This window comes from Mirounga leonina, unplaced genomic scaffold, assembly GCF_011800145.1.
Source record: "Mirounga leonina isolate KUSES-001 unplaced genomic scaffold, KU_Mleo_1.0 Mir_173, whole genome shotgun sequence".
NCBI classification, from domain to species: domain Eukaryota; kingdom Metazoa; phylum Chordata; class Mammalia; order Carnivora; family Phocidae; genus Mirounga; species Mirounga leonina.
The window spans coordinates 53,885,280-54,173,637 of record NW_023270447.1 but is presented as its reverse complement, the minus strand read 5'-3'; the positions used below and the strand labels follow the sequence as shown (position 1 = coordinate 54,173,637).

At 37.0% G+C, this 288,358-nt stretch overlaps 4 protein-coding genes and 2 pseudogenes across 4 annotated transcripts in view; 4 read left to right on the top strand and 2 right to left on the bottom strand.

The window, feature by feature from the left end:
• FAF1 (Fas associated factor 1) overlaps positions 1–47,984 on the bottom strand; it is a 500,737-nt gene extending 452,753 nt beyond the window's left edge. Inside the window, exon 1 of the mRNA XM_035018596.1 lies at positions 47,537–47,984. Within this exon, the coding sequence (XP_034874487.1) occupies positions 47,537–47,581 (45 nt within the window). The 5' untranslated portion in view covers positions 47,582–47,984. The remainder of the gene's footprint in view (positions 1–47,536) is intronic.
• LOC118019434 lies at positions 6,260–7,019 on the top strand (annotated as a pseudogene).
• A 6,776-nt stretch (positions 47,985–54,760) lies between the features above and the next one.
• Positions 54,761–60,683, top strand: CDKN2C (cyclin dependent kinase inhibitor 2C). The gene is made up of 3 exons (XM_035018594.1): positions 54,761–55,924; positions 56,383–56,522; positions 59,934–60,683. The coding sequence occupies exons 2-3, from the start codon at positions 56,394–56,396 to the stop codon at positions 60,309–60,311; spliced, it is 507 nt and encodes a 168-aa protein (XP_034874485.1). The 5' UTR covers positions 54,761–55,924; positions 56,383–56,393; the 3' UTR covers positions 60,312–60,683.
• Positions 60,684–96,387: 35,704 nt separating this feature from the next.
• On the top strand, positions 96,388–97,610 carry LOC118019427 (annotated as a pseudogene).
• Positions 97,611–124,434: 26,824 nt separating this feature from the next.
• On the top strand, positions 124,435–222,634 carry CUNH1orf185 (chromosome unknown C1orf185 homolog). Its single transcript, XM_035018593.1, has 6 exons — positions 124,435–124,567; positions 177,811–178,066; positions 199,588–199,693; positions 210,870–211,005; positions 219,099–219,135; positions 220,582–222,634. Exons 2-6 carry the CDS (start codon positions 177,901–177,903, stop codon positions 220,974–220,976), a joined length of 840 nt encoding a protein of 279 aa, XP_034874484.1. The 5' UTR covers positions 124,435–124,567; positions 177,811–177,900; the 3' UTR covers positions 220,977–222,634.
• LOC118018977 (zinc finger protein 558-like) lies at positions 172,967–175,024 on the bottom strand. The gene is made up of 2 exons (XM_035017731.1): positions 174,928–175,024; positions 172,967–173,877 (listed from the first exon to the last, which is right to left on the bottom strand). The coding sequence occupies exons 1-2, from the start codon at positions 175,022–175,024 to the stop codon at positions 172,967–172,969; spliced, it is 1,008 nt and encodes a 335-aa protein (XP_034873622.1).
• Positions 222,635–288,358: the final 65,724 nt, after the last annotated feature.

The window sequence follows — 288,358 nt, the reverse complement described above, 5'->3', positions numbered from 1 at the left end:
TTTGTTTGTTTTGTAGGTTTTTTTAAACGATGAGAATGACCCAACCACTGTCATGAAAAAGCTCACTGTCTAGCAGGGCAAATACATATGTAAACAAACAAAACTATAAGAGGATATCCAATCCAACAGTCACACTACTAGGTATTCACCCAAAGAATACAAAATTACTAATTCAAAGGGATACATACACACCAATGTTTATAGCAGCATTATCAACAATAGCTAAATTATGGAGGCACCTGGGTGGCTCAAATGGTTAAGCTCAGGTCATGATCCCAGGGTCCTGGGCTCGAGCCCCACAGCAGGGAGCCTGCTTCTCCCTCTCCCTCCGCCTGCCGCTCCCCCTGCTTGTACTCTCTCTCTGTCAAATACAAAATAAAAAATCTTTTAAAAAAAAATAGCTAAATTACGGAAACAGCCCAAGGGTCCACTGACTGATGAATGGATAAAGAAGATGTGGTATATATATACAATGGAACACTACTCTGCCATCAAAAAGAATGAAATCTTGCCATTTGCAAAGACATGGACAGAGCTAGAGAGTATTATGCTAAGCAAATAAATCAGAGATAGACAAATACCATATGATTTCACCCATGTGTGGAATTTAAGAAACAAATAAACAAAGGGGGAAAAAAGAAAGAGGCAAACCAAGAAACAAACTCTTAACTATAGAAAACTGATGGTTACCAGAAGGGAGTTGATTGGGGGAATGGGTTAAATAGGTGATGGGGATTAAGGAGTGCCCTTATTGTGATGGGCACCAGATGTATGGAAGGGTTGAATCACTGTATCATACACCTGAAATTAATATTACACATAAAAACTTCAAAACAACTTTAACAGTATGCAAAATGTGTAAAAGAATTTTTAAAAGAGAGTAAATGACTCAGAGAGAATCAAAGAACTACTTCCCAGAGAAAGTAGTCCTTGAATAGGCTTTTGAAAGATGAAATGGGAGTTTCCAGGCAGAAAAAAGGTAGAGAATACTCTGCACAGAGAAAGCATCATGGATGCATGAAATTATGGTATGTTTGGGGGGAAGTAGGTCAAAATCAAGAACAATGCACCTACATCTTAGTTTCTAATACTATTCTCCCATAAAACGAACCAGGGTTCCTTGGAGTAATGTCTGATTCTAGGATTGGGACAGGCTATATTGAAGATTAGCCTGGAACACCTTGCAGTGCCAGAGAACATGTAAGTGTTCAAATACAAAACACACACACAATGATAAGGATATGTAAGAAGAATGCAGTCGTTCACTGAAAGACCATAGTCAAAACTGGGACATTCAAGCAACAAAATAAATTATTACTGGATTATAACCCAAAGTATAAAATAAATATGCATGAGTTCTGACTGAAACACACACACGCGCACAAATAAATAAGAGGCAAACCCCCCATGTAGAATTCCAAATAATTTATGTAGATACTCAGCCTTCACAAAGATGGAGTGTTACTCCTTACTCCCTAAGTGTGAGATGCACATAACGACTTCCTTCCAAAGAGTACAGTATATAAATGGGAGGGAGGGAGTAACTTTACAGTGGAAAAACTTAAACTTTATCCCAGCCAGGTGGTCAAGGTCAGTATCAACAATGCTGTCATGTGAAGAAAATGGTAATCTATCTCTGTGGTTTTCCTCCCAAAAAAACATTATTCCAGGCTAATCATGAGAAAAACATCAGACAAATCCTAACTGAAGGACAACCTGACAAGGACTCTTGAAAATCATCAAAATCATCAAAAACAAGGAATGCTTGAGAAACTATCACAGCAAGAGGAACCTAAGCAGACAACAACTACATGTAATGCAGTATCCTTGATAAAATCCTGAACAGAAAAAAACATCAAGTAAAAATACTATATATTGCGTAATACCTAGGTTCTAAATGTTCTACTAGTTACATTTATATCGACTTTATATTGAATGTAACAGTTTGGTTTTGAAAGCACCTTCCAGGCCTGGAAGAAATGCTTCCTCATTCCAATTAGCTGTTTTCCCCCTTCAGTTTATTGATGACTAACAAAAATGGCTATGCTCTGTGAGACAAAATTAACTTAATAAATCAAGTATAAAAGTTGCTTTGGTGAATTATAAATGCTGTAAATTAATAATCAAAGTTATCTGCCTCCCTAAGTATTACACAAGGAACTAAATTATCATTCAAAAGCCCAAGAAACCCAATAAAAGGCTAGGATTCTAGTCAAATTATTCATAGCCTTTTGAGTCAGATATATAGGTGTCTGTTCCAGATGGTTTCTTCTCTTTCACCCTAAGACCTACAGATAAGATAAAAAAAGTTAACTATCAGCAAACTCAACTGACATAATTCTCAAACTAGGGAAATGAGGCCAATGGAGAACATTCAAAATCATTTGGAACACCCAGCATAACTCTTACCCATTCAGAGCAAACAAGTTATTTATTGTAAGCCAAGCAACTTACATTATCTCATTAAATCTTCTCAACAACCCTAAAAAGTGGATACCGTTATATCCATCTTAACAATGAGAAACAAGTTTCAAGGAGGTTAAGATTGTAAATGCTATGTTCTGTGTTCTTTACCTCAATTTCTTAAATTCTAGGGGGAATAGTGGCAATGGGACACATCAGATTTGAGAGACATTTCTATTCACAGTTTACACAAATTGAACCCAATACTTTTGAGGCAACTGTAAGATTTTCAGGATGTGCAGTCCATTGGTTAGAAACATGGGCCTAGAATTTTATTTTTGATAGCCATCATATGGGTCGTAAGGGAAGCCACTGGCATGGATGACATTACCCAAGAGGGAGGGCTGAGAGAATGGTATTAGTTTCCTATTATTCCCTTAACAAATTACCACAAAACTTAGTATCTTAAGGCAACACAAATTCATTACCTTACAATACTGGAGGTCAGATGTCCTAAAAAAGTTATCAACAGGGCTGCTTCACTTCTGGAGGCTTTGAGAAAAAATGTTTACTTGCTTCTGGAAGCTACAGGCTTCTGGAGGCTGTCCTCAATCTTCGGAGCCTGGTCTTGCATTACAAACCCTTTCATCTCTCTGCTTTTGTTGTCAAGTCACCTTCTCTCTAAATTTGACCCTCTTGCCAAACCCTTAGAAGGACCCTTGTGATTATATTGGGGCCATCTGGATAATGCAGCATAATTTCTCCATCTAAACATCCTTAACTTAATCATCTTCAAAGTAGCTTTTGTCATGTAAGGTAACACATTGATAAATTCTTGAGATTGGGATATGAACATCGTTAGGGAGCCATTATTCTTCCTATCACAAGAACCCTAAGGAAAATTTAAGATGAAAGACATTTTAAAGGCTTCCTTGTTTACTGTAACAGAACTACCATTCTCCCACTCATTCAGACATAAACTTTAATCATCTTTCAGTCACTTCTTCAAACTTCTAATCCCTTTCCTATTCAGTCACCTAATTTTGATCACTGTTTCTTAGGGATTTTTTTTTTTTAATTCACATCTATTCCACTCCATATCACTACACTCATTTAGATTCTCAGTACCAAATATCTGAAATATTATGATAGTGTTGTAGTACTCTTTGTGTTTTATATTTTCCTCTTTTGATCCATTCTACTCACCAATATCAGATTAATCTTCGTAAAATACTGTTTTAACCATTTCACTTCTTCTATTGAAAAATATTCCACAGGGGTGCCTGGGTGGCTCAGTTGGTTAAGCCTTCAGCTCAGGTCATAATCCCAAGGTCCTGGGATTGAGCACTGCATCGGGCTCCCTGCTCAGCAGGGAATCTGCTTCTTCCTCTGAGCCTCCCCTCTGATTATACTCCCTCTCTGGCTCTCTCTCTCTCAAATAAATAAAATCTTTTTTTAAAAAATCTTAAAAAAAAAAAAAAAAAGGAAGAAAAAAAGAAAAATCTTCCATAGTATTCAAAGCCTATCTATAGTCTGGCCTCTGCAAACCTATTCCACTTGACTACAGTTAATTTTGTCTCCCAACATATGACATACATATGAACCCTATGTTTCCCATTCTGATTTTCCTATCTGTATTGTCTATCCCTTCCTTCCTTAACCTTATCTTTAAGAATGAGCTATCATTTGTCCATCATTATGTAGCTCTCTTCCTAACTTCTACAGTATTTAGAATATACATGACACTGACAATTAGTATATGCAACATTATAAACTTTTTTCTATGTATACAGCATGGTGGTTTCAGATGCTGTTTTCTCAAATTAAATTTTCCCAACCAGTTCTCTTTCCCCTTTCAATTGCCAACTGAGATATCTTGTTTGACTGTTACTAAGCTACTCAACAGATAGAGATCTTGTTTTACCCCAGAGTGGTAATGCAGCTAAAAATGGAGAAAGAAGCAGAAAAAAGATGGCAAATCTCAAAAAGAGTATGAGGTAGTCTGAATCTACATTCTTTGACAGGCAAGGAAATGTGATTTTCATGTATGTTGCATGACCATCTCTGTGGATAGCTGGGGCTTCAGCCACCATACTGGAACCCCCTCCCTAGAGGACTCCCACTGAACAGGAGTACTCTAGCTTCAAGATGCTTCAGGATATAATGCTGGTTAATGGGACCTGGGCTATAAAAAGACCTGTATAATATATATAGTAACTGAGGACCTGTCCTATTTCTGAGAAAAATCTCAAGGGATGAGACTACAATCATAGCTATTACTCAAAGAAGAAAGTAGGGCATATCTTAGGGCCTATGACACCAAAGAGAGGGAGCACCTGGTGAGTTAATTTGATTTTGACATGATGATGGAAGGGCTTATACAAGTGTAATCATATTTTGGCTATTCTTTCTCTTTCATATATTGTTTTTTCTGTTACTGCTATTGTTGTTGGAGGTGCTAGTAATTACACTAAACCAATGATTATCAAAAGAAACTTAGTTTTTCTCAGTCATACAGAAATGAGGCTATCATATTTGCCACATGGTATGTTGTGGAAAGAATCTGACAAGGTGAGGAGCCTATACAGTTATTTTTTATTCACCTAGTGATTTAGAATTAGGAGATAATGGTGCCTGCCACTTGTGAAGGGAGCTCTTTCGGTTTTCCCCTACTCCTCTGATGAGTGTGTCAGAAGGCAAAAAAATTACTACACATTTGTAACCAAGTAATTTATCCTGGAAAATGCTCCATGTCCACTTGAGAAGAATATAAATTTTGTTGCTTTTTGGATGGAATGTTCTGTACTGTCTGTTAGGTCCATCTAGTCTAATATGTTAACCTTAAAGGCCAATATTTCTTTATTTTGTCTAAATAGTCTATCCATTGATGAAGCAGGGTATTAAAGTCCCCTACTATTATTGCACTGTTGTCTATTTCTCCCTTTAGGCCTGTTAATATTTGCATTATATATTTAGATGCCCCTATGTTAGGTGATAAGTATCTACAAATATTATATCCTCTTGTCAGATTCATGCTTTTATCATTATATAATGACCTTCTTTGTGTCTTCTTAAAGTCTTTGTCGTGGAGTCTATACCCCGGCTTTCTGTTTCCATTTGCATGGAATATCTTTTTCTATCCCTTCACTTTCAGTCTCTGTGTATCCCTAAAGCTGAAGTGAGTCTCTTGTAGACAGCATATAGTTGGGTCTTGTTTTTGTATCCACTCAGCAACTGTCTTTTGATTGGAGAATTTAGTCCATTTACATTTAAAGTAATTATTCAGGTACAGACTTACGGCCATTTTGTTAATTGTCTTCTGGCTATTTTGTAATCCTTTTGTTCCTTTCTTCTTCTCTCTTCCTTCTTGATTTGATGATCTTCTCTAGTGGTGTATTTAGATTCCTGTCTATTTTTCGTGTATCTACCATAAGTTTGTGCTTTATGGTTACCATGAGGCTTACATAAAACATATTTGTAACAGTCTACTTTAAGTTGATAACAACTTAAGTTTGAATGCATTCTAAAGTTCTACATTTTTACTCTTTCCCCTCCTACATTTTATGTTTTTAATGTCATAATTTATATCTTTTAATCTTGTGTTTCCATCAAAAAAACTACTGTTGCTAGTTGTTTTTACTATTTTTGTCTTTTTAATCTTCATACTAGATTTATAAATGATTAATCCACCACCATTACAACATTAGATTATCCTGAATTTAACCATATATTTACCTTTCCTGGTGAGATTTATGCTTTCATGTTTTCCTGTACTAATTAACTATCATTTCAGCTTTAAAAAGTTCCTTTAGGAGTGGAGCCTGAGGTTCCTGAGGCCTATGGGGCCTTGCTGGAGATGGACAGACAGATTCCTTATAATGACTACCCCTGGGTCTTCCTGCCTGCCTATGAGAATCCCCCAGCATAGATTCTGCCTCTTGAGAGGGTTTATCACCCAGACTACAACAATGAGTTGACCCAGTTTCTGCCCCAAATTCTCACACTGAAGAAGCCCCCTGGAACTCAGTTGGGATTTAATATCCGAGGAGGAAAGCCCTCCCAGCCAGGCATCTTTATCTCCAAGGTGATTCCTGACTCGGATGCACATTGGACATCAGGAAGGGGACAAAGTCCTAGCTGTGAAACATGGATTTCCAAGACACTGAGCACAGCAAGGCTGTTGAGACCCTGAAGACCGCCTGTGAAATCAGCATCTGTGTCCACTTCTTTCCCTACAATTATCATCGTCAAAAAGAGAGGACTGTACACTAAAGAGCTGCAGCCCATAGCCCTCCACATGGAGTCTTCTAAGACAAGCTGGTTAGGCCTCAGGGAAGCCTCTTGGGAACCTCTACTCTCAGCCCCATCCTGGCAGAGCTGCATGGGGAGGATGGGGACACAGTGAGGCCCTGCCACCAAGCCAGCTAGCCAACTGCATTACCCAAACTGTACTGCACTTCTTGTTCCCTCATTCTGTAGGTGAGCTTCATTCCCTGAAACTGGAAGGATGGAGATACCTAGGTATAGCCTGTGGAGAGCCTGACTAGAAAAGGCAACTGACGTTTACTGAATACCACATGGTAGCCAATTACACATGTGTCATATCATTTTCATCAAAGTCTAGAAACCAATAGCAAAAAGGATCCTGGGGGGGGGCGCCTGGGTGGCTCAGTTGGTTAAGCGACTGCCTTTGGCTCAGGTCATGATCCTGGAGTCCCGGGATCGAGTCCCGCATCAGGCTCCCTGCTCGGCAGGGAGTCTGCTTCTCCCTCTGACCCTCCCCCCTCTCATGTGCTCTCTCTCATTCTCTCTCTCTCAAATAAATAAATAAAATCTTAAAAAAAAAAAAAAAGGATCCTGGGGACCTTCCATCACATCCCATCATTGTATTACCAGTCTCATACACTCCGGAGACTCCCTGGGACTGTTTCTCTCCTCCCTCCTCCTATCCTCTCCCCCAAAAAGTAAACGGCAATGCTGGGGGGGGGGGGGGGGGAAGTTCCTTTAACATTTCTTGTAAGGCCAATCTATTGGTGATGAAATCCTTCAGCTTTTGTTGTCTGAGAAACTCTTTATCTCTTCTTCAATTCTGAAGTTATGCCAGGCAGAGTATTACTAGTTGGCAATTCTTCTTTCACCATCTGGAATATACCATGCCACTCCCTTCTGGCCTACAAAGTACCTGCTGAAAAATCTGCTTACAGTCCTATGGGGGAGGGGGGCTGTCTTTTGTATATAACAAGTTGTTTTTCCCTTTTCACTTTTAAGATTCTCTCCTTATCTTTAACTTTGGCAATCTGATTATTATGTATCTTGGTGTGGGTCTCTTTGGATTAACTTATTTAAAACTCTCTGGGTCTGGGGCGCCTGGGTGGCTCAGTTGGTTAAGCGACGGCCTTCGGCTCAGGTCATGATCCTGGAGTCCCGGGATTGAGTCCCACATCGGGCTCCCTGCTCAGTGGGGGGTCTGCTTCTCCCTCTGACCCTCTTCCCTCTCCTGCTCTCTGTCTCTCATTCTCTCTCTCTCAAATAAATAAATAAAAATCTTAAAAAAAAAAACTCTCTGGGTCTGGATGTCTGTTTCCCACCCCAAGTCTGGGAAGTTTATAGCCACTATGTATTTTTTCTTAATATTTTTTTATTTATTTATTTGGTGGGGAGAGAGAATAAGAGAGAGAGAGCACAAGCAGGGGAGAGGAACAGAGCGAGAGGGAGAAGCAGACTCCCCACTGAGCAGGGAGCCTGATGTGGGACTCGATCCCAGGACCTTGTGATCATGACCCGAGCTGAAGGCAGACGCCTAACCAACTGAGCTACCTAGGTGCCCCCTTTTTTTTTTTTTTTAAAGATTTTATTTATTTATTTGACAGAGAGAGACACAGCGAGAGAGGGAATACAAGCAGGGGGAATGGGAGAGGGAGAAGCAGGCTTCCCGCAGAGCAGGGAGCCCGATGCGGGGCTCGATCCCAGGACCCTGGGATCATGACCTGAGCCGAAGGCAGACGCTTAACGACTGAGCCACCCAGGCGCCCCCTAGGTGCCCCTTTTAGCCACTATTTCTTCAAATAAGTTTTCTGCCCCTTTCTCTCTCTTCTCTTTCTGAGAAGACTCATAATGTAAATACTGATTTGATGTTGTCCCATAAGTTCCTTATCTTCACTTTTTCATTCTTTGTCCTTTTTGACCCTCTCGATGAATCCACTGCCCTGTCTTCAAGTTTGCTGCTCGCTATCTTCTACTTCATCTAGTCCATTTCTGAATACCTCTATTGAATTTTTCAGTTCAATTGTTGTATTCTTTAGCTCTTTTGATATCTCTTTGGTACTTGATTGTATTTTCTATCTCTTTGTTGAAATCCTCACTTTGCCATGCATTGCTGTCCTGACCTCAGTGAGCATCTCTATGACCGTTATTTTGAACTTTTTAAAAAAAATTTTTTAAAGATTTTATTTATTTGAGAGATCGCATGCATGCGTGGGATGAGTTGGGGAGAGCGGCAAAGGGAGAGGGAGAAGCAGACTCCCCGCTGAGCAGGGAACCCAACAACACAGGGCTCAATCCCAAGACCCTGAGATCATGACCTGAGCTGAAGGCAGATGCTTAATCAACTGAGCCACCCACCCAGGCACCCCTATTTTGAACTCTTCAGGTAAATCACTTATCTCTGTTTCATTAAGATCTGTTCCTGGGGTTCTACCATTTTCTTTCACTTGGAATATACTCTGTTCATTTTCCTTGACTCTCTGGGCCGGTTGCTAAGCATTAGATGAAACAGCTACCCTTTCCAGTCTTGATGTAGTGGTCTTATGTAGGAGATGAACTTTATCTTTCAATCCTGCCATAGCTCTTGGTTGTCTCTCAAACTTTTATGATCATCCAAGCACACTTTTTTGTTCTTAATGGCTCCCAGTAGTTGAAGGTGTGCCAAAAACTGTCAGTATCCCAAAGGGGAGGATCTCAGCAGCTAGATGTAGGCTGATTAAGAGCTGGATCTTCAGGCAGCAGCTATTGAAGTGAGTAAATATATCTCTTTCACGAAAAGATTGCGGATGGGTATATCTGTCCGCACTGGGGTGACAGCCACTTAAGAACTGTTTCTTTGCTACCTTCCCAATGAACCCATGAACACAAGCCCTGCTGGCCACCAGAGCCAGGCTATCATCATATGTCTCCCTGGACAACAGCCACAAAAGCTGGGCTGCCAGATGTGTGCACAAGCTCCTTTCGTGGATCCACCAGTGATATGGCACAAGGCAGAGAGTAAGCGTGAAGATGGCACCCATCAGCCTCCCCATTCTCTGAAGAGTAATGCAGTTGGCTCCTTGATTTGTGTTAAAATAAAAGCCTCCCCCTCAGACTGCAGTACTATAATATGCAAATAGGCCTCTTTCACAAAAAGTCTAGGCATTTCTGCCTGCTGCCTCTGTACGTGCCCTGGAGGATTGCTGGTTAAAAACTGTTTCTGTTTGTTACAGTCCTGTGTACTCATGAATGTAAGCCATGCTGGCCACAAGAGTCAGACAATCAAGGGGCATCCCTGGTCAGTAGCTGCAAAAACCCTGGTGCCAGATGTGTGCGTGAGCTCCTTTCTGAGATAGTGAAGACCTGGTGCAAGGCAGAGGATGAGCAGGAAGATGGTGCCTGCTAGCCTCTGTGGTCTCTGGAGACTATTGCAGTTGGCCCCTAAATAGGTCTTAAATTAGAAGCCTGCCCCCCAGACTGAAGCTTTTAAGAGGGGCTCTTTCATGGAAAGACTGGGTACGTTTCAGTCTGCTACCTGTGTGCTTGGCCCTGGGGGGTTAGCTACAGTTAAGTCAACAAAAGCCCTTCAAGAGCTGCCTCTGAGTTCACTATAGCCTTATGGGTCTCATGAACACAAGCCCTATTTTCTTTCAAAGCAGGATGTTTTGGGGGCACATCCCTCAAATGGAAGTCTTAGGAGTCGGGGCACCAGATGTGGGATCCAAAACCTTTTCTTTTCAGGAAGAAGCTGGGAGTTGTTCCTTCCCTCCCAGGTATGTTGCTAACCAGGAGTTGGTTTTTATGGTAAGATTGTTTCTCAGCCTCTCCTCATCTTTTTTGATGAATTTTATCTCATTTACCCAATGAGTAGGAGTCACTCAGCTTGTTTCCGTACTTCTTTCAAAGGGAATGTTTCCATATGTGGCTGTAGACTTGGTGTGTCCATGAGAATAGCTGAGTTGAGCCTCTTATGTCACCATCTCAAACCGGTAAACTACATGCCAATTCTAATCCTCATAAATTAGGTAAATACTGCACAGAGGAAAAAACTGCATCTAGAGTTCTGTCTGAGATATTGAGGCATACACACATACACGCACGCACACGCACACATGCATATTTGTATATATATTCTCCACATACATATGTATATGGAGAATGGTTCTCAGACAGCAAGACTGCTTTAATACTTAAAACATTTTTCCACAGACTAATTCTAGAGTCTTTATTCTTTCTCCCTACCATACTGCCTCTTAGGAAGAATACTTATAAATCAACAAACTTTCAAAGTAAAATAAAACAAAAAACTTTAACTGGTATGTTTCATACATTGTTGGGAGAATTTTAAATGGTAAACCACTTTGAATAACCATTAGGCACTTTCTTAAACAGTTAATACATTACCTTATGACCCAGCAATTCCACTTCTAAGTATTTATTCAAGAGAAATAAAAACCTTCATAAAATGAATATCCACAAAAAGATTTATATAAGAATGTTAATATCAGCTTTATCCATAATAGTCAAAAAAGGAACCAACCCAAATATCCATCAACAAATGAATAAATTGTGATGTATTTGTACAATAGAATACTACTCAGTAGTAAAAAGGAATGCATTTCTGATTCATACATCAACATGGATAAATCTCAAAAACATTATGTTGAGTGAGAATAGGAAATAAGAAAAACATATATGCTATATGATTCCATATACATGATATTCTAAAGTACAAAAAACTTATCTATGGCAACAGAAATGAGAATAGCAATTGCCTCTAGAGGTTGGAGAAATGACAGGAAAGGACATGAGGAAGCCTTTTAAAGTGATAGGAATGTTCTACATCTTAACTGGAGTTATGATTTCATGAATATACTTTTATTGACATTTATAAAACTGTACTATTAAGATCTGTGCATTTTATCTTATAGAAGTATACCTCGACAACAAGAAAGGGTAGTATAAGAAAAAAAACTAATGAAGGACAGGTCTTATTTCACTTCATGCCTTCATTTATTCATTCAACAAATATTTATTGAGCATCAACTGTGTTCTAGGTTCAGGATATACAGTGAATAAAAATATAGAAAATGTTGCTCTCATTACACATGCATTGTAAAGGGGTGATACAGACAATAAACAAGATTTAAGTATTTTAAATACACACATATTTAAGATAATAATAAATTAAGGATTACAGCAGGGAAGGGGGATATGAAACACTGGGAAGGGATTGAAATTTCTGATAGAGTGGCCAAGTAAGACCAACATTAAGAAGATAACTTTGGGCGCCTGGGTGGCTCAGTTGGTTAGGCGACTGCCTTCGGCTCAGGTCATGATCCTGGAGTCCCTGGATCGAGTCCCGCATCGGGCTCCCTGCTCGGCAGGGAGTCTGCTTCTCCCTCTGACCCTCCCCCCTCTCATGTGCTCTCTCTCTCATTCTCTCTGTCTCAAATAAATAAATAAAATCTTTAAAAAAAAAAAAAAAAAGAAGATAACTTTGAGGGATGCCTGGGTGGCTCAGTCGGTTAAGCGTCTGCCTTCAGCTCAGGTCATGATCCCAGCATCCTGGATCGAGCACTATGTCGGGCCCTCTGAGTGGGGAGCCTGCTTGTCCCTCTCCCTCTGCCTCCCCTATGCTCTCTCTCTCTCAAATAAATAAATATAATCTTTTAAAAAAAAAAAAAAGGTAACTTTGGGGCTTGTATCTATGACTTGATTTTGAAATATGATTGAATGTGGCATTACGACAATTCTGAACTTAGGCCTTTAAGAGTTTCTGCTTGCCCTCCTATATCTGTATTCATCACAGATGTGAACCCAGATAATCACTGGGTTATCTGTAGTCCCTTAAGAGGATGACAGAATGAATATGCATGTAACATATCTGAGCTCCAACCTGCTCAGGAGATAGTCCAATAAGACCTCAAACATGAAGCAGAGCGACCCACACAAACAGCCTAGATCAGTCAACTCACAGCAAACGCCTGAATGAAAGTAAGTAACTGTTTTAAGCCACTGAATTTAGGGTGGTTTGCTGTTCAACAATAGCATCAGTTTGGAATGAAATACTATTTAGGATTTACATTTTAAAAAATACTCTAGCAGGCCACCTGGCTGGCTCAGTCGGAAGAGCTTACAACTTTTTTTTTTTAATGTTACGTTAATCACCATACATTACATCATTAGTTTTTGATGTAGTGTTCCATGATTCATTGTTTGCGTATAACACCCAGTGCTCCATTTAGTACGTCCCCTCCTTAATACAGCTCTTGATCTCAGGGTCATGAATTCAAGCCCCATGCTGAGGCTAGATATTACTTAAGTAAATAAACTTAAAAAAAATAAAAAAAATTAAATAATACTGTAGCAGTACTATACAATTATAAAAAGGAATGAGCAACTGTTCTATATATTACAATGAAGAGACTTCCAGAATATACCCTTAAGTGAAAAAAAAAAAAGCTGTAGAAAAGGTGGTGTACTGTACTATCATTTATTTAAGACTGATAAGAATATAAAAATATAAACATACTCACTTTTACTTTATTCAATGGGAAAATAAAGGACTTTTTAATGTTAAAAAAGGAGGAAAAGGCAAAAGGGAAAAGAAGTTAGACTTCTTTGACTATACTCTGATGCGCGTAGATTTCACTTTGTAACCATGTAAATACTTTATTTAACAACAAAAGATGTTTAAAGGATTCTCAAAGATAGAGTAACAGCGCCTAGTAACAGTGACTCTGGGTATGCAGTCTGCTTAAGAATTTTCCTTCTGCCTCTCCCTCTGCTCTTTCACCTGACAAAAAACAAAAACCAAAACCAAAACCAAAAAAAAAAAAAAAAAAGCCATTTATTTAAGCCTTTGGTATTGCTTAGTTGTGCTGAGAGTTTCCTACCAATCTCACTGAAGCCAACTTTTCAAATCTCCCAGTGGATTTCATTTTAGAGTCTACCATCCCAAATACACAGACGGTCCCACTTACATTACAAATGGTTCTAATAGTTTATATTTCACTCTTCCCTATTTGAGCAAAGATGAATAGCCAGTTTCCAAATACCTACTGATACTAATGCACCCACCAACCAACTAAAAAATTACATCATCATTAGTAGCCTCGAAGCCTTCAGAGTGCTACTTCCTAATCACTTTCCTTTTTCCACTAAGTTAACTATTACCCTGAATTTTACCTTTATTATTATCTTGCTTTTCTTAAGAAAAATCTATTCCCATGAATGGGTAAAACAACCATGAAACTCATATATGAACTAATATTTAGAAAATACAAGACTTATTATTCACTTATTCATTATATTTATTAAGCACCAATTCTATTCCAGGCTTAAGAAGCTCATAGCTTGGTCAGAGAAACATAACAGGAGTGATGGGAGGAAGGAAGAGGTAGAGAAGAAGAGAGGAAGTGGAAAGAAGAGATAAAACAGGGTAAGAGCAGTCATGCTAGGAAACTAAAATTAATTCATTTTTATTAAAACATAAATTTTTAATTAAGAATTGTGGAAAATGAAAAAAGAGTAATAGATGAGTTGTCTTCACATTATGAGAAAAATCAGATATATCCAAGGGATACTCAAAAGCAGAGCACTTAGAGGACTGGAGCACAACACAGAGCAGACTATTACTGTCAGTGCTACAATGGTAAGGACAATTTGATTTCAAGAAGGTCATCAACTTCAGAAAGAGGAGAGAGGCCTTGAGCAGCAACATGACAGGTCTCTATCACAGCACAGGGGGCAGCATAGTAAATAAAAGTGTTATCACTCCTCCATCAGGTTTACCTGGGATGGTTATTAAAAACACTGGTTTTTAGACTCTGCCTTGCACGACTGAATCAGACTTTCTGGAAGTAGGGCTCTAGTTTACTAACCACCTCAGGTGATTCTTATACTGCTTAAAGTTTGAGAACCACCAGCACAATGAAAACAGAGCATTGCCTACCTCCTAATCCCCAGCTGGATATTTTCAGGTAAGCCACTTCAACTCAGTGCAAAAGTTCCTGTTGTTAAAAAGGACTACTGGGGTACCTGGCTGGCTCAGTCATAAAGCATGCAACTCTTGATCTCAGGGTCATGAGTTCAAGCCCACGTTGGGCGTAGAGGCTTGCTTACTTACCTATATACATACGTACACACATACATACCTAAAAAAGTAAAAATGAAAATCAGGGCTACTAAATTATACTATTTTAAATTTTACCAAGCATTGCTTTTCTGTTATTGTTCTTTTTAACATCATTAGTCTGATTAGAACAACCTACACAGATGCTTTTATTGACAATGTATGTGTACTAAGAAAAATAAAGCACGTCTCTACTATTTCCCAAAATAAGCTGCCATATGATTCTGTACTAATGTAATCTACTCACAAATTGGTCAATGCAAATAAATGCCAAACAGTACCACAGTGCAGATGCACACACATTTTATCACAAAACAGTCTGATATTAGGAAATACTAACAATCATTGACCCAGTTTCAGTTTCTTAAATAACTTTTCTTTGAAAGTTTTTCTTTTTTTTTTTTTTTTAAAGATTTTATTTATTTATTTGACAGAGAGAGACACAGCGAGAGAGGGAACACAAGCAGGGGGAATGGGAGAGGGAGAAGCAGGCTTCCCGCAGAGCAGGGAGCCTGATGCAGGGCTCGATCCCAGGACCTTGGGATCATGACCTGAGCTGAAGGCAGTCGCTTAACCAACTGAGCCACCCAGGCGCCTGAAAGTTTTTCTTAAAACTTTAAATTTTTCTTTAAAAAATCTCAAAATGTAGAAGCTCCACCAAAATTGAATTGTATCAATTCAGTATCTATCTTTCATACAAACATCTCCTTCATATAAGTTGTACATGCATTCAATTCACAAAAATTAACCAGGCACTGCTAGTAAGTTGGGGAACTCAGGTCTTGAAAAGTCTTTATTATTATGACACTGCATTTTTTAAGGTATCTCTAAAAACACTTATAAATATGCTTCTACCACCTAGTATAGCACTTATCACATAGTATTACAATTGCTGGTTTATGTGCCTCTACTCCCCACTAGACTGTAAATGCCAAAAATGCACAGATCACTGACCATCATGGTCAGTGTTGTAACCCCTGTGCATAGCAAATTGCCTGGCACATAGTAAGTCAGTCAATTAATAGTTGTTGAAAGGATAAATGGATGGATGAATTTCATAGAAATACATTTCTTATGCACTCACTGTTCAAGTATTTTAGACACATTAATTCATAACCCTCTCAACATCCTCACAAAATTAAGTACTACTGAGGAAACAAGCTCAAAGAGATCAAACAGCATTACCAAGTTGCTCAGCTACTCAGTAGCAGAACCAGAATCTGAATCTAGAGCCAGAACATCAAAGTGATCAATCTTTCCACTACAACCCTGCAAATTTCGTCAAGATGTTAACATAAAAAAGGAAGAGTATTTGTACCAGTCTTAGGAAGGCTTGGGTTGTTCCCGAGTTTCATCAAGAAGAATAAACTGTCAGCAGCAAAAGTATCAATCAAACTAATCACAATATAACAAGTTTCTAACAAAAAGGTACACCAAGTATAAGGAAAGAAGAATCAGAAAGTAAGAATTTGTCCATTACTGACCAAAAAAGTTACTATAAAGATATCTTAAAGATACTAAAGATAGTATTCATGGAACTAATTGTATGAGTATCTCAACACTAGAAATAAAGCAAGAGTAATTCCCTAGACTTAGCATAGCCTGGGTAAGCCAACCTCCAAACAAATCGAGGTACTTTGTTCTGCTCTGCTTCCTTACTTACCAATCCATATTCTGATAACCAAACTGGTTTCTCAGGTATCCTAATACCAGGAAGAGGATGTCTGAATAATGATTACAAGTACTGTGGTCAATGTAAAAGTGTCTATCCTGTTGTAAATTAATATTCTAATTAACAAATCTGCCTCCTGTGAAGCTGTTATTCCGAACCAATTCCCCAGAACATTATCACTGATGGGTAACAGATAAAGAACAAATAACATGGGGCGCCTGGGTGGCTCAGTCATCGGGCGTCTGCCTTCAGCTGGGGTCATGATCCCGGGGTCCTCAGATCGAGCCCCGCATCGGACTCCCTGCTCGGCGGGAAGCCTGCTTCTCCCTCTCCCACGCCCCCTGCTTGTGTTCCTGCTCTTGCTATCTGTCAAATAAATAAATAAAATCTTAAAAAAAAAAAAGAACAAATAATATTTAAGTCTGCAGAGCAAAGAACCAAACCACAGAATTGGGATAAATTGGCCAATCTCTCTCATTATTTGAATCACATTTCATAAAAATATCCAAACCTTGCATTTACAACTATGATTCAATTTTAGCAGAATCTTAAAGTTAGATCTTTTTTTCTTCATTCACTTTCAAGTATACCAAACAGAATTTTGCTTATGATACCACAGGCATATAAATAAGTATACAAAATTATATAGGCCAATAAAAAGCACTTTTTGATATAAGCAAAATTTCCCCCTAAATAAGCAAATGATAATAAGCAGAGTGAATTACTGCTAGTCTCAAATTGTCCACTATCAATTTTTCACACTTAGCCCACAGGTAAACTGCTTTTCCAAAACTACTAAAATTAGGGCTTCAAAATAAAAAGCCTGAGAGATTGACTTAGGATTTAATCACATTCCATTTTGATATGTGAGAGAAAAAGCCAAAAGGTAACTTGGATTTTAAGCCTTTAAGGCTTAAAGTCCCTCATATATGAAGCCCTTTAAAAATTCAATTCTTCCTTTTCTGTTCTTTTATGATTCTGTCTATAACAATCATTTTGCATTTAATTCTACTCTACCTTATACTATTATGTGCCTCATTGTGCTATTTATGAAAATCTGGAGGGCCCTCAAACATAATGCCAGTTTTCTGTGAAATAACATTTAGTAAATTCTAGGCTTCTACAGGTTAGAAAGCTAAAAACATTAGTAAAAAATAAAAGAGCATAATTTTTGGCAGTCTTACAATATAAAAATTACGCTTCAGGATCAGCCAGAGCACAAGACCTCAGAAAACACAAGCTCTAAGATAAAATAAAATGGCAAGACACAGACTGAAAGAAAATATTCATAATACATATTATCAGATGACCTTCAAAAGCATTCATTTGAGTGAAAGAAGTCAGATTAAGACTTCATGCTATATGATCTCATTTATATGAGGTCCAATAACAAGCAAGCTAATCTATAGTGATAGAAATCAGACCTGTGATTTTCCAGGAAGCATGGGGATTGATTAGAAGACACCTTGATGGGGGGCACCGGGGTGGCTCAGTTAAGCATCCAACTCTTGATTTCAGCTCAAGTCATGATCTCAGGGTCCCCACATTAGGCTCCATGCTCAGTGGGAAGTCTGCTTAAGATTCTCTCTTTCCCTCTCCCTCTGCCACTCCCCCTGCTCATGTACCCACTCTCTCTCTCAAAATAAATAAATCTTAAAAAAAGAAAAAAAAAGATGACAACTTGAGGGAACCTTTCTGGAGCAATAAAAATGTACTCTATCTTTATTGGGGAAACGGAATACTACTCAGCAATTTTTTAAACTACATATCTATGAAAATATGGATGAAACACAAAAGAATTATGTTGAGGGAAAGAAATCCAATAAAAGGCAAAACTAATTTACAATGATAGAAATCAGAACAGTGATTCCCTATGAGGCATGGGGACTGACTGGAGTAAACATGAGGGAATCTTTCTGGAACAATCAGAATATTCTCTATCTTTGTTAGGGTGATGGTTAAAGGGGTATATACAGCTATAAAAATTGCTTAAGATAAGTGCATGCCACTGAATGTGAATTTCACATAAATTAACATTTTTAAGTTATAAACATCCAAAGAAATGGACTTTTACTTATTAAAAAAGCAGAGTAATAAAATTATGAGATAAGAGAAACTTGATTTCCCTAATGATTTTCATACTTTGCCAAAATGTATTTATATACCCAACATGGTTTACCACTACATCTAATTCCTCAATAAAAAATATACAGTGAAAAGGCAAAATAAAGAAATATTCAGATAAACAAAAGCTGAGGAAACTTCTCACCAATGGATCTTTCTTGCATACAAGAAAAAGTAAAAAGTTTTTCATGCTGAAGGGAAGTGATATCAGATGGAAACTTTAATGTACACAGATTGCCAAAAATGGTAAATATGTGGGTAAATACATGATAATTCTTGTTTCTTAGATTCTTTAAAAGACAATTAACTCTTTAAAGCAAAAATAACGGCAATAAATTATGAGGTTTATAACATGTAGAAGTAAAATACATGACAAGAATAAAACAAAGACTGGGACAGAAAAATAGAAGTACACCCTTATAAAGTTCTTACACTATTATACATGAAGTGGTATATAATTCAAGACACACTGGGGTAGAGTAAGCCATTTATATTTTAATCTCTAGAACAACAAGAAAAAAAACCAAAAAGGTATAGGAAGTATGGCCAAGATGATCTCAGATTTATCTAAGCTGAAACTACATTTCTAAAAATTTCTTCCCTGAGTAGTTTCAGGTCAGGAGTGGCCCTAATTTTTAAAAAATCTGTGCAAGATTTAGAAGGCAGATGAGAAGCAGCAGGCTTTACCACCTTCAAAAAGTCTAGATATGGCACACGGTGCTACTGTAGCTCATACAGACTATCACTGATCTACTGACTTACCTCACTGACATGGAGCAGGAGATAGGTCCATAATTTCTCCAGATCTGGACTAATTTTCCTCACAAATACAGATGCAAAAGTCCAAAAATATATGTATATATGTGTGTGTATATAATAATACATGTTTATAATATATATATATTATAAAAAGGATAACACATCATGACCAATGACCAAGTGGGGTTTCTTCCAGCAATGCAAATATGATTTAACATGAGGAAATCAGTGTAACTGACCATAATAACAAAATAATGGAAAGAATCTATACGGTTCAGTTGGAAAAGCATGTGACTCTTGATCTCAGGGTCATGAGTTCAAGCCCTACGTTGGTTGCAGAGATTACTAAAAATAAATAAATAAACTTAAAAAAAAATATCTGACAATATTTAACGCTCACTCGTAATAAAAAAAAAATTTTAGCAAACTAGGAACAAAAGAAAATTCCTCAACTTGATGAAAGAAATCTATAAAAAACCTACACTAACACTATACTTAATAGTGAAAGACCAAAACTTTCTTCCTAAGATTGGGAACAAGGTAAGGATGTTTGCTATCACTACTTCTATTCAACATATATGGGAGATCCTAACTAACCAATGTGATAAAGCAAGAAAAAGGCTGTAAGTGCTAAAGAAGTAAAGATATCTTTTATCACAGATAAATGACTGTATGTAGAATATCCTCTGCATTCTTTAAAAAGAAAAACCTCGGGGCGCCTGGGTGGCTCAGTCGGTTAAGCGGCTGCCTTTGGCTCGGGTCATGATCTCAGGGTCCTGGGATCAAGCCCCGCATCGGGCTCCCTGCTCAGCAGGGAGCCTGCTTCTCCCTCTCCCTCTGCCTGCCTCCTGCCTACTTGTTCTCTCTCTCTATCTCTCTGTCAAATAAATAAATAAAATCTTTAAAAAAAAAAAAAAGAAAAAGAAAAACCTCTTACATTGATAAATTAATAAGGTCACAAAATAAAAAATAAGCACATGAAAAAGTCTACCACATCCTCAAAAAATTAAACATAAAACTGCCATTTGATCCAGCAATTCCACTTTTGGGTATACCCAAAAGAACTGAAAGCAGAACTTGAATAGTTATTTGTACATTCATGTTCACAGATGCACTGTTCACAATAGCCAAAAGGTGGAAATCACCCAAATGTCCACTGACAGATGAATGGATAAACAAAATGTGGCATATGCAAACAACAGATTATTCAGTCTTAAGAAGGCAGGAAATTCTGACATATGCTTACAACATGGATAAACCTTGAGGTCATTATACTAAGTAATATAAGCCAGACACAAAAGGACAAATATTACGATTCCACTTATATGAGGTACCTAGAAGAGTCAGATCCATTAGAGACAAAAAGTAGAATGGTGGTTGCCAGGAACTAGAAGAAGAGGGGTATGAAGAGTTAATGTTTAATTGTTATAGAATTTTAATTCAAGAAAATGGAAAAACTTGGGGCATGTGGGTAGCTCAGCCGGTTGAGCATCTGCCTTCAGCTCAGAGTCCTGGGATCGAGCCCCATGTCAGGCTCCCTGCTCAGCAGGGAGTCTGATTCTCTCTCTCTCTCCTTCTGCACCCCCACACCCCCCCACTTGTGCTCGCTCTCTCTCTAATAAATAAAATATTTTTAAAAATGTAAAAATTCTAGATAGATGGTGGTGATGGTGCACAATGTGAATGTACTTAATGCCACTGAATTCTACACTTACAAATGGTTTAAAAAAATTCCTGCATGTAATGTTTAAAAACATGCAAAACTAATATATATGTTAGATTCAAAGTACTGGGGTTATCCTAGAGCATGAGGGGATAATGACTAGAAGAAGGCTTCTGAAGTTGTACTTTATATTGTTTTCTTAACCTGAGCGTTGGTTTCATGGATGTATTCATTTTGTGCAAGTTCATGAATCTTTTATGATTTGTATTCTTTGCTATGTGAGTATATACCACAACATTTTGTTTGTTTTTTGTTTGCTTCAATTAATGACAGATAGTTGTGATTTTGCTGAGGTGAGGATCTAGATCATGATCACAGCTAGACTGGTTTCAGGAGCAAGTCACCTGTCTAGTAAGTGAGCCCTGCTGAGAGTACAACATCACTTTACAGTGCACATTTATTGCATGCTATTTGTCTTTGGCACATACCGTACAATTCTTCTGAAATGGTAAAAATATTGTTTCTATTCCAAAAATAGTCTCAAAAGGAAAGTCAACTTCTATTAATGACAAAAGTAAACAAAATGAAGAGGTCTAACAAAGTAATCTGGAAGTCTGTTAAGTATATAAAGAAAAGAATGTCAAGGATATATATAGACATGTGTTAAAAAGATTTTTCTACGTGTCAAAGCATTCCCAAGGCCCAGCTGCTTATAGTCTTAGTTGCATTAATTATTTAGAATAAAAATATTATGCATTTAAAAAAAACTGGTCAGGTGTTCTGAATTTAAAAGCTGTGAAGGCAAAAAAAAATAGGCTTTGTTTTTACTTTGATCAAAACAAGGAACGTTTAACACCATTAGGAAACAATACTCTCAATACTATTCTCATATATATCTAAAACTAATATAGTTCTCAAAACACAAAAAAGTTATTTCACTGTTCATATAATTTATATGCAGGAAAGCAGAAAATGTGTGCCCAAAAGTGCTAGTAAGTTCTGACTTGAATTAACAGTATATAAACTATCCTGGACATTAAAAAATTATACTTGAGCATGAATTCTGCATGTCTTATGAGTGTGAAATAAAAAAATTTATTGAGTTGATAAAGGTATATGGATTAATATCCCTCCAAAAAGAGAAAAATTCTGGTAAATTTTACACACTATTTGGTAATTTTTACACACATCTTTTAACAACAAAAACTAGAGAACAGATTTCATTGTAAGAACTTACGTTCTCCTTTATAACCACAAGAGGGAGCAAACATTTAACACATCTTCATGGGAATTTCATTACATACTAATTTTTACACAAGACTTTTAGGGGACAATAAACAGGAAAAAAAAAAAAACGCTACCAAAAGTATTTGAGTATTTACCATGTGCTAAGCAGTGTCTGGAAATACTATGGGTAAAATATATAGCTCCTCCTCCCGGGCATCATAGTACTTCACACAACAAAGTACGTCTACAGTTTTGTAAAATTCTTTAAAAACATGAACAAATCATACTTGGCTTTTTTATAGCATTACTGTAAATTGTAAAGTGTAAGTCTGACCAGAAACCACAAATATGATGGAAAAGACTAAACAAGTATCAGTTAATTTATAGTCTACAACTCTAAGGCAAATAACATGCATTATGCTGTTTATTATATAAAGAATTCACAGTAGGCTCTACAATGCCAATATCTTTTTCTGAATGGACTCAAATAATCTAAGTTATTTTGCCTTTTTTCATTTACCTTAATCAAAATTTAAGTAAATTAACACTGACTTAGGGAATTTGGGGCTGTAGTTTACGAAGTATTTCAGGAGAGGGGCATCTTTAAAATGTATTGATGGGGCGCCTGGCTGGATCAGTGGGCAACTCTTGATCTTGGGGTTGTAGGCTCAAGCTCCGTGTTGGGTGTAGAGATTACTTAAAAATAAAATATTTTAAAAAATAAAATATAGTGATGAACAATAATATCTTAATGCCAACACTGAAAATTTTCAATCACAGCTTATTAATAACCCTGTGACTTTAGGAAAAATAATAATCATCTTGCAAGGTTATTACAAGGATTGATAATAATGCAGGTAAATGCCTAACATAAGAGCTCATATGTTAATTGCAATTTATAGATGAGAAAATAAAAGAAGGCCACATGTTTTGCCCAGGATTAGAAAGTGGAAAAGTAGCAAGCCAGAACTTCTTTATTTCTACTTAGTACTCCTTATCTTTTTTTTTTATTATGTTATGTTAGTCACCATACATCATTAGTTTTTGATGTGGTGATCCATGATCCATTGTTTTCGTATAACACCCAGTGCTCCATGCAGTACGTGCCCTCCTTAATACCCATTCCCCCACCCCCCTCCCCATCCCCCCACCCCCCTCCCCTCTAAAACCCTGTTTGTTTCTCAGAGTCCATCGTCTTTCATGGTTCATCTCTCCCTCCGATTCCCCCCCTTCATTTTTCCCTTCCTTCTCCTAATGTCCTCCATGCTATTCCTTATGTTCCACAAATAAGTGAAACCATATGATAATTGACTTTCTCTGCTTGACTTATTTCACTTAGCATAATCTCCTCCAGTCCCATCCATGTTGATGTGAAAGTTGGGTATTCATCCTTTCTGTTGGCTGAGTAATATTCCATTGTATATATGGACCACATCTTCTTTATCCATTCATCTGTTGAAGGGCATCTTGGCTCTTTCCACAGTTTGGCTATTGCGGACACTGCTGCTATGAACATTGGGGTGCACATGGCCCTTCTTTTCACTACATCTGTGTCTTTGGGGTAAATACCCAGTAGTGCAATTGCTGGGTCATAGGGTAGCTCTATTTTTAATTTTTTGAGGCACCTCCACACTTTTCCAAAGTGCACAGAAATCAGTTGCTTTCTTATACACTAACAATGCAACTGTAGAAAGAGAAATGAGAGAAACAATTCCATGTACAATAGCACCAAAAACCATAAAATACTCCTTATCTTAAGGTCTACTTGGTCTGATATTAATCACACCAGCTTTGTTATGATCAATGTCTACATGGTATAGTTTTTCTCATCCTTACATTTCCAACCTAACTGGGTCTTTATATTTCAAATGTCCCTCTTGTAAACAACAGATCAGTTTTTATTTTTATCCAATCTGACAGTCTCTATTTTTTTCCTTTTGCCTTTCCTTAAACAATTTTAATTACAATGGGGGGTGGGAGGGGTGAGGGAAGCAGGTAAAAAGAGTACAGGCTGGCTCCTAGAAAGTGGTGGCTGAGTCCAAGTCACACTCTTGGAAATATCAGTGGGTGAGGTGGGGGTGAGTTCAGGGACCTTTGCTGATGGCAGTCTCTACCTTTTGATTACTGTTTAGTCTATTTACATTTAATGTAATTACTAATATGACTGAGTTTGTCTATCATTTGTTTATAATCTGTCCCAATTGTTTTTGTTCCATTATTCTTCCTTATCTACATTCTTTAAGGTTGAGCCTATTTTTTAGTATTCTATTTTTATCTCCTCTATTGGCTTTTTCACCACAGTTTTTCTATTTATTAGTGGTTGTTCTACAAATTATAATATGTATCCATAATTTATCAGTGTACCTTGAGTTAATATTATTACTACATCCCATATAATGTAAGAACCTTATAAGAAAGTCTAATTATGTATTTTCTTTCAGCTACTGTTGTCATGTAGTTTACTTCTACATAAAATATAAAACTCCACAGTGTATTGTTATTTTTGTGCTAGTCAACTGTTCTTTAAGAAATTATGAAAAGAGGGGCACCTCGGTGGTGCAGTCAGTTGAGTATCCAACTCTTGATTTTGGCTCTGGTCATAATCTCGGGGTCGTGAGATCAAGCCCCAAGTTGGGCTCTGCGCTCAGCACAGAGTCTGCTTGAGATTTTCTCTCCCCCTCCCTTTGCCCCTCCCCCTATGCACGTGCACGCTCTCTCTCTCTCCCTCCCAGGTTAAATAAATAAATCTTAAAAAAAAAAAAAAACTATGAAAAGAGAAGTATAATTGTTTATATTTGCCCACATATATATTATTTTCAGTGATCTTCACTTCTTCCATAGATCCGCATTTCCACCTGGTATCACCTCTCTTCAGCCTCAAGAACTTCCATTAGCATTTCTGATAATGTACAGCTCTGTTGGCAACAAACCCTCTCGTTTTATTTTTTGAGAATGTCTTCACTTTCACTTTTGAAAGATAATTTTGCTACATTTAAAATTCCAGTTTGATAATTTTTTTTCTTTTAGCACTTAAGGATATCATTCCATTGTCCCCTGTATTTATCACATTGTTTCTGATGAGAAGTTAATTACCATTCTTGTCATTGTTCTCTTCATAGAATGTGTTTAAAACTTTTCTTTTTATGTCTGTTTTTCAGCAATGTGACTACCATGTGCCTATGTATGACTTTCTTAGTATTAATCCTACTTGCTGTCCACAGAGCTTCTTGAATCTGTAAAGTTATGTCTCGTAACAACTACATGCAAAGGTACTGAAAAATCTTGCCAATAATATCCACACAACCAAGAGGACATCTTTGGGGACATTTTTTTCTTAACAGAAGGAATGCTAGGAGCACTTTAAAAGAGGAAAAAAAGAGAAAAATTAAAACAATTACCACTATTACTTTGTCATCAATTCATGCCACATTTTAAAACAAATCTTAAAGAAATGTTGCCCTATAAATGCTTAGAAGGGAAAGTGTGATCATCATAATAAATAATGCCAAGATTTTTTTTAATAATTTGACTTACAGATCAGGAATATAACATATATCCCCTAAATCTGGATTTCAATAAGGCAACTGAAAAATTTTTTCTCATTTATTCTTAAAGATAACATACAGAAATAAAGATGAATGCCACTAGTCATATACTATCTTTGTAGCATGAATGCTTTCATCAATTTTAATTTAATTTGCTTCAGTTCAATAAACACTAGAAACCTGATATTTGGCAGGCATGCATTAGATACTAACAATACAGAGATGAACTGACACAATTCTAAATCTCAGGATACTCATTTACATATGCAAATGACACAAAGCTAAATGGCTAGTATTCTGATGACAAAATGAGAATCCAAAAACTCAATCATATCCTTTTCATCTTCGTCTTATTTAAACAGGCTCAAAACTAACTACTTCAGTTCAATTTACTATTCAGTGAGAACACAGTAGGTGCCAGAAAGTGTACTAGGCATTAGGAATACTAAAATGAGTAAGATCTAATTCCTAGCTGTAAGGAACTCACAAATTAGTAAGAAAGACAAGTAAACAAGTATTTACAAAGTAATGTGATAGCTGCAACAACAGATGCATGTCTAAGAATGAGAAATATAGAGGGAGTAAGTAACTGTCAGAAAAGCCTTCACAGGAAATAATGCCTATGCAGAACTCTAAGGGATAAATAGAAGACTGGAAGGTAGGCAACGGGAGAACTGGCAAAAGCAAAGAGACAGAAATAAGTTCAAGAAAATTACAAGCATACTGCAGAACAAAGTAATGGGAAAAGTATATCCTACAAAAGGCCAAATCACAAAGAGCTTTGTTAGCACACCAATGAACCTGACCTTTATATCTTATAGAAGCAAATGAAAATAGAGTTCAAGAGAAATTAGGAGTGAGGCTGCTGGGTTAGGAGTCAATAGCATATATATAATGAAAAAAAAGCATATATATATATATATTGGATAGTTAAAACTAAAGAAAGGACGATTATGCAAAGAAACCATATGTGACAGAATAGGGTAGAAAGGAAAAGAGAACAGGGAAAGACCCTTAAGGTACATTAACTCTTAAGAGAAATACAGGGGGGGAAGGAGAGAGAAATATGAAAACATTCAGAATAGGACGTAAAATCGATGAGGAATATTTTTAAACTGATTGAAGCTTGGCAAGTTTTTTAAACTGGAAATTGGTTGAAAAGAGGGAGCCAGTAGGAAGGAAGGAAGATGCAGAAGCCAAAGGAAATGTACAAAAAAAAGTGATGTGGAACAAATTTCTAGACAGATGATTAAGAGCAGGTAGAGGGATAGAAGTTAAGAAAGATAAATATAAAGTTCTCCACTTAGCTTGAGAAATGCAAATGACTGAATTTAGGATGAGGGAGATATGCCTTACCTATTCATGTAGAGTTTTAAGTTACTACCCATTAAAAATGTGTCAAAACCGTAATGACTGCATTAATAGTAATATAATGTACAAAATTAGGGGAGAGGCCATTCTGCTCTACTCCAAGCCTCTTTTTGAATATTGTGTTCACTCCCAAGCTTCTCCTTTGAAGTGTGCCATTAATAAGTAAAAGCATCCAGAGGAAAGCAAACAAGTGATAAGGAGTAGTGGAAAGCACTGGAAAATTAGGGCTCAGATAGTTAAGAGTTAATGGTAACATAGTTGCCTTCATGTGACAGGAAAAGAACTTCTCTACAGGTCTACAGTAAATAAATAAGCTATACAGAGGTAAACTTTTATTAGCTTTTTTAACTGCCTTATGAAGTAGCGATCTCCCAATTACCTAGTATAATGTCTGGCACAAAGCAGGTATTCAATAAATTTTCATCAAGAGAAAATACGAATCAAGACAGTGTCAGGCAATTCATATTTCTCTGTATTCCTAACATCCTCACATCACAACACATGTGAAGTCATTCAAGTATCTGTTGAACAAATGAATGTCTGGTATACCCTCAGTAACATACTTACAGATTTAAAGCACTAAGAATTAAAGATGCTGTTCATTTATCAAAAACTATCACTAACACCACCAAAACTCATGCTATTCCCATCTCTTTTATTTTACTTAATCTGACTGTAACAGCAACCAGAACAGAGGTATTTCTGAGTAAATACCTTGTTGGGAAAGCCCAGAGCATCCTATCTGGGATTACTAAAACAACAGTAGAAAACCAACCAAGATCCCTGACTCCACAATTTCATACTTGCCCCATGGGTAAAATACAGCAGCTGCAACTGTGAGATATGTCATGGCCAGCAGGAAATTCCTTGCAGCTATCTTCATTAAGGTGTTGTTTTTTTTTTTAAGATTTTATTTATTTATTTGACAGAGAGAGACACAGTGAGAGAGGGAACACAAGCAGGGGGAGAGGGAGAGGGAGAGGGAGAGGGAGAGGGAGAGGGAGAGGGAGAAGCAGGCTTCCCGCTGAGCAGGGAGCCCAATGCAGGGCCCATCCCAGGACTCTGGGATCATGACCTCAGCCTAAGGCAGATGCTTAACGACTGAGCCACACAGGTGCCCCCTTCATTAAGGTTTCCTAAAAACTCAGGAGAAATGCATGTGGAACTGAATCCCCAAGGCCAACTATGCATGTCACTATTGCCCTTTCATCAAAGAATGACTCTGTATCCATGTTAAGTCAACATACCTTCAGAATCCATCCTCTGGAAATGCCAAGGCTCTGCTACAATCACACTCTCACACACACACACTGCACAGATTAAAAAAAAAAGAAAAAGAGGGCGCCTGGGTGGCTCAGTTGGTTAAGCGACTGCCTTCGGCTCAGGTCATGATCCTGGAGTCCCGGGATCGAGTCCTGCATCGGGCTCCCTGCTCGGCGGGGAGTCTGCTTCTCCCTCTGACCCTCCTCCCTCTCATGCTTTCTGTATCTCATTCTCTCTGTCTCAAATAAATAAATAAAAATCTTTAAAAAAAAAAAGGAAAGAAATAGAAATCCTCTAGTAGAAACCATGTGATTATTTCCTGGCATATCAATGTTTTTATCTTAGCAAATTAAATTAATCCTGGATTATAGGTAGGATTTATGATCTAATAAAATCTTTAATCTAAACAATAAAAACATACTTTATTTTGGCATAATCCATGATGTAATTTTACATATTCTCCATGCATGTGTTATAACATGAAGTATTTCTCTGTGCTTTTTTTTTTTTAAGTAGGCTCCACACCCAGCGTGGAGCCCAACGAGGGGCTTGAACTCACCATCCTGAGAAGACCTGAGCTGAGACCAAGAGTCAGACAAGCTGACTACCCAAGCACCCCAAGTATTTCTCAGTTCTTAAAACAAAGCCATATTTAGGGGCGACTGGGTAGCTCAGTCAGTTAAGCATCTGACTTTGGCTCAGGTCATAATCTCAGGGTCCTGGGACCAAGCCCCACCATCAGGCTCCCTGCTCAGTAGGGAGTCTGCTTGTCCCTCTCCCTCTCCCTTTGCCCCTCCCCCGGCTCGCATTCACATACTCACTCTCTCTTCCCCATTTGCGCTCACGTACTCTCTCTCAAATAAATAATAAAATAATAATAAAAATAAATAAAATCTAAACATACACACAGAAAATGACACATCATCTAATTTGGCCTTTTCTTTCTGCTTAACGGGATCTTTTGTACCTTTTTAGGTTTCTTATTTTGTCAAAATATTGGTTAAAAAAAGAAAAAAGTTCCTAGCACCTCTTTGCCAAAGTAACACTTGCCTTCAGTTAATCAAATTTACAACAGAAAGTTAATTTCTTGTAAGTTTATACCTTTCATCTTGGTTAGAAAATTGATTAGTTTTAGGAAACCTTTATGCCAAGACAACAGCCAAGACTTTTTACAAATAAAATTTAACTACTTTAAATTTTCCAGTGACAACAAATATAGACAAATATTTACCAACCATTTTGGCAAGATATTATGATTATATAACATTACTATGATTGCTATGTTATTACTTCCTTGTAATAATCTCATAGCCACTCCTCTAATCCTGTAGCCCATTAGAACATGAAAGTATTATACTAAAGCTTACAGTTCCCTCAAAGTAATTTTTATTTTGACAGAACATCTTTTTTACTTATTATGGAAAATTTTAAGCATATAAAAGAATAGAGATAATAGTAAAATGAACAGCCATGAACACAATATCCTCTTCAACAACTACCAAGTCACAGCCAGTATTTCACTCCCCATCAACTCTACCCCCAAAACCCCTCCCAGACTGTTCCATAGTAAATTCAGATATCATATCACTTCACCCACTATATTTCAGTATATATCTCTAAAGGCTAAGGACTCCTTTTTTTAAAACATAACCCAATACATTATCACACTTAATAAATGCAATTATTTAATTCCATCAAATAGCCACTCAGTTTTGGCAAAATATTTACTAAATTATTCCAAAGTAATCACTAAATAATGCTTTCCTTTTCTAAAATACAATGTAGTTTAAAACAAAGTTCTTGATTACGTATACTGGAATTTAAAATAAAATAAGGGGTGCCTGGGTGGCTGAGTCGGTTAAGCATCCAACTCTTGATTTCGGCTCAGATCATGACGTCAGTGCTGTACGCAATTGAGCCCCATGTCAGGCTCTGTGATGGGCACGGAACATGCTTAAGATTCCTCTCCCTCTGCCTCTGCCCCCCCCCAAAAAAAATAAATAAAATAAAAAAATAAAATGGGGGCGCCTGAGTGGCTCCATTGGTTGCCTGCCTTCAGCTCAGGTCATGATCCTGGAGTCCTAGGATCAAGCCCCGCTTCAGACTCCTTGCTCAGTGGGGAGTCTGCTTCTCCCTCTCCCTCTGCCTCTCCTCCTTGCTCTTGCTCTATCTCTCTCAAATAAATAAAATTTTTTTAAAAATCTTTAAAAAAAATTTTTTTAAATAATAAAATAAAATGATAAATAAAACAAAGTTCTTGTGTTTCAACTGGGAGCCAGCTTGCCTTAGCTGGAATCAATCCTATTTTTTTTTAAGATTTTATTTATTTATATTTATTTATTCACTTATTCATTTATTTATTTATTTATGAGCATGTACGAGCAGAGGTAGGGGCAGAGGAGAGGGAGAATTCCAAGCAGACTCCCCACCAAGCAAGGAGCCCAACAGGGGGCTCAGTCTCAGAACCCTGAGATCATGACCTGAGCCAAAGTCAGATGCTTAACTGACTGAGCCACCCAGGCACCACAATCCTACTATTTTTGTCACAACATCATTACTTTTGTTTCAAGACTCAGTACTAGACCTTAGGAATATACCCTAAACTGACAGTACTCCCAGAAAAATGAGACAAAAATACTTAACATAAATATATACTTATACCAACACAATACAAATACTGGTAAATGTAAAAGTGAAGTTTAAAAAAAAAAAACGACAGGATAATCTCTTACTAAAGTAATCCTAATAGCAACCTAATGGTGATCGTAATAGTACCTAAATAATCCTAATAGCAATCACTGCCACATGAAACTTCAAAACAGAAGCCAAGGGCGCCTGGGTGGCTCAGTCGGTTAAGCATGTGCTTTCGGCTCAGGTCATGATCAGGTCCTGGGATCAAGCCCCACATCAGGCTCTCTGCTCAGCGGGAAGTCTGCTTCTCCCCCTCCCTCTGCCTCTGCCCCCCCACCTGTGCTTACATGCAGCACACACACTCTCTCTCTCAAATAAATAAATAAAATCTTAAAAAAATAGAGGTCAATTAATCCCAGTTTTTCATCTTTTGATCCCTCTATTAGCCTCAATAAATCCAGGGACACCAGAAAAACTTTATTTTCTTTCTTTTTGTATTTCACAAAGCTACAATAGGATGAAGGAATCAAAAAATAACTGGATGCAGCTTTGATTTTTTTAAAGGTAACCTTATAAAGTGTAGTACTTACTAATTTTTTCCACTATTGTAGTCATAATGATAGAGGAAAGGAAACATGTCCCCCAATGGGAAGAGGGGAGGAAATGACCCAAAGAAAAAAAGCCACATCCTTACAATTTCTCTGAAATTTCATTTACTCTTTAAAATTCATGCAATTTTTATATTTACTTCATAATTATTTTTAATTTTAAAAAACCACATATTTCTTTTTAAGTTATTCTAGTAAACTGGTGCTACAAGACATTGATATTTATTCTGTAACTTCGAGTACTCCCTAGCATACCCATTTGAGAAATGTACATATATAAGATCACAGATTTGACTTTGGAGTAGAGCAGACCTGAGTTCTAAACCCAGCCTTGTTATGACTACCTGTCATTAGATAATTACTTAACCTCCCGAGAGGCCTCCACTTATTCATCTTTAAAATGGGAATAGTAATAATGGCTATCATAAATTAAATGGTATATACCAATTAGATTGGACAAGGCAGATAAGACATTTATCATATAGGCCAAAGTAATGCTGAGTAAATGTTAGTAGTAATTATAATTGCCATCTCCAAAATCAATCTGTATAATAAAGGACTGCTTAGTTTACAGGGTGTTAAGAACTATGAAGGATCTAATATATTACTCACTTGCAAGTTAACAATTTAACATGTTACAATTTCATGGATGCTAGAGGAAGACACAAGACTCCTAGGTCAAGAATAAAGTACTTTATTACTCACAACAATAGCAGTAGCCAGAGTATCAGCATTTTCTTGCATGGGTTCCCAACTCCCATTAGCCCACAGGGTCATACAGAGTGGGCCAGGTGACACCTGCACATGCACTACAGGAGAGGAACCCTGATTCTCTTTTAATGGACAGTAAGCATGCCCACCTTTTGCTTTAGGGAGAAAGTATCCTTATCTCCCAGAATGCAAGCAAACTTGTCCTTTGGTCTGGAAGGAGACATTATCTAGGCTGGTCACAATAAAACACCCTTGAAAAGACAGGCTGGAACAGTCACTGTCTCTATTCAAAAGATGTGCTGAAATATGAGACAAAGAGAATTGTCTCTCTCACTTCTAAACCATCTTGGCTGCTGACAAAGTTTCTCATGAGTATACGATTCCAATGACCACTCTGATTAATCTGACTGACAAGGGACTGGGACTAAATCCATTCAATTTGTTTCATATAGCATTTAATTAAATCAGCTATCAACAGGCAGTAGGATAAGGCCAACCTTCAGAATTGATTTCAACCATGTTCCTCAGAGTCCCACCCCCAAATAAGTTGAAGAAATCCCGTAAGACATCAGGATCTACCTCAGAAAGTCTGGTGGCTTTATCCCTGAGGTTCTGTATTAACCTTTCCACTTGGCCCAAGGCATTAATCCAGGAACAACAAGATGTATTAACAATTATACAGCCTCTGCTTCGGCCTACAAGGGCAATTTTATCATCCATAACAATGCTGGTCAGTGAGTTGAGGCTAATAAGAATGCTTTCCAGGGCCAATGTGTGTCACTGATCATGTCAGCTAAAGGTCAGGAACAAATTCTGAACCACCTATTCTAATTCAGTAACTTCCCTCATGGAGGTAACTGTCTACGGATGCACATAAATAACAAATCAGTTACGACTCTGGGAAGCTTCCCCCAAAAAATCAAGGATAGTCTCATTTTGGAGAGATCTCCACAGTCCACCAAAGGCTCTAAGATCTACTAGTGGTGTTCTGTTAAACACTCAAAGGTGCAAGAGTCCATATTTTTTAGGAGGACCTACCTCAGCCTGGGAGACATAGTCAACCTGTGTCCCAACATGGCCTCCCAGCCAGATGGCAGCCCTAGAGTTCCCAAATTCAGTTTGAATAATTGAGTCTAGTTCTTGTTTTTCAAAGGACTGAATGAAGGCAGTCAGTCCAAACTGTCCCAACTGTCCAGGCCACTAGTAATCTGCCCCACAGAATATCTGAGTGAAGGCTACGGAAGACATGTGAGTAGACATGAGGATATAATGACAGGTGTTTTGCATGGAAGGTATAGGAGCTGGGGCAACCCTTGCTGTTTCCAATAGATTTCCCAGTAAAATTAAAGGGAATGACAATCAAATGGTGATCAGAGCTGAGCAATCTAATGGGAGGATGGCAGACCCGGCAGTCAATTAAATTTAATGTGCCTGTAACAGTTTGGAGAAAAGCACCAGGACATTTTCCTTCATAAGGAAAGCTTAAAGTGTGGTTCTGAAGGTCTCTCCCCTCCCCAAAGCTTCTTCTGGGGTCTAAGGTGTTCCTTCCTAGATGTCAAGATTGTTGGCTTTCCCCCCACTGCCACAAAATCAGTATGTTCCATTCAAGTAGCTATAATTTCATCTTTTTTACAATCTTCTCCTACTCATACTTAGGTCTTTCCCCTAGAAATGTCAGGTGTGAGACAAGCAAGATAAGCAAGAATTTTTATTAAACCTACAGAAACCCATTTATGGTCCCCACTGACCCACATGGGCCACTGTAGGGGAACTCAGCAAGCAGTGTACTCAACCAGTGGTCATTATCCTTAAGGTCTAGACCATGTCAAACCAATGTGAGAATCCAGGTGGCTGAACGAGAATTAAGTTTGAATCCCTACGCCACCTTTTGTCAAACTGCCACATAAAAGGTGTACCAACAGGGGCACCTGGGTGGCTCAGGAGGTTAGGCATCTGCCTTCAGCTCAGGTCATGATCCTAGGGTCCTGGGATCGTGTCCCACATGGGGCTCCCTACTCATCGGGGGTTCTGCTCCTCCCTCTCTCTCTGCCCCTCACCCAGCTTGTGCACTCTCTTCTCTCTCTCTCTCTCTCACTCTCTCTCTCTCACTCTCTCTCAAATAAAATCTTTTTTAAAAAGGTGTACCAACAGGCTGGCCATGTGCTGCAGCTAGGAGAAAAAAAGAAGCTTCATGCCCAGAAATAGGATAGAATCTGAATTTTCAAGGGATGCCTGGGGTGGCACAATTAAGCATCCAGCTCTTGGTTTCGGCTCAGGGTGTGATCTCAGGGTCCTGAGACTGAGCCCCGCGTTGGGCTCTGCGCTCCACACGGAGTCTGCTTAGGGTTTTCTCTCCTTCTGCCCCTCCGCCCTCTCTCTCTCTCTCCTTCAAATAAATAAATAAATCTTTAAAAATAATAATAATAACCTGAATTTTCAAAACAGGACTATATAACCTCCCACCCCTTCCATCCCTACCACTGGGTCATGAAGTGACCAAGATGAGATGATCTCTTTCTGGCATAGCTGCATTCAGTGGCCTGACTTACTAAGGAAAAAGATGTTTCAACGTTCAACATTTATCCACATACCAGATGCCTGTGGATGGTAGGGAGCATGAAAGGTCCTTCAAGTATCTTGATTATCAAGCTCACTGTTGAGTGTCTTTTGAGACAAAAAGTGCACCACTGTCAGACTGCAAATGGTCCAGAAAGCCCAAAAGCATAACACAGATTAGTTTCACAGGCCAAAATGGTGTGGTCAGTCAGCTAACTGGACTAGAACAGCAATTCCATAACCAGAAAAAGTATCAACAGCAGTGAGGCAGCACTGATACTTATGAATGGGAGGTCAAAGATCCAATGTATTAAATTTGCTAAAAGCAAGCAGGGGCCACATCCCATTAAATGTGGCTTCTCTCATTATGTGACAAGCAGGTCAATTTTTGGCAGAAATCACAAGTATAGCAATGCTACCCTCTGCATCAGAAATACAGTCCTTAAGTCTACACCCAGTTTATGATAGCTGATGTGTTATCACATCTGATATGATGGATGGACCCAGACAACAATGATAGCTCTGGGCAGTGCAGACTCAATCAGAAGCTTGATTCCAGTGGGCTTCATTAGAGAACAGGCCCTTATTGTGGGCATCTACATGAGTGATCCAGACAGTTTGATCAGCAGCTGTAATTTGTTTCCATAGTTCACAGCTTCAAAGAGAGCTGTCTTTAATCTGCCAGTCTATACTTTCCAAGTGGCAGACCAAATAGCTAGGCCACTGGCAACAGGCCAAAGGGCGGTAGAAATACAAGTTTCGGGCACCTGGGTGGCTCAGTCGTTAAGCGTCTGCCTTTGGCTCAAGTCATGATCCCAGGGTCCTAGGATCAAGCCCCACATGTGTTCCCTCTCTCGCTGTGTCTCTCTCTGTCAAATAAATAAATAAAATCTTTAAAAAAAAAAAAAAAAGAAATACAAGTTTCATGAAGGACAGTACTGGCCAGAGCTATAAGAACAGCCTTGAGTTCTATCCACTGAACAAAGCAATCACAACCACTATCAGTCTGCATAGCTGGCGCAGAGGCTGAACAGCCCCAGAAGACAAGCAGACACAATCAGTTTTGGCTTGGCTGAACCACTGGTGAACCAGGCCCAGGTTTATGGAAACCTCTATGAATTGAGGACCCCACTGAGTCAGTGGCTTTGAAGTAGGGAATAAAGATTCCTCCACAGGAAGGACTGAGCCATAAGATATTATGAACCCCCATCCTCTCATCTCTCAGACAAACCAGTGAAAGTTCTAACAACTTTGCTTTGTGCCCAAGGAGGTTGCAAATTTGCCTCCTTTCACACTCAAGTGTAGATATACACAGGTCTGTAAATGTTGTCTAAAAGAGGCAGAACCTTCTGCCCAGCCAGGACAAATCTTAGTACTAGTTTTACACTGGGCGGGGGGAGGGTAGTCTGACTCTGAATCTGACTGACAGATTGGTGAAAAAAATTCCATCTACCAGAGACGGTATTTGAGGGTTGTTAAGAGTTAGCAACAACTAGAGGAATGTCCAGGCTGTCTCTGAACCCACTTCCTGGTATTCAGTCTGCAACCACCTTCCTAATTCTTCCTCATTAACAGGCAATAAAGTAGAGAACCACTTGACAATTTGGTCAGCATGTTCAGAATCAATTCCCATGGCCTTCCCCCAAATTCTGTTAACCAGCCCATGCCCTCACCCTTCCTCTTCCAAGAAACCATGTGTCTATCAACATAATATCCTTGTTGCCAAAACTGTTAAAGCAGTGAAAGAGCTGATCTTTTTTATCCTACTTGTAAACTAACAAGTTAGCCTGCCAGCTTCATGGAGGAAGACATAGAATTCTGGGTTAGAGACAATGAACTTTATGACTCATGACAATATTCATAGTCAGAATATCAGCATTTTCTTATGTAGTTCCCCAGTCCCACTGCCCACAGTGCAACATGTAGTAGGCCAAGTGATAACTACACATGCAATGGACTGCATTAGAAGAGGAACCCAGAGCCTACAGAACCAAATCTCTCAAAATTCAAAGGATACGCATGCATACCCTTTGCTCCAAAGGGAGACACTACCTCTATCTTCCAAGGCAGCTCACTATACAAATATCCTTGAAAAGAGCAGAAAACAAAAGCAGTGTCTCTGATCACAAGACATACAGAAACCATGGAGAACTGTATCAATGGATCCCAACAGGGTCACTGTAGAATTTAGCTGTTAAGAGACTAGCACAGTACCTGACACATACAAAGCAATCAAAAGCTAGATGCTAATTTTATTATTCCTCCCCCATTAAACCTAAAATAAGAATGCTCAATTGTGTATCCACCTAATAAAATTATATTTTAAAAAACAAGTTCAAGCACTACTTTTCCCTTGTGAGAAAGAAGGTGGGTAGCCAAGAGGGCACAAGAGACAAAGCTTTCCTCTCACTAACATTATACTATTACAGCTCAATCATTAGAGTCCAGGGAACCAAGGTAAAATGGAGAAGGAAAAAAAAAAAACAGGTGCCTGGAACCTAACTCTAAAGCCATTAAGATGCACAAAACCTGCAAACATTTCTGCTTTTCTTACCACAACTTGACATCTCATCCTTTCTACCTCAATTATTCCTCTATAACCACAATAAGTATAAAGACAGGTACAATTATTCTGTTAATGTTGCCAAACTGCTTTTTTTTTTTTAAGATTTTATTTATTCATTTGAGAAAGAGAAAGAGAGAGTGGGGGAAGGGGACCCTGGGATCATGACCTGAGCCAAAGGCAGACACTTAACTGACCCACCCAGGCACCCTGCCAAACACTTCTTAAAATATCTCAAACTCACCTTAAAGCCGATGACTAATGATTTAACATGGTAAACAATTTTGATTTGAAATTTAAATTTCTGCCTTAAAAAAGTTGAAAGTGAAGAGTGACTGACAGAGCAAATTTCCCGAAGTTATTGACCTCGAGCCCTATATTTTGCCACATTACCTTATTGAGCCCTCTATAAAAGCTAAACAAGAAGGGAGGTGTTTTGTACTTCTCTATAAATCGGTCACTTTAAAGTTATAATCCTCAGTTCAATAAAACAGCCCAATTTTTATTCTCTCAATGGCAGATTTTATTATTCAAAATCATATGTCAACAAATGGTAGATGCTTAAAAATACAGCTGACCCTTGAAAACTACACATTTTTATTTGCGTGGGTCCACTTATACCTGGATTTTTTTTTTTTCAGTACAGTACTGTCCCTGTATTTTCTCTTCTTTATGATTTTATTAATAACATTTTCTCTAGCTTGCTTTATTGTAAAAATACGATATATAAAACATACAACATATAAAATATGTGTTAATTGATTGTTTATATTATTAGTAAGGCTTCCAGTCAACAATAAGCCATTACTGGTTAAATTTGGGGGCAGTCAAAATTATGTGTGGATTTTCAAATGTGCGGCCCAGATTGGTGCCCCTAACCCCTGCATTGTTCAAGGGTCAACTATACATGCAAACTTACAATTCTACTCTATTTGTACCATAAGAGCTAATATTCATAATATTCCTTCAAAAAATATTCATGAGAACCTCTTATAGATATTGTAGGAAAAGATGGTTAAGACCCAGGCAGTTGTTCACTCAAAGAGCTGACATTAGGGAAAAGAAATATGTAAAGTGATTACTGACAATCTGGCATATGACTCAAAAGAAGAGGGGCACCTGGGTGGTATAGTTGGGTTAAGTGTCTGACTCTAGGTTTTGGCTCAGGTCATTATCTCAGGGTCCTGGGATCAAGCCCTGCATCAGGCTCTGTCCTTAGCCCAGAGTCTGCTTGAGAGTCTCTCTCCCTCTCCCTCTGCCCCTCAGGCTCATGTGCTCTCTCGCTCTAAAAATAAATAAATAAACAAATATTTTTTAAAAATTTTTAAAAAGACTCAAGAGAAACATACCAAAGATACATAAGACAAAATTATTAACCCTAAAACTGGGCACATGATACTGATGTTATCAGCAAAAGGCAGCTGATAGGTTTTGAAAGGTAAATAGTTTTTCTAAAGGGCCACAAAAAATAAGGGTATAAAGGCACAGAGCCTGGGGGCCTGGCTGGCTCAGATGGTGGAGCATGTGACTCTTGATCTCGGGGTCATGAGTTCAAGCCCCACACTTGGCACAGGGCATATAATAAAATACTCAATTTTCTTAAGTCATAAAAATGAAACAGTACTTAAGACAACAAAATCAAAAAAATCACAGGAATGGATATAACTTCTAAAGTCATCTAGATCAGTTGTTCCCAAGTGTAGATCTTGGATCAGCAGCAGCATAACCTAGGAATCTGATAGAAATGCAAATTTTCAGGCCCCACCTAGAATCTACTCATTCAGAAACCTGGGGTGGGGCCCAGCAACCTATAGTTTAGCAAAGCTTTCAGGTTATTCTTATACAAATTTAAGTTTGAGAACTAGTAATTTAGATCAGGGTTTTTCAGCACTCTGGACATTTTAGAGTGGATAATTCTTCATTGTGAAGGGATGTCTTGTGCAGAATGTTTAGCAACATTCCTGGCATCTTCCCACTAAATACCAGCAGCACCCCCCAGTTATAACAGCCAAAAATCTCTCTAGACATTGCCTTATGTCCCCTGGGGAACAGAAATCACCCACAGTTGAATACCATTAATATAGATCAAGGATCAGCAAGCTATCCTGTAAAGGGCAGAGTAAATATTTTAGGCTTTGCAATATGTAAACAAATATGCATGACTGTCTTCTAATAAGACTTTACTGACGAAAACAGGTGGTAGGTTAGCCCTCAGGATGTAGTTTGCTGATCCCTAATCCAGATGAATTACCTAAATTATAACTGAATGTCCTCAAACACCCCTGCTGCCAAGTGACTGTCCAAGCTCTATATGAATACCTGATTTAGTCCACTCCTGTTTTCAGGTACATATAACTCTACACAAATCTCCATTTCATAGACTGAATAACTCAAAGCCAGAAAGGATAAAGGACTAGCTCAGAGAACCAGAACCAAAACAAAACAAAGCAAAAAACTAGAGCTCTAGTCTGCCTAAGTGCAATGTTTTAACAACTGCCTCCTATAGTGGTGTATAACCATATAATATTACTCGTGAAGCATTCAAACATTCTAGCACTTTGCAGTTACTAAAACTTTGAAAGAGAAGTATTTGTTGTGGGGGGAGGGGGGTTGAAATAACTTTATCTTAAGGCCCAGACAGTACTTTAAGCCTGTGCACTATGAAGTCTCTGTCTCAACTACTCACTTCTGTCACTGCAGCAAGAAAGCAGTCACAAACAATAGGTAAAAGAATAGCTATCACTGTATTCCAATAAATCTTTATGTATAAAAACAGGAAGCCAGCTTATAGGCTATAGTTTCCTGACCCCCCATCTACAGAGTCCATAAACGCAGTCTGGCAAACACAGGCATCAACCCAACTATGCTCAACAAATCTAAAGACTCTGCATTCCATGGCTTCTGACCACCTGTAAACTTAGAAGCATGGCACTAGACTGGAATGAATGCTAGTCTAGGAACAATCAAAGTGCCAGGCCCTCCCTCCCTCCCTTCTGGCATGTCTGCTATATGCCAGGTATTGTTAATTCATTTTATACGTAAATTTTATCATTTGGAAAATTTTCTGAAAGGTGGGTCTTGTTTTCCTCTAGAAATCGAAGCCATCTGACACATTAAGCTAGAAAATAAACACTCTTCCATGTACCTGGATAAAATCTTTGTTTCAAATCAACCCATGAACTTGGACAAGTCACTTCCTTCTTCTGGCCTCAATTTCCACAAAAGGAAAAATGAGAAACTGGAAATAGATGTCTCTTGCAGAGAACAAGTATATACCTTAAAATTATCAAAAATGAAAATAACTAAAACTTATCTAACTCTTTCTATGCCAGACACCTGTTCTAATCACTTTACATGCATTAAGTCATTTTTCATATGAGGAAACTGAGGCAGAGTTGTGAAATGAGTAGTCAAAGATCACAAGATGTCCAAGTGGCAGTACTTGATTTAAATCCAAGCAATCTGACCTCAGAGTCCATGCTCTTAACCACTAACTACTAAACTTTATTCTACATGCCAAACCTATTATCCCAATGACCAACAATCCAAACACAAACACAAAATGCCTGTCCCTCTAATGAATAAAGAGGATAGTGGAAAAAGGAAAGAAAGGACAGTAACAAGACTATTTTCAGCCATAGTACTCAATCTCTTGCCTAAGGTAACGTTCCAGGAAATAAATATGATGTTCCATGGATACTTAGTTTGGTCCCTAAACCACAACATCACAAAGAATACCTATCCATGCGGATCAATACCATTTCTACTTGCACAGTCTGTCAAACCAAAAAAAGAAAGAAGATTCACAGCTTCATTTAGAAGGCAGAAATGTTATGAAGGGGCAGAAATGAATTTCAAGTGACTTACTGGTAGTCTCATGGAAGAGTCCATGCTTCCAAGAGAAGCTGATAGGCAAGAGAAAACTTAAAAGTCCCATAATGATAGTCCAATATATGAAAATGCATACAGCAATTTAGGCAGCAAAGGTATTACTAGCTTGAAAGACCAGGAGAGGAAAACAAAGGCACAACTGTGTCATCCAGGAAACATAACTGAAAGTAACATCAAAATCAAAGCCAAATTAGAGAAGAAATAGACTCACTCTGTGACCACTAGAACTAGGTTCGGAAAAAATATTTTTTTAGCAAGGCAGATAAGGTTTTGTTGCTTAAAAAAAAAATATTACTACTAGTAAAAGTTGTTCCTTTTTTTTCCTTGACTTGAGTAAAGCTATGATCTATATCTCTGTATTATACAATAACAGAAATATAAATAGAAAAATATGTGAGACTAACCTAAATAGCTTTAGCACCATTTTTGTTTTCAAAAAAATTATATTATAAAAATGTATCTTAGAGGAAAAAGAAATTAGCACTACAGTAATTAAAAGGTTAAGGGGGAAATGGGAATACTCATTTTTGGTTCATATGGGTCCAAAATAATTAATATTACTGAAATTATTTGATAGCAACTGCAATTCCATTTGGATAGCTATTTTCACATCTGTAAGCAAACCAAATATATCTCAAAAGTTTGTGTGATCAAATGATTTTTGCTCTACACCTCAACCTTTAAAAAAAAAAAAAAGGCAAAGAATTCTACAATTACAAAAAGAACAAGATTGGAACTGTCACCTGAATGCATCTCTGTTATAAAAAGACATTAAGAAAAAAAAAAAAAGGTCCTGATTCATCAATGCCTGCCTGTTTTTTAAACCCAGGAAATTCCTTTACACCCCCTCCTGGCTCTGGCCAGCCAGAACTCTAGGTGTACTACTCTATTCATTCCTTTACCAGTAGCATACTATGCTAACACTATTTACATTTAAAACTGATTTTTGGGACACCTGGGTGGCTCAGTCGGTTAAGCATCTGCCTTCAGCTCAGGTCATGATCCCAGGGTCCTGGGAAATCCTTGCTCAACAGGGAGCCTGCTTCTCCCTCTGCCTGCCACTCCTGCTCCCCTTGCTTGTGCTCTTTCTGACAAATAAATAAAATATAAAAAAAAAGAAATGATTTTTGTTAGATTATTCCAAATTATAAACTCATTGCCCAGAGTTGAATTTACAAATAATTCATTAAACATGATGCTGTCATTGTCTCCATTCAAACTTTTGGTGGTGAGCCACTATGGATAACAGTATGGACGGCAGTTCCTCAAAAAAATTAAAAACAGAAATACCATATGATCCAATAATTCAACTTCTGGATATATACCTAAAAGAATTAAAAGCAGGGATTCAAACAAATAATTGTACACCCATGTTCATAACAGCATTAATGATTCACAATATTCAAAACATGGAAGAAAATGTCCACTGACAGATGAATGGGTAAACAAAATGTGGTTCAGCAGTGACCCATTATCTGCAAGTTATGTCCCAAGGCCCCGAACAGATGCATGAAACCAAGGATAATACTGAGCCCTATGTATGTTGTTTTTTCCTATATACCTATGATAAAATTTAATTTATAAACCCATCACAGTAAGAGATTAACTATAACTATAATAAAACAGAATAATTTTAACAATACTGTATATTGCAATAAAAGTTACATGAATGTGGTCTCTCAAAATCTCTTATTGTACTGTACTCACCCTTCTTTGGTGATGTGAGACAATAAAATGCCTACATGTTGAGATAAAGTGAGGTGAATGACCTAGGCATTGTGACGTAGCACTAGGCTACTACTGACCTTCTTATTATACATCAGGAAGCTCATCTACCTTTGGACCACAGCTGACCAAGGGTAACTGAAACCATGGAAAGCAAAACCAGAGATAATGGGGGATTACTATATACACATACTGACCACAGTTGACCAAGGGTACCTGAAACCACAGAAAGCAAAACCAAAGATAATGGGGGATTACTGTATACACATACTGTTTAATAGTGTAATAGTATTCAGGCTTTTAGGCGAGATCAGGCGCGTTCAGGGTGGTACGGCCATAGACAGTATTTAGCCTTTTAAAAAGGAAGGGAATTCTGACACATACTACAACACAGATGAACGTTGGAGACATCATGTTAAATAAAATAGGAGAGTCGCAAAAGGATAAATACTGCATGATTACCCTTATATAAGGTACCTAGAATATTCACATTCATAGACAGAAAATAGAATGGTGGTTGCCAGCGACTGGAGACCAGGGGAAAATGGGAAGTTACTGTTTAATGGTTAAAGTTACAGTTTTGCGGGCGCCTGGGTGGCTCAGTTGGTTAAGCGACTGCCTTCGGCTCAGGTCATGATCCTGGAGTCCCGGGATCGAGTCCCACATCAGGCTCCCTACTCGGCAGGGAGTCTGCTTCTCCCTCTGACCCTCCTCCCTCTCATGTGCTCTCTCTCTCAAATAAATAAATAAAATCTTTAAAAAAAAAAAAAGTTACAGTTTTGCAAGATAAAAAGAGTTCTGGAGATAGACGGTGGGTGGTGATGGTTTCACAATGTAAATGTACTTGATGTCACTGAACTGGACACTTAAAAATGGCACATAAAGTTAAGATGGCAAATTTTATGTTATATATATTCACCACAATTTTTTAAAAATTTTAATTGAGGGGTGCCTGGGTGGCTCAGTCAGTTTAAGTGTCTGCCTTCGGCTCAGTCATGATCCTGGGGTCCTGGGATCCAGCCCCACCTCAGAATCTCTGCTCAGCAGGAGAGTCTGCTTCTCCCTGTCCCTCTGCCCCTCCCGCCCCCCGCCCCCCAGCTCGTGCGTGCTCACTCTCTCTCTCACTCACTCCCTTAATAAAATCTTTAAAAAAAATTTTTTAATTGAAAGCTGTTCTTATTTCAGGGGGAGGAATCTTTTAGAGGACAATTTGTAATACATTTCCTTTGTAATGAGTTCACTGATCTACAAAATTCCAAACCTGTCTCATTAAGTCTGAGGTGCAATCTTCCATCCACTACTTACCAGTTATAAGAAACCAGGTAATTTATTTTTAAAATTACGATTGTTAACTACTCCTTCACTGATCAGTTTCAACAGAAGTCCTTTCTCCATTGAGTTGAAATAGTTAATATACAAAAATCTTTCCCAAAAGTTTTTCCGGGGCTCCTGGGTGGCTCAGTGAGTTGAGCATGGAACTGTATTTCAGCTCAGGTCATGATATCAGGGTGGTCAGATCAAGCCCCAGCTCCAGTCCACTCTGTGCTCCTCCCCTCCCCTCTCCCCACCTGAGCACACAAGAGCACTCCCCCAGGCTCTCTCTCAAATAAATAAATGTATCTTAAAAAAAAAAAGTTTTTTCATATTTAGGCACTGTCTTTAGAAGAACCTATTACCTAACAATAATCAAAATCTGAAACTTATTTTTTAAAATCTGATCATATTTAAAAATCATGTCCCTTTCTCAAAAAAGGAGCGAGAGGAGGGCAAACCATGAAGTGAACACTGAACTATAGAGAACCGGACTGATGACTGCCAGGGGGGAGGTAGGTGGGGGGAATGGGTTAAATGGGTAATGGGGATTAAGGAGTGCACTTGTGATGAGTACTGGGCATTGCACGGAAGTGCTGAATCACTATATTGTACACCTGAAACTAATATGACACTGTATGTTAACTAACTAGAATTTTTTATAAAAACTTTAAAAAAAATCATGTGCCTTTCTACAAAGGCAGCACTGAACTCTCAAAATTATTAATTTCACAGTCATGTGTTCACTTTTGGGGAGAAACTGATTTACAGTTACAGGCGAAACCAGCATCATCCAAGTATCTACAAGACTTGAACTTCAATGTTTAAAATTACCTAGTTTCTGATAACTGGATAAATGCTAATTTTTAGAAGTTAATCCTATAAAAAAGTTTACATAATATTAAAAAATAGGAAGAATAATTGATTTTAAAAAGTAAGTCCACAAGAGCAAACTGATCTGGAATCATTTGTGAGAGGAATACAAGGTTCCTAAAAACACAAAAGGCTAATGTACTTAATATGTGTATACTTTCTATTCTGTATGTGTATTATTCTGTATGTGTATTCTTTTTATTCATATTTTATTTATGTGTACTTTTTATTCTACCAATAACGTTCTTACCTACTTGACAATATGAAATAAACTTTCACCATCTGGCAAACATTGAGAATGCCATAGCTTTTTCCCATTCTGTAAAGAACTGTTCACATCATGCCACTGGTTCGAAGAGAAAAACAGAATGTATTAATGTGATCAAAATAAAATCCCAAATGCTTGTCAGAAAATCTTACTTTGTCTCTGAGTACAAGAATCCTAAATTTCCTGTCCTTGGCCAATATAAAGTTCACAGTAAACATAATAACTATCACAAATAAGAAAACAAGCAGCTACAAGTTGTTAGAGTAAGTAAAAAAATTTGGTGAAATCAAAACAAAGTTATAATTACCTTAAAGCTTTTAGTGAGGTAAACTATGACCATTGTTGTCTAAAGACATTTCTATAAAGCAGTTTTATAACAGGATAAAATACTCCTAGAAATAGAGTCCTTTTTCATATGACCATATCCCACATTAGATAAAAGATTGGAGAATGAAAAAAAAGAAAGAGAATAAAAGACTTAGGCAAAAAAAAAAATCTCAGGCAAATTCTAATCCTACAAAACACCAAAATCTTGCGATCAACTTTTATTTTCAGAACACTTCTTTCTGAGTTTGGAAGTTACAGTATAATCAAATGCAGATATATCCACATTCCCAATAAATCAGATACCCTTACTGGGTAAGATAAAGAGCAAACTCTGGAAATGACCATCACAATATTAAGTTATGAAATAAGGAAAATCAGAGAAAGAGGGAGAAGAGAAGCCAAACAAAATCTCAGTAAGAAAAACTATCACCTCTATGCTAGTGTTAGACCATGTGCAATGATGACTGTTACAGAGAGAAAAGTCTGCCTATACGTAACAGTAGCTTCTAAGTTAATGCCAAAATGAATGGGGCGCGGAGTGGCTCAGTCGGTTAAGCGTCTGCCTTCGGCTCAGGTCATGATCCTAGAGTCCTGGGATCGAGCCCCGCATCGGGCTCCCTGCTCAGCGGGGAAGCCTGCTTCTCCCTCTCCACTCCCCCTGCTTGTGTTCCCTCTCTCGCTGTGTCTCTCTCTGTCAAACAAATAAATAATATCTTTAAAAAAAAAAATCTCACTACAATATCTTCATCAAACATAAAAAGGCAAAGGTGGTGTGCACAGGGTATTAGTTCTAACTACAAGTCTTTCATGAATGGTGTACAACTCTACTTTCAAAGGGCCTCCTTAAGATACTCATATATTAGTGTGACTACAGTTGGGATAAGTAAAGGAATAACCTTTGCTTATTCTTTAAATTATTCCTGGAGTTAGGACACACACCAAGCAATTCAAATCTGTAGGGGAAGGGAATCCGCAAATATGTAATTTTTAATTTTCACCGAGGATACTTTGATATATACAGTCTATTTGCCTCCTCCTTACCTTCTATACACTCCAAAGATTCCAATAAGGCAAAGTCTCGAATGTTTATTTCTCCTTGAAAAAGACCATACCCTCACCACTACCTTCACCACCTCCTCCTCCTCCTTTCTTTTTTACTCACCCCTTAATACACCACACCCACAACACCACACTCTCCACACCCACACTCCATACAGCACTCTCCCACGTACATAACCCAAAACTCCCAAAAAGCCCATACTTAAAAGCCCCGCTTAATACCCCCAAATTCTACCCATTCTCCACATAATACAGGAAACACTACACAGTCCACACACATAACCAAGTATCATAACATCCCTTCACCCTGCAAATCCGTACATACAAATTCTATACACACCCAACCCAGCATAAGAATTGCACGTTCCCGGATGGCCCACAACACACACACACACACACACACACACACAGAGGCACGCCACGTACCGTATAAAAGCCCAAACACACACACACGCGCGCGCGCGCGTACCCGCGCGCCACGTACCGTATAAAAGCCCAAACCACACACCACCGCAATGCTCTAACAAACCCTGAGGAAAGGCAACCCTTCTGGCACCGGGAACCCACGAGGTTGGAGGTGGAAGAGGTACAAGGCCATATACTTCACCTGAAAATCCGCCAGGATCATCTCCCGGTCCATGTTGGACGCCATGGCGGCCGCCGAGTTCCGCGGCTCCGGGAGCGAAGCGCGCACCTGGGAGGGAAACGGCGCCTCCTGCGGCCGTCGCCGCCGCCGCCGCCGCCGCCGGGCGCCGAGGGGCTGGCGGGCGAGCCGGCGGGCGGACCGGCGGGCCGGCGGGCGGGGCAGCGCGGGAAGCTAGGCGCTCATGCACTCAGTAACCTTCAGGCGCCCGGGCCGCCCGCCTGCGCCCCGCGGAGCCCGCGCCGCAGCCGCCCTGACAGGGAGGTTGGTCTGGATGAGGGTCCGGTCTTGCTGCTGCTGGCCAGGATGAGGGCAGGTTACGACAGCGCGCAACCGGCTCCCTTCAGCAGCGGCGAGCCCGGCGGGGGCGGGGAAACCAGGCGAACGAGCAGGCGGGCGAACCCCACGGCCGCCTCCGCCTCCTCCGCTTCCTCCCTGGCCACCGCCTCCGCCCCTGGTTGGCCGGCGCCAAGGCTGTCGCACATTTTGCCTGTCATCGAGGTCGCAAAGCGCCGCTTTGCGGCTGCCACGTGACTGCCTTCCTGTCAAGCGCTGGGCGCGCGACTACCGGGCGGGGATCCGCGCGCCGCTGGCGGGGACCCCCAACTAGCAACTGCGGGAGCTAGTAGTCCCGCAACAGGTTATTCCGGTTTGGAATTAAGCAAAGGCTTCAGGGTACAGCCTCCTCCTGGCTGAGGCGGGGATCAGCTTCTAAGCCTTACGAAGTTACATAGTCACATAAGTAACGCATCAAGCCCCACAAACCAATTCAACACTCTCACAACCCGTTTTACAAACAGCATTTCATAAATGTACATTTCCTCTAACAAAGGTTCACCAAAATACAACTTCATTTACAGTCTTTTAGGTTCAACCTCGCTACCAAACCTGCTTACACACTGTCACCCTCAATCCCAAGCCCCCTGTCTCATGCATCCTTAAACTCTCGATAACACAGAGATAACCAGGCTCCCAAGATCGACGTGGGGGAACATGGAAGCTGAGAAAAGTGAGACTATCGATCCCGAGAAAAGTGAGACTATCGATCCCAAGAAAAAGATGAGCATTTTTTGTTAGTTATGACAAAAACTTTTCTATTCCTGCAGCATAGCATTTATTTTTTAGACCTAAGGCAACATCTTACAAATGGGGAAAACTTGAGTCCAGCTTTGTATATAATCCATTTAAAATACTTCCATAAATGAAGAAATTATATTAAAATACCAATTACCAAAAGTTTCAATTTATGGTCAGAAGTTGAACGGCTTTGAGACAAGAATAGTCAAAGACTATGTAATGAAGTGTGGCAATTTGTAATTGTCATCCTCACTGGAGGAAAAGTGATGGTGGGATATGTTTAACTTTGACTTGGGAAAATATCATTGTCTGGACTGTAATAGAGCATTGACTTGCCTTGGAAAGTACATTAAACCCTGAAAGTGTGGAGTAAGATTGCTGATTTTGTGCTGTAAAGTAGGTGCTAGTGAAATCATCATATAGACCAAGGCCTAGATCTTTGTATTCCCTGAAGACAAAGAAGAGCACTCTGGTAGCACTCTGGTGCTGTAAAGATCTAGGTTCATCCTGTGTTTTCTTAAATGAAAATAGTCTGACCTACAACTCTCATGCAATAATCTGTATTTAAACCAGAATTAGGTAGATCAGGAATAGAACTCTCCGTAGTCACATGAATTGAATGTCTTTTTAAATTGCCATCCCATAGGAAGTAATTCCAAAATATAGCACAAATGTGAATCATGAGGTGAAACACAGTACCAGCAATTTAAGTGTGGTAATTCAGTTGGCCCATTCATACATGTCATTCTCAGAACAAGGCGGGTGAATAATTGTCTCTAGTTATATGGCCAGGATTAATGCAGCCCTGAAAAGTTGAGGGTTTTCTCTGTGATGATGTGTGTATACTGCAGAACCCATTCAAATCCAATGCTGGTCCCTTTCCCCCTCCATTCTCTCCATCTGGAAATTAAAATAATGTGGTAATGTGCAAAGATGGGAAGCATACCCTACACATTCAGGTATATAAGTTCCAGTACTGCTTTTCCAACTAATTAGCTGGGGGAACTTGGATGGGTCACTTAGTATCTCTGACTTCATCTTCTGATATGACTGTTTCAGGTGATAAAAAACAAATATGAAAATGCATGGAAAATAAAATATTTTTACAAAACAAGCATAGAAATTTCATGGTCAGCATTACTAGGTTTCAGTTCTAATTCTGCCCCTTGACAAAAAAAATTCTGAGTCTCAATTTCTTTATCTCTAAAATGGGGCTTATAAAACTTATAGAGTAATTGTGAACATTGATACAATGCTTGTGAAAACTCTTCAGAAACCTTAAAGCTCTCCAAACATATTAGTTACTACTACTCTGTATACCAACTCCTAAATGCTTTTCTCAAGGCTACTGCTTTCATAAAACAAACAAACAAGGATTGTTCTCCTTTCTAATCACTGCTTTTACTGTCTTTACAACACAATTTAATGCTGTGGGGAATTCTGTAATTTTTTTTTCTCTAACAGTTTCATCTATTCATGTTTTATTCTCTCCCCAAAGGTTGAAAGTTCCTTGAGATTATAAGCCATTTCATTCAGTATGTTTTTATATTCACCATAGTTCACATATAGCAAAGTATTGGGTATATAATAATAACCAATATTTTTGAATTTATTAACTTTTATTGGATGTCTAGTGTGTACAGGTATTTTACACACCTTATCTTATTCTGACGATGATTTTACAGAATAAAAAAACTGCTCTGAGAGGTTAAGTATGTGTCCAAAGTCATGTTACAAAGTGACAGACGTAGTATTCAAGGCTAGGTCAAAACCAGTGCTCTTTCCACTGAACCTGTTGCATCCTTGCAATTCACCCTCCATGTTGCAAAGTTTGTACATTTCCTGAAGAGACTGATTCTTCCCTATGACCTAGCTATTCATGGTTGGGTACCCAGCATCCAAAATGATTGTCCACTGCAGAGAATGAAATGAAAGAAAAATAAATATTGAATTAAAAAATAGTTCATTTTTCATTTCCCCAAAATTTTCTTAGAAACAATTTCATTTCACTGTCACAAATTGAGAATAAAAATGTATAGAGATTCTCTGTACATAAGCATGAGCAAAGGAAAATAATTTTAATTCATTCTCATAGTTAATTTACTATATTATGGAGCAGCCTAATTCAAATATAGATCTTTCTCTAGAATCTCCATGTTCTTTGATCTTACCATTACTGTTTGAAAAAGAACTTCTATTTCATCTCTCTTTCAAATATATGTGATAAAGTTATTTTGCTGAATTTTCATTTGACATGATTTTATTTTTTTTAAAGATTTTATTTACTTATTTGACACAGAGAGACACAGCAAGAGAGGGAACACAAGCAGGGGGAGCGGGAGAGGGAGAAGCAGGCTTCCCGCGGAGCAGGGAGCCCGATGCGGGGCTCGATCCCAGGACCCCAGGACCACGATCCGAGCCGAAGGCAGTCGCTTAACGACTGAGCCACCCAGGTGCCCCTCATTTGACATGATTTTAGATTTATATTTATTTGCTTTTTATCTAGCTTCTTCTAATGTTACCATCTTACATAACCATGGTACAGCTATCAAACCTAAGACATTAACATTGGCATAATACCCTTAATCAATTTCTAGAGACTCTATTTGCATTTTTAAAATTTGAGACGGGGTGGGGGGTGGCAGGGGGAGAAGAGAATCTCAAGCAGACTCCATGCTGAGCATGGAGCCTGATGCGGGGCACGATTCCAGGACCCTGAGATCATGACCTGAGCCAAAACCAAGAGTCAGATGCTTAATGGACTACACCACCCAGGTGCCCTGACTCTATTTGCATTTTTACATCAATGTCTTTTTTCTGTTTCAGGGTCCAATCCAGAATACCACAGTATATATAGTTGTCATGTTTCCTTAGCCTCTTCCAATCTGTGATAGTTTTTTGATCTTGACTTTTGAAGAGTAGTGGTCAGGAACTTTATAGACCATCCCTCAATTTGGGTTTGTCTAAGTTTTGTCAGAATTATACTGTTTATGGATTTGGGAGGAAGAATACCACAGAAGTGACGTGCCATCATCACATATTACCAGGGCACATGATATCAACATAACTTATGGTGGTGTTAACCTTAATCCTTTGGTTAAGTTAATTAAGCTTTTTAACACTACTCACTTCTAATATAATTCATGAGAAGATTAATGCTACTACAGAATTAGATCCACACTTGAGTAATCAAAAATATATTTCATCTAATGATTTAATTTCTTTAGGAGTCTAGTGTCTGATCCTGGACTCTTAACTAATGGGAAAAGCATAAGATTTGGGGCCCCAAGATCTGAGTCCAAATCCTATATCCACTACTTACTGGCTTTAAGTCATAATCTCTGCAAGCCTCAATTCCTTCAGCTAAAAAGTGGAGATAATTACCATATTTAACTTGGAGTTGTGAAGATTAAATAATGTGTGCATATCATCAGATGTTATAATTATGAAACAATATACAAATGTTAATTGTTGCTATTATATTTAAGCTTTTGAGTTGCTTACTGGGCACTTATTTACTTACTATACAAAATGACTTTCATAAGTGGTGGGAGTACCCATATAAAAAACCTACTGAAATTCAGAAATAAAATGTCTAAGTCACAATTATGAAATGGTAAAAAGGTCCCTGAGGTCTGTTTTCCACCTCTGTTGGATCTATAAATACAACAAAAAGGAAGACTTTGATACTCAGTAAAGAAATTATAGATACCACATACACATTTCCATAAGTTAATCACTGAGAAACTGCATAATTGAGTCAATGAGGAAAAGCACAAAATAATCTGATAAATTATATTTCTATAAGCACTTAAAAATGAGTATGAACTGCTGGGGGAAAAAAGATTTCTATAACTTAGTATTTAATATAAAGCCTCTTTTTTGGTGTTTGAAAGACATGTCATTATTATGCTAAAAGAGAAACCACTACTTTCAATATAATAGATGCCTAACTGTGGATCTTTCTCATATATCATATTAGAATGTAAACTTATTAAAGGCAGAGATACTCACCTTTGAATATTAGAATGTAAACTTATTAAAGGCAGAGATACTCACCTTTGAATATACTTCAGTGAACTAATACTTAATAAATATTAGATTTTCATTGGAGGTACTTTAGAGTGGTTACTTATGCTCTCTGAACTAAGACTGGAATCTCTATGCTGCCAGTTGTGGTTTATACAGTAAGCAGATTAAGCACATGCTTTAGAGCACCAGCAAAGCCAGAATAAAAAACCAAAAAGCCTTCCTTAAAGAATTTAAATTTAGTATTTCAGCAAAAGCACTGAAGTAGTCATCATGGGGAAAATCACAATTTTTTTGGACTTCTTTACTCTTATTTTTTGGCTTTGTTTTTATTTACATATGAGGTGGGGTGATGGGCCATCAAAATCTTTTCAGTTAGTTTAGGACCTCCAAAAATCCTTAATCTAGCTCTGCATGCAACCTAAATTACCATAATTTTATTTACTCAGTTATTCAGCCAAAATATTTCACGAAAATTATAACACATATGTATTTATACATAATGAGCATAATTTAAGATTCTTCCTAATTACAATACCTTCTCTTAGCAAGAAATCATAATATATGCCAGAAAGCAACTCTTCATAAATTTGAAATGTCTAAATACATGTAAGAAATGAGAGGAGTTAATCTCTGGTGTTGTAGTTAATACTTGATGCACAATTCAAGTTTAGTTACCTAAGGAAAGAACTCTAGTTATTTTTTTCCTCAGCGCTTCTGTTAAAGAAAATACTGCCAGATTCTTCCCAGTTTCAACTCTCCCTCTACCTACTAGCCAATCTGTTGCTAGATGATTATCGATGTTTCTGGTGTGTTTTGTTGCTAATACTCCCATTATACTTCAAGGGGCTGGGTACAGATGTTACTGGGGGAATATGTTTAGTAGAGGCCGGCTCTATAGACCACTTGTCATTTTTTGCTTGGTTTCATTTTGACCACTGGGTGCATCATGTAACCGTGCTGGCTATTTTTAAGAGCAAAAAATATATAAGCCAGTAGTTAATTATCTTACGTAGCTAAAAGAGGAGGTTAGAAGTACAGACACCTGGTGTCTCGGATGACTGAAATAAATGACTGGGGAACAGACTATTTGCTCCTTTACAGTTGGACACCCTTCCCTCCCCCCCAAAAACAAGCCCCCATATAAGTAGAAAAAGAGAGAACTTTGGCAATAAAGAAATGGCCTTGTTAGAAAAGCTTCCCAAGACTTATTGTAAATTTAGCCTTCAAGTTGATTGCTTTTCTCCCTTTTCCCGAAGAAATGGAATATTTGTTTCTCGTCCCTGAAACATTAAGAGTTCAGAGTTCGTCATGATTTCTTCCCTATACTGTCTTTGGTTTTCGTAAAAATCAGTCTATTAAAGACGTTTGCTTTTTCTAAGCACTGTTCTCGCTGTCAGTCCGGGTCTCTTCCTCCAGCCCCACGGCCACCTCTGCCCACCACGACCCGGTCGCTGATCTGGCAGGTGCGAGGCCGAGGCCCGGGAGTGAGAAAAGGCTGTGGAGTTTACACGGTGCGCGCCCCAGAAGAGGCGGCGGCAGCGGTAGGCCTGGCCGCCCGAACTTCGAGAGCCTAGTGGGGGAGCGCGGAGGCGAGCCGGCCTGCCCCGCCAGGGCCGGGGAAAACTTGGTTCGCGCCAGCTCGCTCTCCGCCTTCCAGCAGCCACCGCCGCCGAGCCTCTAAGGCCCTGCGGCTCTCCGCAGCCGTCTTAATTAACAAGCCTCTTCCCCCTCACCCGCCCCCGCCGGGCTCCAAGAGTCCGAGGTTTCGTGTCGCAGACTCCATCCCGCCAGCCGGCCTGAGAAGGCCATACCCGGCTTCGCGGGGCAGAACGCCGATTCAGCTGGGGACTGGCCGCGGGGCGGGAGGGTGGGAACCAGCGCCTGAGACTCAGGGAGGGCTGTGGGGAGTGAGGAGGCGGGAGAAAGGGCGCGGGCGGGGGGCGGAGCGAGCGAGCCTGCGAGCGCGAGCGCCTCCTGGGCAGTGGGCGGGGCGTGGGCGGTGCCCGGCCTTCCCGCTCCTGCGGCGCTGCAACTCAGCCGAGCCTCCTTAAAACTCTGCCGTTAAAATGGGGGCGGGTTTTTCAACTCAAAAAGCGCTCAATTTTTTTCTTTTCAAAAAAAGCTGATGAGGTCGGAAAAAAGAGAGAAGAAACCGGCACCGTCTCTGCAGCGGCAACAGAAGCAGCAATTGTTTGAGCGAAAAAAGAAGCCAGGGAGGGAGGGAAGGAAAAGAGCTCAAAGGAGGACAACGCGCAAGTGTCTGTAGGGGTGAAGAGAGCAGGGACCGGCGATTTGGGGGAACCAGCTACAAAAGAAACTGTCACTGGGAGCGCTGCGGCTCTGGAGGAAGCAGTGCTGCCCGGCTCGGCTCCGGGGCACAGTTAGCTGGCGGCCGCTGCCCTGTCGGCGGCACAGGCTGGGGGCACAGGCCGGGGGACGGCGAGAGGTTGGCGAAGTGGCACCGGGTGTCGGAGTCGCTGGGCTCTCGTCGAGAGGGCGGTGGGACTGGCTGCGCTCTGGCATTGTGGCGACTCCCCATACTCAGACCTTGGCCTGCGCTTCTCTGGTCGCTCTCGATCTCCGGAGGCCCCCAGAAAACTGGGAAAGGAAGGAAAAGACGGCGGCTGCAGCTCAATGAGCGTCTACAGTGGGAAGTCTGAACTGGCTCGGTCGTAGGCGGGAAGTTACGGGTGGGTTGCCCTGTGCATCCGCGATGCTGCCGCGCGCTGCCCCAGCAGCCCGGGCCCCATAGACGCTTCCCGCATCACTCGCTCCCTTCCTCACGCTGCTGGGAGTCCCGGGACCTGGTGGGGCCGGCATGACCGACTTGCCCGGAGCCCGCCGCGCGCCGGGCAGTCTCCGGAGACGCGCTCCGAGCCTGGCTCCCACGGCCTCTGAGACTCCGCAGGGCTGCGGCAGCCCAGCGGGCGGGCTACGCAGCCTGCCCATGCGGCGTTAGCCAGCAGTTCGGCCGGAACGCGAATAAAGGCTCCTCCTGAGAAGCGGAGGCGACTGAAGAGTCGTGAAGACCTGTAACTTGAGGGCCACGGAACTGCTACTCCCGTTTGCCTTTGGCGATCATCTTTAACCCTCCCGAGCACGTCAGCATCCAGCCACCGCGGCGCTCTCCCTGCGGAGGACTCAGCACTACCCCTTCGGTGAGACGGATGGAGACCGAGCCCCTCCGAGGACCTGCCCCAGCGGTTCTGGCTCGCGCGGCTCAAGTCACCACCGTGAACAAGGGTGGGTTAATGCCTTTTCTTTCCCCCCCGAAATGTCTTTTCTTCCGCGGTATTTTGTGCCCTGATCTAGTCCCTTAAGTCTCCGCACACATTCCTCACAGAGATCTGTAGTGTAGATACGTGACATCTCTGTCTACATTTTACGTCCAGAGTAATTTGCCAGGAATATATATATGTCTGTGTGTCTTTCTGTTGAGTCACCAGAATTCTTCACAGGGGTTAAGCTAAAAAGCGAGGAGCGGAGCCCCTCTCCAATGGCTCAGTTTTGCTGAATAATCACGTGTGAATCGAGGGGCGGGCTTTTGGCAGGCAGATCTTACTAGTATTTACTACCAAGCTCTACTCCAGATTAACCATCCCAGTCCTTCTGTCAGTCTCCGATGCCATCATGCAGCCTGGTTAGGAGCAAAGGAAAGGGGAAAAAGAAAAACAACTAATTCATCTTTTCCCGATCGTCAGGACCCTAAAGAATGGCCGAGCCTTGGGGGAACGAGTTGGCGTCTGCAGCTGCCAGGGGGGACCTAGAGCAACTTACTAGTTTGTTGCAAAATAATGTAAACGTCAATGCACAAAATGGATTTGGAAGGACTGCGCTGCAGGTTGGTATCCAGAGAGGTGGGGAAAACAGGTCAACAATGTTGCCTACGTGACCGGGTTTCTGGAATAACGGCTTTTAAGCTTTCAGGGGTACAAAATTTCACTTTTTAAAGCCTAGTTGGTTGCCATATTTTATATCTTTAAGTGGATCCAACTCCCCAAAATGACGTACTTTGAACAAACTCGTCAAATTCAATAACCTCCTCGATATCAAATGGGTTCCAGGTTTGGTCTTAATTTTTGGAATGTTTTTGTGACGGTTGGGATTTAAAAGTAGTCGTAGCAGCGCCGAGGTGTGTGTGTTTTTTTTTTAAGACAGCTCTGTAAACACATTATTATGATTATTATTTGAAGTAAATACACTGCTATTAGTGGTTTCCGTGCTTTGCTCCAATAATTGACTTTAACGTTAATTTTCCTGACTACTGGCGAGGGTGTTTTTCCTTCAAATGCTTCAAGTTTTGACAAACGACCTTTCCTCGTTTGGAATGGGTGGCCTGGGCACGGGGACAGGATGTACATTTCACAGTTAATGTAATACCATCCACCCATTCAGGATTGAGGAGGAATAAAAAGTTGAATTTTCTAATCAGAGCTCAGTTTGTAGTATTTTTGTCTCTGCGGTCATGTGGTGGTATGTTCTAATTTTCAGTAATTAGATTTACAAGCAAGAAATGAAACATGTTCAGCTGCCAAGTATTGTACCTGATATTTTTTTTCCTCCTCTGAATGTTAGTTATCAAGTAACTTAGTTGAAAGGCTTAGAAATAGAAAAATGGCAAAGTAGTCTCAAATAGTTGCTTTATCAGAGTTCTGATGGTATTCTTATGAACTATTCTTATTCGGAAATGCAACACTTGAAGCTGTTTTTGAAAATCCTTTGGGGAGAAGGTTTTAGAATGCTTTGTTTTACAAGAATTAGAAATTTAAGTGGCAGGAGATACACTATTAACAGACGAAGTTCAGTCTGTGCATTTTTAAAACAATATACTGACCTTGCAAAAATTTCAGTATTAAGGAAGCTTATGCATAGATACCAAATTATTTAATCTTGTTATTTCGGGTAGGTTCTGTGGAATAAGGAATTTTTTTCTTTGTCCACCTAGTAGTTTTTAATAGGTTTGGTGGTGATAACAATGCTACAAATTTAACACATTGAAGAGTTTCCTATTGAAAACCCAAAAGGTTATATAAATCTCACAAAGAATGAGCAACTTAACCCATGTTCAGAATAAGATCTTACAGGACTTTTGACGAACAGGAAGACTGGGAGATTAATACTGACAAAAAAAGTTTTGGCATTTTTAATACAACTTTGCAATCTTGTTTATATTAACCACACTTATCAATATACTAACACCCACTTATTGTGGCTTAACCCTAGTACATATAATGAAACATACACAAACAGAAGTCTCAAGGCTTATTTTCATATGTATAATCCTGACTCTGAAGTTGTGTCATAATTCAAGAAAGAACTTTCTTCAAAACCATTTCCAAAATTACTATTATTTCTGTGGAAGATGGCAAATTTTCTTCTGTAATTATGTTCATTTAACTCTGTTGCAAAAGCTTTCCCCCCCTTCCTAGTATAAGCTTTTCAATCAGGATAATATCAAAGGCCTTAATCGCACATTTGCTTTACAAAGATCCAAGGTGTCTGTCCCTTATTTTTCCCAGTCCAGGTCCTTAAATGTGACTAAATCTCTAGAGGTAGATGTGGCAAAAATTAGAATGTGTTCATTTTTAACCAAAAAGTATATTTTATTGAAATTCTCAAAAAATAAATTATGTATCATTTTTACCACTGCTCCAAAGGAAGGGCTAAGTCCCCAGGGTTTTATCAACCGGGAAGCGTGATATCTTGGCCATCTGTATAGTTTGCATTTATAAAATATTATTTATTCTAAACATATTTTATTACTTAATTTGTGATTGTTTTATAAATAAACAGTTTAAGTGATAGATCAACTTTGTATGGATTTTTCAATGGATATTTAATTTCACAAACATTTGAGTATCTACTATGTAATCTATTTATTATAAATTTAAGTTGTTATGAATATACCTAAATATAAATGAAACCAGTTAAAATGCTGAACTATTTTCTGGCATGTTAATGAGACTACATTTTTTTCACAACTAAATTTTATGTATTATATAATTGCATGCTGCTCTACAAGACATTTTATAATTAGGAGAGCCTAACAGAGGCCCCTATTAAAGTGAAATGTATTCAGACAACAGTAGGTTAAGTCTTTGTCATGTGAATTATTTGTATGTTGATAGCAAATTTTAATACCACATTCTGACTTTTAAAATGGTGGCAGTTTACAAATAGCTATTCCTAAATGCCTGATAATAACTGCAAAAGGAAATAAGATGGCATCACCAGTTGATTATTAAATGCACTCAAACCACAAGACAAAGTTGTCTGTCTCAAAATACACATTAAATATCTTATTTTCTCTTCGTTTGCTCACTTAAAAATCAGGAAGCTAGTTAGAACTTTAAGAAACAGTAAGTGATATAGTAGGATCACTGTTTCATTCTTTTCAAGAACGGTTGCCATGCAATCATCTCCTGTCTAATACATAGCATATCATGAACTCAGCTTTAGACAAATCAGTATCATAAGCAGTGTAGAATACCATTGACTATTTAACACTTGAACAATCAGTAACATTTTAAAATTTCAGGTGAAGGATTCTAAGCACCAAACACACCCGGTAGCCAATATGAAGTAACTTGCAAAGAAAAAATATTTTTAAAAAACACTTGGAAATTTGAGCTATATCTTTTTGGAGAGAACTTGTGAAAATTAATAATTTAAGAAAATATCAGGTCCGGTGTTTTAATAGATCATTTTTATACTAGGTGATGGTGTCTGAGGTGTGGAAACACTTCTTGGGGGGTTTAAAGAAACTCACTCTCCTTATTTCTTTTCAGTAGCTATTTAGAAAATAAATTTTATCTACATTTGATATTTCAGAATTAATAACCCAGGTTTTATGTTTTATGAGCATAAGCAAGCAAACAAGAGATTCTCAAACTCCATTTCTTTTATTTTAATAAATTCATGAAATTACACAACTCTTCATGGGAGATAGGAAACTGAGTTGTGGGGTGAATTTTCTACAAGTTTTACTGGTTATATTTTATTGATCAATTTATCCTACTTTTGGGCCCGTTTAAGATATTCCATCATAGAAGCTCAATTTTTAGAGGTCTTCTTCTACTTTTACCTACTAGGACTTTCTTTCCTGCAATTGAGCCTTTCAGACCCCACCAGGTGGGTCTTCCCCAAGCACTCTTTCACCAAAAATAAAGTTATATAAAGAGGAGACATGGATATTTTAAAATATTCTTGTAAGAGCACTTGAAGAATTCTCCCGTTTTCTCTTCTTTCCTAGGTTATGAAACTTGGAAATCCCGAGATTGCCAGGAGACTACTACTTAGAGGTGCTAATCCCGATTTGAAAGACCGAACTGGTTTCGCTGTCATTCACGATGCAGCCAGAGCAGGTTTCCTGGACACTTTACAGACTTTGCTGGAGTTCCAAGCTGATGTTAACATCGAGGATAATGAAGGGAACCTGCCCTTGCACTTGGCTGCCAAAGAAGGCCACCTCCCTGTGGTGGAGTTCCTCATGAAGCACACGGCCAGCAAAGTGGGGCATCGGAACCATAAGGGGGACACCGCCTGCGACTTGGCCAGGCTCTACCGGAGGAACGAGATCGTTAGCCTGATGGAGGGAAACCAGGCTGAGGGAGCTTCAAATTTGCAATGAATGTGGGGAGGGCTCTCCCACACCGCCTTCTGTTTTGTCAGTTAATTGGTTGGCTGTCCTATTTTACTATCACTTGTTAAAATTCAGTTTTGTCATATTTTAAGCAGCTAGTTAAATCTTCTCAGACTGCAAAGTGGAAATCTTATTACAGGTTTATGAATATATTTAAGCAACATCCTTTTCACCTGCAAAATCCTGAGTTCTAACATGTAATTGCAAATAGCTTTGGCTTTCTCCTGAATATGTTATCTTGCCTTGACTTTTTCCTTGCTTCTCCCTTTGCCAGTCTCAAAACCCAGCTTAAGAGATTTTATTTTAAAAATGGTTTGTCCTGATGCTTCTTTTGCCTAATTAAAACACTTTTTCAAAACAGGACAATGTTTTTCTGTGATTTCCACTCTATTACCCCCACATAGTTTGCCACTTGCTAAGAAGTGTACTAAAAGATCACAATGTTGTAAGTCTCAACATTAGAAAAGTAGACCAAGTAAAAAGCTAGACATATTCTACTGATGATTGAGTTATTCTTTCTTTCCTCATGCCTCCCTCCAAAGATTTTACTTGGCGCCTCGTATTTCTCTTTACAACAAAATAAGGACAACATTTTTTGAAGAGCTGAAATTATTGCAATGTGAATTTTTCCTAATGTTCAATCTTCCCCTTTTCTCAAAGTTAAGATAATAGTTGAAAAACGGGTTTCAGAGGTAGCGATCTGAAAACAAATATATATTAGCTCTAAAAGTCACTTTTAAAGTACCACCGTAAAAGTGCTTCCCACTAGTTGTTTTTTTTAGATCACAAAGTGAAACAATTGGTTAAATAATACATTTCCCAAAATTATACCATAAGTATACTATCACATTTTTTCTCCCTGCATGTCAGAAATGTAACATTACAAAATGTTAAGTCTTAAAACATAACGCAAATACAAATTTTTAGGGGATAAAAAGTGCAGCAAGAAAAAAATATATAAATTACATGTAAGGGTCTTAACTAATTAATTATATATACATGTAAGTGTCTTAACTGCAGTATAATAAATATAGAAACTTTTACAATCAGTAAATAGGCCACTCTTACATATGGTACTTGATTTCCACAAAACTTTTTAGTAAAGGCTTATAAAATCTTAAGACTACACTTAGCTAAAAACAAAAAAAAATTGAAATAGAAATATCAAATTTCCAAGAGAATTGTCCAGCATCTACTACTTACTTTAATTTTAATTAAAGATTTTCACCAAAGGATTTCAATGCCGTTACCATTTATAAATTTATAAATACTTTATTCATCATCTCTGACATGAACAAAGATGTTTTATGTGAAAGCTCTCTCCTTCTGCTGTATAAGCTCCCTGCCTGCCTCCAAAAAGAAGAAAATACTTTAAGGTTTATTGAAGGACATGGTTCTGATGCCTGCCCTAACAAGGATTGGAATGGTCGCAGGCAAGTGGTTTTCAATAATTTATTTTCCGTGATAGTATAAAAGAATATAGGAGAAAAAGTTTTATCCTTTTCACTTATCACTAAAGTTCACCTTCCTTAAGTTCAGTAAGACTTCGACTTCTGCCACCCCTAACCACAAATTACTGATTAATTAATTTTTGACAGCAACATGAAATTAAATTAAAAATATTAAATTTTAAAGTTTAGAAAAAAGTAGAAATTGGGATGTTTTGAAGGAAAAAGTGTTGTGTTTTGAATTTTAAAACCAGAATCAGTATACAAAATACACTGCTTGGGAAAACAATACTTTCTAAACACAAGCTTATTACTAAAAAATAAAAACAACCCTTTTTACAAGTTGCAACTGTAAAGATGGACATTTCCGAATTTAAAGTGAAGTTTAATTAACTTTTCAGTATCCAAGTTTTAGCATTAAAATTACTCTTTAGAGATTTCAAATCTAGAGGCATAGGGTGTCTATAAAGCTGAGAAGTACTTCTACAGTTGCTTTGTTCTTAAGTGGTTGGAGCACATAAGGGGAGTGGGAGCTCTCTCGTGCTCTCTTCATTAGCCTAAAATTTGCTAAGCATTAAAACATCGGCACATTTCTTTGGCTCTTTGCAGGAAATAGCTTTACTAATCTAAGTATTTTAGAAATGAGTTATGTGGTCCCCCTCTAGGAAATATGAAAAGCCATTATTCAATCTCTCAAAAACCTCGACAATATTCAGCAAGGCTTTGAATGTATACGATGTATACGATGGAAGAGAAGGTGCTGTTGAGTTTAATGGGATCTAATCTGTAACGAGCTGAGGTAGAGAAGGGTCTGAACTTAATTCAGATACCGAGAGGAGCGGCAAGCGCGAATGGACAGAATGATCAGAATCCCAGGAGACAACGCTATGTAAAGGATGGAGGATACTTAAGCAGGGATGCGCTGTCAAATTCAGTTCTTCACTGCATCCGCATCCACTTCTGGAAACTCGGGCTCAGCCTTTGCCCGGTAAATTGAATTCAAGCTTATACGTGGGGGACACTAATCGCACCTCAGGCCACATTCTGGTCCTTGAGCCACTGAGCAAACCTCATTTTGCCATCTTTCGGTAGTGAATCAATAGTTTTCTGATAAACATTACGCATCTCACAATGGGGTGATGAGCTCCTACACACACACCACCCTGGGTGAGTAATAAATAAATAAAATCTAAAAGCAATTCAATTGGTAATATTATAAATTTTCCTGATCATGAAACGAACGTTGTGGAATCCGTAGCCCGGGACTGGTTTCGAAATCTCAGTTCCCAAAAAGGTGCTTTCGGCTTTTGCCGGGGGGTAAAAGTAATAGTCCAGAAGCGCTGGAAGATCACAGTGCTGGAGCGAGAAAGGGTCGTACCGTCAGCTTTCCTGACTGCCCTAAGCTACCTTCATCGAAAGACTCCGGCGGGGGGGAGGGGAGGAGGGGAGTCCCGGTCTTGCTATCTCGAGACTGTTTTGATTTTACACGGCAGTTCCAAAAAAAAAAAAAAAAGCAGATCCACGGAGGGACCTACTCAGAGAGGCAGGAGACAATCTTCAAGCCTGAGACCCGGAATAAAGCTCTGCCCATTGCCAACCTAAGCCAAGCCGTCTATGCAGGGGCTGCGAAGACATCCTTTCTGTCCCTTCGAAACTCTCCAGACGCCAAAGGCAGCTCCGGCTCCCCAGTGAGGAAGCTGAGCCCAGAGCTCCCTCAGGGCGCGCAGAAAAGCCCGGCGTGGGGGTGGGGGAGTTTCAAAACCGTTAGCTCGCGTTTTTTTTTTTTTTCTTTTCCCTCCCTCGCTAAGGTTTCTTTTCTTTTCTCTTCCTGTCCAAATATTTCAAATTTCCGCGCCTTAAATAACAGTCTCCTTTTATTTAGTTAGTTTCCTCGGCAGGTTTGGCCGCCCGCTTGTCTCTGCCCCCCATCGGGCCCGGGGCGTCTCGGGCGCCTCGGTGCTGCCTGCAGCCCCTGCGCGCTGCCCCAGGCCCAGGCTGCGTGGCTCAGAGCGCGCCAGCCGGAGCCACAGCCCCCTCTTGCCGCGACCTCGCCTGACCCGGCTCTCCGGGCGCCCAGAGCCAGCTAAGGCCGCCCCCCGCCCGGACGCCTGTCTGCCTCCCAGCTCGACTTCCCTCCCCGGACTTTGGAGCCTTTTCTGCTTCGGGGTTTGGATCCCGGTCGCCCGGGAGCGGCGAAAGGGCCGCGGCAATAGGAAAGCAGCGGAGAAAGCCAGTGGCCGGAGCCTGCCCCAGCCCCCACCCCGCGGGTAACCTTGGAGGCGCCCTCGGAGTGAGTGTGTGCGTTGCTGCGCCAGCCGGCTGGGGCGAGCGGGTGCACCGCTCAGCGGGCAGGAGGCGGGAGCTGGGGGCGGGGAGGGGGAGCGGGCCCCGGCGCCTGCCGACCGCTGCCACAACGCCCCGGAGCTGCGGGCTACCGGGGCGGCCGGGGTCCCTCGGCCCTGGCCTTCAGGCAGCGGTCCCTGAGGAGGCGGCGGCCATCCCACTGGATGGTCCCGGCGACCTGTGCCTGAGGACTGGGGCGGGAGGGCGACGTGGGAGCAGGGGCAAGCGGGCCGGTGAGTGCCTAGCTTTCCGTGGAGGTGAGCTGGCGGCGGGACGCGGCGCGGCGGCTGGAGCAACTCCACGCCCAATGCCAATGCCAGCACTCCCTCCTCCTCCCCCCGTGACAGCTGAGGACAGCCGGGCTCCGAGCCTTGCGTCCAACTGCGAGGAGGCAAATGTACCTCAGGCTTCTCAGCCCCTTAGACTATTCGGGAATTTGCCCTGTGGTGTTGCCTTCTCCCCCCCGCACCTCCCCCATAAACTAGTAGTCGTCCAGGACTGAAAATGCACGTTCTTTCGGAAAGACCCTCGGCGCGAAATACAGAGATTGCAGGCCCGCCGGCACTTTGGGTGGGGCCCGGGCGTGCAGAACACCTAGAAGGGGTCTTCTTGTTCTGTTTTTACCCGGAATAGATCCGAATATCGAGTATGGATCTTCAAGCGGTGTCTCAAAGAATAAAAACTCTCCAGATCTGGATATTGACTTGGTAAATTAAGGTTCCAGTGAAATGTTTTGCCATCTGTTACAGAAACATTGTGCAAGCTTCAGGTGTTAGGATGTGGGTTTGGAATTTTCTGTAGTGTCTTTAATTCCCAAAGACATGAAATAACAGCATGGTAACACACCCGGCCAGTGAGCAAAGGTTATCCTTGCCACCACAGCACCTGCAAAAGCACAAGTGGAACTCACATATTTTGCTTCCTGAGTTCTAAAATGGCTTCTGAACGGTCCAGAGGTACCAGCACAGACAAGGAGGGGGACAGGAGACGGGAAAAGTGTTTGTACATTAAAACAACAACAACAAACTACACTGCCATTATTACACTTCAGTTAATCCACCTCACCTCTCTTTCTCCCAGCCCTCATCCTCATTGGTCAAGGAACAATTTTAGTGTAGGCCTATTCTATAATTCTGTGTACAGCCTTTATCTCTTTCTCACCCCCTCCTCCCCCCAAAAAACCAGTCGGCCAAAAATATCAGCTCTTTTGCGGAGGAAGTAAAAAAACCACCAATCCTTATCCAAACTACCCGTCATTTCTTTTGTGTACTAAGAAGGAATCCTACATATAACCAATACTATGAAAGAAGAAATGATTTACCTGGACCTCAAACACATTTAATTGGTATAATTAAAGTGATATTAATTATCTTTTAACATGAAAATAATGGGACAGTTTCTGGAATTGATAGGTGAAAAGCTAAAAAAATCACCGACATGTTTGGAGACGCAGCTTCTGTTCTCCTTTATATTTAATCAGTACAGTAGTTACTTAGGGAAAAAATAGGTCCTTTATCTTGACCATATAAAGCAATATCATGCTAATTTTATTTTAGTTATATGCCTTAGTTTTTCAGATTAGTTATATATAGTGATAGTTCACTATAAAGCAAAACTGACAACTTCTTATAATGTTAAAATTTTAATTTGGAAATGCAACCAAATTATCACAACTGTATTAAAATACAGTCTACTCCCCTGTTTCTTCTAAATGTACAATGTGCACAACTCACTGATAAAGAAGTCTGCCCTGAGTTTAAAATTTATGCTTTGGAAACATAATTTCCTAAATTAAAAAATAACTCACTGATCTTTAAGAATAATTATTCTATAATTTGGCTATTCTGTGTATAGCTAATACAACAGTATCTCCCTGTCTTACATTTTGGAACTATTGTAAAAGCCATTTGGGCCCAAATAGTTCTTGTTCCATAGTTTTCTCCTTCAGATTTTTTACTAAAAAGTGACTGTCAATGATGCAACTGATGTCCGTTCTGATGTCCATTCTGCTAATCCAGAAACTTCAGACCAAACCTATACAGGCCATTTTAAAAGGAACATGCATTTCTTCTATGTCAAAACTTAGGAAAGATATGATTGAATGTTAACATTTGAAAGTCCTAGAATAACTAATTTGCAAATCAGTTATTATAGTGTAGTGATGATTCAAGATGAAATTTTTAAAACTTCATATTTTAGGAGAATAAGTGAGTTCAAATTATTAAAGTAAGCAACATTTGATGATGATTAATAGTATAGTATTTCCTATCTCAATACTCAAATAAGCAACAGTGTGTATTCTGGTATGATTTTTAACTGTCAAGATAATAATATATAATAATCATCATTAGATATAGGAGTAATGGTTCCAGAGTCTCTTTTCCACTGCTAAGTAAAATGTAATTAAAACATAGTGCTCTTTTTAAAAAACACTTCACTACATAATCACCTATATTTTTGGCTGGCCCTTTTTTTTTTTTTTTTTTTTACTTTTTGTATTTTTTTGCCTCCACATTTTAGGTGATGGACAAAAATAGCATGTAGAAAGAGGTTTCCAATTCTCTTTTATTCCTGTTTCCTCAGCCATCTATTTCTCTATTCACAAACATTACTTCAACTTTAAAAATCATATATTGTGACGTTAAAAAGTAATTGTTATTCCCATTAATTTAAATTTATCATAGGCCTATAAGTGAAAAAGCACTCAATCTGTATTTTATTTAAAATAAAGTGAAAAAAGTGTGGATATTACGTTGTAGCAAGTGTGTATTTATGTTTTGAATATAAATTTCCTGGAATCTTAAAACCTATTTAATATTTTGACATATGCTAAGACTTTTAGTGCAGGATCAAGATCTAGAAAATCTTAAATTTCTGGTCTTCAGAAAATAATATATTTTAATTTGCCATATTAAGATAAGACCAGTTGTTTTAACAATAAAAAGTTAAAATGTTGATAGAGAAAAATATGAAGGTACAAAATATCATTGTACCACCATGATATCAAATCTAATGCAATGGCTTTTTTAAATAAATTATTCTCTACTGGTAAATTGTATATTTTAATTATAGTGGTCACTACTTTACAGTTAAATTTTGCACTTGGCACACGGACCAGAGTTTTCTATGTTCATCTAAAAGCATATGGTTGTTATCATGCAGGTATTCAAAGTAATACTTTGTAGTCTTGTCCTATATGGGTATTTTTATGTACATGTGTGCATGTTTAGATATTTCTTACTAAAGTTCACTACTGAGCAAATAGATATTTTGAACAAATACTATCAATTCACTTTATATTATAATTTTAAGATGTAAAATCATGATCTGCTATAGAAATGTTAGCTGATAATTTTTTAGATATAGGTGAAATCATTTTCATTAATGATCCAGGGAAGGATATAAATTAAAATCTGAGAACTTAAAATACTGATGCAGGTCCTAGTTCTTCCTAGGTTATTGTTTCAAATTCCTGTCATGAGGCAAATGTATATGAAAGCAACTTAACATCCACAATTAATATAATCAAATTTGAAATAATAGAAATAGAATTGTGATAGTGACAAGAGGAAGAATGGATACTTAAAATGTGGGTAGCCATGACTGTAGGTTAATTTAATTTCAATTACATGATAGGCAATTTGCTAACTAATCCAAAAGCAAGGACAAAACAAGACTAGTAAAAAGACATCTGCCCAAGAATTCAAAAGCAGGGCAAACAAGATCAAAATTTTCTTTTCATTGTACCACCATAGGAAATATAAACAAGTTAATTTTCTTGGTATGGATAAGTTTCCAGTTTCCAGTGAAGTTTTCTACTCTTTCACTTGCTTAATGCTCTTAAAACATATAGCTAGAAAATAACCACTTACTATTTACAGTCATATTTTAAAATTACGTATATATTATGTTTTACTTAAATACAACAGACACATATTCTGTCCCAAAAGAGCAAGTTCAGCACGATTCTGAAAGGGAGAGTGACACAGTTGGACATCTGGACTAAACTGAGGGGCTGTTTAATGTGAAACCCAAGTAGGGCCACATGGGAGAGAGCACTGAATTGACTGAATGCTGGCTAATTTGCTTAAGAGTAATCAAAAGGGCTCTGAGCCTAGTATACATTGTCTATAGTTGTTTAAATACACAATGTACCTACTAGAAAAGCAAATAACTTTATTCAAAGACACTTCAAGGAAGAGGTATATATTTTTTTGCATCCAGAAGGACATCACAGATGTCACAGGGAAAATATTAATGTAGCAACATAAAAGAGAACTGCACATAATAACATCAGCTGAAGATCAATGATTGGTTTCAATTTCTTAAGAAAGTCTTATGTTTTAAAGATTTAAAATGCACAGTTCTTCAGACATATGACTTGCATCTATAAAATACACAACACAAACTTAATATTCTAATTTTTAAAATTTCCACAAAAAAGTACTCCAAGATGCCTTTTAGTTCATCAGATCCTATTGAAATATCATGCACCATATCCTAAGATCAGCAAGTAAATGCTGTGGCTTATCAACGTAAAAGAATTTTAAAGATCAGTACTTTCTAAGGAAAATGTCCTTCTTGAATTATTAGGATGAAGATATGGAAATTTTTAGTAGCACATTTTGTCTTCTACAAAAAAAACCCCAGATTATATTTAGGATCAATGTAAAGTTAATTTGACATTTCTAAAGTAAAATAATATTTTATATCATTGTTTTAAGTTTAAATATATAGAATTTAAACAAAAGAACTCTGTATGGCCGTTGCGAGGTTTCTCTTTATTCAGCAACAGAATAGACAGAAGAGAAATTAAATCAAAACATAAAATTCAGACATAGAATTCAAATTATAGAATAACAGTCAAATTAAATCAACCAAGAAAAATTTTCTCACATCATAATCTTGTTTATTTGAGGAAAAGAACGTAAGAAAAAATATTTAAATCTCTTTTCATTAGATTAAAAGATTGCTGCCTTCTTATCCAATATTGTAGGGAATAAAATCCTAAATATTTATAAAAGAGATATGAACATCCTAAAAAACAAGTGGCTCCCTGCTTAGGATGTGCGATAATAATTGATCTGAGATGGTTCTCTGAAGACATTTTATGTAGTTATGAATATGTTGGCATATAAAAAGTGCTGAATTGAATTTTGTCATCATTTAGTAGGCTATTAAACTGTATATATATAAAGAAAATAGGGGACACTTTAATAAGTGTCTTTTCTTTTTGGAACTTCTTAATTTATACATGTACTAATTCAGTTTACAATTCAGTAAAAGGAGAGAGAAAAGGAACAAAATCAAGCATGTTAATAAATCAATATTATTTTGTATCTGTATTACCTAATTTAATATTCATAACCCCTCTCATGTAAGTGGCAATTATCATTATGAGGAATACAAAATAACAGAAAATCCATTCTTGACCTTAAGGAACTTAAAAACTATTTGGGTAAATAAAGTTTACATATGGCATACACATAACAACTGGAAAGCAAGGTCTGAGTGCATGGTAATTTGTGGTGCAGATTGCACACACAAAAAAGCAGTTTTATTAGGGAAAATCTTATTAGAAGACTTAAGATATGGATTTAAATATCCTATAGTGGAAAACTTCCCTTATTGAGAAGAAAAAGGAAAAGCCACCTCAAAATAATTGACTGTTTTTCCAGCATGTACTCTGAAGGTGTCTATATCTAGCAAATACATCAGGTGAACAATAGAAAGTAACTGCAAGGACATGAAATATATTATTAAAAGCATAAATAAGTAGGTGTTTTGAAAGGTATCTTTCATTATTTTGGAATAAGTGACTATGATACTCTGATTCAAATGGGAATAGAAAAATACTTAGGAGTTTCATAATCATAACATAATGGGATCCATAATAAGTAGTCAGTGTAGGCTAGTGAGTGAATGGTTTTAGAGCCAAATAAACTTTATTTCCAACTCTGGTACATTATATGTATCTCACCTTGCAATGGGTACTTAACCTTTCTGATCTTCATTTCTACGTTTGTAAAATGGGTATAATTACATTTACATTACAGCATTATAACAATTAGGAATATTTATTAATAAGTCATTTTATGGTCTAATATAGGAAACTTGTTTTGACATAAACCAAGAGGTTTCCTGAGACTTATATTTAGTTATATTAACCAGAAAGAAAAGAAAATTCCTCTTAGGTAAACATAACCTTGACTAACACAGATATTTGTGGATTAAGAATAAAAATTTTGAGCTAAGACTTAAAGTCATTGCTCCTAGCAGCTATATACACATATGTACATGTGACCAATATACAAGTACATTCCATTTAATAACCACTTATTAATTACCTATTATATGTGAGGTATTTTTCTATATGCTAGTATACAAAGGTGAGTAACTGGCAATTTAGTAAGGGAAACAAAATACCATATACAGAATATAATAGGATGTTAGGTATAATGAAAGCACAAAAGAAATAATAAATTGGACTTGGAAAGTAATAAGTGCCTGAGAGAAACCAAACTCCATTTTCAAAAAGTTACTCTAGAAGAGTCAGGTAGACTTTCATTTCCGACAAAATGAAGATTAGATTTTCTAAAAAAAAAAAGAAAGAAAGAAAAGAAAAGAAAAAAAAAGTCCCCAAATTAGCAAATAACTTGTTGGATAAAATACTTTTTAAAACATGTTTTGGCATGCAAAGTGAGCTGGTAAGAAAGTAAGAGAAATCTACAGAGACAAAAAATGAGGGAAAGTGAGTCCTGATGCCAGGTGCTCTAGGGGCATCTACTGATCTCTAATGTGTTAGTTTCCTGGGCTGCCATAACAAGTACCACAAACTGGGTGGCTAAAACAACAGAAATGTATCTTCTCACATTTCTAAGGGGTAGAAGTCTGAAATCACGTTGGTTCCTTCTGAGGGCTGAGGAAGAATCTATTCCATTCCTTTCTCCTAGCTTCTGGTAGCCTCAGACATTTCTTGGCTTGTAAATGGTATTCTTCCTAGGTCTTGGCATTGTCTTTCCTCTATGTGTGTCCAGTTTACCCCTATTTATAAGAACACCAGTCATAATGAATTAGGGCCCACCCTAAAAACCTCATCTTATATTAATTATCTGCTAAGTCTATTTCCAAATAAGATAATACTCACAAGTACTGGAGGTTAGGACTTCAGGGTCTTTTGCGGGGAGACACAATTCAGCCCATAACACCTGGTAACCTAAAGTTTTGGTTTTAAAGAAAGGCTAAAAGACAATGGTTAGGGGAATCATGAAGTAGGAAGACTGACCAAAAGCCCCTTTATAAAGCTAGAACCATCCCCCCCCCCAAATAGTAGTATGCTCAAGGAAAAGTTAAACTAAGTGTCTGTACAAATATTTGGACCATTTTTATTGTTTTTCATTTGTTTATTTTCTTACTGAGTTTTGAAAGTCCTTTGTATATTCTGGATACAAGACCTTTATCAGTATGTGTTTGTAAATATTGTCTCTCAGTCTGTGGGTTGTCTTTTCATTTAATCTTGCCTTTTGAAGAGAAGTTTTTAATTTAATGAAATGCAATTTATCAATTTTTAAATTTTCCTGTTCACGCTTTGTGTGTTCCAAGAAATCTTTGCCTAAACCAGGGGAAAAAAGTTTTTCTCCTGGAAGCTTCAAAGCTTTATAATTTACATTTAGGTATGTGATCCATTTCAAATAAATTTTTATATATGGTTTGAGGTAAGGGTTGAAGGCTTTTTTTCCTTGTATATCCAGTTATTCTAGGATCATTTATTGAAAACACGATCCTTAACCATTGAATTATCTTGACATTTTTTTTGGAAAAATCAATTGACCATATATATGTAGGCCTAATTATGGCTTTCTATTCTGTACCATCGAACTATATGTCTATCATTATGCAAATGTAACACTGTCTTGATTATCATAGCTTTATAATAAGTCTTGAAATCAAGTAGCCTTGAAACCAATCCAACTGTATTTGTTCAAATCTAATTTTGATATTCCAGATCCTTTGATTTCCATATACATTTTCAAATTTTAGAATTAGTATGTCAAATTCTCAAAAAATGATTGGAATTATGTCGAATCTATAAATCAATCTGGGGAGAAATGACATGTCAATAATTTTGAGTCTTCTAACCATGAATATCTCTCTACTTATTCAGGTTTAAAATTTTTTTCATTAATATTTTGCCACTTTCTATATAGATATTGCATAAAATTTGTCAAACTTGATCCTAAACATTTCACATTTTTAAGTTGTTTTCATTTCAATTTGCAATTGTTTATTGCTAGCATACAGAAATATAGTGACTTTTTAAATTTCAGTATAAACATACAGTGTTATTATTAGTTTCAGGTGTATAATATAGTGATTCAACAATTCCATACATCACTCAGTGCTCATGATGACAAGTACACTCCTTTATCCACATCACCTATTTCACCCATACCCCACCTCCCTCCTCCGTGGTAACCATGAGTTTCTTCTCTATAGTTAGGTCTGTTTCTTGGTTTGTCTCTCTCCCTTCTTTTTTCCTTTGCTCATTTGTTTTGTTTCTTAAATTCCACATATGAGTGAAATCTTACGGTATTTGTCCTTCTCTGACTGACTTATTTCACTTAGCATTATACTCTCTAGCTCCGTTCATGTTGTTGCAAATGGCAAGATTTCATTCTTTTTCATGACTGAATAATATTCCATTGTCTATTATACTACATCTTCTTTATCCACTCATCTATTGATGGATACTTGGGCTGCTTCTATAATTTGGCTATTGTAAATAAAGCTGCTCTAAACATAGGGATGCGTGTAACCCTTTTAACTAGTGCTTTTGTATTCTTTGGCTAAATACCCAGTGGTGTAATTACTGGGTCATAGGGAGAAATACAGTGACTTTTTTATACTGACCTTATATCCTCCAACCTTGCTAAACTTACTAATCATTCTAGGTTTTTGGGTTTTGTTTTGTTTTGTTTTGTTTTTGGTAGGTTTTCATGGATAGCCATATTGTCTATAAGTAAAGAGTTTTATTTTTTTCCTTTCCAATTTGTATGCCTTTTATTTCTTTTTCTTGCCTTTCTGCACTGGCTATCACCTCCAATACAATGTTTAATGGAAGTGATGAGAGTAGACATCTTTGCCTTAGTTCTGATTTTAGGAAGAAAGCACTTAATCTATCACCATGATATTAGCTCTAGATTTTTCATAGATGCCCTTTATTAGGTTAGGGAAGTTTCCTTCTCTTCCTAGTATGCTTACACTTTTTATTTTAAAATCATAAATGGATGTGGACTTTGATAACTTTTTTCTGCTTTTATTGAGGTGATTATTTGTTGCTGTTGTTGTTTAACCTGTTAAGAAGGTGAGTTATATTGATTTTCAAATACTGAATTATCCTTGCATTTCTAGGAGAAACCCCACAAACCCCACTTGGTTTTGATCATACTTCCTATATATTACTGGATTTGATATGCTAATATTTTGTTAAAGATTTTTATGAGTATGTTCATTAGGGGTATTGATTTATAGCTTTCTTTACTATTAACATCTTGCTATAGATGGATGTGTGTCCCCTCAAAATCATATGTTGAGACATAATGCTCAATGTGATGCTATCAGGAGATTGTGGGAACTACTTAGGTCATGAGGGTGGAAACTTCATGAACGGGATTAGTGCTCTTATAAAAGAGACCCCACAGAGCTCCCTAGTCTCTTCCACCTATGAATCAGAAAGCAGGCCTCCATCAAACACTGATTCTGCCAGAGCCTTGATCTTGGACTTCTCAGCCTCTGGAACTATGAGAAATAAATTTCTGTTGTTTATAAGTCACCCAGTCTATGGTATTTTGTTATAGCAGCTCAAATGGACTAAGACACATCTTTTTCTGGCTTTGATACTAGAGTAATGTTAACCTCATGAGTTGGGAAGTGCTCTCTCTTCTTCTATTTTCAGAAAGAGTTTAAATAGAATGGTATTATAACTTCCTTAAATGTTTGGTGGAATTAATCATTGAAGCCCTCTGGAACTTCTTCATGGCAAAGTTTTTATGTATAAATTCAAATTTTAAAATAGATATAGGGCTATTCAGGCAATCTATTTCATTTAGTAAACTTTGGTAGTTTGTGACTTTCAGGGAATTTGTCCATCTTATTTTTGTTGTCAAACTTTTGAAAATAAGTTTGTCATAATATGCCTTATTTTTAAAATATATGTAGTATATGAAGTTATGTCCCCTCTTACATTCTTAATATTGGCAATTAATATCTTCTCTCTCTTTTATTTATTTATTTTGATCAATTGAATATATCAATTGTATTGAACTTTTCAAAGAACCATCTTTTGGCTTCACTGATTTTCTTTATTGTTTCTCTGTTCTCAATTTCACCGGTATCTGTTCTTACCTTTATTATTTCCTTCTGGCGCCTTGCTTTCAGTTTAACTTGCTCTTTTCTTCTTAAAGTGAAAGCTTAGAGCTTAATGATTCAGGACACTTCTTGTTTTCTAAAAGAAACAGTTTCTGGGGTGCCTGGGTGGCTCAGTTGGTTAAGCGACTGCCTTTGGCTCAGGTCATGATCCCGGAGTCGTGGGATCGAGTCCCACATCAGGCTCCCGGCTCAGCAGGGAGCCTGCTTCTCCCTCTGACCCTCTCCCCTCTCATGCTGTTTCTCTCTCTCTCTCTCTTTCATAAATAAATAAATAAAATCTTTAAAAAAAATAAAAGAAACAGTTTCTCAAATGTCCGTGCATCCCACAAATTCTGATAAGTTACATTTTCATTTTCAGTCAATTAAAAATATTTCTAACTTTCCTTATGACTTCCTTTTTGATCCATGGGCTATTTCCACTATCTGTGATTACAAAATATACTTTGTATTATTTCAGTTGAGATCAAATACATAGATCATATCAACAAATGTAAATAAATAGGCTTGTTCTGGGGTACCTGGCTGGCTTAGTTGGTAGAGCATGTGACTCAATCTCAGTGTTGTGAATTTGAGCCTCATGTTGAGTATAGAGATTACTTAAGAAAAATAAAATATTTATAAATAAAGAAATAAAGTGGACTTGTTTCACCTATTAAAAGAAAAAGATATAAAAAAAAGAAAAAGATATTCATATTTCAGGACAAAACAAAAGTCAACCTATGCTTTACTTAAGAGACATACCTCAAATTAAGTGAACCATAAAGTCTAAAAAAAAAGGATAGTCAAAGATATACCAGGTAAATACAAACAAGCTTAATTAAAAAAAAAAAAGAGGTATAGGAGAAATAGAAACACACTAATTGTATGAATCTATAATACGTGATTCTAAATCTATCATGTCAATTTTAACAGAAGATGTAAAAATAAAAAAGTTCTAAACAATGTAACAGCTATGGTTATGGTAGCTTTAATGTATATATCAAACTTTACACCCTGGTAATAGGAAATATACCTACTTCTCTAGTGCACATGAAGCATTTATGAAATAAGTCACATAGTGAGTCAAAAAAAAATCTCAACAAATACCATGAAGTAGATATATTACAAACAACATTCTCTTATTACAATCTAAGAAAACTAGAAATCAAGAGTAAAAATATTTATTTATTTATTTTTAAGTAATCTCCATGTCCAACATGGGGCTCAAACTCACAACCCTGAGATCAAGAGTTGCAAGAGTCACATGCTCTACCAACTGAACCAGCCAGGTGCCCCCTTTACTTTTTATTTTATTTTATGAGTAAAAATATTTATTTATTTATTTGTTTGTTTATATATTTATATATTTATTTATTTATTTATGTAGGCTCCACACTCAGTGTTCAAGCTTCACATGGGACTTGAACTCATGACCCTGAGATCAAGACCTGAGCTGAAATCAGGAGTTGGACACTTAACTGACTGAGCCACCCAGGTGCTCCCAAGAGTGAAAAAATTTGTTTTTTAAAGATTTTTTATTTATTTTCTGACAGAGAGAGAGAGACAGCAAGAGAGGGAACACAAGCAGGAGGAGTGGGAGAGGGAGAAGCAGGCTTCCCTGCTGAGCAAGGAGCCCGATGTGGGGCTCAATCCCAGGACCCTGGGATCATGACCTGAGCCAAAGAAAGATGCTAAATGGCTGAGCCACCCAGGCGCCCAAGAGTGAAAAATTTTTAAAAAGTTTCTTCCAACTACAACTTTAAAAACTCTCTAGCAAATGACTCTTGGTTAAAAGGGGAAAACAAATGAAAATTCCAGAATTTCTAAAAAAAAAAAATAATGTCTAGATATCAGAATCTAAGTGACACAACTAAAGTAGTGATCAGAGGAAAGCCTATAGCCTTAAATACTTTTATCAATAAAAATATGAATTAATTTTCAACTCAAGTAGCTAGAAAAGGAAAATAAATCAAATAAAAGCAGAGGAAAGGCATAATAAATATAAAAGCAGTTGCTATTGAGGTAGAACACATAGAGACACATAGAGAAATTACATAACTAATAATAAGAAATAAAAATTTCTGTTTTTTTGGAAAAAAGTCAATAAAATAGAAAACCACTAGCTTACCTGATAAAGTGGGAGAAAGCACACATACACAAAATAAGAAATGACAAATGGGAAATAAACACTGATATAGAGAATAGCAAAACAAATTATGAGAGACTACTTTGCACAACTCTATGCAAACACATTTAAATATAATTTAAAATGCAGAGTTTCTACTAAAATAAAATTTACTCACATTAACTCCAATGTAGATAGAAAGCTTAAATAGACCAATTTGCATAGAAGAAACAGAAAATCATTGAAGAGATATCTCTCAAAAAAGCATCAGGTCAGATGTTTTGACAAGGGAATTATACAACCTCTCACATGCGAATGATTCCAGTGCTACCTAAATTATTGCAGAGCATCATAAAAGAAGGAAAACTGTCAAATGCTAAATTTGATAAAGATAGGGAAAAAAGAACAACACTGTGCTAGATTGAACTATAGGACCAATTACTCACTGTTCTGTTTATCTATATTCTTTGCCAGGTTAACTAGCGATTCTTCCCATAGGAGGCACACTGTACTTCCCAGCCCCTTGTAGTTATGCTCAGTCATATGATTTGTGTTGGCCAATGGGACTATTTGAGTTAGCTGTGTAACCAACCACCTCAAAACTTAATGGCTTAAAACAAGATTTATTGTTTAATAGGTTCTGTGGATTAGCTAGATGGTTCTCATCTGGGGCAGGTCAGATGATGTTGGATACTCTAGGATGATCTTTAAACATTTCAAAAAATATTCAGCTTCATTCAAAATTAGATAAATGCAAAGTAAAAATATAATTCTCACTGAAAAGTTGGGTAAAAAAATAAAATTTGGTAAAAAATGTACTGTGTACTCGGTTAGGCTATGGGGAAACAAGCACTCTATTCATTAATGACAGGAATAAAATAATGGTACAACCTCTATGAAGTGAATTTGGCAACACATAACAAAACTACATATGCTTTCATGTTTTAACCCTATAATTTTAATTCTATGAATTTAACCTGGAAATACACTTTCAAGATAGGCTCAGTCGGTTAAGCGTCTGCCTTCAGCTCAGGTCATGATCCCAGGGTCCTGGGATTGAGTCCCGCGTTGGGTTCTCTGCTCGGCCGGGAGACTGCTTCTCCCTCTCCCTCTGCTGCTCCCTCTGCTTGTGTTCTCTTCTGTCAAATAAATAAATAAAATTTTTAAAAAAGGATAGGAAAAACACATGCACAAATATTTTATTATGTGTATTTGTAATAGCATTACAAATAAACATTATTTGTAGTAGCAAAATATTGTAAATATCCTAAATATCCAGCCACAGGGACTGATTAGAATAAACTGTGACACATTTACACAATGGAAAACTATGCAGCCATTTAAAAACTTAGGAAAAGCTGTGTAATCTGAGATAAAGTGAGGAATGTATAAACAAAATATGATAAATCCATACAATGGAATATTTTTAGTCATAAAAAGGAATGAAGTACTAATAAATGGTACAGCGTGGATGAAAATTATGCTAAGTAAAAGAAGACTGACACAAAAGACTTCCTACTGTATGATTCCACTTATTTTTTTTATTTTTTAAATTTTTAAAAGATTTTTATTTATTTGACAGAGAGAGAGACAGCGAGAGAGGGAACACAACAAGCAGGGGGAGTGGCAGAGGGAGAAGCAGGCTTCCCACGGAACAGGGAGCCCGACGAGGGGCCTGATCTCAGGACCCTGGGATCATGACCTGAGTCAAAGGCAGACACTTAACGACTGAGCCACCCAGGTGCCCCCATATGATTCCATTTAAATAAAATGTCCAGAATAAGCTGCAGAGACAGAAAGTAGATTAAGTGTTGTAAGGGGCTACTGGAGGAAAAAATAGGGAATGACGCTAATGGGTACAAAATTCCTTTTAGGGGTGATAAAAATTCTTGAACTAGAAAGTGGCGATCACTGCACAATTTTGTAAAGATACTAAAAAATCACTGAAGTGTATACTTTATTGAAAAAGTAAATTCTATGGTGTATGAACTGCCAGTTTTTTAAAGAGGAAGAGAGAGGCAAAAACAACAAAAGAACCCAGGCATGTGTCTATTGCCCTTTACTCAGAACAAAGATGATGATCTATAAAAGTAGGACTTATTCTTTAGATATTTTATGTAACTCTTTCCTGGAGTGCTGAGAAGAGATTATTTCCTTATTTATTTTCCTCCATGAGAATGAGGAAATGTGTTTATTTTGGTCACTTAACTATCTTTGATTCTTAGGATGGTGCCTAGCACATGGTAGACACCCAGGAAGTAAGTGTTGAATGAAAAAGAAAAATAGAATGAATGATGATGGGAATTAAAGAGGGCACATGATATGATTCAACTAATGAATCATTGAACATTATGTCAAAAACTAATGATGTACTATACCTTGGCTAATTGAATTAAAAAAAAAAGGAAGAAGAATGAACGACAGAGTTAAGAAATCCTATCTTGTAATTACTCATGCAATACTTAGAATTATTGTATGAAAGTTTGATGGGTTACAGAATATTTACATGATCCCAAAAGATCACCCCGAAGATTACTTAATCATGAAGGAGAAAGTTATTATTACAATGGAGAGATCTTTTGGACACCACTTTAATCATGTGATCAAACTTAGCATGACCATGAGGGAATTAATTGACATTAGGTACTTCCTGATGTGATACAAAGAGAGCACACAATACTACATAGGAAATTTCTTGCCAAGAATGTTTAACCTGAATCTAATTTTGAAGAGGCAATCAGATAAAGATTTTGAGTTCTTTATGAGACAATTGGCTCGACTGTTCAAAAATATCAATATTATCAAAGGAAAAAAAGCAAAGTGATATCTCATTGCAGTTTTAATTTTCATTTCCCTGATGATTAGTGATGTTGAGCATCTATTCATGTGTTTTTTGGCCATCTGGATGTCTTCTTTGGAAAATTATCTATTCAGGTTGTCTGCCCATTTTTAATCAGATTATTTGTTTTTTAGTGTTGCACTGTATAAGTTCTTTATATATTTTGGATATTAACTCCTTATCAGATATATCATTTGTAAATATCTCCTCCCATTCAGTAGGTTGCCTTTTTGTTTTGTTGGTAGTTTCCTTCACTGTGCAGAAGCCTTTTATTTTGGTGTAGTCCCAATAGTTTTATTTTAGTAAATACAATAGCTTTATTTTGTTTTTGTTTCCCTTGCCAGAGGAGACATATCTAGAAAAATGCTTCTATAGTTGACATCAAAGAAATTATTGCTTGTGTTTTCTTCTAGGAATTTTATTGTTTCAGGTTTCACATTTAGGTCTTTAATTAATTTTGAGTTTATTTTTGTGAATGGTGTAAGAAAGTGGTCCAGTTTCATTCTTTTGTATGTAGCTGTCCTGTTTTCCCAATACCATTTACTGAAGAGATGATCTTTTTCCCATTGTATATCCTTGCTTCCTTTGTCATAGATTAAATGACCATAAAAGCATGAGTTTATTTCTGGACTCTATTCTGTTCCATTAATCTATGTGTATGTTTTTGTTCCAGTACCATGCTGTTTTGATTACTACAGCTTTTGGAACCCTCATGTACTGTGGGTGGGAATACAAATTGACACGGCCACCGAAGAAAATAGTACAAAGGTCCTCAAAAAATTAAAAATTGAATTGCCATATGATCTGGTAATTCCAGTACTGGGTATTTACCCCCCAAAACACAAAACACTAATTTTAAAAGATATATGTACCCCTATGTTTATTGCAGCATTATTTACAATAGCCAAGATATGGAAGCAGCCCAAGTGTCTATTGATAGATGAATGGATAAAGAAGATGTGGCATATATATACAATGGAATTTTACTCAGCCATAAAAGAGAATGAAATCTTGCAATTACAACAACATGGATGGAACTAGAGGGCATGCTAAGTGAAATAAGTCAGACAGAGAAAAACAAAACCATATGATTTCACTCCTATGTGGAAATTAAGAAACACAATAAATGAACAAAGGAAAAAAGAGAGAAACTAAAAAACAGACTCAAATATAGGGAACAAACAGTTCTTTGCCGGGGGGGAAGTGGGTGCAAGGATGGGTGAAATAGGTGAAGTGGATTAAGAGTACACTTATCATGATGAACAATGAGTAATTTATAGAATTGTTGAATCACTATATTGTACACCTGAAATGAATATAACACTGTATGTCAATTATACTGGAATTAAAAAAAATCATCACTAAAAATTTTTAAAAGACAAATGATCCAATTTAAAAATGGACACAACAATTTGGATACTTCTCTAAAGGAGATATACTAGTGGTTAATAAGCATATAAAAGGTGATCAATATCATTCACAGATCAAGCCCAAAGGAGATACCACTTCACATCCAGTAGGATGGCTGTAATCTAAAAGACTATCATAGAGGCACCTGGATAGCTCATTTGGTTAAGCATCTGACTCTTGATTTGGGCTCAGGTCATGATTTCAGGGTCATGAGATTGAGCCCCACATAGAGCTCTGCACTCAGTAGAGTCTGCTTGAGATTCTCTCTCCCTCTTCCTCTGCCCCCCCACTCTCTCTTTCCCTCCCTCTCTCAAATAAAGTCTTACAAAAAAATTAAAAAGTTAAAAGACTATAATAAGTGTTGACAAGGATGTGGAGAAATTGAAATCCTCATTCACTGCCAGTAAGAATGTTAAATAGAGCCACTTCAGAAAACAATGTGACAATTCCTCAAATTGTTAAAGAATTACCATTCTACTCAGTGTGTATATCAAAGAAAAATAAAAACATACTCCATAAAACTTGCACACAAATGTTCATAGCAGCATTATTCATCATAGCCAACAAAGTGGATACAACTCAAGTGTCCATTAACTGATAAATGGATAAATAAAATGTGCATATCCTTACAATAAACAGATGTTTTAATTTTTGTTAATTGATTAATGTAAATTTTGATGAAGCCCATTTTTATCAATCTTTTCTGTTATGGTTTTCTGGGTCCTGTCTGCATTAACTTTGCCTAATTCAAGACCATGAAGATATTCTCTTATTTTTTCTTCTTCTAATAGCTTTAGCTTTTATATTTAGATCTGTTATCCAACGTAACAGTTGTTGACAGATGAGTGTTTAAGTCTCCAACTATAGTTGTGGATTTGTTGATTTATCCTTTCAGTTCTACCAGTTTTTACTTTACATGTTTTGCAGACCTGTTGTTTGGTGCATATATATTTAGGATTGCTATGTCTTCTTGGTGGGTTAATCATTACATAATGTATTTCTCTGTTCCTGGTTATTTTCTTTGCTCTGAAGTGTACCTTATCTGATATTAATATAGTCATGACTACTTATTTATTTATTTTTTACTACTTTTTAAAAATTTAACAGGTTTATTTATAATTGTTATAAAGTTGAACTACTGAAATTTGTTCACTGAAACATTGACTTGCATTAAGGCTTTATGTTCCCACATTTATATTAAAAATTCACACACAAATGAAAATGGAAAAACTGCCACTACCTGATTTCTGTCTTCTATTTTTCCACTTGCAACCATATACTTTAGGTACCTTTTGACCCTATGGAAAAAAAATATCTAACATTCAGAACTACCAAGAAGAGATTTTTTTTTTTTAAAGACTGAAATGTTTTCCATCATAGTGGATTCTTAAGCATGTTCTCCACCTACGTGGCATGCTAGCTGGATGTCTTTTGGTATAATTGTTATATGTTTGGCATGGATACCATACATATTGGTGTCTTCAAAAAGGCACACCAGATAGGCCTCACTTGCCTCCTACAAAGCACCAAAAGCTGCAACCTTGCAGTCCACTTTGTAGGAGCCATGGTATAGAGACCTCCTTACTTTCCGCTCTTTTCCTTCAGCTGGAGCTCAGGGAGCTACAGGTGGCCCTGGTGTGAGCAAGCGACCATGGCATGGCAGTGGCTAGGAACACTACCACTTACTTTTTTTTTTTTTCTTTTTTTTTTTAAAGATTTTATTTATTTATTTGAGAGAGAGAATGAGAGACAGAGAGCATGAGAGGGAGGAGGGTTAGAGGGAGAAGCAGACTCCCCGCTGAGCAAGGAGCCCGATGCGGGACTCAATCCCGGGACTCCAGGATCATGACCTGGGCCGAAGGCAGTCGCTTAACCAACTGAGCCACCCAGGCGCCCACCACTTACTTTTAATTAATGTTTGTATGATGTTACTTTCTCCATTCTTTTACTATCAAACTGACTGTTTCATTATATTTGAAGTGAGTTTCTTATAAACGTAATATAGTTGGATTGTGTTTTTTAATTCACTTTGACCACCTCTATTAATTTGTATTTAGATCATTTACATTTAAGGAAATTATTGACATTTTAGAGCTTAAGTTGTCATTTTATTTTTAACTTTCTGTTTGTCCTGTTTTTCATTTTTCTGTTTTCCTTTCCTGCCTTCCTGTGGGTTGCTTGAATATTTTTAGAATTCCATTTTTATTTTTTATAGTGTTTTTGGGTGGATCTCTTTGTGTAGCCTTTTTAGGGATTGCTTTAAGTATTATATCATACATACATAACCTTTCAGTCTAGTGATGTCATTTTATTAGTTTGAGGGGAGTATAGAAACCATACTCTCCTTCATTTTCCTTTATACTTCCCCCCTTTATAATAAAATTGTCTTTTTTTAAAAAAGATTTATTTATTTATTTGAGAGAGCGAGAATGAGAGAGAGAGAGTACATGAGTGGGGGGAGGGTCAGAGGGAGAAGCAGACCCCCACTGAGCAGGGAGCCGGATTTGGGACTCGATCCCTGGACTCCAGGATCATGACCCGAGCTGAAGGCAGTCGCTCAACCAACTGAGCCACCCAGGCGCCCCTATAATAAAATAGTCTTAAATATTTCCTCTACACACACGTACAACCACATCAGTATCAAAATTTTTGCTTCAGTTGTCAAACATATTTTAGAAACCTCAAAAAAAAGAAGGAAAATCTAATATATTTAATTATGTTTTTTCTCACTGTATTATTTCATCCTTTCTGATACTCCAAGTCAGCTTTTCTTGTCCCTTTTTTCTTTCTTTCTTTCTTTTTTTAATAAAAATTTTATTTATTTGAGAGAGAGCAAGCAAGAGCAAGAACGAGAGAAAGCACGAGTGGGGGGGAGGGGCAGAGGGAGAGGGAGAAGCAAACTACCCGCTGAGCAGGGAGCCCGACGCCACCTGGGGGCTCCATCCCAGGACCCTGGGATCATGACCTGAGCCTAAAGCAGATGCTTAACTGACGGAGCCACCCAGGAGCCCCTAGTCCCTTCCTTCCTGTTTAGAGAACTTCTTTTAACCATTCTTTCTGTGTGTGTTTGTTGATGATAACTTCTTAGTTTTCCTTTATCTGAGAATGTCTTGGTTTTCCCTTCATTCCTAAAGGATAATTTTGCTGGATATAGAATTCTGGGTTCAGAGTTCTTTTCTTTTAGTATTTTAAAAGTCTTGTGTCACTTCTTTCTGACTTCTGTGGCTTAAAAAAAAAAAAGATTTATTTAGTTATTTATTTTAGAGAGGGAGGGAGAGAGAGAGCAGGAGGAGGGGAAGAAGGAGAGGAGCAGACTCCCCACTGAGCACAGAGCCTGATGCAGGGCTCAATCCCATGACCCTGAGATCATGACCTGAGTCAAAATCAAGAGTCAGACACTTAACTCCCTGAGCCACCCAGGCGTCCCTGACTTCCATGGTTTTTTATGAGAAATCTATTGTCATTTGAACTGCTTTTTTCTCTGATATGTAAGGTGTTGTTTCTCTCTCTCTGCTTGCAAGATTTTTAATGTCTTTAGTTTTCAAAAGTTTAACTATGATGGGTTTTGTTTAGATTTCTTGGGTTTAGCCTTTCTGGGATTTAGTCAGATTATTGAATATGTAGGTGTGTGTCTTTTCCTATATTTGGGAAGTTTTCAGCCATTATTTCCTCAAGTACTTTTTTAACCATGCCCCCTTTCTCTTCTCCTTCTGGGACTCTGATGGCATAAACATTAGATCTTTTGTTATGGTCCCACAGGTTCCTGAGGCTCTGTTCTTTTGTTGTTGTTTTTGTTGGTTTTGGTCTATTTTCTCTTTGTTGTTCAGATAGAGGAATTTCTATTTTTATATCTTGTAGTTCATTAGTTCTTCTGTCTGATCCCTCTATTCTGCTGTTGAGTCCATCCACTGAGTTTTTATTTTGGTTATTATATTTTTCAATTCTAAAATTTCCATTTGGTCCATCCTTATATTTCCTATTTCTTTTTTTTTTCTTTGACTTTTTTTTATTTTATTTTTTTATGTTATGTTAGTCAGCATACAATACATCATTAGTTTTTGATGTAGTGATCCACGATTCATTGTTTTTGTATAACACCCAGTGCTCCATGCAGTACCTGCCCTCCTTAATACCCATTACTGAGCTAACCCATCCCTCCCAATCCCTTCCCCTCTAAAACCCTCAGTTTGTTTCTCAGAGTCCATAGTCTCTCATGGTTGATCTCTCCCTCCAATACCCCCCCCTTCATTTTTCCCTTCCTTCTCCTAATGTCCTCCATACTATTCCTTATGTTCCACAAATAAGTGAAACCATATGATAATTGACTTTCTCTGCTTGACTTATTTCACTTAGCATAATCTCCTCCAGTTGCATCCATGTTGATGTAAAAGTTGGGTATTCATCCTTTCTGATGGCTGAATAATATTCCACTGTATATGTGGACACAGCAAAGGAAACAGTCAACAAAACAAAAAGGCAAACCACAGAATGGGAGAAGTATTTGCGAATGCCACTACAGATAAAGGGTTGATATCCAAGATCTATAAAGAACTTCTCAAACTCAACATCCAAAAAACAATCAAGTCAAAAAATGGGCAGAAGACGTGAACAGACACTTCTCCAAAGAAGACATACAAATGGCTAACAGATACATGAAAAAGTGTTCATCATCATTAGTCATCAGGGAAATTCAAATCAAAACCACACTGAGATACCACCTTACACCAGTTAAAATGGCAAAAATTGACAAGGCAAGAAACAACAAATGTTGGAGAGGTTGTGGAGAAAGGGGAACCCTCTTACACTGTTGGTGGGAAAGCAAGTTGGTACAGCCACTTTGGAAAACATGTGGAGGTGCCTCAAAAAATTAAAAATAGAGCTACCCTATGACCCAGCAATTGCACTCCTGGGTATTTACCCCAAAGACACAGATGTAGTGAAAAGAAAGGCTCTGTGCACCCCAATGTTCATAGCAGCAATGTCCACAATAGCCAAACTGTGGAAAGAGCCAAGATGCCCTTCAACAGATGAATGGATAAAGAAGATGTGGTACATTTCCTATTTCTTTACCAAGAATTTTTGTTTTTCCATGTTTCAAGCATGTTTTTACATTTGTTTCTTGAAGTATTTTTATGATGGCTACTTTAATCTTTGTCATATAGACCTAAAATCTCTGTCATCTCAGAATGGTAGCTATTGATTATCTTTTTTGTTTGTTTATTTGTAATTTAGCTTGAGGTTTTCCTAGTTCCAGGTGTGATGTGTGGTTTTTGATTGAAACTTTGACATCTTGGGGTTTTGAAACTCTGGCTGTTATTTATTTATTTATTTAATAAAGATTTTTATTTATTTATTATTTGACAGAATGAGAGAGACAGTGAGGGAAGGAACACAAGCAGGGGGAGTGGGAGAGGGAGAAGCAGGCTTCCTGCTGAGCAGGGAGCCCAATGCGGGGCTCGATCCCATGACCCTGGGATCATGACCTGAGCCAAAAGCAGACGCTTAATGATTGAGCCACCCTAAATATTAGGTGCCCCTAAATATTTATTTTTTAAGTATGAAAAAACTAGCAGTAATTTTTTAGCTGTAATTCTTTATTACCATTAAACATTGTTTTAAAATTTTTCTTGTCTTATTTCTCTTGACAGACTATTTCAATCAGAATCCTAATAATGTCCACACTGTGTTTCACCAATAAATCTCAAGTCTTTTTTAGTCTGTAAGGACTCTCTCCCCTCCTTTGAAAATTTTCTTACAAAATTTTTGTTGTTGTTTTATTGTTATTGCAGAAACTGGGTATTTATACTGTCTGGATTTTGCCAGTTGCTTCACTGTTGAATTTAACTTACCATGCTTCTCTGTCCCTTTATTTAGGTGTTGGATTGAGCCATGAATATTATTTAAATATCCTGTTTTAGCCAGCTTTCTCTGACATTTCTATGGCTAGGGGAAGGGATGTGCCCACCACCTCATTACTGCAAGGTGGGGTAGAAGTCAGGGCACAAGTCCAGGTTTCCAATTTGGACTCTGTTTACATGCAGGATGGGGGCTATTCATTACTGCTGGGCAAGGAGAGAAGTTCTGGTTCCCCACTAGTGCTCCAACCAATACCAATCTGCCTAGGAAAGATAGGTGTGCTTCATTTGTGCTCCCAATAGGACCTCCCATGGACACTATGGGGGAGAACAAAGTAACTTCATTATTGTTTGGCAGTGGTGAACATCCTGGCTCTCTACTAGACCTCCTCTGACACCACCCCCTATTGTCCTTTTTAAAAAAGTAATGTATTTAATTGTAAGCTTATGTAATTTAATTTTTTAAAATGACTATTTCAAATAATTGGCTCATAAAATTCTTGAAAATTTAACAATCAACTCTTATGAGCCAGTAGAAGCTGGCTCTGGCACAACTCAGTAAAAATGCACATAACCTTTGATCCAGCAACTCTACTGCTAGGAATCTACACTAAGGAATTCTAAATTTATCTTAAATTCATCTGTGCAACTGTTAACTGGACATGTCTTATACCCATGTGTGTCTAATAGGCATCTCAAATTTATAATGTCCAGAACTAAATCCTTAATTTTTATTCCATAAAACCTGTTTCTTCTGTGTTTCCCATCTCAGTACATGGCTACCATCACCCAAATGCTCAGGTTCATTAGTCTTGACTCTTCTCTTTCTCTTAACCATCTTAACTATTAGCAAATCCTGCCCACTACATCATCAAAATATATTATGAATCCTATGACTTCCTTCCTTCTTCGTCATTGAGCCTCCTTGATTTTAAGTAACCAATCTCTGAAGTAATCACTGTGGCTTTGTCTGGCCAAACCTGAGTTTACCCATCTCAGGGAGTATTGAGTCAATCCCACCTAAGCACTTGCATAAGTGGATTCTGGCAAAAAGACAATTTTGGCTCTAATGTTGCAGCGTGGTCATTTAATTGCTCATGATCTCTGTTACAAACATCACATAATTCTATACATATATAGTAGATTAAGTAGGAAAAAAGAAAAGAAAAATAAACCTAGAATTTAGTGCTTATAATGCTCTACATTTTCTTTTTCTTTTTTTATTTATTTATTTGAGACAGAGAGAACGAGAGAGAGAGAGCACATGAGAGGGGGGAGGGTCAGCGGGAGAAGCAGGTTCCTTGTTGAGCAGGGAGCCCGATGCGGGACTCGATCCAGGGACTCCAGGATCATGACCTGAGCCGAAGGCAGTCGCTTAACCAACTGAGCCACCCAGGTGCCCATAATGCTCTACATTTTCATGTGTAGCATGTTTTAAAATGTAAATTACTTCACATGACCTAAACAAATCCTTTTTTTAAATAGATATTTTAAGTTATCTAGAGCCAGTTTGTTCTTTTAAAAAGGTCACTAATGCTTAATCTATCTTTTTTTCGCATGGAATGGAACAAAGTGATTATATGTGAAAATTCATGGCAAATTCCTCTTTATGGCAAACATACTTTTTTCTAAGGTGCTTTTTGTTTCACTGTTCACACACTTAAAAGTAAACATGAAAGAAGACCTGTTTTACACCTTTGTGCCAGTAGTTTTTTAAACCTCTGTTCTGTTTATTGCTGATTTCTCTGGTTTCTTCACTAGACCCACAAGAGAATAGTTTTCTTAATTTGAAATATATAATTGCCAAATAGAACATAGTTCTAAATTTGAAATGTTCTGACTCTTATAAAAGTTATCCTGACTTTTTAACTCCAAAATTTCAGAAAAATTATAACTCATGTAATTACTGCTGTTCAAGAAAGTTACATCTGTTAGATGTAATTTTTTTGTTTGTTTGTTTGGGACAAATTTAATAAAGGGATTATATTTACAAAGGCATGAGCAGAGTTTAAGGAAACCAACAAGGGATGATGCAGTATCCCAGGGCTAATAACAGTAAGAGAGCTAGTAAAAGTGGACATTTCTTTGGTTTTTTTTAAGATTTTATTTATTTGAGAGGGAGAAAGCAAGGGAGAGAGAGAGCACGAGTGGGAGGAGGGGCAGAGAAAAAGGCAGAAGCAGACTCCTTGCTGAGCAGGGAGCCTGACACGGGGCTCAATCCCAGGACCCTAGGATCATGACATGGGCTGAAGGCAGACACTTAGCCGACTGAGCAACCTAGATACCCCAAAAGTGGACATTTCTTACCAGTATTCTCAACTGTTGGCTTTGCCTTCCCCAGCCCACTCTTTCTTGGTACCTTAAGTATTTGGGCAGATGGTAAGTACTTTTTTCAGTGCATCCCTGTTGCTGATAGCTACTAGTCTGTATGATTATTTGATAGTTTATAGGAAACCATGTGTGAAAGACTGAGCTAGATGCAATTTATATATTCAATACACATTTGAGTGCCACTATATGTGAGGATTGTGATAAGTGCTGAGACAGTCAAGAAGACAAATCTGCTTTTTGTCTAAATGGAATCACAGTTTTTGTCTATTTATATAGATGGTGTTTGTACTGCCTGCATATTACCTAATGCTTAATATAATTTTTTTTTCAGTCAACCCCCAATGCTTTGCTCCCACTGACTTCCTTGTTTTTCAGGTCTAAGAGTGCTAATGACTCCTGGCTGTCTTTTGGTTCTTGAGATCCTCTTCTTCCCTTGTTTCTTCCTTTAAACTTGTCCACATCTCTGTAAATAGTCTTTAATCTAAGTTCTTTTGAGCATGCCATCCACTTAATGCAAGAACTTAATTAACATAACCTATTTCAACATGCATTCTGAATGAAAGTTGATGTTAGAAATATTCAAATTCTGGTTAACTACTGACTTGTTTGTGTAAATGCTTTAAAGATCTACCATCCCCATCACCTCCTTTATGCTGCATCTCAACATTATCTGTGTTTCCACAGCTCTTACTTAACATTTAATTTTTTATTTACTTATTTATAATCTTCTCCATTAGGCTGTAAGTTGCATAGGGCTGAGACCATGTTTATATTTTCAGCATTGTATTCCTTGTGACTGGTATATAGTAGAGGCTCAATAAATATTTGTTCATTCATTTATTTGACAAATATTAAGGACCTACTATATGCCAGGCCCCGTTTCAGATTCTGAAAATAGAAAAAATAAACCATGTTCCTTCTCTTGTAAAATGAAGAACTAATTGTGTTCCAAGTATAGATGTATGAGATGTTAATAGCCTTTATATGAAAACAGCATTCTATGGACAAATAAATCTGGAAGCAGTTATTCAAAAGTTGAACTGATTTTTTGTTGCAGGTTTTCTCAACTACCTTACTAAGCAAATGTGAATTTACAAGAGGGGATTGATAGATATGCAATGTTTCCCAAGCTCTTTGTTCACAGAGCCCCATTTTCAGTGACCAGTCAAAATTAATATTTCAAAATAAACCATAATTGGGGGACATGGTTGTTGTTTTGGATTATTTAAGTGGGTCAGGAAAAATATGACTATGCAATTTCCCTGGCTAATCCATTTCCTATTTATTATTCTTTAGTCGATTGACTTAAAGTATACAACACAAAATGATCTTTATGATTTAAGAGCAAGTCATGCTTTTTTTTAGAAGATATAAAACAAATTTAAACAGTTTTACAGTTGACTCATGAGGTGATGTACAATTAAGAACAGATCTTCAATATAATAGTTTGGTCCTCAAAGATGTGCACACAACATTGAAAGAACTGACATAATTTCAAATTTATCTGTGTTTAATTCTGGGTCATACCAACATAGATTTAATGCATTTTGCCAATTCACCAAGATGGCCTACTGCACAAACCAATGTTTTAATTTTGTGTCTTAAGTGTTCTTTTTCTCACAGAAGGAATTTTACTTCCACCTCTTAATTGCTATGTCTTAGAAAAAATGTATCATCTCTGAGCCTCAGTTTCCTCAACTATAAAATGACATACTAACACCTATCTCACACGATTAAATAATCTCATATATATATATATAATTCCTTTCATGAATGGGAAGTTACAGACAAGCCAGGGGAACAGGATACATAGAATCATGAATGTGGTAATGTATTAAAGTTGGAGACATCAGTAAGAATGAATGTTTAATTGCTATAGGTACAGATGGTTAAATATAGAAATATTTGTAGATATGTGTACACACATGGGTTAGTACATGCACACATACTTCTTTGTTCTGTCCACTGAGAGAGCTTAGAAGAAATGACACCCCAAATACAATAAACACACTTAGGGCCTAGATCTTGGCATCTAGTACCATTTTCATGAAAAGGAACCAGGGTTCCTTGGAAAATGGCTTATTCTATGACTGAGGAAGACAATATACAAGATGAACCTGGATCAGCTTGTGGTGTCAGAAAGTAAGGGATTGTTTAATACACATACAAACACACTCATATACACACTAGTGGGATATGTCAAAGGGACATAGGAGCCTACTGAAAGAACTCTTAAATGGCCAAAAATGGAATAATTTGAGCAACAAAATAAAAGTAGCATCAAATTATAACCCAAAGTATAAAATAAATATCCATGAGTCCATAATGATATAAATACATGACTAAAATAATTAATTAATGGGGAAGAATAGGCAAATTTCCCATGCAGAAGAATTCCAAATATATAGATACTCAAACCTAAAAGAAGGGAAGCTTAAGTTCCTACTCCTTAAATGTAGGTTGCACATAGTGACTTTCTTCCTAAAAGTACAATATGGAAAGTTGGGGAGTAGGAATATCTTTATAGTAAGAAAGCCTAACAAACACAATGGTCTGCAGATCAAGGTCAACATCAGCAGTCCTATGTCATGTTGGTGGTATGTAACCTTGATATCCTATGATGAAAATGGTACTTTACATTTATAATCTTCCTCCAAAAAACCAATAAGTCATACCATTACACACCTATTAGAATGGCTAAACTCCAGGTCACTGACAACACCAAATTTGGGCAAGAATGTAGATCAACTGGGACTCTCATTCATTGCTGGTGTAAATGCAAAATGGTACATCCACCTTGGAAATTTGGTAGTTTCTTACAAAACTAAACATGCTCTTCTCATTTGATCCAGTAATTGCATCCCTTGGTATTTACCCAAAGGAGTTGAGAAGTAATATTCACAGAAACCTGCACCTGGATATTTATAGCACATTTATTCATAACTGTTGAAACTTGGAAGCAACCAAGATAGCCATCAGTAGGTGAATGGATAAACTGTGGTACAACCAGACAAGGGAATATTAGTCAGTGTTAAAACAAATTGAGCTATCAAGTCATGAAAGGACATGGAGGAACCTTAAATGTATGTAACTAAGTGAAAGAAGCCAATCTGAAAAGGCTATATATTGTATGATTCCAACTATATGACATTATGGAAAAGGCAAAACTATGTAAAGAGTAAAACAGTCAGTGGTTGCCAGAGGTAAAGTGTTTGGAGGGATGAATAGGAAGAGCACAGAAAATTTTTAGGGAGGTGAAAATACTCTGTATGACACTATAATGATGGATACATATCATTATATATTTACCCAAATCTATAGAAAGTACAACACCAAGAGTTAATCCTAAAGCAAACTATGGATTTGGGAGTGATTATGATGTGTCAGTTTAGGTTCATCAATTGTAACAAATGTACCACTCTGATGAGAGATGTTGATAATGGGATAATGAAACAATACATGTGGGGGGCAAGGTGTATATGGGAAATCTCTGTACTTTCCTCTCAATTTTGCCATGAAACTAAAAATAACATAATAAACAATAACAAATAAACATTAATATGTACATAAACTTCCAATTAGCACATTTTTAATCATCTTAAAAATAATTTATCATTAATTTTTGTCATTGAAACTTCATATGCTATATGGAAGTCAATTTGGAATCAGCATCCAACACCCTCAAACACAGCTACACATTTGTTTTAGAGTAAATTCATAATGGTTCAGAATTGCTTGAGTTCCCTACAGATGCTGTTCTTGTCTTCAACCCCTATTTCTGCATTTAAACAGTGAATTTGATACAAAAATGATAACACAAAGATTGTAAAGGTAAAGAACAAACTTCAGTTCCCTGAATTCTTTCATTTTACATAACAATATGGAGTTCTTATTTGTGTTTAAAATTTAAAATTTAAAATACAGAGCAGGGGCGCCTGGGTTGCTCAGCTGTTAAGTGTCTGCCTTCGGCTCAGGTCATGATCCCAGGGATCGAGCCCCACATCGGGCTCCCTGCTCAGTGGGAAGCCTGCTTCTCCCTCTCCCACTCCCCCTGCTTGTGTTCCCTCTTTTGCTGTCTCTCTCTCTGTCAAATAAATAAAATCTTTAAAAATAAAATAAAATAAAAAGCAGAGACATTTGAAAACTGCTAAAATCAATACTGAAGAAACAAAGACATGTAATTTCTAGAGTTTATTGTGAAATAGGATTTTTGTGAATCTCTGCCAAGCCTATCCTTTCTACTTAAGACTTTTACTATTTGTAGATATGTTGCTTCATTTGAAAGAAACTTTTCAAAATTAAAGTCAATAAAAAGAGCTTTTCAATCAACAGTGAGTAAAGATATGGGGTGCCTGGGTGGCTCAGTCAGTTAAGCAGCTACCTTCGGCTCAGGTCATGATCCCAGGGTCCTGGGATCGAGTCCTGCATTGGGCTCCTTGCTCAGCAGGGAGCCTGCTTCTCCCTCTCCCTCTGCCTGCTGCTCTGCCTACTTGTGCTCTCTCTCTATCTCTCTGTCAAATAAATAAAATAAAATCTTAAAAAAAAACAGTGAATAAAGATTGATAAATCTGACTGTATTCTCTATTGAATATGAATATACAAAGAAGGCCAATTTTGATGAAGTCGTTGACAAAACAGCAGAAGGTATAGCTCAAAAACAAAATGGTATTGATTACTACAACAGACAACTTGTAAGTATAAGTTTCTTTCCCCTTTAAAAATAATTTAAAAGTTTCAGGGCACCTGGGTGGCTCAGTTGGTTAAGCGTCCAACTCTTGATTTTGGCTCAGGTCATGATCTCAGGGTCATGAGATGGAGCCCCACGTTGGTCTCCATGTTGGGTGTGGAGCCTGCTTGAGATTTTCTCTCACGCTCTCCCTCTGCCCCTCCTCCCCAAGCTCATGCTCTCTCTCTTTAAAATAAATAAATAAAATTAAAAATTATTAATCCTTTATTTTTTATTTTTCTGTACTGTAATTTTTAATTATTTTTGCTATTTTTAATATTTATTGAGGTATAACTGACATAACATTTAGTAAGCTTTAGGTATACAACACATTGGTTTAATTTTTTTATTATTTTTTTATAAAGTTTTAATTTAAATTCTAATTAGTTAACATATAGTGTAATATTAATTTCAGGTGAACAATATAGCAATTCAACACTTCCATACAATACCTGATGCTCATCACAAGTGCACTCGTTAATCCCCATCACCTATTTGACCTACCCCTTCACCCCCTGCCCTCTGGTAACCATCAGTTTGTTCTCTATAGTTAAGAGTCTGTTTCTTTGTATGTCTCTCTCTTTTTTGCCTATGTTCATGTGTTCTGTTTCTTAAATTCCACATATAAGTGAAATCATATAGCATTTGTCTTTCTCTGACTGACTTAATTTTGCTTAGCATAATACTCTCCAGCTCCATCTATATTGTTGCAAATGGCAAGATTTCATTCTTTTTATGGTTGAGTAATATTCTATTATATATGTATACCACATCTTCTTTATCCATTCATCTATTGATGGACACTTGGGCTGTTTCCATAAATTGGCTATTGTAAATAATGCTGCTATAAACATTGGGGTGTGTGTATCCTTTTGAAGTAGTATTTTTGTATTCTTTGGGTAAATACCTCATAGTGCAATTGCTGGACTGTAGGGTAGTTCTATTTTTTAACTTTTTGAGAAACCTCCATACTGTTTCCAGAGTGGCTACACCAGTTTGCATTCCCACCAACAGTGCAAAAGGGTTCCCCTTTTTCCTCATCCTTGCCAACACCTGTAGTTTCTTGTGTTGTTCATTTTAGCCATTCTGACAGGTATGAGGTGATATCTCATTGTGGTTTTGGTTTGTATTTTTCTGATGTAGAATGTTCCCCCTGCTTGTGCTCTCTCTTTCTGAAACATAAATAAATAAAATCTTTAAAAAATTTTTGTTGCTGTTGTTATCAACAAAAGATTTTCAACCCATGCATATATGGTCAATTAATTTATGACAAAGGAGCCAAGAATACACAATGGGGAAAGGAGAACCTCTTCAATAAATGATGTTGAGAAAACTGGATAGCCATATGCAAAATAATGAAACTGGACCACTACACTGTGCAAAAAATCAACTCAAAATGGATTAAAGATTTGAACATAAGAGCTGAAACCATAAAACTCCTGGAAGATGGGGCACGTGGGTGGCTCAGTCGTTGAGTGTCTGCCTTCGGCTCAGGTCATGATCCCAGAGTCCTGGGATCGAGCCCTGCATCGGGCTCCCTGCTCCGCGGGAAGCCTGCTCTTCCTCTCCCACTCCCCCTGCTTGTGTTCCCTCTCTCACTGTGTCTCTCTGTCAAATAAATAAATAAAATCTTTAAAAAAAAAAGAACCTCCTGGAAGAAAACATAGGTAGTAAATTCCATGACATTGGTCTTGGCAATGCTTTCTTGGATCTGGCACCAAAAACAAAGACAGGGGCACCTGGATGACTCAGTTGGTTAAGTGTCTGACTCTTGATTTCAGTTCAAGTCATGCTACCAGGGTCATGAGATCAAGCCCCATATTGGGCTCCACACTCAGCTCAGTGTCTGCTTGAGATTTTCCCTCTTCCTCTACCTTTGCCCCTCCCCTGGCTCATGCTTTCTAAATCAATCAATCAATCAATCAATCAATCTTTTTAAAAAGGCAAAGGCAACAACAACAACAAAAAAAAGTGGGATGACATCAAACTAAAAAGCTTCCGCACAGTGAAGGAAATCATCAACAAAATTAAAAGGCAACCTACCAAAGGTGAGAAAATATTTGCTATTAATTAATTTTAGCCTTTCTGACTGGTGTGAGGTGGTATCTCATTGTGGTTTTGATTTGTATTTCCCTGATGCCAATTGATGTTGAGCATTTTTTCATGTGTCTGTTGGCCATTTATATGTCTTCTTTGGAGAAATGTCTGTTCATATCTTCTGCCCATTTCATGACTGGATTATTTGTTTTTTGGGTGTTGAGTTTAATAAACAGTATGGAGGTTCCTCAAGAAGTTGAAAATAGAGCTACCCTATGACCCAGCAATTGCACTACTAGGTATTTACCCCAAAGATACAAATGTAGTGATCAAAGGGGCACCTGCACCCCAATGTTCATAACAGCAATGTCAACAATAGCCATACTGTGGAAAGAGCCCAGATGTCCATCAACAGATGAATGGATAAAGATGTGTTTTATATATATATTAGAATACTATTCAGCCATCAAAAAGGATGAAATCTTACCATTTACATCAACGTGAATGGAACTGGAGGGTATTGAGCAAAATAAGTCAGAGAAAGTCAATTATATGGTTTTACTCGTATCTGGACTTTAAGAAACAGTGCAGAGGGGGCGCACGCTCGGGCGCCTCTGAGCCCAAGTCTTTGGGCCGGGATCAGGGTCCCCGGGCCGAGTGCAAGGCAAGATGCTGAGGCGCAGCATGGAAAACCGGGACGTTCAAACCAGACAACTGCAAGATGCTGTCACAAATGTGGAGAAGCATTTCGGAGAGCTGTGCCAAATCTTTGCTGCTTATGTGCAGAAAACTGCCAGACCGCGAGACAAAGCAGACCTACTGGTGAATGAAATCAACGTGTATGCCTCTACAGAAACCCCAAATTTAAAGCAGGGCCTGAAAAACTTTGCTGATGAGTTTGCCAAGCTTCAGGATTATCGACAAGCAGAGGTTGAAAGACTTGAAGCCAAAGTAGTTGAACCTTTGAAAGCTTATGGAACCATTGTAAAAATGAAATGAGATGACCTCAAAGCAACATTAACAGCAAGGAATCGAGAAGCTAAACAGTTAACTCAGAAAGAACACATCAGCGAAACCCATGGGAGCCACATGTTATTTCACAGGCAAAAACTGAATTGCAGAGAGCTACAATGGATGCTACCCAAACAACTCGTCATCTGTAGGAAACTATTGACAATTTTGAAAAGCAGAAAATAAAGGATATAAAGACTATATTTTCAGAATTTATCACAATTGAAATGTTATTTCATGGCAAAGCTTTAGAGGTCTACACTGCTGCCTACCAAAACATACAAAAGATTGATGGAGAAGATTTGGAGGTTTTCCGAAATTCTCTGTATCCACCAGATTATGCATCTCTTTTAGATATCGTAAGAGCAAATTCAAAGTCATCTCTTCAAAGATCACTCTCAGCTAAGTGTATATCTGGAAGAGGACAGGTATCTACCTGTCGACTAAGAAAGGATCAACAGGCAGAAGATGATGATGAAGAGGATGAAGACTTAGATGTTACAGAAGAAGAAAATTAATTTTCTTAAGTAAACTTCACCTTTCAGTTTTCATCTTAAATGACCTGGAATCCAGAATTACTACACTGTAAAACTTTATACTGGCTTCATACATGTTAAACCTCAAAATGAAATCCTACTGGAAATGAAAATTAAAGGAAATTTGTGCTGACCAAAAATGAAGGTTTTAAAAAATATTACACACCAGTCATTTCAACATCCTATCCAACAGTATGTGATTTTTGTATAGGTTCCATTTTTTAAAAATTATGTATTTCAAAAGTATTTCATACTAATGTACTATACATAGTTATGGTTGCAGTATAAGTAGATGACAAAAAAACAAGAGATCTAACAATTTGACTTGCTTCTTTTGCTTTCATTGCCAAAAAAGGGTCTTTAGTCATTCTGATTAAATACAAATTCTATTCCATAAAGCCTTAACAAAAAAGACAAGGGTTTTTTTTCCTTTCCTTTTTTTCACTTTTACTACAACCTTAAGTTTCATTGTTTGATAATTTACTTTTCAACAAGAGTGTTATTACTTCTGATTAAAGGTAATGGGACACTAGAGTATCAGTGTCTTAAATTTTAGATTAAAATTTAGCATAAATTTTAGATTCAAAAAGAAAGCTACATTCAGCCTGATTCTGGTTTTAAAATGAAAATGATTATCATACTAAGGAATTATACATGAAACTACAACTTTTGGAAAGCTGTAATTTGGTGGAATGTTGCCTAAGAAAACATCATGGAAAACCAAAAACCATTAAAAGTATAAAAATTTTACCAAACCACCATCTAATTAATGAAAGAGGATATAGTTACTTTTATTCCTGAAAATAATCAATTTAATCAGAGCCTTTCAGTACGTCCATTTGTTTCTTTGGATGGGGATTGTACTTTTGATATTTCATGGATACCAGTCAGGCATATAAAAATTACGAAATTTATAAAATCATTTGGGATAACCATAAAAAACAATTATTCATAACAGACAAATAAAGACTTTCTAGAAAGCAAAAAAGAAAAAAAGAAAGAAAGAAAGAAAAGAAAAGAAACAGTGCAGAGGGTCATAAGGGAAGGGAGGGAAATCTGAATGGGAAAAAATCAGAGAGGGAGACAAACCATGAGAGACTCTTAACTGTAGGAAACAAACTGAGGGTTGCTGGAGGGGAGTTGGGTGGGGGGATGGGATAACTGGGTGATGGGCATTAAGGAGGGCATATGATGTGATGAACACTGGGTGTTACATGCAACTGATGAATAACTGAACACTACATCTGAACTAATGATGTGCTATATGTTGGCTATTTGAATTTAAATAAAAAAAATAAATGTGTGCTGGCTAGGCAAAGTATTAAAAAAATGGGCAGAGGATCTGAATAGACATTTTTACAAAGAAGACATGGATGGCCAACAGATACATGAAAATGTGCTCAACATCACTAATCTTCAAGGAAATGCAAATCAAAACCACAATGAGATATCACTTCACAGCTGTTAGAATGACTATTATCAAAAAGACAAAAACAGGGCGCCTGGGTGGCTCAGTTGGTTAAGCGACTGCCTTCGGCTCAGGTCATGATCCTGGAGTCCCAGGATCGAGTCCCACATCGGGCTCCTTGCTCAGCAGGGAGTCTGCTTCTCCCTCTGACCCTCCCCCCTCTCATGCTCTCTCTATCTCATTCTCTCTCAAATAAATAAATAAATAATAAATAAAAGAAAAAAGACAAAAATAACAAGTGCTGGTGAGGATGTAGAGAAAAGGGAACCCTTGTGTACTGTTGGTGGGAATGCAAAATTGGAGCAGCCACTGTGTAAAACAATATAGAGGCTCTTCAAAAAAATTAAAAATAGAATTACCATATGATCCAGCAATTCCACTTCTGGGTATTTATCCAAAGGAAATGAAAACACTAACTTGAAAAGACATATGCACCCCCATGTTCACTGCAGCATTATTTAAAATAGCCAAGATATGGAAATAAATCTAGTGTCCATTGATGGATGAATGGATATATACATATATATAGCCAATGGATACATATGTATATATACACACACACACAATGGAATGTTATTCAGCCATAAAAAGGAAATTTTCCCATTCACAATGATATGCATGGACCTTGAGTACATTATGGTAACTGAGATAAGTCAGACAGACAGAGAAAGACAAAACCATAAATCTCACTTACATGTGGAATCTAAATGAACAAATAAATAAACAAAAACTAAGCTCATAGTATTAAGAAGGGCATGTGTGGTGTTGAGCACTGAGTGTTACACACAACTAATGAATCGTTGAATACTACTTCAAAAACTAATGATGTACTATATGTCAGCTAATTGAACATAATAATTTTTTTTAAAAAAAGGCAATGCTTTTTGATTTATAAGAGCCAAGTATGATTAATAAATAAAAATAACATGTTCCTGGAAAAACAAACAAACAAACAAACAAACAAAAAAACAAGCTCATAGATTGTTCATGTGACCTCCTTAATGCCCATCACTCAGTTATCCCATCCCCCCAGAGAACAGATTGGTAGTTACTAGAGGTGGGGGTGGGTGAAATGTGTGTAAGTGGTCAAAGGGTACAAACTTTTCAGTTATAAAATAAATAAGTCCTGGAGATGTGATGTACAGCATGGTGACTATAGTTAACAATACTGTATTGTATATTTAAAAGTTGCTAAGAGTAGATCTTAAAAGTTCTTACCACAAGAAAAAAATTGTAACTATGTGGTGATGGATGCTAATTATATTTATTGTGGTAATCATTTCACAATATAGACAAATGTCAAATCGTTATGTTGTATACATGAAACTAATATAATGCTATATATGTATTATATTTCAATAATAAAAGATTTTCACTATCCAGGGGTGCCTGTGTGGCTCAGTTGTTAGGCGGCTGCCTTCGGCTCAGGTCATGATCCCAGGGTCCTGGTTTTGAGCCCAATATTGGGCTTCCTGCTCAGCGAAGAGCCTCCTTCTCCCTCTCCTCCCCACTCGTGCTCTCTCACTATCTCTGTCGCTATCTCTCTCAAATAAATAAATAAATAAAATCTTTAAAAAAAAAAAAAGAATGAGGTTGAGAATGTTCTCCTTCCTGAACACTCCATATCTCTATATATAGCACTTTAGTTTTTATATTTTACTGAATCATTCACCAATTTGTATATCTTACAAAATTACAAATTGTCTTCTCTCTCCAAATAGACTAAATTCCATGAGGGCATTTCATGTAATAGGAAATCAATCAATAAATATAAGTGTAAAAAATATTCTCACTGCATCCTAACTAGACTAAAAACTGAATTTGATTTTGAAATGGAAAAAGGTTAGGCACTGAAATGTAATTATTCCAAATTTAGATGTTCATGTTCTGAGGTAACACCATTCTTAATTAGAAAAAATATATAATAATGGCATTCTCCTCCTCTGTAGCAGATGTCTTTGGTACTACCCATATCACATACCCACAGCCCATCTCTGACATTAGCCATATCTACAAGGTCATCCCAAATCACTTCACATTTCCCTTGTCCTATTCAAATATTTTCCTATATTCTTCCCTAGGGCCCTCTCCAGACATCATGAGAGTTTGCTTAGCCCATTTGGCAAGCACAACCCAGATGAGTGGGGGGATTTAACCTCTTCTGGGGTAACTTGTAATTGATAGGATGTGGGGTTCATGGATAAATGCTCCAGCTTCTTTAAAGTGGATTACAAAAAACTCAACATGCCCTTATATTTCCTCCTTCCCTATTTCACTTTATTTATTCCCTCCCTGCTGGTTCCTGGGATGACCTCCTAAATAAACTACCTGCCTCCTAAATAAACTGCCTGCATCCAAGACCATGTCTATGACTCTGCTTTCAGAGAAACACAAATTGAAAATATATTCAACCACTATATTCCAATAACCTTACAGATTTTGTAGTTCTTTGAAAAGGACAAGCTCTTTCTTGCCTCAGGGTTTTTGTACATGCTATTCCTTCTACTTTTTGTGCATTTCCCCACCTCATCAGTCAGGTATCAACTTAAATATCACTTCATGAGGAGACCTTTCCTGACTCCGTAAAGCAGCTTAGATGGCCCCTTGTTTAATGCTTTTATCAACCAGTACTTTTCTTCAGTGAGTCTTATTATAACTGTACTTGAATATTTATTTGGATAATTTTATGTTTAAAGTTGGTTTTCTGAGTCAGGCTGTAAGCTCCATGAGATCAGGGATGATGTCTGCTGATAGTAGTAGGCTCAGCATCTAGTAAAAAGTCTGGAATCCTGTGAGTAGTCAACAAATATGTACTTAGTGCCTATCATTGGTTGAGCACTTTTCCAGACTCTAGGGATAAAGAACAAACCAGACAAAAATTCTACCCTTGTTCTATGAGAGAGAACCAAGACGAAAACCAAGATATACAAATAAAATCTGTGGTATGCTAGAAGATGGTAAGTGCTATGAGGAAAACAGCAAAAGAAAAGGAAAGTATTGAGGGAGTTGCAATTTTAAATAGGGTGATCATAGAGGGAATTGATAGGTAAAATTTGAGAAAACATCTAAAAGGTATAAGCCATATTGCTATCTGGGTTAAGAGTGTTCTTAAGCTTTCCCAGGCAGAGGGAAAAATAAGTGAAAAGGACCTCAGGCAAGAGTATGTCTGTCATGGGCATATTCAGAGAACAGTAATGAAGCAAATATTGTAGAATTAGTAGAGTGAGTGAGGGGAAAATAGAAAGATGACATCAGAGGTACTGGGGTATAGTGAGGCAGATAATGTATGATCTTGGAGACTACTGTCAGGACCCTTACTTTTACCCTGAGTGAGATGAGAAGAAGCCATTAAAGCTTTGAGCAGGGAAATAAAATGATCTGACTTCTATTTTAAAACTATGACTGTGGCTGCTATGTTGAGAAGTAGGACAAAGACAAGGATAGAAACAGAGAGACCAGTTAGGATGCTGTTGCAATAATCTAGGCAGGAGAGATAACTTGAACCAGAATGGTAGCAGTGGAGATAGTGGTAAATAGCAAAATTTTGAATATGTTTTAAAGAAAGGGACAGTACAATTTGCCTCAAAGTTTTTAAGTTTAAACAAATAGAATGGAGATTGGGAAAACTGTAGGAAAAATAAGTTTGGGAGTGAGATGTAAAATATGAGACTCCTATTATATATCCAAATAGATATGATGAGTAGGCAGTTGAATATACAAAAGTTTGGAGTTCAGAGAAGAAGACTTGGTTGGAGCTATAAATTTGGAAATTGTCCACACATTGATGATATTTAAAGCCATTAGGCTGGATGAAATACCTGAAAGTGTAAGGTTAGATGGAATAAAGAGGAAGTAAAATGTTTGAGCCCTGGGACTTCCAAATATTTAGAGGTCAGAGAGATTAAGAGAAACCAGCAATGGGAACTGAAAAGATGTTGTCACACAGAAACCAGGAGAGTGTGGAGGGAGCTATGGAGGTTCTCTTATGATTGCTTCAATTTTTATTTTTAAAAATTTTTTAAGAGATCAAAGCTGAGTAAGATCTCTTTCTTTTTTTTTTTAAGATTTTATTTATTAATTTGTCAGAGAGAAAGAGAGAACAAGCAGAGGGAGAAGCAGGCTCCCCGCTGAGCAGGGAGCCCGAAGTGGGACTCGATCCCAGGACGCTGGGATCATGACCTGAGCCAAAGGCAGACACTTAACCGACTGAGCCACCCAGGTGTCCCTGATTGCTTCAAATTTTAAAGTAAAATAGGAAGTAAAGTTATTAGAAGGAAGTGTTAAAGAGGCGGGAGGAGTAGAAGATCTGAGGAAACAGGTAGAAATAGTTTTCTAGGAGAATGGAAGGGTAAAAACTGCAGGTAATATGATTTCTGAGCACCTTCAAGGTTATTGATTCCTGATTATGAATTTAAAATAAGAATAGTCAGTATAGTTGTGTGTTTTTCTCCAGTCACATTTAGCATGGTGAGTGTAATAAAAAGGTATAAAGAGAGTTGAATTTAACAAGTTTTGTCACAGGAATATGACAAAATGAGAGAGAAGCAAGTGGGTTGAAGATGTGTGGAAGGGAAGAATTGTAATCACTGGCCATGGAATTTAAATTAGGTAAGAAAAGTGTGAGGTCATAAGTGGATGAAGGATAATTAAAAGGTCACAGAAACAATAAATTATAAGTCTCAGGCGGCTTTAAGACTTATTAGAGTTACTACCCTAGAGGGAGTGAGTGGAAAGACAAATGATGGTTGGAGAGTAGGATGCTTGGAATTGAGATTATAGGAAGATTATAGTTACAGGTAAGACAAGGTCTAGAGTGCTATTATGGTAGTGAGTGGCAGAGGTAGGCTGGAAAAGGAGTCAGGTAATGAAATATACATAGTCTAATGGAAATACACTCTCAGGTAAGAAGGATGACCTATGTGATCTGGGCTTGTTATAACAATTAATACAAACAGGGACAAATGGCATCACAAGATTGTTTCTCATTGTCCCGAGGAAGAAGTTTGTGGTAAAGTAGTGAATATTGCAAGAGGGAAGAAATCTTGCCAAAGGCTGAGAGTTTTGTGCCACACCTCAAATTCTGGCAGAGGTATTAAAATATCCAGAGGGTCCCTGAATAACAAAATTTAACAGTTATTGAATGTCAAGACACTGAACTCAGAATAAATGTAAGAAAATTTTGTGCCAACTTATTGAAGTTTGACTTAAATTCTTACCACTGTTCTGAAGAAAGCCAGTGAACCTGCTTGGGTTTTCTTGAGAGAGACTCCATACAGGACTGATTGGAGGGTGAGGTGAATTCAATAGATAGGTGAACTGTTAGAAACTAAGGTTGAGGGCACCTGGGTGGCTCAGTCATTAAGCATCTGCCTTTGGCTCAGGTCATGATCCCAGGGTTCTGGGATGGAGTCCCACATCGGGCTCCCTGCTCGGCAGGAAACCTACTTCTCCTTCTCCCACTCCCCCTGCTTGTGTTCCTGCTCTCGCTATCTCTCTCTCTCTCTGTCAAATGAATAAATAAAATCTTAAAAAAAAAAAAAAGAAACTAAGGTTGAGGGGAGTTGTAACTAATAAGCTGGGAGAGTAATTGGCTGTTGCTGAGAGAATCCCTAGGAATTGAAAGAAGGGTCTTTGAAAAAGCCCACAAATGTACTTTATGAAAGAGAGAGCCACTAATTATGCCACTGCCATAAAGAAGACCCTGAAGGCAGATTATAACTTCAGTTAAGTGAGATTTTTCTGCCTCTTACCTCTCCTCCCTCTCCCTTGTTCCAATCCAGATATACCCTAGTGAATAGGAAAGGAGTGAAAGAGCAAGGTGGTAAAGTAGAACAGAAGTCAATTACATTACTCTCCCCAACACAGGGTTTTACATGTCACAGATCAAGTTGGATAAAGGAGAAGTTTAAGCTGTATGCAAGTTTGAAGTAGGAGAGTTTGGACTGGACATTTTTAGTTTCAAACAAAAGACTTTATTTATTGGACCAGGAGGACTTTTTTTTTAATTACTGAAAGTAACCCGAAAAGCTATGGAAATTCCTGAGATATCATCCAAGGATGGAAAAGAAAAAGCTGAGAGTAGTCTTGAAGGAATCAGGGGGAAATAATAAAATGACTTTCTGGTAGCACTATACCAGGTCCAGGTTGTTAGTAAAGAGCCTACAATTATAAGGTAGAATATGGTAAGTGACACAGGAAAAGAAGAAAAGTTATTTGAGAGTTGAGTGAAAAAAAGAACCCAGGAAGTAAAATGGAGGGGCAGCATTTAAGCAGGACTTGAAAATAACATTGGATACTTCAGGGTGGATAGAATTTAAAGGTTTTATTTATTTGTCAGAGAGAGAAAGAGAGCACGCACAAGCTGAGGGAGTGGCAGGCAGAGGGAGAAGCAGGCTCCCTGCTGAGCAGGGAGTCCGATGCAGGACTTGATCCCAGGATCCTGGGATCATGACCTGAGCTGAAGGCAGACGCTTAACCAGGTGTCCCAAGTGGATAGAATTTAAAGCTGAGAAGGAAAGACTACTAACTTACAAGTTATATTCACCTGTGTTCCCTAGAAAACAAATCCTGAGGCAAAGCTGAATTATTAATTTAAGACTGAGGAAAAAGAGGGGCACCTGTGTGGCTCAGTCAGGAAAGCATCTGATTCTTGATTTCAGCTCTGTGCTCAGTGGGGAGTCTGCTTGGGATTCTCTCTTCCTCTGCCCTTCCCCTGCTCATGCATGCTCACTCTCTCATTCTCTAAAATAAATAAGTAAATCTTAAAAAAAAAAAAAAAAAAGAAAGAAAGAAAGAAAAAGACTGAGGAAAAAGGGCAGTGAGGTAGGGAAAAGTTGGTAGCAAAAACAATGTATTACATTGCTAAGCTGGCCATTACTTCTCAAAGTTAGACAGCCAGAAATTTATCCAAACGGTATCTCCAGACAGGTTATACAGAAACACCAGACCCAGTGAAGTCTTTTGGAGCAGAATGAAAGGAGAATCTACTGGCTGGACACTCCTTTGTCCTGTCCCCATTGTCAAAGTTTTCCCCTGACAGAGTTAACTACCCTATACTTTCCAGTCATTTGGCCTCTCCTATACTTTCTAGGTAAGCAAGATCTCATACTCTATGGCATGATCTTTCACTTGAGTCTGGAATTTGTGGGTGGAGAAGGAGACTTCAAGATTCAGTTGTGAAACAACTTGGATATTGCAGTCTGTATAATTGACCAAACAGGCAGTAGCAAGGGCTGACCAAGCAGCCGAGGGCCAGGAAGACTAGTGGAAAAACTGAGGCAATGCATAGAAAGTGCCAAATATACTCCCAAATCTGTAACTGTGGCCTACATATTCCCACTTGGATTGTCTACAGGCATTTTAATCTCAACATGTCTAAAATAGGTTCAAAACTTTTTTATTATGATATATTACATATCCAGAGAAAATTGGGGGAAAAAAAGCCACAGAGGGAGAGAATATATTTGCAATACATAAAACTTACAGAGGACCCATTCTAGAAGAATATATAAAAACTCCTTTAAATCATTAAAAAGTAGGAGTACCTGGGTAGCTCAGTTGGTTAAGCGACTGACTCTTGGTTTCAGCTCAGGTCGTTATCTCAGGGTCATGAGATCTAGTCCCATGTTGTTCTGTGCACTTAGCGCAGAGTCTGCTTGGGACTCTCTCTCCCTCTCCCTCTGCCCCATCTCCCTGCTCTCTCTCTCTCAATCTCTGTCTAAAATAAATAAATAAATCTTTTTAAAAAAGTAGATAACTCAGTAGAAAAAAGGGGCAAAAGATGTAACTTATATTTCACAAAAAGGAAAATCCAATGTCCATAAATACATGAAAACAGTTCAACTTAATTCATAACCTGTAAAATTCTCTTTAAATCATGATAATTCCACTTGTGGGTAGGATACAGTGGGAAGGATAAACCAATGTTCTGCTGTAACAAATAGATAAATTCCAAAAATATTTTTAAATACATCAGTTTTCACTTAGATGAATTAAACTTTTAATGTGAAGAGTCCTCTCCAGATAAGTTGATAATAGCCAACATTTTTCATTTCCTTATTATATTTGCTAATTCTAGACACTGAGAAATTGGGCTTGGCCTAGTTTAGAGGGACTCCCCTGGAAGAAAAAAGAAGCAGAAAAGCATTAGACAACCACATTGGCTAGCATGATGGATTGGAATTTAGAGATACACCAAATAGAAAAAAAAAGAGAGAGGGAAATAAACCATAAGAGAACTTTTTTTTTAAAAGATTTTGTTTATTTGTCAGAGAGAGAGAGAGCAAGCACAAGCAGGGGGAGCGGCAGGCAGAGGGAGAAGCAGGCTCCCCTCTGAGCAAGGAGCTGGATATGGGACTTGATCCCAGGGCCTTGGGATCATGACCTGAGCCAAAGGCAGATGCTTAACCAACTGAGCCACCCAGGTGTCCCACCATGAGACTCTTAATGAAAGAGAACAAACTGAGGGTTGATGGGGGGGATGGGCTAAATGGATGATGAGTATTAAGGAGGGCACTTGTTATGGTGAGCACTGGATGTTATATGTAAGTGATGAATCACTAAATTCTACTCCTGAAACCAGTATTACACTATATGTTAATGCTTAGAATTTAAATAAAAATTTGGAAAAAAAAAAAAGAGATACCCCAAATATGGAGCCAGTTTATCATATGGGACATTTTCTAACTGAGTGGAGCAGGAAGCTGGAGGGCCTGGGCCAGGGAGCAAAAGTGAAATTGCATGGGGCAGGAAGACAAAGAGTCTTGCTAAAGTAAATAGGCCTGCAACAAACACACAGCAGTTCTCCCTCCCAATAAATTTGCCAGATTTCATAACTGTATGAGAAGAGAAGCAAAAGATTAAGTTTAAAACGTAAAACTTTCCAAAGAAATTTTGAGAGCTGAGAAGACAGAGACTCACCAGTCTTTCAGTCAAAAGCCTGGAATGGTCACACTAAAGGATGGGGCTGGGCTGAAAAGGTAGAGTGAAATCTCTTGTGGTTTCATGTTGTTCAAACCTCTGAATGAATGTCCAGTAGGGTGTTAGGCTTCTCCCACAGTAGGTCAGTCTGCAGACTTACTAAAATTCCAATTAAAAGCTTAGAGGCCCCTTCTAAGGATCAGGGATAAGTCAGAGATGGACTGAGTTTCACTAGAAGTATAATTCAGCTTTCACCTAGTTCATTTCCAGATTGTACTGAAGTGATCTTTACCTTAATTCATTTAGTTAGCAGAGAAAAGAGTGGACTATCCCTGGGAGAAAATAACATCACCAGTACTCTCTATGGTCACATTATACAAAATGTCTGCATATAATTAAAAATTACAATACACATAAAGAGAAAAAATGATACCAACAATCAAGATAAAAAACAAACAGAGCCAGAACCACAGATGATACATATGTTGGAAATAGTAGATAAGGACTTTAAAATCACTATTAACAAATATGGTTTTAAAACTTGAAGAGATTTTTATTTTATTTTATTTTAGAAGATTTTATTTTTAGGTAATCTCTACATCCAATGCGGGGTTCAAACTTAAAACCTCAAGATCAAGAGTCACACACTCTTAGATCAATGGAACACAGTAGAAAACCCAGAAATGAACCCATGACACTATGGTCAAATAATCTTCAACAAAGCAAGAAAAAATATCCAATGGAAAAGAGACAGTCTCTTCAACAAATGGTATGAGGAAAACTGAACAGCCACAAGCAAAACAATGAAACTGGGTCACTTTCTTACACCATACACAAAAATAAATTCAAAGTGGATGAAAGACCTAAATGTGAGACAGGAAACCACCAAAATACTAGAGGAGAACACAGGCTGTACCCTCTTTGACATTGGCCATAGCAACTTCTTTCTCCTGATGCAAGGGAAACAAAAGCAAAAATAAATTATTGGGACTTCATAAAAATAAAAAGCTTCTGCCCACTGAAGGAAACAATCAACAAAACTAAAAGGCAACCTATGGAATGAGAGAAGATATTTGCAAACGACATATCTGATAAAGGGTTAGTATCCAAAATCTATAAAGACTTTATCAAACTCAACACCCAAAAAATGAATAATCCAATTTAAAAATGGGCAGAAGACATGAATAGACATTTTTCCAAAGAAAACATACAGATGGTTAACAGACACATGAGCATCATTGATCATCATCGATCATCAGGGAAATACAAATCAAACCTACAATGAAATATCACCTCACACCAGTCAGAATGGCTAAAATTAACAACACAGGAAACAACAGGTGTTGGTGAAGATGCTGAGAAAGGGAATCCTCTTACACTGTTGGTGGGAAAGCAACTGGTGCAGCCACTCTGTAAAACAGTATGGAGGTTCCTCAAAAAGTTGAAAACAGAACAACCCTACAATCCAGCAATTGCACTACTAGGTATTTACCCAAAAAGTACTGCTACAAAGGGATACATGCACCCTGATGTTTATAGCAACATTATCAACAACAGCCAAATTATAGAAAGAGCCCAAATGTCCTTTGACAAATGAATGGATAAAGAAGATGTGCTGCTGAAAAAAAGAACTAATATCTTTATTAGATATTAGAAAGAATTCAGAGAAAAAGAAAGAATTCTCTTTAAAAGAGCAACAATAAGATTTCAAACTGACTTTCAGCTGAAACCAAAAAGACCATGTAATGGCATCATTAAATTGCTAAACAAACAAACACCCTCCCAAACTAGAGTTCTGTACCCAGAAAAAATATTCTTTAAAATGTAACAGAAAGACAGAAGGAAAGCTAAATGACTTTGTTGCCAATAGCCTCACACAATAATAAATTCTAAAAGATTTTCAAGTTAAAGGAAATGATCCCAGAAGTACAGAACTACAGAAAGGAATAAATAATACCATAAGGGTAAATATGTGGGTTAGTACAAAAGAATACAGATTTTTAAAAAGAAACAATGATGTCTTGCAGGGTTTATTACATATGTAGAAATAAAACATGTGACAACAATGTCACAAAGGGAGGACAGGAAAAAATGGAGCTAAACTATTGTAAGATTCTTCTATTGTGATAGAAGTACTGATTTACTTCGACTGAATTTCCTGACTTATGTGCTAACAATTATAATAAGTCAAGAATAAATATCAACATCTCTAAGGTTTTGTCCAATTTGGTAGCTACTAGGCTGCATGTGGCTATTAAGTACTTGATATAGCTAGTTGTTGTTGTTGTTGTTCTTCTCCTCCTTCTTTTTTTTAAGTAGGCTTGTGCTCAATGTGGGGCTTGAACTTAGGACCCCGAGATTAAAAGTTGCATGCTCCACTGACTGAGCCAGCCAGGTGCCCCTATGGTAGCTAGTTCAAATTAAGATGCACTGCAAAAGTAAAACTCACCAGATTTAGAAGACATAGTATGAAAAAAAGAATGTAAAATATCTCATTAACATTTTTTAATATTGATTACATGTTGAAATGCTAATATCTTAAATATATTTGGTTAGATAAAAACATTGTTTAAATTAAATTCACCTCTTTCTTTTTGCTTTATTAATGTGGGCACCAGAAATTTTAAAATTACATATATAACTTGTGTTATATTTCTGTTAGCACTAATTTAGAGCAGTGGTTCTCAAACAGGATTAATTTGGCCATCCCAGGGAACATTTAGAAATGTCTTGGAAATTTGGGGATGTTACAACCTTGGATGGAAAGATGCTGCTACTGGGTACAGGTCTTGGATGCTGGTAAACACCCTGTAATGCACAGGACAGTCTCCTGTGCACAGACAGACAAAGAATTATCTGTTCCAAAATGTCAATAGTGCTGAGGCTGAGGAAACCCTGCTTTAAAGTGATCCTTAACGTAATAATATCAAGTGTATAACTAAAAATTCACTAGCCTAAAAGAAGAAGATGAGGACTATGGGAAAGGAGAAATAAGGAAACATAGATGAAACAAATAGGAAACATAGCAAGATGATAGATTTAAATCTAAATATATCAGTACTTAAATGTACATTGACACTGATTAAAAGAAAAGTATTGTAGGAATGACTAAAAAACAAGACCTGATAATACATTGTTTACAGGAGACATGCTATAAAGATGAGAACAGGTAAAGGTTGAAAATAAACCCTAATCAAAGAAAATTTACAGCTATGTTAACATGGGAAAAAGTGAACCTAAGACAAAAAGTATTGTTAGATATAAAAGGGGACATTTGATAATGATTAAAAGTATTGATTCAAAAGCAATACACAACAAGCCTAAGTTTATATACACCTAATAACGTAGCTTCAAAATATATAAAGCAAAAAAAAAAAAAAAAAAAGAGAGAGAAAGCAAAAGGAAAAACAAGGAAGAAAGAAAAAGAAAAAAATCTGAATGGTCTTATACCTGTTAAAGAAATTATATTCAAAACTGAAACCCTTTCCCCACAAAAAAACCCCAATCACATATGGCTTCACTGGTAAATTATTGCTAACATTTAAGGAAGGAAATAATAACAATATTAACAATCTCCTTCAGACGATAGTGAAAGAGTGAACACTTTACAACTTGTTTTATGTAGCCAGCATAACCCTAATTATAAAATCTGATAAAAACATTGTAAAAAAGTAAAATTATTGGCCAATATCTCCCATGAAACTAGATACCAAAATTCTAAAAAAAAAAAGTATTAACAAATCAAACCCTGTGATATGTAAAAAGGATAACATATCATGACCAAGTTAGATTTATTCCAGGAAGCAAGCATAGTTTAACATTTGAAAAATCAATTAATTTAATTTACCACATAACAGAATAAAAAGGAAAACAATACAATCATCCCATTAGCAGCAGCAGCAGCAGCAGCAAAAGCATTTTATAAAGTCCAACATGAATTCATGATAAAAACTAAGAAAAAAAGGGAACTTTAAAATCTGATAAAAGTTATCTACACAAAACCTACACTTAGGTTATGTCTCTTCTAAATTTGAGAAGGTGACATCAATGTTCACTATAAGCTATTATTATACTAGAGGTCTTAGGCAGTGCAATAAGAAAAATTTTGCAATGTATGAAGATTGGATAGAAAATAAAAGTTGTATTTAAAGATAATATGATTATATATTGCAAACCCAAGAAAATATACAAAATATAACTGATTTTGGCAGGGTATCTAGATGCAAGGTTATTATGTAACAATTAATTGTATTTCTATATATTAGGTATAAATAATGGAAAATAAAATTTATAAAGCTACACCATTGACAATAACATGAGCAAAGTAAATACCTAGGAATAAATCTAACAAAGATGTGAAAGGCTGCTATACTGAAAACTATAAAACATTTCTTAGAGAAATTAAAGACCTTCATAAAGACAGATAATTCGTGTTCACAGAGAAAAAAACCTTCAATATCATTAAGATGTCAATTCCTCCCAATTTTATCTACGTGTCACAGTCCTAATCAAAATCCCAAAAGGTTTGAGTTTTGTGAAGATTTAACAAACTGATTCTAAAATTTATATGGAAATGCAAAGGACTTACAATAGCCAACATAATCCTGAATAACAAGATTTGAAGATTTACTTTAAAGGTACATTAGTTAATACACTGTGGTAGTGGCAAAAGAATAGACATTTGTGTCCCTCCCCCATTCATATGTTAAAATTCTAACCTCCAGTATGTTAATATTAGGAGGTAGGGCCTTTGGAATATAATTAGGTCTTGAATGGAGCCATCATAACTGGGATTAGTGCCCCTAGAAGAAGAGACAGGAGAGTTTGCTCCTTATTTCTTTGCTCTCCACTATGTAAGGATACTAAAAGAGTGCTATTTGCAGACTAGGAAGCAGGCTCTCACCAGACACTGGCTCTGTGGGCATCTTGATCTTGGACCTTCCAGCCTCCAGAACTGTGGGAAACAAATGTTTGTTGTTCACACCAGCCAGTCTATGGTAATTTGTTATAGCAGTCTGAACTAAGACAATAGACATATAGACCAATACTGTTACAGAATAGAGTTCAGAAATAGACTCACAAATATATAGTCATTTGATTTACAATGAAGCTGTAACTGCAATTAAGTGGCAGAAGGATTTTTAAAAAAATAGTGCTAGGTAAAGTGGACACCTGTTTGAGAAACAATGAACCTTAACCCCTATTCATACCATCTATAAGAATTAGTTGAGATGAATCATGATTCTAAATGTGAAGGCTAAAACAATTAAGTTTAGAGAGGAAAACATAGGAGACTATCTTTATGATCTTATGGTAGGCAAGGATTTAAACAGGCCACAAACACTAACTCTAAAATAAAAACTAATAAATTAAACTTAATTAAGAAATTTAGTTCATCAAAAACACTAGTAAGACAGTACAAAGGAAGGCTATAGTCCAGAAAAGATATTCACAGTACATACATCTAACAAAGGAGTTTATCCTGAGTTTACAAAGAACTCCTACAAATAAGATGAAAGGAAAAAAATTAATTAAAAAATAACAAAAGAATTGAACAAGTTCTTCTGAAAGAAGATATCCAAATGACCAAAAAAATTAAAATCATTATTACCGGGGAAATGCACTTTAAAACTACAGTGAGGGGAACCTGGCTGGCTCAGTCAGTAGAGCATGCAATTCTTGATCTCAGGGTTGTGACTTTGAGCCCCATGTTGGGTGTAGAGATTACTTAAAAATAAAATCTAAAAAAAAAACCAAAAAACAAAACTACAATGAAATACCAGTTTGCATCCACCAGAATAGCTAATAATGTAAAAGACTTTCAAGTATTGATGAAGATATGAATCAAATAGAAATCTTTTCCCCCCTCCCACATGTTCATCTGTATTGTTTCTTAAATTCCACACAAGTGAAAGCATATGGTATTTGTCTTTCTCTGACTGACTTATTTCACTTAGCATAATACACTCTAGCTCCATCCATGTCATTGTGAATGGCAAGATTTCATCCTTTTTCCCATGGCTGAGTAATATTCCATTGTGTATATATACCACATCTTCTTTATCTATTCATCAGTCAGTGGACATTTGGGCTCAAAAAGAAAGAGAGAGACAGAAAGAGAGAGAGACCATAAAAGACTCTTAAAGATAGAGAACAAACTGATGGAGATTGATGGAGGGAGGTGGGTGGGTGTTGGGCTAGATGGGTGATGGGTATTAAGGAGGGCATTTGTCATGTTGAGCCCTGGGTGTTGTATATAAGTGATGAATCACTGAATTCTATTCCTGAAACTAATATTGTGCTGTGTGTTAACTAACTAGACTTTAAATAAAAAATTGAAGGAAAAAAAAAAAAGAAATCTTATACATTGCTGGTTAGTGTGTAAATTGGCATAACCACTTCAGAAAACTTTTTGGCAGTAACTATTAAACCTAAACATCCAATTTCACTCCAGGAGAATCCACCCAACAGATCTAATGAAGAATGCAAACAATATATCAACACATCCAAAAAAAATCTTTATAGTAGTTTTATTGTAACAAAAAACTAGAAAACAATGTAAATGTTAGTGAACAGTAGAATGGATACACAACTGTGATAAAATCATAAAAGAGACTACACAGCAATAAGAAAAAACACTAGTATTACATGCATTAACCTGGGTGCATCTCACAGATTTTGTGTTGAGTGAAAGAAGAGAGTCTTAAAAAAAAAGCACAAGAACAGGCAAAACTAATCCATGATAATATGTTAGAATAGTGGTTACCTGGGTAAGGGGTGGTTATAGATAGGGAAGGGGTATGAGAAAACCTAGAGTGTGGGAAATATTGCACATCTTAATATGGGTAATAGTTAAAAAGGTGTTTATTTTTAAAACTCTAAGGACTCCACTAAAAAACTACTAGAACTGATAAATGAACTCAGTAAAGTCACAGCATATAAAATTAATATACAGAAACCCATTTCACTTCTATACACTAATAATGAAGTAGGAGAAAAATTAAGAAAATAATCCCGTTTACAATTGCACCAAAAGAATATAATACCTAGGAATAAAGTTAAATGAGGAGGTGAAAGATCTGTACTCTGAAAACTATAAATCACTGAATGAAATAAATTGGGTGGGGGGATAGGGTAATTAGATGATGGGCATTAAGGAGGACACTTGATGTAATGAGCACTGGGTGTTATAGGCAACTGACAAATCACTAAATTCTACCCCTGAAACTAATAATATACTATATATATATGTTAACTAAATTGAATTTAAATAAAAAATTAATAGAAAGAAAGAAAGAAAGAAAAAGAAAGAAAGAAAGAAAGAAAGAAAGGAAGGAAGGAAGGAAGAAAGAAAAAGAAAGAAAGAGTTCAGGGGGAAAATGCACACTGAAAAAAAAAAGAAATAAAGAAATAAATTGTAGATGACACAAATAGAAAAATATTCCATGCTCATGGATTGGAAGAACCAGTATTGTTAAAATGTCCATATTACCCAAAGCAACCTACAGATTTGATGCAATTCCTGTTAGAATACCAAGAACATTTGCAACCAAATGAGAACAAATAATACTAAAATTTGTATGGAACCACAGAAGACTGAATAGCCAAAGCAATCTTGGAAAAGAACAAAACTGGAGATATCACAATCCCAGATTTCAAGATTTACCACAAAACTGTAGTAATCAAAACAGTATGGTAATGGCAAAAAAATAGACACAAAGATCAATAGAACAGAATAGAGAGCCCAGAAGTAAACTCACACTTACATGGTCAATTGATCTATGACAAAGGAGTCAAGAATACACAATGAGGAAAAGACAGTCTCTTCAACAAATGATGCTGGGAAAACTGGACAGCTACATGCAAAAGAATGAAACTGGATGACTTTCTTACACTATACACAAAAATAAATTAAAAATGGAATAAAGATGGTAAACGTGAGACCTGAAACCATTAAACTCCTAGAAGAAAACATAAGCAGTAATTTCTTTGACATCAGCCATAGGAACGTTTTTCTAGATATATCTCCTCAGGCAAGGGAAACAAAAACAAAAATAAACTATTGGGACTATATCAAAACAAAAAACTTTTTGCACAGTGAAGGAAATCATCAACAAAATGACAAAGCAATCTTCCAAATGGGAGAAGATATTTGCAAATGATATATCTGATAAGGGGTTAATATCCAAAATATATAAAGAACTTGCACAACTCAACACCAAAAAAATAAATAATCCTATTAAAATGGGCAAAGGACCTGAATAGGCATTTTTCCAAAGAAGACATACAAATGGTCAACAGACACATGAAAAGATTCTCAACATCACTAATCATTAGGGAAGTGCAAATCAAAACAACAAGATATCACCTCACACCTGTTAGAATGGCTAGAATCAAAAAGACAGAAATAACAAGTGTTGGTGAGGATGTGGAGAAAAAAGAACCCTCGTTCACTATTTGTGGGAATGCAAATTGATGCAGACACTGTGAAAAACAGTAAGGAGATTCTTTTAAAAATATAAAATAGAACTTCCATATGGTCCAGTAATTTCACTACTAGGTATTTACCCAAAGAAAACAAAAACACTAATTCAAAAGAATATGAACCCCTATGTTTATTGCAGCATTATTTACAATAGCCAAGATATGGAAGCAACCCAAGTGTCCATTGGTAGATGAGTAGATAAAGATGTGGCACACATATATAATGGAATATTATTCAACCATAAAAACGATGGAGATCTTGCCATTTGCAACAACATGGATGGATCTAGAAGGTACAATGTTTAGTGAAATAAGTCAGACAGAGATAAATACCATATGATTTCCCTTACATGTGGAAATTAAAAAATAAAACAAATGAACAAAGAAAAAAGAGACAAATAAACAAACAGACTCAAATATAGGAAATCAACTGGTGGTTGGCAGAGGGGAGGTGGAGGGGGGGATATGTGAAATAGATAACAGATACAAGGGATTTAGAGTACACTAATCATGATGAGCACTGAGTAATGTATAGAAATTTTGAATCGTTATATTATATACCTGAAACTAATATAACACTGTTAATTATATTGAATAAAAAATAACAAAACAGGAAGAAAAAATTCATAGTTATACACTTAATATATTTTGCTACATGCATGTTATAGCTAAGGAAAAATGGTAGGATGGCTATCATTAAACATCTGACAATGTGTCATATTCAGAATAAATACTTAATTTATAGGATTTCATTGAAGATACTTTTTTTTTAAAGATTTTATTTATTTATTTGAGAGAGAGAGAATGAGAGACAGAGAGCATGAGAGGGAGGAGGGTCAGAGGGAGAAGCAGACTCCCTGCCGAGCAGGGAGCCCGATGTGGGACTTGATCCTGGGACTCCAGGATCATGACCTGAGCCAAAGGCAGTTGCTTAACCAACTGAGCCACCCAGGCGCCATCACTGAAGATACTTCTTGACTTGGACTTTGTCTTTCCAGAAATATTTATTAATTCTACCAACAGGCTTCTGTTTACTTGTTATACCTAAGTATTTAGTGTTTTTAATAATATGCCACACACTCTTGAAACTTTGCCTTTGCAAATGCTGTTCTCTGCCTAGAATATTCTTTTCACCCTATCCTACACCAAATTTTCCTGAATACTTTACATACAATTTAAGTCTTGATTCAATTAGTATCTCATTCAAAAAACCTTCCCAAGCCATCGGAGATACAGTTAGGATACCTCTTTGCTATGTTTTTGCATACCTTATCATAGCATTTTCAAACTATATTTTAAGTTTTTGTTACTTGTATGACTCACTAAATTGTAAAGTCCTTGAGAACAACCATGTTATGTTTTTTAAAAAATATTATTAATACATAGCATAGTCTGACATAAATTAGGCACAGTAAAAGTTTTTTTAAGTGACTGAACAAGAAAACAATTAGGGAAAATCCTGGTAGGCTACTGTATTGAGTTTCTTCTATATGTTTAAGGTAGAGTCTGTAGCTTTTCTATTACCCAGAAGCTCAAAAAACACAACTCCATAATTCCTGACTTGAATACTACAAGGATGGCATTAAATTTACTTCCTTCAGGGAGATATTTAAATATAGAAAGTTGTTTGTATTCCCAAAAACAATTTTAGCTGTCAAGTGATTTAAATAGAGGATAGATGATTTTGCCCAAGGAAGGCTCAATAATCAGTAGATACACAATCTTTCCTTAAGAGTAATCAGGAGAGGGCGCCTGGGTGGCTCAGTCGTTAAGCGTCTGCCTTCAGCTCAGGTCATGATCCCAGGGTCCTGGGATCGAGTCCCACATCGGGCTCCCTGCTCGGTGGGAAGCCTGCTTCTCCCTCTCCCACTCCCCCTGCTTGTGTTCCTGCTCTATCTCTCTCTCTGTCAAATAAATAAAATCTTTTTTAAAAAAAGTAATCAGGAGAGATAAAAATGGGCAAATAAGGGGGTGCCTGGGTGCCTCAGTCATTAAGCATCTGCCTTCAGCTCAGGTCATGATCCCAGGGTCCTCGGATCGAGCCCCGCATCAGGCTCCCTGCTCCGCAGGAGGCCTGCTTCTTCTCCCACTCCCCCTGCTTGTGTTCCTGCTCTCACTGTCTCTCTCTCTGTCAAATAAATAAAAAACCTTAAAAACAAATGGGCAAATAAGGCTAATATAGCTTGTTCATATGATCATTCATCATGAATAGAATGTCATTAAACATTAGAAGATACAGAAATTATTGCCTTCATACATCTTTAAAGTTCATTTATCATATTAAAAAATTTTTAAATAACCATCTTCATTTCATTATTAAAACAGTACTTTCCTAAAATATTACATACAGAGTATATAGGATTAATTATCTTGTACCAAAATGATGGGCATTTGATTGACAATTTGTGCATAATACAGCCTAGCTGTATTACTGTAGTATAATATACTCTTTATCTTTAAATCAGCAAAAGATGTTGCTGTATCACACCAAAGCTTATTGAAACCATGTGTTTGGTCTCTATATTCATTTTTAAAGTAGCTTTTAAATTGTAAAACATTAACTTAGCAAAGGTATAGTCAAATGTGTTTTCAAGACATGATTATTGCCCTTATTTCATTATAAATCTTTTTTATTAAAATTGGAATTTGAAGCTAAAACCTCGCAAAAATCAATGTAACAGATCACATGTTAAAATCTATAGCAGCTGCTTTCTTTGGTGTAACTTATATTTGAGATTGCCTCATCCGTTACATTCTTACTGTTTTTTTTTTTTAAGTTTTTATTTTAATTCCAGTTAGTTAACATACAATGTTATATTAGTTTCAGGTGTACAATATAGTGATTCAGCATTCCATACGTCACTCTGTGCTAATCACAAGTAGACCCCTTAATCCCCATCACCTGTTTAACCCATCCTCTCACCATCCTATTGGTTTTTTTTATTATGTTATGTTAATCACCATACATTACATCATTAGTTTTTGATGTACTGTTCCATGAGTCATTATTTGCATATAACACCCAGTGCTCCATGCAGAACGTGCCCTCTTTAATACCCATCACCAGGCTAACCCATCCTCCCACCACCCTCCCCCTAGAACCCTCAGTTTGTTTTTCAGAGTCCATCGTCTCTCATGGTTCATCTCCCCCTCTGATTTCCCCCCCTTCATTCTTCCCCTCCTGCTATCTTCTTCTTCTTCTTCTTTTTTTTAACATATAATGTATTATTTGTTTCAGAGGTACAGATCTGTGATTCAACAGTCTTGCACAATTCACAGCGCTCACCACAGCACATACTCTCCCCAGTGTCTATCACCCAGCTGCCCCATCCCTCCCACCCCCCACCACTCCAGCAACCCTCAGTTTGTTTCCTGAGATTGAGAATTCCTAATAACAGTGAGGTCATCTTATTGGTTTTGATAGTGATCTGATGTGTTTTTTTGTTTTGCTTTGTTTTTTGTTTTTTACCAATCCTGAGAACAAAATCTGGTACAGTTTAGTCTAAATAACTTATGATGTTTTAATAGCAGGAAATCCTGTTGCTGAATTTGTTAATATCATCTACTTCTACTAGGATTTTAATAGTAATTTTGCTCTTGTAAACTTAAGGTCAAGAGTATTATTTGGGAATGTGTATGCAAAACCAAATTTGGAAGTAAATGAACTACAGCAAACTTTTAACAGAAATGCAACTTGAGAATTTAGAAATTTATCATTTTAATGATGCAAGAAATAAGCATTTCTCCTAAGAAGCCACCTGTAACACATTAAGTATAAATCATAGTTTCTCAAGTGCTGTTTTGGGACTTTTATGTTGCAATTCCAGATACATAAGTTAAGTTGATTAAGCAAGGGTATTGTTGCATTTGGGGTGAGCAAAAAAAAATGATGAAAGACAGGGCTTAAAATAATTTGGGGGAGAAACACTTTGGAATTTACACTTGATGTAGAGCAAATGTAGGGGGAAATAATAAAGTAATTAAGAATTTAATGTATAAATATCTACATAGCAGGGGATCATTAATTTACTGATCTTACTAGATTATTTTACAATTGTGGCATGAACAGATTCCCTTTTATTTAAAAATATAACAAAACAGCACCAAAAGTTGTAAATTAGAAGAAAAATTATATTTTTTAACATTAATTGCACCATATGAAATAAAGATTGCAACTTTCATCCTAGGGCCTCTTAAAACTTACTAAAAATCCTCATTATTTTTCAACATTTATAATGCTTACAAAGTATCAGTTACTACTCTAAGCATTTTATAAATATGATGTCATTAAATCCTTATAATAAAGACATGAAGTAGGTACTATTATTCTCATTTTACAAATAAGGAAACAAATTGCTTTTGCCTGGGTAAAGCCTACAACGTATTAAAGTTAAGTAACTTGCCCCAGCTCACCAACATAGTAAATGGCAGAACCAGACTTGAACCCAGACAATTGCTCCAAAGACTATCATTTTATTCACTATATGCTATGCTGCTTCCCCAATGCCTAATATTTAATATTCAGAAGATTAACTAGTATCAAGTGTAGAACTAAACTAAAATGGAGTCACTTATGTCAAGGACAAAATGGGAAGGGTCAATGCAGGTGCATAAAACAAACAACCTAACCTTATAGGAATTTACAGCTCTTCTTGGAAATCAGCAGAGGACAACAGCCAATCTCCAAACTCCAAGTCTGTTTATACCATCTCTGGACTTCCTTGTTCCCCTGACTCAACTAACCTGATCCAAATAAGAAAGCCACTAGCTAATGAATCGTTGAACACTACATCAAAAACTAATGATATACTATATGTTGGCTAATTGAACATAATAAATAAATTTTAAAAAGAAAAAAAAGAAAAATACTAGCCAACCAATCGGCTGAAAAAGCCAAATAATTTCTGCATTTATCTCATAAAAATCTCTTAGTCTGTGAGCAACTTTGAATTCATTGCTTCTGTATCCTTGAGTTCCTGGCTTGCAGGTCAAAAGCCTTGAAATGAACTTATCTTTATGCTTTGTTTTATTCAGTAGGCAGAGTTTGGCTTTTGACACAGGAAATAATAATGTATTTTGAAATTTTTTAATTGAATGAAATATTGAAGAATATAAAAGCTAAGGGCATTTCATTCTACTAAAACTCCCCATAAATATTTGAATTCCTCAAGATCTTCAACAAATTAAAATAGAGATTTTATGTGAACACCTTCAGTGAGAGAGAACTCATATTGAGTTAGACAATTTTATTTTCAGAAATCAATTTTTTCCTGAAATCTACCTCCTTAGAACTTTTATCCTATTTCTATCCTATTTTCTAAAGCCACATGAAATTAACCTCAGTTTTTTCACAGTGTTACTTTTCAAATAGGTGAAGAAACTGTGTTCTAAAATGTGTTCCTCATTTGTACTTTTTCTCCTCTGGATCTGCTCCAATCTGCCTTGTATCTTTTAAAGTATACCATTCCTAAACTGATTTCATAGTCAAGGAGTTTTTTGACTGTAAGAGAATAGCAACATTACCATTCATTCTAAATCCTGTTGCTATAGATGAATACTTATTATTTATTTATTTATTTATTTATTTATTTTAATTTTATTTATTTTATTAGTATGCTCCATGCCCAGCATGGAGCTCAATGCAGGCTTGAAGTCACAACCCTGAGATCAATACCTCAGCTGAGATTAAGAACCAGCTGCTTAACTGAGTCACCCAGGTGCCCCATATTTTTATTTATTTACATAATCTCTATGCCCAATGTGGGGCTCAAACTCATGACCCTGAGAACAAGAGTCACATGATCTAATGACTGAGCCAGCCAGGAGCCCTGACTTTTTTTGACAGCAAAAATTTACAGACTTGCATCAAGTTTATCATAAAATAAAGCCTATAGGATTTTTTCACATATATGGTACATCTAGCAAACATAATTTACTTGTGCAATTCATTTTTGAGCATAAATTTAAATTTAGCCTTATGAAATGGAATCTTACTGAAGATCAGTCTATCATTCCAATCCATTGAGATCTTTTAAAATCCCAATCGTCTTATTTAACAAATTAGCTATCACTTCTCATTTTTCTCCATCGATCTTCATTGGGATGCTATCAATATTTATCCAAGATAGTCATTTAAATACCAAACATGAAAGAAACAAAGCCCTACTACTGACTTTTAAAAAAATTATTTACTGGGCGCCTGGGTGGCTCAGTTGGTTAAGCGACTGCCTTCGGCTCAGGTCATGATCCTGGAGTCCCGGGATCAAGTCCCACATCGGGCTCCCTGCTCAGCAGGGAGTCTGCTTCTCCCTCTGACCTTCCTCCTTCTCATGCTCTCTGTCTCTCATTCTCTCTCTCTCTCAAATAAATAAATAAAATCTTTAAAAAAAAATAAATAAAAAAAATTATTTACTGGGGTGCCTGGGTGGCTCAGTCATTAAGCACCTGCCTTCGTCCTGGGATTGGGCCCCGTGTTGGACTCCCTGCTCTGCGGGAGGCCTGCTTCTCCATCTCCCACTCCCTCTGCTTGTGTTCCCTCTCTTGCTGTGTCTCTCTCTGTCAAATAAATAAATAAAATATTTAAAAAATAAATAAAATTATTTATTAAATGAACTGTTTACTTTGTAACAGTTTAAGATGTATGAAATTATTACAAAGATAGTACAGAGACATATATCCCATATCCAGTTTTCCTATTATTAACATCTTACATTGTTAGTATGATATATTGTCAAAATTAATGAAACAATATTGATACATTACTATTAAGTAAAATCCATAGTTTATTCAGATTTCCCCCATTTTCCCCTAATGTCCTTTTCTGTTCCAGGATCTCATCCAGGACATCACATTATATTTAGTACTCATGTATCTTTAGGCTATCCTCAGCTGTGACAATTTCTCAGACTTTGTTTGTTTGGTTTTTGTTAATATAATTTCTTTTTTTTAATTATGTTCAATTAGCCAACATATAATACATCATTAGTTTTTGATGTAGTGTTTAACGAGACTTTGTTTTTAATGACCTTGACAGTTCTGAGGAATACTGGCCAGGTATTTCTGTGAAATTTACCTGATGTTTTTGGCATGAATAGACTGAAGTTATGGGTTTTGGGGAGGAAGATCACAGAGGTAAAATACCATCTCATCAAACCTTATCATTATGACTACTATCAATACTATCAGTATGACTTATCATTGTTGATGTTAGCTTTAGTCACTTGGCTTGAGCTAGTGTTTGCCAGGATTCTCCACTATAAAATCACACATTCTCTATTTCTCTCTCTTTTAAAGATTTTATTTATTTATTTGTCAGAGAGAGAGAGTGCACAAGCAGGAAGAGCGGCAGGCAGAGGGAGAAGCTGGCTCCCTGAGAACAAGGAGCCCAATGCGGGACTTGATCCCCAGGACCCTGGGATCATGACTGGAGCCGAAGGCAGACGCTCAACCAACTGAGTCACCCAGGCGTCCCTCACCTTCCCTCTTTAAAAAAAAAAAAGTCTAGGGGCATCTGCCCCTAGATACCCTCCCCAATGTCCATCTCCCCTCCAGCAGCCTTCAGTTTGTTTCCTAAGATTAAGAGTCTCTTATGGTTTGTCTCCCTCTCTGATGTCATCTTGTTTCATTTTTTCCTCTCTTCCCCTATGATCTTCTGCCTTGTTTCTTAAATTGCACATATGAGTGAGATGATATGATAATTGTCTTTCTCTGATTGACTTATTTTGCTTAGGATTACCCTCTAGGTCCATCCACATCGTTGCAAATGGCAAGATTTCATTTTTTAATGGCTGCGTAATATTCCATTGTATATATACACCACATCTTTATCCATTCATCTGTTGATCTGGGCTCTTTCCAGCTTCATCCCTTTAAAAGTAGATCATCTATGTAAGTTATTTGGAATCGTGCATGCAATACTTGTCTATTCTCTCTCATGTATTCATTTATTTATACCAGTATGGGCTTAAGGATGTTTATTTTAGACTTTGAGTTATAATCCAATGCTAATTCATTTATTTTGTTGTTCAACTTTTTCCAGCTTTGGCTTTTTTTAAAAGATTTTATTTATTTACTTGACAGAGAGAGAGAGAGCACAGCAAGGGGATCAGCAGAGGGAGAACGAGAAGCAGGCTCTCCGCTGAGCAGGAAACCCAATGCGAGGCTGATCCCAGAGCCCTGAGATCATGACCTGAGCCAAAGGCAGACCCTTAACTGACTGAGCCACCCAGGCGCCCCTCCAGCTTTGGCTTTTGTGAGCTCTTTCAGAGGACTACGTAAGCCCTTCAACATATCCCCCTCATTATGGGTGAGTGTTTGAGCACTTTCTTATTTTCTGGCACTACTCTTTTTTTTTTTTTTTTTTAAGTAGGCTCTATACCCAACATGGAGCTCAAACTCCCGACTCTGAGATCAAGAGTTGCACAATCCACTGACTGAGCCAGCCAGGTGCCCCTCTGGCACTACTTTCTCTGGCTCAGACCGTGTACCTCTCACCCCAGTTATAGAATTAGCCATCTCTCTAGGGCTTATCATTAGTTTTTTAATGACCGAAAGACTTCCTCAAGTTTAAAACACACCTATAACTCTTACTTCCTGAGTATTGTTTTTAATATAGTTAAGTACTCATTTTACTGCTTAATTATCAAGTCAACATGGCTATGTTGTCCACTAAATGTTGCCAAAAGCGATTGGGTCCAGAGAGTGTGTGAGCTGAAATCTAGACACAAAATATAATGGTTTCCTTATTCTAATAAAGATCTATTAACACTTTCTAATGACATTGTCCAAAGAAGAGAAGAGGTTTAGTTGATATGACTTCTTATTGAACACAGACTATATGCAAGTATGACTGAAAAGGATTTTTTTTTTTAAGATTTTATTTATTTGAGAGAGAAAGAGAGAGCACAAACTCGGGAGGGGGCAAAGGGAGAGGGACAAACAGACTCCCCACTGAGCAGAGAGCCTGATGTGGGGCTTAATCCCAGAACTCTGGGATCATGACCTGAGCTGAAGGCAGATGGTTAACCAACTGAGCCACCCAGGCTGAAAAGGATTTAAAGAATGAAGCATCACAACCTGAAAATAAGTCTAATTAAGTAAAGCTATTAAAGATGCAAATAAAATCCTAGCATCCAGAAAGGAAGGGCAATATGTAGCAAACTATTCATAATTATCCCTCTTTATCCTGGGTGGATACTTATTAGACTGATTGTGAGCCAACAATAAGTTGTATAACCTCAGAAAGACAGAGCTTTTAGAGAAGACTTACAGAATACTCATGAAAATGATGAAAGTGTTGGAAAATAGGAATTAATAGTAAAGGTTAAGGAAAACTATATTACTTTAGAGAAAAGACATATACAGGATTATTTAACAGTGCTCCTAAAGATTAAGGCACCTCTTTCAGTGCCTAAAAGAGATTTAGATATTACTGAAATAATTAAAAATAATCTGATACTGTGCATTTTTGTGGAGAGCTGAGGATCCCCTTTTGAGACTCCAACCCATGAATCTCTCTAGAGATCAAATTCAGGATGCAATTAATTTAATCACTTGGAAGCCGAGTCCAAAAATAAAACAAATCTAAAACCAACTTGTTGTTGGCATAATATGCCTTTCTAATAATAGCTAAAGGACTAAAACACCTGCACATAGATAGTTTTATGGTCAATTGTTTAATTTCCAGTTTCAGTGTATGCTACATAGGTATCTTGTATTTTGGAAAGTTTTAATGCAAGAACATGTAGGTTTGTGATAGTCATAGCCAATGCAAAAGACAAAATTACAAAATCAAAAATACTAACTTCGAAAGAGGCAAAAATATTATTATTCACAGATAAAATGATTGAATATGTAGATAATCTAAGAGAATCAATTGAAGACTTTTAGAAATGTGAGAATCTTTACTAAGTAGTTGGTTACATAATATGCAAAAATTGAAAGTTTTACTATATATGATAAAAACATTACATTGACAACTATCACCAAAAAAAACAATCTGAAGGATGTCTAGTTATGAACTTGCTAAGAAACATGCAAGACTTATACTGAAAAGCATAAACATGATGGACATAAAGGAAACAAATTAAATAGAAAAAATATATATGTATAGAAAATGCTATCTCTCCCCTTATCAATTTGTATACTTAATACATTAACAATCAAAATAAACATTTTTTGGAACATAATACCTTCAGAAATTCTTCTGAAAAAATTAATATTGAAAGGTCTGCTTCCAGCAAAATGTTGGACTACATACTCTGAAGGGCTTTCCTACTACTGTGTAATGATATCCTGGATAAAATACAACAAGCATATTTTTTTAAAGCTTTGCTGGACATTCAATAAAGTGAAGGAAATTTCCAAGAGCCAAAATAAAGACACAGTGATGTGAAACCTGAATTGTGAGGGGTTAGTAAATTCTGAAGTGGAGGTTCCATTGGAGTTAGATGCCAATACCAACACTAATATTGGGAGGCAGAATGTAGGTCTTGCCTCGAAGAAAAAGAGCTGAATTTGAGACTCAAATAATTAACTGGAGTTCATGAGCAGAGCTAAAATAGTTCCATATTTATACCACCCTTGCTTCTAATAATTTAGAAGCAAGCATAAATCCTCTTTGAAGGAAAGCAATCACATTTAGACCTTCATGATTCTATATATTGAATTTAATAAATTGTGTGAACTCACAATACCAAACACATAAGGAAACAAGTTACCATGAGTAAGAGTCAGCAAAATGATAACAAATTTAGACCTCCAAAAACTTCATAAATTAGAGGATCAGATAAAGAATACAAAAATTAAATTATTAGCATGATATTTTAAAATTATCAATAAATAAGAAACTATCAAAATGATCAGGCAAATTTGAAAGTAAATAAAGCTTCTAGAAATGAAAAGTAAAATAAAAGAAGTTTTAAAAAATCAGTTTATGAGTTAACAGATTAGCTACAGAAAACTGGATAAGAGATATAAAATAGAAAGTAGATGACTATAAGGCAATTTCCAATAATAAGGCACAAAAAGATTAAAAAAGAAAACAGGAAAAAGAATTTAAGAGCTAACATATGTCTAAGACAATTTCAAGAAAGAATACAGGAGATGTAGTATTCCAAGAGATTATAGCTTGGAGTTTTCCAGAATTGAAAATAATACACGAATATACAGATCTAACAACCATAGCATGTACCATGCAGGATAATAAACAACCAACAACAAAAAAACCCCAAAACCAAAAAAATCCACTCCTAGATATACTGCTGACAAATTTAAAAAGCAACATAGAGGAGGAAGATATACCTTAACAGTAGCCAAAAAAAGGACAGGTCACTTATAAAGGAATAATACATGGAGAAGAGAAGCCTCTTAGAAGCAATCAAGGAAGCAGAAAAAATGGAGTATCTTCAAAGTGCTTAGGAAAAAACCCACCTAAAATTGTACAGCAAAATTATATTTCAATAATGATTTTTTTTAAAAAATGCTTTTAGAGTAAAAAAATATATGAGAGATTACTACCAAGAAACCTAAACTAAAAATCTTCTAAAGGATTAATTTTAGGAATAAACAAAATGAGCCTGGCAGAGTAGTCTACAATACATAAAGAAATAGTGAATATATATAAACAAGTAGAGAAATCTAAACAAAAATTGCCTATTAGCCACAATAACAACAAAAATAATACTTTGTGTTGTTAAAAATACAGAATTAAGAGGAAAGGACTTCTAGCTGAGGCAGAATGAAAACTTTGACAAGTCCTTTCACCTCAAAACAACTATAAAAATGGACAAAATTGCTAAAAAAACAATTTTCACAGTTCTGGAAATAGGCCAGAGGGAAGCAACAAATTGAAAAGTGTTTGTGAAGAACCACTGAGTAGTTGCAGTATGTGGAGTTCTTGCTTGGGGCTGCTTGCATCCACACACAAATAGGAAAATATGATCCATACTCAGGAAAAGTGCAATCAATGGAAACTGAATCTAGGTGGGCCATGATGTTGGGTTTAGCATAAAATGACCTCAAAGCAGTTATTATAAATAAGTTCAAAGAATTAAAGGAAACCATGTTTAAAGGTTAAAGAAAAATATGATAATAATGAAGGAACAAATATAGAACATCAATATAAATAGAAATGATTAAAAAGATGCAAATTTTAGAGTTTGTAGATTTTATTTTAGAAATGTAAAATAATTAGAACGAAAAATTCACCCTAACCCTAACCCTTCAACTGCAATTTCAGTGCCAAAAAATTAAAAAAAAAAAAAAAAGAATCAGTGAACTTGAAGCTAGATCAATAGCAATAATCCAAATTTAAAAGCACAGAGTAAAATTACTAAATAAAGATTAACAGAGCCTCGGAAACCTGTGGAACAAAATTAAGTGTACCAACATACATGTAGTGAAAGTCTTGGAAGAAGAGAAGAGGGAAGAGGGGGCAGAAAAGTTATTTGAAGAATAATGGCTGAAACCTTTGTAAATATGATTAAACAAAGAAAACATTAATTTAGATATTCAAGGAGGTCAAAAAACTACAGGGACTAAGAGAAATCTTGAAAGTAGCAAGAGGAAAAAGATTCATCGAGTATAGAGAAACAACAATATGACTAACAGCTGACTTCTCATCAACAATGATGGAGGACAATAGGCAGTGGAATGACATATTCAAAGTGCTGGGAGAAAAAAAATGTTATCACCAAATAATTATATAATAAAAATTCAGGAAAAGTAAAGGTATTCCCATATTAAACAAGACTGAAAGAATTTACTCCTAGTAGACATTCCCTATAACAGATACTAAGGAAGTCCTTCAGGCTGGAAGGAAATGATACGGGACATTAACTTAAATCCACAGGAAGAAATGAAGGATGCTAGAACTGGTAAATATATGGGTAAATATAAAAACCTGTATAAATATCTATAGTTCTCTTTTCATTTCTTAATTTCTTTAAGAGACAAGATTGTATGAAGCAACAATCATAACATTATATTGTTGAATTTATAACATATATAGATACGTATGACAGTAGTAGCACCAAAGATGTAGCTATAATAGTTTACTGGAATCGAGTCAGTATTAACCTTAAGCAGATAGTCATGAATTAAGATGCATATTGTAATCCCTAGAACAAATATTATGAAAATAAGCACAAAATATTCAGTTAAAAAGATAATCAGAGGAATTGCAATGGTACACTAAAATGTATTTGTTGGAAACAAGAATGCAATAAAGAAAAAATATACATTAGACATTTGGAAAACACATAGCAAAATAGTGGATGTAAATCTAACCATATCATAATTAATTAAATGTGAATGGGCTAAACACCAGAGTTAAAAGACAGATAATTTAAGGCAGTATAAAAGGCAAGATTTAACTATATGCCATATACAAGAGACACACTTTAAATTTAAAGACACAAATAAATTTAAAGTAAAATGATGGGAAAAGATGTATCATTCAAAGAGTAACCATAAGAGAATCAGAATGACTATGTTAGTATCAGATAAAATATATACATATATATTTTAAAGATTTTATTTATTTATTTGACAGAGAGAGCACAAGCAGGGGGAACAGCAGGCTGGGGGAGAGGGAGAAGGAGCCCCCCCACAGAACAGGGAGCCCTATGTGAGGCTCAATCCCTGGACCCAGGTATCATGACCTGAGCCAAACGCAGATACTTAACTGACTGAGCCACCCAGGTGCCCCACAGATAAAATATATTTTAAAACAAACAGGCACATTTGATAATGTTAACAAGCTCAGTACATCAGGAATAGAAAACAAGTAAAAATTTACACACATTTAACAACAGAGGCACAAAAATACATGAAGTAAAAACTGACAGAGAAATTGACAATTCCACAGTTTGGGGTAGAGATGTCAATACATTATTCTCAATAACTGACATAATAACCAGACAAAAATTCAACAAGGAAAGAGAAAACTTGACCATTAACCAACTGTCTTAAGGCATTTTTTAGAATAGTCCATGAAACAACAGCAGAATACACCTTATTTTCAAGAATATATAGAGGGGCACCTGGGTGGCTCAGTCATTAGGCGTCTGCCTTTGGCTCAGGTCATGATCCCAGTGTCCTGGGATTGAGCCCTGCATCGGGCTCCCTACTCAGTGGGAAGCCTGCTTCTTCCTCTCCCACTCCCCCTGCTTGTGTTCCCTCTCTCGCTGTGTCTCTCTGTCAAATAAATAAATAAAATCTTAAAAAAAAGAAAAGAAAACAACCTGGACTGTGATTAATAACACCTATAACTCTCTGTAAGTATATCAGAAACCTACTAAATATTTTAGGAAAATGTGTTGCCAAAGAAACTGTAAACCTGGCTTGAAGAAGCCTTTGGTTGTGTCTAGGTATAAATATCTTTGAGTTTATCATACTTAGAGTGTGTTGAGCTTTTCTGATGTATAGATTAATGTTTTTCATCAAATGCAGGAAGTCTTCGACCATAATTTCTTCAAGCATTTTTTCTGCTCCTTTTTCTTTCTCCTCTCTTTCTTGTACTATCATTATGCATTATATATACATACCATTATGCATATGAGAATGCATATTTGAGATGATTCTGAGAACAGGAAGAAAAAAGAATGAAGAAAAATAAACAGGGTCTCAGAAGCCTGCGAAACACCATCAAACATATTGACATATGTATAATGGGAGTCCCAGAAGAAAAGGAGAGAGAAAGGTCAGAAAGACTATTTGAAGAAATAGTAGCCAAAATCTTCCCAAATTTTATTAAAAAAAAAAAATCTATACATGCAAGTAGCATAATAGACTACAAATCAAATAAACTCAAAGAGATCTGCACCTAGACACTCTATAATGAAACTGTTGAAAGCCAAAGAGAGAATCTTGAAAGCAGCAAGGGAGATGCAACTCATCAGGCAAAAGATCTTAAATAAGATTAACAGCTGATTTCCAGTCAGAAATCTGGGAGACAAGGAGTTGTGGGGTGACATCCTCAGAGTGCTGAGAAAAAAAAAAAGACTGTCAAACAAGTATTCTATATCAGCAAAACCACCCTTCAAAATTGAAGGAGAACATAAGACTTTTTCAGATAAACAAAACCTAAGAGAATTCTTCACTAGCAGACCTGCACTACAAGAAATAAAATACTAAAGGGAGCTTTTCAGGCTAAAAACTACACTGCAATATCATTTCTCACCTGTCAGATTTGCCAAACTTCACAAGCTTTTCAACACACTATTTTGGTGAGAGTTTCAGGAAATAAGCACTCTCATACATTTGCTGATGGGAATGAAAAATAGTGCTTTCCCTGTTGAGGTGAATGTGGCATTATCTAACAAATTATGTATATACATATATGTTTATTATTTATTTTATGTTTTTATATATATTTATTTATTTATTTATCCTTTGACCAGCAATCTCATGTCTAGAAATTTACCCTCAAGACACATCTACAACAATATGAAAATACATATGCACAAGGTTACTCATTTTCCCATTATTTGTAATAACAATACTGAAAAAAAGCCAGAAATGCTCATACATAGGAAATTGGATGAATAAATTATAGCACATCCACCCAATAGAGCATGCAGTTGTAAAAAACAATGAGGAAGATCTGTATAAACTGAAATGAAGGGATTTCTAGAATATAATGTAAAGTGAATAAAGCAAACTGTAAAAATAAATGTAATATGCTATCTTTTATATAAGAAATAAAGGGAAATAAGAGAATATACGTATATCTGCTGATTTTTTAAAAAAGTAGAATAAGAAAAACAAACCAATAACTAATGGAATTTATAATGTAGCAGATGTAATGAGACAAATTGACATTATCATTATGATTCAGCCAAAATACATAACCTGAATTTAACCCTGAGGAAACTTCAGACAAACAAAAATCAGAGGCTATTCTGCAAAACAACTATCCTATACTCTTCAAAAGCATCAGTATCATAAAAGACAAAAAAAATTGTTAAAATCCATCCCAGGGGCACGTGGGTGGCTCAGTCGGTTAAGCATCTGACTCTTGATGACAGCTCAGGTCTCAGTCTCAGGGTTATGAGTTCAAGCCCCATGTTGGGCTCCATGCTGGGCGAGGAGCCTCCTTAAAAGGAAAAAAAAAGTGCATTCCAGAATAAAGGAGACTAAAGAGACATGGCAACAAAGTGCAATGTAAACCTGGATTAGATCTTGGATCCAGGGGAAAATGCCATAAGGACACTACTGAGACAACTGCCAAAAATTGAATATGGACTGTACCTTAGATAATACTAATGTAAAATTTCTTAAATTAGGTAATGATTCAGGAAACTATATATATATTACATATATTATACTATATAATATATTACATATTAAATTACATGTATATCTTAAGCATATATAAACATATAAAAATATAAATTTTATATATGTATATATAATTTAGCAATTCCACAATTCCATTTTGGGTATATACCCAAAAGAATTGAAAGCAGAGCCTCAAAGAGATATTTGTACACCCATGCTCATAGCAGCATTATTCACAATAGTTAAAATGTGGAAGCAACCCCAGTGTCCATGACAGATAAATAGATAGACAAAATGTGGTACATACATACAATGGAGTATTATTCAGCATTATAAAGGGAAAAAATCCAAAATATGCTACGACATAGATGAACCTTGAGAACATCATGCTAAGTAAAACGTCAGTCACAAAAAGCCAAACACAGTATGATTATATTTATATGAGATATAGTAGTCAAAATTATAGAGACAGAAAGTAGAATGGTAGTTTCCAGGTGCTGGGAGGAAGGGAGAATGGGGAGTTGGGTTTTTTGTTTGTTTGTTTCATTTCATTTTATTTTTTTATTAAGTAATCTCTATATCCAACGTTGAGCTCACACTCACAACTCCAAGATCAAGAGTTGTATGCTCTACCAGCTGAGCCAGTCAGGTACCCTGGGAGTTATTTTTTTTTTTTTAAGATTTTATTTATTATTTATTTGAGACAGAGAGAATGAGAGACAGAGTGCATGAGAGGGAGGAGGGTCAGAGGGAGAAGCAGACTCCCTGCCGAGCAGGGAGCCCAATGCGGGACTCGATCCCGGGACTCCAGGATCATGACCTGAGCCGAAGGCAGTCGCTTAACCAACTGAGCCACCCAGGCGCCCGGGAGTTATTGTTTAATAGGAATAGAGTTTCTGTCTTACAAGATGAAAACAAGATTGAGAGCTATCCATCTCCACAGCTCCATCTCCATATCATGTGATGGTTACACAATATTATAACTGTATTTAATACCACTGAATTGTACACTTAAAAATGGTTAATATGGGCAAATTTTATGTTAAGTGTATTTTACCACAATACAAAATTGAAAAAATATATGTGTGTGCTTGTGTGTGTAGAAAGAAAGGAAAGAGTGATAATGAAAAACTAGCAAAACATTAAAAATTAGTGAGTTTGAGTGAATGGTATACAAAATGTACTATTTTTAATTTTTCTTTCTTTTTTTTTAAAGATTTGTTTATTTATTTGGGGGAGATGGGTAGAGGGAGAGGGAGAGAGAATCCCAAGCAGACTCCTGGCTGAGCACGGAGCCCCACATGGGGTTCGATCTCAGGACCCCAAGATCATGACCTGAGCCAAAATCAATCAGATGTTCAACTCACTGAGCCACCCAAGCACCCTGCAAAATGTTGTACTATTTTTACTATGTTTTTTAGGTTTGAAATTATTTCAAAATAAATTTTTTAAAAGATACCAATTACCCATACCATCAACTGGTTTTTATTTTAAGTGTTATGATGTGATGATGAGTAATGAGAAATCACTATTGAAAGATAAAAGAGACAGTAATTTTGAAGGGTTGTAAAGCTCAGAATAAGTCCAAAAGAAAACAATTTCTGAACAATAACAACACCAGAACAGAATTTATGAAAGGTAGTTCTTAATCAATAGATTATGTTGGAAATAGGCTACTAAATTAAAATCTGGGAGAATATATAAGTTTAAATAAGTAACACAGGTTTTTTAAATAAGTAATTTTAAAATGAGGTAAAAATATATATTAGACCTATTGCACAGAGGAAGAATTGGGAAAATCTTGTGAAGGGTAAGTTATGTCAAATAAAGAACTGAGGAATCAAAGACTTCAAGTTTTCCAGTATAGCTAACAATAATAGTTACACAGCATAATAGAAAAATGCAAAGAGATAAGAGTTTAGTGATAAATTTTTAAAATAATGTGTTTAAGGTGTTTTTAGGAAAACCAATTAGAGATAGCTTCACACTTCCTCTTTTCTGCAGTAAGTTTTTCACTTCACTTTTACCCATTTCTGGCTTCCTTCTTTAGCATTCTTGCTGTACACCTTTGGTTATTTTTGGAAATCCTCCCCACCCACTAATCAAATTTTCCTCTAAATTTTTCCTTCAGAACACTCCTTTAAGATGATTATATTAGATATTTCATCAGTGTAACCATTATTACTACAGCTACGGTGAACTCAAATTGTAACAGCCTTAAATATTAACAATTATATATAGTTAACTACAAATAATAGTTAATTATTATTAACTACACCAATTTCCATCTACTGTGCAAACAGGCCTTATTTTTTAATAACTGCTTTCCAGCAAATTTTTGTTGTTGTCGTTAAAGACTGTCATAGCTTGCTCAGGCTGCTTTAACAAAGTACCATAGACTGAGTGGGTTAAACAACAGACATTTATTTTCTCACAATTCCAAAGGCTGGAAGTCCAAAATCAGGGTATTAGTATAACCAGTTTCTGGCGAGAACTCTTCCTGGAGTGCAGACAACCACTTTCTGGCTGCGTCCTCATATGGTGGAGAGAGAAAGAGCAAGCTCTCTGATGTCTTTTCTTTCTTTCTTTCTTTCTTTTTTTTTTTTAAAGATTTTTATTTATTTATTCATGAGAGACAGAGAGAGAGGCAGAGGGAGAAGCAGGCTCCCAAGGAGCAGAGAGCCCGATGCGGGACTCGATCCCAGGACCCTGGGATCATGACCTGAGCCGAAGGCAGACGCTTAATCATCTGAGCCACCCAGGCGCCCTGATGTCTTTTCTTAAAAGGGCACTATTCCCATCATGAGGGCCCCATCTCATGATCTCATCTAAACTTAATTACCCTCCAAAGGCCCCATCTCCAAATACCTTCACACTGGGGATTAATCCTTTAACATATGAACTGGAGGGGGGCATAAAACATTCCATAGCAAAAACCTGGCCTTTATATAAGTTTAACTTACAGTAGTTTATGCCATTTGAATGTTACTCTAATCCTGGCAGTAAAGATGGAGCAAGAGATCATTAAAAACATATCCATTAATTTGTAAAGTATAAAAGATCCAATTTATGTCCCTATTATCATTTTGATATCATTTCATTATTTAACATTCTCTGAAAATTATGTTTACAAACAATAAGAAAACTTGATACTAAAATGTAATACTTTGAACATTTGAAATGCAAAATTAGTATTATTATAACGAATGAAAATTTGGTGGTGATTTTGTCATATACAATGGTATGTCAAACACTTTTCTCCCTTCTAGTTCTCAGATTCCCACGTTAACATGTTAACCATGGCACCATCTTGTGGATATTTTATCAAATAGCTGAGCTGTGCAAACATTTATATGGGAACAATGAAAGTGAATCTATCTAAAAAAAAAAAAAGTTTTAAAACAAAGTTTAAGTTCTTAAAATGTTGGCAAGTAATTTTCTTTAATCTCTTTCAAAGGGCTTTAACTATATAAGTGAACTCTTGAACCAGCTCCAGCATCATTATTTTTTCTTTTTAAGGCATTTTCTGTACTAACTGCTTATATTGTTTCAAACTGGCCAATTGGTTCTGAATACACTAAATAGATTGTATTTAGTGTGTATAGTGTACACATATGTTTGTTTATATATGTAAATATAGGGGTGCCTGGCTGGCTCAGTCAGAGGAGCATGCAACTCTTGATCTCAGGGTTGTGAATTCAAGCCCCATGTTGGATGTAGAGATTACTTAAATAAACCTTAAAGAAATACATATAAATGTGTGTGTATGCCACTGTAATTTTTTATTGATCTAACTTCAGGCTCTGTTAAAAGGTAGGAATTGATAGAATAGGTTAAAAAGGGATAATGTTTAAGAAATTAAAGTTTAATCACTTACTGTCTATGAACAACCTATTTTGAATCTAATTTTTCTGAGGTAGAATGAAACATACTGGCAATTGTCAAATATTAAAGGAGATATACCAAAGCACACCAAGTTCTGACAACATCAAAACTATATATTATTTTAATATGAAGGATTTAAATATTTATTGACTGTGATAGGAAAATATACTAAATATATTTTAATTAGAAAAATATTGGGCACCTGGGTGGCTCAGATGGTTAAGCGTCTGCCTTCGGCTCAGGTCATGATCCCAGGGTCCTGGGATCGAGTCCCGTATCGGGCTCTCTGCTCCTTGGGAGCCTGCTTCTCCCTCTGCCTCTCTCTCTCTCTGTCTCTCATGAATAAATAAATAAAAATCTTTAAAAAAAAAAAAAGAAAAAGAAAAATATTAATCACAATGTTTTGATGACTTCTTCAGAGAGTATGAGGAAAAAGAACTGGTGTAATTGATGTGATTTTTCAAAAAAATTACTGAAAGTGATTTCTGTAACACTTTAAGTTTCAGAATTGTAAAGTTTCAGAATTTAGAGTTTACAATCACATTTAAAACCTTTCAATGGGGCGCCTGGGTGGCTCAGTCATTAAGCGTTTGCCTTTGGCTCAGGTCATGATCCCAGGGTCCTGGGATCGAGCCCCGCATCAGGCTCCCTGCTCAGCCGGAGCCCTGCTTCTCCTTCTCCCACTCCCCCTGCTTGTGTTCCCTCTCTCTCTCTGTCTCTCTCTCTGTCAAATGAATAAATAAAATCTTTAAAAAAAATAAAATAAAATAAAACCTTTCATAATCTGGGTGCATGTGTGGCTCAGTTGGTCAAGCATCTGACTCTTGATTTTGGCTCAGGTCAGGATCTCAGGGTTGTGAGATTGAGCCCCAAATGGGGCTTCACACTGGGCATGAAGCCTGCTTAAGACTCTCTTTCTCTCCCTCTCCCTCTCTAACCCCCAACCTCACATGCATGCTCTCTCTCTAAAAAAAGCAAACAAAACTTTTCATTACTGTATTTACACAAAAGAGAAAGGAAAGGGGAATAGCATCTCTTGTAAACCCTACTATATGCCAAGCATTTAGATACATTACCTAATACAATCCTCCCAACAATCTTTTGAGTGGGTATAATTATTTCTACTTTTCAGTTGAGGAAAATTGAGACTCTGGGTAGTTATATAACTCACCAAGATCACACAGCTAGTAAGAGGTCATAATTTTAACTTAAGTCTTCAAAATCCAAATTCTTGTCACAACGTAATCCTGCTTCCAAGAAATTCAGACAGATATCAGAGATTTTAGTCCAGAAATTAAAATAGAATTTAAAAATATATTTACTCAAAGTCCTATATGTATGCCAAATTAAAATTGTTTAATTTTTCACATGCAAAATATAAAATGTACTCAACTTAATATTATTGCATTTTGAGACAAAACTCTTCCAGTAATACCATACTTTGAAAGTACAGAAATGCTAGGTATATTATTGTAACATTCCAGGTAGCTATAAATAAGAATAAAACATAAATAGATGGCAAATTTTCTTTTTTTTTAGAGAGAGAAGGAGGGGCAGAGGGAGAGAGAGAATCTTAAGCAGACTCCATACCTAGCGTGAAGCCCCACATGGGTCTCGATCTCACGACGCGGAAATCATGACCTGAGCAGAAATCAAGAGTTGGACACTCAACCGACTGAGTCACCCAGGTGCCCCAAGACCAAATTTTCTTAACAGTAACTTTCAAGCATCAATATCCTGTTAATACTTTTATTAAGTACTATAGCTTAAAATTCTTTGTCTTTTAAAAATTAAAAAAATATTATGCTAAGAACACTTAACATAAGATCTACTTGCTTAATAAAATTTTAAGTGTATAATACAGTATTATTAACAATAGTCACAATGTTGTTCAATAGATTTCTAGAATGTATTCATGAGGGAGTAACTGAAACTTGATATCCATTAAACAGCAACTCCCCCTTTCCCCCTCCCCTCAGTCCCTAGAAACTACTATTGTACTCTGTTTCTGTGAGTTTGACTATTTTAGATACCTCATGTAAATGGAATCATGTAGTATTGTTTTTTTTAAAAAGATTTAAAAATTTATTTTAGAGAGAGATAGAGCACGGGGGGAGGGACAGAAGGAGAGGGAAAGAGAATCTTAAGCTAACAGTGCGATGAGCATGTAGGTGGATGCAGGACTCCATCTCATGTTCTGGAGATCATTACTTGAGCCAAAATCAATGGTTTTGCCTCTCTCTCTCTCTTTTTTGCCTGTGTTCACCTGTTCTGTTTCTTAAATTCCACATATTAGTGAAATCATATGGTATTTGTCTTTCTCTGACTAACTTAATTTTGCTTAGTATAATACACTCTAGCTCCACCCAAGTCATTGCAAATGGCAAGATTTCATTCTTTTTGATGGCTGAGTAATATTCTATTGTATATAAATACCACGACTTCTTTATCCATTCATCAGTCGATGGATATTTGGGCTCTTTCCATATTTTGGTTATTGTTGATGATGATTCTATAAACACTGGGGTTCATGTGCCCCTTTGTATCACTATTTTTTAATCCTTTGGGTAAATACCTAATAGTGCAATTGCTGGATCATAGGGTAGTTCTAGTTTTAACTTTTTGAGGAACCTCCATTCTGTTTTCCAGAGTGGCTGTACCAGCTTACACACCCACCAGCAGTGCAAGAGGGTTCCCCTTTCTCAGCATCCTCGCCAACATCTGTTGTTTCCTGTGTTGTTAATTTTAGCCATTCTGACTGGTGTGAGGTGATATCTCATTGTAGTTTTGATTTGTATTCCCCTGATGATCAATGATGTTGAGCATCTTTCCATGTGTCTGTTAACCATCTGGATGTTTTCTTTGAAAAAATGTCTGTTCATGTCTTCTGCCCATTTCTTTACTAGATTTTTTGTTTTCTTGGGATGTTAAGTTTGGTAAGTTCTTTACAGATTTTAGATACTAGCTCTTTATCTGATAGGACATTTGCAAATATCTTCTCCCATTCTGTAGGTTGCCTTGTAGTTTTGTAGACTGTTTCCTTTGCTGTGCAAAAGCTTTTTATCTTGATGAAGTCCCAATAGTTCATTTTTGCTTTTGTTTCCCTTGCCTTTGAAGATGTGTCTAGCAAGAAGTTGCTATGGCTGAGGTCAAAGAGGTTGCTGCCTGTGTTCTCCTCTAGGATTTTGATGGATTCCTGTCTCACATTTAGGCCTTTCATCCATTTTGGGTTTATTTTAGTGTATAGTGTTAGAAAGTGGTCCAGTTTCATTCTTCTGCATGTGGTTGTCCAGTTTTCCCAACACCATTTGTTGAAGAGACTGTCTTTTTCCATTAGATATTCTTTCCTGCTTTGTTGAAGATTAGTAGGCTGTTAATCTTATAGGATATCTCACATATAATGAGCTGCTTCTCTCTTGCTCCTTACAAGATTCTGTGCTTTTGGCTTTCTACAGCTGGCTGTGTTGTGTCTAGGTGTGAATCTTTTTTAGTTTATCCTCTTTGGAATCTCAAGCTTCTCTGATACACAGATAAATGTTTTTCATCAAATTTGGGAAGTTTTCAGCCATTGTTTCTTCCAGTATATTTCCTCTTTCCCTCCCTTCCTCTCCCATCTTCTCTCCTTCCCTTTCCTCTCCTTCTACAAATACCATTATGTATATACTGGTATACTTGATGGTGTCCCACAAATCTCAGGACATATTTTTTTTTCAAGGATTTTATTTATTTATTTGACAGAGACAGAGATAGAGGGAACACAAGCAGGGGGAGTGGGAGAGGGAGAAGCAGCCTTCCTGCCAAGCAGGGAGCCCAATGCAGGGCTCGATCCCAGCACCCTGGAATCATGACTTGAGCCGAAGGCAGACACTTAACAACTGAGCCACCCAGGCACCCAGATCTATTTATTTTTATTCATACTTGTTTTCTTTCTGTTCCTCTGTCTAGATAATTTCAATTGACCTATCTTCAACTTCACTAATTCTTTCTTCTGCCATCTCAAATCTGCTTTTGAACTCCTCTAGTAAATTTTTCATTTCAGTCATTTTCAACTCTAGAATTTCTATTAGGTTCTTTTAAATAATTTATATCTCTTTATTAATAGTCTTTATTTAGTGGGGCATCATTCTCATACCTTCCTTTAGGTCTTAAGAAATAGTTTCCTTTAGTTCTTTAAACATTAAAAATAAGTAATTTTTTTTTTTAGGTAAGTCTAGTGTCTGATCTTTCTCAGGGGCAGTTTTTATTGGCTCCTTTCTTCCAGTATATGATTCATACTTTGTTTCTTTGAATCTAAAAATTTCTGTCAAAAACAGATATTTTAGGGGCACCTGGGTGGCTCAGTCATTAAGCGTCTGCCTTCGGCTCAGGTCATGATCCCAGGGTCCTGGGATCGAGCCCCAAATCAGGCTCCCTGCTAGGCGGGAAGCCTGCTTCTCCCTCTCCCACTCCCCCTGCTTGTACTCCCTCTCTCACTGTGTCTCTCTCTGTCAAATAAATAAATAAAATCTTAAAAAAAAAAACTCCAGATATTTTAAATAATATAATGTGACAGCTATGGAAATCAGATTCTCCCCCACCCCCCAGGGTTTATTGTTATTGATGGTTGTTTATTTATTGTTGTTGTTTATTGTTGCTATTTACTTGCTTAATGACTTTCCTTAACACATTCTGTAAAGTATGTATTCTTTTTCTTTTTTTTTAAAGATTTTATTTATTTATTTGACAGAGAGATACACAGCGAGAGAGGGAACACAAGCAGGGGGAGTGGGAGAGGGAAAAGCAGGCTTCCCGCTGAGCAGGGAGCCCAATGCGGGGCTCAATCCCAGGACCCTGAGACCATGACCTGAGCCGAAGGCAGATGCTTAATGACTGAGCCACCCAGGTGCCCCTGTAAAGTATGTATTCTTTTTCATGTGTGGTCTCTGAAGGCTCTGCTCAGTTACCTTAGTGGTCAGCTAACAGTTACAGAGACTTTCTTAAATGCTTGGAATCAGCAAGTCTCCTAGTCTTTGCCAAGGAGCCCTGTGTATGCACTGGGGCACACTTTCAACACTCAGGCAGGTGGTTTACAACTCTACTTTAGCTGTCAGTTCCTCCTTATTTAGACTCAGGGTCAGTCAAAAGTGAGAGCTTAAAGCTTTTTCAGGTCTTTTCTGCACATACACACAGCTCTGTTGTGCTCACAGCCTTATGCATGTGCATGGCCTTATAAATTTCTAGGTCTATGTCAGAGTTTTTTAAGACCCTGTATGGGCATCTCATTCCTCAAATTTTCCTTGAAGGTTTTTGGTCAGCTTCTTGTTTGCCCTGTTACTACCACCCTAGGCAGCCTTGATGTTCAACAGTTGCCTGTGACTGTTTATGACAAATACTTCAAGGCATAGGCTATTCAAACTGGGTGAGCTCTGAATCAGATGAAATAAAGCAAATCCCCTGAATGAGATTTCCCAGAGAATTGTCAGGCCAATAATGACAATTCTCTGACAATAGAGATTTGTGGGAGCTCCTTCTCATGATGGAAGGCTTCTGATTTTCACCATGACTGTGAATCTGTTGGTTTCCAAGCGTATCACCGAGCTGGAGAGAGGAAGATGGAAATAAGGCAAATTGGGATGAATGGGTGGCTCAGTCAGTTAAGTGTCTGCCTTCAGCTTAGGTCATGATCCCAGGGTCCTGGGATTGAGTCCCACATTGGGCTTCTTGCCCCGTGGGGAGCCTGCTGCTCCCTTTGCCTGATGTTCCTCCTGTTCTCTCTGACAAATAAATAAATAAAATCTTAAAAAAAAAAAAAGGAAATAAGGCAAATTAACATACTTCAAGGCTTGCTGTGCTTACAAAGTTAACCATTTTTCTTATTTTTTATTTATTTATTTATTTATTTATTTTTAACCACTTTTCTTAAACAAATGGTCCCTGGATTGTTGCAAACATTAGGTTAATTTCCAGAGTTCTAGAAAAAGTTGATTTTGACAATTTTGGCCATTTGTTTTCTTTGCTTTTAAAGAGGGGAGGATTTTTGGAGTTCTTACTTCATTGTTTCCACTAATGTTACCCATGTTTTCATTTTTAGTCAATTTAGAATATTTCTAATCTCCCTTGAGACATTCTGCTTGACCATGGGTTATTTAGTAGTGTTTTCCAGATATCTTTCTGTTACTTATTCCTAGTTTAATTCTATTGTGTTCAGAAATATCCTTTGTATTATTGCAATTATTTTGTATCTCTTGAGTTTGTTTTATGACCCAGAATGTTGTCTGTCTTGGCAAATGTTCCATCTTCAAGTTCTTTAAAGTCTTTGATGGTGGCACTTACGCATATCATGCCAGGGAAGCTCTGGTATCTCAACTTTATTAAACATAAGCCACTGTTGAGTCCAAGTTCCATCAACATATCAAGTAAGCTGTTAAGCTCTCACTAGTTAATGCATTTAATCCAGTGTAATATTCCACTTACCTTGGTCCAATTCCTTCAGAATTACTCCCATGTTTCCCAGATCTCTGCTGATATATATTAGTAAAGCCTTTCAATCCTTTTAGTAGTGTGTAAGCTATTTCTTCCTGGGTAATAGTGTGTACTTTGTCCTATGGAGCATGGTGAAAATTGAACCTTAATTAGGGTCTAATGATAACAGGGAGGGGCTATGGTGGGTCTTGAAGAGAATGAGCATCCCCTTTCAAGGCATCTGTGCCATATGAGGGGGTTATCACAAGGTTTTCTAGAAAAGAAAGGCTAGTCTGCTCAGAAACAAAAGGGCAACTACTTTCCTATCAAGTGAGGTCCAGAGTGACTTGAGAGTTCAACTGTCAGTTACATCTGGGTTCAACCAAATGTCCCCATTCCAAGTTTTAAGATCCTATTCTTTCCAATTGCTGTGGTCTAAATGTTTGTGTCCCCCAGTCCCCGAATCCATATATTGGAATCCTAACACCCAATGTGATGGTGTCAAGAGGTGAGGCCTCCAAAAGTGATTAGGTCCTGAGTATGGAGGCCTCATGAATTGGATTAGTGCTTTTATGAAACAAATCATGAAGAATGTCTTAGCCCCTCTCACCACGTGAAGATATGAGAAGGCTGCAATGCATTAAATGGCCCTTACTCAACCTTGCTAGCACCCTGACCTCAGACTTTCAGCCTCCAGAACTGTGAGGAATAAATTTCTGTTGTTTACAAGCTATCCAGTCTGTAATACTTTGTTATAGCAGTGTGAACAGACTAAGACACCAATTAATTTTCTAAGTTTTCCTCAGAAACTTGGTGGAACTATGAATTCTACTGACACTGTAATTCAGCAATATATGTGATTAAATTTTACATTTTCTTTCTAGGAATATCAGCCCTGTGGCTATTGGACATAAGAGATTATTTTATGACTATCAAGGCAGCTCTCTAGTTCTTAGATCACAACTTCAGCTGAGAGATAAAAGATTTGAACTTGTCATTTTCTTTCTGTAAACATTCAATACAGTCCATAGGATATATTCCATACTAGTTCTTTTAGTCATCATTATCATAATGTTCAAATGCAGCAGTCACTTGGCCTAATAGGTGAGTTGTTTCAGTTGTTATTTGTTGACAATCATCTGTAGGTAATAGCATGTTTATTTGTGGTGATAATTGCATAACATGAACTACTAGCATCCCACTTCCTATTGGCAAGGATCTCAGCACTACGTTTAAGCCCAAGGGCATGACTAAACAAATCCCCAAATTCAATTTTTTCTGGTCTGTCTCTTGGGACCATTCCCAGTACCAAATCTGGACTAGTTAGGGTCACTTAGCAGAAAGAAACTACACAGTAATTTAAACAGGGAAAGTTTAGTGTAAAGGATTATGAATTGTAACAAGGAATTATTTAACAAGAAGAAAAGAGAACTCTAAAGAATAGTAGAATAGGAGATATAGGAGTAGCACTACCTCCAGGACTGAGCAGAACATTCAAGGAAGTAATAAATCTGAAAAAGCGCTCCACCCAGACTGTGATCTAGCCCTAATTGGATATGGTGTAGCTCTGGCACACTGAGGTACCAGGGGAAGTCATCTAGGAAGGTGCCCCACTGGTAGAACTCACGGGGGCTGCTGCACAGTGTGCAGAAAGTTGCCTTCTAGGGAACAAAAGGAAGCCATTAATGGTAAGATACCACATGCTGATGGTCACTAAATGCTGTTGGCTGCCACACATTGCAGAAGCCACTTACTACAGAAGCCCACTGAGGAAAGCATACTCAAACCAGGAAGAGAAACCAGTTTTTTTCTTTAGTGTCTCTCCAGCACCCTGTCCTGACAAAGATTAACATTGTATCATCAGGCAAAAGAAAAATGTTTACAGGCTCAAGTTCCATTTTACAGAGCAGAAAATGAAATATGGACCTGGAGCTGAAAGGTACTCAAAATATCTCTGAACAAGTACTTATTAATCATAATGGTGAGAAACCTGATCCCTTACTCAAAACAGAGGTTAACCTCACCAATGATGGAAGAAACCACCATGCGTGCTACCTAATGGGATGTAATTTAAAAATCCAAGAATTTTTTTTATGTTCCTGCAAAGATGCATAACCTGAATCTAATTATGAAGAAACATCAGAAAAAAACAAATAGACATTCTACAAAATAACTCTCCTGCAATGTTCAAAACTGTTGAGATCCTGAAAGTCAAGAAGGACTAAGGAACTCTTCTATATTAAAGGAGAATAAAAGAAATCTGACCACAAGAATCCTTTTGCTATAAAATACATTACTGGGACAATTAGTGAAGCTTTAGTGGGATTTCTAGTTCTTTGTACTGTGCTTGCAGTCTATCTGTATGTTAATATTATTTCAAAGCAAAATAAAAGAGTAAGTTAGATAAATAAGACAGTACTATCTGTTAATATGGCTGCATGTCTCACCAAAGCAAATACAAATTCCTTAGAATGCCTTCAAAGAATTCCCACAGATAAAGTTCAAAAATACATAAGCTCATAGTAAAAAAAAAAAATCATAAAACACCCAAGGAAACAAAATATCATATATGAAAGCCAGCACAAAATTAGGTAGCAGAATCAGATCCACAGACTTCAGAATCATTACAAACATAACATAAAATATTCAGGTTTATTATATTTTTTAAAAAGAAAGAATTGAGAATATGGATAAAGGACAAGAGATTATTTTTTTAAAAAAATAAACATAATATGGAAAACAATTGAATTTCTAGAAATGGAAATGTTATACTCAAAATGAAGATCAGGAAGATGAATTTGAAGGAATTATTTTACACTTAGCACAGGAAAAAATGAAAGTGATTAAGACACATGGAGGATTGAGGGGCGGAGCAAGATGGCAGAGGAGTAGGAGACCTGGATTTTGTCTGGTCCCAGGAATTCAGCTAGATAGGGATCAACCATTCTTAACACCTATGAACTCAACAGGAGATCAAAGGAAAGGATAGCAACAACTCTCTGAAGAGAAAAGTGACCACTTTCTGGAAGCAGGGACCCAACAAGTGGCAGATCCGGGGAGACTCCCCTTCCTCCCCTGGGAGGAGTGGTGCAGGAGTGCACCACAGGGATCTGCTGGGTTTGGAGACTCCAGACAGGGTCGTGTGCCAGAGATAGAAACGCTTGGTCACATGCCGGGGGAGCACAGAGTGCGGCTGGAGACCGTGGAGATGGGAGTGATTGCTTTTCTCTGGGGGCTCACTGAGGAGTGGGGCCCCGAGTTCTCGGCTCCTCTGGGGTGGAGTTTGGGAGGCCACCATTTTCACTCTCATCCTCCAAAGCTGTACGGAAAGCTTGCAGGGAATAAAAGCTCCTGAGAGCAAACCCGAGCAGATTACTTAGCCCGGACCCCTGGCAAGGGAGGGGCAATTCCGCCTCCGGCAAAGACGCTTGAGAACCATGGCAACAGGCCCCTCCCCCAGAAGATCAGCAAGAATAGCCAGCCAAGACCAAGTTTACCGATCAATGAGAACAGCAGAACTCCAGCACTAGGAGAATACTGCACATAGAATTCATGGCTTTTTTACCATGATTCTTTAGTCTTTCAAAGTTAAATTTTTTTTAACTGTCTTTTTTTGATTTTGAATTTTTCTTTTTCCCTTTTTCAACCAACATTTTATCAATCCCTTTTTTAAAAAATATTTTTTATTTTTCATTTTTAGAGTCATATTCTATCCCTTCATAGTAGTTACCCTTATTTTTGGTATATATATATAAGTTGTATTCTCTTTAAAATTTTGAGATACAGTTTCTTCTAACAGATCAAAATATACCCTAAATCTCTAGCGTATGGCTTTGTTCGAGTCTCCTGCCTGATCACATTCTCTCCTTTTTTTTTTTAAATCCTCTTCTTTCTTTTTTCAACCAACTTCTTATCTTACCAATTCCTTTTATAAAATCTTTTATAATTTTCATCTTTACGGTCATATTCCATCCCTTCATTGTATTAACCCTTATTTTTGTACATATATGTTTTCCTTTTTTTTAAATTTGGGAGGCACTTTCTTCTAACAGACCAAAATACGCCCAAAATCTAGTGTGTGGCACTGATCTATGCACCAGCCTGATCATATTTGATCATATTCTGTTTTGTTTTGTTTTTGTTTGTTTTTATCTTTTTCTTTTTCTTTTTTCTTTCTTTCCCTTTCTTTTCCCCCTGTTTTAGGTCTCTTCTGATTTGTTTAGTGTATATTTTATGGGGGTGTTGTTACCCTGTTAGCATTTTGTTCTCTCATTCATCTATTCTCCTCTGGATAAAATGACAAGACGGAAAAAATCACCTCAACAAAAAGAACAAGAGGCAGTACCAATTGCCAGGGACCTAATCAATACAGACATTAGTAAGATGTCAGAACTAGAGTTCAGAATGATGATTTTAAAGATACTAGCTGGACTTGAAAAAAGCATGGAAGATATTAGAGAAACCCCTTCTGGAGAAATAAAAGAACTAAAATCTAACCAAGTCGAAATCAAAAAGGCTATTAATGAAGTGCAATAAAAAATGAGGCAGAAGCGAGAATTAGTGATATAGAAGACCAAATGATGGAAAATAATGAAGCTGAAAAAAAGAGAGATAAACAACTACTGGGTCACAAGGGCAGAATTCGAGAGAAAAGCAATACCATAAGACAAAACAACATTAGAATAATTGGGATCCCAGAAGAAGAAGAAAGAGAGAGAGGGGCAGAAGGTATATTGGAGCAAATTATAGCAGAGAAATTCCCTAATTTGGGGAAGGAAACAGGCATCAAAACCCACGAGGGACAGAGAACCCCCCTCAAAATCAATAAAAATAGGTCAACACCCCAACATCTAATAGCAAAACTTACGAGTCTCAGAGACAAAGAGAAAATCCTGAAAGCAGCTCGGGAGAAGAGATCTGTAACCTACAATGGTAGAAACATTAGATTGGCAACAGACCTATCCACAGAGACCTGGCAAGCCAGAAAGGACGGGCATGTATATTCAGAGCACTAAATGAAAAAATACGCAGCCAAGAATACTATATCCAGCTAAGCTGTCACTGAAAATAGAAGGAGAGATAAAAAGCTTCCAGGACAAACAAAAACTAAAGGAATTTGCAAACACGAAACCAGCCCTACAAGAAATATTGAAAGGGGTCCTCTAAGCAAATAGAGAGCCTAAAAGCAACATAGATCAGAAAGGAACACAGACAATATACAGTAACAGTCACCTTACAGGCAATACAATGGCACTAAATTCATATCTTTCAATAGTTACCCTGAATGTAAATGGGCTAAATGCCCCAATCAAAAGACAAAGGCTATCAGATTGGATAAAAAAAACAAGACCCATTGATATGCTGTCTGCAAGAGACTCATTTTAGATGCAAAGACACCCCAGATTGAAAGTGAGGGGGTGGAAAACCATTTACCATGCTAATGGACACCAAAAGAAAGCTGGGGTGGCAATCCTTATATCAGACAAATTAGATTTTAAACCAAAGACTGTAATAAGAGATGAAGAAGGACACTATATCCTACTTAAAGGGTCTATCCAACAAGAAGATCTAACAATTGTAAATATCTATGCCCCTAACATGGGAGCAGCCAATTACATAAGGCAATTATTAACAAAAGCAAAGAAACACATCGACAACAATACAATAATAGTGGGGGACTTTAACACCCCCCTCACTGAAATGGACAGATCATCTAAGCAAAAGATCAACAAAGAAATAAAGACTTTAAATGACACACTGGACCAAATGGACTTCACAGATATATTCAGAACATTCCATCCCAAAGCAACAGAATACACATTCTTCTCTACTGCCCATGGAACATTCTCCAGAATAGATCACATCCTAGGTCACAAATCAGGTCTCAAACAGTACCAAATGATTGGGATCATTCCCTGCCTATTTTCAGACCACAATGCTTTGAAACTAGAACTCAATCACAAGAGGAAAGTCAGAAAGAACTGAAATACATGGAGGTTAAAGAGTGTCCTCCTAAAGAATGAATGGGTCAACCAGGAAATTAAAGAAGAATTAAAAAAACTCATGGAAACCAATGAAAATGAAAACACAACTGTTCAAAATCTTTGGGATACAGCAAAGGCAGTCTTAAGAGGAAAGTATACAGCAATACAAGCCTTTCTCAAGAAACAAGAAAGTCTCAAATACACAACCTAACCCTACACCTAAAGGAGCTGGAGAAAGAACAGCAAATAAAGCCTAAACCCAGCAGGAGAAGAGAAATAATAAAGATCAGAGCAGAAATCAATGAAATAGAAACCAAAAGAACAGTAGAACAGATCAACGAAACTAGGAGCTGGTTCTTTGAAAGAATTAACAAGACTGATAAACCCCTGGCCAGACTTATCAAAAAGAAAAGAGAAATGACCCAAATCAACAAAATCATGAATGAAAGAGGAGAGATCACAACCAACACCACAGAAATACAAACAATTATAAGAACGTATTAGGAGCAACTCTATGCCAGCAAATTAGATAACCTGGAAGAAATGGATGCATTCCTAGAGATGTATCAACTACAAAAACTGAGCCAGGAAGAAATAGAAAACCTGAACAGACCTATAACCACTAAGGAAATTGAAACAGTCATCAAAAATCTCCCAACAAACAAAAGCCCAGGGCCACATGGCTTCCCAGGGGAATTCTACCAAACATTTAAAGAAGAATTAATACCTATTCTTCTGAAACTGCTCCAAAAAATAGAAATGGAAGGAAAACTTCCAAACTCGTTTTATGAGGCCAGCATTACCTTGATCCCAAAACCAGACAAAGACCCCAGCAAAAAGGAGAATTACAGACCAATATCCTTGATGAATATGTGCAAAAATTCTCACCAAAATACTAGCCAATAGGATCCAACAGTACATTAAAAGGATTATTCACCACGAACAAGTGAGATTTATCCCTGGGCTGCAAAGTTGGTTCAACATCCGCAAATCAATCAATGTCATATAATACATTAATAAAAGAAAGAACAAGAGCCACATGATCCTCTCAATAGATGCAGAAAAAGCATTTCACAAAGTACAGCATTCTTTCTTGATCAAAACTCTTCAGAGTATAGGGATAGAGGGTACATACCTCAATATCACAAAAGCCATCTATGAAAAACCCACAGTGAATATCATTCTCAGTGGGGAAAAACTGACAGCTTTCCCCCTAAGGTCAGGAACACAGCAGGGATGTCCACTATCACCACTGCTATTCAACATAATATTAGAAGTCCTAGCCACAGCAATCAGACAACAAAAAGAAATAAAAGGCATCCAAATCGGCAAAGAAGAAGTCAAACTCTCACTCTTTGAAGATGACATGATACTTTATGTGGAAAACCCCAAAGACTCCACCCCAAAACTGCTAGAACTCATACAGGAATTCAGTAAAGTGGCAGGATATAAAATCAATGCACAGAAATCAGTGGCATTCCTATACACCAACAACAAGACAGATGAAAGAGAAATTAAGGAGTCGATCTCATTTACAAGTGCACCCAAAACCATAAGATACCTAGGAATAAATCTAACCAAAGAGGCAAAGGATCTGTACTCAGAAAACTATAAAATACTCATGAAAGAAATTGAGGAAGACACAAAGAAATGGAAAAATGTTCCATGCTCATGGATTGGAAGAACAAATATTGTGAAGATGTCAATGAGACCTAGAGCAATCTACACATTTAATGCAAGCCCTATCAAAATACCATCCACTTTTTTCAAAGAAATGGAACAAATAATCCTAAAATTTGTATGGAACCAGAAAGGACCTCAAATAGCCAGAGGAATGTTGAAAAAGAAAAGCAAAGCTGGCGGCATAAACAATTCCGGACTTGAAGCTCTATTACAAAGATGTAATCATCAAGACAGTATGGTACTGGCACAAAAACAGACATATAGATCAGTGGAACTGAATAGAGGGCCCAGAAATGGACCCTCAACTCTATGGTCAACTAATCTTGGACAAAACAGGAAAGAATGTCCAATGGAAAAGACAGTCTCTTCAACAAATAGTGTTGGGAAAATTGGACAGCCACATGCAGAAGAATGAAACTGGACCATTTCCTTACACCACACACAAAAATAGACTCCAAATGGTTGAAAGTCCTAAATGTGAGACAGGAATCCATCAAAATCCTAAAAGAGAACACAGGCAGCAACTGCTTTGACCTCAGCCGCAGCAACTTCTTCCTAGAAACATCGCCAAAGGCAAGGGAAGCAAGGGCAAAAATGAACTATTGGGACTTCATCAAGATAAAAAGCTTTTGCACAGCAAAAGAAACAGTCAACAAAACCAAAAGACAACTGACAGAATGGGAGAAGATATTTGCAAATGACATATCAGATAAAGGGCTATTATCCAAAATCTATAAAGAACTTATCAAACTCAACACCCAAAGAACAAATGATCCAATCAAGAAGTGGGCAGAAGACATGAACAGACATTTTTCCAAAGAACACATCCAAAAGACACATGAAAAAGTGTTCAACATCGCTTGGCATCAGGGAAATCCAAATCAAAACCTCAATGAGATATCACCTCACACCAGTCAGAATGGCTAAAATTAACAAGTCAGGAAATGACAGATGTTGGCGGGGATGCGGAGAAAGGGAAACCCTCCCACACTGTTGGTGGGAATGCAAGCTGGTGCAGCCACTCTGGAAAACAGTATGGAGGCTCTTCAAAAAGTTGAAAATAGAGCTACCATACGATCCAGCAATTGCACTACTGGGTATTTACCCCAAAGATACAAATGTAGGGATCCGAAGGGGTACGTGCACCCCGATGTTTATAGCAGCAATGTCCACAATAGCCAAACTGTGGAAAGAGCCAAGATGTCCATCGGCAGATGAATGGATAAAGAAGATGTGGTATATTGGGCGCCTGGGTGGCTCAGTTGGTTAAGCGACTGCCTTCAGCTCAGGTCATGATCCTGGAGTCCTGGGATCGAGTCCCATATCGTGCTCCTGGCTCAGCAGGGAGCCTGCTTCTCCCTCTGACCCTATCCCCTCTCATGCTGTTTCTCTCTCTCTCTCTAATAAATAAAATCTTAAAAAAAAAAAAAAAAGAAGAAGATGTGGTATATATATACAATGGAATATTATGCAGCCATCAAAAAGAATGAAATTTGTCATTTGCAACAACGTTGATGGGACTGGATGGTATTATGCTGAGTGAAATAAGTCAATCAGAGAAAGACATGTATCATATGACCTCACTGATATGAGGAATTCTTAATCTCAGGAAGCAAACTGAGCATTGCTGGAGTGGTGGGGGTGGGAGGGATGGGGTGGCTGGGTGATAGACACTGGGGAGTGTATGTGCTATGGTGAGTGCTGTGAATTGTGCAAGACTGTTGAATCACAGATCTGTACCTCTGAAACAAATAATACATTATATGTTAAAAGAAAAAAAAAAGAAGAAGACAGCAGGAGGGGAAAAATGAAGGGGGGGAAATTGGAGGAGGATACGAACCATGAGAGACTATGGACTGAGAAACAAACTGAGGGTTCTAGAGGGGAGGGGGGGTGGGAGGATGGGTTAGACTGGTGATGGGTATTAAAGAGGGCACATTCTGCTTGGAGCACTTTGTGTTATACGCAACAATGAATCATGGAACACTACAGCAAAAACTAATGATGTAAAGTATGGTGATTAACATATCATAATAAAAAAAAAGACACATGGAGGATAGATTAAGAAGGTCTAATTAGTTTTCAGAAGGAGAGGATAGAGTGAATGGAGAAGCAGCAATATTTTAAAAGATAATGCCTTAGAATTATTCAGAATTTAGAAAAGACACCAATCTATAAGTTCAGGAATCCCAACAAATACCAAGTGTGATAAACAGAAAATCTCTACTTAAATACTTTATAGTGAAACTAGAATATAAGACCAAGAAAATCCTAAAAACTAGCCAGAGAGAAAAAACATGCCCATGAAAAGAATGCTATTAGACCTATAGCTGACTTGTCAATACTAGCAACAGAAACTGAATGAGAATAGAGAAATTACGTTTCAACCTAAAATTCCCATTGTTGAAAATATCACTTAAGAACAAATTCAAACTAAAAATAATTTTAAACATAAAAGAATTGAGAGAATTTGTTACAAACAGATCCTCAGTAAAAAATATTTTAAAAGAGAAACTTCAAGTAGAAAGAAAGTAAACACAGATAGAAGGTCTGTGAGATGTGGGATGAATATGCAAGATGGGATGAATAATTCTAAACCTAAAAAGAATAATAAATAATTCTTATCCAAAAAGGTAAGGAGATTTTTTTCTTTCCCAGTTTTTATTTAAATTCCAGTTAATTAACACACAGTGTAATATTAGCTTTAGGTGTAGAATTTAGTGATTCATCACTTATATATGACACCCTGTGCTCATCACAAGTGCCCTCCTTAATCCACAACACCTATTTAACCCATCCCCCTGCCCACCTCCCCTCCAGTAACCCTCAGCTTATTCTCTATGGTTAAGGGTCTGTTTCTTGGTTTTGCTCTCTTTTCCCCCCCATGTTCATTTGGTTTTTTCCCCTTAAACTCCACATCTGAGTGAAATCATATGGTATTTGGCTTTCTCTGGCTTACTTTGCTTAGCACAATACTCTCTAGCTCCATCCATGTTGTATTGAAAATGGCAAGATTTCATTCTTTTTTTATGACTGAGTAACATTCTACTGTATTATATTCTTTACCCATTCAACAACTGATGGATATTTGGGCTGTTTCCATAACTTAGCTATTGTTGATAATGCTGCTATAAACATTGGGGTGCATGTATCCCTTTGAATCAGTATTTTTGTATGCTTTGGGTAAATGCCTAGTAGTGCAATTGCTGGATCATAGGGTAGTTCTATTTTTAACTCTTTGAGGAAACTCCATACTGTTTTCCAGAGTAGCTGCACCAGTTTGCATTCCCACCAACAGTGTAAGAGGGTTCCCCTTCTCAGCATCCTTGCCAACACTTGTTGTTTCCTGTGTTGTTAATTTTAGCCATTTTGACTAGTGTGAGGTGATATCTCATTGAGGTTTTGATTTCATTTTCCTGATGGTGAGTAATGTTGAGCATCTTTTCATGTGTCTATTGGCCATCTATATGTCTTCTTTAGAGAAATGTTTATTCATGTCTTCTGTTCATTTTTTAACCGAATTATTTGTTTTTTGGGTGTTGAGTTTGATATGTTCTTTATAGATTTTGTATACTAATCCTTAACCAGATATGTCATTTGCAAATATCTTCTCCCATTCTGTGGGTTACCTTTTAGTTTTATTGATGGTTTCCTTTGCTGAGCAGAAGCTTTTTATCTTTTTTTTTTTGGAAGTTTTATTTATTTATTTATTTATTTATTTATTTATTTATTTATTTATTATTTATTTATTTAAAATATAACATGGGGTGCATGTGCCCTTTTGGATTTGTTTCAGAGGTACAGGTCCGTGATTCATCAGTCTTACACAATTCACAGTGCTCACCATAGCACATACCCTCCCCAATGTTCATCACCCAGCCACACCATCCCTCCACCCACCCCTCCACTCCAGCAACCCTCAGTTTGTTTCCTGAGACCAAGAGTCTCTTATGGTTTGTCTCCCTCTCTGGTTTCGTTTCGTTTCATTTTTCCCTCCCTTCCCCTATGATCCTCTGTCTTGTTTCTCAAATTCCTCATATCAATCAGATCATATGATACTTGTCTTTCTCTGATTTACTTATTTGGCTTAGCATAATACCCTCTAGTTCCATCCACGTAATTGCAAATGACAAGATTTCATTTTTTTGATGGCTGAGTAGTATTCCATTGTACATATATACCACATCTTCTTTATCCATTCATCTATTGATGGACATGTAGGCTCTTTACATAGTTTGGCTATTGTGGACTTTGCTGTTATAAATATTGGGGTGCATGTGCCCCTTCAGATCACTACGTTTGTATCTTTGAGGTAAATACCCAGTAGTGCAATTGCTGGGTCATAAGGTAGTTCTATTTTCAACTTTTTGAGGAACCTCCATACTGTTTTTCAGAGTGGCTGCACCAGCTTGCATTCCCACCAACAGCGTAGGAGGGTTCCCCTTTCTATGCATCCTCGCCAAATCTGTCATTTCCTGACTTCTCAATTTTAGCCATTCTGACTGGTGTGAGGTGGCATCTCATTGAGGTTTGGATTTGGATTTCCCGGATGCCGAGTGATGTTGAACACTTTTTCATGTGTCTGTTGGCCATTTGGATGTTCTTCTTTGCAGAAATGTCTGTTCATGTCTTCTCTGTCTGGATTGGATTATTTGTTCTTTGGGTGTTGAGTTTAAGAAGTTCTTTATAGATTTTGGATACTAGCCCTTTATCTGATATGTCATTTGCAAATATCCAGAAGCTTTTTATCTTGATTAAGTCCCAACAGTTTCTTTTTGCTTTTGTTTCCCTTGCCCTGGAAACATGTCTAGTAAGAAGTTGCTATGGCCAAAGCCAAAGAGGTTACTGCCTACGTTCCCCTCTAGGATATTGATGGTTTCCTGTCTCACATTTAGGTCTTTCATCCATTTTGAATTTATTTTTGTATGGTGTAAGAAAGTGGTCAAGTTTCTTTTTTTTTTTTTTGCATATTGCTTTCCAGTTATATTACAGGCTGTAGTGATCAAGACAGTATGATACCAGCATAAAAACAGACACATAGATCAATGAAACAGAATAGAAAACCCAGAAAGGAACTTTTAAATATTTGGGCAATTAATCTTTGACAAAGCAGGAATGAATATCCAATAGAAAAAAAGACAACTTCTTCAAGAGATGGTGTTGGCAAACACTGATTTTTAAAAATAATAACAACATCATCAGGGTTAAAAAAAAGCAGAAGTCAAGTACATGAAAAAATAACATGTAAGTCAGGAAAGTTTGATATAAATTATTCTACTGGGGGCGCCTGGGTGGCTCAGTTGTTAAGTGTCTGACTTTGGCTCAGGTCATGATCCCAGGGTCCTGGGATTGAGCCCCGCATCGGGCGTCCTACTCCACGGGAAGCCTGCTTCTCCCTCTTCCACTCCCCCGCTTGTGTTCCCTCTCTCACTATATCTCTCTGTGTCAAATAAATAAATCTTTTTAAAAAAATTATTCTACTGACTCATTTATTCCAAGAATGCTTGTTTTTAATTTGTCCTTATGCTTATATTTCAGGACTTATGCAATAAAATCTAATGTCTGCCACTCAAATATTTAGATTAAGTAATGTGAACAGAAAAATTAATTAATTAATTAAAGTATTCTAGAATCTCTGTGTTGTTTGGGAAAAGGATAAACATATTAAATAATTTTCGTCTTTGATATGTTAAGTATAAAATAAAAATATAAAAAGTAAGCACTGGGCGCCTGGGTGGCTCAGTTGGTTAAGCAACTGCCTTTGGCTCAGGTCATGATCCTGGAGTCCCGGGATCGAGTCCCGCATCAGGCTCCTTGCTCAGCGAGGAGTCTGCTTCTCCCTCTGACCCTCCCCCACTCATGCTCTCTCTTTCTCTCTCATTCTCTCTCTCTCAAATAAATAAATAAATAAATAATCTTAAAAAATAAGCACTAATACATTAGAGCTAGAGTAGATACTTTCTGAAATAGTAGTGGGTAGAATATAAAATGACCAAAATTCACAAGTTGCAAAGAAAACAGAAAAAATAAACAAAAAACAAGATAAGAGAGAACACAAAATAAGATAAGACGAATCCAAGTATATCAATAATTGCCATACATAAAGGTGTATAAAACCTCAGTTAAAAAACAAAGACTGAGGGCGCCTGGGTGGCTCAGTTGGTTGAGCGACTGCCTTCGGCTCAGGTCATGATCCCGGAGTCCTGGGATCGAGTCCCACATCAGGCTCCCGGCTCAGCGGGGAGCCTGCTTCTCCCTCTGACCCTATCCCCTCTCATGCTGTTTCTCTCTCTCTGTCAAATAAATAAATAAAATCTTTAAAAAAAAAAAAAACAAAGACTGATACAGTGTATGAAAAAAGAAAATCTAGCAATATCTGGTTTACTAGAGAAATATCTAAAACCAAAGAATACAGTAAAGTTAAAAACTAAATAGATGGACAAAGATATACCAGGAAAATATTAACCACAAGAAAATTAGTATCATTGTATTAATACAAAAATAGGCTTCAATGGAAAAAATATTAACAAAAGAGAATAACAACATAATTTACCAAAAGTTTAATAATTCTAAATAATTCCCATATGTACCTAAAAATCTGTCATACATATATATAAATTCTCACCATTACCATATACATATATATGTACATATATATGACATACCTATACACATGACAACAATTGACAGAACTACAAGGAAAAATAAGCAATTCTACCAACATAGTGCAAGATTTTTATTCTTTTTTATTGTAAAATGAAACACAAAGAGTAATACATGAATGTATAGTCTATGAATTATTATAAGGTGAATACCCTTGAAACTAAGTGAGAAGAACACACAATTCAGTGTGTTCCTCTGACTCCTATTATTTCCTGCAAGTTGATAGCTAGATCCACTGGCTTCAATAGACTCAGGTTCATTCACATTCAAGATCATGGGAAATGCTGTGGTCATTCATTAAGAGGCACACCATATCTAGTTGTGATATAACAATCATTGCTGCCAAATGTATAACCATTAATTCACTGAGACTTCCAAAATGCTGATATTCTAATGCTAATATTTCTTTTTTTTTATTAGGTGAAATACTTCATTAAAGTGATGCTACTCTTTGTCTATTATTTGGGTACCAAATGATATAGTTCATGTAGAAAAGACAGGATAAATTCTTGATCTTTCCCTTTGTCAAGTTTGAAGTATCAAATTTGTTTCCTATCATTTTCTGAATGTGATCAATTTTTTTTATCACTATGAACTCATGGGTTCTATGAGTTTCAATCTATTGTATTTTTGATCTTCATTAAAGCTCAATTGGTCCAATATCTGGCCAGTGGGAACCTCTTCAAGTTCAGTCATGTGTCCTTTAGATTTGATACTAGTAGTCTTTGATAGCTTCCTTGCTATGTAGTATGACAAGATGTTGTAGGCTCATCTTGCACATTTCCTGAACTAAACCTCTTTTCTAAGAAGCTCTAGTTTCTTTAAGTGGCAAATATTAATTCTAGACTACAATCTGGGAATGTGGGTGCTAGGGTTGCTCATTATTACTGGGTTGTTCATTTTTCTATTCCTTTTTAGTGGACAAAACTAATACATATATATATGTATATGTACATATACATACACACATCTCTATGACACCTCACATGTTCATACTAACACTCCCAATTCAAATTTAATACTACAGTGTTTTTATATGACCTCTTCAATCTTCTGGATTACTTCTCTATTTTCCCTCTTCCATACTGAGAATCTTGGTTCTCAAAGACATAGGGTATGGTGGTAATGAGAGATTTTAACATACTTCTGTCAATAACTGATACATCATATAGATTTTTAAGTGCAGTTATATAGATTATGTGTACATAATTCACAAGCTTAATTTACTGAGAATACTTAAGACATTGCATCTTGAACTGAAGAATTCATGTATCAGTTAGGGTTTCAACAGTAAACACATGCAACACTTGAAAAAGGATAATTCAATGAGGGTTTATTTATAAAGGAATATTTGTAAGATGAAGGTACAGGGAAACCACAAGAGATAGTTCATTAACCCCGAGTTTAATAGTAGCCAAGCTGTCACTACCCCAAAGAGAAAAGGGAAGTTATCATAATTTGGAAGGAAAGAATTAATTAGGTATCTTGAAAAGAACAATAGTTGTTAGGCAAGAGACACGGCCATGTGACTTTGCAGGAAGTAATCTCCTTGCAGGGGAATAATTACCCTGACCTTAGTCTTTTTTTTTTTTTTTTTTAAGATTTTATTTATTTGAGAGAGAGAGAATGAGAGACAGAGAACATGAGAGAGGAGGGTCAGAGGGAGAAGCAAACTCCCTGCTAAGCAGGGAGCCCGATGTGGGACTCGATCCCGGGACTCCGGGATCATGACCTGAGCCGAAGGCAGTCGCTTAACCAACTGAGCCACCCAGGCGCCCAACCCTGACCTTAGTCTTATCCCTCCCTCCAATCTCCTGTTGAGGCTCTTTCATCTAGATTACTTACTGCAATGACTTCATAATTTGTTCATGCTTCCTCCCTTGTTTTCCCTCAGTACATTCTCAGCACAGTAGCCAAAATGATCCTGTTAAAACATAATAGAAGATTTGGGGAAGATGGCAGAATAGGATGCACCATGAATCTGTCTCCCCACCTAGACAACAATTGCACTGTCAGAATCTGTCTGATGTAACTAATTTTGAAACTCTGGAGTCTGTTGAAGGCTTGCAACTTCCAGGATAAGGCCTGGACAGTTAAATTTTGGTTAATTTTAGTCAATTTCAGTTCTTAGCACAGTAGCAGCTACCTTCCCCCAAACCCCAGACACATGGCAGGCAGCTGCACATGTGTTCTTAAAGCATCTTGCACACAGCTTGTAGGAGCTAGGATAGGTACCTGTCCTCTGAATATTGGTGATTTGTGCTCTGATGACTGACTGCTGCACCTGATCACAAAGGTACAGACAAAGAGTCTGGCAGTCATTGTTGTTACACCTCCTCCAAGAGTTGCAAGCCCCTCCCCCTCTAGCTGAAGTGACTTCCAGGACATTTAGAGGGCTGGTCCCTTTTTTTTTAATACCCTTCATTTTTTTGCTTTTCTCCTTTCAGTAGCCAGACTTTAAAGACTAGTACATTCAAAAACAACTGAATATATGGAGAAAATCACAAAGTGACTGTGCATGCCCAGAAAAGACTTTAGAAGGCATTAAGTTTACTTATTAGGCTGATCCTTGGCATGGAAACAGCACAGAAAAAAACAATCAAAAAAGTAGAAAAAAAAATTTTAAAGTAACAAAAAAACAGCAAACCCTGGGGAAGGGAGAGAATCTGATTGCCAGAGTTATCACATTATTAGATTCAATGACCAATGTTCAATAACAATAACAAAAAAAAATATCACAAGGTATATGTAGAAATAGGAAATTGTGGCCCATTAAAAGAAAAAAGGTAAATCAACAGAATTTGTCCCTGAAAAAGACTTAATAGGAAATATATTAGACAAAGATTTGAAAACTCTTATATTAAAGATGGTGAAAGAACTAAAGAAAGATGTAGAAAGTCAAGAAAGTGATATATGAACAAAATGGAAATATCAATGGATTAAAAAACTAAAAAGAAACTAAAAAGAAATTACAAAGCTGAAAGGACAGTAATTGAAATGAAAAATTCACTAGAGGGATTCAAAGGCAGATTTGATTGAGCAGGCAGAAGAAAGAATTGGTGAACTTGAAGATAGAATGATAGAAATTGTCAAGACCGAGGAACAGAAAGAAAAAAAGATTGAAGATAAGTGAACAGAGCCTAAGGGACCTGTGGGACACTAATACTTACTGTGGAAGTCCCAGAAGGATAAGAGAAAGAGAAAGGGGCAGAGAGAATATTTGAATAAATAATGGCTGAAAACTTCCCAAATTTGAGGAAAGACATGAATATATTCAAGAAGCTCAACAAACTCCAAGTATGATAAACTCAAAGAAACCCATAATACATTATAATCAAACTTGCAAAAGCCAAAGGGTGAACCTTGAAAGCAGCCAGAGATAAGCAAATTATCACACACAAGGGATCGCTAATAAGATTATCAACAAATTTCTCATCAGAAACTTTGGAGACCAGAAAGCAGTGGGCTAATATATTCAAAGTGCTAAAAGAAAAAAGTGTCAGGGGTGCCTGGGTGGCTCAGTTGGTTCAACATCTGCCTTCGGCTCAGGTCATGATCCCAAGGTCCTGGGATCGAGCCCTGCATTGGGCTCCTTGCTCAGCGGGGACCCTGCTTCTCCCTCTCCCTCTGCTGCTCCCCTGCTTGTACTCTAGCTCTCTCTCTGTCAAATAAACAAATAAAATCTTAAAAAAAAAAAGAAAAAGAAAAAAGTGTCAACAAATAATCCTATATCTGACAAAACTGTCCTTCAAAAGTGAGGGAGAAATCAAGACATTCTCAGATAAACAAAAGCTGAGAGAGTTCATAACCACTACACCTGCCTTGCAAAAAATGCTCAAGGAAATCCTACAAAGTAAAATGAAAGGACACTAGATAGTAACTTGAAGCTATAAGGAGAAATAAAGATCTCAATAAAGGTAAACACATGGGTAATTATAAAATCTAATATTACTGTAACAGTGGTATATAACTTTTTGTTTTCTACATAATTTAATAGACTAATACATTTAAAGATAAAATATATTCATGTAAAAGCTAATATTACTGTAACTTTGATTTATATCTCTAATCTTGTTTTCTATATAATTCAGAAGACCAATGCATTTAAAAAGTTATTAGTTTATGTTTTGGAGCACACGATGTATAAAGATGAAATTTTATGACACAAAAACCAGAAGGAGTGGAGATGGAAATGTAAGGGAGCAGGGTTTTTGTATGTTATTAAGTTAAGCTGCTATAAATTCATCTAGAATGTTATAACTTTAGAATGTTAAATGTAATCCCCATGGTAACCAAAAATAGCTATAGACTATATACAAAAAGAAATTAAGAGTTTTAATACTTCATTACAAAAAATCAACTACACACTAAAGAAGACAGGAATGCAGGAAATGAGGGACAAAAAAGCTGGCATGTAGGAAACAAAGAACACAATGACAAAAGCAAATCCCTCCTTATCAGTAATTACTTTAAGTATAAATGGATTCAACTCCCAATCAAAAGACAGAGATTAGAAGAATAGATTAAAAACACATGACCTAACTATATGTTGTTTACAAGAGATTCACCCACTTAAGATCCAAAGACACAAACAGGTTGAAAGTGGAAGTATGGAAAAAGATATTCCATGAAAATACTAGCCAAAAGAGCAGAAGTGGCTATATTAATATCAGACTAAAGAGATTTTAAATAAAAAACATTTATAAGAGACAAAGAACATTATGTATTAACAAAAGTTTCAATACAGAAAAAAAATAACAATTTTAAACATTTATGCACCTAATGACAGACCAGATATGAAGCAAAAACTGACAATTGAAGGGAGAAATATACATGTGTACCATAATAGCTGGAGACTTCAATACCTCTCTCACAATAATCTGGTTGATAGAGCAACCAGACACAAGATAGTAAGGAAATAGAAGACATAACCAATGCAATAAACCAACTAGATCTAACAGACATATACAGAGCACTCCATACGCCAATAACAGCATACCCATTCTTCTTCCGTGCACATGGAACATTTTCCAGCATAGACCATATGTTAGGCCACAGATTAAGTTTCAGTAGATTTTAAAAGATAGGTATCATACAAAACATCTTCTCTGACCAATACCATAAAAAAGCCAATAACATAAAGCCAACTAAAAATGCACAAAATCATGGAAATTAAACAACACACTTTTAAACAACTAATGGATCAAAGAGAAATCACAAGGGAAATTAGAAAATACTTAGAAATGAATGAATATGAAAACACAATACACCGAAATTTATGGGCCCCAGAAAAAGCAGTGCTAAGCAGGAATTTTATAGTTGTGAATGCTTACATTAAAAAACAAGAAAGAGCTGAAATCAACAACCTAATTTTAAAACGTAAGAAACTTGAATAAGAACAAGCTAAACCCAAAGCTAGCAGAAGGAAGGAAATAATAAAGATGAGAGCAGAGATAAACAAAATAGAGGATAGAAAAACCATAGAGAAATCAATGAAACCAAAAGTTGGTTCTTCAAAAAGATCAACGAAATTGACAAACCTCTAGGTAAATAGACTAAGAAAAAAAAGGAGAAGACCCAAATTACTAAACTCTGAAGTGAGTGTGAGGGCATTAAAGCTGATTCTACAGAAATGAAAAGGACTGTAAAAGAGTACTATGTATAATTGCCAAAAATTTGGATAACCTAGATGAAATGAAATCAGGGTCTCAGAGAGATAACTGTACACCCTTGTTCATGGCAGCATTTTTCACAATAATCAAGATATAGAAACAACCTAAATGCCTATCAATAGATGAATAAAGAAAATGTGGCATATACATAAAATGGACTATTATTCAGCCTTAAAAAGGAAGGAAATTCTCCAATATGTTGCAACATGGATGAACCTTGGAGACATTACGCTAAGTAAATTAGCCAGTCACAAAAAGAAAAATATTGTATGATTCCACTTATATGAGGTACTTAATCAAGATCCTAATGATAGAAAGTATAATGGTGGTTGCCAGGGGCTAGGGGGATGGGAGAAGGACAAATCAGTGTTTAATAGTCTTAAAGTTTCAGTTTTAAAAAGAGTTATGGAGATGGATGGTGGTGATAGCTGCACAACAATGTAAGTATATTTAACACTACTGAACTGTACCTTTAAAATGGTTAAGATGATACATTTAATATCATGTATGTTTTACCACAATTAAAAAAAAGCAGATCAGGTTATTCATCAGTTCATTATCCTTCAACAATTTCTATCTCATTCAGAGTAAAAGTCAAAGTCTATTATTACCCACAAGGCCTTCATGATCTGAACCCCCTCTCTTTATCATTCCAACTTCATCTTACTAGCTACCTCCCCCATATTCTGTTCCTACCACACTGGCCTCAGTGCCTCTGCAATTAATCTCCATCTATTGGAATGCAAGCTCCACAGATACCAAGTTGGCTCTTTTTTCCTATTTCCTTCAGGTAAAGTCCTCCTTGGCTATCCTACCTAAAACTGGAACAATCACTACCACACACTTCCTTTCCTTTCCACACTTAAACTTTGATGTTTAACATTTATCATCTAAATGTGCAACATATTTTGTTGATATTTATTTATCTTGCTTACTGCCTTAATCTCCAATCAGAATGTAACTCCAATCAGAACGTAACTGATTAATTATAAGTCTCACACAAATAAGAAATCAACAAATATCTGTTGGATTAATGAATGAAAGAATATGGTTTAAGAAGTAATAAAATTAATCTACATTTTATATACATTAAAAAATGATTAACGTATTTTCACCAGTCTGTATAATGTTTTCCTGAACTATTCACAGTTCAGGAAATGCTGGCCTGGGCTTGCTTAATGGTAACTTAGAACTCTGCCTATTTCACTAGATGTTCTCTTCTTTTCCTCCACACTATAGATGGGGCTAAATGAACTTGGAGGCAAAGGCCAAAAATATGCAGAAGTACACAGGCATAGGCTTTGGAATCAGATAAACCTAGATTGACATGCCAGATACTCTATCTGATAGAGAAGGGCTTTTAACCTCTATGTGCTTTCATTGTTGCAAAGACAGTATGAAATAGTGGAAAAAGTACATTGGCTTAAGAATCTGAGAATCTTGGATTCCAATGTAGTTGTGGTTTGGGGCAGTATTTAATATATAACTCAATTTCCTCATCTATAAAGTGAAGATAATATCTCCTTCATAGGGTTCTTGTAAAAATATACAATAAAGCACCTGGCACAGAAGGTGTAATGTAAATGCTCATTTTTGTTGCTAATATAGAGTAGTCATTAATTTTCTGCCCAAGATAATTTTGTTCACTAGTAAGAAGACATGTACCCTGGAGGGTTGTTTTTTTCTTTTTATGACTGCTACCCTCCAAATGAGTCTAGGATGATTGTGTTTCAATATTACTAATAACCCATATCACTAGAAATTAAAGCCAGAAGTATATTCTTATTAGCAAGATTTTACCCACAAATATACATTTCGAAGGGAATGGAAGGCAGAAAGCAAGCACTGCCAGCTTACAACATGCCTTTTGCATCCACTTTCTGTTTTCTATTACAGGTGGAATCTCATTTTAATGAATACCATTTTAAACATCTGTTTCTGCATACTGAGGCTATTTTTGTGTTCTAGCAGATGGGCCACCGGAACTGTGCTTTGTTGACTTGACTAAAACAAATTCTAAAAAAAAAATAAAAATTCTTTCTTTACAAGTAATGTTTATGAAGAAATAAGTATTTTAATAAGAGGTAATTATCATTGGAAGGGATATACCCTGGCCAAAGCTACTTCGAAGAAAACAGAACTGGGTTGTAGGTGGGTGGAAGGCAAAGTGGACTGGAAAGCAAGAGAAAATTAGAGAAAAATGGAGCAAAAACCTCAAGTTAGCTCCGTTGGAAAGTACAAACCTTAAGCCAGAACTCCATTTGTAAACATAACCTTTCTTCTTCCAGGGCTTACTACACATGTTGCTTCTCTACCAAGACTTTCCCATTCTCTCTAGATGTATAACTCAGTTCTCTGTTTCCTGTATTCACAATTGTTCTGAATCTTTTGTAGTAGCATTTACCAAGTGTTCATCTTACATTTTTAAAAATAATTGTTTTGTGCTCTGTCTCTTCCTTCCACCAAGAAGGTGAGCTCAGATTTCTAGACCAAAGATTGATTCACTTTCTATGACCAATACCTAGCAGAGCTTAATTCAGAATAGATGTTTAATAAATTCTCATTGAATTTATTATATACGAAGTATTGATATGCTCCAATCGAGTATTTTTACCTATCTTGGACGCTCCCTGAGAGCAAAAAATGTTTCATTTCCACAGGATTTGACACACAAATGCTCAGTGCCATGTGTTGGTTGAAAAAATTACTGAAATCAATATACCAAAGTCGGTAAAAATCCAAATCAGACTTTTAACGTTAATTTCTCTCAGGACTTTGATGCATGAATAAATCCACTACACGCTGCTGAATTAAACGCTGATAGCAAGTGACTAGAATATACTGTGTGTCCTGGGAAGACACAGTTTAAGGCTCTTAATTCTCACCACCAGAGGAGGGGGCCGGGGGCAAAGCGAAGCTCCCCGGGACAGGACACCCCACTGGGTTTGGGAGGCTGTGGAAGCGGGTTACTTCAAAAGAAGCCGAGGACAGAATGGCGAGCGCAGAAACTGACTCGAAGGGGCCCACTGGAAGCATACTGGAAGCCTTTGTCCTCTTCACTCAGATTACATAAACCCAGGAGCTGGTGCCAACTTGCACAACCATCCCGAGTTTACCTACAACTTCCCAAGCCCCCGGCCGGAGTTTAGCGCCCTCTAGCCCTGACTCCCGCCTGTGAGGCTCCTGCTTCCGGCGGCGAGGCTCCACTTCCGGGGAAGACACCGCCCAGTCCCGGAGAGGCTACCTGGCGCCTCACCTCCAGGCTGTCCCAAGAGCCGTGGCCGCAGTAGCTGTAGTTGACCTTGGCTGTGCAGTTCCTCACTTGCTCCAGCCGGATCTTGTTTCTTTCTTCCTTCTTGCCGCCCCAGCAAACTTCAAAACTTCTGAAAAAGTGCCCCCGCTCTTCTCGCTCCTGTGGAGATTGGCTTCAGTGGAGTCACCTACTGCAGGTCTGAGAAGTGGCACCCACTTTCGCCCTCATTTTCTCTCGTTCCCTTTTTGGCACCCACTGGGCTTTGGAATTTTGTAGTTGATGACCGTTTTCGGACCTAGGGTCCCTGGAAGACTCCGGGCTTTAGTTACCTCCTCTGGCTTGCTATGAGGAGCTCTTGTCCTGTTTTTAAGGGAAAGGTAAGAATCTTCTTAAAAGGATGATGAAAGTGCTAAATCTAAAAATATTGCCCTATTCTGGCCCTTCCAGAATAGTCTTTGGAATAATAAGATAATCTTGTTTACCCTTCCTTACATCTGAACACTTTCCGCAAAGAAACCAACTTCCTACCACGTGCAAATTTAGGTAAAATCCAAGAGCCTCTCCTTCCTATATGAGCTTACTTTTGCAGGGACTTCAATGGTAACAAAGTGTAAGCACTTTCAGTGTACACGGCAGTATCTATGGCTAACTTATTCCAGAATTAAGATATGCTGAACCTTATGAACAAATAAAGCATAGAACATGTTTTTCTAAATGCAATTCATTTTGTTCACTGTCAAGAATGTATATTCTAAGTAAGTATTCTATTGTGAACCTCTGTATTCCCACTTTTCGCTGAGTTTATGCCACATGTAAATTTAATTGTGAGCCTTCCTAATGTGCTTAGTGAATAGGAAAACAAAAATTCAAAACCCATTAGAAGTTGGTATAAATATAATAGAATGTGGGTTATGTAAAGTCAGATGGACCTAGGCTCACTATTTATTAGCTATGTATGACTTTAAGCAACTTCTTTACCTTAAATTGGGTTTCCCCACAACTAAGACTCTGAGGCAAGGATAGGGATACAAAGAAATTTGGGAAGCATAGTGAGGAAGTGAGACAAGGAGGGAAGGAAAGCCAATGAAGTGTGTTAATGAGCAGGTTACTACTGAGGGCAATTGGTACTCAATTCTACTGGTGATCCTTTAAGGGGCTATATAGAATAAAACTCAGAATTGTTTCACTGAGGGACAAGAAAACTGGGATCTTTATCTACCAATTCCCCTCCCTCAGTGGTTAAGGGTTATTCTTGGGAGTCTCAACTCACTGGTACTTCCCTCAAGTAGCCTGCTCCTGTTGGTAGAGAAAACCTTCAGGCAGAAAGATGGTTGAAATAGGAAACCATTGGTATAACACTAATGGTAATTGCCACATATGGGCAGGCCACTGATGATATCTGATACATTCATTAAGCCTTAGTTTGTTTCTCTGCAAACAAGATAATAATTAGAGATTATAACTAGAGTGATACTAAGTTCCTAGCCCATAAAAAAACCCCGAAAAAATCTTTGTATATGTTAATATAATAATGTTGTATAATAATAGTCAAGCACCTCTTTTTATTTTTATTTTTTTTATTGTAGTTGACATACTATGTTACATTAGTTTCAGGTGTACAATGTAGTGATTCTGTAACTCTATACATTATGCTGTGTTCACAAGCGTAGCTACCATTTGTCACTATACAGTGCTATTACAATACCACTGAGTATATTCCCTATGCTGTACTTTTCATCCCGTGACTTATTCATTCCATAACTGGAAGCCCGTACCTCTCACTCCCCTTTACCCATTTTGCTCATTTCACTCCCCCGTCCCTGCCAACCATCAGTTTGTTCTCTTTTTAAAATTTTTAGCACACATTGACATTTAATTATGGTGTCACTCTATTTGTGGAACACATTTCTGTTTCCTTTAGTGTACTTATATTCACACTTATTTGGATGCTTAACTGTCATGTTACCTAGAAGAGTTCCTAAACTCTTTACATAACTCTTTGATTCTTAAATACCCCGTTCCTTCCCCTGGAATTATTTATGTCTCCCCACTAGACCGTAATGAGAACAAAGACTGTAATTTATCCTTCAACAAAAATGCTTGAAGCACTGTGACAAATGGGGGATCTTTTAAATATTAAAAAGAAAGCCCCACTCTCAGGATTTTACAGTTAAGGTTGGGTATAAACCAAAAGTTAAGCAACTAAAATATATTATGATACTCTGATAAAGGTAAACCCAAAGCTTTATAGAAGCAAATAGGAGGAGTTAACTCCAGAATTTAGTCTGGAAGGATACAAACCAGACTGTTAATAATAGTTATCCGTAGAGAAGAAAGTGTATGTGTGTATATGTGTGGTATTGGAGGAGAGAAGTCAAGATAAAGGAATAGTTAACTTTTTACTCTGTTGTATTGTGTGAATCCTTTTAAAGAATGTGTACTTATCACTTGCTTGTGCAATTAAATAAAAAAAAGTTCATGCGATGAAGGGGTTGAAGGGATACCTGAGAGAGGAAATAATAGCAAAGGCACAGAGACTTTAGCCCAGGAGAATGCATTATATTCAGGGAGGTACAGGACACATTGTATGGCTGTCCCATAATAAGCCTAAAGGGAAATGTCAGGAAATCAAATTAGAGAGTTAGATTTGGGCCAACCCAATTTTGTAGGCTCTTAGAGTAGGTAACCAGAAAAGCATGAGAGCATTAGCCAGCAAAGGTGAAGGAGGAAGGCATGGAGATACCAGAGATAAGAGGTAAAATCTACTAACTTGGTGCATAGATATGGAAGGTAAATGAATCCTGTCTCAACTGAGTTCTGCAGGAGAATTAAACCCTAGGGCCCTAAGGCTTCTATTATATATAATGGATTAATTTCCTATGCATCTGGAATAGAATTAATTATGTACTGATCCTTGGAAAAAATGAGAAATAATTATTTTTTGTGTTTAAATAAAGGTCCTATATTGAGAAAGGCCTTGGTAATTGTGTGGAAGATGGTTTTTTATTATTTTCTAAAATATGTCCTATATGTGTAGAAGCAAATAGGAGTTTAGTTTTCAGTATATTGAATTTGAGGTATTTATGGGACATTTGGGAGGAGAGATGGGATAGCTAGTTGAGTAAAAGATTTCTAGTTTTAGTGGAGACCTAGACTGGAAATAAAGTTTAATAGTCATCAGCATATAGGTGTTGTAATTAAAGTCATAGATTCAGATGGATCACCCAACTACTGTGAAAGAAAAAAACCCAAATATTTAAAATAGAGTCTGAGGGAATTATGCCATTTGGGAGATGGGCATTAAAAGATGAGCCTGATAAAACTAAATCAAGAAATGGAAAGCTGAAGAAACTTACGGCATAGAAGGCAAGGAAGAAAAGAATTACAAGAATGAGGGAGGGATTGACAAACTGTGTCATTAATGTAGAAAAGTATCCATTGGCCATGGTAATATGGAGATCAATGTGGACCTTACTGAGAGAAGCTTTGGAAGAATGTATGGACAGAAGTAACATTAGAGTGAGTTGGAAGTGAATAGGAGGTGAGAAAGCAGAGATGGCGAGAGTGAACAACTGTTCCAAGAGGCTTGGCCATGAGGAATAATAAAGGGTTTGTCTTGAAGAAGGAAGAGGATTTTGGATGTTTATATGTGAAGGGAAAAGGTCAATAGGGAGAGAAGAGGAAGAAACGGTACAGAAGAAAGAGAGAAGTGATGGTTAATGGTTTCTGAGCTGAGGAGGAACATTAAGCCATAGATAGAAGGGAGATTCTTCAAGACTGGAAAGAAATACTAATGTAGATTAAATTATAAGTAACTTAGAGGAAATTAAAGGAGTCTTGACTTAATGGCTCCAGATTTCTCTATGAAATAGGAAATTAAGTCATCTGCTGAGTTAGTGGGAGAAAGAGATTAAATGAGAGTTTGAATAAAAAGATGAAATTTTGGAATAGTTACTGAAGGGAATGAGAAGAAGAGAAATGAACTAAGAGTTATTGAAGATCGAATATTTGTAGCCTGTATGGTGAAAGCTTTATATACATTACTGCATTTAATTTTAACAATTGTCATTCTATATATATCAAAAAAAGAATAAACATCTTGCTCATTTCTCACAGCTAGTAAGTAACAGAGCCAGAATTTGAACCCACAGTTTTTGGTGGGTTCTATCAGATCCCATGACAATCTATCAGATCCTATGACTGATAGACCTCTAGGGTTTAACAAAACCCAAGGCAGTATAATTAAATTTGTGGACTATGAGATTTTGTGATGGATAGGGAAAAAAGTAGAGCTAGAAGTAAAGCCAGAGAGTAATAATAAATTGGGGGGGAAATGGGAGGGTCAAAGGTTTAGGAATATCAAGGAGGTAAAATTAAAATTATGGGAGGATAAGGTAGTAAAAGCTGGAATAATGATCAGAGAAAAGCATATTATGGTTAAAGAGTAGAACATAGGAGTTAAAATTTCAGAGGTGAAGCAGATTGGGACTGAGGTGAGGTGAAGGTGAGAGAGGGCATGGAGAGTAGGGGGAGTGATTATAGCTAGCATTTATTAAGTTTTTAGAGTACTAGATACTATACTAAGCACTTTATATGCATTATTTTATTTAAGCCTCACAATCCTTAATAATGTAGATACTATCACTATTTGCATTTGCTAGATGAAGTGGTTTTGACTGTTATTTTCCTAAATTAAACTAATGGGGTCACATTTTCATCAGGCAGCTTTTATGGTTAATTTTCTTACTACATTTTATGGCTTTTTTATGGTTAATTTTCTTACTGCATCCTTCCCCCACCATTCTCTCCATTCCCCCACCCACCCTCTGAGAGAATCATCAGTTTATTCTCTATAGTTAAGAGTCTGTTTCTTGGTTGGTCTCTCTCTCTCTTTTTTTTTTCTTTGCGCATTTGTTTTGTTTCTCAAATTCCACATATGAGTAAGGTAATATGGTATTTGTCTTCCTCTGATTGACTTATTTTGCTTAGCATTATACACTCTAGCTCTCTCCATGTTGTTGCAGATGGCAAGATTTCATTCTTTTTTATGGCTGAATTGTATTCCACCTCTTCTTTATCCATTCATTGATCAATGGACACTTGGGCTGCTTCCATAGTTTGGCTACTATAAATAATGCTGCAATAAACATAGGGGGGATGTATCCCTCTGAATTAGTGTTTTTGTATGTTGGGAATAAATAGTAGTGTGACTACTGAATTGCAGAGTAGTTCTATTTTTAACTTTTTGAGGAACTTCCATACTGTTTCCCCAGTGGCTGCACCAGTTTGTATTCCCACCAACAGTGCAAGAGGGGTCCTTTCTCTCTACATCCTCGCCAACACTTGTTGTTTCTTGTATTTCTTATTTCAGCCATTTTGACAGGTGTGAGGTGATACCTTATTGTGGTATTGATTTGCATTTCTCTGTTGATCAGTGGTGTTGAACATATTTTGATGTGTCTGTTTGCCATCGGATGTCTTCTTTGGACAAATGTTTGTTCATGTCTTCTGCCCATTATTTATTTATTTATTTATTTGAGAGAGAGAGAGTGCATGAGTAGGGGCAGGGGCAAAGGGAGAGGGGGAAGCAGAATCTCCGCTGAGCAGGGAGTCCAATGCAGGGCTCAATCCCAGGAACCCAAGATCATGATGTGAGCCGAAGTCAGATGCTTAACAGACTGAGCCACCCAGGTGCCCCTGCCCATTTTTTAATTGGACTATTTGTTTTTTGGGTGATGAGTTGTATAAGTTCTTTATATATTTTGGATACTAACCCTTTATCAGATGTCATTTGCAAATATCTTCTCCCATTCTGTAGGTTGCCTTTTAGTTTTGTTGATTGTTTCCTTTGCTGTGCAGAAGCTTTTTATTTTATTTTTTTTAATTTAAATTCTAGTTAGTTGACAAATTTTTAATTTAAATTCTAGTTAGTTCAATATTGGATTCAGGAGTAGAGTTCAGTGGTTCATCATTTGAATATAACACCCAGCACTGATCATAACAAGTGTCCTCCTTAATAACCATCACCCATCTATCCCATTCCCCACTGCCCTCCCTCCATCAACCCTCAGTTTGCTCTCTATATGTAAGAGTCTCCCATGATTCGTTTCCCCCCTCTCTCTTTTCTTTCCCCTTCCTGAATGTTCATCCATTTTGTTTCTTAAATTCTACACATGAGGGAAGTCATATGGTGTTTTTCTCTCTGTGTGCTTTTTATTTTGATGTAGTCCCAATAGCTTATCTTTGCTTTTATTTTTCTTGCCTCAGGAGACATACCTAGAAAAAATGTTGCTACAGCCAATGTCAGAGAAATTACTGGCTGTGCTTTCTTCTAGAATTTTTATGGTTACAGGTCTCACATTTAGGTCTTTAATCCATTTTGAATTTATTTTTGTGTATGGTGAAGGAAACTGGTCCAGCTTCATTCTTTTGCATGTGGCTGTCCAGTTTTCCCAACATCATTTGTTGAAGAGATTGTCTTTTTCTCACTGTATATTCATTCATCCTTTGTTGAAGATTAATTGGCCAAATAATTGTAGGTTTACTTCTGGGTTTTCCATTCTATTCCATTGATATATGTGTTTTTTTTTTTTTTTTTTTGGCTTAAAACATTAGGCATTTATTTTTCTCAAGTAACAAGCCTTGAAGACATTATAAGTTTTTACTTTCAGCATCAAGTGGTCACATATCTAAGGTATGAATAAGGATTTATCACAGTCATTGCATAACATATTTCTCCCATAGGTCTGTTATTCAGATGCTTTCTCCCATTCTTTACATTCAGTTTTTCTCTGCAGTTGGCATTTGCTTTTATGCCTTACAGAATGAGAGTTCACTAAAAATTATTGCATATGGACATTACTAGGAGTTTTACCCAGCATGAGTGCTCTCATGATGCCGCTGAAGGGATGAGAGCTTACTGAAAGCATGTTCACAGACATTGCATTGTTAAGGCTATTCACCAATATGGACTCTTTTTGCACAGTAAGATTACACCTTACACTGAAGGTTTTCCCACATTGATCACACTCATAGGGTTTCTCTCCAGTGTGAGTTCTTATGTGTATTGTAAGGGATATATGCCTCCTAAAAACTTTTTCATGCTCACTATACTTGAAGGGTTTCTTTTCCCTGGCGTGCTTTTTCATATGTCTCCTATGAGGTAAGAGGCCACCAAAGGCTTTCCCATATTCCTTACATTCATATTGTTTCATTCTCATGTGAATTTTCTTGTACAAAGTGAGGAAAGATTTCACTCTGAAGGCTTTCCCACACTGATTACATGCAAAAGGTTTCTCTCCAGTGTGAATTCGCACATGTTCTTTAAGGCATGAGTGATCCCTGAAGGCTTTCCCATATTCATTGCATGTACATGGTTTCTCTCCAGCATGCATTTTCTTGTGCACATTAAGATTACAGCTCATTCTAAAAATTCTCCAACACTGATCACACTTGTAAGGTTTCTCCCTAGTATGTATCCACAGGTGTGCTTTTCCACAGTGGCTGTACTCAACACATTTCTCTCCAGTGTGGATTCTCTTATGTCTTGTAAGGTATGAAAGAATACTGAAGGTTTTCCCACAATCATTACAGGCATAGGGCTTCTCTCTGGTATATATTATCTTGTGCGTGGTAAGCCTAAAGCTTCTACTGAAGGTTTTGCTGCACTGATCACATTTGTAGGGTTTATCCCTTGAATGAATTCCTTCATGTAGTCTGAGAAGTGAACTATCTCTGAAGGTTTTTCCACACTCTGAAGGTTTTTCATAGGGCTTCTCCCCAGTGTGAATTCTCTTGTACCATGTAAGATAAGAGGTTCGGGGCGCCTGGGTGGCCCAGTCGTTAAGCGTCTGCCTTCGGCTCAGGTCATGATCCCAGAGTCCTGGGATCGAGCCCCACATCGGGCTCCCTGTTCAGCGGGAAGCCTGCTTCTCCCTCTCCCACTCCCCCTGCTTGTGTTCCCTCTCTGGCTGTGTCTCTCTCTAATAAATAAATAAAATCTTTAAAAAAAAAAAAAGGTTGAACTGTAGACTTCCCCACATTGGTTATATTTAAAAGGATTTTATGCACTATGGTTTCTCATGTGCAATGCAATGGATAAATGGTTCTGTAATACCTTACCACACTGGCTACATTGTTTCTCTCTAATGCAAGTTTTTTCATGCTTACTTTATAAGATTGAATTTAAGACTTTCCTAGAGTCAATGCATTCATAGGATTTCTCTTTTGTATGTTGTCTCTTGTGCACATCTAAGAAAGAACTAATGAAGGTATTTTTATCATTTTTATAGTCATTGAATTTTTCCCTAGAAAGAATGCTCTCATGTGGGTTAAGGTGTGAAAAATCTCTGAGGGCTTTCCCAAGATGAAGGAGTTGATGGGGTTTCTTTCCAGGATAAATTCTCTGATTCTGAGTAATGCTAGATTTCATGCTCAAGGCAATTTTATTCTGCTCAATGGATCTGCCTCCATGAGTTTGCTCCTTCTTCTTGCTACTGAGTGCTTCCTTCTCCAAAATATCTTGTTTATGTTGTGATTGTTTGGGGTTTTTTTGTTTTTTTTTTTTAAGATTTTTTATTTATTTATTTGAGAGAGAGAATGAGAGAGAGAGAGAGAGCACATGAGAGGGGGGAGGGTCAGAGGGAGAAGCAGACTCCCTGCCGAGCAGGGAGCCCGATATGGGACTCGATCCCGGGACTCCAGGATTATGACCTGAGCCGAAGGCAGTCGCTTAACCAACTGAGCCACCCAGGCGCCCGTGATTGTTTGGTTTTAAGGAGAACCATCCAATTTGAACAGTTACCTGTTTTAGTTTCATCTTCTTGTTCCATCTGGGTGATCAGAGTGGGTTTGCTGAGCTGCTTTTCCAGAGATGCCAAGTATCTATAGTTCTCCAGCATCACATCTCTGTAGTTTTCTCTGATGTGAATTCAACAATGCCCATTCCTCCTGGGTGAAGTCCATGGCCACATCCTCAAAGGTTATTGAGTTCTGTAATGCAGAGTGGATGTTTTCCACTTCTGTGATCCTCTCGTGGGCACCAGCAGGGTCTAATATAGCAGACAGATATATGGCCGCCATTTTGCAAGTCCATGATGCTCTTTTTGCTTCTATGGTCCACTGCAGGCAGGGCTCAAAACACACAGAAATCCATAGATCAGTGAGGTAAGGGTTTGAGCCGGGCTGCTGTTCACATACTTCTCAGCTACAGCATGTTTGAGTCTCTATGTATCTATCATTTTGCCGGTATGGTACTGTTTTAATTACTACTGCTTTGTAATATAACTTGAAATCTGGAATTGTGACACCTCCAGTTTTTTCTCTTATTACATTCTTTAGCAGATTTTTTTTCCAGTGGCATTTCTGACTAATTCATAGAATTTTATGAAATAATTTTAATTGTAATAATTAATGATTTAATATTATATAATGAAGTGATTTAAAACATCTGCTTTATTATGTTATAATTGTATTTTATTATGCTTTTCAGGTCAAATAAGAGGGAAACAATATCCGTGCTGAATAAAACTACATGTATTAGGCAACTACCATCTTCAAATTCAGAATAAGCCATACTTCAAAGAATTTAATTTATTAAAGTATTGGGGAGAAGAATGATTTTATGGATGTTAGAAAAACAAAGAGTTTCAACAAAAAATATGAAATAAAGGCAAGAATTGGCAACAGAAACTCTTATCTGGAAATATTTTAAGAATCATTTTATAAATTAGAAAGAGTATCAGTGAAAACATAAAAATATCTATTTTAAAAAGAAAAACAACGGGGCGCCTGGGTGGCTCAGTCATTAAGTGTCTGCCTTCGGCTCAGGTCAGGATCCCCGGGTCCTGGGATCAAGTCGCACATTGGGCTCCTTGCTCAGCCAGGAGCCTGCTTCTCCTTCTCCCACTCCCCCTGCTTATGTTCCCTCTTTAGCTGTCTCTCTCTCTCTGTCAAATAAATAAAATCTTAAAAAAAAATAAATAAACAAGAGTAAAGAAACTTAGTTCTACATAAACAGCAAAAGCGATGTTGTGGGGAATTATAAGTTTGAAGAAATACAGAGGTATAGATTACATATTACAAAGGAATTTTAAATAACTTTAAGAAAGAAGGCAATTGAAAAGAATACTAATTCTTTTAACAATGTGATCTGACACATGATTGGTATATGCATTGAGGAAAGCACATGGAAATAAAAAAAAACTTAGTAAGCATCTCAGTATTAAATTTTTTTAAAGATTTTATTTATTTATAGTGTCAAAAACTAATGATGTATGGTGACTAACATAATAAAATAAAATTTAAAAAAAGATTTTATTTATTTATTTGACAGAGAGAGACACAGCGAGAGAGGGAACACAAGCAGGGGGAGTGGGAGAGGGAGAAGCAGACCCCTCCCCGAGCAGGGAGCCCTATGTGGGGCTTGATCCCAGGACCCTGGGATCATGACCTGAGCTGAAGGCAGACGCCTAACGACTGAGCCACCCAGGCGCCCCAGCATCTCAGTATTAAATTTAACCAATGCTCTTCAGGATGATGAAAACAAACATTTCAAACTAAAATGAAACAGAAATTATGTTTTTAGTACATTGCTAACATCTCTTAACTCAAAGTTAATTTATCTGAGTTTCAGAACATAGAAACCATATGATTTGTTTCAGTCATTGCATTTTAAAAATGTTTTATGTGTTAAACAGAAAAATAAAGGAAAACACCCACAGTATTTTATTTAAAGCATGTCATGAAGGATTATGATTTTTAAGTAGTTTAATAAATGGTAGAAACACTTGGCAAGTGTTCTCAGAAATATCATTTACCAAAATTTGCCCAAACTGGAAAGCAAAAGTCCTTCATTCTTCTTAACCTCTGTGAAACAAAAATCAACCAGAGTTCAAAAGAGTCACCAAGTTACAGAAAATGTAGGTTTGATTGTAATAGAATAAGCATAAAAAGGTAACTCAAGAAAGTGTTGGAATATAGCAAATAACAGATTTGGAATAGGGCTTATTAAAAAAGCAAACAAAAGTAGAGCAGCTTTAGAATTTATTCAAGAAAAGCTAAATTCCTATTTTCATTTAAATTGGCAATAACTGATCTTTCAGAACATCTTGAAAGACCTTCACTCAGATCTACAAAATAATGTTTCTTTTTTTTAAGATTTTATTTATTTATTTTTGAGAGAGAGAGAAAGAAAGATCACAAGTAGGCAGAGCAGCAGGCAGAGGGAGAGGGTGAAGCAGGCTTCCCGCTGAGCAAGGAGCCGGGTGAGGGACTTGATCCCAGGACCCTGGGATCATGACCTGAGCCGAAGGCAGATGCTTAACCAACTGAGCCACCCAAGTGCCCCAAAATAATAAGTTTCTAAGGCCAAATGGAAGATGTCAGGAAAGAATCAAAAGTCATATATGATGAATTTAAGTTGATAAGTGGCAAAAATGAATCACAAAAGAGACAGTTATCTAAAGTAAAAAATATTCTGAAAAAGAAGCAACATGTAAGTCTAGAAATGTGATCTATAGTCATCATCACATTTGAGTTATTAAATCCTATTCAAATGATGCAAATATATCAAAAAGGGTAATCACTACAATTATTAGAAGATTCATGACAGTCTCCTAACAAGTTGAAAGCTAGAAAAACTATAGTTTTCTCATAAATACCTTGTTTGTTTGTTTTTTAACTACAGAAATGAAGCATCAGAGGGAAACACAGGAACATTTTTCACAAATGTAGAATTTTCTTCTGATGGATTTAAAATCGAAAGCCATAGAGTCTTATGCCAGGTAAACAAGATGAGAAAACTAGCAGTTCATTTTACATGCTCTTTAATGAGATGGAAGATTCATCATCAAAATGGGACTTTCTTAAGCCTTCTCCCTCAAGTACCTTAAGTAAAAGAAAGAAGTGCTCCACAGATGATGAAACGGTCATAATAACTGTTGGTAAGCTTTAGATCACAATGTTTTTCCTCTAATTGAGTATATGTTGGTACTTTTGTTGTATTATTTATTAATACTCTAAGGTTTTAACAAGTAGTCTATAGGCTCTATATTTGTCCAACAACTTCACAGGCTATGCCTTTGACAGTTAAGCAGTTGTACAATTTTTATTATTTAGGCTTATGCATTGCATTGAAATATATCCCAGGTTGTAGAGAAAAGTTTCCGAAGGCAATATTTCTCTGCGTGTAATATAAAAGAACTGTCATCAGGAATATGAACACCTGAGACCACCATACTTATCTTGAGTGAGAAATGAAGGATCAAAGCAGTTTTCCCCACTGCCCAAAACTTCTTTCAGTTTTAGGTGTAATGGTACTGTACATCACAGGGACCTCTTCAAATAAGAGGTTATGCAGAGTGTAAGGGAATCTCATTGTGAGGTTATAACAAGTCTTCTTTCTAGCAACAAATTATTTCTCTTTTGAAAAAAATATTTGAAATAATTTTGAAATGCTTATGACCCTTTCTCTTTCATTACACTTAAGCATAATACAGTTTCCCCCGCAGATAAGCTGACAATGCCCCCTTTACCTCTTTAGTGTACATATGATAACATGGAAGATTAAAGTAGGTCTGTTTAGTAGGCCAGATGAGTTCCAGGAGAGATTTTCTTTTTTCCCCTGTCATCTACTCTTAAGTTATCTTACACTGATTGGAAAAGGGAATGAAAATGCTCCCCTCTCTTCTGAATAAACATATAAGGAAGCCCAAACAAGGTTCAGTTAGTTCTGTATTCCAGTTTTACAATGATAAAGTCCAATCACACAGAATATACATGTGGGAGATGAAAAGTTGAGCATGGTACCCCTAAATCTAGCTTCCCTTGCACAAAGTATATGCCTGGAGCAGCATTGCTTCTCTTGTACATTCCTTCTACCTTTGAAAAATACCCCGTGAAGACTTTTTTTTCTGCATCCAAGGAAAGAGGATTACACAGGGCATGTGTACCAGAGGAAAGGAATCATATTCATATTCTTCTTACTAACATAATTTTTAGATATTTTTATGCTAAAAGAGCATCTGTCTCTACTGACCTTGAAATATATTTCAAAGCCTTCTTCTGTTAACTTTGCCTTTGCAGATGCCATGCCCAATTGCTTCTTCCTGATTCTTGAAGGTTGTTTTTTTTTTTCCCTCGAGTGCAGCAAATAGGGAGTGCAATAAAGGCATTCTGCACCTAGATCTAAAAGAGTTTACAATCTAGATGAAGGGAAAATTTCCCAGCAACAGGAATTCCTGAATTTCCTTAAAGAAAAGGGGTTTAAGAATTAGCATTCTTGGGGTGCCTGGGTGGCTCAATCAGTTAAGCGTCTGCCTTCAGCTCAGGTCATGATCTAGGGTCCTGGGATCTAGCCCCACGTTGGGCTCCCTGCTCAGGAGTCTGCTTCTCCCTCTCCCTCTGCCCCTCCTCCTCCCCCTGCTCATGCTTGCTCTCGGTCTATCTCTATCTCTATCTCAAATAAATAAATAAAATCTTTTTTTTTTAAAGAAGAATTAGCGTTCTCATTGGACTTGAGGCATTCTCATTGGAAGTGAAGCTTAAAGTATGAAATGGACAGAGGTCATCTGAACTTAAGGATAGTGGTAGATGGGGTTGAAAACTTGAGCAAAATGGAGAAAGATCAGAATATCTTCAGTGGAGAATAAGACACTAAAAATCTGCATAATTCATTGGATTTAATTTACTTCATTAACAAGTAGGCAAAGCAGAAATCATCAGAGAAATAATTGTTTCTAAAGCCTCTGACTACCCATATAAGCCATTCAATTATAGAACCTCAATCATTTTTATTTATTATTGAGAATAAAAGTTCTCATTCCTCATGGTAGTTATGTTCTATAAAGTTGCTGTGAACATTGAATTAACAAATACTGAACTGTTGCTCCTTCGGAAAAATATAGGGTTATGTTCTGATTACATTTTTGTCAACCAGTCAATACATAGTTTTGTTTTATGTGTGTTTTTACTTAAAGACACCTTATAAGGGATAGTTAGTTGATTCATTAACATTGAACTCAGTCAACAGCAGCACTAAAACTCATAGCTGAATGAGAATTATCTACCACATACATTTATTCTGTAAGGCACATCACAGCCTTCATGCACTCAGGAATACTAGACAGTGTTTTGCATTATGCTTCAGGCTTTGAACAGTGAAATCACCAACAGAAAGTACAAAAATGCAAAAACCATAGCACTACATAGATCACAAAAAGGATAATTGTCGACAGTATGAGATCTACAGTAAGAAGGCAGAATGTTGCTTTGTTTGACCTCAGTTAAAAACATGCACATCGACTAAAATTTTTCACCACTCTGCCCATTCACATGCTTGTAAATAACTTTAAAAGCACTGTGAGTATTGATTTTGGGGTTGCAAATAAATTTCATTGAGCAAATGAATTCACAAATATGGAATCCACAAATAATGAGGATCAACCATGATTACTTTAGCAAGGTTTCAGATCCATCTCTCATTGCAGAATTTAAATTGGTTCTGAAAACAAAAATACCTCTCAGAGACTCTATTTATTTTTTAATATGTAGTCTTTAATTTCATTTTCATTGTGTTCAAATTTTTCCTTTCTATCTCTTCTTTTAAAATATAGTTTGTTTTTACTTTTAAAAACTGCTTTATTGAGAAATAATTGAAATACATATTTATGACACTTTGGACAAAGTATGTATACATGTAGATCACTACAGTCAAGATAATGAGTATATTCATTATCCCCAAAAGTTTTTGTATACCCTTTTGTAATCCCTCCTTCCCATCCTTCGCTGTTCCCCATCTCTTAGCAACCATTCATCTGCTTTCTGTCACCATAGATTAGTTTGCATTTTCTAGAGTTTTATATAAATGGGATCATATGTATGTAGTCTCTCTCTTTTTGGCTTCTTTCACTCAGCAGAATTATTTTAAAATTTATCCCTGTTGTTGTGTGTTTCAATAGATTATTTCTCTTTATTGGTCAGAGTATTCCATTGTATGAATATACTACAATTTGTTTATTTATCTGTTGATGGACCCTTGAGTTTCCAGTTTGTAGTGGTTTTCTCTTGCTGATTAACAAATTACTACAATCTTAGCTGCTTAGAACAACACCCATGTGTTAGTTTTTAGTTATGTAGAGCAGAAGTCTAGGAACAGTGTGGCCAGATTTCTCTACTTATGGTATTATAAGGCTGAAATCCTGATGTCAGCTGGGCTGCATTCCTTTTTGGTGGTTCTGGTGAAAAAAATCTGCTTCAAAGTTCATTCAAGTTGTTAATTGAATTCAATTCCTTCTAGTTGTAGGACTGAGGTCCTCATTTTCTTGCTGGCTTTCAGTTAAGGGCAGCTCTCAGCTGCTAGAGGCTGCCCTCATTTCTTGCTGCATGGCTCCCTCTAGAGAATTTACCACATACAAATTCCCCTGAAGCTTCAATCTCTGACTTTCCCAGTCTCTGAACTCTAGGCCCAGATTCTTTTTTTCATGTTTTTATTTAAATTTTAGTTAGTTAACATATAGAAAACATATTGTTTTCAGGAGTAGAATCTAGTGATTCATCACTTAAATATAACACCCAGTGCTCATCACAAGTGCCCTCCTTAATATCCATCATTCATTTATCCCCTCCCCCCCATCTCCCATCCAGCAACCCTCAGTTAGATTGTTCTCTATAATTAAGAGTCTGTTTCCTGGTTTGCCTCCCTCTCTTTTTTTCTCCTTTCCCCTATGTCCATCTGTATTGTTTCTTAAATTCCACATAGTTGTGAAATCTTAGGGTATTTGTCTTTCTCTGACTGACTTGTTTTGCTTAGCATAATATACTCTGGCTTTATCCACGTCATTGCAAATGGCAACATTTCATTCTTTTTAATGGCTGACTAATATTCATATATGTATGTGGTTATTATATATACCCCACATGTGCTTTATCTATTCATCAGTCAGTGGACATTTGGGCTCTTTCCATAATTTGGCTATTGTTGATAATGCTGCTATAAACATCAGGGTGCATGTGCCCTTCTGGATCAGTATTTTTGTATCCTTTGGGTAAATACCTAGTAGTGCATTTGCTGGGGCATAAGGTAGTTCTATTTTTAACTTTTTGAGGACCTCTAGGCCCAGATTTAAAGGGCTAATATGATTAGGCCAGGCCCACTCAGATCATCTCTCTATCTTATTCATAAGTTTAAGGCATGGATCATCTCCTTATCTTAAACTCAATTGACTTGGGACCTTAATAACATCTGCAAAATCCTTTAATAGTAGTACTAGATTAATGCTTCTTGAATAACTGGGAAAAGGTGCACGTATACCAGGGGCTGGGAATCTGGGGCCATCTTAGAATTCTGCCTACCACAGAGTTTTTGGCTAGTACAAATAAAGCTGCTATAAAAATTGTATGAACATATATTTCCTTTTTTATTGGATAAATATGTAGGAATAGAATGGCTGAATCATATAGTAGGTATATGTTTAACGTTTCATGAAACTATCCAACTATTTCCAAAGTGATTCTACCATTGTACATTCCCACCAGCAATGTATGAGAATTCCAATTCCTCCCCCTCCTTGCCAACCTTTGGTATGGTCAGTCTTTCTAATTTTAGCCATCCTAATGGGTGTGTACTGATATTTCATTATGATTTTAATTTGTCTTTCTCTAATGCCTAATGATATGGAGAATCTTTTCATATGCTTATTTGCCATTATGTATATCTTGTTTGGTGAAGGGTCTGTTCATATCATTTGCTCACTTTTAATTGGACTGTTTGTTTTCTTATTGATGAGTTTTGAGAACTCTGTACATATTCTGGGTATAAGTCCTCAATCAGATATGTGCTTTGCTAAGATTTTCTCCAGTCTGTGGCTTGTCTTTTCATTCTCTTAGTAGCATCTTTTTTTTTTTAAGATTTTATTTATTTATGTGACAGAAAGATAAAGAGCACAAGTAGGCAGAGCAGCAGGCCAAGGGAGAGGGAGAAGCAGACTTCCCGCAGAGAAGGGAGCCCAATGTAGGGCTCGATCCCAGGACCCTTTAGTAGTATCTTTTGAAGAGCAGAAGTTTTAATTTAAAAAAAATTTTTCACTTTAAAAATGCTAGTATAATTAAGATATGGTGTTATTTTAGTTTTGGGTGTAAAATGTAGTGACTCAACAACTCTATACATTACTCAGTGCACATCACAATAAATATACTCTTAATCCCCTTCACCTATTTCACCCATCCCCTACCAACCTCCCCTCTGGTAACTAGCAGTTTGTTCTGTATATTTTAGAGGCTGTTTTTTGTTTGTTTGTTTGTTTGTCCAGCACAGAGCTCAACGCAGGGCCTACACCCACAACCCTGAGATCAAGACCTAAGCTGAGTCAGATGCTTAGCCAAGAGTCAGATGCTTAACCAACTGAGCCACCGGGGCGTACCTGTTTGTCTCTTCTTTGTTCATTTGTTTTGCCTCTTAAATTCCACATCCACATTCCACATGAAATCATATGGTATTAGTCTTTCTCTTTTTTTTTTTTTTTAAGATTTTATTTATTTATTTGACAGAGAGAGACACAGCGAGAGCGGGAACACAAGCAGGGGGAGTGGGAAAGGGAGACCAGTCTTCCCGCGGAGCAGGGAGCCCGATGTGGGGCTCGATCCCAGGACCCTGGGATCATGACCTGAGCCGAAGGCAAACGCTTAATGACTGAGCCACCTAGGCACCCCGGTATTTGTCTTTTTCTGATTGACTTATTTCACTTAGCATTATACCCTCTAGATCCATCCGCTGTGTTGCAAATGGCAAGATTTCATTCCTTTTTATGGCTGAGTAACATTCCATTGTGTGTGTGTGTGTGTGTGTGTGTATCTTACATCTTTTTTTTTTTTTAATTTAGTATAATTGATGATGTTACTTTAGTTTCAGGTGTACAACTTCACTAATTTTGACAAGTTTATATGTTATACTGTGTTCACCACAAGTATAGCTATCATCTGTCCCATTACATAGCTATTACAATATCGTTGAGTATATTCCTTCTGCTCTGATTTTTATTCCTGCGGCTTACTCATTCCATAACTGGAGGCCTGTATCTACTTTTCCCATTCATCCATTTTACCCAACTTCCCATCCCCCTCCCCTCTGGCAATCATCAGTTTATTCATTGTATTTGTAGTTCTGATTGTTTTTTGTTTACTCATTTTTTTCAGATTCCATTTATGAGTAGAATCATGGTATTTGTCTTTCTCAGTCTGACTTATTTCATTTAGGACCCTTTAGGTCCATCCATGTTGTCTCAAATGGCATGATCTCATCCTTTTTATGGCTGTGCAATATTTCATTGTATATATACAGCACATTTTACTTATTCATTCATCTACTGATGGACATTTAGGTTGCTTCCATATCTTGGCTATTGTAAGTCATGCTGAAATAAACCTGGGGGTGCATATGTCTTCTGGAATTAGTGTTTTCATTTTCCCTGGGTAAATGCCCAAAAGTGGAATTATGGGAATGTATGGTAATTCTATTTGTAATTTTTTGAGGAACCTCCATACTGTTTCCCACAGTGGTTTTACCAATTTATATTCCTGCCAACAGTGCACCAGGGTTCCTTTCTCTCCACATCCTTGCCAGCATTTGTTGTTTCTTGTCTTCTTGATTTTAGCGATTCTAACAGGTGTGAGGTGATATCTCATTGTAGTTTTGATATATATTTCCCTGATGATGACTGATGTTGAGCATCTTTTCATGTGTCTGTTGGTATACCACATCTTCATCCATGCATCTATTGATGATCACTTGGGCTGCTTCCATAGTTTGGCTACTGAAACTAATGTTGCAATAAACATAGGGGTTCATGTATCCCTCTTAATTAGTGTTTTTGTATTTTGGGGGTAAATACCCAGTAGTGCAAACACTGGATCAAAGTATAGCTCTATTTTTAACTTTTTGAGGAATCTCCATACTGTTTTCCACAGTGATTACACCATTTGCATTCCCACCAACAGTGCAAGAGGGTTCCTTTCTCTCCACATCCTTGCCAATACTTGTTTCTTGTGTTTTGTGTTTCACCATTCTGACAAGTGTGAGGTGATATCTCATTGTGGTTTTGATTTGCATTTCCCTGATGACCAGTGGTATTGAGCATCTTTTCATGTGTCTGTTGGCCATTAGGCTGTCTTCTTTGGAGAAATGTCTGGTCATGTCTTCTGTCTATTTTTAATTGGATTATTTGTTTTTAGGGTGTTAAGTTGTTATCAGTTCTTTATATATTTTAGATACTAACCCTTTATCAGATATGTCATTTGCAAATGATCTTCTCTCAGTCCATAGGTTGCCATTTAGTTTTGTTGATTATTTCCTTTGCTGTGCAGAAGCTTTTTCTTTTGATGTAGTCCCAATAGCTTATTTTCTCTTTTATTTCCCTTGCCTCAGGAGACATATCTAGAAAAATGTTTCTAGAGCCTATGTCAGAGAAATTACTGCCTGTGCTCTCTAGAATTTTTATGGTTACAGGTCTCACATATAGGTCTTTAATCCATTTTGAATTTATTTTTGTAGATAGCCAAAGAAAGTGGTCCAGCTTCATTCTTTTGCATGTGGCTGTCCAGTTTTCCCAACATCATTTGTTGAAGAGATTGTTTTTTTCTCATTGTATATTCATTCCTTCTTTTTGAATGTGTCTCTTTTAATGCTAGTACCATACTGTTTAAATCACTACAGCTTTGTAATGTAACTGGAAGTCCAGAATTGTGATTCCTCATTTTCCTTTTTTTTTTTTTTTCAAAATTGCTTTTGCTATTCGGGGTCTTCTGTGGCTCCATACAAATTTTAGGATTGTTTGTTCTAGCTCTGTGAAAAATGCTGTTGGTATTTTGATAGGGATTGAATTAAATGTGTTCAAGGTATACATCACCCTGATATTTATAGTAGCATTATCTACAATAGCCAAATTATGGAAACAGCCCAAGTGTCCATCGACTGATGAATGGATAAAGAAGAGGTAGTATGTATGTATATATATATGTGTGTGTATGTATGTATACACACACACATATAAATATATAATGGAATATTATTTAGCCATAAAAAATAATGAAATCTTGTTATTTGTAATGACATGGATGGAACTAGAGAGTGTTATACTAAGTGAAATAAGTCAGAGAAAGATAAATACCATATGAATTCACAAATATGTGGAATTTAAGAAACAAAACAAATGAGCGAAGGGAGAGAGAGAGAGAAAGACAAACCAAGAAACAGTCTGTTAACTATAGAGAACAACGTGATGGTTACCAGAATGGAAGTGGGTAGGGGAGGGTTAAATAGATGATGGAGATTAAGGAGGGCACTTGTGATGAGCACCGGGTGTTGTATGGAAGTGTTGAATCACTATATTGTATACCTGAAACTAATATTATACTGTACATTAACTAACTGGAATATAAACAAAAACTTAAAAAAAAGAAACTATCCTATGTTTTTTATCCTTTCTCTTATTGATGTGACATACTACATTGATTGTTTTATCTATATTGAACCACCCTTGCATCCCCAGAGTAAATGCCACTTGATCATCATAAATGATTTTTTTAATGTATTGTTGGATTCGGTTTGCTAATATTTTGCTGAGATTTTTCATCTATGTTCATCAGAGATACTGACCTGTAGTTCTCTTTTTTTTGTAGTGTCTTTATCTGGTGTTGGTATCAGGATAATGCTGGCCTCATAGAAAGAATTTGGAAGTTTTCCTTCCATTTCTATTTTTTGGAATAGTTTGAGAAGAATAGGTATTAGCTCTTTTTAAATGTTTGGTAGAATTTGCCTGTGAAGCTGCCTGATCCTGGACTTTTATTTTTCGGGAGTTTTTTGATTACTGATTCAGTTTCATTGCTGGTAAGCTGTTCAAATTTTCTATTTCTTCCTACTTTAGTTTTGGTAGGTTATATGTTACTAGGAATTTATCCATTTCGTCTGAGTTGTTCAGTTTGTTAGCATATAGGTTTTCATAATATTCTGTTACAACTTTTTGTATTTCTGTGGTGTTGGTTGTTATTTCTCCTCTTCATTAGTGATTTTATTTGGGTCCTTTCTCTTTCTCCCTTCCTCCCCTCTTTTTGATAAGTTTGGCTAAAGGTATATCAATTTTGTTGATCTTTTCAAAGAACCAGTTCCTGTTTTCATTAATCTGTTACTGGGTTTTTTAGTTTCTATATCACTTATTTTTGCTATAATATTATTCTGTCTTTCCTTTTGCTGGGTTTGGGTTTTGTTTGTTCTTTTTCTAACTCCTTTAGACATAAGGTTAGGTTGTTTATTTGAGATTTTTCGTTCCTCTTGAGGTACGCCTGTATTGCTATTAACTTCCCTCTTAGAATTGCTTTTGCTGCATCCCAAACATTTTAGATTATTGTGTTTTCATTTTCATTTGTTTCCATGTAATTTTTATTTCTTCTTTTAGTTTGTGGTTGACCCATTCATTGTTTGGTTGCATGTTATTTAACCACCATGTATTTGTGATCCTTCCAAATTTTTTCGTGGTTAATTTCTAGTTTCATAGTGTTGTGGTCAGAAAAGATGCATGGTATAACTTTGATTTTTTTTCAGTTTTGAGACTTATCTTGTGGCCTAATATGTGATCTCTTCTGGAGAATGTTCCATGTGCACTTGAAAAGTATTTGCTTTAGAAAAAAAAAAGGGGGGGGCGCCTGGGTGGCTCAGATGGTTAAGCGTCTGCCTTCGGCTCAGGTCATGATCCCAGGGTCCTGGGATCAAGTCCCGCATCGGGCTCCCTGCTTAGCAGGAAGCCTGCTTCTCCCTCTGCTTCTCTCTCTCTCTGTGTCTCTCATGAATAAATAAATAAAATCTTTAGAAAAAAAAAAGAAAGAAAAGTATTCTGCTGCTTTAGGATGGAATGTTCTGAATATATCTGTTAACTCCATTTAGTCCAGTGTGTCATTCAAAACCACTCTTTCCTTATTTATTTTCTCTCCATCAACGTTTATAATCTCTCCATCAATGTAAGTGGGGTGTTAAAGTCCCCTGTTATTATTGTATCATTATCAATTATTTTCTTTATTTTGCTATTAACTGTTTTATGTATTTGGGTGCTCCTATATTGGATGCATAAAATATTTACAATTGTTATATCTTCTTGATGGATTGTCCTGCTTATTATTATATAGTGTCCTTCTTTGTCTCTTGTTATAGTCTTTGTTTTAAAGTCTATTTTGTGGGGCGCCTGGGTGGCTCAGTTGGTTAAGTGTCTGCCTTCGGCTCAGCTCATGATCCCAGGGTCCTGGGATCGAGCCCCGCATCGGGCTCCCTGCTCAGCGGGAAGCCTGCTTCTCCCTCTCCCACTCCCCCTGCTTGTGCTTTTTCTCTCGCTGTGTCTCTCTCTGTCAAATAAATAAATAAAATATTTTTTAAAAAGGTGATAAATTGAACTATTAAAAAAAATAAAATAAAGTCTATTTTGTCCAATACAAGTATTGCTACTATGGCTTTCTTTTGACATCCATTTGCATGATGACTCTTTCTCCATCTCCACACTTTCAATCTTCAGGTGTCTTTAGGTCTGAAATAAGTCTCTTACAGGCAGCATATAGATGGGTCTTGTTTGTTTTTTTTAATCCACTTTTCCACCCTGTGTCTTTTGATTGGAGCAGTTAGTCCATTTACATTCAAAGTAATTATTGATAGATATGTTTTTATTGCCATTTTGTTATTGTTTTATGGTTGTTTCTATAGATTTCCTACATCCTTTCTTCTCCTGCTCTCTTCCATGGTATGTTGGCTTTCTTTAGTGATATAGTTGGATTCCTTTTTCTTTATTTTTTGCATATCTATTGCTAGATTTTTCCATATGGATTGTTTTGTTTTCTATTTCATTGGTTTTCACTTTAGTTTTTTAATATTCTTTTTCTTCTGTTTACTTTGGGCTTAATCTGCTCTACTTTAGTTTTTAAGGTTTTTCACACATTTTTTCCTAATACTGCAGTTTTTTGGTGTAAATTTTCCCCTAAGTTCTGCAAAAATCCTGATAATGTTGTGTTTTCATTTTATTTGGGTTGAGTGTTCTATAAATGTTAATTAGATCATGGTGACACATGGCTCCAAAGTTCCCTGGGGATAATTTCTATCCCAGTCAAACCTCAAAGGAGAAAGAACATGGAGAAAGGTGCTTGAGAGGTTTTTATGACATCACTTCCATTCAAATTCCATTGTTTAGAACTCAGTCATATGGCTTCACCTAATGGTATGGAAAGCTGGGACACAGTAGTCTAGCTTTTTGCCTGGGAAGAAGAGGAAAATGTATTTGGACAAACAACCAGAAATCTCTTTCTATTTTCTGGAAGAGCTTGTATAAGATAAGAAATACTTGAATCATGGGTATACAGTAGAAATTGTAAAGTTATTGGGGCCTGCTGTTTTCTTTGGGGGAAATTTTGTAACTGCTGATTCAGTTTAATGGATACATGTTCATTTAGGTTTTCTATTACTTCTTGAGTCACTTTTTAGGTACATATAATTTTGTATAAGTTTTAAAATGTATTAGCATAAATTTGTTCAAAGTATTTTCTTATTTTAAACTCTGCTGTAATTGTAATTATGTTCTTTCTTCATTTTAAATATTGTTTACTTATACCTTTCTTTACTTGGTTGTTAATCTAACTAGAGATTTGTCAATCTTACTAGTCTTTACCAAAAATCTTAATTTTTATCCCATTAATTTCTGTTCATTATTTCTTTTCTCTACATTATTTGGGCTTATTTTGCTGGTCTTTTTCAACTTGCAATTTGAATGATAAGCTCATTATTTTTCAGCTTTCTTTTTTTTTTAATTAATTAATTAATTAATTTGACAGAGAGAGACACCGCGAGAGAGGGAACACAAGCAGGGGGAGTGGGAGAGGGAGAAGCAGGCTTCCTGCCGAGCAGGGAGCCCAATGCGGGGCTCGATCCCAGGACTCTGGGATCATGACCTGAGCCGAAGGCAGACGCTTAACAACTGAGCCACCCAGGCGCCCCTCAGCTTTCTTTTCTAATATATGCATTTAGGGCCATACATTTCCCTTGAATTTGGCTCCAGCTTTGTTGCTACAAGTCTTTGTACATATCATTATTCATTACATCTATGTATTTTTAAACTTCCACTGATTTCTTCTTTAATGCGTGAGTTGTTTACAGTGTGATTTTAAATTTCACAAGTATGGGAGCTTTTCTTAGGGTATATATTAGGTTATTAATTTCATAATTTTCAGAGAATGTGGTATGTGTAAAATGATTCTATAAAACTTGTTGAGTCTTTCTTGCTTTATAGCCTGGTATATGCATGTTAAGTTTGAGATGTCTTCCTGGTTTTTTTTATGTTATTAATTCCTTGCAACATTATCTCATTTATTTCTAATTCTAATTGTGTAAGATAGATAGTATGACTCCCATTTTTCAAATAAGAACATTAAAGTCCAGCCAGCACAGTAAGTAACTTTTCTATATTTGCAGACAGATCTAGTTAGTCTTATAACCACTTGGAACAAACACTAACTAAAAAAGTATGGTCAACTTTTTATACTGGTTGCATATCGGTCTTGCTTATATCTCATTATAGATTTTTAAACCTTTAGGGCAAGGAGTCATTCTTATTTAAATGGCTTTTTATCCCTCACTTGATATCTGAAACAGTGTTCTACACATATTTGGTGTTCAAAAGATTTTTGTTGATTGGGTACCTGGGTGGCTCAGTCAGTAAGTGACCAACTCTTGGTTTCGGCTTGGGTCATGATCTCAGGGTTGTGAGATCAAGCCCCATAAGGGGCTCCACACTCAGCACAGAGTCGGCTTGAGATTCTTTCCCTTCCTTATCCCTCCCCCTCTGCTCCTCCCCTACTTGCTCACTCTCTCTCAAATAAATACATAAAATCTTAAAAATAAATAAAGATTTTTGTTGAATTGGAGTAAACCTGAGACTGAAATCTGGCAAAATTCTAAAAGAGTATAATAAACAGGTAATTTGTGAATACTCAAAAAATAAAACAGGACTTGTAGTTCTGGAATTATTGCAAAAAATAATCTGAAAACACTCCTACAATAATTCTGGGAAAAGTGATAGATATAGGTGTATATAGATAACATCTATATCTATCTATATCCTTTAAATACCTCTATATATCTATCTAAATCTAGACAGATATGTTAAAGGACAGATATATACATACATACATTTATAACTATATAAAGATATATCCTTTATATCAATATAAAGAATAGATATAGATACATATGTTAAAGGATAGATGGGCTAACAAAGAGGGACCTACAAAGGCAATAAAGGTATAGATACATAAATGGAAGGAAAACTAAGTGAATTTATTTTACTGATGCCAAGGCAAAAGAGAGAGTGGCCAATAGTGACCTTTTGATTTTTGTGTTAATGAAGTTATTAATGGCCTTGGAAATAGATGTGAAGAAGTAGGAATTCTCATTTAGACTGCAAATAGTACCAAAAAAAAAAAAGGCTGGAGGGTGCTGCCAAGAGAGAGTTTTATTTATTTTAAGATTTAAGACTTAATGTTCTTGGGGTGCCTGGGTAAGCTGGCTACCTTCAGCTCAGGTCATGATCTCAGGGTCCTGGGATTGAACCCTGCATTGGGCTCTCTGCTCAGTGGGGAGCCTGCTTCTCCCTCTCCCTCTGTCCCCTACTTGTGCTGTCTTTCTCACTCACTCTATCAAATAAATAAATAAAATCTTTTAAAAAAAGGACTGAATGTTCTTGCCTAGCTATCTCTTACTCAGTTTGTAAGATTCAGCTGAGGTGTTATCTCTAGGACTGTACCTGTACTTGGTCAAACTCCTGTTGTCTTAGCACTGTCAAAAGGTCATTATCATAGCACTTAGAATATTTTAATGAATATATCCATTTATTTTTTATTTTTTTAAAGATTTTTATTTATTTATTTGACAGAGAGAGAGACACAGCGAGAGAGGGAACACAAGCAGGGGGAGTGGGAGAGGGAGAAGCAGGCTTCCTGCCGAGCAGGGACCCGATGTGGGGCTCGATCCCAGGATCCTGAGATCATGACCTGAGCCGAAGGCAGACACTCAACGACTGAGCCACCCAGGCACCCCTGAATATATCCATTTAAATGTCTTGTCTCCTGCAGATTATAAACTCTGTGATCATGTGTTATTTATCTTTCAATCACCAATTCTTGACAAAGGTTTGGCAATAGAAAATTCTCAGGCAATGTTTAACTAAACTATGGAGCTTTTAAAAATTTACCCTTTTTATAAATCTACCTGTGACCACATTTTGTACTTATTTCTTCCTTTATAACACTTATATACTTTTTAATTGCATTTATTCCTTTTCACATGTATGACTTTCTTACATACATACTTATATTATTACATACTTATATTATAAACAACATAGTTATATTATTCATTTTTGTAATACTAGCATTTAGCACAGTGCCTATCATTCGTTTATTGAATATTCAATCATTTCTTGAGTAACCAGTCATTTTTCTAAACTCCAAGAATACCATAATGAAAAAGATTTATCTTCTGGTAGAGGAAGACAGAATAGACAATAAACCAGTAAAGAAAATTATTTACAATAGTAATTATTAAAGACAAAGAAACAAAGTGAAATGATAGAGTAACTGCTGAAAGTGAGGAGTCATTACTTTATTTGTGATTTACTTATTTATTTTTAGAGAGAGAGGTGCACGCGATGAGTGGGGGTGGGGGGGCAAAGGAGAGGGAAAGACAGAACCCTCAAGTAGAGTCCCCGCTGAGCGCAGAGCCCAATGTAGGGCTCAATCCCAGGACCCTGAGATCATGACCAGAGCCGAAATCAAGAGCCTGCTGCTTAAAACCAACTGAGCCACCCAGGCACCCCAATAAAGTCATTACTTTAGACAGGATACTTAAGAGCAGAATCAAGAAAGTAAAAATACTACCTTTGTATATATATTGACTAAAACTTTAAAGTGAGAAAGGGATCTTAATGATCAGAGTCCAGCCTTTTCATTTTACATTTTGATTTAGAGAGAATGTGTGACTTGTTGAAGGTATTAACAAATATGTAATTTGTCTTTCTCTTGGTAAAGTGGTTTGGAAACTTTCAGGTTCTTTATACCTGATAAGGATTTCCCTGAGATGTAAATGACCTGTTTAAACCAGGGACTATGATGGTGTACTAATCACACCTATTTTCTTGCTTAATGGAGATTTGAAAAAAAAAGAAAAGATAGAGGAGGGCAGGGATCTTCAGGGGAGACAGCTAAGTGGGCTATAATCACAGTGATAACAATAAAGTTCTATAAGGAGACTTGTAGTATCGAAGTAAAGGTGTCAGGAATTACATAAGAAGCTTCAAAAATTTTTTTTCTCAATTTTCTAGATACTCATGGTAGATAATACACACACACACAAAGTCTAGAATAGAAAATTGTAACTATAAGCCCTTACTCCAGGGATAACCATTGTTGATTATTTTCCTTATACAAATGTTTCTCCTCTTTCTTTCTTTTTTTTTTTTTTTCTTTCTTTCTTTCTTTCTTTCTTTCTTTCTTTCTTTCTTTCTTTCTTTCTTTCTTTCTTTCTTTCTTTCCTTCCTTCCTTCCTTCCTTCCTTCCTTCCTTCCTTCTTTCTGTCTTTTTCACAAAATTGAAATTATATTATTTTTATATATTTTTTTAATATTTGAGGAAACCAGAAAAGTGCAAAGAAAAAGGAAAAGGACAAAGGATAACAAACACCCATGTAATCTACTAAATACATGGTTTTTGATCATATAAGCTTCAGATCTTTAGTTTTTTATAGAAATAAAACATTACAGATAAAGTCTAAGCTTATGTTCCATCCATAGTCCCATTCCCCTCATTCCCTCTCCAGACACAACAAATATAATGAATTTAATGTATTTTAATACTTCTATTACATTAATTTTTTTGAAATAGTATTATTTTGTGTTTTCTTTTAATGTGCATACATGGAATCAATACATAATTGGAATAATTGAACATGAATTTATGGGAATTGCTTTTTGCACTGAACATTGTGTTTTTCAGTTCTATTCATGCTGATACATATATATCTAGTTTATTCATAAGTCTTAAGTGTTAACCTTGATGAATTTTCATTGAACACACCTATGTGACCAGCACCCAGCTCAAGAAACAGAACATTACCAGCATTCCTGAACTCCCCAAATACCTGTGTTTGAATTTTATGTCGGCCTTCTTTTGCCCAACATTATTTATGAAATTTATCTATTTTGTTGTGCATAGTTGTAGTCTGTTCTTTCCCATTTATAGAATATTTGGTTTCTTAAATCAATTCAGTTTTTGAAATTTATCCATTCAACTGTTGATGGGCATTTGTGCAGTTTCTAATTTGTGGCTGTCTCAAATAGTGATGCTATAAACGTAGTACATATTTTTCTGAATGTATATGTATACGTATCATTTTGGTAAATGTCTAAAAATTGTTGGGTCATGGGTATGCATATGTTCAGCTTTAATAATAGAGCCAAACAATTTTCCAAAGTATTGTACAAAACTACATTCGCACTAATGGTGAATGAGAATTCAGGTTACTCTGCCTCCTTGGCAACAATTGACATTTTCTGTCATTTGCATTTTAGGCATCGTATAGAGTAGTTGTTATTACCTCATTGTGGTTTAATTAGTACTTCCCTGATTGTTAATGAAGTTTTCATATGTTTATTGGCCATTTAGATACTCTTTTTTATGATATCCTTAAATATTTAGCATCCTTACTTAATTGGTTTTTTTCTAACAGATCTAAAGATATTAAGGGTCTCTATTCTCCACCCTATCTAGATAAGGAAGGACCTTAGCAATTTTTAGATTACTATTGTTCCCTCACTTAGTGGTTGTGTGCCTTCAAGCAAGTTTCTTAACTTTATTTTGTCTCAATTGTTTCTGCATCTAGAAAATGAGGAAATAATAGTATTTAACTCAGAGTTGTTGTGAGAATTAAAGGAGTTTAAATATATAATACACTGAGCAGTGCCTGGCATGTAGTATTTACTATATGAATATCAGTTATTATTGTTGTTGTTGTTACTGGCAAAAGGATAGACAATATATATCAAGAGGACAGAATAAAGATTCCAGAAAGAGACTGACACAAATATAGCTACTTGATTTTTTTTTTTTTAAGATTTTATTTATTATTTGACAGAGAGAGACACAGCGAGAGAGGGAACACAAGCAGGGGGAGTGGGAGAGGGACAAGCAGGCTCCCCACAGAGCAGGGAGCCCGATGCGGGACTCGATCCCAGGACCCTGGGATCATGACCTGAGCCGAAGGCAGTCGCCTAACCAACTGAGCCACCCAGGCGCCCGCTACTTGATTTTTGACAAGGGTGCAAAAGCAACTCAGTGAAGAAAGGATAGTCTTTTCAACAAATGGTGTTGGAGCCACTGGATATACATATCCAAAGGGGGGGGAAAGGAACTTGACCCATGCCTTACACCTATGTAAAAATTCATTCAAAATAAATCATAAATTAAATGTGAAACATAAAACTATAAATCCTTTATAGGAAAACATAGGAGAAAATCTCTGTGGCCTGGGTTAGGCAAAGAGTTCTTAGATAGGATCATAACACAATCCATACAAGGAAAAACTTTATAAATTAGACATCACCAAAATTTAAAAGTTTTGCTCTGTGAAAGACACTCTTTTTTTTTTTTTTAAGATTTTATTTATTTATTCATAAGAGACAGAGAGAGGCAGAGGGAGAAGCAGGCTCCCTGCTGAGCAGAGAGCCCGATGCGGGACTCGATCCCAGGACCCTGGGATCATGACCTGAGCCGAAGGCAGACGCTTAACCATCTGAGCCACCCAGGCACCCTGTGAAAGACACTCTTAAGAGAATTGAAAAGACAAGCCATAGACTTGGAGAAAATATTTCCAAATCATGTCTCTGACCAAGGACTTGAGGAATTCCAAAAAATCAGCAAAGATGTAAACAAATACTTCACTGAAGAAGACATATGGATGGCAAATAAGCACATGCAAAGATGCTCAACATCATTATTCATTAAGGAAATGCAAATTAAAACCACAGTGAGAAAAAAAAAAAAAACCCACAGTGAGATACCACTGTACATCTATTAGAATGACTGAAATAAAGCTAACAATATCAAGCGGTGGTGATGATGCAGAGCAAGTGGAATTATCATATAATGGTGGTGGGAAATCAAGATGATACAGACACTTTGGAAAGCAGCATGGCAGTTTCTTACACATTTAAATATATATTTACTACATGACACTACTGAAATAAAAATTTATGTTCAAACAAACACCTTAATGCAAATATATAGTAGCTTTAATCTAACAACCCCAAACTGGAAACAAACAAATGTCTCTCAGCTGGGGAATGCACAAACTGTGGTACATCTGTAAAATGGAATGTTATTCAGCAATAAAAAGAAACAAACTATTAATACATGCAACACAATGTAAGTGAATGTCAGATGCATTATGCTAAGTGAAAAAGGCCAGACTCAAAAGGCCACGTGCTGTATGATTCCATTTATATGAAATTCATATAAGGCAAAAGTATAAGGATGGAGAATAGGGATGGAAAATAAACAATGGTTGCCAGAAATTAGTGCTTGACCACTAAGAGGCAGTATGAGGAAATTTGGGGAGGTGATGGAAGTCTCACATAACTTGGTTATGGTGCTGTGACAGATATTTTTTGTATTTGTCAAAACTTACAGAACTGCACACACACACAAATGAATTTTACTATATAAATTTAAAAATTTTTTTAAATCCTTCTTAGGTTATTTCCCTGAATATTGCTTTTCTACTACTCTATTTTTTCTTTTAGGAACCCTATTACTTTTATATTATATATTCTTAATCTTTTCCAATCTCATATTTCCTTATATTTTTCATTTCTTTAAGTAATTAGGTGAGTTTCATTTCTTTAAGTAATTAGGTGTTATATTTCATCTCATTAATTGTGTTCAAAGAAGAATTTATCTTAAAATTTTTGAATTTTTCATTTTCTAAGATTCCTTCTTGGTCTTCTATTAGTGGTTCAGGACCCCCTTCCCTCAGAGATTTTGTTAATGTAGAGTCATTCACAGTGCCAAAGGATGATTTGGTCTAGGTCTTATCTCAGTGATTTTCTCTGCTTCTTCTAGCTAATTCTTGCTTGCAGATCTCGGTGCTTCATATGCCTGTGGTTTTAGCCTCTACTTATTTCTCTGTGTTGCTTTTATTTTTTTGTCCGTAGAAATCTTTATCTTTTTTTCCCCAAAGTTTTATTTATTTAAGTAATCTCTACACACTGTGTGGGGCTCGAACTCATGACCCCCAGATCAAGAGTCACATGTTCTTCTGACTGAGCTGCCAGGTGCCCCTAGAAATCTTTATCTTATATTTGAGTATGATTATGTCTTTTTAATTTTTAAAAAATATGCATTTTACCAATCTTGCTTTTATCAGTGAATACTGTCTGATATTTTGTTATACCACTCTGCCAGTGATTCTCAGCTGGGGCAGTTTTGCCCCCCAGAATACATTTGCCTGTAGACATCTTTGGTACAATGCATAGAACAATCCCTACAACAAATTATCTGATCCAAAAGATCAATAGTATTGATGTTGAGAAACCCTGCACTAAATAATTAAAGAATATGATATTTTTCATATGTAACATCATCATAACTTATTTAATTGCCTTCCTAAATTGTTTTACTTAGAAGTTTTTTTTTTTTTTTGTATTGTAAGTATCACTTTGATAAATAGCCTTCTATAATTTTTTGGTACCATTAATTAATTCCCAAATGTAGACATTTTCTGAACCCAAAGAAAACTATGATTTGAGAGGCATCATCTTGGAAGCTGGAAATTACTTAGGAAACAAAAATATGGGAAATACAAAGTCTTTATCATGTCATATTTTTAGTGGAACTTATAATAAGTTCACAGATAAAGATCTTCCATTAGTTTTATTTTTTTAAGATTTTATTTAAATTCCAGTTAATTAACATACAGTATAATATTAATTTCAGGTGTACAATTTAGTGATTCAACATTTCTATGCAACACCTGGCGCTCATCACAAGTGCATCCTTAATCCCCATCATCTTTTTAACCCATCCCCTCTGGTAATCATCAGTTTGTTCTCTATAGTTTTATACTTTTAAACCCTTTTTTCCCAGGTAATATGCAGTTGACCCTTGGACAACATGGGTTTGAACTGTGAGGGTCCACTTATATGTGGATGATTTTCAATATAGTATAGGACTATTAATGTATTTTCTCCTCCCTATAATTTTCTTAATAACATTTTCTTTTCTTTAGCTTATTTATTGTAAGACTACAGTATATAATACATAGAACATACAAAATATGTGTTAATCGACTGTTTATGTTATTGGTGCGGCTTCCAGTCTGCAGTAGGCTGTTGTTTATATATGTATGTACATAAGTAGTTAAGTTTTCGGAGAGTCAAAAGTTATATGTAGATTTGTGAGTGTGCATAGGTTGGTGCCCCTAATCCTCACATTGTTTAAGGGTCAGCTGTACTCTTAAATTGTTTTAAGGCCCTTTGGGTTCTATACAGCTTTTTGTGAAAGCTTCCTACAGCTTGCTTTATGGTTAGGTATCAGATTTCAGAATCTTAAGGAATACTTGACCAACCTGTCTATAAATACCTCGTGCATTCTTTATTCCTAATTCTTTTCAATACATACCACTATTAAGATGGTTTATAGAAGGGATAAGATAATAGAAAAAAACAGAAGACTGGCTTTAATCTGCTGCCTAATCTCAGTTCAGGTCTCGCTCTTACCTAGACCTCAATTTTATCATCTGTAAAATGAAGGAGTTATACCACATAATTCCTATAGGCTTTTCCAATTTTAAACTTGTGATATGCTATTATTTTATATTGCTTTTATTTAGCTTTTGGCCATGATCTTTTATTGTTCCTGAGATAAAATAGAGATAAAACGAAGATTTCTAAAATATTTTAAAGTTCCTCATATTTGTTCTTTATTACCCTCCATCTGCCTTCTTGTAGTGATTGATAATACAAATTTTAAAATGCAAAGTGTCTTATGTTGGAGGACTGCAAAGAATGATACTGGAAAAATAACAAAAATTTACAGCTAGACTGGGAAAGCAGAAAGCTAGATAAGAAAAAAGGAGGTGACAGCTGTACAAAAACAAACAAAACCTAGATATCAAATCGAGGCAGGGTCAGAGGAATGCACCCTGGACCCTACTCACCATGAGGCCTTGTGTTGAAATTTGTTAGTATTGCACAGGAGCCTAGAATTCAGGTTTCCCAACTTCCTGGTTAATGTTTTAACACTACAGTATGTCATAGCATTCATATTATTATGTCATTTAATTTTACCTAGAGAATGAAGATACATGCATGAAATAATCTTTTATAATTTATTTGTATAGGTTTTTTTAACCACTTAACTTATTTTCTGGCTGCTGGTGCTGTTACTTTGGGAATTGGTTTCTTTGCTTTGGCATCAGCTTTGTGGTTCCTGATTTGCAAACGAAGGTAAGGTTTATTAGAATGCTTAACTTTTTTTCCTCTTAAAAATTCAGTGAAAGACTTTTTCAAATGGTATTAAATAACTATAATAGCACTGATTCTGTAATTTGAGGTTTGGTTATAGACACTTTGATTGGGGAGGGAAAGCTTTACATGTTTAAAATAGCCCAGAAAGACAAGTCCTACTAGTATAATAGTCTGAATACTGTAATAGCAATCTTCATGCATTAAAAATTTAAGGAATAATAAGACATATTTTATTCTCTAGAAGATGTGTGTTCAAATTATAAGGCTAGAAATTTAAAAAATTTTTGATTTCTAATTTAGAGGTTAAAAACATTACTGAGACAAAAAGACTTTCTTTCTTTAGGAGATATTTAAGAGAAGAGCTGACAGAATGCTTTGGTATAGTCTAAATGTAGTCTTTTGCCAGAGACAGAAAACCCTAAAATTTGGTGGTTTTGATTATTTTGTTCAGTATTTGCTTTGTTTGATGTTTAAAAATGTAAACTGTAACACATTCTTGCACACACTCTTCCAGTATTCCCTATCTCAGCAAATGAATGCATACTATCTATTCATTTGCACAAGTCAGAAAACTGGAAATTATTCACTTATTCATTCTTTTAACAAATATTTATTGGTGCCTGCCATTGTTCTAGGTACCGAGGATACAACTGTGAACAAGTCAGACAGTTTCTGTTTCATAGACTAGCAGTGCCACTGGGAGGAGACAGATAATGAAAAATAAAATGGTCAGGGAATGTCTCTTCAAGTGGGCAATATTTAATCTGAGATCAGAGTTAAAAGAAAGAGCCAACCATGTGAAGACTTTGTCAAAGAGCTCTCTCAGCTGAGGGGTTAGCAAGTACAAAGACCCCACATGGGAATGTTCTCAGTATTGTTCAATAAAGGGAAAGAAGGCTAGTGTATAGACTGTAGTGAGTGAGGGAAATAATGATGAGACTGAAGATGTAGATGGGGGCTAGATCACATAGGATGTTGTAGGCCAAAATATGGAGTTTGGATTTTATTATTTATGCCATCATAAGGTTTTAAGCCAGAGAATGACATTATCAGCATAATAATGGCTAACACTGAGGGCTTACTACATGGTAGGCACTGTTCTAAGTGCTTTATACATGATCTCATTTAACCACCCCATGAGGTAGTAATATTATCTCTCTTTTAAGGACACTATAATGTCACCTATAGATGATGTACATTTTTATAAAACTTAAAATTTGAGATATAATTCACATACAGTATAATACATAGATTTTAAATGTATGATGATGAATTTCAGCAAATATATTCCCATGTAATCACAACCCCAGTCAAGATATACAACTTTCCATCACCCTGGAAAGTTCCCTCATGCTCCTTTCCAGGCATCACTCCCCATCTCCCACTCAGAGGCAGTCATTATTCTGATTTTTATTACCAGAGGTTAATTTTGTCTAGTCTTGAGTTACATGTAAATGGAATCATATGGACTTTTTTATGTTTGCTTTTTTGACTTAACATAATATTTTTGAGATTCATTCATGTCATTGTATTATCTGTATTTCATTCTTTTTATTGATGATTTTTATTAATTGTATAAATATACCTCACTTTATTCTTAATGGACAATTGGGTCATTTCCAGTTTTTAGTTCTTAGGAGTAAGGCTGCTATGAATGTTCTTGTATAAATCTTTTTGTACATGTGCTTTCACTTCTCTTGGGTAAATGCCTAAGAGTAGCATTGCTGGATCATATGTGGTTAACTTTGTAGCAAACTGCTGAACAGTTTTCCAAAGTGGGTACATGCTTCTACCAGCAATATATGAGAGTTCTAATTCATTTTTTTAAAAGATAATATCTTAGACTAATATGGAAGTAGAGGAGATAAAAAGAAGAGGTTGGATTTGGGGTGTGTTTTGCAGGTCAAGTTAGCAGGGCTGGTTTGATGGATTAGATAAGGTAAGGGAAGATAAATGAAATGGCAGAATTAATGCTAACACCTACGTTTTTACAATGAGCAGCTGAGTGGTTGATCATGCCATTTACTGAGATGAGAATATGATTAGAGAGGGGAGCAAGTTGAGGGAATAGTGATAAACTAGGAGTTTCAATTTGAAAAGTCTTTTGGACATCCATTAGAAATGTCAAATACTCAGATATACTTGTAGGAACTTCAGAAGAGAGTTTAAGCCTGAAGATTTAGGATATCAATGTATAGAGGGTATCTAAGGTCATAGAACTGGGTGAGACTAACCAGGGAGTGATTGTTGGAAGAAAAGAACTTAGGACTGTGCCCTTCAGCCCACCAACATTTAGAAATCTAGCAAAAGAATAGGAAGAATCAATATCTGAGAAGGAAAAACAGGAAATTCAAACACTGGGAAGCTAAAGACCTTTCTGCTCAAGAATGTTTGGGTCAACCAGGAAATCAAAGAAGAACTCAACCAATTCATGGAAATCAATGAGAATGAAAACACATCAGTCCAAAACCTATGGGATACTGCAAAGGGGGTCCTAAGGGGGAAATACATAGCCATCCAAGCCTCACTCAAAAAAAGAGAAAAATCCCGAATTCACCAACTAACTCTATACCTTAAAGAACTAGAGAAAAAGCAACAAATGGTGCCCAAGCCATGCATTAGAAGAGAAATAATTAAGATTAGAGCAGAGATCAATGAATTAGAAGCCAGAAACACAGTAGATCAGATCAACAAAACTAGAAGCTGGTTCTTTGAAAGAATTAATAAGATCAATAAACCACTGGCCAAACTTATCCAAAAGAAAAGAGAAAAGACCCAAATTAATAAAATTATGAATAAAGGGGAGCGATCACGACTAACACCAAGGAAATAGAAACAATTATTAGAAATTATTATCAACAACTATATGCCAATAAATTGAGTAACCTGCATGAAATGGATGCCTTCCTGGAAACCTATAAACTCCCAAGACTGAAACAGGAAGAATTGACAACCTGAATAGGCCAATAACCAGTAATGAGATTGAAGCAGTGATCAAAAACCTCCCAAAAAACAAGAGTCCAGGGCCTGGTGGATTCCCTGGGGAATTCTACCAAACATTCAAAGAAGAAATAATACATATTCTTCTGAAGCTGTTTTAAAAAGTAGAAACAGAAGGAAAGCTTGCAGACTCATTCTATGAGGCCAGCGTTACCTTAATCCCCAAACCAGGCAAAGACCCCATCAGAAAGGAGAATTTCAGACCAATAATCCTGATGAATATGGATTCCATAATCCTCAACAAAATCCTAGCTAATAGGATCCACCATTAAAAGGATCATCCACCACGACCAAGTGGCATTTATCCCCGGGATGCAAGGGTGGTTCAACATTCGCAAATCAATCAATGTGATAGAACACATTAAGAGGAGGGAGAAGAACCATATGTCCTCTCAATTGATGCAGAAAAAGCATTTGACAAAATACAGCATCCTTTCCTGATTAAAACTCTTCAGAGTATAGGGATTGAGGGAACATACCTCAAGTTCATAAAATCCATCTATGAAAAACCCACAGTGACTATCATCCTCAATGGGGAAAAGCTGAGAGCCTTTCTCTTAAGATCAGGAACACATCGAGGATGCCCACTCTTGCCACTATTGTTCAACATAGTATTAGAAGTCCTAGCAACAGCAATCAGACAACAAAAAGAAATAATAGGTATTCAAATTGGCAAAGAAGAAGTCAAACTCTCTCTTTTCGCAGATGACATGATATTTTATGTGGAAATTCCAAAAGACTCCACCCCCAAATTACTAGAACTCATACAGCAGTTCAGTAATGTGGCAGGATATAAAATCAATGCACAGAAATCAGTTGCTTTCTTATACACTAACAATGCAACTGTAGAAAGAGAAATTAGCAAAATTATTCCATTTACAATAGCACCAAAAACCATAAGATACCTTGGAATAAACCTAAGCAAAGAGGTAAAGGATCTATACTCTAGAACTGCAGAACACTCATGCAAGAAATTGAAGAAGACACAAAAAGATGAAAAAACATTCCATGCTCATGGATCGGAAGAATAAATATTGTTAAAATGTCTATGCTGCCCAGAGCAATCTATACCTTCCATGCCATCCCAATCAAAATTCCAATGACATTTTTCAAAGTGCTGGAACAAACAATCCTAAAATTTGTATGGAATCAGAAAAGACCCCAAATCGCCAAGGAAATGTTGAAAATGAAAAACAAAGCTGGGGGCATCACATTGCCCGATTTCGAGGTATATTACAAAGCTGTGATCACCAAGACAGCATGGTACTGGCACAAAAACAGACATAAAGACCAATGGAACAGAATAGAGAGCCCAGATATGGACCCTCAACTCTACGGTCAAATAATCTTCGACAAAGCAGGAAAAACATGCAATGGAAAAAAGACAGTCCCTTCAATAAATGGTGCTGGGAAAATTGGACAGCCACATGCAGAAGAATGAAACTCGACCATTCTCTAACACCATTCACAAAGATAAACTCAGAATGGATGAAATACCTCAATGTGAGACAGGAATCCATCAAAATCCTAGAGGAGAACATAGGCAGTAACCTCTTTGACATTGGCCACAGCAACTTCTTTCAAGATACATCTCCAAAAACTAGTGAAACAAAAGCAAAAATGAACTCTTGGGACTTCATCAAGATAAAAATCTTCTGCACAGCAAAGGAAACAGTCAACAAAACAAAGAGGCAACCCACAGAATGGGAGAAGATATTTGCAAATGACACTACAGATAAAGGGCTGGTATCCAAGATCTATAAAGAACTTCTCAAACTCAACACCCAAAAAAACAAATAATCAAGTCAAAAAATGGGCAGAAGACATGAACAGACACTTCTCCAAAGAAGACATACAAATGGCTAACAGACACATCATCATCATTAGCCATCAGGGAAATTCAAATCAAAACTGCATTAAGATACCACCTTACACCAGTTAGAATGGCAAAAATTGACAAGGCAAGAAACAACAGATGTTGGAGAGGTTGTGGAGAAAGGGGAACCCTCTTACACTGTTGGTGGGAACGCAAGTTGGTACAGCCACTTTGGAAAACAGTGTGGAGGTGCCTCAAAAAATTAAAAATAGAGCTACCCTATGACCCAGCAATTGCACTACTGGGTATTTACCCCAAAGACACAGATGTAGTGAAAAGAAGGGCCATATGCACCCCAATGTTCATAGCAGCAATGTCCACAATAGCCAAACTGTGGAAAGAGCCGAGATACCCTTCAACAAATGAATGGATAAAGAAGATGTGGTCCATATATACAATGGAATATTACTCAGCCAACAGAAAGGATGAATACCCAACTTTTACATCACCATGGATGGGACTAGAGGAGATTATGCTAAGTGAAATAAGTCAAGCAGAGAAAGTCAATTATCATATGGTTTCACTTATTTTTGGAACATAAGGAAGAGCATGAAGGACATTGGGAGAAGGAAGGGAAAAATGAAGGTGGGGTATCCGAGGGAGAGATCAACCATGAGAAACTATGGACTCTGAGAAACAAACTGACAGTTTTAGAGGGGACGGGGTGTGGGGATGGGTTAGCCTGGTGATGGGTATTAAAGAGGGCACCTTCTGCATGGAGCACTGGGTGTTACACGAAAACAATGAATCATGGAACACTACATCAAAAACTAATGATGTAAGGTGACTAACATAACATAATAAAATAAAATTAAATAAAAAAAATAAAAGGCACATGGAAACAAACAAAAATGAAAACACAATAGTCCAGGGGCACCTGGGTGGCTCAGTCAGTTAAGCGTCTGCCTTCAGCTTAGGTCATGATCTCTGGATCCTGGGATTGAGCCCCGGGGTTGGGCTCCCTGCTTGGCAGGGAGTCTGTTTCTCCCTCTCCCTCTGCCCCTCCTCCCTGCTTTATGTGGAAAACCCAAAAACTCCACCCCCAAATTACTAGAACTCATACAGCAATTCAGTCTTTCTCTTTCTCTCTCTCAAATAAATTAATAAATAAAATCTTTAAAAAAAACCCCACAATGGTCCAAATTCTTTGGGATACAGCAAAAGCAATTATTTTTTAAATTTATTTTTTATTTTTACTCTTTAGAGGAAGAGAGAGAGAAAGGAGGAGCAGAGGAGAGGGAGAAAGAGAATCTTAAGCAGGCTCCACTCCCAGCACAGAGCCTGACAGAGGGCTCAATCTCATGACCTTGAGATCATGACCTGAACTCAAACCAAGAGTTAGATACTTAACAGACTGAGCCACCTGGCCACCCCCAGCAAAAGCAGTTCTAAGAGGGAAGTTTACAGTAATACAGGCCTACCTCATGAGGCAAGAAAAACCTCAAACAACCTAAAGGAACTAGGAAAAGAACAACAAACAAAACCTAAAACCAGCAGAAGAAAGGAAATAATAATAAAGATTAGAGCAGAAATAAATGATATAGAAACTTAAAAAAAAAAAAACAAATCAATGAAACCAAGAGCTGGTTCTTTGAAAGATCAACAAAATTGATAAACCTCTAGGCAGACTCTTCCAGAAAGGGGGGGGGGGGATTCAAATGAACAAAATCACCAATGAAAGAACAAAAGAGAAGAAATAACAACATCCCAGAAATACAAATAATTTTAAGAGATTATGAAAAACTGTATGCCAACAAATTAGACAACCTAGAAGAAATGGATAAATTCAGAGAAATATAACCTACCAAAACTGAAACTGGAAGAAACAGAAAATTTGAATAGATCTATTACCAGTGAGGTGATTGAATCTGTAATCAAAAAACACCAAACAAACAATAGTCCAGGGCCAGATGCCTTCACGGGTGAATGCTACCAAACATTTAAAGAAGAGTTAATACCTATTCTACTCAAAGTATTCTAAAAAATAGAAGAAGGAAAACTTTCAAATTCATTCTATGAGGCCAGCATTATCCTGATATCAAAACCAGATAAATATACCACAAAAAGGAGAACTATAGGCCAATATCCCTGATGAACATAAATGCAAAAATCTCAACAAAATACTAGCAAATAGAATCCACCAATACTTAAAACAGTCATTCACCATGACCAAGTGGGATTTATTCCTGGGATGCAAGAGTGGTTCAATATTCACAAAATAATCAGTGTGATATATCTCATCAATAAAAGAAAGTAAAAACTTTGATCACCTCAATAGATGCAGAAAAAGCATTTGACAAAGTACAACATCGATTCATGATAAAAACCCTTTAAAAAGTAGGTTTAGAGGGAACATACCTCAACATAATAAAGCCATACATGAAAAACCCACAACTATTATCATTCTCAGTGGGGAAAAACAGAGCTTTCCTCCTAAGGTCAGGAACAAGACAAGGATGTCCACTCTTACCACTTTTACTCAACATAGTACCAGAAGTCCTAGCCAAAGCAATTAGACAACAAAAAGAAATAAAAGATATCTAAATTGGTAAGGAAGAAGTAAAACTCTCATTATTTGCAGATGATACTATATATAGAAAACCCTAAAGACTCTACCAAAAAACTACTAGAACTGATAAATGAATTTAGTAAAGTCACAGGATACAAAATCAATATGTAGAGATCTGTTGCATTTTAATACACTAATAATGAAGCCACAGAAAGAGAAATTAAGAAAATAATCCCATTTATAATCACACCAAAAACAATAGGATACCTAGGAATAAAAAAAGAGGTGAAAGACCCATACTCTGAAAACTATAAAACATTGATGGAAGAAATTAAAGAGACAAAGAAATGGAAAGACATTCCATGCTCATTGCTTAGAACAATTATTGTTAAAATGTCCATACTACCCAAAGCAATTTACAGATTGAATGCAATTCCTATCAAAACACCAAAAACATTTTTTCACAGAACTAGAAAAAAAATCACAAAATTTATATGGAACTACAAAAGACCCTGAATAGCCAAAGCAATTTTGAAAAAGAAAAATAAAGCTGGAGGTATCACAATTCCGGACTTCAAATTATATTACAAAGTGGTAGTAATCAAAACAGTATGGTACTGGCACAAAAATAGACACATAGATTAATGGAACAGAATAGAAAACACAGAAATAAACCCACAGTTTTGTGGTCAATTAATCTTCAACAAAACAGGAAAGAATATCCAATGGGAAAAAGTCTCTTCAACAAATGATGTTGGGAAAACTGGACAGGCACAAGCAAAAGAATGAAACTGGACCACTTGAAGAGAGCACAGGCAGTAATTTCTCTGACATTGGCTCTAGCAACATTTTTCTAGATATGTCTCCTGAGGCAAGGGAAATAAAAGAAAAAATAAGCTATTGGGACTACATCAACATAAAAAGCTTCTGCATAGCAAAGGAAATAATCAACAAAACTAAATGGAAACCTATGGAACAGGAGAAGATATTTGCAAATGATATCTGATAAGGGGTTAGTATCCAAAATATATAAAGAATTTATACAACTCAACACCCACAAAACGAATAGTCCAATTTAAAAATGGGCAGAAGACATGAACAGACATTTCTTCAAAGAAGACATCCAGATGCCAATAGACACATGAAGAGATGCTCAGCACCACTGATCATCAGGGAAATACAAATCAAAACCACAAGGTGATATTACCTCTCACCTGTCAGGATGACTTAAAAAAAAACACAAGAAACAAGTGTTGGAGAGGATGTGCAGAAAAAGGAACTGTCTTGTACTGTTGGTGGGAATGCAAACTGGTGCAGCCACTTTGGAAGACAGTATGGAGGTTCCTCAAGAAATTATAAATAGAGCTACCCTATGATCCAGTAATCGCACTACTGGGTATTTACCCCAAAATAATCCAAAAACATGAATTCAGAGGGATACATGCACCCCTCTGTTTATTGCAGCATTATTTACAGTAGCCAAACTATGGGAGCAGCCCAAGTGTCCATCGAATGATGAATGGATAAAGAAGATGTGGTATAATAGACAATGGAATATTATTTGGCCATAAAAAAGAATAAAATATTGCCATTTGCATGAATGGAGCTAGAGAGTATAATGTTAAGCAAAATAAGTCAGAGAGATAAATACCATATGATTTCACTAATATGTGGATTTTAAGGAACAAAACAAAGAGCAAAACAAAAGAGAGAGAGAGAGGGAAACCAAGAAGTGAATCTTAACTATAGAGAACAAAGTGATGGTTATCAGAAGGGAGGTGAAGGGGAGGATGGGTGAAATAGGTGATGGGGATTAAGCAGTGCACTTGTCATGATGAGCACTGAGTGATGTATGGACTTGTTGAATTACTATATTTACACCTGAAACTAAGATAACCTTGTATGTTAACAATACTGGAATTTAAAATTTTTAAAAGAAATAGAGGGAAAAAATTAGAAAATGTTTCAAGAAGGAGGAGATGATATTGAAAGTGCTTAAGAAGTTGAGAAAGATGAGGATGGAGAAATAATTTTTGGATTTGTCAACATGGAAGTTATTGATGACCTTTAACAGTTTTGGTGGAGTGATGGGTTCAGAAGCTCACATTTGAATAAAACGCAGGAGGTAAGAGAATTGAATCAAGTATAGATCTCTCTTTAAGGAAGATGGTTTTTTTTGTTTTGTATTGTTTTGTTTTGTTTTTGGTGAAGGGGAGTTGACAAATGGGGAAGTAGCTGGAGGAGAATGTGAGGTCAAGGAAGGGTTTTTTTTTTCTCTCTAAAAATTGAAGACATGCTTGATATCTTCCTCTCTCTTTCATGCTTCCCCCAAATTTGAACCATCACCAAGTTATATTTATTTACCTCATAAATCACTCAAATCTATCCTTTTCTTTCAGTTATCACTGCCACCATCTTACTTAAGTTATCATTATCCCTCACATAGATTACTGCAGTACAAGTTATAACTGACACTCTACCTTTGCTATCATCCTCATTAAATCTCTTCACACTTCAGCCAGACATTTTCCAAATACACATCTAATCAAGTTACCAGACCATTCCATCCCATTCCCCACTATATTATAAAGGACTTCCCATTGCTTTTAGGATAAAGACAAGCGGCATGACTTCTTTTTAGATTTTGTTTATTTGTGAGACAGAGAATGAGAGACAGAGAGCATGAGAGGGAGGAGGGTCAGAGGGAGAAGTGGACTCCCTGCCGAGCAGGGAGCCCGATGTGGGACTCGATCCAGGGGCTCCAGGATCATGACCTGAGCCGAAGGCAGTCGCTTAACCAACTGAGCCACCCAGGTGCCCAAGTGGCATGACTTTTAAGGCCTTACATGGTCTGCCCATTTCATCTCCCACTTCTCTCTTGCTTTCACTGCTTCTGTTGCACTGTCCTAATCTGGCCCCTAGGTCTTTATACTTGATATGCTTTCTGACTGGAACATTCTTTCTTCTGCATCTCCCTTCCTCCACAATACTCTACCTAATAACTAACTATTGCTTCAAATGCCCAATTCAATCATCCCTTCCTCAGAAAAGCCTTCCTTAACCTCTTCAACCAGATTAATTCCCTTTGTTGCATACTCCCACAGTCCACCAGGTACCTTTCCTTGATAACACTTTCCAAAGTTGTAATTTTTCATTTTCTTGTCAGCATTTTATTAATGTCTGTCTTCCTTAATAGTGTTTAACTTCCACGAGAGCAATAACAGTTCTATGAGGGTAGTGGCTGTGCTTTTTTTTCCTTGCCACTATATATACAACATGCAGCATAATGCCTGACACATAGTACTGAATAAATATCTGTTAAATGAACTGAATTCAATGAATGAGTGAATCCTAATTGTACCTCATTAAGTAATGCAATACAGTCTCTTGAATTTAGAAATTTTCTAGTACTTTTGTAAGAAGAAATGGCAATCAGCATTATTTTTTAAATAGTGTTTATGGTGACTAACATAATAAAATAAAATTAAAAAAAATAAAGGCCATAATTCCTTGAAAAAAATAAATAAAATAAATAGTTAAGTTTGGAATGACTGCATAAGAAGTAGCTTAATTTACATTCTATGAATAAAATAGGTGTAGTGAAATCAGTAACATATGAGAAGGGAATATATATGTTGATTGGTGTTTTAAAAATAAATATATAGTAATTCTGATTTTAAACTTTTATGTATAACTATTGGAAATAATAATTTAAGTGATTTATAATGGAACTCATGTTTGATAATAATTCTCTATAAAATATTTTTCAGAGAAATATTTCAAAATTCCAAATTTAAAGGAATTGATGAGAGATGCAGGCAAAGATCATTAAAGGGAAAGATTAAAAGTCATTCTCAATGTATCTTTATTTCTCGAAATTTTCATACTGGAGAATTCCAATCACAGGTAGTGTATGATATTTTATAGAAATATTTTCAAATAATTTATTTGATACCATGTCATTAACATTGTTTGAAATTGTCGGGGCGCCTGGGTGGCTCAGTTGGTTAGGCGACTGCCTTCGGCTCGGGTCATGATCCTGGAGTCCCGGGATCGAGTCCCGCATCGGGCTCCCTGCTCAGCGGGGGGTCTGCTTCTCCCTCTGACCCTCCTCCCTCTCATGTTCTCTGTATCTCATTCTCTCTGTCTCAAATAAATAAATAAAATCTTAAAAAAAAAAAAAGAAATTGTCATTAACATTTAAATTTGAAAGACAGAGTATCCACTGCTATTTTTAAATTTGAGAGATAGTAACGTGGAGCTAAATTTAAATTACCCAGACTAGTTAGTTTTTATATTATAGGAAACTGAAAAACTAAAAGAAAATGCTTTTGTAGTTGTTTCTCTATATCTCTAGCTTAAGAACCTATATTCCTCAGATGGGGATTATTACAGGGATGAAGATAAATGGCATAAGAAAAACAAAGCAAAATTGCCAGGCCCATCAGAGGAAAGCGATTTGGAAATAAGAGGATACTCAGATAATCAGATAATCTAACAAAACCAACTAACTGAAATTAAGTAAAACTTAACAAGGATTTATTAAGACTTCATTATATTCTAAGCTCTGGGAACCCCCAGTTAAAGATGGTAAGATATGCTAGTGTAGTACAAGTGGGAAAGGAAGACACATAATTAACTTTTTGTTATGTGGTGTCAAAAGAGAGTTATGTGGACAAAGTAAAACAAGTGTTATATGGACAAAGTAAAACCCAGAAATAGATCCACAACTATATGGTCCACTAATTTTCAACAAAGTAGGAAAGAATATACAATGGAAAAAAGATAGTCTCTTCAACAAATGGTGTTGGGAAAACTGGACAGCAACATGCAAAAGAATGAAACTGGACCACTTTCTTACACCATACACAAGTGTTATATGGACAAAGTAAAACAAGGGGGAGATACCAGTAGAAATGTAAAACTATGATATAACTAAACAAAACAAATATTAGTGGTTTATAGCATCATCATTATTATTATAGCATTAATAAATAAATAGCAACAAATTGATAGGATATCAAAGTTTCATTATACATATTGAATATTGAATTCAAATTGAACTCAGTGTTCATTTGTTGAACAAATATTTTTCAAGTGCCTTAAATATGACAACACTAGGTTTGGCACTGAGGCTACATAAACAAATAAGATATGAGTTCAGACCTAGATGAGCCCAAAGTTAGTAGAGAAGAAAAACATATAAGCTAAAAATTACATCATAATGTGGTAAGAGCCACAGAATTGAAGAAGTGCAGACAAGGGAGCATAAATTGAGGAAGGCTTCACAGAGAAGAAATTTTTAGCTGGATTTTGAGAAAGGAATGTTAAGTGTGCCAGGAGGAAAGAGAACAAAGGACATTCATTCTATGTTCAAAGGCTTGCAGCTATGAAAGTAAGTAACATATTCAGTAAAATTGTTACAGTGTTTGGGGCCTAGGGTTCATAGAGAGAAGTGGTGGGGAAAGATCCTGGAGATGGGGTTGTGAGAAACCTCATTTACAGCCTAAGGATTTTGGATTTTACTCCATAGGCTTTACAGATCCACTGGAGGCATTATGGGATTAGGGTCAAGAGCATAGACTGTAGAGCCAGTTGATGCAGGTTAGAATCCTGGCTCTACCACTACTAGCTGTATAATCTTAGGCAAGTTACTTAACTTCTGTGTGTCTGTTTCCTCATCTGCAAAATGAGGATGATTTTATCTCCATAGAATTGTTATGGGAAGTAAATTAATTAGTATGTAAAAAACACTCAGAATCATGCCTGGTCACATAATGAGCATCATACAAGTTTACCATTATGATTACTGGGGGGTTTTAAGCAGGTGGGCTTAATGATCAAATCAATTCTAAAGATTAATAGTTCTTTCAAATGAAGGGTTGTTTGAAATTGAGATTGCATTGCAGAGAAAAATGTTTCTATGTACGTATTTAGTATTAATTGAATTTACTGAGTACCCAACACATCTAGGCATTTTGCTAGGTACTGTAGTATAATGATGTCTTTATACCTAATGATAGATACAGACATAATGATGTCTTCATACCTAATGATAGATACAGACAGATAATTACAAAAATGTCATGAGTACTATGATGGAAGAAGTACATATATAGTAGTACTGTTTAACTGTTTATTGTTCATTCAGCAAATACCTGATGAAGGCTTATATGCCAGGCACTGTTCTAGGCAACTGGAAATTTGGTAGTGAACAAGGAAGACAAGGGTCCCTACTCCCATGAGATTTATAGTCTAATGGGAGAGATAAATAATACACAAGTAAATATAAAATATTAGCCAGAATTCTTGATAGTGATAGGAACCTAATTCAGAAAAAAAGGTATTATAAAACATAGTATGAAAACATGGTATGAAAAGAATAAAGTAGTGCTGACTTCAGCCACAGTCAGTTTCAGTACAAAAGGATTCTTTTTCATATTGCCCCTCTTTTTTTCATCTCAATTTCTGCCTGTGTAGTGGCCTCTTCCTCACCTCCTAGAGACAGACAGGCAGGAGGATGAAAATTGTAACAAAAGATACGGCTTAATATTTAGAACTACAGCTTCATTTCTAAAAAAGCGTTTATTGTGAAATACAGCATATAAACAGAAGAGTACCCATAAACAATTTAAAGACTAAGCCCACCACCCAGAATAAGAAATAGAATATTACCAGTACCTTTGAGATGTCCTGAGTCTTCATTTATCTCTTACAGTCTGTACCCCCACCCTTCACTGAAGGACCCATTATCCTGTAATTGCAGTTAACCATTTCTTTGCTTTGCTTTATGGTTTTACCACAAATACTATAGATCCTTGAACAATGTATTATTAAATTTTACATGTTTTTAGACTCCATGTCTAATATACTCTTACCTTTTTGTGCAACATTATGTTTCTGAGATTCATCCAGGTTGGTGCATATACCCATAGTTCATTATAGACTTTTTTATAGTATTCCAATGTATGAACAGATCAAATTTATGTTTTGCAAATAATCCTAAAATTAAAAGACCTCAAATAGCCAAAGCAATCTTGATAAGAACAAAAATGGAGATATCACAATCCCAAATATCAAGATATTCTACAAAGCTGTAGTAATCAAAACAATATGGTCATGGCACAAAAGCAGACATGTAGATCAATGGAACAGAAGAGAAGACCCAGAAATGGATCCACAACTATATGGTCCACTAATTTTTGACAAAGTAGGAAAGAATATATAATGGAAAAAAGATAGTCTCTTCAACAAATGGTGTTGGGAAAACTGGACAGCAACATGCAAAAGAATGCAACTGGACCACTTTCTTACACCATACACAAAAATAAATTCAAAATGGTTGAAAGACCTAAATGTGAGACAGGAAACCATCAAAATCCTAGAGGAGATCACAGGCAGCAACCTCTTTCACGTTGGCCATAGCAGCTTCTTACTAGACATGTCTCTGGAGGTAAGGGAAACCGAAGCAAAAATGAACTATTGGGACTTCATCAAGATTAAAAACTTCAGTGTCATATCTAAAACCTTTTTCTAATCTAAGATGTAAAGATTTATGCCTATATTTTCTTCTAAGAGTTTTAATAGTTTTAGCTCTTATATTTAAATGTTTAATCTATTTTGAGTTGCATTTTGATATGGTGTGAGGTATGGGCCCAACTTCATTCATTTGCATGTACATATCTGGTTGTCCCAACACCATTTGTTGAAAAGACTATTCTTTCCCCAATGATTGTCTTGGAACACTTGTCAAAAATCAATTGACTATGAATGTGAACTTTTATTTCTGGAATGTCAGTTCTATTCCATTGATCTATGTATCTATCCTTATATCAGTACCACATCTTCTTAATTATTATAGCTTTGAAGTAAGTTTTAATTTCAGGAAGTTCTCCAACTTTTTTTTTCATGATTGTTTTTGCTATTAAGTTTTACATTTTATATTTCTATCTTTGATCCACTTTTAGTTAATTTTTTTAATAAGGTATGAGGTGTAAGTCAAAATTCATTTGGGGACTCCTGATGTCTAATTGTTCCAGCACTATTTATCGAAAAGGCTATCCTTTTTACATTGAATTGCTTTTGCAACTTTTGTCAGAAATCTGTTGGAAAAATATGTGTGGGTCTATTTCTGGATCTCTGTCTGTACTGCTGACCTGTGTGTCTATTTCTACCAATACCACACTCTAGCTACATAGTAGGTCATAAAATTGAGCAGTATGGTTCCTCCAATTTCATTTTTGTCAATTTTTTTTAGCTTTTATTGTTTTTTTGCCTGTTCATATAAATTTTAAGATAAATTAATCTCTAGCTACAAAAAATCTTTTTGAGATTGTGATGGGAATTACATTTAGTTTATAGATAAGATTGGAGTGAATTGCCATCTTTGGCAATTGATATTTATATTGATCTGTGTTCTGTGACCTTTATAAATAAATTTACTTATTACTTTTAGTAGTTTTTTTTTTGTGGACTCCATAGGGTTTTCTTCAACACAATCATATCATCTGTGAAAAACATCAATTTTACTTATTTTCTAATCTTTATGCTTTTAATTTTTTATCTTGTTTTACTGGGTAAGGCCTCACATACAATGATGAATAGAAGTGTCGAGAACAGTTATCCTTTTTATATCCCTCATCTCAGAGAGAATACATTCAACTCTTCACCAGTAAGTAGAAGGTTAACTATGGAATTTTTGTAGATGCATATTGTCAGGTCAAGAAAATTCCCTTCTATTCTTAGTCTAATGAGAGTTTGTTGTTTCTGTTTTTTTAGTCATGAAGTTTGCTGAATTTTGCCAAATGGTTTTTCTGCATCTTTTGACATTGTTCACATGGATTTTCTCTTTTGTTAGTATGAATTACATTGAATTTCAAATGTTAAACCAACCTTGTATTCCTGGAATAAACCCATTGGATTTGATTTACTGATATATTTTAAGTCACTTTTGCATCTATTTTCTTGAGGGACATTATAATTTTCTTATCTTATAATATCTTTGTTAGACTTTTTAAAGAATTTATTTGAGAGAGAGAGAGAACAGGAGCAGCGGGAGGAATAGAGGGAGAAACAGACTCCCCGCTGAGCAGGAAGCCTGATGCCGGGCTCAATCCCAGGACCCTGGGACCATGACCTGAGCTAAAGGCAAACACTTAACAGACTGAGCCACCCAGATGCCCCTCTTTGTTGTTAGATTTTAAAATCACAGTTATTCTGGTCACAAAATAGCTATGAAATGTTTCCTGCTCCTCTACTTTTTGAAAAATTTTTGTGTATAATTGGCAATACTGCTTTCTCAAAGGTTTTCCTAGAATTCAGCAATGAGTTCATCTAGGTCTAGAGTTTTCTTCCAGAGAAAGTTTTTGACTATAAATATAGGACCTTTAATAGATATTTAAATGTTTTATTTTGTATGTTTTAGAAATTTATGTTTTTCAATGAATTTGTCCATTTAATCTAAGTTGTTAAGTTTATTGGCATAAAGTTTTTAATAGTATCCACTTATTATCCTTCTAATATCTGTAGAATCTTTAGTGATGGCACTCATTTCATTCCTGATTATATCCTAAATCAGTCTTGCTAGAAATATTCAATTTTATTATTCTTGGACTTTTCTTCTTTTATAATATAAACATCTAATATTTAAATTTTCCTCTAAGCATTGCTTTTGCTGCATCTCACAAATTTTTATGTTTTGTTTTCATCATTGTTCAGTTCAAAATATTTTAAAATGTCCTTTTGTCATCATCCATGATATTGACACTTTTGAAGAATACAGTTACTTTATAGATCATAGACTCATTTTGACTTTCCTTGTGATCAGATTCATTTTATCACATCTGAAGACATACAATGTTCATCTGCTTTTCACTAATGATTTTAGTTTATCACACATGATGTCTATTCACCCATTGTATTATTCCTGTTTTTACCCTAGCAATTAAATAACCTGTGTGATGACACTTTGAACCAAGTAATAACCATGAAAATATCTTTCTTCATCAAACTCTACTTACCAGCTATATAAATTATTCTTGCCTGAACTGATCTTTACAAAACTGTAGCAAATAATGTTTTTCTAATTCTACTACTTCCATCTTCCATTTGGCTTTCTACTATAAGAAAAAAGCTCTCTGTCTTTATTATCTGTGTAGACTCATGGGTTTCTGTGTTATTCAGCAGATGATAATCCATTACTATACTTATTTTGATGCCCAAATTTAACCAGTGGGAACCCCTTCAAGGATGTTTCCCTGTCTTTTTTTTTTTTTTTAAGATTTTTTTTTTTATTTATTCATGAGAGACAGAGAGAGAGGCAGAGGCAGAGGGAGAAGCAGGCTCCCTGAAGAGCAGGGAGCCTGATGCGGGACTCGATTCCAGGACCCTGGGATCATGACCTGAGCCGAAGGCAGACGCTTAACCGACTGAGCCACCCAGGCGTCCCCCCTGTCTTTTTTTATATGTCCCTGTCATTTTTTGAGCCCTTACTTCTGGAATTATAGCATCATTTTTAATAGTTGGAAGAATATTGATTGTACTACTATCTATGTATCATAATACATTTAAGTATTTCTTTTAGAATTTTAAGTTGCAGACTTTAAAAATGCTTAACAATGTTGTAAAGAACATTCTGGTAACTGAATATTTACATAAATCCAAAATTATTAACCTGGCATAATACATTTCTAGAAGTAGATTTGTTATATGGCCCTCCAGAAAAATTCTACCTATTTATAAGTAGCAATATGTAAGAATGTTTGTTTTGCTATTCCCTTAAATTTGGGTGGAATTTCAATCAGTCTAGGGCCTTATTCCGTGGTCCCCAGACCAGCAATCTCATCATTACCTGGGCGCATCTGTTAGAAATGCACAATCTCAGACCCCACGCCAGACCAACTGGGTTATAATCTGCATTTGAACAAATTCCCCAGGTAAAATATAGGGCCATAAAAGTCTGAGGGGCAGTGTTCTAATATAATTTATATAGGAGTCACAAATTGAATTGGTCCTAAGTCCAGGTAAGGTAAGTCAGGACCCTATACTGGCATTTATATTAATAAAAGGTAAAAGTGACAAATAAGTAAAGTTGATTGTGAAAAAAGTACTTATGTGTTATCCTATATACATATAAGACATATATGAAATATATGTATTATATACATAATATATATACACACATACACATACATACCCTATATATATGTATATCTTAAGCAAACCATTTTGGGGGATAGGACAATGCAGATCAGCATGGAGTACTAACACTGTTCTCCTAAAACACAAGAAGACAATGTTATTATCTCTCCAGCCTCATCTTTACCCACTCCATCCCAAACACCCTATGCAGTAGGAAAACCTAATCAGAACCACTTGCAGAGTGTGTTACAATGGATATTCCCAAACCCCTCCCAGAGAATCTGTTTTAGTAGGGTCTGATATTATGCCCAAGTATCAGCATTTTAATAAGCACATCAGGTGATTCTGATGCCCTGGAGTTTGAAAACTACTACACCATGACACTTCCCAGAACACATATGGAACATATTGTTTGAGCAACTGTTTTATTTGCTTCAAAAGAATAGCACACTTTTATAAAAGTCTTCAGCCAGAATTCACTTTTTTGTTGTTGGTGGTTAATGAAATGAGTAAGTCTAGGAATTCTAACTCCTTTTTTAGACCTCTCTAGTTCTAATCAAGTGACTCTGAGTTAGTGAGGAGAGGGAGAAATAATCCTTATGAACTCTATTTCACCCTTTCATTCCCTATCCTGAGACTGCCTTCTTGAACCAATTCACATTCTTTCCAGATGAGACCTAAACACTTTTTTTTCTGTCAGTATATTTTGGTGAAATAAACTCATCGTGGAAAAAAAATTCCATCAAAAACTTATTATGAAGTTAAAATATATTATTCTTATATAAATATACATTAAATATATTAAACAAATTACATAGAAACATTCAGTTTTTTAAATACAAATAACTTTTTTTATATAGGAGGAGCAAAGAAAAAAGGAAACCGCACATATAAAAGGTAATTTTTCTCAACAATTTATTAGAAGAAATCATAATCAACTTAAAGCAATTTGCATCTTAAAGAACCAAGAGGCCTACCTAAATGCTATCTAAATATTATTTTAATATTATGGAAATTCAAGGGAAACAGTAATGTATTAGTATGTGCGTGGGCATATGTTTCTTAAAAAACAAGACTTGCAATGTCGCATCTTAAATTAAAATGTGAAATTTAAATTTTTGTTCCTTATTTATACCCAAAAGTATCATTGTCAGGGGCATCTTGGTAGTTCAGTGGGTTAAGCATCCAATTCTTGATTTCAGCTCACGTCATGATCTCAGGGTTGTGAGATCAAGCCTGGCGTAGGGCTCCACGCTGGGCATGTAGCGTATTTAAATTCTCTCTTTCTCCCTCCACTCATCCTCTCCCTCTCTCTCTCCCCATCTCTTAAAAAAAAAAACAAAAACAGAAGAAGTATCATAGTCAATGCCATATGGTAATCCTAGAGGGTCAAAAGACATGGGTATTTTATAATCTTTTAGATACTGTACATGATGTCTTAGTACCTCAAAACATTACCGTCCTACATAATATAAGAAACGTTGGATATATAAAATATAATAAGGTATTTAGAACAGCTTTAAAAATTAATGTTGTACTTTAATTTCAAAAGTCAATATGTTAAAAAAAGTCAATATGTAAAATATTATAAAAGGTCCTTAGGATACTATATAGTGTGATATTTTCTAAAACTTAACATTTTTAAATATCAACTGTGCAGCATAAATAATGTAATAATTGGAGAAGCATGAATCTTAGAGTACTAGAAGTCTAGGTGAAGTCTGTTGTGTATCTGATTTGTGGTGAGTCATCCATCTCTAAATCTCAGTCTTCTCCTTTATGAAGTGGTTCTAATAATAACCTCCTTGAAAAATTATTTACAGGATAAATGAGATATGGAAATATATCAAACTGCTTTGCATATTGTAAGGCACTCTAGGAATATTAGTTGTTATTTTAATTGGTGTAAAGCCAACCCATAGGCCCTTCCCACTGTGGACCAAACATTTTGTAATCTGCCTGCTTACAGAGGCATGTATTTTTTTAATTTATTTTTTAAAAATCAGGCAATACTTATCTATAAATATTTAAGAAACTATGTTTTCTGATATTAAGGGACATTCCAGAACTGAGCCTTCTAGCCTATTTAAAATCTCCTATTAAAGCAGATTGATTTTATTTAGAATAGCCTTTTCTATTCTTCATCATTGTGAAATTGTTAATCCCCAGTTACATATTTAACATCGCACAGATGATGATAGCAACTCAGAATTTTCACTATTGCATCCTCCTGTCCATTTTAACCCTAAAAAGTCTGAATTTGAAAAAGAAATATTGTCCTTATAAGTAAGATTTGGCTGATGAATATGTAATATTCATAGTAAATCTAATTTTCTTTTACAGTAATAAAAGATCACTCTAAAGATGAATTCTGCCTTGCAACAAAAAAGGTCATTTCTGACCCCTCAGAGACTAGCTTGGCAACACATCCCAGCAGTGTTACCTTAAGCTTATCAACAATACCATCTGATTCTTATTACAGCCAAAGTATAGAAGCAGCTGATGACTGGTTTTCTGATGATACTCTAGCAAAAAAGAGCTCTCCAATTCCTTTTCTCAGGGAACCTCTAATGGAAAAAGTATTTTCATACCTGTCAACAATTTCATTAGAAGATTGTACTGAAAATGTACTGAACATGACACTTTATGATGATCAGAAAGATGACAGCATTAAGGAAATATTTTCACGAAGAAATACAGAGGTTGAAATACAAAACCTTCAACATAATATTGAATGACTTTTTTCTTTTGAAACATTGTATATACTGAAGTGATGGAAAGTTAAAACTGAATTACCAGCTTCTGAGGCTCTTAACATGTCCATACTATTACTTGTTCATTACCATAGAGTGGTCCTACTTCCCTTGCCAATTCTTATTTCTAGAAACAAAATTACAGGAAGCAGTAGAGTGACATCATGAACATTAAGCTTAACTCCTTGTATCTCATCAAAGGACATAATAAATAATATGAATGTATTTCAGCATACAAGAGAAATACTTTAAGAAATCTTCAGCACAAATAGACTTTTGAATAAAACTTTGACAGCATTTCCTTATACTTCTGACATTTTCAATTTTATTTCAATATGGGTAGGGCTGGGCAGAATATTTCCATCAGCTTTTCTGAATTTTAAATACATAAATTTCCTATCATTCAAATTTTATTTTGTCATGATTTTGGTAAACAATATAATTTTGCTCTTCTAGGGGAGCCTGGAACACTGAAGAATCCAGAAAATAATTTTCTTTGCCCTTTCCTATGTCTGCTTCTCAGAATGGTTTCCCAGTCCTTACTCCACTATGATGGAAATGTTGGCAGCTATGTTCTTAAGCAGCTGATTCAAGCTAGATGAATCAGAGTTCCTCTCTAATCTGAGAAATCCTTTTTTTTTCTTTTTTACATATTTTTATCATTTCATTAGGAATAATTCCAAATGGGTTATGAAGGAAATTTACTGAGTTTGATGAGTTTTCCAAAACCTCTTAATGAAGATAATCTGAGAGACCCTTGGTCAGATTTCTATGTTTGGTCCTGAGGAATTTCTGAAATCCACCATGTAATTAATTTTTTTTTCCCTTTCTCCTAAATACTCTCCATGTAATCAGTCTCTCCTTTTCTTTCTTTCTTGGAAAATGATTAAATATAATATTAATTTTTGTGCTTAAGTTACTCATGCCAGCATTTGTGCTTATCTTCCCAAGAGATAAATCATACCTATTACAAAAAATGAAAAAAAATTTGTCTCAATTAAGATAGTAGCATTACCCATGTCAATTGATTCTGTCCCATGGGAAATATTAAAAAAGATTAGAACACCTCTCTCTTCTGAACCACCTCATTATTTCTACTAGTTACTGGTTGTGAGAACATCTCTCTAATATCCACTCCTACATCTAAATAAGCTATTTGAACTTAGGGTCTGTAAGGAACAGCATATATATAAATTGTTCTCTGTCTCTTGGCGTCCCAGAGTCCGTCTTCCTATCCCAGAAAAGTCATCTCTAATTTGGTAAGATCTTAAAACTTTCCTAGGAATTTGAGATTGAAGATAAGAGAGTCTAGCTTTGATCTGATTAGTCTCTGGAATAGAGGAAACAAACTTGGGAGCTATGGGCTGCCATGTCCCACCTTGTGGTTTGGGGAGGAAAAATCGTAAATCTGCAGTGAGAGAGCAGTGAAGCACTTGCAAAGTAAAAAGCTGAGATGAGAGATCAGGAGAATGTGATTCCTGCTTTCTAATAGTCCTCCATTTCCTTGTTCCAGCCCTTCATGAAGCCTGCCCTTGGCTTGGTATGGCACCCTTGTATCCTAATAATAAATCCCCCTGTTTGATTAAGCTAGCAAAATTTGATATTTATTAGTGTCCTGTTTTAAACTGTTGTTTAGGGGCGCCTGGGTGGCTCAGTCGTTAAGCGTCTGCCTTCGGCTCAGGTCATGATCCCAGGGTCCTGGGATCGAGCCCCGCATCGGGCTCCCTGCTCAGCGGGAAGCCTGCTTCTCCCTCCCACTCCCCCTGCTTGTGTTCCCTCTCTCGCTGTGTCTCTGTCTGTCAAGTAAATAAATAAAATCTTTAAAAAAAAATTTAAAAAAAATTTAAACTGTTGTTTAACTGTTGGTAAGGTACCCTTGTAATTTTATAATAAATTATCCTTTCTGCATAAAGTAGAAAGAGTTTTGTTTCTGCTACTATGACCAAAGCATCCTTTTTTTTTTTTTTTAAGATTTTACTTATTTATTTGAGAGAGAGAATGAGAGACAGAGAGCATAGGAGGGAGGAGGGTCAGAGGGAGAAGCAGACTCCCTGTCGAGCAGGGAGCCGGAAGCGGGACTCGATCCCGGGACTCCAGGATCATGACCTGAGCCGAAGGCAGTCACTTAACCAACTGAGCCACCCAGGCGCCCCTGACCAAAGCATCCTAACCAAATATTTGTCATTACAAATGAGAAATAAAGAGATCTATGCATATAAAGTAATTGTTATATTATCATAGAATAGATTGAATTTATTTCTCAAAACCTAACACATTTACTTGTTTATGAAAATGTTATTCTATATCATAGCTGTATAATTGTTCTCTTTGAAAAGACTAATGAGCAGTACACATGAAATTAAACCAGTCTAAAATAATCTTATTTTCAAGAACTGTGAAGGATCTGAGATTTCGCCATTCATGCCCTCTGACAAGTTAGCCTTCAATAGTTTTGTGTCTCTTGGGTCAGTGACAAAGGACAGCTTATTATTCATAGCAGTAGCAAGGGTAGCTTTTGAAAGAGGCTGACATCCACAGAATGGATCATCTTGTCCACTTAATTATTAACATTTCTTCTGATATTGCTCTTTGGGGAACATTTACTTGAAACTCACTTATATTCATATTCTGTACCCATTCAGAGAAACTTACCTATATATATCATTCCTAGACTCCTTGTCACTAATTTCCAATTGTATTCCTTACAAGTCCCCAACCATTCAGCCAAACCATTACCCACTGCCAGTGAATCAGTAAAAATCTATATCTTGGAACATTTATCCTTCCAGGCTATACAGCTAGGTCACTGCTCAAAGTTATGCTTACTGAAATTTTCACCACTGCCTATCAAGGCCATACATGAGCAGGGCTCTGGTACTCCAGCTGTGAACTTTGAGATGATGCTGGCATATCATGTAGAACTGTCTGAAAATCAGGCTCAAGTATTTTTTTTCTCAGTCAAATGATGGTAAGTAACTCTACTTGATGCCACAGGTATGTGGTGAAAGAGAGAAGACCATGTAGCTGGAGTAAGAGCCATGGGTATTTAACCATTTTCTTATGCAGTTTCTTTGTGCTTTAAGAATCTGCTCAAATGCAATTTTATATATCCTAATGGCATTTGTAATTGAGTGCAGATCTGCATGCCTAATTTTATGTCTTAGCAAATCAGACAACACCAATTCATGGTGAACAGTTGAACTCAAAGGTAAGTTGGTGGTCATGGTCACATGTTAAGTCCCTACTAGTCTAATAGTAAGCCAGAGGACGTTCCAAAAGAATAATTATTGGCAGGTGATAACATAGCTTCGTTTAGAATCCTGTAGACTCTTGTTAACCTAGAGTTGCCTGCTAAAGTCTCCATAGAGTATATCTATTTGCTACAAACACTTCACATAGCATGGATCTGCTATGTGGCAGAACAACTAACTTAGCAGCCTGTATCTGTTGCAGAGCTTTCTATTCTTCCAGGCCATACTCAGAACTGGAACCTCTTTCAGGTTACTCAGTAAGTGGGTCCAAGTAGCACATCCAAATGAAGTATATGTTACCTTCAATATCCAAAGGAACCCACTATGCATTGTGTCTCTTTCTTAGTGGTTGGAGGTATCCAATGCAGCAACTAGTCTTTCATCTTGGAAGGGATATCCGGACATGCTCCAGACCACTGGATGCTTAGTAATTTTACTGAAGCAGCAGGCCCTTGAATTTTGTAGAATTTATTTCCACCCTCTGGCATGCATATATCTTACCAAATTATCTAGGGTAGTTACTGATGCTTGTTTACCATGTCCAGTAAGCATGATATCACAAATGTCCTGTGGTGTCCATTTGTATGGAATGAAGATTAAGGCCCATTTATACTAGATTATGACAGAGAGCTAGAGAGATAATCTAGCCCTGCAGTAGAACAGTGAAGGTGTTAGTGCTGACCCTTAGAGATGAAATAAAACTGCATCTTGTGGTCCATGCTAACAGGAATAAAGAAAAAAGTATTTGCCGGAGGAATAGGTGTATAGCATATACAAGAGAAAGTATTGATTTGCTCCACCAATGAAGCAACACCAGGAACAGTAGCTATAATTAGAGGGACTACCTGATTAAGTAGTTTGGAACAATCCATTTTCATTTTCTAAGATTTATCTGTCTTCTGCACAGGCCAAATAGGCAACTTGAAAAGAGATATGGTAAGAATCACCACTCCTGAATCTTTCGAGTGGCATTAATCTGTAATCTCTCTATGTGTATTGCTTTTGGTTTATTATTTTGGGAGGGGGAAGCAGTTCTAGTGGCTTCCACTTGGTTTTTGCTACCATACTAGCCCTCATTCTATGGGTTAGGGAACCAGTGTGGAGATTTTGTCATTTGCTAAGTATGACTATTCCAATTACGCTTTCTAGGACTGGAGGAAATAACCACAGGTTTGGTTTGGAACCCACTGGGCTCACTGAGATGGACCAATCTAAAACTACACCTCCATAGGCCCCTATTTTGACTAGGGGACCACTGTGACATTTCAGATCTCCAGGAATTAGTGTCAGTTCACAGCCCGTATCTGGTAATCTATTTTTTAAATCTGGGTATTTCCCTTAGCTCAATGCACTCTCACACTGGCAAATGGCTGCAAATATTTGGGGGGAAGTGTAGGAGGAAGATTTACTATGTAATAAAATTTGCAATGTAAATTTTTAGCAAAGCAGCTGGGCCTTTCCTCAAAGGCCATCTTTTATCTAAAAGGCTCTGAGCCTGAGAACTAGCTCAAATCTGGGAACCGGTTGAGGAACCACATCTCTATATGGTGATGATTCAAGTTAGAGCTATTTGTCAGTCTTAGAGCTTTTTCTCTTAAATCAAGTAAGCTTGTATAGGTTAAATCTGTCTCCACTGTGGTAGACAATAACTGAAGTATCTGCTTGGTTCTTTCAGCTCTCCAGCTGTTGTTTTGCCCCAGGATACCTTGGATTTTCACCTATGCATGTAATAGTTCAAGAGTGAGCCATGGCAGATATGAAGAGAAATTTTTCCAAAGAAGACATACAAATAGCCAACAGGTGCTCAAAGTCACTAATCATCAGGGAAATGCAAATCAAAGCCACAAGATGTCACAGATGTCACCTCACACCTGTTAGAATGGCTAAAATAAAAAACACAAGAAACAACAAGTATTGGCAAGGATGTGGAGAAAAGGGAATCCTTGGTGGGAATGTAAATTATTACTGCCATCATGGAAAATAGCATGGAGGTTCCCTAAAGATTAAAAGAACTACCATATTGTCCAGCAGTTCTACTTCTGGATATATATCTGAAAGAAACAAAATCAGTATCTTTTTTTAAAATTTCATTTAATTGTTATGTTAATCACCATACATTACATCATTAGCTTTTGATGTAGTGTTTCATGATTCACTGTTTGCGTATAACACCCAGTGCTCCATGCAGAAGGTGCCCTCTTTAATACCCATCACCGGGCTAACCCATCCCCCCACCCAGAACCCTCAGTTTCTCAGAGTCCATAGTCTCTCATGGTTCATCTCCCTCTCCGATTTCCCCCCCTTCATTTTTCCCTTCCTACTATCTTCTTTTTTTTTTTTTTTAACATATAATGTATTATTTGTTTCAGAGGTACAGATCTGAGATTCAACAGTCTTGCACAATTCACAGCGCTCACCATAGCACATACCCTCCCCAGTGTCTATCACCCAGCTACCCCATCCCTCCCACCCTCCACCACTCCAGCAACCCTCAGTTTGTTTCCTGAGATTAAGAATTCCTCATATCAGTGAGGTCATATGATACATGTCTTTCTCTGATTGACTTATTTCGCTTAGCATAATACCCTCTAGTTCCATCCACATCACTGCAAGTGGCAAGATTTCATTTTTTTTGATGGCTGCATAATATTCCATTGTGTATATATACCACATCTTCTTTATCCATTCATCTGTTGATGGACATCTTGGCTCTTTCTGTAGTTTGGCTATTATGGACATTGATGCTATAAACACTGGGGTGCACGTACCTCTTCGGATCACTACCTTTGTATCTTTGGGGTAAATGCCCAGTAGTGCATTTGCTGGGTCATAAGGTAGCTCTATTTTCAACTTTTTGAGGAACCTCCATACTGTTTTCCAGAGTGGTTCCACCAGCTTACATTCCCACCAACAGTGTAGGAGGGTTCCCCTTTCTCTGCCTCCCCACCAACATCTGTCGTTTACTGACTTGTTAATTTTAGCCATTCTGACTGGTGTGAGGTGGTATCTCATTGAGGTTTTGATTTGGATTTCCCTGATGCCAAGCGATGTTGAGCACTTTTTCATGTGTCTGTTGGCCATTTGGATGTCTTCTTTGGAGAAATGTCTGTTCCTGTCTTCTCTCCATTTCTTGATTGGATTATTTGTTCTTTGGATGTTGAGTTTGATAAGTTCTTTATAGATTTTGGATGCTAGCCCTTTATCTGATATGTCATTTGCAAATATCTTCTCCCATTCTGTCGGTTGCCTTTTGGTTTTGTTGACTGTTTCCTTTGCTGTGCAAAAGCTTTTTATCTTGATGAAGTCCCAATAGTTCATTTTTGCCCTTGCTTCCCTTGCTTTGGTGATGTTTCTAGGAAGAAGTTGCTGTGGCTGAGGTTGAAGAGGTTGCTGCCCATGTTCTCCTCAAGGATTTTGATGGATTGCTGTCTCACATTTAGGTCTTTCATCCATTTTGAGTCTATTGTGTATGGTGTAAGGAAATGGTCCAGTTTCTTTTTTCTTCTTTTTTTTAAGATTTTATTTATTTGACAGAAAGAGACAGTGAGAGAGGGAACACAAGCAGGGGGAGTGGGAGAGGGAGAAGCAGGCCTCCCGCTGAGCAGGGAGCCCAATGCAGGGCTCGATCCCAGGACCCTGAGATCATGACCTGTGCCGAAGGCAGTCGCCCAACCAACTGAGCCACCCAGGCGCCCCGGAAATGGTCCAGTTTCATTCTTCTGCATGTGGCTGTCCAGTTTTCCCAACACCATTTGTTGAAGAGACTGTCTTTTTTCCATTGGGCCTTCTTTCCTGCTTTGTTGAAGATTAGTTGACCATAGAGTTGAGGGTCCATTTCTGGGCTCTCTATTCTGTTCCATTGATCTATGTGTCTGTTTTTGTGCCAGTACCATACTGTCTTGATGATGACAGCTTTGTAATAGAGCTTGTGGAATTGTGTGGAATTGTGATGCCACCAGCTTTGGTTTTCTTTTTCAACATTCCTCTGGCTATTCAGGCTCTTTTCTGGTTACATACAAATTTTAGGATTATTTGTTCCATTTCTTTGAAAAAAGTGGATGGTATTTTGATAGGGCTTGCATTAAATGTGTAGATTGCTCTAGGTCTCATTGACATCTTCACAATATTTGTTCTTCCAATCCATGAGCATGGGACGTTTTTCCATTTCTTTGTGTCTTCCTCAATTTCTTTCATGAGTATTTTATAGTTTTCTGAGTACAGATTCTTTGCCTCCTTGGTTAGATTTATACCTAAGTATCTTATGGTTTTGTGTGCAATTGTAAATGGGATCGACTCCTTAATTTCTCTTTCTTCTGTCTTGTTGTTGGTGTATATAAATGCCACTGATTTCTGTGCATTGATTCTATATCCTGCCACTTTACTGAATTCCTATATGAGTTCTAGCAGTTTTGGAGTGGAGTCTTTTGGGTTTTCCACAGAAAGTATCATATCATCTGCAGAGAGTGAGAGTTTGACTTTTTCTTTGCCAATTCGGATGCCTTTTATTTCTTTTTGTTGTCTGATTGCTGTGGCCAGGACTTCTAGTACCATGTTGAATAGCAGTGGTGATAGTGGACATCCCTGCCGCATTCCTGACCTTAGGGGGAATGCTGTCAATTTTTCCCCATTGAGAATGATATTCGCTGTGGGTCTTTCATAGATGGCTTTTATGATATTGAGGTATGTACCCTCTGTCCCTACACTGTGAAGAGTTTTGATCAAGAAAGGATGCTGTACTTTGTGAAATGCTTTTTCTGCATCTATTGAGAGGATCATGTGGTTCTTGTTCTTTCTTTTATTAATGTATTGTATCACATTGATTTGCAGATATTGAACCAACCTTGCAGTCCAGGAATAAATCCCACTTGGTCGTGGTGAATAATCCTTTTAACGTACTGTTGGATCCTATTGGCTAGTATTTTGGTGAGAATTTTTGCATCCATGTTCATCAGGGATATTGGTCTGCAATTCTCCTTTTTGATGGGATCTTTGTCTGATTTTGGTATCAAGGTAATGCTGGCCTCATAAAATGAGTTTGGAAGTTTTCCTTCCATTTCTATTTTTTGGAGCAGTTTCAGAAGAATAGGTATTAATTCTTCTTTAAATGACAAAATCAGTATCTTGAAGAAGTTTCTGTACCCCTGTGTTCCTTGCAGCATTATTTACAATAGCCCAAACTTGGAAACAACCTAAATATTCATCAATGAATGAATGACTAAAGAAAATAACACACACACACACTGGAATGTTGGAAGGCATTATGCTAAGTGAAATAAGCCAAACAGAGAAAGACAAATACTATGTGCTATCACTTACATGTGAAATCTGAAAAAAAAAAAATGCATTTATAGAAACAGAAAGTAGAATCACCATTACCAAGAGCTGGGGTTGGAGAAATGGGGAGATATTAGTCAACAGTCAAGTTTTCAAGCATAAGATGAGTAAGTCCTGAGGATCTGATGTACAGCATAGTGACTATAGTTAACAGTACTGTATTGTATACTTGGAATTTGCTAAGAGAGTAGATCTTAAACTTTCTCACCAAACACACTAAAAAAAAGGTAACTATGGAAGGTGATGGAAGTGTTAATTAACTTAATTGTGGTAAATGTTTTACAATGTGTGCATATATCATCATGTTGTACATGTTAAATATATACAATTTTATTTTTCAGTTTTACCTCTATAAAGTTGGAAATAAAAGCATCTGTCAAAGCTGATGCATTAAGTTGTGTCTTCAAGAAATGGTCAGATGCTTTTGAAGATTATGATAATATCTGCATCAGCAGCCCAGAGATTAAAAACAAAAAAACTGGAAAGCAGTAAAGCTTGTGTTCTTTGGGGAAAATATCTGCTTTGCTTGCTTTTATATTTTAAAATCCACAGAAGTACCACGAAAAATATAAAAAGTCAGATGTGAGTTCCCAGAATAAACAAATACTGATACTAATTAAAAAAATCAGCATTATCCTGTTTCCAAAACTGGATAAAGTCACTAAAAAATAGAACTACAGGCCAATATCTCTGATGAACATAGATGCAAATATCCTCAACAAAATATTAGCAAATCAAATCCAACAATACATTAAAACAACCACTAATTATGACCAAGGGGGATTTATTCCTGGGATACAGGGATGGTTCAATATTCACAAATCAATCAACATAATACATCATATCAACAAAAGAAAGGATAAAAACAATAGATCATTTCAATATATGCAGAAAAAACATTTGACAAAGTACAATATCCCTTCATGTTAAAAACCCTCAACAAAGTAGAAGGAATATACCTCAATGTAATAAAGGCCATATATGAAAAACCCACAGCTAACATCATCCTCACTGGTAAAAACAAACAAACAACTGAGAGCTTGTCCTCTAAGATCAGGAACAAGACAAGGATGTCCACTCTCACTGCACAGTACTGGAAATCCTAGCCAAAGCAATCAGACAACAAAAAGAAATAAAAGGCATCCAAATTAGTAAGAAAGATGTAAAACTCTCACTATTTGCAGATGACATGATACTATATATAAAAAAACCTAAAGATTCCAGAAAAAAAAAAAATACTAGAACTAATAAATGGATCTTCAGTAAAATCACAGGGTACAAAATCAAATATACAGAAATCTGTTGCATTTCTATACACTAATAATGAAATAGCAGAAAGAGAAATTAAGAAAACAATCCCATTTACAATTGCACCAAAAATAGTAAAGTACTGGGAATCAACTTAACCAAGGAGGTGAAAGACCTGTACTCTGAAAACCATAAAACACTAATGAAAGAAATTGAAGATGACACAAGAAAATGGAGAGATATTCCATGCTCATGGATTGGAAAAAGAAATATTGTTAAAATGTCCATACTACCCAAAGCAATCTACAGATTTAATGCAATCCATATCAAAATACCAACAGCATTTTTCACAGAACTAGAACAAATGATCTTAAAATTGTATGAAACCATAGAAGACCCCAAATAGCCAGTGCAAGCTTGAAAAAGAAAAAACTGAAAGCATCACCATCCCAGATATGAAGATATACTATACAGCTTGGGTAATCAAAACACTGTAGTATCAGCACAAAAATAGACACATGGATCAATAGAACAGAATAGAGGGCCCAGAAATAAACCCATGATTATAGGGTCAGTTAATCTTCGACAAACAGGAAAGAATATCCAATGGGAAGAAGACAGTCTCTTCAACAAATGGTATTGGGAAAACTAGACAGCTATATGCAAAAGAATGAAACTGGACCACTTTCTTACACCATACACCAAAATAAACTCAAAATGGATTAAAGACCTAAATGTGAATCCTGAAATCATAAAAATCCTAGAAGAGAGGACAGACAGTAATTTCTTGGACATATGTCTCCTTGGGCAAGGGAAATAAAAGCAAAAATAAACTATTGCACTACATCAAAATAAAAAGCTTCTGCACAGCAAAATAAACAACAAATAAAACTAAAGATAACCTACTGAATGGGAGAAGATATTTGCAAATGACATAGCTGATAAGTTGTTAATACCTAGAATATATAAAGAACTGATACAACTCAACACCCAAAAAACAAATAGTCCAATTAAAAATGGGCAGAAGGGGGCGCCTGGGTGGCTCAGTCAGTTGGGCATCTGCCTTCAGCTTGGGTCATGATCCTGGGATCCTGGGATCGAGTCCTGCATTGGGCTCCTTGCTTGGTGGGAGTCTGCTTCTCCCTCTCCCTCTGCCGCTTCCCCCTGCTTGTGCTCTCTTTCTCTCTCTCTCTCAAATAAATAAATAAATAAAATCTTTAAAAAAAAAAGGGCAGAAGACATGAACAGACCTTTCTCCAAAGAAGACATCCAAATGGCCAACAGACACATGAAAAGATGCTCAACACCACTGATCATCAGGGAAATACAAATCAAAACCACAATGTGGTATCACCTCACACCTGTTAGAATGGCTAAAATAAAAAACACAAAAAGTAACAGGTATTGGCGAGAATGTGGAGAAAAAGGAATCCCACTGTTGGTGGGAATGCAGAGTGGTGCAGCCACTTTGGAAGACAGCATGGAGGTTCCTCAAGAAATTATAAATAGAGCTATCCTTTGATCCAGTAATCACCCTACTGGGTATTTACCCAAAAATAATCCAAAAACATGCATTCAAAAGGATCCATTCACCCCCTCTGTTTATTGGGGTACATATACATATATGTATACACACACACACACAATGGAATATTATTCAGTCACAAAAATAATTAAATCTTGCCATTTGCAACACCATGGATGAATCTAAAGAGCATAATGCTAAGCGAAATAAGCCAGTCAGGGAAAGACAAATACCATATGATTTCACTCATATGTAGAATTTAACAAAATGGCAAACAAAGAAGGAGAAAAAGATAAACCAAAAAACATACTCTTAACTACAGAGAACGAACAGATGGGGAGGTGAGTGGGGGCATGGGTGAAACAGGTGAAGGGGATTTAGAGTACAGTTATCTTGGGCGCCTGGGTGGCTCAGTTGGTTAAGCAACTGCCTTCGGCTCAGATCATGATCCTGGAGTCCCAGGATCGAGTCCTGCATCGGGCTCCCTGCTCAGCAGGGAGTCTGCTTCTCCCTCTGACCCTCCCCCCTTTCATGTGCTCTCTCTCTCTCATTCTCTCTCTCAAATAAATAAAATCTTTAAAAAAAAAAAGTACACTTATCTTGATGAGCACTGAGTAATATGGAACTGTTGAATCACTATATTGTAATTAATTGTACTGGAATTAAAAAAAAAATCACCAAACTGAATTTCCCTTCCCACCTCTGTAGTGTGGAAACTTCTTTCAAGAACTCAGTTGGGGAAATCAACCTATTTCTCAAATCTTTTTTCTTATAAAACCAGAGTGATACTTTATAAATGCAAATCTAATATTATCTCACCTCACTTAAAACCCCTCAATTGCTTCCACCTAACTCGAATCCCTTTCTTAAACTCTAGGTTCTAGTCATCCTAAGGATTTCTGGAATTCACCAAGCTGTTTCATCCACCTATGTCTATTTTATTCTGCACTCCTTTATCTTTAGAAGATAGTTCTTTGTGGTCAAGGGGTACAAACTTCTAGTTATAAGAATAATAAGTTCTGGGGATGTAATGTACAGCATGGTGATTGTAGTTAATAATACTCGTAATATTACATATTTAGAAGTTGCTAAGAGAGTAGATCTTAAATGTCATCACAAAAAAGAAATGGTAATATGGGACGTGATAGAAGTATTAGCTAACACTATGGTGGTAATCATTTTACAATATATATTTATCAAATTAGCATGTTGTACACCTTAAACTTACACAATGTTATATGTCAATTATATCTCAACAAACTGGAAAAAAAGACAGTTCTCTATGTCCTTTATGAAGTCTTCTATAACCACTTTCTGCATTCAGGCACAGTCATTTCCTTCTTCCTCTGTACTTACACTTTATCTAGTACTGAATTCAATAGATGTTATTGTTAACTCTATGGTTATGTGTTCATCACACTACATTAAAGTTATTCATGTATCTATCCCCCAACCACTAGATTATGAACCCCTTACAAATAGGGTTTGTCTCGTCTTAATGTTTCTATCCCCAGGATTTACCACAATGCATAGCACATAGTAGATGTATAAAAACCATTTGAAAATTCAGGATTATTCCTGTTAGCTCTGCCTCCAAAATATCCCTCAGATTTATTCTCTTATATCTCATCTGTTGCTACTCTAATTTTAGTCATCATTTTATCTTGTCACGTGTCATAATTATTTCCCTGCTTTTTTTCTCTTGCCCTTGAACAATTCATTCTCTATACAACATCCAGAGTAATATTTTGAAATATAAATCAGATTACCATAATCCCTTTCTCAAAAACTTCCAATGTCCTTTTGCTGTGCTAAAATACATTCCAAACTCCTTAACATACCCTATACAGCTTTATGTGAGGCAACTGCTTCCTGCCTCATTGACTTGGTTTTGAAACACTTCCTTGTTCAATACATTCCATCCACCCTGGCCATTCCATTTCTCCAATGTACCACACTTATTTCTGCCTTAGGCCTTTGTACTTGTTCTGTCTGCTTGTAAAGATCTGCTTCTAGAGTTTATATATCTGGCTCTTAAATATTATTCTGATTTCATCTCAAATATCACTTCTTAGAGGAGCCTTAGCTGACCTTCATGCAGACTAGGGTTGCAGAAGAAAAGAAAAAAACCCTGTGATGTAGTATTGGGTTGGAATTAGAAGTATTAGTATGTATGTATATACATTGTGTGTTTGTGCGTGTATTTATTTATTTACACTGATACTTGTAATACTATTTTTAGCATTAGTATCTTTATACTATATGTGTTCATACTATATTTCCTAATACTGATACCTCATCCCATGTATCAACACAGTTAATGCCCAGACTTGGTTTCTAAAAACTATTCTCCACTCAAAAGAACAATATTCCTTGAAGAAATGATTAATTAGGGGCTCCTGGGTGGCTCAGTCATTAAGCATCTGCCTTCGGCTCAGGTCATGGTCCCGTGGTCCTGGGATCGAGCCCCACATTGGGCTCCCTGCTCAGCGGGAAGCCTGCTTCTCCCTCTTCCACTCCCCCTGCTTGTGTTCCCTCTCTCGCTGTGTCTCTGTCAAATAAATAAATAAATAATCCTAAAAAAAAAAAAAGAAAGAAATGATTAATTATAGGACTGGGGCAAGGAAAGTATGAAGTAAACCTGAAACATTTTCTTGCACCTAAAGTAAGAGCGTACTCATAAATTGATGGGACTATGTCAGAAGGACACCTGAGCTAGTTTAAAGAGGCTCCCACTTGTCAAATTAGGGGAAATTTGAGTAATAATAAATTGTAACATATTGAGTAAAAAAGGATCCATGATCTAAAACTAATGATGTAATGTATGGGGATTAACATAAGGAAAAAAAAAAAAAGGATCCATGAATCCATCCTGATAACTTTTTTAAAAAATTAAAGTGGTGGGCGCCTGGGTGGCTCAGTTGGTTAAGCGACTGCCTTCGGCTCAGGTCATGATCCTGGAGTCCCGCATCGGGCTCCCTGCTCAGCAGGGAGTCTGCTTCTCCCTCTAACCCTCCTCCCTCTCATGCTCTCTGTCTCTCATTCTCTCTCTCTCGAATAAATAAATAAAATCTTTAAAAAAAATTAAAGGGGTAAGGACAGAAAGCCAACTGATAAATGTAGAAAGAATGATAGAATTAGGAAATCACTATTTGCAATCTGCTTAGTAATGATTTATGCAAGAAGTCAATGTGTACTAAAACACTAAGTTTAAGATAGTTGAGAACATGATATTCACAGTCTCAAAGTATCTGTACATATTCATAGATTATGTACAAAAAGAGAAGAAACTACTTTTCCACTGAAAACTAAAAGTGATCAAAGTGATCAAATTTGTTTTCTTATTTTTTTAATTTAAATACAATTAATTAACATATAATGTATTATTGATTTCTGAGATAGAGGTCAGTGATTTATCAGTCTTATATAATACCCAGTGCTCGTTACCTCATGTGCCCCCTTAATGTCCATCACTCAGTTACCCCGTCCCCCCACCTCCTTCCCCCTCCAGCAACCGTTTGTTTCCTATGATTTAGAGTCTTTTATGGTTTATCTCCATCTCCGATTTCATCTTGTTTTATATTTTCTCTCTTCCCCTATGATCCTCTGTTTTGTTTCTTAAATTCCACATATCAGTGAGATCATATAACAATTGTCTTTCTCTGATTGACTTATTTCGCTTAGCATAATACCCTCTAGTTCCATCCACGTCGTTGTGAATAATAAGATTTCGTTTTTTTGATGGCTGAGTAGGATTCCATTGTGTGTGTGTGTGTGTGTGTGTATGTATGTATATGTATATTTATATATTTATACCACCTCTTCTTTATCCATTCATCTGTTGATGACATCTGGGCTCTTTCCATAGTTTGGCTATTGTGGATATTGCTGCTATAAACATTGGGGTGCACATGGCCCTTTGGATCAATACATTTGTATCTTTGGGGTAAATACCCAGTAGTGCAATTGCCAGGTCATAGAGTAGCTCCATTTTAACTTTTTGAGGAACCTCCATACTGTTTTCCAGAATGGCTGCACCAGCTTGCATTCCCAGCAACAATGTAAGAGGGTTCCCCTTTCTATGCATCCTCACCAACATCTGTCTTTTCCTTACTTTTTAATTTTAGCCATTCTGACTGGTGTGGGGTGTTATCTCATTGTGGTTTTGATTTGTATTTCCATGATGCTGAGGGATGTTGAACATTTTTTCATGTGTCTGTTGGCCATTTGGATGTCTTCTTTGGAGAAATGTCTGTTCCTGTCTTCTCCCCATTTCTTTATTGGATTATTTGTTCTTTGGGTGTTGAGTTTGATAAATTCTTTATAGATTTTGAATGCTAACCCTTTATCTGATAAGTCATTTGCAAATATCTTCTCCCATTCTGTCGGTTGCCTTTTGGTTTTGTTGGACTGTTTCCTTTGCTGTGCAAAAACTTTTTATCTTGATGAAGTCCCAGTAGTTCATTTTTGCCTTTGTTTCCCTTGCCTTTGGAGACGTGTCTAGCAAGAAGTTGCTGTGGCCAAGGTTACATTGGTTGCTGCTTGTGTTCTCCTCTAGGATTTTGATGGATTCCTGTCTCACATTTAGGTCTTTCATCCATTTTGAGTCTATTGTGTATGGTTTAAGGAAATGGTCCAGTTTCATTCTTCTACATGTGGCTGTCCAGTTTTCCCAACACCATTTGTTGAGGAGACTCTTTTTTCCATTGGGCATTCTTTCCTGCTTTGTCGAAGATTAGTTGACCCTAGAGTTGAGGATCCATTTCTGGGCTCTCTATTCTGTTCCATTGATCTATGTGTCTGTTTTTGTGCCAGTACCATACTGTCTTGATGATTACAGCTTTGTAATAGAGCTTGAAGTCTGGGATTGTGATGCCACCAGCTTTGGTCTTTTTTTTTTCAACATTCCTCTGGCTATTCAGGGAATAGCCATCAGGAACCATCTTTTCTGGTTCCATACAAATTTTAGGATTATTTGTTCCAGCTCTGTGAAAAAAGTTGATGGTATTTTGATAGGGATTGCACTGAATGTGTAGATTGCTCTAGGTAGCATAGACATCTTCACAATATTTGTTTTTCCAATCCACAAGCATGGAACATTTTTCCATTACTTTGTGTCTCCCTCAGTTTCTTTCATGAGTGTTCTATGGTTTTCTGAGGACAGTTCCTTTGCCTCTTTGGTTAGGTTTATTCTTAGGTATGTTATGGGTGCAATTGTAGATGGGATCGACTCCTTAATTTCTCTTTCTTTTGTCTCATTGTTAGTGTATAGACATGCAACTGATTTCTGTGCATTGATTTTATCCTGCCATGTTGCTGAATTCTTGTATGAGTTCTAGCAATTTTGGCTGGAGTCTTTGAGTTTTCCACATAGAGTATCATGTCATCTGCAAAGAGTGAGAGTTTGTCTTCTTCTTTGCCAATTTGGGTGCCTTTGATTTCTTTTTGTTGTCTGATTGCTGAGGCTAGGACTTCTAGTACTATATTTAACAGCAGTGGTGATAGTGGACATCCCTGCCATGTTCCTGACCTTAGGGGGAAAGCTCTCAGTTTTTCCCCATTGAGAATATTTGCTGTGGGCTTTATGTGTATGACTTTTATGATATTGAGGTATGTTCCCTCTATCCCTACACTGTGAAGAGTTTTAATCAAGAAAGAATGCTGTACTTTGTCAAATACTTTTTCTGCATCTATTGAGAGGATCATATGGTTCTTGTCCTTTCTTTTATTTATGTCGTGTATCACATTGATTGATTTGTGGATGTTGAACCAAAGGAATAAATCCCACTTGGTCGTGGTGAATAATCCTTTTAATGTACTCTTGGATCCTTGGCTAGTATTTTGGTGAGAATTTTGTTCATGTTCATCCATGTTCATCAGGGATATTGGTCTGTAATTCTCCTTTTCGGTGGGGTCTTTGTCTGGTTTGGGGATCAAGGTAATGCTGGCCTCATAGAGAGTTTGGAAGTTTTCCTTCCATTTCGATTCAGCTCCAGAAGGATAGGTATTAATTCTTCTTTAAATGTTTGGGAGGATTTCCCTGAGAAGCCATCTGGCCCTGGACTCTTGTTTGTTGGGAGATTTTTTTTTTTTTTTTAGATTTTATTTATTTGACAAAGAGAGACACAGCAAGAGAGGGAACACAAGCAGGGGGAGTGGGAGAGGGAGAAGCGGGCTTCCTGCCGAGCAGCGAGACTGATATGGGGCTTGATCCCAGGACCCTGGGACCATGACATGAGCCAAAGGCAGACACTTAACGACTGAGCCACCAAGGCGCCCCTGTTGGGAGATTTTTGATTACTGCTTCAATTTCCTTGCTGATTATGGGTCTGTTCAAGTTTTCTATTTCTTCCTGTTTCAGTTTTGGTAGCTTATATGTTCTAGGAATGCATCCATTTCTTCCAGATTGCCTAATTTATTGGCATATAGTTGCTCATAATATGTTCTTATAATTGTTTGTATTTCTTCTGTGTTGGTTGTGATCTCTCCTCTTGCATTCATGATTTTATTTATTTGGGTCCTTTCTCTTTTCTTTTTGACAAGTCTGGCTAGGGGTTTATCAATCTTATTAATTCTTTTTTTTTTTAAAGCTTTTATTTATTTATTTGACAGAGAGAGACACAGCGAGAGCGGGAACACAAGCAGGGGGAGCAGGGGAGGAAGAAGCAGGCTTCCCGCCAAGCTAGGAGCCTGATGTGGGGCTCGATCCCAGGACCCTGAGACCATGACCTGAACTGAAGGCAGACGCCTAACAACTAAGCCACCCAGGCACCCCTCAATCTTATTAATTCTTTCAAAGAACCAGCTCCTAGTTTTGTTGATCTGTTCGACTGTTTTTTGGTTTCTCTTTCATTGATTTCTGCTCTAATCTTTATTATTTCTCTTCTTCTGCTGGGTTTAGGCTTTATTTGGTGTTTTTTCTCCAGCTCCTTTAGGTTTAATGTTAGGTTGTATATTTGAGACCTTTCTTGTTTCTTGAGGAAGGCTTGTATTGCCATATACTTCCCTCTTAGAACCACCATTGCTACATCCCAAAGGTTTTGAACAGTTGTGTTTTCATTTTCATTTGTTTCCATGAATTTTTTAAAATTCTTCTTTAATTTTCTGGTTGACCCACTCGTTCTTTAGTAGGATGCTCTTTAGCTTCCATGTATTTGAGTTCTGTCCAAATTTACTCTTGTGATTGAGTTCTAGTTTCAAAGCATTGTGGTCCAAAAATATGCAGGGAATGATCCCAGTCTTTTGGTATCAGTTGAGACCTGATTTGTGACCCAATATGTAATCTATTCTGGAGAATGTTCCATGTGCACTCAAGAAGAATGAGTATTCTTTTGCTTTAGGATGCAATGTTCTGAATATATCTATGAAGTCCATCTGGTCCAGTATGTCATTCAAAGCCCTTGTTTCCTTGTTGATCTTCTGCTTAGATGATCTGTCCATTGCAGTGAGTGGGGTGATAACGTTCCCTACTATTATTGTATTGTTGTCGATGTGTTTCTTTGATTTTGTTATTAAATGGCTTATATAATTGGCTCTGCCATGTTAGGGGCATAAATATTTACAATTGTTAGATCTTTTTATTGGATAGACCCTTTAATTATGATATAGTATCCTTCCTCATCTCTTATTACAGCCTTTGGTTTAATATCTAATTTGTCTGATATAAGGATTGCCACCCTAGCTTTCTTTTGATGTCTATTAGCATGATAAGTGGTTTTCCACCCCCTCACTTTAAATCTGGAGGTGTCTTTGGGCCGAAAAATGAGTCTCTTGCAGTCAGCCTATCAATGGGTCTTGCTTTTTTATCCAATCTGATACCTGTGTCTTTTGATTGGGGCATTTAGCCCATTTACATTCAGAGTGACCATTGAAAGATATGAATTTAGTGTTGTTGTATTACCTGCAAAGTCATTGTTTCTGTATATTGTCTCTGTTCCTTTCTGGTGTATGTTACTTTTGGGCTCTCTCTTTGCTTAAAGGATCCCTTTTAATATTTCTAGGGCTGATTTGGTGATCACAATTTTTTTTAGTTTCTGTTTGTCCTGGAAGCTTTTTATCACTGCTTCTATTTTGAATGACATTCTAGCTGGATAAAATATTCTTGGCTGCATATTTTTCTCATTTAGCACCCTGAATATATCATGCCATTCCTTTCTGGCCTGCCAGCTCTCTGTGGATAAGTCTGCTGACAATCTAATGTTTCTACCCTTGTAGGTTATAGACCTCTTGTCCTGAGCTGCTTTCAGATTTTCTCTTTGTCTCTGAGATTTGCAAGTTTTACTATTATATGTCGGGGTGTTGACGTATTTTTATTGATTTTGAGAGTGGGCTCTCTGTGCCTCCTGGACTTGCATACCTGTTTCCTTCCCCAGATTAAGGAAGTTCTCCAATATAGTTTGCTCCAATATACCTTCTGCACGTCTCTCTCTTTCCTCTTCTTCTGGATCCCAATTATTCTAATGTTTTGCTTTATGGTATCACTTATCTCTCAAATTCTCCACTCATGATCTAGTAGTTGTTTATCTCTCTTTTTCTCAGCTTCTTTATTCTCTATCATTTTGTCTTCTATATTACTAATTCTCTTCTTCCTCATTTATCCTAGCAGTTGGAGCCTCCATTTTTTAAGAGATTTTATTTATTTATTTATTTGTCAGAGAGAGAGAGAGCACAAGCAGGGTGAGCAGCAGGCAGAGGGAGAAGTAGGCTCCCTGCTGAGCAAGGAGCCTGATGTGGGACTCGGTCCTAGGACCCTGGGGTCATGACCTGAGCCAAAGGCAGACGCTTAACCAACTGAGCCACCCAAGCATCCCTAGAGCCTCCATTTTTTATTGCATTTCATTAATAGCCTTTTTTATTTCAACTTGAATAGATTTTAGTTCTTTTATTTCTCTAGAAAAGGATTCACTAGTGTCTTCTATGCTTTTTTCAAGCCCAGCTAGTATCTTTATAATCGTTATTCTGAATTCTAGTTCTGACATCTTACTTAAGTCCATACTGATTAGGTCCCTGGCAGTCAGTACTGCCTCTTGTTCTCTTTTTTGAGGTGAGTTTTTCTGTCTTGTCGTTCTGTCCAAGCATTTCTGTCTCAGGCATATGACCCCCTTTGTAGTCTCCAAACCCTACAGACTCCTGTCCAATGCCAAGATGCACTCAGATGAACAATAGAACAAAATACTAAAATGGCAACAACCACCCCAGGGAAATATACATTAAACAAATCAGAAGAGACCCAAGACTGAAAAAAAAATTTTTTTTAAAGAAACAAAAGAAAAGAAAGAAAAAAAAAAGAATATAATCAGACAAGCAGACAGAATAGAGCAGTACACTGGATCCTGTGTGTATTTTGGTCTGTTTATTAAAAACTCGATCCCAAAATTATAAGGAAAGAAAAACTTTTATATATATATACATATATATACACACACGCACAAAAATAAAATTAAATACATTGAAAGGATAGAATGTAACTGTAAAGATGAAAATTAAAAAAGACTTTAACAAAAAAAAAGAAGAAAAAAAAAAGTATGAAATACGATCAGATAGGTGAAGAAAACAGAGCCATACATTAGATTCTGGGTGTATTTTGGTCTGTTAGAAGAAACTTCATCCCAAAATTGTAATGAAAGAAAATATATATACAAAAATAAAATTAAATACAATGAAGGGATACAATGTAACTACAAAAATGAAAATTAAAAAAGATTTAAAAATGAATTGATAAAATAAGAAATTGGTTGAAAAAGGAAAGAGAAAAAAATTAAAATTGAAAGACTAAAAATCATGGAGAAAAAAACACAAATTCTATATGCTATATTCCTCTAGCACTGGAGTTTTGCAGTTCTCATTGATCAGTAAACTTGGTCTTGGTTGGATGTTCTTGCTGATCTTCTTGGGGAGGGGCCTGTTTCCCTGATTCTCAAGAGTCTGCCCTGGGAGGAATTGCACTGCCCTTGCCAGGGGGCCAGGCTAAGTAAGCTGCTCTGGTTTTCTCTATGTGGCTTTTTTTCCCAAAGGCTTTCTGCACAGCTTTAGAGAATGAGAATGAAAATGGCAGCCTCCGAATCTCTGGCCCTGGAGCTGAAAGCTCAGGGCCTCATTCCTCAGTGCACCCCAGGGAAAAGCAGTCAATCACTCCTGCTTCATTGGTCTCTGTCTGTAGTCTGTGCTCACCCAGCCTGTGACCGGGCATTTCTATCTCAGGCACACGACCCCTTTTCTAGTCTCCAAACCTTACAGACTCCTGCAGTGTGCTCCTGTGCCACTCCTCCCAGGTGAGGAATGGGGGTCTTGTCAGTTCTGTTGCTTGTTGGACCCCTGCATGGAGAGCAGTCGCCTGACTGTATTCCGGTTCACGGTTTATGGCAACCCCAAACTGAAAGCCCACTCCTGGGCTCACTGCTTGCAGCCAGCTTCTGTGCTCTGATGCCTAGGAACTCTGCTGCACTCAGGCATGCCTGGTCTTCCTGTGAGTCCTGAGATCATACTGTCCCACCTAGGATTCTGCCCCACTTAGCCACCTGAGCGCCTTTCAGGCTGGGACATCCCTCACCAGAGCTGACTTCTAAAAACCAAGTAATCGAATTTATTTCACCAAAAATGGGACCAATTGACATTATTTGCCTCCCATTATGATGCACTGAGAAGGACACAATTCCTGTGCAGTATTCCTGCCCTCCCCCTCCAATTTTACCTAAGTTTTTTTTTAAAGATTTTACATATTAACTTGAGAGAGAGAGCACAAGAAGGGGGAGTGGCAGAGGGAGAGGGAGAGGGAGAAGTAGGCTCCCCGCTGAGCAGGGAGCTCGACGGAGGGCTTGATTCCAAGACCTTGGGATCATGACCTGAGCCGAAGGCAGATGCCTAATCAACTTAGCCACCCAGGTGCTCCCCAAATTACCTAAATTTAATCATGAGAAAACAATCAAATAAACCCAAATTAAGGAATATTCTGCAAAGCAACTGTCCTGGATTCTCCAAAAACAACCATGTCATGAAAAACCAATAAAAGGCTAGGGAACTGTTCTTTATTAAATGAGGCTAAAGAAACATGTCAGCTAAGTGCAACATGATATACTTGATTGGAGACTAGACCTCTTTCTCTCTCTCTCTCACTATAAAGAACATTATTGGAACAATTGGGGAAATTTGACTATGAAGTATGTATTAGTAATATTATATCAATGTTAAATTTCATGAATGTGGTTATTTTGTTATAATGTAGGAGAATGTCCTCATTCTTAAGAGTCACATGCTGAAGAATTTCCCACATCTAAATTGTTTAGTTTGCTATACTGAACTAGAACTCCCAGCCATTGGCTGATAATAAAAGGATAAAAACAGGGCGCCTGGGTGGCTCAGTTGTTAAGTGTCTGCCTTTGGCTCAGGTCATGATCCCAGGGTCCTGGGATCAAGTCCCACATCGGGCTCCCTGCTCGGCAGGAGGCCTGCTTCTCCCTCTCCCACTCCCCCTGCTTGTGTTCCTGCTCTCGCTGTCTCTCTCTCTGTCAAATAAATAAATAAAATCTTTATAAAAAAAAGGATAAAAACAATTGTTTTAATAAGATTGGCTTAGAGGTGATATACAAGATGGACTGCAGGGAAATCATTTAAGAACTTGTTGTAGTATGATAGAAGCAATCTGAGCTAGATCTTGACCTATGACCAGTATTTTGCTTGGCAGAGAAGTAGAAGGGCTACTTAGGCAGTGAGGTCAGCATTACACATCCACGTGCAAGAGGGAGCTTGTTTCGGGATTAAATCCTAGTCTCATGTAGCAGGAGTGGGAGTCTGGCAAGGGACAGAATGATGGAAGATAAGACTAGAAAAATAGACAACCAGATTGTGGAAGGCTTTGAATGCCAAGCTAAGATTTGGGCTTGATTCTACAGGCAGTAGGTGCCATTGAATATTTTTAAATAGAGAAAGGTGTTTTGGAAAGAAAATAATAGAAGAGTATTGAAAATTTTTCCTATACCCAAGGTCAAAATTGAAATTTTTAAAATTCAAGATATAGAAAGCTTTAATTTTAAAGAATAAACACAGTTTTCCTGTCCCTTTCCCTAAGTATAGATTATTTAAGCCATAAATGATATCATGTGCTTTAACAAACCAAGTTGCAAAGTAAATTTTAGGAAACCAGTATTCTTGAGGAGATCTAAACTTGCCAGCTAGTTTATGTCTCCTCAAATAGTAATATCAGATATTAAAATATTTTATATCCTTCTTTGAATCTACTAAAGATGTCTTTTTGAGTGTTAAGGCTGATAATTTTTATAACTGAATTTTTAGAATTATGTTTCATTCTTAGAGTTTCTAAATTCAGAGGGTAGATAATTATTAAATTATAGATTCTTATATTTTAGCTCTTCTATTTGAAACCACAAAAGAGTCTTGGCAGCACTATTTTTTAAATCAGAATTTTAACAACATGCTTCTCTCTTCATTGGTGTTATTTTTAAACACACACACAAAAGCTAGACCAACAAAAATAAAAGTGGCCTTTTAATTTACTGAATTGAACAAACAGGAGATTTTGAAACATAGTATAACAAAAATTCTTCTATGAATCAATAAAATGTAGCATTTGCAGTCTAATTGAAAATAAGTTGTACTCTTTCCTGGATGGTGAAAGGAGTTACCTTGTAGTATGTGACTATCCAGGAAGCTGTTAAGAAACACCTCCTGTCCACCATTGAGGGCTGAGGCTGAGTCTGGATTGTGCGGCAAACAAGATGCTTTCTAAAGGGAAAGGCTCCTACAACTCCCTATACACCCTTCAACTACAAACACCATGCCACGTGGCTCTCCTTCACTAACACTAACACCGAAAGAGTTGGGTATTTTTTCTTTTCCTTTTTTGAAACTTTTTTTTCGCCCTACTTCAAATTTAGAGTATTTCATGGATTCTCTATGGATTCGCATATGCTGGACATTTAATACAATATGTGGTCTTTCATTTAGCATAATGTTTTCAAGATTTTGTAATATTTCAAGATTCATCCATAATATAGCATGGGTCAGTGCTTTATTCCTTTTTATGGCTGAATAATATTCCATTTAATGAATATACCACTTTTTGTTTATCCATCCATTACTCTTTTTTTCACATTTTAAAAGTATAGTTGACATACAATATTATGTTAGTTTCAGGTGTACAACTGAGTGATTCAATGATTACATACATTATAAAATGCTCACCATGGTAAGTATAGTTACCATCTGTCACCATACAAAGTGATCACAATATTAACTATATTCCCTATGCTGTACTTTTGATCTCTGTTATTTATTTTATAACTAGAAGTTTGTTCACATATAAGTGAAATCATATAGTATTTATCTTTCTCTGTCTGACTTACCTCACTTAGCAATATACCTCCTAGGTACATTCATGTTGCAAATGGCAAGATTTCATTCTTTTTTTTTTTTTAAGCAATCTCTACACCCAACGTGGGACTTGAACTCATGACCCTAAGATCAAGAGTCAGATTCTCTGGTGACTGAGCCAGCCAGGCGCCCCCAAGATTTCATTCTTTTTTATGGCTGAGTAATACTCTATTGTATGATATACCACACCTACTTTATCCATTCATCTATCTATGGACACTTAGGTTGCTTCCACATCCCATTACTCTTAAGAGAAAGATCAAAGTTCTTTCTGTGACTTACAAGGCTCTTGGTGATCTGATTATCACTCGCATTCCAGCCCCATTCCTACTTCCACTGCTGTGTCACTTGGCTCCATTCAGCCCCTCAACTGAGCCTCATCCCTTATGACCATGACCTTTTTTGTGTGCTATCCCCCTCTACCTGGTATGGGACACACCCACTCTCCTCATCCTTCAGATCTCAGTTCAAATGCCACAGTCTCAGAAAGAGTGTTCTTCCTTCTCAGTTGGGCACATCTCCTTGTTACTCACTTTCATAGCAGCTTGCACTTGACCTTGATGACACTCACCCCAGCCGCATAAAAATGCCTTATGTTGTACCCTTATGTTGTATTCTCAGTGCCACATAATGGGTGATCAATACATATTTGCTGAATCAATGAAATAATATAGGGGAACATAAGACTATAGGAGCTCAGCATAGTAGCAAGAGTATCAGATACCACCTAGTCAAACACTTACCTTTAATTTCTAGGAACCTGAGGCCCAGCAAGGAGCAGGGACTTTCCAAGTGTTACACGGGGCAGAGTGAGGATTTTGACTCCTGGTCCTGAGTCACTTCCATGATTCCCAATGTGATGTTCCTAACCTTGCTTCAATGTCTGCCTGTCCAAGTCTGATTCATCCTTCAAGATACAACTGATTCCTAAACATCTCAAGGATGCCTTTCTTATTACACTTTAATCCCATCCCAACCCACCAAGTTGGAATTGACTACTTTTTTTCCTTTGTTCCCCAAACACCCTCTAGCTTTGATCTTGCCCTTCAGATCATGTTTATAGTTGAGCTCTTCAAGGCAAGACTATGTCTGACTCCTCCATCCCCAGGGAGTCATGCATGCAGCAGTACAAATGCCGTATGTGAAGTGTGCTGTGATAGCAGAAAGGAGGAATGTGGGATTGTTGAGTAATCCCTAACTCAGCCTGGAGGTCAGGGAAGGTTCTCAAGATGTGGTGAATCATGACCTGAACAAGTAGGATTGGATTCATGGATGGTGCATCTGTGTTTGTGTGTGCTTTGAGTGAAATAGGGACTGATGGGGGATGGGTTGTTTTTGTTTTATGTACGATAGCTTTCTGGGTATATAATTCATATATCATATAAATCACCCACTTAAAATGTATAACTCAACTCTCCAACCATAACCACAAACTATTTTAGAATATTTTCATCACCCTAAAAAGAAATCCCATACCTATTAATAGTCAATCCCATTTTCCCCCTACCATCATTATATATATGATATATATGATACATGATTTTATATATAATATATATATACATATTATATATAAAATATATGATTTTATTTATTTGAGACAGAGAATGTGAGAGAGAGCACAAGTGGGGGTGGTAGGAACAGGGGGAGAGGGAGAAGGAGAAGCAGACTCCTCGCTGAGCATGGAACCCCACATAGGGCTCAATCCCAGGACCCTGGGATCATGACCTGAGCTGAAGGCAGACACTTAACCAACTGGGCCACCCATGCACCCCTTTGTCCCTCTAAATTTGCCTATTCTGGACATTTTATGTTCGTGGAATCATACAATATGTGATCTTTTGTGATTAGCTTTTTCCACTTAGATTAACATTTATAAGCTTCATCCATGTTAGAGTGCATAACAGGACTTCATTCCATTTCAGTGCTGAATAGTATTACATTGTGTACATATACCACATTTCTGTTTATCCACTCATCTGTTCATGGACATTTGGGTTGAGACAAAAATTTTTTTAAGTAATCTCTATACCCAACATGGGGCTCAAACTCACAACCCCAAGACTAAAAGTCACATGCTCTATCAACTGAGCCAGCCAGGCACCTGCAGACAAATTTTTAATGTAAATTGTTGATAGGTTGATGCGAGTACAGGCTAGCAAACTAAGTAATCTGTAATATATTCTGAAAAGTTACTTACTATATGATGTTTTACATACAAGATAGTTACAAAGTAAGAAGAAACTATACCTCCTATTTTACATCCTAAAACTAAATAATGTAGAATAATTTGAAGAGAAGAGAAGGGATGAAAAACTGATATGTTAAAAGTATTCATTTTGGCCAAAGCTATAGCCCAATTATTTAAGCTCTGGAGTTAGGTTTTTACAGTGCTATGTTGAAATGGTGAAGCCCGAGGTGAAAGGAAAAATATGCACCTCTATATACATGTTTTTACAAACTTTTAATGGTAAATTTTTTTACAAGTAGATTTTGAAAATATTGATAAGCTTGTTTCCATTAAAATCAGGAAAGTAGAATTATATTAAATTCGGTTTAGATGTAAATAAAACATTTAAACTTAAAGTAATATTACGAGTTTTAAGACACCTACTTTCAGGATAAGGAGGGGGGAAAGATGGCCGAGGAGTAGGGGACCCTATTTCAACTGGTCCCTGGAATTGAGCTGCATATCTACCGACCACTCTGAGCACCTACAAAACCAGCCTGAGATGTAAGAAGATCTGGATCTCTACAAGCAGAATATCGCAGGCGGTTGGTTTTGAGGTATGAAGCGGGAAGCCGTGATTCCGCGCAGGCAGATATCGGAGGATAAACGGCAGCGGGAGGGAGCCTGGCCCTGGGGATCCTACCCCGCCGGTGAGCGACAGCCTCGCGCGCTGCGGTTGGGCACAGACTCGCAGACCGGTAGCATAGCAGCGGGGAAAGGACTTTAGGGCAGCCCCCGGGCCCAAGCAGTGGGGTTGCGTGCAAGAACTGGGAGTGGCTGGCGGTTTTAGAAGCACAAAGGGCAGAGACGTGCCCGACCTGGAGGCAGGACTGGGAGTGCTGCGGAGGGGCGCACAACCCAGGATGCTGCAGTTTATAGCAGCCCCGACAGAAACGGAGATGGTGTGGCCTGGAGAGCTGACTGAAGAACAGACTGCGGTCTCTCTGCTCTGAGGCAGAGGGTTGGAAATGGTCTCTTCTGCTCTGACTTACGGAAGAGACACAGAAAGCCGCCAGAGAACAAAAGCCCCAAAGACTGATTCCTGCTGAACCCATCCCCCTGCCACAGGGGGGCAGAGCAACTCCGCCCAAACAGGGTTGCCTGAGTAACAGCACAGCAGGCCCCTCCCGCAGAAGACAGGCTGGGAAAACAAGAGGCCAGCAACCCTAAGGTCCCAAGAAAACAGGTGCATCTTGCTTGGGTTGTGGTCAATAATTTGGACTCTATACATTCCCTCAAACACCCATCAACAGAATGACTAGGAGGAGGAGCCCCCAAAATAGAAAAGACTCAGAGATTATGACTTATGCTGCAGATTTACAAATGGATGCAGATATAACCAAGATGTCGGAGAGGGAATTCAGGCTAGCAATTGTGAAGACAATGGCTAGAATGGAGTCTGTAATAAGAGACACAGAAGGACACTATATCATTCTTAAAGGATCTATCCAACAAGAAGATCTAACAATTGTAAATATCTATGCCCCCAACATGGGAGCAGCCATCTACATAAGCCAACTGTTAACCAAAATAAAGAGTCATATTGATAACAATACGTTAATTGTAGGAGACCTCAATACTCCTCTCTCAGCAATGGGAAGATCATCTAAGCAGACAATCAACAAGGAAACAAGAGCTTTGAATGATACATTGGACCAGATGGACCTCATAGATATTTACAGAACATTCCACCCTAAAACAACATAATACTCATTCTTCTCGAGCACACATGGAACTTTCTCCAGAATAGACCATATACTGGGTCACAAATTAGGTCTCAACCGATACCAAAAGATTGAGATTGTTCCCTGCATATTCTCAGACCACAATGCTTTAAAACTGGAACTCAATCACAAGAAAAAATTTGGCAGAAATTCAAACACTTGGAAGCTAAAGACCACTCTGCTCAAGAATGTTTGGGTCAACCAGGAAATCAAAGAAGAACTTAAACAATTCATGGAAATCAATGAGAACAAAAACACATCGGTCCAAAACCTATGGGATACTGCAAAGGCGGTTCTATGGGGGAAATACATAGCCATCCAAGCCTCACTCAAAAAAATAGAAAAATCCCGAATTCACCAACTAGCTCTACACCTTAAAGAACTAGAGAAAAAGCAACAAACAATGCCTATGCCACGCATTAGAAGAGAAATAATTAAAATTAGGGCAGAAATCAATGAATTAGAAACCAGAAACACAGTAGATCAGATCAACGAAACTAGAAGCTGGTTCTTTGAAAAAATTAATAAGATCGATAAACCACTGGCCAGACTTATCCAAAAGAAAAGAGAAGGCCCAAATTAATAAAATTATGAATGAAAGGGGAGAGATCACGACCAAAGAAGTAGAAACAATTATTAGAAATTATTATCAACAACTATATGCCAATAAACTGAGCAATCTGGATGAAATGGAGGCCTTCCTGGAAACCTATAAGCTGCCAAGACTGAAACAGGAAGAAATTGACAACCTGAATAGACCAATAACCAGTAACAAGATTGAAGCAGTGATCAAAAACCTCCCAAAAAACAAGAGTCCAGGGCCTGATGGATTCCCTGGGGAATTCTACCAAACATTCAAAGAAGAAATAATACCTATTCTACTGAAGCTGTTTCAAAAAATAGAAACAGAAGGAAAACTTCCCAACTCATTCTATGAGGCCAGCATTACCTTAATCCCTAAACCAGGCAAAGACCCCATCAAAAAGGAGAATTTCAGACCGATATTCCTGATGAATATGGATTCCAAAATCCTCAACAAAATCCTAGCTAATAGGATCCAACAATACATTAAAAGGATCATCCACCACGACCAAGTGAGATTTATCCCTGGGATGCAAGGGTGGTTCAACATTCGCAAATCAATCAATGTGATAGAACACATTAATAAGAGGAGGGAGAAGAACCATATGGTCCTCTCAATTGATGCAGAAAAAGCATTTGACAAAATACAACATCCTTTCCTGATTAAAACTCTTCAGAGTATAGGGATAGAGGGATCATTCCTCAAGTTCATAAAATCCATCTATGAAAAACCCACAGCGATTATCATCCTCAATGGGGAAAAGCTGAGAGCCTTTCCCTTAAGATCAGGAACACGTCGGGCACCTGGGTGGCTCAGTTGGTTAAGCGACTGCCTTCAGCTCAGGTCATGATCCCAGGGTCCTGGGATCGAGTCCCACATCGGGCTCCCTGCTCGGCGGGAAGCCTGCTTCTCCCTCTCCCACTCCCCCTGCTTGTGTTCCCTCTCTCGCTGTGTCTCTCTCTGTCAAATAAATAAATAAAATCTTTAAATAAAAAAAATTAAAAAAAAAGATCAGGAACACGTCAACGATGCCCACTCTCGCCACTATTGTTCAGCATAGTACTAGAAGTCTTAACAACAGCAATCAGACAACAAAAAGAAATAATAGGTATTCAAATTGGCAAAGAAGAAGTCAAACTCTCTCTTTTCGCAGATGACATGATACTTTATATGGAAATTCCAAAAGACTCCACCCCCAAATTACTAGAACTCATACAGGAATTCAGTAATGTGGCAGGATACAAAATCAATGCACAGAAATCAGTTGCTTTCTTATACACTAACAATGCAACTGTAGAAAGAGAAATTAGCAAAATGATTCCATTTACAATAGCACCAAAACCATAAGATACCTCGGAATAAACCTAAGCAAAGAGGTAAAGAATCTATACTCTAGGAACTACAAAACACTCATGAAAGAAATTGAAGAAGACACAAAAAGATGGAAAAATAGTCCATGCTCATGGATCGGAAGAATAAACATTGTTAAAATGTCTATGCTACCCAGAGCAATCTATGCCTTCAATGCCATCCCAATCAAAATTCCAATGACATTTTTCAAAGTGCTGGAACAAACAATCCTAAAATTTGTATGGAATCAGAAAAGACCCCAAATCGCCAAGGAAATGTTGAAAAAGAAAAACAAAGCTGGGGGCATCATGTTGCTTGATTTCAAGCTATATTACAAAGCTGTGATCACCAAGACAGCATGGTACTGGCACAAAACAGACATAAAGACCAATGGAACAGAATAGAGAGCCCAGATATGGACCCTCAACTCTATGGTCAAATAATCTTCGACAAAGCAGGAAAAAACATGCAATGGAAAAAAGACAGTCTCTTCAACAAATGGTGCTGGGAAAATTGGACAGCCACATGCAGAAGAATGAAACTCGACCATTCTCTAACACCATTCACAAAGATAAACTCAAAATGGATGAAATACCTCAATGTGAGACAGGAATCCATCAAAATCCTAGAGGAGAACATAGGCAGTAACCTCTTTGACATCGCCCACAGCAACTTCTTTCAAGATACATCTCCAGGGCGTCTGGGTGGCTCAGATGGTTAAGCGTCTGCCTTCGGCTCAGGTCATGATCTCAGGGTCCTGGGATCGAGTCCCGCATCGGGCTTCCTGCTCCTTGGGAGCCTGCTTCTCCCTCTGCCTCTCTCTCTCTCTCTGTCTCTCATGAATAAATAAATAAAATCTTAAAAAAAAAAAAAAAGATACATCTCCAAAAGCTAGTGAAACAAAAGCAAAAATGAACTTTTGGGACTTCGTCAAGATAAAAATCTTCTGCACAGCAAAGGAAACAGTCAACAAAACAAAGAGGCAACCCACAGAATGGGAGAAGATATTTGCAAATGACACTACAGATAAAGGGCTGGTATCCAAGATCTATAAAGAACTTCTCAAACTCAACACCCAAAAAACAAATAATCAAGTCAAAAAATGGGCAGAAGACATGAACAGACACTTCTCCAAAGAAGACATACAAATGGCTAACAGACACATGAAAAAATGTTCATCATCATTAGTCATCAGGGAAATCCAAATCAAAACCACATTGAGATACCACCTTACACCAGTTAGAATAGCAAAAATGGACAGGGAAAGAAACAACAAATGTTGGAGAGGTTGTGGAGAAAGGGGAACCCTCTTACACTATTGGTGGGAATGCAAGTTGGTACAGCCACTTTGGAAAACAGTTTTGAGGTTCCTCAAAAATTTAAAAATAGAGCTACCCTATGACCCAGCAATTGCACTACTGGGTATTTACCCCAAAGACACAGATGTAGTGAAAAGAAGGGCCATATGCACCCCAATGTTCATAGCAGCAATGTCCACAATAGCCAAACTGTGGAAAGAGCCAAGATGCCCTTCAACAGATGAATGGATAAAGAAGATGTGGTCCATATATACAATGGAATATTATTCAGCCATCAGAAAGGATGAATACCCAACATTTACATCAACATGGATGGGACTGGAGGAGATTATGCTAAGTGAAATAAGTCAAGCAGAGAAAGTCAATTATCATATGGTTTCACTTATTTGTGGAACATAAGGAATAGCATGGAGGACATTAGGAGAAGGAAGGGGAAAATGGGGTGGGGGGGAATTGGAGGGAGAGATGAACCATAAGAGACTATGGACTCTGAGAAACAAACAGGGTTTTAGAGGGGAATGGGGGAGGAGGGATTGGTTAGCCCGGTGATGGGTATTAAGGAGGGCACGTACTGCATGGAGCACTGGGTGTTATACGAAAACAATGGATCGTGGATCACCACATCAAAACCAACATTACTTTCCATTACTCTGTCCTCCAGGTCACTAATTCATTCCTTTGCTTCTTCTAGCCTGCTATTTATTCCATATATTTTAAATTTCATTTATTCTGTTCTTCATCTCTGATTGTTTCTTTTTTATGTTTTGCTCTTTGTTAAGGGTCTCACTGATGTCTTCACTCTTTTCTCAAGTCCAATGAGTATCTTTATTTTTTTTATTTTAATTTTTTTAAGTAGGCTCCACACTGTGTGGAGCCCAATGTGAGCCTTGAACTCAAGTCCAGTGAGTATCTTTATGACCATTACTTTAAATTCTTTATCAGGCATATTACTTACATCCATTTCACTTAGGTCTCTTACTGTGGTTTGGTCCTCTTGTTTCATTTGGCACATACTCCTCTGTCTCCTCAGTTTGTCTAACTCTCTGTGTCTATTTCTGTGTTTTAGGAAAGTCAGGTACATCTCTCACTGTTGAAAGTAATGGCCTTACAAAGAAGAGGTCCTGTAGTGCCCTGCAGTGCAGTGTCCCCTGTTCACCAGGACCTGGTTCTTTAGGTAATTCCTCTGTGTATTGCATTTGCCCTGCTGTTGAGTCCTGGCTACTTTTTCCTTCAGTCCAGTCATCTGTAGAGGCTGTTTTTGCCTAGTGGGGGCAGTGTTTGCTCCACAGGTAGGGTGGGGTGTGCCATTTTAACAAGGAGCACTCAGGTCTACTTTTGAAATGAGACTTCCTGCAGCCCCTGGGACCAGGGCTAGGAGGATTGGGCACACAATTTTAACAAGGTGGGCCTCAGTCTTCCCCAGGGCTGACTGACCTGGGAACTGCAGCCTTGGCAAGGTTTACTCTGGTCTTCTGAGGGAGGGGAACTGCAGCACCTGGACTGAAGCAAATGTGACTGGAAGGGATAGATCTGCTATAGCATGGGGTGCGGGGAGGTGTTGGGGAGGGGAGGAGTTTGCTGTAAGAAAGTTAGGTAGTGAATATTGGCACTTTGCTGGTCCCTGCAGGTGGTTGTGTGTTTATGCTGGGGGTTAGGGGAGGAAAATGGTGCCTGTTCCTGGGGAAATCCCTCTGGGAACCCTGCCCTTCAGGCTGAGCTCTGAAGTGTGTGAATAACTCTACATCCCATGTGCCCCAGGTGGTTTCCAAACTGCTACTTCTACGCTGTATCTCTGAGGGCTGTTTGTCATACTATTTCTTTAAGGGCAGGGACTCAGCTTCCTATCACCCTCTGGGCTCTCCTGGAGCTGAGCCCTCTGATTTTTAAAATTCCAGGCTTTAAATCTCCCTGTTGTAAGCACTCATGGAATTTGACCCCTCTAATATTCTTTTTCATTTTTTTAAAGATTTATTTATTCTTCTGAGAGAGGGAGAGAGAGAGAGAGTAGCAGGAGGGACAGAGAGAGAGAATCTCAAGCAGAATCCCCACTGAGTGCAGAGCCCCATGTAGGGTTCAATCTTACAACCCATGAGATCATGACCTGAGCCAAAACCAAGAGTTGGACACTTAATCAACTGAGCCACCCAGGTGCCCCCACCCCTCTAATTTTCAAAGCCAAATGTTTTGGGGATTTGTCTTCCTCTCTTCTCAGTGTGATAATCTGTTTCTCTTCCTTCTCCACATTACAGCTGCCTCCCACCTACAGGTCCATTTTGCTCCCCATCCATTTCACTCCCTACTGAGTCTTTGTCCTTCTTACCCTCTTTGATGTGGCTTCTTCACTACCTTTAGTTGTGGGGTTTGTTCTGTAAGTCTTTAGGTTATTTTCTGGGTTATTTACACTGATGTGAGTGTTATCCAGTTGTATCCAGGGGATGGGTGAGTTTAAGGTCCTCTTATTCAGCCATCTTGGCCCCCTCCTCTCTGATTTGACATTTTAAAGGGTAATTTTGAGTACCATCAACTTTTGGTGTTAAGCCTACATTTATTTATTTATTTTTGAAGAAGGTGAAGCAACAGTAATTTATTGAATGAAATTAAAATATTTTGTCACATTTCTATGAAATTATTTAAGAAATTCAATGATAAGCCTACCTTTAAATACAACTATCCCCTCTCCCCATCTGCCATTAAAATAGAATTCAATTGTATCTTTACCTCTTCCTTCCTAAAAAGTTTTCAATTAATTTGTTAATTTTTTTTTGTGAAACATTTATTTCCTGAGACATTATTTTCTAAAGAGAAATCATAGTATTCATTTATTAAAGTAATAGTAGTATTGTTTAAAGTGCTTACCAGTTGGAACTGGAAATGTGTATTATTTTTTAGATGCTCATTGGGTTGACTTTGGCATGATTCTGGTGGGATGTAGATGCTATCTTCACTCAGGTAAATATGAATAATAATGAACAAATGAATGTTTGTTAAAATAATAGTCATTTTAATTAATACACATCAAATAATACACATCAAAATGCTTTCAGATGAAAGAGTATGAGACATGATTGTAATATGTAGGAGACATAGAAATACTATTTATAATGATTATGCACAAGCAAATAAGTTCCTGCAAAAGAAAGCACTATTTTTTTGCTGTTGTCATTAAGGAGCCAAAGAACAGCACAACATTTTCTATTCCCCAGGATTATCCTTATACAAACACAGCATATAAAGACTTAAAGGGAATAGGAAGAAAAGGAAAATACTTTTTGAGTTAGGGTTTAGGGAACGTTTTTTTAATAACATTTTAGAGTTTAATTAGAAGTAAACATTATTAAATTCTATTTATAAGACAAGTCAAAAATCAATCTTTATTTTACCATATTAAAGAAAGGAAGACTTTTAAGAATATTGAAAATAATAGAAAACAAAATCTTGGGGCACTTGGGTGGCTCAGTTGGTTAAGCATCTGCCTTCAGCTCAGGTCATGATCCCAAAGTCCTGGGATCCAGCCCCACATCAGGCTTCCTGTTCAGTGGGGAGCCTGCTTCTCCATTTCTGCAGCTTGTGCTTTCTTTCTTGCTCTCTCTCTCAAATAAATAAATAAAATCTTTTTAAAAAACCCAAAACCTTAAAAATATTCTTTAAAAAACACTTCAGAGTGCCTGGGTGGCTCAGCTGGTTTAGTGTCTGCCTTCAGCTTAGGTCATGATCCTAGGGTCCTGGGATCGAGTCCCACATTGGGCTCCCTGCTCAGCAGAGAGTCTGCTTCTCTCTCTCCCTCTGCCCCTCCCTCCTGTTTGTGCTCTCTCTCTCTCTCTCAAATAAATGAATAAAATATTTAAAAAATAAGAAAATAAAAAAAAACACTTCAAACTATTATTTTAATCAAAGAAATTGTCAGGGGCGCCTGGGTGGCTCAGTTGGTTGGGCGACTGCCTTCGGCTCGGGTCATGATCCTGGAGTCCCAAGATCGAGTCCCGCATCGGGCTCCCTGCTCGGCAGGGAGTCTGCTTCTCCCTCTGACCCTCCTTCCTCTCATGTTCTCTGTCTCTCATTCTCTCTCTCGCAAATAAATAAAATCTTTAAAAAAAAAAAAAAAAAGAAATTGTCAGTCTTCCTTAAGGGTGGGAAGAAAACAAGGGATTTAGATGAAAGTACTCTTTGATTTGTCCAAAAAGCATTTAGCTATTTAAAAATTCCATATGCTTTTATAGCCTTTTGATTTACTTAGTCTTATGTTTCTTGGCATCATTGAAACTTCCATAGCTAGTCTTTATAGGAAGGAACATGTGTCAGAGAACTGTCACATTAATTTTCTACTTTTAAAAAACTATTTATTTATTTATTTTTAGAGAGGGAGTGCATGAGCATAGGGAAGGGCAGAGGGAGAGAGAGAGAATCCCAAGCAGACTCCCCACTGAGTGCAGAGCCCGACTTGGGGCCTGATCCTACAACCCTCAGATCATGATGCGAGTCGAAACCAAGAGTGAGATGGTTAACCAACTGAGTCACTCAAGCACCCCTTAATTTTCTATTTTGAATACTTTTCAAAAACACTAATAATCCTTTTTTCTTTATTCAACAACTTTTGAGAGAAATTTTGCAATTTTTCATTTTTCAGAAGGTTAAAATAGTGTCTTGGAACTGGGGAAGTTTGAATTATGTAACAATGTCAGGTTTTGAGAATCTTATGCAAAAACCTGATGCTGGGACCCAGGGAAGAAAGGGACAACAGTGACAACCTCAAACACAGAGAAGAATCAGCTACTGTTGAATCTCCTAAGATCTTTATTGACCCAGTAAGTCAGTCACTGTCCTCAGTCACAAAGACTGAAGGAGATGCCCCTTTCATTTTGGCATTCTCCTTTGCCTCAGTTGAGAACTTCCAGGACTATCCCTGCTGTGCATTTGGGGAGGTGAGGAGGGCAGAAGTTTGGCAGGGGTTGGGAGATGGAGACTTGGATTATACTGTTCTAGTTTCTCCTGGTATGATGCTGCAGTGAGGACCTGGAAAGGGAGCTAAAAAACTACCCTGCTCAAATGAGGAGGAATACAGATATAGTAAATGTGTTTCTCTGTGACTGCTGAGCCCTTTGCCCTTTGTTTGAAATCACTGTCCTCCAGCTTCAACCCTTGCTGTAGGGATTAGGTGACCATGACTATACTAGGTGACCCCACCCTCAGCATCTTTTGACTACAGCAGAATGGATCACACCTGGTCCAAGTTGAGTCAAATTCTTTTTCTCTTAGAAATTTCTAATGATGTACTATATGTTGGCTAACTGAACATAATAATAAAAGAAATAAACAAAGGTAATTCAAAAAAGGATCGCCAATGAGATTCCTTTAAATAAAACATTTTGCTGCTGCCCTTAAAAAAAAAAAAGAAATTTCAAATCGCTATTCAAAGGTGATAGGATTCAACTGGGGAAGCCAGGAGTTGTCTGAATGTACTCCAGAATTGGAGATTTGCTAGGCTTTTTCAGGATGTTTGTATGAGGGTGAGGGCAGAGAAGGGCCATTTAAGGCCAGGCATTCTGAGTTTGAATTCCACCTCTGCCACTTACTTAATGTGTTACATTGAGCACATTAATCTTCCCCAAGGTTGTGTTTCCAAATAAGAAATACTCAGTTAAGAGTGCTTACATTGCAGCACTGATGTTAAGGTTAAAAGAGATAAATGATGTGAAATCAATATGGTTGGTTGTGGGCAATGTTTTTGTAAGGAAATTAAATAAAATAGAAAATATCAGGCTATGATATGACACATAGGTGGGACACATAGTAAAGGTCAGTATTACTTTATGAAAGTTTTCTTTTAGATATATATGTATATAAATGTGTGTGTGAACTGGATCATGATATAAAAGGTATTTCTTTTTTTTTTTTTAAAGACTTTATTTATTTATTTGATAGAGAGAGAGACAGCGAGAGAGGGAACACAAGCAGGGGGAGTGGGAGAGGGAGAAGCAGGCCTCCCGCTGAGCAGGGAGCCTGATGCGGGGCTCGATCCCAGGACTCTGGGATCATGACCCGAGCCGAAGGCAGACACTTAACGACTGAGCCACCCAGGCGCCCCAAAGGTATTTCTTACCATAGGTATGTGTTAATTTTTTTTATGTTTAAAACTAGTGTTGCTCAGCATATGGTCCAGAGACACCTACATTAGAATCATCTGAATACCTGTTAAAAATACAAATTCTTGAATTCCACTGCCCAGAATCAGAATTTCTGGGGACAGAGTCCAAGAATCTTCATTTCAGCTACTTTCCCAGGTATGTCTTAGACACACTGAAATTTGAGAACAAGTGCTTTAAATCTACAGAAAGTATTCAAATGTTAGGGATTATGATATAGTCTCATTCCTTCATTTAAACACTATTTATGAAACACAACTGTTGCATCTGTTAACATAGGATTCTGGTATTTTGGTTGGTCAGACATATATTGTTGCATTTGACTTCTTGTTTACAAAAGACAACTAACTCAAAGGCAGGAATTCCCAACCACTACACCTCAGAAAGGTGAATTATGAGACATTTCCTATATTTCCCCAGTGTGTCATTTGGGGAAGCACTACCAAAGGCACAGTATGGTTGAAAAAGTTGTAATTGATAGTCAAACATGAATTAGAATTCATATACGCTAAAGCCCACTACCCAAAATGTGGTCCAGGGACCAGAAGCACTGGCATCACCTGGAAGTTTGTTAGAAAGGCAGAATCAGACCCAACCCAGACCTACATTAATATTTGAGAAGCACTGTTAAAGGAAACTTGTAATCAGTTAGCTAACCTTTGTTAACAACTTCATGCAAAGAGAACAATTTCCTGAAAAATAATTATTTCAAGGACACCCACTGCCACAAACATTGGTGTTTTGTAGGTATTGTTAACTGACTATAAAATCATATGATCACTAGAAATTTTTGAAAATTCAGAAAGTGGGAGAATTTATTAATAAATGTATTCATAATTCCATCCTCTTTTCTTCAATAAAACATAAAAATATACATATTTTACAAAATTGGAATTATACCATATATACAAGATTTATATTCTACTTTTCATTTGATTTCTCATGAGTATTTTCAGCAGTACTTTTTAAAAAAATTTAAGGGGTGAAGGGGAGTGGAAGATATAGGCTTTCAGTTATGGAATGAATAAGTCAGAGGGATGAAAAGTGCAGTGTAGGGAATATAGTCAATGGTATTGTAATAGCATTGTATGGTGACAGAAGGTAGCTATGTTTGTGGAGAACATAGAATAACATATAGAGTTGTCAAATCACCATGTTGGTCACCTGAAACTAATGTAACATTGTGTATCAACTGTACATCAATTAAAAAAATCTTTTTGGGGCACCTGGGTGGCACAGTTGTTGAGCTTCTGACTCTTGGTTTCAGCTCAGGTTGTGATCTCAGGGTCCTGAAACTGAGCCTTGTGAGGAATCTGTGCTTAATGTGAAGTCTGCTTGAGATTCTCTCTTCCTTTCCCTCTGCCCCTCCCACTCATGTTTTCACTTTCTCTCTAAAATAAATAAATTTTTTAAAAATGTTTTTAATTTAAAAAATTAGGGTGTTAATACAGTTAAAATTCCCTTGGTACAGATAAGATAAAATGATGAATGTAGGCAGAATAAATATAACATCCAATTCTAAAATATCAGAGTTTAAAAGGGGCTTAGGCGGCACCTGGGTGGCTCAGTTGTTAAACATCTGCCTTCAGCTCAGGTCATGATCCCAGGGTCCTGGGATTGAGCCCCACATCGGGCTCCCTGCTCAGAGGGAAGCCTGCTTCTCCCTCTCCCACTCCCCCTGCTTATGTTCCCTCTCTCGCTGTGTCTCTCTCTGTCAAATAAAGAAATAAAGTCTTTAAAAAAAAATTTTTTTTAATTTAAAAAAGGGGCTTAGGTATTATTTTGTTTAAAATTTTTAGTTATAATTGGAGAAATTTAAACCCATGAAGCAAAATGAGTCACCAAAGATAATTTGCCTAGGAAAACAAATTTATTGATTGAACTATTATTATGTATCAGGATCTTTGGGAGGGTGGCCAACTATCTGGTTTGCCTGGAACTGTGGGGTTCCAGAGACATGGAACTTAGAGTGCTAACACTCCCAGGCAAACCTGGGTGGTTGGTCACCTGATTGCTAGGCAATAGAGACAGAACAATTTATGGGATCTGGCCTCTGCTCTCAAGTTGGAGAGACACGTTTTTTGAACATATCACTACAGAAGAGCATGCAGACTGTGAATGAAGCAAAACTTCTGGGATCCTGAAGCCTCTAGTACAAGAAAGGAGCTGACCAGATGGGGGTAGTAGGAATGGGGCAGTTTGGAAAGCATTCTACTCTGAAGGATCACTACAATAAAAGACACAGTAGTGAAAAGTGATACTAAGAATTTACTGACAATTTACTGTGCCAGGCACTATGCTATTGATTATCTCCTTTAACACCACTCCATAAGGTTGGCTTTGTCATATGAGTGATGAAGATGCCACAGGAGGGTTTTAAACAGGAGAGTAATATAACTGTATACTTTAAAAATAAAGGATCACCCTGGTGGTATGTAAAATGATTTAAAAACAAGTCCCCTACGTGTATGCTATTTTGAAATACCTTTAACTTACCATCGTCCCTCTTAAACTCAGTTTCATGAGAGGGATTCCAGTTTCCCAGTACAGTTTAAAACCAAAATTGTCCAGTACCTTAACTGTTCTATTCTACTTCTTCCATTCCTTTCTATTTCTTCTATTGGCTTTCTAGCAATGTACAAAATTCAGTAAGGAAATTATATAAGGTTTTGTAACATGGCCTCCCTCTGTTGATGGTGTAGCAATAAAGCAGCAACCATTTGACATCCAGCAGAAACAAATGCTTTGGATCTTTACAGTAGTTCTTTTTTGTTTTTAGGAAAACCAGAGGTCTTTGCCCCTAAGTTATAATAATTTATAAAATATTTAAGTGCATATGTGACCCAGCATTTGAGTTGTTTAAGTTTTAACCAAAGAAATATTTTTACACTTGCAGTCACCATTTTCATTGGTATGTTCCCTTTCTTCATCAAAGAGCCATTTACATTCATTAAGCTGGACAGCTGTTTGAATTTCATAATACAATTATCCAGACTTTCATTTACTATCATGCCCACAGTCATACAAAAGAACTTTATTATTATCACTTATCAGTAATAATCACTCATTAGGAATGTCATTTCTGTATGACTCCCAGATCACCTAAGTCCATGACAGGTTGGCTCCCATCCACTCCAAATGAATGCCTGACAGAGCCTACGGTGAGAGCTGCACCATGTGGTCTTGCCCTTTTAGGACTGTAGACAGAGTCATTTGCTCATTCAATGAATACGTAGTGGCACTTGTTCTGAACCAGGTTGGTGCTGGGGAGGCAGATTAGCAGCATAGACTGTGATCCCAAGAACCCTTTGGTCTAGTGAAGGAGACCTCTAAGCAATACCTCTAACTTGAAGCAGATCATAATTTTATTTTATTTTTTTTTACAGGAGTGTAAAATTTATTTTATTTTATTTTAAAGGTTTTATTTATTTATTTGACAGAGAGACAGTGAGAGAGGGAACACAAGCAGGGGGAGTGGGAGAGGAAGAAGCAGGCTTCCCGCGGAGCAGGGAGCCCGATGCAGGGCTCGATCCCAGGACCCTGGGATCATGACCTGAGCCGAAGGCTGACGCTTAACGACTGAGCCACCCAGGCACCCCAAAGCAGGTCATAATTTTAATTACAATGGTACAACATGCCATAAAGCAGAAGGATATATTAAATATGATTGAGAAAGGGGTGCCTAGGTGACTTAGTCGGTTAAGTGTCCAACTCTTGATTTCAGCTCAGGTCATGATCTCAGGGCCATGATATCGAGCCCCACATGGGCTCCGCGCTCAGTGTGGAGTCTGCTTGAGATTCACTCTCTCCCTCTCCCTCTGCCTCTCTCCCCCACTCTCTCTAAATAAATAAATAAAATCTTAAAAAATAATAAATATGATTGAGAGAATTCAGGCAGACATACTGGAGAGGATATTGTTTGGCCTGAAAAAGACCTAAGCTCCTCAAGGGCAGGAATTTTTCCTGGTTTGCTCACTGCTATATCCTAAGTTCCTACAACTATGACTGGCACATGGTAAATGCTTAATAAATAGCTATTGAATACATTGGTAGATTCTGAACTCAATAAGAATTTTACTAAAAGAAAAAGGCAGAGAAAAAGAATTTCTTTTTTGAAAAGGCTTATCCTCAAAACCATGGAAATTGTTACCTTTTGTTTTTTAACTTGCCTAACCCCTTCCCCTGGCTCTCCATTATCTTTAAGATAAAATACTGTCCCCTGTCCACTTCTCCTAAGTTTTATCTATGTATCCCATCCCAAGCCATTAGAGTAGACAGATGTCTGGTGTGGAATCAGGCATTCTGTATGTCATCTATGTGTCCAAGAAATTAAAGATACAAAACATTATGTTATGTATGAATTGCTCATATATACCAGCTAATATAAAATATAATGTAGAGGGCGCCTGGTGGCTCAGATGGTTAAGCGTCTGCCTTCGGCTCAGGTCATGATTCCAGGGTCCTGGGATCAAGTCCCACATTGGGCTCCCTGCTCAGCGGGGAGCCTGCTTCTCCCTCTGCCTCTCTCTGTCTCTTATGAATAAATAAATAAAATCTTTTAAAAATATATATATATATAATGTAGGTTACTAATGAACATACTGATCTTCTGTATATGTGTTTCAAATTGGGACCATTCAGTTTCAAGTAATAGAAAATCCAATTCAAATGGGCTTAACGAATGAAAGGATTTATTAGCAATTGTAACTGAAAATCAAGTAATTGGGCAGACTTCAGTGCAGTTCAGTCAGGGCTTCTCAATTGCTCTCCTCAGTTGTCTCATTTCTGACCTCCTATTTATGTAGCTTGTAATCCTTGGACTGGCATCGCCCATGGACACAAATCAGCATCTAGCAGAAAGATTATATGCTTTGTTGTTTACATTCAGTGAGAGAGAGCATCGTTTCTCAAAACCAGTGAGTAAAAGTCCCAAACTAGACTACACTACCCTTGAACTATCTTCTGTACCCACAGGACTGCCAAATTTGATTGATTTGTACCTCATTTACCAGAACAAATCACCATGTCAAGGGGCATAAGATTACTCTGCTTGGTTTCTGTCAGTCAGAGGCTACCTCTAGAACTGGGGTTGGAATCAATCACACAGGGAGGGAGGAGTAGCTCCCAAAGGAAAAAATGGATATGGGTAGGAAGGGAGAGAGGGAAGGTAAATGCTGGATAGGCAACCAATGAACCTCTGACATATGTGACTTTTTTGATTGGCAAATATATATCAAGTGTTAGTATTTTTGTTGAGGTCATCTAGAATTCCTAGCTAGCTGTAAAACTACTAAGTTTTGAGGGTTTTTTGTTGTTGTTGTTGTTGTTTTTTTAACGTTGCCCCATCACATATTCAGTTCTCTCTCCCCAGGAACCCCCTTTTGCCTTCCAAATTCTTATTGACCTTTAAGGACTACTCCCACCTGGGTAGGCTTCCCTGACTCTCAATCTAGGCACCTACACAAGGATCTCACCGCCCCCTGGTTTTCCAGCATGTGACATACTGAGATGTGTTTGTCTGTTTCCATGTTGGCTTTCCCACAGGCAAGGGGCTCCTCAAGGACAGGTTATCAGATGCTTTGGCTGTGAATATCAGAAACCTAATGCAAACTGACTTAAACAATAAGATAACTTATTATTTCTCAAAATAGGAATATTGCTCTATGAGTAGGGCAATCTCCAAGATTGGTTGATACAGTGGTTCAACAATTCATCAATAGCCCATGCTCTGTCCATCTCTCTGACATCTTCAATGTTAACTTTATCCTTAGGGTGCTAAAAGAGTGGCTACATAAGTTTCAGGCATCACATAATCCAGAGGAAGAAGAGGAACCAGCCCATTCTTTGGAATAAGAAAACATTTTCCATAAGCTTCCTTGTAGACTTTCCCTTATCTAATTGGCCATCTCAAAATCAGTCAGTGGCAAGAGGAATAAATAATATTACCACAAAGAGTTTTAGGATAATCATCCCAGGTAGGGTAGAAATTGCTAATTGTTTATGTTAGTTACTACAGTAAGGTTTTATTGTCCCTCCTCATCCTCTGGACTCTGATGTTCTGTGGCTTTGTGCATCTCTTTGGTTCTATGCATCTGTCTTTGTGACTCCATTTCTCACCCTACCCTGAAACTCACTACTGTGGTCATACCCTAGATCCTATCCTTACCCTGACCCCCTATATTTCCATCTCACTCACTGTCTTTAGTACTTCAACTCCAACAATCCCACAGGGATCTATATTCCACTGATGATGCTACCACATTTTTACTGTCCCTTTTCCCCCTTCATGTCCTTGCTTCCCTTCCTACCCAGCTTAAATGTTATGGTCAATCATTATAATCACTCCCTTGCTCATATTCAACTCCCTGGCCACCCTTCATTTCATGATATTCTTTGGTAAGAATGCAACCCTGCCTATATCCAACTCTGAGTTTATTCTGTGCACCAAGAGCCCTGAGTATGACTGGGAAAAAAAACACATAACAATGTTAATTAGTCTTACTCTACTCTTAATGGATCTTTACTTCTGAATAGTAAAGCTGCTCAGCAATTACAATACATTTCACTAGTCCAACTTGCCTTTCATTCTCCTAGATGATCTCCCATCAGATCTCCCAACTCCTAAAACCTCCACCACCTCCTTTTGTGTGCTTGCTTTTGGCTGCTTACTCTGCTTCTTACTTTACTGAGAAAACAAAGGCAACTAGAAAAGAACTTCCTTAGGTTCCTACCATCACAACTAGCCACCTAGCTGCATCTGTGCCCATATCCTCAGTTTTCTCTGTTAATGTAGATTCACAGTCCATGAAACTAGCAGACCAATCCCTCTTCTTGGACAGTAGATCCCATCCCTTTTCACTAACTCAAGGATATTGCCTCAGAAATTCTCCCATTCTCTGTCCTGCATCACCAATATTTTTCTTTTCCACTAAATCAGTGGTTCTCAGTCACAGGTGATTTTGCCAACTCCCCTCCCTCTACCTTCCAGGGAACATTTAGCAATATCTAGAGACCCTTATGGTTACCACAACTGAGGAGGTGAGGGGAGGACACTGTCATCTACTATGCCTGGGATGTTTCTAAACATCTTACAATGCGAAGGATGGCCCTCCACAACAAAACATTATTTTGCCCAAAATATCAATAGTGCCAAAGTTGAGAAACACTGAACTAGATCATTCCTATCAGCACACACACAAATGCTAGTATTGCTCCCATCTTAAAAATTACCCTCTCCTGACTTCATATTCCCTTCCAACTTCAACCCTATTTCCTGCTCCCCTTTACTGCAAATGTTTCCAGAAACACTTCCTTCATTTGATTCCTAGAAACTATGTTCTTCTGGTTTTCTTTCTAATTTTAATAATTCCTTCTAGTCTCCTTTTCTAGTTTCTCATGTCCCGACCTCTAAATGTTGGGAGTGCCCAGATCTCAGTCCTTGGACTTTTTTCTTCTGTATACTCACTTCCTTAGTTGCCTCATGTGGTTTCAAATATCTATATGTTGATGAATCCCAAATTTTTATCTCTAGCCTGGACCTCTCCCCTGAACTCCAGATTCATATATCCAATTATCTATTCATCATCTCCACCTGAATATTTAATATGTATATAAAGCTTGGTGTGTCTGAACTGAGCTCCAGGTCTCTCCCCTAAAATCTGCTTCTTACTCAGTCTTATTCATCAAAATATACTAAAATTCCATTCTTCCATTTCCTTAGAGTAGAACCTTGGTGTCATCTTTGACTCCACTCTTTCACACTCCAACTTGATCCATCATCAAACTTACCAAGTATACCTTTAAAACAGTATATCCAGAAGCAGACCACTTATTACTTCTACTGCTACCTTCCTGATCCTAGCCACCATCATCTCTCCTCTGGATTATTGCAATAACCTGGTGAGGTTGGTCTCCCTATTTCCACCCTTATCCTCTTTCAGTTTATTATCAACACTGCAACCACAATGAAAGTTTGAAATCAAAAAGTAGATCATTATCACTCCTTGGTTCAAAAACCCTCCAATGGCTAACCATCTTTCTCAGAATAAAAGTCAAAATTCTTATAATCCTTACTCTGCCCCAGTTACACTGGCCTCTTTGCTGTTCCTGGTCACATCAAGCAATATTCTAGCCTCACAGCCTTTGCACTTGCTCTACTCTCCTTTTTGTGAAAATGCAAGGTCTTTGCTCAAAATCATCTTCCTAGAGGGGCCTTTCCTGACTTCTCCATCTCACCGATACATCCTGTCCCCCTTCCCAGCTTTATTTTTCTTCCTGGCTCTTATCACCATCTAAAATATTATATATTTTACATATTTATTTGCTTGTCTCCCCCTAGTAGAATGTAAGCTCCAAAACAGAAGACATGTCTGTTTTGTTTACTGTTGTATCTTTAATGCCTAGAACAATGAACATAGTAGGTTCTCCATACTTAATTGTAGAAAGAATGAGCCAACCACAGTGACCAGCAATAGACTATGTCTGACTCTTATCTGAATCCCTGGTGCACAAAAGAGGCACAGAATATGAACTAGTAAAATAAATGAATTTTTATTGTTGTCTTGAATAGTTGTGACTGTCATATGTCTTAGTGCTTTCTTGATTCGGATGGATAACAGTTTCCCCTCTTTCTTCATCCCTCAAGTTTTCCTGTGAGGAGACAATGATCTCCCTGGGCACTCAGGAATTCAAGTTACTTAGTACCTAGGATCTCTCTATTCCCTTTCTCCTTTTCCTGGAACTTTTACCCTGAGACCCTATATCCCAGCCAAGCCCTGGGGAAATATGACACCATCACTCCTGTGGGCTCCATTTCTGAATGCCAGCACTTTCCAACTAATTTTAGGTGCCTGACACCCTTATCAGACTGATTTCTCCTTCAGGGCAAGGATCATATGTGACTTCCCTCTGTGTCTAGTACTTGGGATGGGACCCAGAACATTGTAGGCACTTTACAAATAGTAATTGGGCTAAACCTCTGCCTATCTCTTTTCTGCCATTTTATAATCCTTATTCTCTCCATACTTCTACATAGCCACCATAATACCTTAGTAAATTTATTAGTAAACCTGTCTCTATGGTGTTGTGATTAAGAGCACAAGCTTTGGATTTTAATAGACTGAGTCCTGGCTCTGTATCTTACAAGTTATATAACTTTGGGCAAGACGCTTAATCTCTCTAGCTTCTCTTTCACTATTGGTAAAGTGAAAATAATAATGCTACAAAAGTTATGGTGAAGATTAAATTCAATAGTTTACACTAAGCCCCTCACTATGGCTCATAATAGCTCAATGATTATACTAATATTCTCTAGTCAACAACAACAACAATAATAATAATACCACTATGACTATCTTGAGAATCAGGGACTGTATTTCCAGCATCTAGAGAATATGGACCTTGTGAGGGAGGGAAATGATGAGAGGTGGGGCTGGTGATGCAGTTGGAGCCACATTAGGAAGGGTTAAGGAGGTTAGCCTTTATTCTTTAGAAAATGAAGAATAATCAAAGAGTCATGTAACACCTAAAACAAAGAGCAAGCTAATGATGATATTTATGAGTACCAAATGAGGAAGGCCAAAAGAGTTGCATGGGACTGTGTTAACAACTCATTGAACTTTATGGTGACTGACAGCAGTAATACACTCAGGCTATAGTTATGTGATGTCAGCTTTTCAGATGAAAATGGAAAACTTCAGTCAAACATCTGGTTGTTTAGTCTACCCAACATCAAAGACCTGGCGGTTCTGAAACTTTCAGATGTTTGGCTGAATGGTTTAGTTTTCCTCTTCATCTAAGGGGTCTGGTAGACACAATCACTATGATTTTTGTCAGCTTTAGGCTTGAGGTTGTTTTTTTTTTTTTAATTATAAAAACATTTTTATAACAACATAAAAGGAATTTTTTAAAAAGAAAAACAAAACCTCCCTAATTCTACCTCTCTAAAACAACTGGCTTTATTTTTGCATATTCTCTTTATAACATATAAAGTTTACATTGCTTACCCACAGTGAACATATGTTTGTGTCCTTTTCTTTGCACTTAGTGTTATATTATAATATTTAAATTTTAACATAAGTCATATTTGAAAATAATTACTATATAATATTATCAACTGTGTGTTAGATGTGTAAGACATGTACTAAATTTTAGCATCCTAAGATTGTTGGAAATTTTTGTGACCTCTAATTTTTCATTAAAATGAATAACATTTTGTTTATTGATTTTTCACCTCTAAATAATTTCAATGGAGAGCCAGTTACAGGTCAAAGCATTTTATTGTTTCAATATAGATTCTATATTCTAAAGGAATTATATGAATTCATATTGATAACAATAAATGAGTTCCCTATTTCAACATTGATGTTATGATTTCAGTGTTTTTGTTTTGGTCAATTGAACCAGTTCTAGTATAATAACATATAATAATATATAACATGTTATGTATGTTTTATACATAATATGTATATATTATAATTTGTATGTGTGCTTATCTTCCCTCTTCTCCAAAACTATCAATAAAATGAGAACAAATGTTTGTTTTAATGCTATCAACTCATGAGCAAAGAATGCAGAAAAAGTTGCCAATAGACAAATTTTTAGAAGACGGCAAAGTCAGTAGAGTTGAGAAAGCTGAAGTATACGCTGAGGGGAGATTCCAGTTGGAAGCTATAGACACGAATAAGGATAAGAATAATATTATATTACTATATATCTTAGTAGATATCAGGCATTATTCTAAGCATTTTTCATATATAAACTCATTTAATCTTCACAACATCCTTCAAGGTAGGTACTATTATTTTCACCATTTTACATCTGAGAAAACTGAAGCATGAGGTCAAATAATTTGTCCAAATTTCAAGCCCAGGCTATCTGGGTTCAAGGTCCATTCTTTTTTTTTTTTTTTTTTTTTAAGATTTTATTTATTTATTTGACAGAGAGAGACACAGCGAGAGAGGGAACACAAGCAGGGGGAGTGGGAGAGGGAGAAGCAGGCTCCTCGCAGAGCAGGGAGCCCGATGCGGGGCTCGATCCCAGGACCCTGGGATCATGACCTGAGCTGAAGGCAGTCGCTCAACCGACTGAGCCACTCAGGCGCCCCCAAGGTCCATTCTCTTAATGACTACATTGTACTGCCATTTGAGAAAGGCTCAGTAATTTGAGGCACAAGTTATTGTGGAAGGCAGGGATGAGGTGTGGATATTGGTTGAATGTCTGTGTAGAGAGAACTTAGAGTTGCAGGTCCCTTCCCCCAGCTCATCCAACCAGGCTAGTGTATCTCCCTATCCTGGCAGAAGACCAGAGATTTGACCTATGGGAAAATTGCACCCATGACGCCAAAGCCCAGAGAAATTAGGCACTTAGCAGGGGCAGAGAAGTGCCAACAGAAAACAGGGGAATTAAATGAATATACACTCACTGAATGGTGAGACTTCTGGCCCCTAGTCCTACACAGTTTAGAGTACTTGGATAGCCAGGCAGCCATACCTGCCTCTGCTACTCAAGGGGAGAATCTAGAGAAACTGACCAGCTTCAGAAAAAAGAACTATAGATACTGATATTTTGAGGTAACCAGCAAAATTATCAGGTAACCTCCCTATTACCCTACAGCGAAGCCACCAGTTGAAAATCCCATCTACTCACACGGAGCTTCCAACTGATGTTTTAGTACCTCACTACTAAATATAAAGGGCTTCAAAAATTCACCAAATATTTGAAGGAAGCCTCCAAAGTGGGAGAAGCCAAAAGAAATCAAGAAATGGAACTCAAAAAAAAGCAGACAAACTAGGGAACAGAAGAAAAATTTTAGATGATCATCAATGTACTTAGAGAGTAAGAATAGATAATGCATTCATGAAACAAGAGTAGGATGCTTTCTTAAGAAAAAAAGGAATAAAAAGAAAACAAGAACTCATGAAAATTAAAAACATGAAAGCAGAAAACTTAAAAAATCAATAGAAGAGTTGGAAATTAAAATGGAAGAAATCTTCCCCCAAGAACAGAACAGGAAGACAAACAGCTCGACAAAGAAGACAGAAGAAAACTGGAAGATCAATTCAGGAGATCCACAATCCAGCTATGTATGTTTCAAAAAGAGAAAGTAAAGAGATAGAGAAAAAGAAATTATTATTATTATTTTTAAAGATTTTATTTATTTATTTGAGAGAGAGAGAGCTCATGAGAGGGGGGAGGGTCAGAGGGAGAAGCAGACTCCCTGTTGAGCAGGAAGCCCGATGTGGGACTCAATCCCGGGACTCCAGGATCATGACCTGAGCCGAAGGCAGTCGCTTAACCAACTGAGCCACCCAGGCGCCCCGAGAAAAAGAAATTATTAAAGAAAGAACACAAGAAAAAATTTCCAGAATTTGAAGAACACATGTTTTCCATTTGAAAGATGTATTAAAAGCTGAGCACAATAAATTTTTTTTAAAAAATGTCAGGGTACATCCTTAAGAAATTTCAGGATACTGGGAGATAAAGTATCCTTAAGCTACGAAGGGAAAATAATGGTATCCTACAAGGTATAGAGAGAGAACCCAAAGGACATGAAATGTCTCAACAACAAAAAATAGAAACTAGAAAAGAAAGTAACAGTGCCTTAAAAGTTCTGTGTCGAAATTACTTCCAAGCTAGAATTCTATATGCAGAGAACTGCCAGTCAAGCTGGAAGGTAAAAATAAGGCATATTGAGACTTCCAAAGTCTCCAAAAAAAATTACTTCCCATACCTCTTTTTCAGGACAAACAGATGACACTGATAGCATATGTGCCACCAAAATGAGGGAGAAAAAGGTAAACATGGGCTTGGTAAAAAGGACATCTACCACAGGAGAGTGGCAAAGAAAATTCTCTGTTATGATAGTAAAGGAGAATGCTGGGGTGGCAACTGTTTAGCATGTTTGAAGATTGGAATAGGAGAATGGAGGGCTCCAGAATGTGTATCTTCAGGAAAATAAATGGAACAGATGAATTATCTGATATATTCGATAATGTAGAAAATAGTGACATAGAGAACAAAGCACAGGAAAAGATAAAATGATTAATATCTCCAGTAAGAAAAGTGTACAAGAAAGGAAATAGAATTATAGTACAGTGCTTAGCTTGGCAGTAAATAATACAATAATTCAAACAGTGAATTTTGATTTAGTAAAAAATTATATTTTATATATGTTAGAGAGAGGAAATAGGGGCCTAGAGTGATGGGAGAGGGCTGACCCCTCACTTTTCACAATAGGAATCAAAAGATAATATCTAAAGTTGATAAATCAAAAAGAATCAGTGTAAGCATGTTATCTTTTAATGGAGGTAAATACCAGAAGAAATAGCCAAAAGAGTTTGGGGAGGAGGCTTGAGGTTAAGGATGGGAGGAGCTGGAGATCACAGTTTTTCACCATAACTCTGATAGAATTTTTTGATTTTATAAACAACATGAATGCATTATTTTGATTATTTTTTAAGTTTTAAAATAATTTTGACAGTATTTCATTTGCATTTGAATTTCTTTAACTGAAGATTTTTATCATATGTTTACGTGCTAACTGCCAGTTACTTAACAAGCATTTATGTGTTAGGTGTCTTGCCTGACGCTGGAGATAAATAAATGAACAAAATTAAATCTGTACCCTTAAACAGTTCACAGTACAGGTGAAAGAGAAAGATAAGAAATCACATAGTTATTAAACAGATGACAAGTGCTATAATTGAGAAATATGGAGGGTGCTAGAGGAGCAGAGAGAAGTGCATATCTGGCTTTGCCTTGGGAGAGGTGGGTCTGAGCCCATCATAGAGGAGGATAATGGAAGTGAGGGCTTTCCAGGCAAATGGAATTGATATGAAAAGTGTTGGAGGTGTCAGCAAGTTTCCTTTGTCATGTTAAGGCAGGATGTGCAGAATGCAGGATTTGCCTCAGCCTTTGTTCAGTTTTATTTTGGTCGGGTAAAGTTTTGTGGCCTCGGTAGACATTTTAAAATCCAGGAATATGCCTGTTAAAATGCAGCTGGGCGGGCGCCTGGGTGGCTCAGATGGTTAAGCGTCTGCCTGGTCATGATCTCAGGGTCCTGGGATCGAGTCCCGCATCGGGCTACCTGCTCCTTGGGAGCCTGCTTCTCCCTCTGCCTCTCTCTCTCTCTCTCTGTCTCTCATGAATAAATAAATAAAATCTTAAAAAAAAAAAAATGCAGCTGGGGTCTTGTCTTTGAGGTAGAAATAATGCAAATAGCTGTAGATGGGAAGGCCAGGAAAACACCCAAGTATTCAAACTCTTCTTATATGTGTGTCCTTTAATGGCCTTAGCGTGTTTGATTTGCCTGCCCTGTGTGGACCACTGAATTGTAGGCAGAGTTCCTGACTTTTCAAATTAGGAAAAGAAGCTTTTTATCCAAACCTCTCCAAGCAAAACAGGCTACATTTAATCAACTTTCAAAATTATGCCCAGTAGGAACTAACTATTAGCTATGAAAACAAGCACTAGCCCACATATTGCTCATTTCCCTTTCCCCCATCCCCACTACCACCATCCTAGCTCAGGCCTCGATGGCAGACATTACAGCTGAGTCCTGACTACTTTCTGTATGCCTCCAGTCTCTTCTATTCCATCCATTTTCCCTTTCAACCAGATTGTTCTTTCTAAAATATAGACCTAATTGTGGTACTCCTTTGATTAAAAAATTTAAAAAATTTTTTTTAAAAAGAAAAGGAAAGAAAGAAAAACTTCAACGCTTCCCCATAGCCTAGATGATCAAGTCCTTTGTCTAGCATCCCAGGCCTTCCATTACCTGGCCCCAGACTATATTTCTAGCACCCTCACCTACCATTCTTCTCTCATTCTCCCTCCACTTCCTACTATACACACACATACACAATGTTCTTTCTCTAAATTTCAGCTTCCCTGAAATGTTATTCTTCGAACACAGGGAACTTTCATGCCAACAAACATTTGCATCAAGTATTTGCATTCGCTTTTCTCTCTTAAATGCCTTTGGCCCACAAATCTTCTCCCTATCTTAAAACCCAGTTTAAATGTTCCTGCTGATGATTAAAAGCATGATTCCAGTCCACCAGGATCCAATCCAGGCTTACAAAATGTGAGACTTGAGCAAGTTACCTAAATTCTCTTTGCTTTAAAAATAATAGTAGAAAGTAGTAGTACCTACTTCACAGGGTTGTTGTGAGACATAAATAAGATAATACATGGAAAACACTTAGAACAATGCCAGGCATATAGTTAGAGCTCAAATAATGTTAGCTCTGCTTTAAAATAACAATAAATGATAAGTAAGTAAGTAACAAATAAATAAATAAGAGACGCCTGGATGGTTCAGTTGGTTAAGCGACCAACTCTTGATTTTGGCTCAGGTCATGATCTCACCAGCATGAGATGGAGCCCCGAGTTTGGCTTTGTGCTCAGCATGGGGCCTGCTTGAGATTCTTTCCCTCTGCACCCCCCGCCACTCTCTCTCTCTCTCAAAATAAATAAATAAAATCTTTAAAAAAAAGGAAAATAAATAAATACATACATAAATACATAAATAAGATGTCCTCTTTTCTGAGAGGTTTTACTCATTTCTCCAAGGAAAATTAATCATTTCTTCTATTTCCCCCAAGGAAAATTAATCATAAGCAATTCAGATTGCTTATGACATTTACTTTCACATCTCTCCTACTTTATACAATTTCAAAGAATATATTCAACGTGATTTTTTAAAAAATAAAGTTATATTCCCTTCTGCAGTCTTTGAAAATGTAGTTTCAGAGCTATTAGACATGGATTCCAATCTTGGATCAGCCACCTACTAATTATGTAATCTTGGACAGGTAACAAAACCTTAGTTTCTATATCTATGAAAAGAGGGATAATACATTTATCTTGCTGAGGATTCAGTGATAATTTTCCTTTCAAGGTCTTCCAGGGTCTGCAGATAAAGCCTAAAATGCGTGGCCAGGCACATAAGTCTCTCTATAATCTGGTCCTGTCTATCATTGCAGCTTCATCTCCCCTGTTCTCCCTTGTACTTGCTACTTCAACAATTCTGAAATGCTTGCAATTTCCTAAGCTGTCCAGGTTTTTGAGTTTTTGCACATGCTGTTCATTCTGTCTGGTGTCCTTCCTTCACTTCTACTTAGTTCTTTTTCATCCTTCAAAACTCATTAAAATACTTATTGAGTACATAATTATATGTAGTCTATATTCCTCTGATCATTTAACAAATGTCTAAATGCCATCTGGAATAATCCAACCACCTTTAACTGCTTTGGAACTGAAAATCAGAACCATTAAGGCCTTTTGGGTTCACCTAACTGAGCCCAACACTGCCCAAGCTGAAGAAATAGTTCTAGAGAGAAAAGATTGACCCAAAGTCATGGAGATCTCAGTTATCTACTGTTGTGTAACAAACTATCCCAAAGTTTGGTAGCTTATCTTTTTTTTTTTTTTTTTTTAAGATTTTATTTATTTGACAGAGAGAGCACAAGCAGAGGGAGAGAGAGGGAGAAGCAGGCTCCCTGCTGAGCAAGGAGCCCCATGTGGGACTCGATTCCAGAACCCTGGGATCAAGACCTGGGCCGAAGGCAGCTGCTTAACTGACTGAGCCACCCAGGCAGCCCAGTTTGGTGGCTTAGATCAATAACCATTTCATCATTTCCTACAATTGTGAATCAGGAATCCAGTCAGGACTCGGTTAGTTGCTTGTTTTGCTCCACATGGAGTCAACTGAGGTCACTCAAAGGTATTCATTTGGCTTCATTTACATGCCTCAAGGCTTGACAGGAATGGCTAGAAAGCTGGCTTCATTTGGGCCCCTCTTACCCTACAGACAGTCTCAGTGTGATCTCTCCAGCGGGGTACATGGTGGCTCAGGGCTCAAAGAGACAATGTTCCCTAGAGACAGGAAGTGGAAGTTAACAGTCTGTTAAGACTTGGGCTTGGAAACTAGCACAGTGTCATTTCTAGTATTCTATTGCTCAAAACAATCTAAAGCCCACCCAGACTCTGGAGGAGGAGACATAAAACTTGACAATGGTAAAAGGATCAAAGAATTTACAGCCATCTTTAATCTGTCACCATCTGCCCTCTGACCACAAATTATTTATATTCTTCCCACATGCAAAATGCATTCACCTCCTCAAAGGACCCACCCCTCAAAACAGCCCATTATAGCGTCAGACTCAGGATTAAGGTCCATGAGCACATTATCTGAATAAGTTCCCGGTGTGGATGAAGCGCCTCAGATGTAATTCCTCAGCTGTAGCTTCTGGAGCATTGTTCCTTTCAACCTGAAGATCTCTGAACTTAAGAGATAAGTTATCTTCCCCTTACACACCCAACTATAATGGTGACAGGCATAAAATAACTATAACGGATACTCTGGTTCAGTGGTGGTGGTGGGTGGGGGAATGGGAGCACATAGCAGTCACTACTATATTCTGAAATCTAGCCAGGCACATGTTGCCAGTTCCTTCATTAAGGCCTGGTTCTGCTCCCTGGGAATAAGAGTGTCTGTGACTTTTGGTTTTGCCCTCTGAGTCATTCCTCTTTTTTCTATAACAACTAACCCATTTTTGTAGTTGAGTAGTTTTCTCAGCCTGCTCTCTGCCCACAGCTGACTGGGAGTCCAAAGACCTCTTTTCATTTTGTGTTGTCTCTGTCAGTTTCAAGCCAAGCTAATGTAATCCTTTTAAAATTCAGGGAGTTTCCTGTGTATCAAAGTATACTCTGCCCCATTATGCAGAAAACACACCCACAAATCTCTTTCAGAGAGCCTTTCTTGACCTTGGGTGCTCTGTGAAGCTGCTGTGGAATGACACACTTAAGACTCTTAGAAAACCTGTTGTTTAACATTGAGGGGCAATGAGGCACAGCATTAAGATTCTTAGAAATAATTTTTTTTTTAAAAAAAGATTTTATTTATTTGAGAGAGAGAATGAGATAGAGAGAGCATGAGAGGGGGGAGGGTCAGAGGGAGAAGCAGACTCCCTGCTGAGCAGGGAGCCCGATGCAGGACTCGATCTTGGGACTCCAGGATCATGACCTGAGCCGAAGGCAGTAGCTTAACCAACTGAGCCACCCAGGTGCCCAGAAATAATTTTTTTTTACCCCTAAGAACATTTTATAAAGGATCTATAAGATAGAGCCTTAAATCTTTCTGAGGTTTTAAAAGATTTTACAGGGACGCGTGGGTGGCTCAGTCGGTTAAAGTCTGCCTTCAGCTCAGGTCATGATCCCAGGGTCCTGGGATCAAGTGCTGCATCAGGGTCTCTGCTCAGTGGAGAGGCTGCTTCTCCCTCTGCCTCCTCCCCCCCAAGCTTGTGCTCTTTCTCTCTGTCAAATAAATAAATAAAATCTTAAAAAAAAAAAAGATTTTACAGTTGCACCCTTGATTTGTTTTTACCCTGTGACCTTATTTTGCTGACAGCACCTTGGATTTGACCTGTAACAAGAGGCCATTTATTCCTTTGAGATCCTTGTGCTGGAAATAGGCTAGAAATACTACCCTGGGCCCTTCTTTAGTTTACCTCTCTCTTCTCATATTTTATCATGGATAGCTAGAAAAAGCTAGTTAATGCTTTGTACTTTCTGCCTGGCAAATCACCAGTCAGATCCTCAAGTTCATTAGGTATCTTTCTATTTTCCATGTTACTATAAATGACCATTTGCCAAATCTTCCTCCAGCTTCCAAACACAATTTCTTGACTGTTCTGTAAGTCTTCACCAACAGTCTTCTCCAACCCATTCCAAGTTTCATTAACAGATTTCCTCAAGGCCCTTCAAGTCTCTACCCATTGCCTAGTCTCAAAGTCAATATCCAATGTCTTGGGTTTTGTGTTATGGAAGTACCCCATTTCCAGGTATCAGCTTCTGTTCTGGTTATCAGTTGTTGGACTTAATAGCTTTTTTAAAAAAATCATTATGTATCTTAATTTTGTGAGTTAATATTTGGCATAAGCTTGGATGACCAATTGATTCTTCTTCTCCACATGGAGTTAAATGGAGTCAGTGGATGTTCTTCAGCTGGAAGTTTGGCTAGTCTAGAGGATCCTAGCTTCACTCACATGACTGATGCATTGGCAGGGACAACTGGAAGACTGGGTTCAGCTAAGTCCACCTCCTTTACACAGAAGCTAGGCTCAGTCAGGCCCTTCTCTCTACATGTGGTATCAAAGCCTGTCCATGAGGTCCCTCCAGAAGGATGTCAAACATCTTACCTGACACCCAAGAACTCCAAGGGGCAATGTTCCAAGGGATAGGAAATGAACACTTCCAGTTTTTTAAGTCCCAGGCTTTGAAACCAGCACTGTTATTTCTGCCATATTTTATTAGTTAAAACAGTACCAGAGTCTCTACTCAGATACAGGTAGAAAGGATATAGACACCATCTCTTAATAGGAGGAGCATCAAAGAATTTGCTGAGGAGAATTTGCTGAGGAGACAATGAAAGACTTTCTAGGCATGGGCCAAGGGGAGGCAGGGTGAGAGAGCACAGTATGTTTGGGAAACATTGAGTTCACATGGTTGTTGTAGAGGATGTGAGAAATACAAACCACTCAGAAATTATTTAATGTCTTTTCCTAAGGCAGTCAGAGAGATATAAGGAGAAAGTGATTGGAGACTTCAACTTAATGTTTTTCCAGTTGATGAATCCAAGAGTTGTAACTCCAAAGCTTTTCTTTCTATGTTCCCATATGCAAGCCTTCCACCCCAATTTCTTCATTAAATCATGGCAGTAGGCTTAGAAGAAAGTAGGCCATTTAGTGTTCTATATTTACATCCAGCATATAAACTTATTTCAGCATGTGTGCAAGTCTGGGTAACAGACTGTATGTGATGAATACTAATCACATGCTTTTCATGGGTTATTTGAAAACTACACATTGAGCCTGACCCTACTACTTATTTAGAGTAGAGATTGATGTGGTACAACTAAGAGGTTATTTTACTTGGCATCAGACTCCAGCACACTAAGTCAGTGGCCCATTCCACTACCTATCCTCTGTGACGCCTTTGTGAAAATTAGAAAAAAGTACATCTTCTGGGCAGATACAGTCCTACACCAGGCTTCAGTGGCTCAGAAAGTAGAGTAAGGTCTGAATTTTAGTTGTCACTTGTTTCCTGGCTTGAGCATCTTTGTGACATGTATAAGATGTGAAACTCTGTGTTCTGGCCTTGCCTGATTATTGGTGTTCCATTGTTAAATTCAGAACAGAGCCTGTGGACACAGACCCAGAAGCTAGTTCTTACTTCCTTCTCCCCACATCCCTTGATTCTAATGTATCATGTGACTTACTATTCAAACACTAAGCAATCATCCTCCTTCTCAGTGCTTATTATCCTCTCTGAAAGCTCCAAGGACTATTCTTTCCCACTCTGGAATATATAGCTCCATTTGTCAAGAATAAGGGTGGCAAGTATAATATTCTATCCATACTTGTGCCCGCCTCAGGAAAAGAATTTTTAAAGTTTTTTTTTCATAGCACAAACCATTTTGAAACACTAATACTAGGAATAAAGAGAAAGAGAGAGAGGAAACATTGCCTACAACCTTGTCTCCTAGCAGAATATCATTTCCATTTCTCCACATTACCTTGGTGACCATTGTCTCCAAGTTCCTAAATTCCAAACTCTGTCTTGTCATTTTTGTCATTTTTTCATTGTTTTAATGAGAGAAAACATTTAATTTTCTGTATTTTTTACCAAATCGTATTTCCCAAGAACTTTTCATGCTTCATTTATGCATATATTCAAAAAATATTTACATAGTTCCTATAATTTGCCAGGCTCTATTTTAGATGCTGAGGATTCAGTAGTGAAAATGACAAAGACTTTACCCTATGGTCTTAATTCTAGTGACAGATACATACAATGAACAATATATACATAGTAAAATATCAGGTGCTATGAAGAAAAACAAAGTAAGGCAAGGGACTAGAGAATAATGTTGTAGAGAATGACAATTTTAGAGAATACATCTTAAAGTGAGTATATGATTATTTAGTCATTTTCCTATGATCAAATATTTAGATCATTGTTTCCAAGATTGTCCTTCAGTTAATATATATATATTAGCTCCTGGTTTTTAATGTAAAGATATTGTAATCACCATAATTTATTTTTTAGAGGGCAAAATGTTACCAAGAGAGTATTCTGGAAAGGTGGCAAAGTTAGAAGTGCCAAGATTCTGTCTCCCCACCTAGACAACAACTGCAGAGCAGAATCTGCCTCATATAACTATGTATTTGGAACTCTAGAGTTTATTGATGCCTTGCTTATAACTTCTAGGGGAAGATTTGGAAGATAAATTGTGGTGAATTTCAGTCAATTTCAACTCAGCACAGTAGCAGCTGTCCAACCTCCACCCCCAGTGGCAGGCTACTGTGCACAAGTTTCTGGAGCAGCTTGACCACCAGCAGCTTGTACAAGCCAGGGTGAGCAAAAGGAACTCTGTCCTCCAAATACTGGGGATCTGTGCTCTGATTGCTGTTTGCTGCTTCTGATCACAGAGGTACAGACAAAGAGGTGGGCAGCCATTATTGTTGCACCTTCCAGTTGTTGCAAGCCCCTCCCCCTCTAACTAGTGACTTCCAGGGAATTTAAAGTGTTGGTGCCCCTTTTTTGCTGCTCCTTCATTTTTCTCTTTTCCCCCTGACAGAATTGAAGGGAAAAATAGACAATTCTATATGGTTGAAGACTTCAATACCCTACTCATGATAATGACTAGGACTACCATTCCAGAAGATGAAAGGAAGGAAATAACAGACAGAAGATAAGTAAGAAAATAAAAGACTTAATACAATAAACCAACTCCTCTAACAAACATATACAGAATACTCTACTCAACAACAACAGCATACATATTCTTCTTAAGTGCATATGGGACATTTTTTAGGGTAGACCATATATTAGGCCACAAATTAAGTCTCAATAGATTTAAAAATATAAATATTATGCAAAGTATCTTCTATGGGATGAAACTAGAAATAAATAACAGAAGGAAAATTGCAAGGTTCACAAAATTGTGTTTATTAAACAACATACTTTTAAACAAACAATAGTTTAAAGAAGAAATCACAAAGGAAATTAGGAAATACTTTGAGATGAATGACAAACGAAAACACAATATACCAAGACTTATGGAACTCAGCAAAAGCAGTGTTAAGGGGGAAATTTATAGCTATAAACACATTAAAAAACAAGAAAGATCTCAAATCAACAAACTAACCTTGCAATTTAAGGAACTAGAAAAAGAAGAACAAACTAAGCCCAAAGCTAACAGAAAAAAGGAAATAATATAGATCACAGATAAATGAAATAGAGAATACAAAAACAATAGAAAAAAAAGTCAATGAAACCAGAAGTTTAAATGAAACTAGAAGATCAACAAAATTGACAAAACTCTCATTAGATGACTAAGGAAAAAGAGAGAAGACTCAAATTACTAAAATCAGAAATGAAAGTGGCAACATAACTACTGATTCTACAGACATAACAAGGATTATGAGAGTTTTATTAGCAAGTGCATATCAAAAAATTGAATAATCTAGATGAAATGGACAAATTACTAGAAAAAAAAAAAACCTACCAAGACTAAATTGTGAAGAAACAGAAAATCTGAATAGACCTATAACTAGTAAGGAGATTGAACTCACAATAAAAAATCTTCCTAGAAAGAAAGCCCTGGGCCTGCCTGATGGCTTCACTAGTGAATTCTACCAAACATTAAAGAACTAATGCCAATCCTTCTCAGAGTTTTGCAAAAAACTGAAGAGGAGATAACAATTCCTAACTCATTTTGTAAGGCCAGCATTACCCTGATACCAAAGCCAGAAAAAGACATTACGAGAAAACTATAGACCAATGCCTTATGAACATTGATGCAAAAATCCTCTACAAAATACCAGCAAACCAAAGTCAGCAGCACATAAAAGGATTATGCACCACAATCAAGTGTAATTTATCCCTAGAATGTAAGGATTTTTCAATATGAAAAAGCAATCAATATAATATGTCACATTAATGGAATGAAGGAAAAAAACCCACATGATCATCTCAACTGATACAGAAAAAGCATTTGACAAAATTCAACAAACTTTCATGATAAAAACATTCTGAAAACTACGAATAGTAGGAAATGACCTCAACATAATAAAAGCCATGTATGAAAAACCCACAGTGAATATCATATTCCATGGTAAAAGACTGAAAGCTTTTCCTCAGAAAAGGTAAGGATGCCCACTTTTACCACTTCTATTCAACATAGTACTGGAAGATCTAGCCAGAGCAAGTAGGCAGAAAAAAGAAAGACATCGGGAAATTGGAAAGGATGAAGTAGAATTATTTCTATTTGCAGATGATATAATCTTATACATAGAAAACCCTAAAGAACCCACGCACCAAAGAAAACATATTAGAACTAATTAATAAACTCAGCAAAGTAGCAGGAAACAAAGTCAACACAAAAATCAGTTGCATTTTTTATATACATTTGACCCTTGAACAACATGGGTTTGAACTGAATGGGTCCATTTATACATGGATTTTTTATAGTACAGTACTATCAGTATTTATTTTTTCTTCCTTATGATTTTCTTAATAATATTTTGCTTTCTCTAGCTTACTTTATTGTAAAAATACAGTATAAAATACATGTAACATACAAAAATATGTGTTGACTGTTTATTTTATTGGTAAGCCTTCTGGTCAGTAGGCTATTAGTAGTTAAATTTGGGGGGAGTCAAAGTTATATATGCATTTTCAACCACATGGGTCAGCAGTCCTAACCCCTGTGCTCTTCAGGGGTCACCTGCATTAACAATGAACAATTTGAAAAGGAAATTACAAAAACAATTTTTTTGTAATAGCATCAAAAAGAATAAAATATTTAGGAATTAACCAGGGAGATGAAAGACTAGTACATGAACCTTACAAAACATTGCTAAGAGAAATTAAAGAAGACATAAATAAATGGAAACATATCATGGAATGGAATGGAAGATTTAGTATCGTTAAATGTCCATATTACCCAAAGCAATCTACAGAGTCAATGCAAACCCTATCAAAATGCCAATTACAGTTTTATATAAAAATAGAAAAAAACATTTTAAAATTCATATGGAATCACAAGGGACCCCAAATAGCCGAAAAAATCTTGAAAAAGAAGAACTGGGGAACTCACACTTCCTGATTTCAAAACTTACAAAACAAAAATTAAAACAGTGTGGTACTGGCGTAAAGACAGACATATAGACCAATGGAGTAGAATAGAGATCCCAGAAATAAAGCCTCACATAATATGATCAAATGATTTTTGAAAAGGGTGCCTAGACCATTCAATGGGGAAGGACAGTCTTTTCAAGAAATGATGTTGGGAAAAATGGTATACATAAGCAAAATAATGAATTTGGACCTTTAGCTAACACCATATTAAAAAAAAAAACTAACTCAAAATGGATCAGACCTAAATTTTAAAAATTCTTGAAAGAAAACATTTGCTAAAACTTCACAACATTGGACTCAGCAATGATATCTTAGCTATGACACTAATTACAGGTAACAAAAGAAAAAATAAACAAATTGGACTTCATGAAAATTAAAATTTTTTTAAATTTTTAAATTTTTTAAATTAAATTGCATAAAAGGAAACCTACAGAATGGGAGAAAATATTTGCAAATCATATAGCTGATAAGGGATTAAGAATCAGAATATATAGAGAACTCCTGAAAGTCAACAACAAAAACAAAACAATATGATTGAAAGTAGGCAAAAGACTTGAGTACATTTCTCCAAAGAAAAGGAATGGCCATTAAGCACATGAAAAGATACTCAGCATCACTTATCATTCAGGAAATGCAAATCAAAGCTACGATGAGATATCACCTAACAGTTATTAGGATGGCTATTATCAGGAAAACAGAAAACGAGTGTTGGCAATGATGAGGAGAAACTGGAACCCTTGTGCACAGCAATAACTGGGGAGTTACTGTTTAATAGGTATAGAGTTTTGATTTTACAAAATGAAAAGAGTTATGGGGATGGATTGTGGTGATGGCTGCAAAACAATGTGAATGTATTTAATACCACTAAAGTGTACCCTTAAAAATGGTTACGATGGTAAACTTTATATTATATGTATTTTAACATAATTCTAAAAAGAATAGAAGAGTTATGGAGATGAATTGTGGTGATGATTGCACAGCACTATTAATGTATTTAATAACCACTGAACTGTATACTTAAAAATGGTTAAGATGGTAAATTTTATGTGTATTTTACCACAATAAAAAAAATTGGAAAAAAAAATTACAAAAATCTAGATATGTTCTATTTGCAGTTTTCCTATTTCTGTCCACTATGCCTTCATCTAAGCTTTCCCTTCTGCTTGAGTCCTTGTCTTCAGTCCTCCCCAGCTGCTCCCAGCCATCCTACAAAGCTCAAGTGTCAAGAAGACCTTTTAACCTTCCTGGGTCAAGTTTTCCTTAAACTTTAATGTGCATATAAATCTGAGGATCGTGGTAAAATGTACATTCATTTACTCAGTCTTAGGTAGGGTCTGAGACTTTGCATTTCTAATAAGCTCCTAGGTAAATCAGGTAGTGGTGATCTATGGATCACATTTGAGTGGGAAGGCTTTAGACTAGCAATTCTCAAACTTTTTGTTTTAGGACCCCTATATGCTCTTAAAAATTATTGAGGACTCCAATGAGCTTTGGTTTATATAAATTATATCTATCAGTATACATCATGTTAGGAAATAAAACTGAGGGGCGTCTGGGTGGCTCAGTGAGTAAAGCGTCTGCCTTTGGCTCAGGTCATGATCCTGGGGTCCTGGAATGGAGCCCAGTGTCAGACTCCCTGCTCAGCTTCTCCTCTCCCTCTACCCTTCCCCACTGCTCATGCTCTCTCTTTCTCTTGCTCTCTCTTTCTCTCCAATAAATAAAATCTTTAAAACAAAGAAAAGAAAACTGAGAAATATAAAAAAATATTTAATTCATTTAAAAATAACAATATCAAGCCCCTTATATGTTAGCATAAATAACATTTTATTTTTGCAATATCTCTTTATTTTTTCTTAAAGATTTTACCTATTTATTTGAAAGACAGAGAGAGAGCACGAGAGGGGGGAAGGTCGGAGGGAGAAGCTGAGCAGGGTGCCTGATGTGGGACTCGATCCTGGAACTCAATCTGGGACTTGATACCGGGACTCCAGGATCAACACCTGAGCTGAAGGCAGACCCTTAACTGACTGAGCCACCTAGGCACCCCTGCAATATCTCCTTAATATCTGGTTCCACTCTATCATAAATGGGCAAATCCAACAGGTTTAAAGTCTGTAAGGATATAATTGAACTCAATGGCAACATCAATCAACTGGGTATAATGGATATCTATAGACTACTTTATCCAAGAACACCAGAATATACATTCTTCTCAGGTCACACGAAACATTTACCAAAATAGACCACATTCTGGGCTATAAAACATGCCTTACAAAATTTAAAAGAATAGAAATCATACAATGTCTGCTCTAGACCATAATTGAAGTAAACTAGAAATCAGTAACAGAAAGATAGCTAGAAAATCCCAAAATACTTAGTGATTAAACAACACACTTCTAACTAACACATGGGTCAAAAAAGAAATCTCAAGAGAAATTAAACAATATTTTGAACTAAATGAAAATGAAAAGAGAACTTAACAAAATTTGTAGGATGGAGCAAAAGCAGTGCTTAGAGGGAAATTTATAGCATTGAATGCCTATATTAGAAAAGAAGAGAAGAAAGAGCTAAAATCAGTCACCTAAGCTTCCATTTTAGGAAACTAGAAAAAGAAGAGCAAATTAAATTCAAAGTAAATAGAAGAAAAGGGATAATAAAAATTAGAGCAGAAATTTATGAAATTGAAAACAGGAAATGAATAGAGAAAATCAAACCAAAAGCTGGTTCTTTGAAAAGATCAATAAAATCAACAAGCCTCTAGCCAGGCTAACTAAGTTAAAAAGGGAGAGGACACAAATTCCTAACATCAGAAATGAAAGAAAGGCCATCACTACAGGTCCCATGGACATTAACAGAATAGTAAAGTAATACCACAAACAATTCTATGCCCATGAATTTGATGGCATAGGTGAAATTGACCAATTCCTTGAAATACTCAATCTGCCAAAACTCACACTAGAAGAATTAAAAATATGAATAAACCTATTTAAGAAATTGAATCAACAATTAATAATGTTCCAAAACAGAAAGATCAGGCCCAGGTAGGTACACTGGTGAAATCTTTCAAACATTTAAGGAAGAAATTATGCCAATTCTCTACAATTTCTTTCAGAACATAGAGCAGAGAGAATACTTCCTAACCCATTTTATGAGGCAAGCATTACCCTAATACCAAAACCAGACAAAGAGATTATAAGAAAATAAAACTACTGACCAATATTTCTCATGAACATAGATGCAAAAAATCCTCAAAAGTTAGCAAAAAAAAAATTAGCAAATAGAATCTAACAATATGAAAAGAATTATATACCAAGTGAGATTTACCCCAGGTATGCAAGGCTGGTTCAACAACTGAAAATCAATTAATGTAATTCAGCACATCAACAGGCTAATGGAAGAAAAATCCCATGATCATATCAATAGGCACAGAAAAAGCATTTGACAAAATCCAACACTCATACATGATACTCTCAGTAAACTAGGAATAGAGGGGAATTTCCTCAGATTGATAAAAACTATCTACAAAAAAACCTACAGCTAGCATCATACTAAATGGTGAGAAATTCAAAGCTTTTCACTAAAATAAGGAATATGGTAAGTACCCTCTCACCACTGCTTTTTAATATCATACTGGAAGTCCTAGATAATGCAATAAAACAAGAGAAGGAATCAAAGATATACAGACTGAGAAGGAAGAAATAAGTCTGACTTTGTTCATAGATGACATGATCATTTATGTAAAAAAATCCAAAAGAATGAACCAGAGAACTCTTGAAACTAATAAGTCATTATAGCAAGATGGCAGGATACAAGACTAATATGCAAAAGTCAGTTGCTTTCCTGTATATACCAGCAATAAACAGGGGGAATTTGAAAGTCAAATTGAAATACCATTTACATTAGCCACTCCCCAAAATGAAATACTTATGTATAAAGTTAACAAAATATGTAGAAGACCTATTTGAGGAAAACTACAAAATTCTGATGAATGAAATCAAATAAGAACTAAATAAATGGAAAGGGGCACCTGGGTGGCTCAGTCGTTGAGTGTCTGCCTTTGATTCAGGTCATGATCCCAGGGTCCTGGGATAGAGCCCCACATTGGGCTCCCTATTCCGCGGGAAGCCTACTTCTCCCTCTTCCACTCCCCCTGCTTGTGTTCCCTCTCTCACAGTGTCTCTCTGCGTAATAAATAAATAAAATCTTAAAAAAATTTTTTTAATAAATGGAGAGATAGTCCATGTACATGAATAGGAAGACTCAATATTGTTAAGATGTCAGTTCTTTCCAACTTGATCTATAGATTCAAGGCAATCTCAAACAAAATCCCAGCAAGTTATTTTATGGATATCAACACCCGATTCTCCATTTTTATGGAGAGGCAAAAGATTCAGAATAACCAACAGATTATTGAAGAAGAACAAAGTTGGAGGACTGATGCTACCCTACTTCAAGGCTTACTATAAGGCTATAGTAATCAAGACAGTATGGTATTGGTAAAAGAATGGACAAATAGATCAGTAGAACAGCATAGAGTCCAGATAGTCCCACACAAATACAGTCAATTGATCTTTAACAAAGGAGCAAAGGCAAGTAATACAATGGAGAAAAGATAGTCTTTTCAACAAATGTACTAGAATGGCTACACACCCATGTGCAAAAAAATGAATCTAGATGCAGACCTTACACACTTCACAAAAATTAACTCAAAATGGATCACATCTAAATGTAAAATGCAAATACATAAAACCCCTAGAAGACAGCATAGAAGAAAATCTACATGACATTAGGTTTTGCAATGACTTTTTAGATACAAAGCATGGCACAATACATGAAAGAAAATAGATAAGCTGAGTTTAATTAAATTTAAAAATTTCTGCTGTATGAAAGGGTCAAAAGGATGAAAAGACAAGCCATAGACTTGAAGGAAATGTTATAAAAGACGTATCTGATAAAGGACAGTTCTGTAAGATATATAAAGAACTCTTAAAACTCAACAACAATATAAACAACCCTCTTTAAAAAAAAAAAAACAGAAACCTCACCAATTAAAATATACAGATGGCAAAT

Bases quoted from the DNA above. Each gene is read 5' to 3' on its own strand.
- CUNH1orf185 (XM_035018593.1), top strand. From the start codon at position 177,901: ATGCCAGGTAAACAAGATGAGAAAACTAGCAGTTCATTTTACATGCTC. The intron at 199,694-210,869 runs GTAAGGTTTATT...AATATTTTTCAG, and splicing joins TTCCTGATTTGCAAACGAAG to AGAAATATTTCAAAATTCCA. The intron at 211,006-219,098 runs GTAGTGTATGAT...TTTTTTATATAG, and splicing joins CTGGAGAATTCCAATCACAG to GAGGAGCAAAGAAAAAAGGA.
- LOC118018977 (XM_035017731.1), bottom strand. From the start codon at position 175,024: ATGCTGGAGAACTATAGATACTTGGCATCTCTGGAAAAGCAGCTCAGC. The intron at 173,878-174,927 runs GTAACTGTTCAA...AAAAACCTTCAG, and splicing joins AGAAGATGAAACTAAAACAG to AGTGTGGAAAAACCTTCAGA.
- CDKN2C (XM_035018594.1), top strand. From the start codon at position 56,394: ATGGCCGAGCCTTGGGGGAACGAGTTGGCGTCTGCAGCTGCCAGGGGG. The intron at 56,523-59,933 runs GTTGGTATCCAG...CTTCTTTCCTAG, and splicing joins TTGGAAGGACTGCGCTGCAG to GTTATGAAACTTGGAAATCC.